The 223,677-nt window shown below is 40.9% G+C and overlaps 4 protein-coding genes across 16 annotated transcripts in view; 2 read left to right on the top strand and 2 right to left on the bottom strand.

Moving 5' to 3' along the window:
• The first annotated feature begins 16,300 nt into the window (after nt 1–16,300).
• On the top strand, nt 16,301–84,023 carry GLS (glutaminase). Of its 9 annotated transcripts, none has more exons than XR_012674156.1 (18): nt 16,301–16,665; nt 24,101–24,197; nt 24,706–24,827; nt 30,678–30,807; nt 31,535–31,614; nt 33,591–33,754; nt 41,158–41,216; nt 48,883–48,915; nt 49,187–49,245; nt 50,397–50,463; nt 51,019–51,069; nt 53,510–53,686; nt 54,838–54,969; nt 56,699–56,791; nt 78,989–79,231; nt 80,027–80,103; nt 80,270–80,333; nt 80,692–84,023. XR_012674156.1 is itself a non-coding variant. In XM_075153641.1 (18 exons), the coding sequence occupies exons 1-18, from the start codon at nt 16,316–16,318 to the stop codon at nt 80,846–80,848; spliced, it is 1,974 nt and encodes a 657-aa protein (XP_075009742.1). In that variant the 5' UTR covers nt 16,301–16,315; the 3' UTR covers nt 80,849–84,023. The 9 variants fall into 9 exon arrangements, 8 of the variants coding, with proteins under 8 accessions (XP_075009742.1, XP_075009745.1, XP_075009743.1 ...); XM_075153641.1 differs by having other exon boundaries at nt 78,989–79,050; XM_075153644.1 differs by lacking the exons at nt 78,989–79,231; nt 80,027–80,103; nt 80,270–80,333; nt 80,692–84,023 and adding an exon at nt 74,180–74,470.
• A 1,556-nt stretch (nt 84,024–85,579) lies between these two features.
• On the bottom strand, nt 85,580–112,339 carry STAT1 (signal transducer and activator of transcription 1). 5 transcript variants are annotated; one of them, XM_075153636.1, is made up of 24 exons: nt 112,230–112,327; nt 108,688–108,816; nt 107,915–108,059; nt 106,581–106,679; nt 104,555–104,650; nt 103,746–103,824; nt 103,120–103,211; nt 102,325–102,476; nt 101,891–102,049; nt 100,462–100,554; nt 99,905–99,964; nt 99,020–99,049; nt 98,838–98,931; nt 97,893–97,934; nt 97,320–97,403; nt 96,676–96,774; nt 96,044–96,179; nt 94,071–94,126; nt 92,852–92,946; nt 90,413–90,552; nt 88,858–89,043; nt 88,143–88,218; nt 87,580–87,682; nt 85,580–87,008 (listed from the first exon to the last, which is right to left on the bottom strand). In XM_075153636.1, the coding sequence occupies exons 2-24, from the start codon at nt 108,813–108,815 to the stop codon at nt 86,985–86,987; spliced, it is 2,268 nt and encodes a 755-aa protein (XP_075009737.1). In that variant the 5' UTR covers nt 108,816; nt 112,230–112,327; the 3' UTR covers nt 85,580–86,984. The 5 variants fall into 5 exon arrangements, with proteins under 5 accessions (XP_075009737.1, XP_075009739.1, XP_075009736.1 ...); XM_075153638.1 differs by lacking the exon at nt 112,230–112,327 and adding an exon at nt 111,671–112,044; XM_075153635.1 differs by lacking the exon at nt 112,230–112,327 and adding an exon at nt 111,339–111,664.
• A 1,504-nt stretch (nt 112,340–113,843) lies between these two features.
• On the bottom strand, nt 113,844–156,708 carry STAT4 (signal transducer and activator of transcription 4). Its single transcript, XM_075153640.1, has 24 exons — nt 156,635–156,708; nt 154,037–154,165; nt 152,352–152,496; nt 138,870–138,968; nt 137,985–138,077; nt 135,970–136,048; nt 134,280–134,365; nt 133,203–133,354; nt 131,945–132,103; nt 131,003–131,095; nt 130,082–130,141; nt 129,269–129,286; nt 129,096–129,189; nt 128,224–128,268; nt 124,836–124,919; nt 124,469–124,567; nt 123,100–123,235; nt 121,931–121,983; nt 121,037–121,131; nt 120,459–120,595; nt 119,859–120,050; nt 118,603–118,669; nt 117,981–118,089; nt 113,844–115,909 (listed from the first exon to the last, which is right to left on the bottom strand). The coding sequence occupies exons 2-24, from the start codon at nt 154,162–154,164 to the stop codon at nt 115,883–115,885; spliced, it is 2,250 nt and encodes a 749-aa protein (XP_075009741.1). The 5' UTR covers nt 154,165; nt 156,635–156,708; the 3' UTR covers nt 113,844–115,882.
• A 36,162-nt stretch (nt 156,709–192,870) lies between these two features.
• MYO1B (myosin IB) overlaps nt 192,871–223,677 on the top strand; it is a 114,340-nt gene continuing 83,533 nt past the window's right edge. Inside the window, exons 1-3 of the mRNA XM_075153898.1 lie at nt 192,871–192,947; nt 209,463–209,603; nt 214,931–215,067. Coding sequence (XP_075009999.1) covers nt 209,469–209,603; nt 214,931–215,067 — 272 coding nt within the window. The 5' untranslated portion in view covers nt 192,871–192,947; nt 209,463–209,468. The remainder of the gene's footprint in view (nt 192,948–209,462; nt 209,604–214,930; nt 215,068–223,677) is intronic.

Genomic DNA, 223,677 nt, shown 5'->3' with positions numbered 1-223,677 from the left:
GGGTGGGGTGGGGTTTTTTGAATGGTGAAGCCGGCTGGCATTTAGCAAAGGAAAAAAGAGGAATTCTGTTTTTCTTCTTTCCAGTTTGATAGTGGCACAATGGATACCAGCACGCAGGTCTATTTTTGCAATGAAGACTAAAGACTAAGGGAATAGCTAAGCCCAGCTGAGCCCGGAGCTTTGCCTTATAAGGGAACTGCCAGAAAGCGCAGTTCTCCGGCGAGCCTCTCCTCGGCAGAGAAATCCATAAAGCGCCGCGGTGATGTGTCAGAAAGGAGGTTGCAGGGATGGCCAGAAAAACAACACTCCTTTAAATAACTTTGCAAAACTTCAGCGTGAAGGAGGCCACCGGCTTCCTTCTGAAGAGCAGTGTGTGCAGTCATGCCAGAGAAACATCTCCAAGTTTGCCTGAACGGGAGCCTCCTTTGTAAGAGCTAGCGCAGAGAGTCTCTGTTGCAGACTGGTACTTCGGCTGACTTCTCCTCAGCTGGAGGTTACAAACACCTTCTGGACTAGCAGGCACTTTCAGCTGGATGGAGAGAGCTCCTTCCCCTGGTTTAGGAAATATTCTTGGCTGTAGCTCCTGGTTGTCACCCCGTCCCCCAGTCCGAGCTGTCCTCTCTGACTCCTGGGTAGATCATTCATGCTGCGCTCCAGAAGAGCCTCATCAGTCGGCATGCGTGCCCGAGCAGCCCGCGGGTTTCGAGAGGGGAAATCGGGCCGATAGGTCCTCTTCTTGTGCCACAGGTCCCCTCCCGAGTTAACGTGGTGCTAGAGAGACAGCAGAGATGCTGTGCAAAGACTGCTGGCTCAGCAACGAAGGTAATATACTTTTTTGTTCGTTTGTTTTAATTAAAAGGGTAAGTGGTTATGAAATGTTCCTGCAACCTTAATGCAAATAGACATCGACAGCACCAGTTTTGTTTGAAGTATAATCAATCTAAATAGATCTGCTAACGTCTGCCACGCAGCCACGTGACTCCGCTGGGTTTCGGCGTCTCAGCTGCGAGGCAGCGGTTGCAGAGGGCTCGCTGGGACGGGGCGGGATGAAATGCAGCCTTGGTGGGAGAGTATAAGGTCGTCTTTGTACGGACGGCAGTCTCCCAAAGCAGAGCATCGTGGCAATACTCCAGCCCCCGGCTCCGCTCGTGCTTCCTCCAGCGCTGCGACTGCAGGCTAGTAAACCCTTCTGTCAGACAGAAACTGCATTTGCAAACGAGCAGATGTGGGGAAGTTCCCTTGCTCGTTTTAGAAAAGAAGGGCCAAAACTGAGAAACCACCGCCAGCTCGCTGTGCGCGGACTGTCACCCAACAGGAGAGCTTCGCCTGATCTTACCTGGTGTTGCGCCCAACTTCGAAGACCAGAGCACAGGGCAGAGACCTCCCAACGCTTTGGGAATTCAGCAGTTACCCTGAACGCTTCAAACCTCCATCAGCCCCTCTGCTTTGGAGTAAAACGGATCCTCCCTGAAGGGGAGAGGCACCTCTGAAGAAGGCGTTTAGTGCAGATCGTCAGAGATGCTCCGAACCTGGTTACGACTTTTTGAGGGAGCAGGCTCAGCTCCAGAATACACCTCGAGGGCAAGTGGTCGTGTAACATGTGAACCCTGCTTGGGAGAGCACTCGCGTACCAACTGCTGCCGCTGCCGTTACGAAGTAGGGGTGATGTCGCTGTGTCACATAGCCATAAAGCTGGGATAATTTTTAGGTGGTAATGATAAAAAGCTGGCATTATTAAATGAAAGCTACAGCTCCCCTCACTAAAGGATTGACAGTATAAAATGGTAAAAAAAAAAAAAAAAAATATATATACACACACACTGCTATGCATGGAAAAACTTTATTTGTGCAGAAACATCTGATATCCAAGAGCTCAATTAGGTCTGAGCTCATTAGGTGAATGAGCTTAAAGTTACACTTCAAGAGCAGTCTTCGGAAGGATGTTTCCCCGCGTTAAATATGTACGTACGTAAGTGGCTCTGTAGGGGCTGAAACATCACCCGCTGAGCACAGGCGCAGGAACGTTACACCTTGCCAGAAACTCTTAACAGGTTTTAGCAAAACCTAAGCCCTAGGAATAATAAATCCTTTTTCACAACATTGTTTCTGTTAACACTGTAAACATTTGAATTTAAATGAAATCAATCCCTATCTTATCCCCATGGGTACTTAGCGCGGTGTCCTTTCTCCAGCAGGACCGTTTCACTGCGTGCCGGTATTTAACCTCCTGGGTGGGAGCAAACCACACCAGAACCTGTCAGATCTAGAAACACAATGAGGTACCTGTCCCTCAAGAAAGTTAAATCTGTACACTTCCATCTCAGGCTGGAGTTAATCATTGATCTTCCTCAGATGTAAACCACATGCTTCTGAGAAAATAAAACCAAACATACATTCCTGCCCCGAACAAACGTCCCTGTGTCTGAACGTGACCTGCTAATGAGTAACTTTAGCACATAATTCGGGAAACAGGGTATAAGCTCTTTCGTATGAGCCCTGGTTAAAACCCTTTATTTCTTGAAAGTATTGCAGTGTCTAGAAAAGTATTCTTGAGCATCTTTTTTCTAACCTGTGATTTTGTGTGTGCTTTTCCTAACCACTCTTCTTCACCTGGCGTCTATCCCTAAATGCATAATGTAGAGTGGACATAGTCACACAGATGTCTGGTTCCAGGCGTACAGTATGACTTGCCTTTGATTCACAGGCTCGTCTGGCCTGATTTTCCACTCAACTCGTGCTCTTTCAAACAGCAGCCTCTGCCAGGGTGATGGCAGTGGCCGCTTGTGCTGTCCTCTCGAGCGTCCCGGCTGTGCGGGCTGGGATCTGCTACCTGCGTTGCTGGTGGAAAGCAACCGCCGATGTGCCTCTGGTGCCCACCAGAGATGCTAAATGCCTCAGGCTGCGAGCTCCTCGGTGTGGTGGTCTCCAAACCCTTGGAAAGCACGTAGCAGGTAGCGCTGCTGCTGCTTGCAGCAGGCCCAGGGCAGCCACTGCACCGGCTCCAGCACTAACCCGATAGCGAGGATGGTCAAAAGCAGCCGCCGAGGTCCTGCTGGAAGCACCGCTCCGGCAACGGGCCTCAAAAACCACTGGAGTTGGTGCGGCACGTACTGAGCACTATGTCCAGTAGCCTCATGGCTTAGCATCTCTCTTGGCGTAGCACAGCCTTCGTAGGCATGCCTGACCTCTGCAATGGTATGAAACAGCCGTGGCATTCTGCAGCACTTTATCCAGCCTTATGGGATGACAGCTTTTAGCTAAAAGTTGAAATGTATGATATATTTTTCAGTAGGTCATCAGGACCTACTGCTGTGGAAAACACCTTACCCTGACAGAGAAAACATTAAGACTATTGCTTGCTCTGTTCTTCATGAAAAAAATTGATTTTGAGCACCCGTCTTAAACATGTCTGTATGGTCAACAGAGTGCTCAACCACAGTGGTAATTCCTTTTTGCATCTGGAAAGATGTACAGTGCATGATCTGTGTCACTGTGTTCTCGTTATAGCTACCTGCCCCATTAGCATACTCCTTTTGTTGTCACTACATTGACAAATTACACGCTGGGTGCTGCTGCACACTCCAGCAAGGCGGTTTTCCTTCCAGACGTGGCATTTGTTCCCCCAGGTTATCTGGCAGTGCCTGTCTGGAAGGGTCGCAGGCACGCCTGGCGAGGCGGGGGGACTCCTGTCTCACCTTGCTTCTGCTTCTTTCATGTCCTTGTTCCTGAAACAGCGTGTCTTCCCTTTGGTGTATGTGGGTTTTTTCATGTTTAAGTTTAGCCAAAATTCAGGGGGCTCAGGCCTGACTTTAGTCTCAGGACTACAATTTTCATATGTACTTGCATGGTTTCTTTTTTGTTGTTTTCTTCTTCCCTTGCTCACGAACCCCTCTGCTCCGTCTCCTGCCAGAAGATCTACTGCACCCAAGCTGCACCCACCTGCCTTTTTCTCTGATTAATGTACTCCATCACTTTTTTGCACATCTTCAGTGCCTGCTTTCCCAGCTGCTGCAGGCTGTGGCTTTAGCTCTGTCCCTGCCAGCCTGAGCAGAAACGGTGGGTTTGCAGGAGAATGGTGGCTTTGAGCACCCATTTGATGGGGTGATACTCGGCAATATCCTAGTGCTGTCAGGGTGCCAGTCGTGTCTCCGGTGCTTTGACTGTCTGGTTAGGGAGTGGATTCAGAGGGCGTAACGGTGCAGACGGTGAATGAAATCTGTATTACCTGATGGGCCTGACTCCACAGTGCTGTGTAGAGCAGGTATCTATCTCAGTGTTTTGTGAGTATGTCTGTGGCTTAAGTCTGGCTAAGATCTCCACACGTTCTGGTATTTAAGCAGGGCGCGTAGGTAAATTAGTTGACCTGGGCTGTGAGTCTTTATTTTTGGTGTAGGTAGGTATATTTTGGCTGTGTCGATACACACTTCTCAATCTAGACAGCTTTGCAAGTAACGTTTGTGGTATGAATCTTGTCTGGTGCTGCCACTCTAGGAGGTGATGACAACTAGCAAGATGGTCGAGCTGCCATACATTTGTCTTCTGGTGGCTTTACCGTCTTGTATGTTCTGAGTCTTGTATTGACTCTGGGCAGCAAGAAAGGAGAAGGAACCTCCCTCGCTGCTGCCAAACCACACGAGTTATGCTGGACCCACGCAGTATCAGGGGATGACTCACAGGACGATACGTCAGCCCTGTGACCTTCTGAGCTGGGGCTCGGAGCCAGTTGGAGAGCACGGACTAGCTCGCTCAAGATAACTCGTGCTTTCTTTGTTGCGCAGTCTTTTCGATGCCGTGGCTGATGCTGCCTGCGTGTCCCGAAGCAGCTGATGAAGCATTTGGGCGCTGATAGTCCTCTTGGGAGGGCTCAAGTACTGAAATAAACACTGAGGGGGGTGTTTCACCTCCAGATGAACAAAAAAGGATCTCTTCCACTTGGCCTGTGTCAGAGCTCTTGGGATGATTTAGCATATCCAAAAATGCAAGTGGTTAGTAACACCATCCATGTTACTGCAAACGCTTTCCAGACACTGGACATTGCATTTGTGGTGCTATGTAGAGTATTATAGTCTCTTTTATCAAGTGCCTTTATTGGGGCAGGGAAAGCTTCCTTTGTATGGTTGCGGCACTATCGGGTTGCCAAAAGCCCCCGCTTCATTTATCTTCAGCTCCTTGGAAGTGCTGACGGCCGTTGGCCAGGGTGCAAAAGATGGCTGCGAGGTGAGAGCGATCGCGGCGCTCTTTTCCGGCAGCATCTAGGAAGGATGTTTTTGTGGTGAGGAGGAGGCAGGCACAGGTATATGGACCCTGGCTGTGCACACCTGAGAACACGGAGGAGAAGCCTCGCATGGGTCTGTTTTAATCCTTAGGGTTTGGAGCCAAATAGCTGCACGGGTTCGCAGTGAGCGCGTCGGTCCCGTATGCAGGAAGGCTGCCCAGAAGCGTGGAAACGTTCCAGTAACTCTTATTTCGAGTGCTTGGATAGGTCATGTCTGTGGTGTAACGGACTGAGCCGCGCTCCCGCTCGCTTGCGTATCCTCCCTGTGTCCGACCAAACGCTGCCGTGGGCATCCGGGAAATCCTTTCCACTGAGTCAGAGAAGGGGCCCCGTTGTGTAATACGGCGTTTGCACTCTGTCGTGGCTTCCACGCGGGATTAGGACAGCATCTGTGCCTTCCCTAAACTAATCTTCAAGTATGCTAGCGGGGCCGCGGCAGCCAGCCTTCGTGGGGGTGTCCCCGACGGTGTGAAATGAATTAAAGGGACGCCGAAGCCCCGCTCCGCAGGGACGAGCGACGGCCGCAGAACTTGCCAGGGAGAGCCAGAGGGCTCCAGCTTACAGCTGCTTCCAATCCCTTCCATTTCCTGGATAATGGTGTTCATTTCCTTCCAGATTTTACTTGCCTGGGAACGCAGTAACATCTGTTGCTCCAGGTTTCACGAAAGATGAACTTCCTCACGGCAGAAAAGGCTTTTAAAGGCTGCTTTTTTTTTTTTGTTCTCAGAACAGTGGCTTTAAGCGCAGTCTAGCTCTAGACAACAATTATAAAAATAAGCTTGCCTCTGAGTTTGGCTATTGGCTAAACAATTTCTGCTCCTACTCGCTCACGACACCAGCCCCAGCTCCAAAAGCCCATCTCTCCCATGTTCAGGGCAGCACGCAGAGCACCGACGGCTGCCTCTGTGCCCGGAGCGCTGCTCCCGTGCGCTGCCTCATGTCGCACAAAAGCTGAACAGATTGGCAGTGCCACTAAAATGTACTGTGTTGTAGCCAATTCTACTGGGGATGCAGAAAATGCTACGGAAAGAAACCTTTCCCATGCAAAGGTATATTCAATCTGCTGCACAAATATGAGTAAAAACTGAAAAGGTTCACAACAGTGAGAGTAAACAGATTATTTGCTTAGTAAAAAATACCTCTTTAAATGGTCGCTCTTCTGTGTAAGCTTGCACTTAGAGTTCTGGATTTTTTTTTTAGTAGAATATAGCATAGTCCATCTCTATAGGATCACTTATGGAATATAGACCTCTTCTTTTTTTTTTGTGCGTAAACCCAAAACTAATTAGCTTTGTTGAAAATACTACGTATCTCATACCAGTAACATCATTCCTCATCACTTTTCTCCTCTCGCCACTTTATTATTATACAGTAAAAAAGTATGTAACTTTTTAGGGAGGAAGAGTGAAGTAGTTAAGAATAATTTTATTCTCATGCAGCCCAATTCTAAAGAATTTCAAGCACCTTGCTCTCTTACTGTCTTCAGTGGAAGCTTCGCATCTCCCACAGCTTCTTGACACCTTTGAGGAAGGCATTTATACAAATGACCTCTCTCTTTGGGCATCGCATGGCCTTTTAACAAACCTGCCCAGACCTTTGCACACGCGCAAGCCGTGACCCAGTGGATTTACTGTTTCTTAGGACATCCCTTTCTGCTCGAGACAGAGCGCCCTGCCATCGCGCTGCCCGCTCCGCTTCGAGCTCATGTGTAACAGGCTGCTAAACCCTTTGGAAATAATCTTCTCCATCCATTGGCAGCTCCGATCTGAAAGCCTCTGAGAGTTGAAGGTTAAGCAGTTCAAGTTCCAGCTGGAATAAGCAGGCTGACTTTATACACGAGCTCTGAAATATGCATTCAAAGGTTACACCTGTAACTTTCGCGGCACAGCTGCCTATTACCCATGCCCTTGAACTCAGAAGGCCAGTAGGTAACAGAGGTACAGAGAAATCAGCTTTGTCCTGCTACGGACAAGTTGAAGCCAGTCTGCTCTGCTGCTGCTCTTTTTGGAGCACGAAACTCCCAACGTTGAGTTTCAACAGTACTCAACAGGCTCACGACGGTCCGTCTGGGTGACAGCCATCCGGTGACTACACTGCTCCTCCCCTTCATCTCATGCGTGCAGTGCTCTTCCGACTTTTAAAGTGTAAGTCCCAACATGCCAATAAATGTTGCCTAAACATCAGAAGCGTACAGGGGACAGAAATCAGCAGGCGAGAAAGCCCAGCTGCAGCACTAGTAAAGGTGCTCGCTCTTTTTCTCCTCCCGGTGATGTTTCAAAGGCGGCGTTGGAGCCAATTGTGTGCAATCTATTCAGGGACGCAAAAAAAACGCTAGCAATCTTTTTTTAGAACTACTATGTGGGAAGAGCACCGTTCCTCGTGGTTTTTCAAAAAAATCGCTTAAGCTGATGGTAATCCTGAGCAGGGCTGAGTGCCATTCGGCTGGGGTGCATTGGGCATTCAGAACTGGGCCAAATCCTTGGGAAACGATCAGCAGCGTTCCACCGCACACATCCCTCGCTTTTCCCCAAGTACAGGGTCATTGGACTGAGCTGGTGGATGTATCAGTTCATTAACTTAATAAGTTAATGGTTCTAGTTATGCAAATAGTAAATTAACCTTTTCCGTGTTAGCTGTTAAAATAAAGGGTATAATCTCTATATTCAGGATGTTTGTAGCATATGGATTTTGATTGATTATTTCCAGTTCTAGTAATCATTAACAACTACTGGTAGTTTAAGAATTACTTTTTATTTCAAAGTTTAAGAATTACTTTTTATTTCAAAGGGTAGAAATTATTTGCCTTTACGCCAAGGTAGATTAAGTCAGTCGCACTGAGCAGTTATTACCTTTCCCTTCAATCATACTGCTGTGTGAAGAGGCAATGCATTCTATGCTCGTGCTTTTTCAACCCTGAATTTCACCTTTAATATTAAATATGTTGACATATCAAACAATGTAACTAATAGGTAAAGCAGAACAAAATGAGTCACTATTTAATCTATTATTTTAGATCTTGCTTTCTTTATTAAAGTATATCAATCAAGAGACAAAGAGGTACAACTTAGAAGATAGATAACCAGAGGAAAAACTTGCAGAAATGTACAAGGTAAGATAAGCTGAAGCTGAATAAAAGAACTGCATCAGAATACACATAATGGAAGTCCAAGAAATAAACCAAATTATCTTCTCGATTAAACATGGCTAATAAGAAGACACGTGCACTATCTTGAGAGTTTGTAATTCTGCCGCAGACATGATGCAATAAGTCAAAGCTGGGGAGGAAAAAGAACGGTGTCTGGGTGATGTTTTTCTAACCGTAGATAGGTGAATAATTACATGTGTCTGTTCTGCGTGCCTTCTGGCCCAAAATACTCGGCATAGTTCATTTTTCATTTGTCCTCTTAAAGTCCTTTTAGCCCAAAATATCCTCCCTAACACAGCTTGGTTCTGGTCTCGTTGCTCAGACTTTGTTTCAGCAGAGCTGCTCCTCAAGTGTGTAATGAGAGTTTAGTCTAACGCAGCATACATAGCAAAGAGCCTGAAGACAAAAAACCCCCAAGGTATCAAATGGGCTGCTGGTAGGCTCTATTAGATTTGTTCTCACATCAGGCCCATGATGTCTTGGGTGATTACTGTAGGGTGTTACAAGGCTATTTTGTGTGCAAGTATGTGACAGAATAAGGGATGTTCTAGTAATTCCAGAACTGCTTGTGTTTCCTCCTAAAGTCAATATAACCATATTATCCAGACAGACAACTGGTTTGGCTTCATGCTTTGTTATAAGGATATCTAATTGCCTGAAGCTCTGCTCGTTGATGGAGCTACCAAACGAAACTTTATCTAAATATTCAAAATATCCAAGCACTTGGTCACCGTTTAAAAATTGCCTGTGACAGGAAGGCTGTGAAGTCTGTTGTTCGACAACATCCCTTTCCTGTGGTACAAGGCCAAGTATAAAGAGAGAAACAAAATTATCAAAATTTCTTGGCTACTGCTCTTCCTTTGAGCCATCCTATGGCATGTCTAATTCAAAGCTCCTCAAGGCATGTTTCACAGATTTGTTGTGTGAAACTCCTCCTTCTCAAAGAGGGGAAGTATCGCTCATCAATTTTTAACCCAGGTTGTTTCGCTCACGCAGTTTACAGCGTGACCCAATTCAATAGTTGTCTCGGAACAACTGCGAGGGGGTGACAAACCACGGCATGTGCGTGGGAATGAGTGACTTTGCCACCAGAGACCACGTAATGTTAGAAACGCTCCGAATTTCAACAGCACAACCCAGTCAGTCGAGGCAAAAGCCCACATAATTGGGTCTAATACTGCTATGGAAACTATACTGAGGGCTAAAAATACTATTTAAAACATAGTTTCTTTTCTTGTGTGTTTTTCCATCAACTCCTGACTTCAGTGAGAGTTGTTTCAAGCCCTGTCTGAAAAGATGGAGCATTATGGAGCAGTTAAAGATGAAGATGTTTCTGTGACAGCAGTTAACTCTAAAGAAGCACAAATGTTTCAAATGCACCAAAAATACTTTACAAGAATTTTGAAGGTATTAGCAAAAACACATCCTTAATCCAGGCTAACTTAGAACCTTGATTGCTGTATTTCTTTAATTTTTGAATCTGGTTTCGCAAAATCTTCAGTCCCCACTGGCCTACTGTTGTGGAACTGTTCAAAAGTCCTTGTCTAAATATTAAATACCCTTGGAGTGTGATGGTACATTGTGTGCTACTGGAAGCGCTGCTGGTAGCATGTCTGCAGTCTCCAGCAACATGTAGGTTCGCCCACTGGTACCAAGAGTATCTGCTTTACTGTGCTCCCTTGCCTCCTTCCTTTCACCTCCTTAAGAAAGTTAGGGGTTTATAAAGCGAGAATTAAATGGGGGGAGAGGGGAAACAATCTTTCAAGGTTACATCCTTCAAGAATTAAAAAATATAGCATGTTTTCCCATTAGTCTTTATGGGACTGTTTGTTTTTAAGTCAACAGGAGACTTAAACAGTCTTGCAACTTGCAAGGAGACTTGCAACTCATGGTGGTTGCACAGGAAGGCAGAGCCTTAAATCACCTGAAGTGTCCATTCCTCTTCCCTCAGTGCAGCAACAGAAATGAGAAGGTGCCAAAAATATCCGGGCAGAAAGAAACGTGTGGTTTTGCTCATTAGTTTGCCATTTCAGAGGTAGTGGGGTTTTGTTGGTGCTAGCGTTATGCCCTGCACTCGAGCAGAGTGGTATCTATGCACTCCAGAGGAGCCTTCTGGAGGACGGAGACCTTTACACTATTTGGAATACCACTTGTGATGAGCCAGTCTCCATTACAGTCTGACTGCTTGTTTTGCTTGCTTGACCTTACCTTGTTTTGTTTTGTTTTCCTCCAGGATGCTCCTAAGCCTGAGTGTCCTTGTAAGCTTAAGCTTCTACATGGCCACAAATAATTTCAACCTCAATTTGTAAAAGGGCAAAATCAGATGTGGGAGAGAAGGTTTTTCCTACGTGGGACCATGAAATGGGATTCACTTGTGTGTCTTTGTCTGAAAGACTGCATCTCTCCAAGTGCCTTTTCGTAAGGTGCTGGAATTCCGAGCTGAAAGCAACCAGCTTGGGACGAGGTGTGGCTGCAGCGCACTGTCATCTCCATCACTTCAGGGCTGGGGTGGCACATGCAGATGTTACCAGACAGCCAGCGATCGCCCAGCACTGCGTAGCTTTGTACAGGACGAGCCAGCTTGTGGTCAGCCTAAGAGCTCTGACCTTTGCTTAAATGCAGGCAGCAATTTTACGTGTCCGTTCTCAAAAGCAGCTAGACGTGAGTTCACGGACTCCCCTGAGCTCCCAGGCTCTCTCATGCTCGCTCGGCGCGGACATCTGGGATACGATGGAGCAGCCAGATGCGGTTGTCTCTTGTTTCTATTTGCTAGCACAAGGTTACCAAGGCTAATATTTGAGGATCGGGAACACGAACAGAAGATCCAAGTTTGCTCCCGCTCCCTGGCCTGCTGTGGTATCAAGACCTGGACTGCAGTTTGGCGGATGTCATCAGAATTAAGCATTAAATACGATTGTGGGTGGAATGCATGGGGTTTGTAATGCTCTGACTTATGTATATTATAGCGCAAATAATATGCAGTGAGCTGGATGCAGCAGAGGATAATTCTCTGGGAGGTAAGCTGTTGGCTTCTGAAGGTGAATGTTCTGATGTGTAAAGAATTTTGCATCTGAAAAGTGCTATAACTGGTAACGTGCATGAGGAACGATGGTGCTGTCTCACTGGCGAAGATGAAACAGGTTAATAGAGCAATGGGAAAAAATTGTGCCAGTCTTTGCAGATCATCCTCAATAAACCTACTTCTATTATTTGTTTGCTCTGCCATATACACTAGAAAACATCATATATTGTCTGTTAATCACGCTAGGAATGTCCCAGGCCCTTGTAGTCTCTCTTCATGTCAGTCTCAGCAAATCCTCCAAACATTTTTGTTGCTTTCCTTTGAATTAATTCCTCATTGCCCATATTTGCCTGGGATGAGAGTGATGAGAAATGAGCTATGGCCTCATTGATGCACCACATGGGGAAAATGACTTTGATTTTTTTTCTATTGCTTGTCACTTGAGGTCGCTCCCTCAACTATTACCTCCCAGGTAAATTATTCCTCTGAATATTTTCCTCCTCGTTGGATTTCTGAGCTATCATGCCTAAACATTTAAACCTTCATTTTCTCAGATTAAATAGTAACTTTATCTACTGCTTATGCTTCTATGCTCAGAGGAAGCTGTTCTGTATCCTCTGTACAATCCAACGGGGAATGTTTCTTGTGACTGAGCACCTTTTATTTGAATCGATATAAAAATGTTACCTAAATGTGCAGCAAGTTAGCCTCACAAAAGAAAAAATTATTTTTAGGAACTGCTGGTAGAATCGGTAGGAATACTCAAATAGAGACAAAATTGCAGTGTCTGGTCCTCAGTTCTCTTTTGGAAAGCATTACCCAGCAACAAATGAAATGGAGCCAACATAACCATTTAAAATAGCAAAGTAAACAGTTCATGTCGTAGTCAAGATAATCCTTAATTTCTGCTGCTTATCTGAGATCTGCCCTGCCGATCTGAGGGGAGGATTTAACCTTCCTGAAAGCTGTTATCAGTGTATGTGCTTGAACTGGGAAGACCTCTTTCCACCTGCTTTTCAGAGCCCTTTCTCCTAGAAGATTAACGCTGCTATGCCCTTTTTAGAAAGAACAACCTCTGAAATATGGATTATGTTTAGAGGGATATACTAGGAATATCTTGCTACAACACAGCTTAAGGGAAATACTAAAAAAACAATGCCTATTTAAAAGATCCACTTTTTTCTTTACAGAAGGACCATGTTGTCTTAAATTGTCATAATTTTTGTCTTACAGAAGTACGTGTATAGTTGCGGAAATTAATGAGAAGCATTGGCTTATGCCGGTTGTGTAACCAACTCAAAATAAAATCTATAGGGAATTTTAATTTCACATTTCTTTGCACTATGTTGGAAACCATTTCTGTAATGTTCTGCTTCTCCTGGGATACTGTGTGAAACACAGAATGGCAGAGCAGATGGCCTGTCTTCTCTTTCCAAAGAGACGAGTAGTATCACTCTGTTCAAGAGGGAAGTCTAAAGGGGGTTTCACTGAGGTATGGGAAAGCCCAGCCTAACATCTGGATCAAAACAAAAATCAGTCTCGGTTCAACAGGTTTAATGTATAATACTTTTCACAAGCAAATGGCTGTATTTCTGATGCTATCTTTACTACACTTCTAATGGCTTATTTTAAAAGCAAAAAAAAAAAAAAATCCATCTTTAAATTAAGACCCTCTAGTATACCTGCGCCTTTGGGAGGAGGGGACAGAGAGTCACTGGGGGAAACTTCTCAGGCTTAGTCATAGCAGGAGCAAGGAGTGATGGCCTGAAATATGCAGCAAAAGTTCTCAGAATAGGGAATGAGTCACTATGGCCCTTGAACTTTGTGAATCTGCAACTATATTTATCATTTTGCATTGTTCCTGAGCTGTGTATTTGTAGTTCCACACATCATAGAGCAACTTGGCTTTTCTGCCCTCAGGAGCTAAAACACACACAAGGGAGAGAAGTTGAATATTAATTTCTTGAAGTGAGTTTTAAGAAAAGCTTTATGGAAGAATACTTGCGTTGGGAGATTACTGATGTGAAGGTGATACTAAAAGGTTAAATAAACGAATAAGGCAATAGCATACAAAGTAAAAAAAAAAAAAAAAGGAAATGAGTAAAATCAAAGAGTTCATGTAGGGTCAAGAATGGTAACACAGGGTACTGTCATGAGAGGCAAATATTTTTGTTAACGTAGCACTTTTTTTCTTTTCCTTCCCACAACCTTATTTGCAATGTTTTGAACAGAAACCAGAGCACTAAAAGGAAAGATCCAGATCATTGCATTTTGCATTCCTCCTCGTCTCGCCCCCTCTACAGTAAAAGAGATGAATTAGACAAGTTTTTGAACCAGGTCAGTTGCTAAACAGCTGGCTTGTGACAGAGCGCAGCTGTCACACCAAAAATACCACCTTGGCACTAAAAATCAGTGGGGAATCTTGTAAGGGTCTGCAGGACTGTGTGTTCAATTAGTGACCAAATGCACATACTGGAAACGCACTTGCCGCCTCTGGTCTTACAGCAGTAGCCCCTGCAGAGAGAATGGAAAAGGTGCTTGAGAGACTTCTATCTTTAGAGTATTTTACATAACGGAATTTAAAAAATGAGAAATATTATTATTGGGTGGCAGCATAAAGGAGGCAGTTATTGGCTTGCCAAAAGGACTTAGCAAATGGAAATCAAGAATCAGTTCCAGGGAATATATAATAGGTAATGTAATAAGTATGTGAGAACTGTAGGTACTTTGCATTTTTGTATGTGAAGTAGCTGTGGCCCAGGATTACACATCCCACACTGATATTTCAAGTTTCCTTGTTCAGTGGGAAGGAAAACCACTGGTGCGCCGAGGTTCGTTTTATAGGCATAGATTACCAGCTATCTTTAGATCTGCCTCCAAAAACTCGCATGGCTGTTGTGACAATTTATTAGCAGAAGGAACTCCTGTGGTGTCCGTAGAAGCAAAGGCTATTCTCAGTGTCGATTTGTAGTGATTCTCTCAAACTCAGAGCGCATGGAAAACAGGTAACAAAAAACCCTCTGTGTGGTTCTTTAAGAGCAATTTACGGTGCCTAGACAGCTGAAACTTCCAATCTGAGGGGTGGTGGAAAATAAAATATCAATGTCTTCAGAGTAAAACATTTCCAATCAAGTGTGCAGCAAGATCATTTTAACTCAGAACTACAACTTCTCCACCCCCACCTCCCCCAAACGTAATAAACATACCAAAAGAAATAAACCTCAATGCACGGGGAAATTGTTCACAAGGAAATTCAGCAGTAATAGGCTCAGAACTCCAGAAGTATTTACATTTTTGCTCAGAAAATTATGATTCCTGAAGTGAGAAAGCTAGTGGCAATTTAAATACTGGTTTCCATGTTGGCATTACTGATGAAGTAAGCTGACAAGAGATCTCCTCTTCTACTGTTACCCATAATGGATGCAATTCACTAATATAGATTTGTACTCATCTAGGACAAATTTAGCAATTGGTTATGTGAGCGAAGACTTTCACCAAGTAACTGCAAAATCCGTGACTTCCAAGACGCTGTATACTGGCAAGCAGCATGTCGGGATGGTGTGACAGAAGCCTAACTATACGTAAGGAGCGACGTTTATACCTTGCGCTGAAGCCCTGCGGTTACTCTCTGCTGCTCTCCCCACTTTGGCCTTTGGCGTTGTGTTACCATGGGTCAGTGGTTCCCAAACCGAGACCTGTAGACAAGCAGTAGCAAAATTTTCACACTCCGATTAAACGCTTGATGATGTGAACATGAAGAACAGCCGCACCCAATTCACCTATGCGTCCAGGTGTTTCACTTCTCGTCTGTTGGTTTTTTTTTTTTTAAATTTGTACGCTTTGGCCTCCACAGCAAGTTTTGGCCATGAGCGACGCAACTACGTTTTTATTGCCAGCGCACGGAAAGCCGTTAGTAGATCTGCGCGTCAGCAGAAGCATTTGGCCCAAAGAGCCTGGGAACTCTCCTCCCGCCGGTGTTTCTGACACGGTTTGGCTAACGCGGGCCTACGGCCGCCGCACCGCCCGGGCGGCCCCCCGGCGGGAGCCTCCTGCCCACGCCGCTCCGGCCCCCGCCGGCGACCGACTGCACCCGCCGCCCGCTCCTCTGTCCCAGCAGGGGCGGCCCACTCGGTAGTTGAAAACATGACATTTAAAAAATCGCCCGTATCCATGGCAACCCAAACCCGACACGGCCGAAACCCAACCCGTGTCTAACCCCTTTACACGTCGCGGGCGGGGGGGGAAGCGCCGCCGGGAGCGTTTCACGCCGCCGCGGGGACCCCCGGGCGCGCCCGCCGGCCTCGCCCCGCGCCCCTTTCCCGCCGCCGCCGGGCCACGGCCCGGGCCCTCCTGCGCTACCGGGGCGGTGGTTACTCAAACTTTCCCTCCTCCGGCGCCGGGGCCGACAGAAAATGGAGGCGGCGGGAAGGGCGGGGTGACCTCGCTGCGGACGGCGGCCCCAGCCCGCTACGCGCCGCCGCCCCGCCGCTCCCCTCAGCGCGCCTCCGCCCGGCCCTGCGGCGGATCCGCCCGCGGAGGGGCGCTGCTCCGCTCCGCTCGCGCCCCGCCGGCCGCGGGCGGTACCGGCCGCCGCGTCCTTGTCCGCCCCCGCCGCCCGCCCGCGGGCCCCCGCGCGCTCCCCCCGCTGCGCCGCCGGCCTCGCGCGCCGAGACCCCAGCGGCCCGCGGGCGGCATGTCCCGCGCCGAGGGGCGCGGTCCGGCCGGACTGGCGTCCCTGCTGGCCAATGAGCGCGCCGAGTGCCTGACAGTTACGCGGCCGCCGCCAATCGGGTGAGCGGGGGCGGGCGCGGCGGAGCGCGAGCGGCGCCGCAGGCCGCCGGCTGGGGCACTCGGCGGAGGGAAGTGGCGCAGCATGATGCGGCTGTGGCGCTCGGCGCTGCTGCGGGAGCTGCTGCTGCTCGGCCCGCCGGGGGCGGCCGGCGGCGGCGGCCCGGGTCCCGGCGCCGGCCCGAGGCGCCTCCCGCCGCCGCTGGCCGCCTTCGGCGTGAGCCCGCCCGCCTCCCGCCGCGGCCCGGGGCTGCGGCGGCCGCCGCCTTCGGCGCGGGGTTTGTGCACTCGCTCGGAGGGAGCCTTGGAGGAGCCGGGGAAGGGGGCGCAGGCGCCGCCGCCGACCCCCGACGAGCCCCCCGCCGACAGCGGCCACAACAATAACCACGGCGGTGGCAAGGAGCTGGCCGGAGGCGGCGGCGGCGGGGGGGAGAAGTGAGTGCAAGGGGGGCGGCAGGGGCGTGCCGGGGTGCGAGCGGCGGCGGGGCCGGGCCGGGCCGGGCTGGGCGCCGGGGGATGCGGAGGCGCCATGTGAGCGCCGCCTTCGCCCTCGCACGCGTGGTGCCTGCGGAAGGGGGCCGGGCCGGGCCGCCCCGGGCGGGGCGCGGGGGCCGCCACGCCGCTTCCTCGGCAGGTGCGAGGGCCGGGCCGCTGCTCGGCGCAGGCATCGCTGCTCCCGGGGGCTCCCGGGGCCCTGCCGCGGCGGGCTAGGGTCTGTCACGGCCGCGCCCCGGCGGGGGCGCGCCGCGCCTGTGCGCTGCGTGCGCGGGGCGGTGCGGGCCCGGCTGCCGCGCACCTCCGGGGGGTGCTCGGGGCGGCCGCCCGGTGCCGAGGTGCGGGGCTGCGCAGCCCGGTGGGGTCCCGCGGGTCACGGAAGGCGGGCTCGAAGGGGGAGGGGAGCGCAGACGCGCGCGTGGGGAGCGTGTGTGCCTCTCGGGGCCGCCCTCGCCGCTGCCTGGGGTCCCGTCCACGCCTTGAGCTCCCACTTGGCTCGGGGTCCCTCCCACATAAGGCTGTGCGTGTGTGCGGGGAGTGCCTGTGTTTTGGCTCAGAGGAGACAGCGTGCGTTAGTGTGTTTTTTCTAGCGCTGCTACCCGCATAAAATATTTTCCAAGAGAAGCGAAAGCTGTGTCATCTTACATTAATTATTAAAGGCAATGTACGTGGCGTGTAGTTCTGCCTTTGAAGTTTTGTAGCACCATTTCCTCCACGTCTACATCTAGGGCAATTAGGGATAGATGTTACCACCAGTTAGTGGTGTCTACAAACGTTCATAGGTGCTGCAGAACGTGTACCTGTGCCAAGATGTCCTGATTTGTCCCTAAGTGACAAAGGTACATGCAGGTAATAAAATGATAAGACTGTATATGTTTATTAAGTTAATATTCTTTTACTTAGAATCTGAAATATTAAAATAATTGGTCAGGGACTGGTGTATCAGCTCCAGTTTCTGTCCCTGGTAATGACCAGTAGTGGATACCAGGGGTCGAGTATAATGACGAGGTAAATGGATTGGTGGTTCTCCTTAGCACTCTGCTCTGTTAGTCCTCAGCATTATGCAGGTCTTGAAAAAGTCACTCATTTCCCACCCCCCCATCTCACAGTTTGCCCATTGCTTGTTTGAACCTGGGTACACTTAGTATCTCTGATAGCTTTCTACAAGAAGTTTGACAGCTTAACTGCAAGCCCATGAAGACCCATCTCCTTTGTGTGTGTTTGGAACATGCCCCTTGGCTTTCCTGTCGGCAGCCCATGTGTTGGCTTTGCGCTGCTTATGGGCAGCATAATTAAAATCTAAACCCAGGCTACTTTCCTAGGCTTTGCTATGCTTATTACCTGGATGAAAAAAGCAAAAGAAGAGGAAATAAGGCCAAGAAAGGAATACCTTGTTTTAACACTGAGCAAGTCTTTGTTAGCCTAATGCTAAGAGGAAGTCTGGAAAAGATTCCACAAGGCCAGTCGGGAAGGCTTCAGCCTGTAGCTTGTTAATGGTTCTGCTTTTGAGTTGTGGTTTTTGGTTTTGGTTTTTTTTTTTTTAGCATGAACTTGTACTCCTTCAACATGGCAGGCGGGGAAAGAAGCTATCTTCTTGTTCTTTTCCCCTTTCTCCCACCAAATGTCTTAGCTGCTCAGCTTGGTTCAAGCCTTTTGTTTCAATGGGATATAGTCTTTAAAGGCATCAGTTAAAATTTCTGCTGACAAACACCTTAGAAAACGCGTGCATGTCAGGTTATATAGCCATATACAATATAATACACAATAATATGTGTCTTATTGTTATACTATTGTTCCACATATATGAAGTCTCCTCTTTGAATTAGCTCTATATGTAATGTTTTGGAACAAAATATTCGGCTGTGGCTCAAGTAGGTGTGGTTTATAAAGGTTGTACTTCCATTTTCAATGAGAAATACAGACAGTACCATTAAAAACTTAGGTAAAACCAGTATGCCAACTGTGAGGGGTTTTTGAGGCTGTTGAAAAGGTGATTTATTGAAGAAGTAACATTTTCTTGAACTGAGCTTTTATAACAGCTTCCTACAGCTATCATCAGTTAGGGAAATCCTATAATTCCTAATACGTCTGGCAAAGCTATGTGGTCACAAACCAGTTATACACTTTTAATCATTTTTGGCTTTTGACAAAAGGATGTGTTTGAAAGTCAGATGCTTGTTCTTTGAGCCTTACTGCAAAATGAACAAGGAATAATTACATAAAACATACAGCATATAGTTATGAACAAGGAAAAAGCTGGAAACAGTTTCTTTTCAGTTCAGGCTGTGCAGGAATTCCTGGTGGCACATTAGCCAGCCTGCTGGGTTCTTATTTTTCATTTTTTTTTTCTTAATGCAGAATTATGAAAATCTTCCTTGAGCATTTGTAAATGGTACATTACATGTGGAAATCGTTGCTATATTAAGATAGAGTGCAGGATTCAGAAGAAAAGTGAAGTTCTTCAGAAGACAGGTTTCTGGACTAAATTGATAACTAGGCTAAGTCAGTGCAGTCTGTGTGTTCTGCTGATTCCAGAGCTTTGCCATCCAGCCGTATATAACATTGAGTTGTGTTTGGCAGATGGTTTGTTGACCCAACTGGGAAGGCAATAGTCCTTTTTACACTTTCTTTTTTTGTTTGTTTTGGGGGATTATTTTTCTCTGTTTGGTTGTAAGGTCATGGTTCTAGGATACTGGAATAACCTACAGTGTCAAAAGACAGCACTAAGATTTTCTTGCTTGTTTGCTTGCCTAACAGTCCTCGTGTACAGGGAGTAGGAGTTGCAAGTGAAAACCTAAAATGTTTTGTGCAAAGAGTGTACAGAAATGTAGAACAGTTTAATTCCTCGTAGAGGGAATAAATTATGAGGTCTGTGGCTGATGAAATAACTAGTATCCCATTGCATAACCAGATCCCCTTGTGCATTTTTTCCTAAACATCTTCCACCACCTCTGCATCCGTGCTATCCAGCCTTCACTCTCTGTATCCACCTGAAACTTAATATGTTTTGGAAAGGAAAAATATTTGCACTTAAACTGAGAACGGTCATAGACTGGTAATTTTGATTGATGAAGGCTGTGGATTAAAATGCAATCATATCAATGTTCATGCCTAAATAATTAAAACACAATACCCTAGCACAGTCTTAAACTATAAACGTGCATAGTATTTAATAGTACTGACTTCTAATTTCAATATAACTGTGCATTGTTCACTTCTACTTTCAGTGTAAGCGTGCATTGTTATTCTTGCATCTTATGCTGGACAGTAGTAGGATCAAACATAGTTTATCTTAGTATAAGCTATTTCTAAATTACAAAGGCCTTGATTAAGGTGAGAGGGAGGAGCAAAACGTGAGCAATTCTGATTTTTAAAGTATAGCTAAATTGCAGTAGTGATGGGTACTAGTATATGGAATATAGCAAAATGGTTAATGGAAGTGTTTTGTTTGTTTTTTCTTAAAGTGACAAGGGAGTAGTAGCGCTCCTTTTTAAGGACAGGGATGAATTCTGGAGATACCTTTTACAATTCATTTTGCTTTTCCACCTAGGCCAGATTCCAGAGGAATAACTGTGTAGTAACCAGGCAGTGGTTCATCTCACTGTTACTGCTGTCAGAGTGTGGGTATAATACTCGCAGATGCAAGAAACTGTTAGAAGTGCGCTTTTATGAGACCTTTCGTAACTTCCTTAGAGGCTAAGATTTTGAAGCAACAGTTCTTGTTTTTACCATAAACACTTTGACATCTACTAAAACATGCCCATCTTTGGACTAAGTTTATAAATATGGAGTTTTGTCTGAATCTTGGTAAGTTCTCAGGTAAATGGTTACCCACCACTGTTAATGGGATCAGTGTCTAACTACGCAAGTGGACAGAAAGTAGTTTTTTAGTGACTTGACAGATGTTTCTATCTTTTAGTTGGAGATCAGCAGTATTGTGACAACTTCTTCAGGATGCCTGTTTTAGATAGTGGCTACTGACTGTGGGTTGCAGCCCTTGGAGTTTTCAGTTGTTGTCACCTCGTATTTTTATGGCTGGCGTCTTACAGTTAATAATGAGCCTGATACTGTTATTAGCAGTATCTATCTTTATATCGTTTGTTGTTCTATAAATCCTGTTCTGCATTTTGCCAATTACATCTTAAAGTACAAAGTAGGAATGTTTCACTGGATTTGAAATTTAATCTCTTTTATATTGTAGAATTATAATTCAGCTTTAGCTAAAATGAAATCCTCCGTGGAATCTGGTGTAAGCATCACACAGATGCGAAAGGAAGTGCTGAAGGAAGGAACGATATGGATCGCAAAGCCCTTGTGCTTGGAATTCCTGCATTCTGGTTTTCTTTATATTTAAAGAGCAGTGTGGAGCATCCGTCAGTATTCTAGTCCACAGGTTAGAGTACCACTGAAGAAGTCTAGTTGTGTAATAGTCTGGTGCTTAATTTTATTTTTTTTTTAAAAAGAAGGGAAACAAGTATCAAAAGTCATTATTCATAAAATGGAATAAACTGGAATTTCCACTTTAATTCAACTGTGGAAATTGCAAGTTCCCTGACTTGAAAAACAGCTCTTCACAACGTGTGCTGAGTAGCACTATCTTGCTAAGTGTGCTCACGGTGCCAAAACGTAGCTTTTATGTTAAGCAAACATTAGTTACTGACATCACTGACCTGATAAACTGCAGAGCAAGCCTTTCCACCTCTATTTAGCTGATAAACTTTATCAAAAGATGGACTATTTGACAAAGAGCAATTTTCTGTAAATACATTGAATGCCATCCTCTTTGCTTTGGCAATCAGTGCAGATCCATTGTTAAATTAGGCTGACTGACCCAATATTGAACAGCAGCAGATGTGAAAGATATGGAAACTATGTCAAGAGAGAATTTATGCTGCGAAAGGTGCACTTCAATAGATGAAAATCTTACAGATAAAAATCTTGGTCAAATGTCTGAAGTTTTTTTCTGCACCCTTCCAGATAGAAATTCCACATTTGGAACAGCTGTAAAATTCTGAGTAATAGCTCAGAAACTTGTAATTAAATAGGTTATCAGTTAAAATTTCTCAGTGTGTTTGCTGGCTTGTTTTGTCAAAGTGGAATATGGGAGTTTCCTCTGTCAGACCTGCAGCAATCCAGTAACGAGTCTTGTAGCAGAAATTCCTTAAAACATGAAATCCCGATGCTTTGGGGAGCTTGGTTAAATGCTCTGTGTAAATGGGGAAAATGTAGGGGTGTAGACTATGTAACTCAGCATAGCTTTAAAAAACAAAGTATGTAGCTACAGAGTTAGGATGCAGGTATAGGGTGAAGCTTTAATTGGTATGTTAGTAGTTTTGGTTCTGTTGGCTTGACTGGACGTACTGTTCTCAAAAGGTTGAAAGCGCAATGTGCTGCGTGGAAGACTTGAATTTTCTTTAGGAAAAAGGGTGTTCAGTAATTTGCTTGAGGTAGTTGCAAGCGTTTGTCTTGGTTGAATTGCCAGCCTGTCTGTGCATTAGTCAGCCAGCATCATTTAAAAAAAAAAAAATCCAGACTGGAAGACAAGGAAAGTTCTGTTGCCTTACAAAGCTGTCTTCTGTTCTTAGTATGTAAGTACAGTGTTTTAAATAAATTGGAAAATGAGAAGTGAGATTTTTACTACTGGTTTTCACTGCTAGTTATGAGGAAAGGAGGGAGGCGAGTGCAATCTAAAGGTTGTCTTAAATTTAAAAGGATATTTGGATAGAATAAGATTTTTATTAAAAATAATCATAAATCTGACCTGTTGTTGAGCTAGAGTAGGCTAGTATTGGGAGAGGAGGGAGCATTAATGTCAGTCTGTAAGATTGCATTGGCCTACCTAGGTTCTGTGCTTAGTTGTAGTATTTTATTTTTGTAGTTATAACTCTTGAGTATTGATATTCAAAGAATAATCTTGTGAAAACTGTCATGACTAGAATTTAGACCTGCTTTTTGTACACACATGCATACATGTATAAAAGCAGATAAATTGCCACTGAGCATTCTAGTTCAGGCAATAACTTTTATGCATTACAGTATAGTAACAAAGTGGTGCCAATATTATTAGATTATAAGATTGAGCTTTAAAATTGATGGCTAAAATAATGTAAGACTGCATACTCTGCATTTTAGTCAACGTCTACATTTAGTAGAGAACTGTTTTGTTTTTATTTATTTTTGCTTGCCAAACATCAGAACATTGGCCTTCTCTAAACTGACTTTGTCTAGAAACAAACCTAAGCACTTCAGGGAACTGAAAGAACTGATCCGAAGCCCTTTGCTATCGCTGCCCCTAGCAGTTTGGAAGTATACATTCCAGCTGTATGCTATGATGCCGTACTTACAGGGGAAGCATAAAGAACTGAGTACAGACTTGGGCTTTTGCAGGGTGCTTTGGAATAGCAAGGAAAGGCGAAACTCTGAGGTTAAACCTTTAGAGAACTTCCGAAGGCTTTGAGGGAAAGCTGTCGGTATTGCAGCTTTCTCTCTTGGAAGGACTCTTGATGCTTAATCTGGTAGGTTTCCTTCACATTTCACTTAAAATGGAGATGTAAGTTACAAAAAAAATGCAGGCATACAGGAAGCATATCTCCGAGTAAAATAGTTAACACATGGAATACTTGGAGAGCCAGTGTATTTACATTGGTAAACATAGTGACCATTAAAGATGTGTCTACGCTGAAGATGTGTGTGCGCTGCACGTTAACTTACTCTCTACGCACGATGAGTTACTGCTGCTGGTGCCTGAGCTGGTTCGGGATGCCGTACGGTGCTGCAGATGGCTTTGCCTGCTTTCGCTGTGACTGGTGGGGCTTACATAAGCTTCTAGAAGGACACGGGCTTTAGGACTCCTTCCAGGAGTTCCTAAAAACAGGGCTATTTTGAAGAAAATAATACACATCCATCATCTCTTTACTTTCTCTTCCCTGTGGAACCATTGGATCAGTCTGCTCTTACAGCTTTATTATGAGGCACATAAGTCTTTGAGTCTTCTAAATACTTTATCCTCTGTGCAAGTAACATGTCTATCCTCTGCAACGTCAAGAAGAGGGAAACGTGATCAATCTGTTCCAAAGAATTTCTAAATATAATCTCAGCAATAAATGTATGTCAGTAAAAACATGACTATGTTGCAGTTAAAAATGTTTGCTTTGTAAAGTATATGTATGCTGCTTTTAATCTTACCATTTTTTCCTGCTTAAAGTTGAATGAATTAAGCTTTGTGTTCACTGATAAAAGTGTTCTTTGGAATTAATGGTAGCAGTTATATTGGTAGTGAAAATGTTTCCTTGTGAACAATGCAAAAATGTATATAAATAAAAATATGCACTAAACTAATCTATGCATGTGTTTTCTTTTTTTTTTCCCCCCCCAGTAAAGTGAAGCAAGGTCTCCTTCCTAGCTTAGAAGATCTGCTTTTCTACACTATTGCAGAAGGACAAGAAAAAATACCAGTTCATAAATTCATAACTGTAAGTTTACTGTTCCAGAATGCTGTATGAAAACTAACTACTACAAGGTTTTTTTTAACATTCTAAATGCCAGTATACAAAGCAAAGAATTTCTGTTACACACAGTGAGCTGAAGCAAGGAATGTAACCATATTTCCCTCTCCACCCCCAACACTGTTTCTGTAATTAAGTAAGAGAATGAGTGTACTAGTATTGTTATTCACTTCTTTGCTGTGCAGGAGAGTATGCTTGAAAGCATCCGAGTCTGCAGCAGGGCTGGGTAGTATTTGCACTTGTGTAAAATGTAGTTGGACCACTGTGGATTTCAAATGACATTAATCCTTTGACATCACACGCAGCCAGAATGACAAAAGGAAATGGCAAAAGGATCAATAAGGTGTCAAAATGTCTCTGTGTTGATAACGCAGTGGCAGATGTTTCTTATCTTGATAAATAAGACTGAGCAGTAGAGAATTTGATTGTAATAGCGTATTTTTTCATTTTAGTAATTATTGTTTTATTGTAATAGGCACTCAAATCTACAGGATTACGTACATCTGATCCCCGATTGAAAGAGTGCATGGATATGTTAAGACTGACCCTTCAAACAACCTCAGATGGTGTTATGCTGGACAAAGACCTTTTTAAAAAGTAAACTTTCTGTCAATAATGTAACTGTATAAACGTGAATGAATGTGTGTGTGTTACTGACTGCTGTCTTAGGAGAGACATAACGTATATAAATCTACGTGTAATTAGAAAGGGAGTCAAACACACAGTCCTACTGATGCTGTTTTCATATGAGTTTGTTCTCTGGTTTCATGCAGCAGACAGATTGTGTGATCGCCACAAGAGTTTAATCTACCAGTGTTGTTTGCATGTGTAGCTGACCCCATACTGCAGCTCTCGGTCAGATGCCAGATAAATTAATTGATGCAGCATGAAGCATTTAGTATGAGTACATAAAACTTCTCTCTCGCTGCATCATCAGTTCTTAATCTGAAGTTCAGGATGCTGCTTCTGTCTAGTGAGATGTTCAGAGTATGTATGTAGTTAATTCTAAAAGTGAGTATATGAAAAATAGATTGAAGTTAAATTGCAAGGCATGTAGAGATGAGAGCAGTTAGGACTGTAGACACTGCTTTGGTCTCTTGGAAGAGATTTATGTGCCATATTTTAGTGATACTTTTTTTTTAAGAAAAGTCTGTGGTCAGTTAGCTGAACAGTATAAGTACTGTCTTCAGTTCATTCCAAGCACACTCCTTTGCTCCCCTACTTACAGTTTTTGTGTGCCAAAAGATTGGAAGTTTAGAGGCTCTTAAATCTTGAAATGAAATTTGTAGACTATTTTTGAGTCTATATTTTTATTCCATTTACAGGATAAATGACATAATATCTGAAAGTTGCTTTTTTCATGCCGAGTATACTTTTGTCAAAATTGGTGCATTTTTGTTGTTCCGTAGCATTTTTTGAATTTGTGAACTAATGCTGTTTAGTGTTTTCCTCTCAGTTACAATTTAAAATATATATGTGTATAAAAAGGTGTGTTTACATACATAATGGCATTATATAAATATATAAGTATATAAAATATATAGTATACAGTATATGCTTATACTATATTATATATTTACATAGTTTATATAAATAAAAACATAAAGTATGTATATTATACATTTTTTAATATATATAAACATTTTTGGAAGTACATTGAGAAAAAATGAATGTCTGTGTGTGTGACAAAGTAACAAACCAGTCAAGTCTGTAATCAAATGGGGGATACTTCTTAAAGGTACAACATGGAGTAACTTTATTCCTGTATTTAAGTTCAAGACCAGGTCTTCACTCGTTATTTGTCAGCACTCTTAATTGTTACAGAGTCAGAAACCTTCCTGGGTGTATGGTTGGATTGGAAAGGAAATGCTTTTGCTATTATGCATTACATTTGTACTAGAAGGCTTGTTTGTAATAGTAAAATATGAATTATGTTTTAGGTAAGGGTTCTCTGTTAAAAAAAGGACAAGTGGTTAAAAAAAGGACAAGTGATTGCTAATTAAAGGGCTGAAGATTAGCCTGTGTTCTACGTCATATCTCTAGGACTTGATCCTCCGTGTTAGGGGAGTGGTTGTTACTGTGGTAATTTGTGGAAAGCTTACATGATTGCTTCTTGTGTAGGAAGAGTTTTGAACGTAAAGACTAGACAAAGGGTGGAGAGGTGACTCTCTTTTCACATAGCAGATTTTCCTTCCTAGTAGCAGGTGTTAACCTTTTTTATAAATTAAAAACCCCCAAACTTCAGTTATCTGTTCCTCCTGGGCACACTGCATTTGCTGTGTAGAGACTTGTACAAGGTTCTTGTATTTTCTGTTCTTCTCCAGGTGTTTAAGGTGTGAAATATAATAATGTATCTACTCAGCTGTACTTACCTCAAGACTTTGAAGCTTCATTGCCCTAAACATGAAAGTCAGTGGTGTAATTCTTCTGTTGAATTTGAATCCAAAGGTGTTAGATCAAATAAAGCATCAAGGATGAGTGACGTGGAGTAGTGATAGTGTAAGCTTGACTAAATCAATCAAGTCTAGTAGAAATTACCTGTAAAATGTTTTAGCTTGTGCATCTTTGCTAACAGAAGTCTTTGAAACAGAAGTTTTAACACCTTTAGGTGTTTTAACACCTAATGGTTCAAAACATTAGACTCCAATTTGACTAAACTTGCTTTATTTTGAAGATTTTCGGCTTTACAGTGCTCTCCACTTAGAGCACTTAGAAAAAATCTCCATGTTACAAGCAGAACAACTTGGGTTTTTAATCTTTCATCTCCAGAGTTTCTTGAATTGAAGGCTTTACTGGGGCCCATTTCGGAGAGTGCTTGACATATTTCTTGAATTGGCTGTTCATGTTGTATCTATATAACACGTGTTATATAGATCTATATACAACACGTGTTCTTTGTAGCATGAATGATACCTCGCTGAGAACAGCCTGCTTACTGAAAGCAGCGCAGCATGCTAGTTAGCTTGCTATGTGAATTTTTTTCTTTTCTTGGTACCCTAGCTATGGTACTACTTAATAAAGAAGTAGTAGTAGTAGTAGTAGTATCATCTAACTATTCTTAGATGAAACTTAGGCAACTTAACAAATATGGAAGATTGTACACACTAATCTTCCTCATTAAGTGTGCACATTTTGACATATCCTATTCTTTAGATCTGTTTCTATGACCTTGTAGCTAATTTGTAGAATATTCTAATAATCTTTGTAAGAAATCCTCCTACCCCTCTTAGCTTTTCCTTTAACTCACGGCTCGTTCCTAACAGAAAAATAGAGGACTTGCAAAAAGCCTACTTCTTAACTAACAATATTTTGGTCAAGGGTGGTGGCGGGGAAGGAAAGGCATGAGGCAATCAGAATTGAGTTATTTTGAAAATAGTGTACACTTGAATGAGATAATGGCTACTGAGTAACAGTTATAACTCTGAGGTTTAAACTCGATTATTTTTCAGAATAACTTACTTGGCCATGTAGACTTAGTCTTTGTCACAAGGTGCTGTCTGTCCCGCTTCACTGAGCTAGAACTGTGGTCTTGCTAGCCAAATCTCCTCTGATCTGCAGGTAGGAAGCAGCAATCTGGTTATATTATGTTCTAAACGTAAAACTGACAGTCCGTTGCTGGATCTCAAACAGGGTTGTCTATTTGCTTCTGAGTGGCTGTGCTGCTCTTTCAATCTAGGTAGCAAGTCCTGAGGAAAACTTTCATTTTAGACATGCTTAACCCAGGTATTAACTGTTTTCATCCTATTTGTTTGAGCAGCTAGAAAGCTTTTGACAGAAGATGTAGAGGACTTCCGCTATGTTATTATATTAATACCTCATTTGTCAAAATAATGTCACTTTTTTTTCTAAAGTGGCTAAATATGTTGAACACTTCTACAGACCTAGTCATGCTAGTTGGAAATGGAGTTTCACATTCCTTTCTGTAATGCTTATACTGTAGCTTTTTAAACAGGAAAAAAATGTGTCCATTCAGCTATATAGATAACCTGAAGGTTCTTCAGAACTGGGGGGAGTTCAGACTGTGTTTTTAGCAGATGTCTACTTTGCCTAGGGAAGCAATAATTAGCAATTTGAGCCAGAACTTGAAAAAGAATGGATAAATGGAACAAGTTGTATGATAAAGGAAACAAAGTAATCCTAACTTCATGCTAGAGACCAAAGATTCAGTTTTCAAAAAACCCCCCAAACTGTTACTTTCAGGTTATACAAGTCACTGAGAGTTATTATGGATCATAAGACTTGCATCCTTAAATTCCTCCCTGTCATCTTTTCCTACTGCTCCACTTCTCCTGAGCCTCAGACTGTTCATCTCCAAAGGGTTACCTGGAACATAAACCAGTTAGAAACTCTGGTGGGGAGGAGATGTCTATTGGAGGCTGTCAAGGCTAGTGTCCTCTGTTGACTGAAAATATTACTGCCCTGTTAATTGGAGCTTACTAAGACCCCTGTCATTCTGTCCATGCAATAGTTGTTCTGCATATCCATCTAGATTAATTCAACCCCCATATTTAATGTCTGTGAATTCATATGGCTTGCATGGGTTAAGGAGTACCAGGATAAATACCCAGACACTGACCTTGAACTTCTTGCAGGAATAGGTAATGTCCTTAACCAGCATAGCTATTTCTGCAGTGAGTTTCAATCTCTAGCTTAAAATGATTGAATTATTGAAGTGACCATCCTAGACTCAGTGTGAGTTGGTAAGTGTATAAATGCCCTTCCTGTTTCAGCAACATAATGTGGTGTCAGAGGACTGTATTTCAGTGAATACTGCTGCCACCTTGTTTTCCATACTTTGTATTCTTGAGTTGTTCTAATAGGTTTAGGGGAACTTCAAATTTTTTTTTTTTCTCCTGAAAAGAGTGCATCTGAAGGTTGTTACTCCTTCTGCACATCTAGCTGCCATAACTTATTAATTACTTTTGAAAAGGGGTTATTGCACCTGCAGTAGGTTACTGTAATTGGAGACTGCTGGGAACAAAAAACGAACAGGATTTTTTGCAAGATACGTAAAAAAGGAGTGGATAAGTGTGACATATTACAACAAAACCCACTCAATTGCTATTTTAACAAAGACTAACAAAGCAGCTTATTACAGGCACAGCAATTCTTAAGATGCCAGTGTGTAGAATGGAAGCTTCTCCACTGTTTTTCTTTCATTCTTAGAGAGTAGTGCCTACCAGCATCGAAATTGTTGTCAGCTGAATTTGCTATAAAGTCTTCTAAGTACAAAGGAGTTAAAACTGAAACGTTAAAAAAAGAGAGGGGGATTCAAAGGGAAGATAATTCTGTCTGTTCACTGGTCTTCATGCAACTTCATTTTGAACTGATAATGACTTTTAATAATTGGATTATTGGAAGTATCTATTCCAAGTGAAAGTATTTCCCTAAAAATTAATTTTTTACTTTTCTGAATAAGTCTTCATTGGAAGGATATATGCTCATTTGTAATATGGGCCTAGACGTTCCTAACTTTCCATTTGTCTGAATTAACAGTTTGTTTCTGCATAGAAGGAACATGTTGACAAAATTGTTTGATGATAAACCTCCCTTTCTCGTCCTTGCACTGGGATAGGGCTGCTAATATCCTTTATCAGGTCATATTTCAAGTGACATTATAATGGCTCCCAATTCCCACTCCTGCTCACCCCCCACCCACAGGCATACCACTTCAAGCAGCATGTCTCAGCTTGTGTTTTGATCCTTCCCTTCTTCTGTTTCTCCTAGATAAGTCCTTTCGTTTTTACCTCATCAGTTTTTTAAATGTACCAGATGGGCTGATGTTCGGAGGGTGTGGGCGATAACGTATTGTGGGTTAAAAGGCAGCAAAGATTCCTTAACTGGTGATAGTTTGAAGCAAGAGACTTGCAGTACTGCTCACTCTTAACTTTTGTTTAGTTGAAAAGATGTTATCAAGTACTTCCACAGGGTTTTATTCTTATTAGAGTAGGAACTCACTCCAGTTTGGTCTGTTGGCAGTGATCTTGTTCAATTCATGGTGAAACCAGTTGGAAGTGAAAGAAACCAACCCTGAACCTCAGAAGCCCGATCCAGCTCCGAAATTAGCACTTCCTTGGACGAGGGCTGGGTTAGATGGCTGTCACGTGTCTTGATCCTAAGAAATGGGTGGCTTAGATCCCTTTTGCAAGCTTAGGTGCTACTTGAAGGCAAATTGATAGTACCTGGCAGTACAACCTTACAGTTGAAACTTCAAATAAGGGCTTCCAATAAAAAGGCATAAAAGCAAATGCAAAGGAACAATTTAAAATATGTTTTAAAAATTATTTATAACTTACAGAGTGGAAAATTGAAAAGTTTTTCTAATAAAGACCTGTTCTTGTAGGCATATAACTTGGTCCTTATTTAAATAGCATGTAATTGCTGCTTAAGTAGGCTTTTTGACAGTACTTTGTCAAAATACTAATAAACTTTTTTAACTTTTTACAGGTGTGTACAAAGTAATATTGTGTTGCTTACTCAAGCTTTCAGGAGGAAGTTTGTCATTCCAGATTTTATGTCATTTACTTCACATATTGATGAGTTGTATGAAAGTGCTAAAAAACAATCTGGAGGAAAGGTAACCTGTCTGTAAATTCAACTTCCAACTTCTATAGATTTCTTGCAATTAACCAAATATATTTGTTAAGTAGCCAGATTTTTCTTAACATTTTTAGCAAAATGTTAAACTGATAACTTGATAAAATTGTTTAGGAAGTTCAATTATGTCTGCAACTTGTAAACTGTGTTAGAAATAAAGCTCCTTACCTCTCATGATCTTTTACAATTTCGAGGTTATAAAGAGAAAATAATGTTGTTCTTTCTTTATTTTACATAAACTGTAAAACTGCTATATAATTTGTCAGACTAAGCTTAGTCTATAAAAGAATTATGCTACTCTACACAACTGGCTGGGTTCTGTGACAGAAATCGTTGTCAACACCATACCTACGTTAGTAATTAAAGTTTGTTCTAATGCTTATTTTCAATAAATTAATTGAAAACCCCCAAACTTTGTTACAAGCTAAGCATTTTCAAAGCATATAAAATTTAAACATGCCGTAATATAGAACAGATTCCTCTTAGAATGTGCTGAAGTTTGTACTTTCATTGAAAAAATATTTTATTTGATAACAAACTAGTGAATGTAATAACTTGTAATGAAGTTTTAGATATACCAGGTGATTATTAGTACAGTAATTCAGTTGTAACTTGTGTATCCTTTCCATTGGCATTTATTTTAATTAACATATAGTTAAATATTCTGGATGTTGTAATGTCTCTGTTTTTATTTCACATTGTGATAGGTTGCTGACTATATTCCACAACTGGCCAAGTTCAGCCCTGATTTGTGGGGTGTGTCACTTTGCACAGTGGATGGACAGAGGTATATTCTAACTTCTGGATTTTACTGTTTCAATTATTTAAACTATCTGGCATATTGCAAGGAGCAGGGAGTTGGACTCGATGATCCTTATGGGTCCCCTCCAACTTGAGATATTTTATGATATACAGCACTTCATGATATCTCATGGTTTAGTAAAGAAAAAGCTTTATTGGAGTTGTTTAAGAAGCGAAATCCACGTGGTCATCTTTCTTAACATTTTTTCAACTTCTCTGTTAAAGCTGAATTATTTTGCTATTATTATAAAATATTGTTTAAATAGTATTTGTAAATACTATATTTAAAGCTAGATTATATTGTGCTTATGATCCAAACACAGTAAAGAAGCTGTGGGTAATGTCAGTGATTACCAAAGGACAAGATAGAGACAATGCTTATATAGTATTAATCTGTGGAAGTTGAAGAGCATTGTCTAATAGTACCCATGCCTCGAGCTATATTGCTTTTTCTGTAAGTCACAGTAGGCTTAAAAGTTAGTTCCTTTTGTACATTTTAATGTTCTTACTGTAGCATTATTATGTGATCACTGTACGTCACTGAAAAAATTCAGATCCGTATTCTTTAAAAAGAAAATGAAGATGTGGAAACTGGACAGAACTTAACATGATTTTGCTTTTCAGATTTATTAAACTTTCTCCTTTAAGGGCTTATGTAGGTCTTAGATACAGCTAGAGTGATTTTATTTTTATTGAATAGTGACTCAGAGTAGCAGAGGCAGTTATGAGCCCAAACACTACCACACTCACACCATCTAGCTGAGAAGTAAGGTGGACTATTCTGTGTCCATCTTTGGGACTAGACAACGTGAGATAACTTGCATGTCTCTGCTGTCCTGCAGTTTGATATAGTCAGACTGCATATTCTGAGTACCATAATTTTTAGGTATTTGGTGTATCCCAAGTGAATGGGGCATTCTTGAGAGAGCATCAGACTTGCTTACAGTGACTGTGGATTGGGGGTCATTTTAATGTGATCTGTTATGATCTGTATGTTTATTTCTTATTAGCCATATATTCTATAGCCTCTAGAGGAAGAACTGTACAAGTGAGTTGCAGTATTTTTCAGCTCCCTGCTTAAGTGTCTGAATTATAATTTATTCATAGTGAAACAGCTTTAAAAGTAAAAATGTTCTCCTCTTTGAATATTTTAAATTAACATTTTGCTTTGTTTTGGGTATTATAACATGTGCTAATGAAAGTTTTTATAATGCTAATTTTTGTAATGTTTAATGTTGTGTAATGTTAGTTTTTATAATGCCAAAATGGTTTTGTGAGTTTCTCCGAAACCTTCTCACATTTTCTGCAAAGAAAAGAAGCAAATACGTTTCTGATTTTGTCATCAGACAAGTGGTTGCTTGGAGCCTTTTGCTCTAGATGGGGCATATGCTGCTTGTATGAGTCATTTGTCGATGCAGTCTGACTTAGATGTTGAAAGTAAACTTTCCAAAAGATAGCATTTAATAACTTTGATAAAATACCTATGCCATTATCAAAGGGAATGCAAATACAGCTATTTGATTTCTGCCCTCAAATTTCAAAGCTGAATTGGATCTCATCTTTGTTTATGTAGACATAAATATGTACAGTAGCTAAATTCAGGTCAGCTGTACCGTGTTGAGTATGTGGTTTGCAACTGAGTAGGGTAAGTGTGAGACTAGAGCTCTGAGGTGATTTTTTGCTCTGGTACAAACCCTTTTCTGAATTTGCTTTTATTTTGTTACATCTGCAGTAATGACCAGCAAGTGACTTTGTTATACTTTCCTTATGGAGGCAATTGTTAAAACCTTTCAACCTTTTTGTTCTGTTCTTTAAAATGTGAGTTAATAATATGCTTTCGGGTTTTTGGGTGTTTTTGTTAAAAGTCCTTGTATGTTGAAGAATAAACGAAGTATTTAACACTCTACTTGCCACAGCTGGCAAACAGGAGATTTCAAACCTCTTCATCTGTGTTTTTCCCAGGCATTCTGTTGGCGATACCAAAGTTCCATTTTGTCTTCAGTCCTGTGTAAAGCCATTGAAATATGCTATTGCTGTTAATGATCTTGGCACAGAGTATGTGCACAGATATGTTGGTAAAGAGCCTAGTGGATTAAGATTCAACAAATTGTTCCTGAATGAAGATGGTAAGAGATACATAATATTTAATAATGCAAATACTCAATTTTAGAAAATGACAAAACAAGCTACCCAAGTTTTTTCAGTCTTCTCATTTTACTGTATCCTCTTGTCTTATTAAAGTGTCCCAAAATATTTTGCTGTCAGCAAGGTAGGCTTATCCTTTGTCACTCACTTTTGCCTAATTTAGAATGCTAGTAAAAGATGCTTTATTACTTCTGTTCTATTTGCTAGTATCCAGCTGTAGAAAAAACAAAGTATTTTGATAATACAGGTATTTGAAATGTATATTTATTTAGTTGAGTTGGTAGCAAGTGTTCTTTAATCTTGCCTTCTGTAAAGTGACGGTGAAAGAATCAAAGATGTTAAATTGATTTTAAGAAACATGTATATCACTTCCCTTCTCAGCCCTCTGAGAAGCAGGTGCTGGTGCCAAATGCCAGTGCTGGCTAGTTTCCAGAAGGCGAAATTGAACACATCTTCCCACAAATTATTCTAAACTGAATTTGGCTACTGATTCAAAACAATGTTTTTATTTTACTTTTTTTTCCTGTGGCGGGAGTGCTGTAGCAAGAATTTCTCGTATAGTACTTATCTAGATTATTTCTTTTTCATATTGTATTAATTCTCAGGCATTACAATGTTATTTTTAAAAACATTATGGCAAAAATCTGAGAAGGATGACTCATGTAGCCTTAGAGGAAATACTGGATGTTGTCTCTGAAACACAAATGTTTCTTCTAGCGGATCTTTCTCAGTAAGAGAACAGACAATGTTTCTGTTGCCATGGTATTGCAATTAATATTTAATTAACAGCATAAGGCTTGGATGATATTTTTGTCAAGGACTGTATTGAATTCTGACTTACATATTTATATTGTTAATACAGAGATGATACATAATTATATTTAGTACATACCTTAAAATTATCTTTCCAAACTTACAAATAAAATAGATCTTGACAATTTATTTCTTCTTTTTTATTATGTTAGTGAGCAGTAATGAAATACCAACATGCGTATATATTGCCAAGAGGGAATTAGCATTTTGTCAAGCTTTGCTGTCTTGTTTTTGCTGTCCTAGTTTTTCCAAATACAATGTTGAACAATGTGGAGAAGACTGCCTTTTATGTCCTAAGAAAGCTTTCATATAAAAAAAAGTTTTGATGGTGCTGAAAATTGCTCGTTTTTTCCTTTGGATGAATATAGGTGTTCTGGGTTTTTTTAATTATTATTTTTAATAACAGAAAGTATAGTAGTTATTTTCTTCTTTGTTTTGCTACTTTTAGAATTGAACTATGAGAGAAGATGAAGTGTTAGGCTGTGGTTTTTTGTTATATTACTGTTAGACTTAAGGAGTGTTTATAAGGCTGTTACGCAATAAAGGAATTGGGATTATTGAAAGTTTGACCAGTGTGCATGAAATTAATAGAGAGGACTAATTCACATGATAGACATTTTATTTTTTAAGTATGTGCTTGTGCGGCTGATACAACTGACATGAGAAAAATGTGTTAGAACTAACCTGAACAGCCTTTTATTGATACAGTCCTTAAACGAAAGACTAAAACAGAGGGTAGACGCCTAATAAATAGGAACATTTCAGGTAAAGGGAGAGAAAGGGAAGTTGAGTTTCTGCGAGTGAAGGATGAGGAGGGAAGAAGGGATTACATTTTACTTGTAGATTTGAATTGATAGATCCAAATTGAAGTTCGGATGTGCAGAGTATTCGGCAGCTTGAACATACATAACTACTTTGAAGATTAGATTTGAAAATAAAAAAAAAAATATAGATATTTAATCTATTTGCTTTCCAATTATTCTGTGTCGTGGTTTAACCCTAGCCAGCAACTGAACACCACACAGCCACTTGCTTACTCCCCCACTGCCTCTGGTGGGATAGGGGAGAGAATCGGGAGAGTAAAAATAAGAAAACTCGTGGGTTGAGATAAAGACAGTTTAATTACTGAAATAAAATAAAATAAAATAGTAGTGATTATAATAATAGAAGAATATACAAAGGAAGTGATGCACGATGCAATTGCTCACCACCCGCTGACCGATGCCCAGCCAGTTCCCGAGCAGTGATCAGTGCCCCCCAGCCAATTCCCTCCGGTTTATATACTGAGCATGACATCATATGGTATGGAATACCCCTTTGGCCAGTTTGGGTCAGCTGTCCTGGCTATGCTCCCTCCCAGCTTCTTGTGCACCTGGCAGAGCATGGGAAGCTGAAAAGTCCTTGACCCGTGTAAGCACTACTTAGCAACAACTAAACCATCAGTGTGTTATCAACATTCTTCTCATACTAAATCCAAAACACAGCACTATGCCAGCTACTAGGAAGAAAATTAACTCTATCCCAGCCGAAACCAGGACATTCTGATATTGTTGAAGTTCATGTTTGTTATCAGGATATTATGAAGTGATATGCAGGTATTTGAAAACTGGTTAGATGTGCATCTGAAGCTATTTTTTTATACTTAGTACATTAAAGATTCCTAAAACAGGGTGTTCTTTCATTTCTTTGTTTACTAGTATTGAGTCTCAATCTGGAAAGAATGGCGAAAATTACTAGGCAATTCTAAATCATAGCCAAAAATGCCAACTTATAACAAAAAAGTGTTAGTAAAAATCATGTACGTTTTGAGTAAGATCTGTGCTGTGCAATGGAAACTCAGAAACTTCTGGAGCCTTGTGAATATTCAACTTTAAATTTTTTTTTATCAAAAGGAACATATGGCCTATCGAACAATTCCAGATTTCTGGAGGACTAAAGCAATTCCGATGTTAATTAAAAACAGATTATTCTAGCTGATTGAAGTAGATCAGGAATTTTGCATAGTAAAATGTGTCTGAAATAGGCATCGTCAGGAATAATTTTTATGGCCATCGAGCAGTTTGCAGGTTTGCAACATGTCTGACAATACCTGTATGTATGTGCAGTTGGTATCTCTTATCCATACATGGGACCTTCTCTTGATGATAATTATTTGTAGAATTAGTCCAGTAATAGAATTGTTTGTAGAACTTAGTCCGGTAATAAATGTTGCATTGTAATTGAATGAGGGATTGCCAGGAAACTGTTTATTCTGCTGAAGGATTTTGTTAACTAAAGATGGAATTCTTTAAGTTTTTGCATTGGACAAACACATTTTGATGTCTTTTCAGAAAGAACTTGCCATGATTAACTGTTCTGTGTATTAAAATGTCTGTATTGTGTATGTGTGGCAACCTCTGCTTTCTGTGCTCAAAGACTGCAAGCCAGTACAAGAAAGGCCTAAGGCCAACGATGGACCAAAAAGGTCGGAAGAACGGGCAGAGGAGAAGCACTGTAATTTGAGCTTATTAGGGGAAAGGTCTAGTTCGTGTATGGCACAATTACATGGCAAGTTGCTGGAGCAATCATGCTAATTGTCAAGCAGTTTTGAGGTATTAAAAAAATACATATTTTTCACCATTCAATAAATTTATATTTTCTTTTATTTTGAATTTAGATACACCTGTTAAATATATTGCAGTTTTCTATGTAAAAGGCTGTTCTAGACAAGTGTCTGCTTCCCACAGGAGAAACAGTGCTGTATCGGAGAAGAATATAGTTCCTATTCAGAGGCTGTTAGGTGGGTTGTTTATGCAAGAGGCAAATCGTTGAATCAGTGCTAGACTTAATCAGGGCACCCCAGTTAAAGTCGAAGGATTATTATGACTTGTGCTTTTCATTAAGGATAAAAAAATGAATTTACTCCAATGTATAATGAGAGGATACAGCAATATAAGAGACTTGCAGAGAAGCTGCGTAAAAGATTTTTTTTCAGTCTGAGCAGATCATTGCCTTTATTATTTGATTATATAGAGAGAATGTATGTGTGTGGTTTTGGTTTTAGTCATGTGTGTCAGTTAGCTTTGCAGAGTTTGATACCTCTTTCTAAAGATTAATAGATGAGTTTGTTCACCTCTTTGGCAAACTGTTGCAATTATAGTATCAGTCTTCATTCCTTGTCATTATATGAAGTGGAATCCCCTTGCTGATGGCACCCACTGTGAAGTAAATCAGTAGTTGCTGCCGCTTTAGAAGGAGACCTATGTATGACTTTCCTTAAAAATTAATGTAGCGTCAGAACCTACACATCCCTAAGAGGTGAAAAAATACCTGGGAATGGAAGTATTATTGATGGGAAAGAAGAGAAAAAAATCTCTTCTTTGAAATTAGCAGGAATCTTTCAGAATGTATGATTTTATTTAGGCAGCCTGGCCCTTAAAAAAGGCCAGTATATCTTAAGTCTGTGGAGAGGTTCTTCATTGTAGAACGGAATAGAATAATTCAGCTGGAGGAGACCTATAACAATCATCTAGTCCAACTGCCTGACCACTTCAGGACTGACTAAAAGTTAAAGCATATTATTAAGGGCATTGTTCAAATGCCTCTTAAACACGACAGGCTTGGGCCATCAATCACCTCTCAAGAAGCCTGTAGCTATTGTGGCGAGATAGAAGGGTTATCTGTCAATTACAGGCACTTATGTGTGGGAAGTGTTTGGATAGCATTATCTGGTGCTATCCAGGTAATAGTGAAAATTGCTTTCTTGGGACCCGGATACCCTGACAGGGTTTATTCTGCTTAGAAGAGGCAGAGGTGGATTAATGGAAGGTGTCCTACTCAGCTCTGTGATGTGCTGGTGTTAGGCAACAGTAAGAAAGACCCTCAAAGAAGAGCTTTTGTTAGTGTGTGGTAGGCTGGGCTGCTTTACCTCCCCTTAGCTGTTAAGGCTCCAACAATGATTGTTCCTTGTTGACTCGTCAAGGGGGGGCAATACACAACTTCATTTCAGAAGCACGTTCAGGAAAGTCCATGTTTCCTTTCATCAGAAGGTTCTGGCCATTCTTCATGTGAGGTCAGCACAGCGTGGTGTGTTGGTTGTAAAGTGGCCAGAACTGGTACATGTAGTTTGAGATGTTAAGCAGTGAGAGACAGGAATCTTCAGAGTAGAGGAAAAGGTAACCCAGAATGCCTTCACTTGACATTGAAGGTAAGTGGTGACAACTTCAAAGAAGTGAGATGCAATAGATTTCTGAGGGCATATTCTGTTGTGTGGACTTACCACATTGATAAGATTTTGAGTTGGTGAATGCTAAATAAACATTACACATCCTTTTTATTCAAATATACATGTGATGTGGGGTTTGGGAATTTTTTTTTTTTTTGCTTTATACTGTGTGGCAGATTGAAACCATAGAGATGTGCAGAAGAATCAAGAGCAAAACATTTATAAAAATACTTTGAGTGGGTTGTATATGATTAAGTCGTTAACATGTTTATGGACTAGAGTGATACCTGATGTTGATGAGAGGAAGCTGGAAAAAAGAGAAGTGTAGCTAGGGCAAGAAATGAAGGTGACAGTGTGTTCTAATCATGAATGAGGCCAATGTTATGTTGGATTATGTGTCCGGCGTTGGGATCCCTAATTCAAGGAGAATATGGAAAAACTGGAAAGGGCTCCAGTGGAAGGCTGCCAAGGTGCTGTGGGGTCCAGGGCACATAACTGCCAAGGAGCAGTTGAAAGGGGAGGTTAGGGGCTCCCCTGGGAGCCACTTAAAACTCTTAAAGAGCAATTGCAAAGATGAAGATTTGTGTAACTCTTCTTGGTAGTGGCAGATGATACAGAAGGGCCAGTGGCCCCACGCTGTGGCTTGGGAGGTGCAGGTTGGATGGTAGGGTAAACTCCTCATCTAGGAGGAACAGGATGCCTGGAGAGATAGAGGATTTGCCATGTTTGGAGGTTTTCAAGACTCAGCTAGATAAAGGCATGACTGACCTGATGTAACCTTTAACCTTGGCAATAGCCTTGCTTTGAGTGGGAGGGTGGAGATGACCTCCAGATGTCCCTTCTGACCAGCAGCCTGTGATGCTGTGAACAGTCGTTTGACTTGTAACACCTTTGACTGGTGGTCAGGTCCCTAAGGAGAGACAGAGTTAGGAAGCTATGGAAATGCTACATTTTTGCTACTTAGAATCTGCTTTTAATCAAAAGTCAAATATATTTGACCCAGGTTACTTGTGTTATTGACATGAGTAGAACAGGGCGTTCGATGTAGGTGGATCTTAAGTACAATCGGATAAAATGAGAACAATTCATGAGTCTGTTGCAGAGAGATAAGGAATAGCACTAACAACTTTAAAAATAGCATATAGACATTAAGTTTGTATTTTAGGGGAGCTTCACTTTTTTGGACAGAAATTTTAGGGGAGCTGCACTTTTTTGGACAGAAGGTATTGGTCTTACCTTTTCACTAATAGAATAACTTGATTTTTTTAAAAGTTCCTTTTAATATTGACTTTCTGAAAAATACTAAAAGGAACTTGAGATAATTAGTTTTTGGAGATTATTTGATAATCATAAATGGCTAAGTGCCATTGACCATGACTAGTGTAATTTTCATGGGCGTGTGTGTGTATGTACTGTGAGTATCGGACTAATCTCCAAAAAGCAATCATCTCAAGTTCCTTTTAGTGTGCATGTATTATATATAAAAATAGTGAACACTTTGTGTGGTTTTTTTTAAATGAATATTTTTTCAAATTTGGAGATAAGCAAAGTAACAGCAAGTAAAAAGAATTCAAACCTCTCACAATATTAAGGTGTTGAGAAGTGATTGAGATTTTCAGAAAGAACAAGAACCCCCCCAAAATCAACATCCTAGTTAAAGGCACAGCAAAAATGTTCGTTTAAAAAAAAAAAAGGCGATTCATTCACATGAGCAGCCAAGAATGACTGGGAATGCAGAAATACTCTTAATATGGAGATTAGAGATAAAAAGGAAAACTTAAGCATAGCAGGTATATGCAAGTCAATTATAAAGTATGTTAAATTCTAGTGAGGATGAGTAAATTGTTATTTGTATTTCAGCAGCTGCCAGTAGAAACCTCTGATTCTTAAAAAGAATCAGGATTTTGTATTTATGTACAGCGATAAGGAAATTAAAGAACTAGAATTCTCTTTTATTTTGAAGGACTTGTTTGAACACTTTTAAAATCACTGAGACTTGGTAACTTGGAGAAAAATTGGAAGGTCCCTTAGGGTTTGTTCCACTTGCAAATGTTGCATTGATCAAATCTTGGAACACTGGAGAGGATTGAAAATTTTCACAAAAAGAAATTATGCCAAACTGATTAATTTACTGAACTGTTAGGTAGCGTTAAACTGAGTTGTTTTAACCTGTAAAATACTTTGCTCAGAATTACAAAAAATTGTGTATAATGTAGGATTACAGTATTTTTAATTTAGGATTATATTCCATGATCGTAGCTTTAAGTCATACGTTAATATTTATCATTTTATACTTAAACACTTGACTGGTTTTGTTTGACAAATGTGTCTTGGGATATATTTGTAATTGAAAACTTTATTTCACAGACAGGCCTCATAACCCTATGGTGAATGCTGGAGCAATTGTGATCACGTCTTTAATCAAGGTAAAAAGTTCATTTTCAGTTTCTCTCGGAGTATTTTAATAGAACGTAGAAAAAGTATCTTGTACAGATTATGGACGGTTTTCATTTTATGTGTGCAATATCTGATGGCAGTTTACTCATTAGCAGGTAGACAAGCTCTGATGTTTTGGAAATAGTAACACTTCCAAACAAATGCGATATTAGACTAGCAATTTTTAAAAAGTAACAGTGCAGCTGAAAGACTGTCTTTTTCCTTAGTGTTTTTACTTTTATTTTGTTTCCTTCTTTAACTGCACAACACTTGATAGTCTCTTGAGAGAATTGCCTCACACTTGTTAAATGCTAAGAGTATGTCCTCAGGAATATCCTTTATAGCACTCAGAAACATGTTTCTGAATGTCTAATGCTCTTATGTAGCATAAAGTTACAACAGTATTTCTTGCTGTGCAGAAGAAATGAAGATACTATAATTTGTACAGGAACAATGCAGCTATATTCGCATGTCAGTCTTAATACTGAATTTGTCCACTATTAACATACTGTACAACTAGATTACTTTAACTTCTATGTTACGTAGTTTCTGTTGGAGTGTTAAATGCACTTTCTTAAATAAGTGTATTTGGAAACAGTCACCCATATTTTGCTGAGTAAATGACTTTAGCTGAATAATGACTTAACATCTTTAGCCCATGATCTTGTGACTTTTGGAAAGCTGTATTTTGTTTTTCCCTAGAGTAGCTGTATATATCTCTTGAAGTGGTAAATGGCATAAATTCCATGTAATGCTAATGTTTGCCAGATACTTCACTTGTATTTTCTGCCTTTTTTCGGTAGCCACTGGTACAAAAAACTATTTTTTTTCTTTTTCTTTTTTTTTTTTTTTAAGCTGTACCTGCTTAGAATTGTGGGGAACATGTCAGTCCCCTGAAGTTTTGAAGTAGAAAACTTAATACTGTTACTTCAGAGGTCTAAAAAATCTTGTTTACAGCCTTTGTCTTGGTTATGTTTCAAAGTCCATTAGCTACAGTGTGTTTCCTACCTCCTATTTCCAAATCGTTGATTTTAAAATTACTTAGATCATGATTTTCTGTTATTTTTATATTTAAAGAAGGTGTAAGAACTCCTGCTTAAAGACATTTATCTTTAATAGCTGTAGGTGAAAGAAAATGGCCTTAAGTATGACAGGTAAATTTATTCACATTTAATATTTTTTAAAGGTTGACTAAGCATTGAAATTCACTTGGATAATAGTGAATTTTAAAATCTGACTTAACACATTTGTCTGAACTGTCAAAATGTTAGTCCTACTACAACATGCCCTACTGGTCATAAGGCAAAACACAAGCATGTGCCTCTGGCAGAAGGCACGTAGTTCTTGATAAATTGTGTACTTCTAAATAGATAACATGGATTTGTTTACTGCATGCAACTGTGATATTTGTTAGAAGGTTGGGGGATTGTTTTTGCTGGTGTTTTTTTAATTTTTATTTATTTTTTTGCTGTAATGTTCTTATGAAGAGTATTGCATTGCACTGACGTTTTTGCATGCGGTAACTGCACGTCTAATGGACGCATATCATACTTATCACACTCCATTATTTGTTTTCAGTGTGATTAAAATGTAGATTATTTTATGTACTGCTTCCACTAAGATACCATTTATCATTTGACTAACCAACCAAACTAAACATATTCTGAAGAAAATTACATAGAGGGTCACAGGTACGAAGTTATTTAATAGTTGTATTTTTTGTGAAATAACTTCTTTGCAATCCGCAACTTAACAATATTCCTACTAACTATTCACTGATTTAAGTAATTCACATTTATATTTGATCTAATCTAAGACTTACTTTTTTTCTGGAAAAGGTGGCTTCATTAACCCATGCTTTGCCCTCAGTTCCTCTGCAGTCATTCTGTTTATTTAAGGTGTTTCTTGCATATCTTGAAGACTCTGTATGGCTCCTAGAGTCCAAGAAAATTACGGGGTTATTAAACATGGTCGAAGTCACTATGTATGACAGATTTATCTAATGATAGCATGTTGATAGCTATGGAGAGATTGTTGCTGTATTTCAGCGTTAAGAATGCCTTTACCTCCTTTGATATTCATTATTTTATCTCTTTCTGAGAAATTGATATAAGTCGTCTTTCAAAGTTTACATACATTGTACTGAATTCAGCAGCTGTTAGTATGCATGAACTTGCACACAAGTGCCCTTAAAATCTGACATAAATTATGATTACTTGTGGATAAGAGATGATGCTTGGAGTAGTCTTTTTGTCAGAATATGTGATATGTTAACATTTTAGGGGGAAGAAAGGGCTCTTAGCATCACATACCCAGTTCTGACTGCCTTCAGAATTTGGTATACGCACCTTGGAACAGAGCATAGACCTAAACTGTAATGTTTAGTCTTTGCTATTCATAATAGTAAATAATAAAGCGTATGTGCCTGTTAAATTGTACATTTATTTGGCTTACTTAGGCATGACTATATCATCCTTTTACCAGCTTAAACGATTCTCCTACTGTCATGTGCTTGGAACTACGATGTATTTATGTTTTGGTGCCTCAACTCACGGCTCTGTTCTAAGTGTACTTGCATTACACTCCACAGACTGTTCCAGCAATTTAAAGCATGTATCTACAACAAAAATGCTTGAGCAAAAGGACATCCTGTGGGCTGTCCTTTAATGAAATAAAATTTTCGAAAAACCCTGAAGACCTTTTCCCTTGGGTGTAATTGTACAGCCATTTGCCTTTATTACTAATTATAGAAATTGCATAGTTACAATTTTCAAATAATTGTTATCAAAATAAAATTGTAGTGGCAATTACAGGAGTTTGTGGAAAAGTGATATTAGATAAAATGGTAAATTCTTCCACGTCTCCAAGGAAATATAGGTATTTGAAAGAAGAAGATTCAGCTCCTGTACAGATTCAGTACAGACTCAGTGCTCAGTAACCATGCAGCTTTCTGCACATCACATTGACTGGAAAAAGCCTGTATTGCCTGTAGTACAGATAGATTTTAATGCTTTGATCTGTTTTTTCTTAAACCTTAAACTCAATTCTCAAAGCATGTCAACTCCAGGAATATCAGTGGTTGTGTCAGCAACTGCCCCCTTCCACGTACCTTTACTGGCTGGGGAGGGTAGTGTGTTAGAGGTGCAAATGAGAGGAGGAGGAAGGGTTCAGAGTGAAAGATGTAGAAGAAGGCAGATGGCTGTGGAAGGAATTCGAGATTCCATCTGTAGATAAAAGCTTTCCTACTGTAACAGCAAAGGTTTGGGTAAATACGGTGCATGTAAGTCCTGTAAGTGCTGACGACCACATGCACAATCTTACACAGACAGTGACGATAGACTTGAACGCTTGGTGAAGGGAGGTATTCTATGCTAATGAATTAATGTGGGAAGCATTTAGACATGTTGGGGGGGGGCATAGCAATATTCATAGTCCTTGCAAAAAATTTGGTGTACGAGAAAATGAAAATGCTGATCTTACTGACCCTGAAAAAACTTAATTCGACAAAAGCTTTTCTTTTTTGTACAAAAGATAAAGAGGTGTTTCTGATATGCTTCCGGGCTTTCTAAATATGCTGATAAGTAAAAAAATAAATGAGGCAAAGAGTGGTGGAAAAACCTGTCCAGCTGTGCCAAGGGTCTGTTAGCTGTCAGGATACAATTAATTAGGAAATCTGTACAGTTATGGCCTAATATGTGAGGGATGGGAAAATGCAGGGTTTATTGGGTTTATTTGACAGGATAGTTACAATAAATAGTACAGATTTAGCTTAATTGCTCTATGCTACCCACTCCAGTTATCCTTCCTGATAGACTGTTGTGTAAATGTACATACATACCACTTTAAAACGTGTTGGCATTGTGATCTTCTCTGCTAGATACTTGTCTTTATTTTGGTGAAGTTTCCTCTCTTCCTGGGTTATTCATTTTCTTGTAGTAACTAATTTTGGATGGAACGTATGTTCAAGTTATTCTGCACTTGCTTTTTATTACATCTCAAACGTATTGGATGTTATTTGACATAGAATATGTAGTAGTGATACTTGAAATGGCATGTATTTAGTGTTCACATATGCAAGTATTTAATACCTGAAGGACACAAAAATAATTCTTATGTGTTTTTCAAATAGTAATAGTATTGGTCTTAGTGGGTCAAATACTGTCTGTGACAGTGTGCTCTCAAGTATTTCAGAGCTGAAAATGGCACGCTAAGCAGTCAAGACACCAGTTCTCACAGAACAGACCCAGATTAACAAATAAAATTAAAACCATGTGTAAGTACAGAAAACTAAAATAAAGATATTAATATTTAAGTTAATGTTAAATGTACAAATGTAAAAGATGTTTTCTTGCATTCTGACGTAGTGTTACAAATTTTTTCTTTCTGGATGTTTTCATCACAGTATAGCGTTAGGTTATAAATTTGGCTTAAAAAAATTCCAGAAGTTAATTTTTAAACAATCTTTTCTTATTAGAAGATTATAAACTTCTCATGATTCAGATGTTTTTATTAGCGTAGCTTAGATTCAAAATTGAAAAATTTTTTTAACAAGAGACACATGGTAAGAGCTTATGTGGTCTAATCGTATAAACACTGAATGTTGATCAATGAAAAGTGGCTAGTATTAACTACTTTTCTAATAAATATTGCCTAATTTTGTTGTTGCAAGCTCTGGTAAGTATCCATGGGTCTCTCCTTTCCTATGTATGTGTAGGCATGCAACCTATGCAACTGCTTATATTTTTTTCTAGTATAAATACAAGTAATAAAAGTACCTTGTTTTAAAAAAACCAAACAAACACAAAAGGGAAGATCACTAAAACCTGACACAGTCAAAAAATTCAAATTTATGATCGACAGCCATAGTGTCCATTGTGGTTTTAAGTGTTTACAAAATTGATACTGAGCTGTCTTCTGCAAGTTTGAATTTTCTGCCTATCAAACCGCTTCAATCTTAGCATTTTCAATTTCATTTTGTATTCATTTAGAAGTGTTTTTTCATATGTATATACACACAAGCATGTATACAGTAAGTGTGTATATGAACATATGTTCCAGTAAATGTACTAAGTGTTTGTGGAGTTAGTGCATGGAATGTTTCCTTTGGTGTCCTAGGCAGATGAATTGCATCTGAACTTAAATAAAAAAGTGCTTTTTAAGAAATATTGTTGCAGTGCCCCCAAGCTCGTAAGCTTATACAATCAAGCTAAAAATAAGAAGCACTTGTGAAAGAACAGAAGTTTTCTTGTCTTCTATGTGTTTAAATTATTATAGAAAAGTTGCTTAGTATTCTTAATGTTAGGATTTTATATTTGCAACTGGATTTTAATCATAGGATGTGTGTTGCCTCTGTGTCTCTTCAGCTTTGTAGGAGGAGCAGCCTACCTTGGTCAGCTGCTGAAAGAGGGGAACTAATATATTGGGTTTTTTAGTCATCATCTTGTGTATGGAAGCAAAGTTTTCTGTTTTAGTTACATGTTATGTTAAATCCATACTGAGATCTTGGTCATATGATTACTTAGGCAAATATTTTAGGTACATGAGCACTCTAATTTCAGTAACAATGCTTTTGTTTGATATAAAGTACCTATACAAGTGTTTGGAACATCAAGGACTAAAAATGCATCATCTGAGGTAGTATACAGAAGATTTTCTTCCCAAAATACGAGATTAGATGTAAATTTTAAAAAGAAACCTTTTTTATAACAAGTTGATGTGGAAAAAGTTCGCATTGAGTCTTTGGCCCTCCAATTTTATATGCTGCTAATAAAGCCAGGTTTTTGTTGAAGGGCTAGGAATTTTTTTCAACTGGGCAAAAAAAAAAAGTGAAGTATTATGTATTTATATTTTTGCAGAAAGCATGATCCCTTTCTCCCTCTTTCTTTTTTTAACAAAAGAACTTGTTTAAATTTATTATACATGTCTAACCATACAATTATCAATGCAGCATCCCATAACTAATGCTGACCCACTTTCCCAGAAAAAGATGTTCATTGTGCATTTGAAAGGTTGAAAAGGTTTTTGTGGTTTAAATGTTGTTACATATTTTACAGCATTAGGATCTATGGAATATTTTGACAACTGCAACAGTTCAATGAAGTTGGTAATTTCTTCTTTTAATTATTTTTCATTGAACAGATTTGGAGTTAAATTTTTAAGACTTGTGTTCTGGTATATTATACAGGAACATTTTGATGAAATGTATCATGATTTTTTTTTTTATCTTATTGCAAATTAGCTAGAGATTATTGCCTTTAAGAATTAAGGTTATTAGCCTTAAGCATAAGGTAACCACTGGCGCATAATTTTGACAAAACAGTGTGGTGTTCCTTTCAGCTAGTGATCGTACGAGTATGACTGCACATCGTCTTGTAGATGAGCATGGGCTTCAAAGATTATCTGCAACACCCTAATCCACCTACAGAGAGGGAAATGAGACTGGCTTTACGCATTTCATTAAGTAAAATACTGGTTGATATAAAGCTTCAGTTTTTTCCACTTCCTTCCCCATTCCCATACTAAACATAGTGCAAATAGTGTCTTGAATTGTTTGAGATACGTTAAGCAGAGTTTTGCTATCTAAATAGAGTATCTTTAATACTAAAATTATTTACTAAAATATCTTCTCCAGATACATTGTTTCCACTTGTGTATGCGATGCCATTGTTTTTTAAACTTCCTCAAAAGTACTTGGCTACTTCAAAAAATGAAAAACTCCCCCCAGTAGACCACGCGCTATTTTTTACCTCCCACCCCTCGTTCAACATCTTGCTGTAGGAATTTGTGAAAGTCACCTGTCAGAGACCTGTAAAAAATTAATACATCTTTAACTGGCAGCTACTAAATTTGAGAATGTTCTTAAATGGGGTGGGGGGAAAGAAGCACCAAAATAACACCCCTCCTCTTCCCCCCCTCCAAAAAAAAAACCCCAACCAACCCTAAGAATTAAGTTTCACTAGCATCCTTATTAAGTTGGATTTAGATTTTTCCTTACATTGTTAGCACAATGATGTAATCTAATCTATGACGTGGAATTCTCTTTTTCTAACTTTAATTTTTAATAGGTAGGACATTAATCAGTTATTAATCAAATCAGGTATTTTTTATTAAATGCAATTATTTTCATAGTAAGGGGTAACACTTTATTTTAAGTCTTCAATCTAAATTCTTAGTATGGGCGCTAGCCATGGAAATATTTTAACTTCAGTAGCCTGAACTTTCCTATGCTCAGCTCTGTTGGTAATATAAGAATACCTTTGGGTTACTAATCTATTAAAAGCTAGTGTTTGCATTATAATTATCCTGATTGTAGTTACTTTTGTATTTTTCGCTTTAACTACTGCATTTACTTATGCTAAACACGTAAAGTTGAATAGAGAGCACTTAAAATAAAGCATACCTTTTTCAGTTTAAATTCATTTCCAACATACAGGTGTTTGATAAGTGTCTTATAGGATTATTTAATTTAAATGATAATTAAAGATTTACTTATCTAACACTTTAATTTTTTCATTAATATATGAAATTATTGTAGTACCTTATTCTTAATTAGCCTCGTACCTTAGTTATATGCATTAAAAATCCTAATACTGTTAAGTGAACTAACTTCTTTCTTATGTTAACAATTTTTGTAAATTATTTTTTCTTTTCTTGCAGCAAGGAGCAAATAATGCAGAAAAATTTGACTACGTAAGTTAATGTTATAACATTCCTTTTTTAACTAAATTCAGTGGTAAAAGTCTCAAGATGGCAAGGGAATTGCAAGTGAAATTTTAGTAGTTTCAAATGTTTTGTCTTTTTATCTGTACTTGGTTGTTTAAACACTTAGTGATTTGGATTGCATTTGTAAAATTGTGTTACAAGGTTTAGGGTAAGGCTGAATTGAGAGTTCATCAGTTACAACTTCTTAATGTTTGAAAATGTTAGCATGCTTTTCCCCCCTCCTCTCTGTCTCTAACAGGTGATGCAATTCATGAATAAAATGGCTGGTAATGAGTATGTTGGATTCAGTAATGCTACGTAAGTATTTTTTATTTACTTATTGAAGTTAGGTGGAAAATGCCTCAACTGATAGTTAGCATATTGAGCTTATGGCAAAGTTTAGTTATTTACATTGAAACCATCATTTCATCCCTAATGTTAGAGGATGTCTTTGGCTTAAAATTTACAAGAACTAAAGTTGTGTATGTCTCTGACATCAGTGTGGCTAAATATCACATAAAAGTGTTGGTTACCTCTTTGAAATTTCATTATTCTGTCTTAAGTGCTCTATTGGCGCTATGGCAGCGAGAGCTGTAAGTGCAACTCTTATCTTCCTGGCATTCGTATTAAAAATTAAACTCTGCATGTATCAGCTGTGCATCAAATGTTTAGAAAGCATACTTCATACAATTGGGACTCTTTATGATTTTTTATTTTGCATATTTAAATTCTTTTCTAAAACAATTCCCCCCGTTAACTCAACGTATAGCATTCCAAAAATCTTGAGAGCTTTTTGAGGCAGCACTGGGAAAATCATAAGGATTCCATATAGCAGAGTTGCTTCCAGGTTGCTAGTTGGCATGCACGTGCAGAGAAGCGGAATGAGGGAACTAGTGGTTTTCCTGAGCTTTGTTAATGTACAAGTGTTTACCATGGAAGGAACCAGACAGGAGAGAATTACCTACCCTTGTATCCATACAGCTTCTTCCTTTAGGTTTCTTCCTGGAACTTCATCATCACAATAAAGAGTGCAGCCATCACAGCCCGGTTGCTCTTTGGTCTGCAACTTGATCCTCAGGTTCCTCTCTAGTTTGGTCAGTGTCCTCAGAGAATGATCCTTTCACCTCAGCTCGTTGTGGGATGTGTTCATTCCACTATGGCCTTTTTAGGAGCACTTCTAAGAGCAGGATCTTACACTTCTTTGCCTTATCTCCAAGTCAGCTTATGTATGTAGGTAACCAGTACTGTGTGTATTCGGATATCAAAGCTAATTCACTCCCACTGGGTGTACTGGGGTGAGCTTCTATGGCAATTGCTGTCCTAGTAGTAGAATGTTTGTGTTCAGAAGTAATGTATCCTTTACGTGCAGTTTTATTGAATTACATTAAGCGTCTCTGAAGCACCGCGTTTCTTGAAAGTTTGACGTGTTGTCCTGTCTTTTTTTTTTTTTTTTTTTTATTTATTTTAAGGTTCCAGTCCGAAAGAGAGAGTGGAGATAGAAACTTTGCAATCGGCTATTACTTGAAAGAAAAGAAGGTTGATCTCTTTTTATTGTATTTTGAAGGCTGTGTGGAGGGGGGTTTTTCATAGCCTGTGAAGGTTTTTAATTTATTTAATGTACAGTATGGCATAAATTACTCTAATTCTGTGTATGTTTTCATACTGTTACTCAAAGTGCTGTCATTTAAAGTGTGATACTTACGTCATTCTAATAGAATACCTTTAATCTTTTTTCTGTATCATAGCCATGATAATTTGTTTTATTCGTCGTAAAATGCATAATCTGTGCTGTACAGATGCCTTTATAAAACTCCTAGATGCATTTTGCCGTTTGCTGATTTGAAGATGTTGAAAGCTGTACTGAAAAATATTTTAATGCCTAACTTGTTGACCTCACTGCACTGTGTTATTTTTAAATCTGACGGGATTTAATATTTCTACTTATTACATTTAAATAGATACTTAATTTTAAAACTGCCTAATGCTTAATATGCTGACAAGAATGTAGCTTAATTTATGTCTCTCTAACAGCGATATTTTTTTAAAAAATCATGATTTTACTTATAGACTCTCTTTATTTTTCTTCCTCAGTGCTTTCCTGAAGGCACGGATATGGTTGCTATACTAGACTTCTATTTTCAGGTAACTGACTTTAAAATTGAGACTCATTATAGACTTAGGATTACTATTATAAGCAGTAGAAGCTGATTTGTTCATAGGTGTGAAGGCTTTAATGGCTTATAGTTAAACTTGTCAGCTTCTGTTACACTGTGTTTGGAAATGAATGATGTACATTTGATGTATCCAGATTTGCTTTTGTTTAGGTGATGTACTTAGGTGTCTTTATTGCTAATACAAACTAGCACTGGTCTTTAAAACACTAGTCGTGAGAAGCTTAAAATGTCTTGTATTACTTCAGTGAGTTTGACAAAATATTTCTGCTTCTTTGGGTTGCTGCTCTTTATTGTACTGTGAAGTACTTTAAACTCTGTATGTAACTAAAATAGTATATGCATGCTCTGTTGTAAGCTCAAGGGTAGTGTTATAAATGAAATAACATGAATATCTCCTCCTTTTTGTTTTAATTCAATGCTTATGACTAAAACAAAGAATCTAGTCATATATTCTCCCCTCCCCCATTTTTTTTTCTTCTTCACTTTTCGCAAGTTATTTGCAACTGTCACAAAATGAGAACTTGGCAAGTGTGAGGCATTTCCTCAGTAAGGGTTTCCTAATGTTAAAACATTCACAACTCAGTCAGCTCTGCTGCATGTACTTCTCAAGAGGCAGTTCAAGTTGTGTTACTGATTCAGTCTATCTGGGATAGTTTAAAAAAAAATCCGGAGTTTAGTTCTCCAAATGAATCTGTTTTTGATTCATGAGACTTGCTTTTACTTTTGCAAATTATAAAAAATGTTTTTTTAAATGCAAATTTATATCTGAGTTTTTTGTATTGGAATGCACCTGCTCAAATCTTCAAATCGAATGACTGTTTATGAAGGTATATGTGATTAGCCTTAGTTGACTTCTTGTTGAGTTGGAAACTAGGTACAAGCTAATAAATAGTCTACTCTGAACTTCTGTTACTACAGAACAAAACTGATAATTTATTTGAATTTCTGTTTAAACATGCTTTTTAAATGCTTCCTATCCCACTGCCTCAAGACCTGGTACGCTTCTGAATGCACAGCTATTCGTAAGCTAAGAAATGCCAAAACTAACTTTTCTGATGTATTTTAATTTGGCCTCATTTTCGTGCATTATGATCTCTAATTTCATGACTACGTGTCATTCTTTTTTTCCCTTGCAAAATCCCCTTTTCACTCCATACTCAGAAAAAGGGCAGCTCATACACGAGCGGCAATTCTGTTTTCTTTTCTTCTCCCTGTACGAAACTTACTTTCCAACGCTCTACTCGGATTCTACTTAAAAGGCTAGTTATTTCTTTTCTTTGGGTTTTCTGTAATGCTCCTTCCTCCCTTGTGTAATTGGGAACTTTCTGAGCAGGAATAAACTTATTTTCCTATTGTCTCTGTAAAGTGAGGATGGATTATTCTCATTTTAGAGAACCGAGGTACAAAATGCAGGTGGTTAAACTGAGAACCTAGAAACACTTTTTTTCAAAGTAGGTGATATTATGTAATACTTCATATGTTTAAAACACAGTTGCCATTTTAGATGCGTCTCTGACAATCTCTTGATTTGCAACTCCAGTTGATTGGACTAGGATGTATTGAGTTTGGCACCCGGAAAATAAGAATTCCAGGTAGTAACTACTCATGCAAACTTGGCTTAGGTAACGTCATGAAGTATCATGTAATGACTGTTTGGCAAAAGCAAGAATACAAGCACTAGTCTGTTTACTTTTCAGAGTAGCATTTCAGCTTCAGGTTGAAACCAGCTTATCTTTTGGTTTCTGCAGAAATGAGGCAGCATCAGGTGATGGCATCATATCACATTTCCTGATGTGTCACCAAAGTATGTATAGTCTGTACTGAAGCAGGGATCCTGGGAGAAACTATCGTGTGGTCGTATCATTAATATATCAAAAAGCATATATGAGAGAAAGGTGAAATAAGGCTGCATCAAAAGGAAGTGCTGGCATTAAGACTTGCATGTGCTAGAGTTTGCAGCTTTAAAATGTACTTTTAATAGATGTGTGTGGTCTTCTAAGGCTTAAAAAAAAAGCCACACAAAACAAACTCAAATTGAAAAAAAAACCAGTCATTCTGTGGCTTTGCCATTTAAGCAGATGCAAAATACTGAGATTTGTTTTCCAGACCTCTTCCTCTCAAAGGAACATAAGGGGGGCGGGGGGAGGAATCAAGTGGAGACACTAACCCGTGTAAAATACTATCCCAAACTATTAAGAGGGCTTTCAAACGCTGTTGCCTGGGGTCTTTATAGTAGGAAGATTCAGACCGTATTAATTGATGCTACTAGCGTCACCTGTAACAGATGTTACGCTACAGGTTATTTTATGAAATGTTATTTCTGTAGAGACATATTGTTGATCCTGCTATAGTTGGCCTTATTGTGCTAGAAGTATCAGTTCTTATAATCTCAATTTCTTTTTCATAAGCTTTGCTCAATAGAAGTAACGTGTGAATCGGCAAGTGTGATGGCAGCAACTCTGGCTAATGGTGGCTTTTGCCCAATCACTGGTGAGAGAGTACTGAGTCCCGAAGCAGTCCGGAATACCTTGAGTTTAATGCATTCCTGTGGCATGTATGACTTTTCAGGGCAGTTTGCCTTCCATGTAAGTAGTTTTCAGTTATTAATTCAAGCTGACCAGTGAGATTAACCCGTGCTATTGTTTTCCATGTTCCAGGGCTTGCTTGCTTGCTTCTGGGGGAGGGAAGGGGGTGTTACATGAATTGTTCAGAAATTGAACACACCATATGGGAAAATCTCATCTAGAATTCATGGCGCTACTAGTACACCATACCTTATAGCACTTACTATTCTCTGCCACTTCACATTTGGGAATCCTTTTCATCTTGAAACATAAATACTGTCCCTTAAGAAAGGCTGTTCACGAGAGAAACAGGTGATTGATGCAGACGTAACTGGAAACAGCATAGCTGAAGAAATCCTGCTATATGGTAGTAAAGGATAGCAGAAAGCCTTTGCAGACAAATGCTTTTTCTTCACTGACTCAGGCTGTTACATGAATTGCCCTCATGTGTTGTAAAAGTGGCTGTCAAACGCAGCATACATACCATGCTTCTCTTTTCCAGCAGTATATTTCTTCTATGTAAATATTTCAAGATGTACTGCACCTTATTTGTGTTTTCAGCATCTTGTTTTGAGCATTTTTAGTTTTTCCTCATTGCATACATGTAAAATTGGTTATGATGCTTTGTGTGACCTAAAAGTTACTGCTTACAGAGCTGTGGGAATATGTGACATGTTAGTTCCTGTTGGAAGAAAGCAATAGCTTTATCCAGATTGTAAAAAAGTAGGTTATTGTATGACCTTATGGGCAGACTCTTCTGTTTTCTTGGGTTTTTGTTTTTTACCTTTTCCAGTCAAGGTTTTTTTTAGGTATATAGCTTTGTACTACTGCCTTGTTGCAAACTGTTCATGACAGATACACTCATGTACTACTGCTTAGTCATAATTGCTTTTTTATGAGAGATTTGAATTACCTTTTTCACTGTATTACTGACTCTGTTTTACTGAGAGCAAATAACTTTATGATCACGTACCTTGGATTGCCACGAATTGTGCTTCCAGGTTATTGACTATCTAGAAGGAGATAAGTAATAATGCTTTCCCAGCTTAAAATGCTTTCCAGATCTACATTTTATAAATGTTGCATAATAATCTTCAGTAAAATGCTAACGCATTGTGTTACAACAGTGAAGAATGTTTGCAGAGGACGGTAATTCTCTGATTGTTCTATAGGTTGGTCTTCCTGCAAAATCTGGTGTTGCTGGTGGGATTCTTCTGGTTGTTCCTAATGTCATGGGCTTGATGTGCTGGTCACCTCCTTTGGACAAGATGGGCAACAGTGTTAAAGGAATTCACTTTTGTCATGTAAGCAGCATTGTCTTTAGTGGGGTTTTTTGTGTTTGTTTTTTTTTTTTCTTTTGCAGCTGATGTTTGCTGAGCTTCAGTTAGTGTAACTGAGATCTAAGTGAATTAAATAGTGGTTCGTTACTCTTCCATACATAGCAAAGTTCATCTGATCCAAGGGTGGAAGTCTGAGAAGAGACGTTTGCATTTTGGTAGTAGATAACACTTTAATTCAGTGAGCGTTAAGAAAATATGCCAGAAACACTGGAGAAATTTATTGTGGAAAAGCTTTGAAAATGAACACTTCATGAAGTAATGAAAGAGCTGGCCTCTCGTATTCTGCGTTAGAAGCTGTAGAGCTCTATTTATAGACTTCTTTTCCTCTCCAGTCATAAAGTAAATAATTTTCAAAACATTGGAAATACAACTCTCATTTCATTACAATAAAAGAAGAAGATTCTAATTAAATATTGCTGTTCTGATCTATTTTTTAAACCAATTTTTGTAAACAATCTGACATAGAACATGTCTTCATAGATCAGATCCAGGTGTTGGGCAAGCTCTTCCTAGCTTCATCTCTTGCTTTTGAAAGGGCTGTGGACAGTCTGTTGATAGCAACAGAAGAAGGACAGATTTTGTAGAGTACTTTGGAATGATTAATAAAGATGTTTTGTGGGAGAGAAGAATGTAAAAAATGTTGTCTTCCTTTTTTTGCTTCCTAAAACCACCTTGTAATACTGATTAAGTAATTGTAAATGGGGGGGGGGGGGGAAGTCTCAAAAAAGAGAATAGTAGGCTATCTAGAGCCCCATAGAAAATGTAAGATTATTGGTAATGCTTTGGAAGTTGAAGGCATAACTAGGCTCTCTCCCCTCCTTCCCCCCTTTGTTTTTTAAAAGTAGTGATGACAGTTAAGCTGCAGTGATACTAGTTTGGATGGACTTCAGTTCCTAGGGTGAACACTCGTATGACTAGTCTTCACTTAGCTTATCAACAACAGCATGGGATTTACAGTATGCAAGGGTTTAGTTCATGTGGATGAGCAGCAGTTAAAACTTCTCATACTTCTATTTATCTAACATCTGTATAGCTGCAAATTAAGAGTACTAAGAAGTTACTAATTCTAGTTTAAATACTTTAAACTTCCATAGGAAATAGTGTTGTATTTGATAATTTAAATATAAAATCATAGAACAATAGGTAGGTGAAGGATTTACTGCATTTATTCTGTGTTATAGAGACCTAAAAACTGATAGATGATCATGGCATACAAGTAGCATGAATGTAACATTCACTTTTAAAAATAACATCAACATAGCAAAGTTCTGTAATTATAAACTTTCATGCTGTAATTCAAACTGAATTAAATCCATAATGTCACACTTTTTCTTGTTTCACCCTTTTGATTGGAGTTTTATGTACTAGACTAGCCCAGACTATTCTTCCTGTTCCTGAAGTGTTTCATACAGCTGGGGTAGAAATACATTAGAATAGGTATTTTGCAAATTGCTACTTGTTTTGTACTTCTTTAAAAAGGAGTTTAAAGGTGTTACTAGAACTTCATCATATCATTGTATTATGTTCAAAGGGCCTTAAAGACATTGGTATTGATTTATTAAATAAGCTTCTCTTACTACTGATTTAAGTTACTAGGATATGATGTAAAACATAAGTGGCAGTATTATTGTAATCTCATATGCATTTGACTATCATATGCAAATAATAATATATGTTCACTAAATATTTGCAGGATCTGGTTTCTTTGTGCAATTTCCATAACTACGATAATTTGAGACACTTTGCAAAAAAGCTTGATCCTCGCAGAGAAGGTGGCGATCAGCGGGTAAGTTAATATGTGTGTTTAGTTAGTATTGCTTGTAGACATCAGAAGAAATATGGAAAGTTCTTCTCTAAATGCAAAACTGCTCAATGACATGTATTGCATCAAAGCTTTCAGAAAACTAGTTAGTTTACATTATTAGTGGACACTTACTTGGGTGGACCACACTATCACAGGGTTTTGTATAGCAGAATTTCATATTAGATTTGTAACTCCATTTGACGCAGTTCATCTCCCTCGCTAGAGTAAGCGTATGGTATCTGATAAAAGTTGCAAAGAGTTTTACTGTACTGGTTGCCTTTAATAAAGATTTGACCAGCTGGTGGGCTTAGCCTTGCTGTTCTGTGCTGGAATGCATGAGACGTATGTTTAGCATTTTTTCACAGTGATGTGTCCGAGGCCACCTGACTTGCTGAGGGTTGCACAGGCAGTGAATTCAGGTGTTACAGTGCTGTAGACAAGTGCCCGTTACTAAGGAAGCGGTATGAGCGATCTCTGGGAATGAACTGAATCCACTACGTGTACAAAAGATAGAAGTGTGAGGGTGCTTGAGATAAGGAAAACCTCTTTGCTTTTATTACCATTGATGTTTTAACTAAGGCATGAAGATTTCAATAGGAGAAGATACAGTAGAATGATTTTTAAAGTGCTTCTATTTTGCATGTATACGTCTAAAAAATACCCAATTTGGAATTTGAATTTTTTATATCTGGAAAATAGAAAATAACGGTTTATGTGAAGAGGTGAAAAACATGAGTCTGTTAGCATTGACTGCAAGTATGGATTTTTTTTTTCCTTCAAATACACTAATAAATAATGTATGTTGCTTGAACAACTAGCATTCCTTTGGACCAATGGACTATGAGAATCTCCAGCAAGAACTTGCTTTAAAAGAAACAGTATGGAAAAAAGTGTCACCTGAATCAAACGAGGACATCTCCAGAACCGTAGTGTATAGAATGGAAGGTCGGGGAGAGCAAAACTAAACAAATGGGTTCTAGCTTCATTAAATTCTTCATTTTAAAAACCCTCAAGCATCTCTAGATTTAACTTTGATTTGAATATTGTTTGCCTGGTGTTTCATTTATATATACATTTTGTGTAAATTCTGTATGCTATACCAAAAAGACTGTCAAAGTTCAAGGGGGGGAAAAAGCACATGCAAACAACAAAAACCAAAACTGTTAACTGACTTTTGTAGTTACTTAAAGCGCATTTACTTAAAAAAAAAAAAAAAAAAAAAAAGAAAAAGGTAAATCTGAATGTTTTCAAAGATATACCACTTTTGTGTATATCTGTTTATTTTTGTTTATATCTGAGAATTTAAAGTAAATTAACTATAGAGCTAATCAAGAACTTAAGATGTGTCCTCTGATCAGGGTCAGCATGTAAAGATAGAAGAATTTTAATTAAGATATAAAGTAAAATAGTGTCAGCAAAATACAGCAAATTCATGAATCTCTAAATAGTTGTATATTAAGTGGACATAGGTTCTGAGTCATGTTATTACTGTATTCTTTTTTTTTTTTTAATATGAGCTTTCAAATTGCTTTGAACAGAAATGGATCCTTTGGATATACCATGCTAGTGAAGATTTTTTTTTTTTTTTTTTTTGATCAGACCTTTAATAATTATTAATGCTAACATTTATATAAAAAGAGCAAAAATGGCTGGGGAGGACTGGGGGGGGGGGGAAACTTGCCTGTTTGCAAGTTAACTAATGCAGCAGGAAGACTTCTTACCAAACTATTTTGAGTGTCTTGCTAGCTGCTTGTACTGCCAGCTGGGAGTCATGACTCAGAAGTCTGCCTTACTAATAATGCTGGGCTCCACCCTGGAGAGGAATGTAAGCAATCCTGGTTTTAGAGGGGTAACCGACTGAGTAGGGAGCAGGAAATTCATTCAGAGCAAAGCAGATAGGTAGATACTATAAAACTGTTTCCAATTAACTTATTTTTCAACTGCTAATGTGTGTGCATGTTCATATATAAGATCAGAGGTTTCATTTATTTACACGAGCAAATTTTTAAAAAGTTATCATTAATTGCTACTTTTTAAAATGATAGTGAGTTTGCACCTCTGTCAGCTTGCTGAGAAACAGGACTTGCATTCTTCTGCAGGCAACCGCATCTGTTCATCTGCAGAATTTGATAACTTTGAGTATCTTGAGTAGAGTGTATCTTGAAATGGTGTATGTAAGCTTCGAATAGGCTCAGTAGGCAATGCTGGACAGAGAGCACAGACTTGCTAAATTCTCGACACTTGTAGCTATTAGATTCTTAATGATGCTAAAAATCTTAGAAAATTATTCTCTATTTTTATAAAGTTTTCCCCTTTAAAAGCTTGTAGATAATTTTATATATCCCACCCCCTGTACACATCATGCAGAATCCTGTTTGTAAAATTGTCGAAAACTTGTCCAAGAAATGATAAATGGTATTAGCTTGTTGAGTATTTTAAGAAACAATGCCAGATAATTCCTCGGTAACATCTCCACCCCTTCTCCCTGCCCCCTCCCCCAGTCCCTCTCCCGTTTTAGTTTATCTAAAACTCCAAAGTGCACTCATATGTGAGTTTTGCATAAGGGGAGAGTTCGGTGTTTCCTGCCCCTTTTTTGACCCATCTGGATGTTTGTGAATTCAGGAAGATGCATAAAACAAAGCTGATGTTCTCTGAGAAAGCAAGCTGTTCTTAATTACTCTGTTCAGGTATTGTTAGTTTTGCATAAACATTTGAAATAAGCTCTGACTAAACCCTGAATAATCTTCATCTAGCAATGTGTTGTAAAAGGATGGGCTTCCTGTCTTTGAAGCCTAGGATTAAAATGTTTAAGCAAAACAATACAGAACATCAATTTTCAGTGGATTTGAAGCCCTACTGGGATGAAGAGGTAAATCTGTGGTGCACATGTCAGTAATAAATGTCAGTCATAAATTGCTGAATGCTAGCTGTTTTATAATCTGCTCACTGACAACGGGGTTAGGTTTGTCAGTGCTTATCTTGAAAATAAAGTAAAATAAGTAAAGGCAAAGTCTTGAATTATAAAAATCTCACCTGTTTGAGGATTGTACAGTAAACTAGTAGTTACAGAGACATAACAAGTATTCAGATCCTGCGAAACTACATGTCTTTAACTGAAATACCCTCAATTACAAGAGGGAACATAATGTGTCTGTGCTGCTAATGAAAAGTATTTACAGTGATGACATGTTGCTGGTTAAATTACTGATTTCATTAAAAAAGGAAAATGTATGATCCAGTATTTGCTTGATCTAATTCTACACACATTTTTTACTGATTTTTAGCACTATTTGAAGCTAATTCTAAAAACGTGGTGGAAGATGGAAAATTGTTCCATCTGGGTTTCAACTTGAAAATAAAAATCTTTACCGTATTTCTGTTTCAGTTACATGCAAAACTTGTGGGAGAGGCAAGTCCTGCATGGGAAATATAAAATTAAGGAAACTACTAGATCTTTAATATGCATAAGAAGAATATTTAGGGTACAGCTTACACAATCTTTACTTTAGAGATATATATTACAGTTCTGTAATATATGCTTTTGAAGCCTGTCTCAGAATTTAAGGCAGCCTCTAGGTAGGAGGGGTCAGGAGGAGACTCCTTTAGACCAATTATTTTGTCACTTGCCGACACTCGCAGTTTCTTGTTCTGGCCTGCCATGTCTGCAGATGGCTCTTGTTCACGGCAGGGTACACAGATAGCCGGGACCATAGTTAGGTCTGCCATGACGACTTACCCGTGCCTGCATTATGTTTGGTGAGCGGGTCTGAAAGAATGCGGTGATAGAGGCTAGCCATTGAATGTTTGACGTCTGCAACGGTTTTAGTGTTCACCTGTGCTACAGCAATAGCAATTCTTGATATTCAAGCATTTTAGCTGTTTGTTTGTTTTTCTTTGTCAGCATCATTAACATTTCATTAGAAATGTAAATGCTTTTTAAAATTTTATTTTAGCATTTGTGTTGTACTTTTTGGCTCAGTTGTTAAGCTACCTGTCTCGTTTTCCATTTTTCATTTGCATTGTATGTTATTTATGTATCTCGATTTCCAGCATGCTTATTTTTGTATTGTTTAATAAATTTATTTTAAGCTGATTTTTATTGTATTTTTTTCTCTCAATGGAGAACAGATTTGTTCAAACACATTTTTGAGACTGAAATGAGATAGTGAGCGCTCCGTTCTAAAAAAGATAAAGTTCTGGAAAAGTAAGTGGAATAAGCAGATTTAGTTAAACCAGTCATTGAAAACCTTCCTAAGATTTCTTAAACATTTTGTACAATAATCTGATCTTTTTTTTTCTTTGAACTGTTATCTTAGAGAGTTGAAAGCAAAAATCAAAGTAGCAAAACTTTCTCACCATGACTTTTCTAATAAAAATGTCATGGTGCAGTAGGATATTAACGTCACTGTGTATTTGTGTGGTTTTGAAGATACTAATTTAGTCACTTGGAAAATGTGTGGTTAATGGTACCAGTGCCAGGGTAGTAACTGTTGATCCTGTGTGTTATGAAGTGAAAAATACAGCTTGTCATAAATCACACATAGCAAGGAAGGTGGTCCAAAAACCACATCCTTGTAGTAGCAGCAGTGGGGTCTGAACAACGGCTAGTTGAATCTGGGTTCCTGGCAAAGCACTTGCCCTTTGTCACAGGCTTACTTTTTGTTCCGTGAAAGTTTATTCGAGATACTAAATAGTAGATGCATTTATAATGTGATCATTCCGAGGCAAGATTTTGTCACTAGAGACATACCCATACAGATTATGATAGCCATAATCATTAATTTAGCTTTTCTGTAGATTGATTTATAAACTGCGGTTACTTCTACTATGTTTTTAAAATTAGCTGTATGTTCATTGTACATAAAATACCACATATTGAAAGAGTTTATTTTATAAAAGTCACAGAGATGAGGAAAGGTAGAAGAGTAGTAGATATAAAGAGAGAACCACGGGTGATATACTGTGGAATTATTTTGGCTCTTACATTTTGGTTTTCATTGTTCATTTGTGTCAAAAGGTCAGTGAATAAAATGAATAAAAAGGCAATGGAGTCAGAAGAGGGTGGGCGGGAGGGGGGATAGAGTATGTTGTTTTTTCATTGTTCTTACTTCTCTTGGTCTTGATACATACATGTCATTGATGCACAGTAGTTAGCTGTGAGCAAAGTAGTTAATTATGAGCTTCATAATTTATGTATAATGTTTTAGTATCCTAAACATTGTTTGTAGGCTTTTAGTATTTTATTTTTTTAATTTTGTTTAAATATTTCTGTGGTTTTCTGGTGGGAGTTCAGAAGCAGTTATTCCAGTGGAAGAAGAATAGACTTTTTTCAGCAGAGTTCTTATTGGGATGACTAAATACACCTAATAATTTGTCTTTAGTGCAGAGTCTCTTCGGGGAATTTGAGTATCACAAATGTCTATAGTAGTTGCAGGGATGGCAAGAGGCTTTAAATCAGGTAGCAATCTAACTAAAACTTAATTATTTTTTTCATTGTGCTAGTATCTTGTCAGTTCCACACTTGTCCCGTCTAGAAAACGCATGACTAAGTAGCGTGTGTGATGACATGCTTTTAAAGGATGGGTCAGGCGCAGCCCCATTTTCTTTCGGGAAGTTACGTCCTGGTGTGTTGAATAGTTTGTTGCAGTCTAAACTATTAAACTACCTACTTTGAATCAAGTGTGGTTTCCAATTTACCGTTTGCTCCTTCTAGAGAATACTGTGTGCAAAATAGAAATGTCCTGTTTCCTTTTGCTTTTCATGCAAGTAGAAGTTAATTTTATTATTGGCTTCTAACACTGCTTTATACAGACTTTTGAATATCACTTGAACACTTCGCATTTAAAAGTTTTTGTAAGACTTAAGTGGCACAGCTCTGCACATAGTTACCCCTAAAAATGCACACGCATTTCTTCTGTGCATAGCAGCCCTTAGGTAATGGTTACAACTGAAGCTGCAGTTTAACTAAATAAAGCCCAAGAATAGAGTTTAGGCTGGCAGGAGTGTGGTGGTGGCAAGGGGTTTTTTTGCATCAGTTTAAGTAGTTTAAACAGAATTTAATTTAGGTAATGAAGCTGTCATGGATGCATGATCTGTAGTAAGGGTGTTAGAGTTAACTGGAGCACGCACATTTTTAAAAAGGGAAAGACAAGCGTTTTACACGTTGGGAGAATAATAGACACTGGCACCTCGGCACTAAGGCTGATGAAGAAACAGGGTTGAAGGAAGGACAATGGGAAAAGGGAACAATTTTAGAATGCTTTTCTACCCTCAAAAATGTTCCAGCCAGCGGTACTTTCATGTATTTCATTTATGCAGCGGGCGTGCGGGGGAGCATATCTGTTCTAAGGTAACGCTTCCTGTTTTAGGTGTGGCTCTGTTCCGATTTTGACCTAGCTGGCACAGAGCTGGTGCCTTCTCTAGCGTCATCCGCATACTTTCCTGATGCCAGTTATGCTTGCAGAAGGCAAAAGCTGTCTTCTGCATATCTTCTTTCCGGATTTCCTCTGACGCCTTTATCTGATCAGTTACAGTAGATCTTCCCCGGTTAAGTAGCACTATTTTGTGAATTATGGGCAGTTGGTAGTGCTTCTCCTGTTAGAGATCGGTGTACATTAATTTCATTATTATTTGGTCAGGCTTGGAATAAAATCTGACTCTTCCCCTCCCCCTCCTATATTTGCACTTCTGTTGATCTGTTTGGCATCATGATTTTTCAGTGAAATTGCTTGATTTTGATTCTTATTTTTACATTGTTGAATTCTCTGGAAATTTGAAGTAATTGTTTTGATAATACAGTCAACAAATACCTGTTATTTTCTTTGGAAGGTTCTTTCATAGCTAAGTGCCGTTGTTAAGCAGGCTTTTCACTTGAGTTGCCAAACAGCTGGTGTACAGAATTTGAAGTATTCGTGTGCATGCTGTACTTTGGGAATTTATCTTCATACTGTATCTCTTCTTAAAGTAGGTTAATTTTACTTAGCTGGGTGTGATCATCATAACCCATTTGTATGAAGCGCAGAAGGAGATTCTATTGACTGTAAGCAGCCTAAGAATGAATCCATAAGGTCCTGGAGCTTGGAAGCGATCTCTGGAGATCATCTAGTCCAGCCTCTGCTCAAAGCAGGATCTAACATCAATTAGATCATGTTGCTCAGGGACTTTGCCCGTCAAGTGTTGAAAACCTCCACGGATGGGGTTTCTGTAACCTCACTGAGTAACCCATCCTGGTGCTTTACCACTTCCATCGGGAATAATTTTTTCCTAACCTCCGGCTGAAATTTTGGTCAGCAATAACTAACACTTTCACCTCCTGCTGTATTTTCCTACTGCATCCTAAATATTTATTTTCAGTGATATAATGAAAAGTGATTTAAGGATTTGAAACTGCTATATTCCCTGTATTTTTCTATTAAAGCGTAACAGGCTAAATACAAACATGGAAGTATGTTATTTGCTGAGGGACAGCATGTTACTATCAGGACCCCTTGTGATCAGAGCGCTTATTATCAAAACAATGAACTGAGAACACAAGTGGAGTGATAGGAAGAGATAATGTTGGTTGCTTCCTGTTGATGTCATTCACTAGTCCAGCTTTTTCCTTGAGGCAGGCAACTTTATTGTTTGTTCAGGAATTACTCATTCAAAATCAAATTTTTTGGACTGGTAGACCTGCTTTTGGTTATATGTGTAGCTTTGGCTTTCTGTATGATAAGTGCATTTCACACTTCTTTGAAAGGACTTGTCTTTTAAACTTCTCCAACGTGTAATTGTTTCAAGACAACTAATTAAAATGTAAGCTCGGTCTGAGAATAAACTGTTCTGATCAAACGTGTTTAAAAAAAAACCCAAACAAACCACCCATGCTGTTGCAGAAAAGGATTAAGAATTATGATTGAGGACATGGAGAAGCAGGCTGAAACAGCTGAGTACATTTTGCCCCATATACCAAAGGCTGATGGGGAATAATTTGACTGTTCCAGGGTTTGGAGATAAAACCACGGAGGCAGAAGATCTGTTTTAGCTAATAAATATTTCTGATGGAAGAAAAGCAGGTACTGAATAAATAGTCTAAAAAATTAGAAGACGGTTTCTAGAAACTTGTTCTGAATAGTTTAGAAACAATCCTCCCAGCCAGAGCAGAGTGCAAATTTTTGGTAAGGTTTCCTCTATTCTGCTTTCAGCCTGTAGGATGTAGTCAGTCTCTTGCTTGTAAAGTTTCAGTAAATATCTTTTGAGAACATCCCCCTTTATTTTGGGAATAATTCCAGCTCCGAGTCCCGTAATTAAGAGTAAACTGTCATCTATAAATCGCAAAGTACCTACAGCCCAGAAAGCGGGAGCATTACTCTGCTCCGGGAGCGTTACTCTACTCGGAAAGCGGGAGCATTACTCGATTGTGTGGATATCAGTCGTGGTCAATAGGTCCTTGAAAAGGCAGACGTTCTTTTGTCCTGTCTGCTTAATACGGCTAGCGTCACTAAAGCACCCATCAGCATTCTGCTTTATTCGTGTGGCTACGGTTGATCCCAGTCCTTTGGTCCCAAATCTTGCAGTGTTAGTGATGTCTGTATCCACTACTTCAAAGGCTCTTGTTTTTTTCCCTGCATCCGGAGTCAACTGGTCAGCGTTCATTCCCCTTGTTAAGATTTCTGTATATATTCTGTATGCGTTTTGTTGCCGAAGTGTTTGCAGGGGTTAGCCTGTGAAAGGACTGAACAGGAACTACCAATGTCGTATCATGTGATGATGATGACCCTTAGATACTTAATAGTTCTCTGCAAGAATTATTATTTTACCATTTTGGAACTTCCAGTTATAATTTACTGACAAAACATTATTTCATTGCTGATAAGAAATGCTGAAAAACTTTGACAGCAGAGTAAGTTAAAGCCTTTGAGAGGGTCGTTCATTTTTTTCCACATGACTTTTATGCTTTGGACATGGCAGCAAGATTCAAGTATTTCCATCCAAAATACTGATGGCAAATGCTTACCACCTAAAACTGAAAATTTGCCTAGTCTTCATCTTCTGACTTGAAGGGTGAAAGTCTTTATGCCTCTTTATGCCTTAAATGTTTCACTTCATGTAGTAAACATTTTGTTGAAATAATTTGTCTACCTACTATTCCTTTGTCATGGCAAACAACACAGCAGTAACATCTTTTGTCATCAGGACAGGAGCCAGGTCAGATTTTTCTATTACTCCCTCTTGTTAAGTCACGGTTCTCTGGAACTGCCTGATTCACTATAGTTATTCTAACTTGGTTTTCCTTATTAGGTCTTCAGAAGTTTTGCTCGCTGGCATGATTTATGAGTTTATGAATATCCATGAAAGGTTTTTTTTTAAAAAAAAAATGTTTGTGGAATCAGCCAATAGGTCTTAAGTCTAGTGAAAGATGATTAAATTTTTACTTCATATTTTTTGTCAGTTTTGTCAGTGACATGCTTAATTCTGTTGTCTCCAAAAGTAAAAAGTGTGTAACTCTGATACCAGAAGTCGTCGGAAACAGCAAGTGGAACCAAGCTTGACCATACTCATTGTAGTCCAGTCAAGGCAGTTTTGGTACTCAAGATTCTCTCTTCTTCCCAGTATTCTTACCTTTTCAAATCCACATAGTCATCCCCAAAACAAAGGTCATGGGTATGAAGCAAAGGATAAGACATCTGTAAGTAATTGTAAGTAAGTAGCACTTGAGATTAGCTGCTCTTCCAGCAGACTCGTCTATTTGTCCAAGCACGCCTGTGCACAGGGAGGGAAGCTCTCCAGTCGCTACATCATCATTTAAGCCCTGGTGAAGCTTCAGCATTCGTTACTAAAGGCCTTCTGTGTTGAAAAAATCAGGATCATCTGTGAGTTGTTCAGGGATATCTAGGACGGAGCAATATTAGCTGTGTCCATCCTAGCCCTGCTCTTAATGTTGCGTACCATATGGTTGTATATAAGGGAATCTTGAGGCCTTTTTGCAGGAATTGTCTTCCAACTAGAGAAGTTTCTGTTCCTGGGATCTTGTAATCTAATACTGATGGAGTCGATGGCTCTGAATCTTGAGCTCTGACTTGTGTGTTCTTTTTTCTGTGTAACCCTTGGACCAGTTCATCTTTAACGATGGTTTTCTCTGCTAGAAGGGGAAGGACGCAACCAATCATGCACTGTTCCTCCTGCAACTTTTCCCGCTGTCATGCTGAGTACCTCCTGCCCCTAATGATGGTACAGGAAAGGAGAAACTGCCCATCCATGCACCCTGTACATTATTATGATACTACGTACTCTTTTCTAGATAAAAATAGTTGGGATTCCCTGGTTTGGGGGGAGAGGCTTGTACGCAGGGATTCAACTAAACTTCGGTTTGTGTGACCCACTCTACCTCTGGAGCTCCAGTTCTGGAGTCAGTATTGGTGAAGGATTGGTTCCTCTGCCTCCACTGGGGGAGGCGGTGGTGGGAGGGTGGGAGTCGAGACACATGGCTGGCCAAAACAGCCTCGGCTCACCCCGGGGGGTTTACACAGCTCAGGAGTGGAATAGATGGGCATGGTCTTTCTGAAAGAATCTCAGTTACTGAAGGTAAGTAGATGTTTCACTTAATCTAGTAAACATTTTGTTTAATTATTTAATTCTTAATTCATTTTCATTAAATAGTCTTATCTGTAACTTAAACAGAATCAGTTTACTAATACTTTAGAATTATTCAATAACCAGAAGAACTGTTACAAAGAAGTCATTGCAAATTCACAGTGTTTGTTGTCATGAAATAAGCTCTCTGCTTCCGTAGCTTGCCGTATTCAAGGACGGTTCAGTCAGTGCCGTTGTTACTGTCTTTCAGGCCCTTGAGCAAAACCAAACAAGGTATGAAGTAAGCTATTGCGTATGGATTCATAACCTATATTGGAAATATATAGTATTTTAAATTTCATTTACAAGCTATTAAATCTCATTTATTGTTTAAAAATTAATAGAATTAAATGTAATCATCTCTGAGCATGTAGTGGCTGAATTAGTTGTAGAACTGAGCTCAGTCCTATCTATGACCCTTGCTTCTTCTCCGTGTGAGTTAAAGGATGTTTTTTGACTTCTTGAAGAGCTTGCATCTCCTGCCTGTTAGTATTTAAGATGAATTAGTCCTTTCACAAGTAGAGAGGTGGTGTTTTGAGGAATACTGGTGAGACAGACTCTTTCCAGAACTGTGTGTCCACTTGCTGATCACCTTGTGAGCAAGAGGTTGGTATTGGAACAGGTGAATTCTGGTTTAGTCTGTCTTTAATAGCTCCAGATGTGATCAGAAGAAGATTCTGCTCCCAGTTACTGCCTCCTGTGTCCTTGTTAGGCTTTTAAAATTTTATGCAAAATAATATGGTAACAGAGCAGAAAAATGGACAAACAGTTATGGCATTGTGCTAGCTTGTAGCAAGTATCATTTTTAGATGCTTTTAAATAACTAAATTATTTTAAAGTATTCTGATGAAAAAAGGACTTTGGACAGAGATGGGCAAAGGAAATCAGTTTACTGTAAAATGCAATATTGATATTCTAATTATTTGCAATTTCAGGTAGGCATACTCTAGTACTTTGGACTTTTTGACCTATCTCTAAAAGGTTTGAATCCGAAGGAAATGTGAATGGTAGAAATCCATTCGAAACCAGTAGATGAGGTGGGGAGGGAGAGAGAGAGAAACCCATCTCTGCTCAGCTTTCACCTCCAGGAAGGCTGCCCTTTTCCTTTTGCAACTTTAGCCTATACATTATCCAGTAAAGACAGTTGTTCTCAGGGTGAAGGAAGGGGTGTATGATACTTTTGTTTTTCCTGGTGTCGAGAGAAATCTTGTATTCAGTGTTTCTTATATTGAGCAACATGCACAGCTTCTGTGACAGGTACTAAGATTGAGCTACCAGTACAAGCTTGTTTGTATCTTAGCGCTCCTATGTCTGAATTGAACCTAGTCAAAACTCTTCGCTCTGTTTTCAGACTTCTAAAGAGACACTTTCAGGACCATGGAATTGTTTTGTCAGTATCTACCTGCCAATTTAAAAATGTACGAAATCAGAAGAAAAAATGACCAGCTGTATTCTAAAAGATGGGATTTGGATTTGAAACAATTTTAGAAGTTGAATTGCAATCAGAAGACGTTTTAAATCATACTGGGATTTTGACCAGCTTGATATACAATTAAAAAAAAAAAAAATCTCAGGATTGCATAACTTTTTCTGCTGAATTGATCTGTTTGTTAGCAAACAGTAACACCTGTCTCATAACTCTTCCCACCTTCCTCCACGCTCTGTCCGAAGTGCAGTCTGATGCCGAGGTGAGAGGCAGCAGCCGCAGTGCTAGCCCTTCGAGGGCTGCCCTTGAAATTCTCTCTCATACGCTTACTTGCTGACTGCTAACTGGGCAGCCACTCATTTCCCATAGCCTACCTAGCTCTTCTTAGCAGCTGCTGACCGCTGCCATCCTGACTGGTAGTTAGATAATTAATTTAAAGGACAAAAAAATCTTTTAACTTACAAAATTATCCAGCACATCTGTATTATTTTTAATACAGTATAATTTCACAAAAAATCAGTAATACTAACTAAAATAACGCATTCCTTGTGTTCCTGTGTAATCAGCTCAACCATCCAGATGCAGTGAGGGTCTGTATGCAGGTTACGGAGCACTGGAACAGGTTTTTGTTGCGGTCATAAATGCAATTAACTCATCCTAAGGGATGCCAGACTGAAAGCTGTTAGGACTGCATTGCCATCTGGTACAGCCAAGGGGAGACTGAGAAGCTCCTCTGTGAACCTGGCTTGCTGGCTTGCCTGAGGTTTTTGCAGCTATAGCGGTACTGTTGGTTTAAAGCTGCTTTGGATATGTATATGTGCAAATGCAGCCTCTTGTGTGGCTGCGGTCTAGACATAACTCATGGGAGAAGCAGCTTTCAGTATATACACTAATTGTGTTTGAACATGACTGCTAAAAACTGTAAGGCAGTTACTGAGGGATAAATAAGTGTTTTATGAGGTTGTTAGTTTTCAGCCAACAGCACAAGCTATGTGAAATGCCGCTTGCACAGCAATTATTCAAGTTAATTCCACCAGAGAGACTCCAAAAATAAACTCCATAGTAGCAGCTTTGAAAGTTGCTGTTGCAGCTTTGACTCCAAAAATAAATGCTGCACCCACAGCTCGTAGAACTAATGGAGCTGGGTATCACCCTCCATCCCCAGCGGCGAAGAGGAGCTTGCACCATCTAGAGGAAAAGAAATGTTAGTTGGTGCGTTAGAAAACGGACTGGAGAAAAAGTTGACGAAGTCTTGTTTCCTGAGTTAGCTTCAAAACACAGAAAAGTAAATATTTGCAGATTCTAGAGTTATTTTTGCAATTACTTCAAATTACATGAGGAAACAAGGATCAGTAGTGAAGAAAATAGGCTAAAGAGGTGGGGGGGAAAGTCCTGGAGAAGAAATGAAAGTTTTATGGAACAGCCAGCCTTGTTTGCACTTTCACATATTTCTGTATGTCGTTATTGTGTATGCATTAAGCGTATGCATTAACTTAGTCACATATCCTCTAATTATTTATAGTATAATGGGAACACAGACTTTCCCAAGGAATTGTAACTTTATAAACTTTTTGTGAGCCTTGTGCTCATTTACTGTGGGGCAAGAGGCTCTGCTGGAGGCAGTTGCCGTGAGGTTGCTGTAGGGGTAGGTATGGTCTGGTGATCACTCTTACTCAAGCCGAAAGACTTATTTTTGCACACTTCGGAAAGTTATTTAGAGAAATTCTCTTTTCTTAGTTTCCTGTAGAATAAAGTAATGTTGTGGCTTAATCCAAAGGCTGCTTAGAGTGCCCTTATGGACTGTCCATCCCTAGAAATGCTGAGGGGCAGAACCTCACCCGGCGAGCTCTGAGACCGTTTCAGAGCCAGCCCTCACCTGGGTGGCACCTAAACCAGCCTGGGCCTCGGTGAACAAAACACAGCGCTGAGGTCCGGGTGTTGTGTCCCGGCAGGCTGCCTGCGCTGGAGCGGGGCCCGCGGGTAAGTACGGACGTTCACATCTCGGCTGTGAGGCGGAGGTAACGCTTGGTGAGTTTGGAGAGCTCTGTGCGAGAGGTGAGACACGTGCGCTTCTGCAGCCCTGGCACCGTGGGCACCTAAATACCAGTTTCAGTCCTTCAGATACGCCGGGTGTCAGGGGTCTGTGTGCCGCGCTGAAAACGAGCAGTTTTAAAAGCTGTAAGAAACTTCAGTGGGAGGACAGGGTAATAGTTAAGTGCTTTTGACAAACCCGTGTTGTTTGGGTTGGATATTTGTTTACGGTTCAGTCTTAGTTTTTACTTCTAAAAGGAAATGTTTGAGTTACCCTTAGGTGATAACTTTCCCTTTATTTCAGGGGAAACAAAGCAGCAGCTCAGTTGCAAAGATACTGACTTTCAATTGAGATTTCTTTCCTTACAAAATATTGCTTGGTTTCATATTGGAGAATGGTATTTTTTAAGGAAAGCTGTGGCCTCTCTCTTAGACTTGAACAGTGATTATTCCACAGGAGCCTTGTCAGCGGGCCCTGGAGTGCAGATTCCAGTTTACTGCAAATTAATCGTGAATATATAAATGGCCAATTTTTAAAACAAGCTGTCCTGTCTAGTGTCTGAAGGTACAGGCACGTGCGTTCCTCTCTGAGATTACTCCAGTTTATTTTTGTCCTTTTAGGGTCTACTTGCATTCTAGGTTTAATTTTGGAGTTGAAGCTTCAAAATTCATTTCGAGCAGGTTTTTTCTGAATTTTATTTTGGAACCTTACATGCAGGGAGAAAGTCATCTATAGGCTATGCTTCAGCATAGTTGAGTTACCAGTTCGGTTTGTGTAAAAACAGGTGACTGAATTGTTTTTTAGTAGAAACACCACTGCTGTTTCAGAATTTATATTGGCATCTCTTAGAGTTCAGGAATTTTTTTTCCACTGATAAAACGAGCGTCTAAAAATCTGTAATTTTTCCGGAGAGCGGGAAGAATGATTTGCTTTTGCCACATACTGAGATGACCCTTGTCACGGGGTCGGCTTTAGGAGAAGTAGCAGAACAGCGGTACTGTGAAGTCAAACTTACGTTGATTTTGGAGCTTTTATTACCTTGTGCGGTCCCTCTTGGCTCGTGTAAACTCTTGGCTCCTGTGCTACTTGTCAGTACGCGGTCGTTTGTAAAGGTCAGGAGATAAGGAGGACTTTATAGTAGTCGGTCTGTTCCCGGTATGAAACGTTAATCCTCGTTCACTAGACAAACACTCACCTTAGACAGCTTAAAAATCTATTTTTTGAATTTCAGAGTTAATCCAGTGCTGAGCCGGATTAGTGGAGCCGTGTGCTGTTAACAATGGGTGCGAGGGCCCGGCGGGGGCCGCGGCAGGCCCGGCGGCGCGGGCAGCGTCTCTCGGCACGCGGGGCCCGGCCTCCGGCCCCCGGGATGGCGGCGCGACCCGGCTGCCCGACAGGGGTGGCTGAGGGGGGCTGCCTAGGAGAAATGACTGAGCGCTTCGCGCTCTCGTCCTTCTCCTGCTCCTACCAACGTGTTGCCAGGATCCGCGGTTTTGAAATAACACCCGGCCGACTTTTCGTATAAATCGGGAAATGGAGCTGCATCAGCCTCGGCTGTTGGCGCAGGTGCCAAAGGGAGGCAGCCGAGGGGTCGCAAACGCAGATTCACTCTGCTGCAGCGTTAGGAGGTTTCAGCGGCGTGGAGAGCCTCGGAGCCGCTTCCAGGGACGTCGGCCTAATTTCTCTGGGGCGTTGGGCGCTGGAGGAGAGCTGCTGCAGAGCTTCAGTCCCGCTTCAGAGCGGCTCCCCCGCAGCTGGCAGCGTTCGTCAGGAGAGCGGTGGTGTCGGGCACCCCGAGTCTTGCTTTTAGCTGGCACCCGCGCCGAGATCCCGCTGCATCGGGGACCGGGGCTCAGTTTGACAGCTGCGTGTCACCAGGGAAGTCCTGAGCTGCAGGAGCTGAAGTTTATATCCCGATTCATCTCTGCACCTCTGTCCTGTGCCGGGGAACCTTTAAAACTTCGTTCTTCAAGCCAGTTGGCCAGGAGGGCAGGGTTCCCAAAAGGAAACATTGCATCCCATTTTAAGCACAAAAAATGAGACGGGAGAGAAGAGTGGTGGCCCTTTTCTCTCAGCTGGCTCTGCTATCTGGTTTTCTTTTCCCCCTCGTTGTATTTGAAAGTCTCCTGTCGCCACACTGGGTCTGGCGCATAGTAAAGTTCAGATATGGCAAAGTTCTAGAGAAACGACGTGCAGTCAAACAACTTTTTTTTACCAGTATTTTGAACATCTCTTTTGAAGGCTAACCTGGGGCATTGCCCCTAAATATCATGTAAAGAGCATTGGAAAGATTAGGGGGGGGTTGTTTGTTTATCCTTGTTTATATTGCCTTTAGCAGCACCATTTTAAACTCTTGGGCTTGACTATGTTCCGCAGCCACCTGGAGAAACAGTAAAGTTGGAAGTAATATTTTTTTTCAGACTGTACATTCTGTGATGTTTTCAAAGAAATTGGGGGAGGGGTCGCTCTCAGGAAGCAGGACAGTCGGAAATTAAAATCCAGATTCAGTGACCTTTTTTAGCTAAGAGCTTCTCATGGAATTAATCCAGCTCTGAGTTAAATTAATTTGTTTCTAAAGGATTTGTTTTCTTTGCATGCACAGCTGTTTGGCTTTTCTCTCCCGAGGCAAGCGGCGTACGGCGCGGAGGCTCTCCCGGCTGCGCCGGAGTCACTGCAGCAATAGCGGAGCAGGACAAACAGCCCCGTCGCGACAGGGACACGCGGGCAGGCGCGGAGGACGGGGCTGGCGTGGCCAGCTGCGTGGCTGTGGTTCCTACGTGAGGTTTGGTTGTTTTATAGTAATGCTGAAGCCTGTGAGCCAGCGGGCAGAAGGTGCCGGGTCGCTCTGCGCTCGCCACGAGACGGAACAGTTCATTTCCATCTCTGGGCCTCAGTTTCCCATCTTAGTGCCGATAACGATAGCAGCTTGCTGTCTGCGAAGCGTTTGGAGAGATCTTCTGTTGCTAAGCGTTAGAGCTAGGCAGCGATACACACGCTGTTCTTCTGTGTTTTTAAAAAAAAAAAAAAATCCTCTAAACCGGTCTGTGTTAAGAGGGAAGTGAATCTGGTCTCAGTCTTGTGTGGGGATTTGCTATTAGCCACCATGAGACTAAGAGTATTTAAGTGAGTCCTCTCGTGTGGGCTGGATTTGGGCGTGCAGCTCAGCTAGGAAAGACTGTTTTGTTACAAATACTGCACCAAGGCTCCCACATACCAGTCAAGCATCAGGTGTGTGGAAATTTCACTCGCGATAAGTAACTTCAGCATATTAATACTGAAGTTAAACTTATTTTTTCATTAGGTTTTTCAAGTTGGTACACTGAGAAATTGAAAAACGAAACAAAACCTCTCCCGTCTCACCAAAGAGCTCCGACGACGTGTGTCACAGAGCAGCGGGGGACAGCGGCGTCCTGGCTGGGCACGCGCTCCCTGAGAGGCTGGGGCAGCCCTTGTGTTTTGCGCTGCCTCCTCCATCCGCGTGCCGTTGGCTTCACATCTGAACCCCGCTGCCTGAAGGAGACTTCTTCGAAGCTTTTAGCGCGATCAGGCTTAGGAGATATTTAAAATAACTGCAATATGAAAGCTTTGGACTAGGAGTCACTTTAACTCCGTTTTCCTTTGTAACTTCCAATGCCGAATCTCTTTCGGTTTGTGCTTTTGGGGTTTTGGGTTGGTGTTTTTCCTCTTTTTTTTCCTCCCCCCCCGCCCCCATTAGGCCCCCTGTGTTGATCTGAAATGGCTGCCGCAGCGGTGTGGCTTCCTGCCGCTCTGAACTCCGCGTCTTTCCTTCCTTTGACTTGACCTCGCTGTAGTTCTTCAGCAACAACAGTCTTGATTTTTCTTTCTTGTGCTGCTCGCGTTCTTACCCACAGACTGACGGAAGGGTTAGTTGGAAAGGGCCTCTGGAGGTCGTGGTCATTTGGCCACCTCCGACGTGAGGGCCGTTGCCAGCACCGGGCTGAGTCGGTCGCAGCTTCACCCAGCTGAGTCCGAGACCTCTAACACCTGCTAACCTGAAGGTGAAAATAGAAGGTGTGTGGTCTGGGACTTCTGATTTTTAACGTTGGGTGACACAGATATTCCCGAGGAACCGTTCCTTGCTGGTTTCACCACCTGGATAACCTGGATTATATCCAGCACTCGGGAAGAAGTGTTTGTGTACAAAGACGGGTTCCTCGTAGCTAAGTGAGTGGTGCTCTGTATTTCTGGCACAGTAACAAGAGAGCTGTTAAGTTAATCCACTGCAGTGCAACGCAGGTTTTATCTCCCATTTGACATAAGGTGGAACGGTTTTTGCTCTGGGTTTGGTACTGCTGTATGGCTGCGTGGTAATGTTTGATCCAACTCGTATATAGCGAAGGGACTCCATCCCTTCTCCTTTTATTACATTTTCATAGTTAAGGAATTCTGCGCAGTAGGAAAAGGTAATTCTTGGCTGTCAGGTTGAAGGTAAACCTTCTGGTTCCTGTTTCTGAAGATGAGGGAAAAATTGTGTTCATCAATGCCGTTAACAGAAACACCAGTACTGAGTACGGCATTCAGAAGATAATGAACCACCTTGGTGAGAAACTCGGTGACAGAGTCTCTGAACACTTAAACGAGTTGCCTTGTCCCTTGTGCCCTACTTAGTTTGAATGGATACAGCTCATCTGTCGTCGTCACTATTTTTTTTCCTCCCTTACAGTTAAAAACCCCACAATCATATGTTTGCTGCTCCCACTTCAGAGTTTCTTTGGCTCTTGATTTTTGCAACAGACCTGTTATTTCAGGCTAGTAAGCGCTGAGTTTGGGGGTAGAGAATTTTTACTTGCACTTTTGAAGTCTTGATTTTATGGCAGCCTAAGTGAGATTTTGTGCAGATACAAAGCTTCTGGCAGCAAGTTATTTTTGCATAATAACTTTTTCTCAATGTAAATTATAACCTCTTACATTGATGGTTTAATGTATATGCCACTTAGATTAATACTGTCTTGAAATCTAAGGGATGTTCCAGAAGATGCTCATGGAAACTGTGTATTCTTACTTTGAATTCAAAACGTATTTTGTATTTGCAGATTCTTAAATTTTATTCTTGAATTCACTTTTTATGTCCATCTTTGTTGTTTATGGCTGCCTTTTGAGCAATTTCATTTCATACCGTATAAAATTTGTTAATTTTTTGGCCTGGACTATGCTGCTGATAGAGTAGGGTGCAGTTACAGAGTCAAGGTGTGTTTTGTTGCTGGCAAATCCAACCTAATTCTTCCATAAAATCATTAAAGTCTCTCACTGGAAATGAGCCCAATGAGGGTGTTGTTTCGGCTACGATGGCTACACTCTGCTTTTTTCCAGATTGAGTTCGTTCCTGACCGGTTTTGGATAATTATTCTGCTAATAATTGTCCTGCTGACTTATTTGTCTCCTGCTTTTTCTATCCCATTACCTTTACCGGTGTACAGAGAGCAGTCAAATTTCCTCTCAAATTTCCTTCTTCTGAACTAACAAGCAGAGATTTTTTTTTTTTTCCTTTTTGTCTGGACTTGTATTTCTTTTTGTTTTGGTCTGTCAAGAAGTTCAGTTTTAATAACACAACCTTGGATTTTCCATTATTTATCTTAAGAAAGGACCGGCTTTAACCTCTCCCAGATTGCTGAGAGACATGGCCTGAGATTTTTGTGTTAGAAAGCCTCAGGAATCTCCAAATTACATTTTGTCACATCATTATGAAAATGAAAATGGCTTCTTAGCAAAATGTTCAGCTGACTCCAGAGGTATTCTTGGCCCCAGCTGCACTTGGGAAGTTATTTTTTCGTAAGGAAGGAATGCCTGTTATTTTTATCTTATTATTTTAATACACATTTGCATTTCCCAGAAACATAAAGAAGCCCAGCCAAAATGATTAGTTACCTCTGAAGTGGTTTTTATTAAGGACAGAATGTCCTTTGCTCATCCTAAATCCTGCCGAAGGGAGAGTATTCGGCACCTGCAGGACCTGAAAGGCCGGCGTGCAGCCGGCCCCGTCTGCCGCAGGGCAGCAGCGGCAGGGCCCTGCTCAGCTGCGCGCTCGGCAAGGAAAGCTCCTGAAGCATCCTGGTGAAATTTAGAGATTATCGAACTAAATTCCCCTTTCACGCCTGCGTTTAAATACAGCCTGCAGCCCCGTATCTGTAGAAGTTGTACATTCTTTTAGGAGGTTTTAATATTTTGGTGTGACTGATGAGAGCGCTCTCGGGTGTTTGCCGCCCTTAACCGGTCTCGGTGGTGGCGGTGATGCTGTCTCCGTGTCTGTCACGTCTCCGTGGGAGCTGCAGGGAACCATGAGACGCCGCCTCCCTGCGGGGTGCGTGGAGCGGCCTATTCCCCTCCTGTGGCTGCTTGGAGAGAAGGCGAGCCCAGCAGCGGGGCGCGGGGGCGGCCCGGGGAGGGGGGGGGAGAGGGGTGGGTGGGCTCAGCAAAGCCCCTGCTCAGGTGCGGTAGGGTTCTTAGTCGCTGTTTTGTTTTGTTTTGTTTTGTTTTTTCCCCAGAAGCTTTAAACACAAAAAGCTTCATGGGAGGAAGAGAATTACTTCAGGCCTGTCCTCTGTAACGCTTGTGGGGAGGGTCTGGGAAACGAGCTCAGGTTTGCCACCCAGGTGGCCCGGGTGCTTGGGGTCAGTGCTGGGAGAGCCCAGGGGCCCAGCCGGTGGAGCCAGCAAGGTTCAGAAGCAGCCTGGGGGCTACTGAGCCTCCCGCGAAGGGATGGAGACCCGCGGATCCCGCCGAGCAGGTCTCCCACTTGCGGCGGGCGCAGGGCTCCCCAGCCTGCTCAGCCTCGGGGTGCAAACTGAAAAGGAGCAGGAGGAGTTTGTGGGTGCTGGAGTAAGGAGCGTGGCTCTGTTTCCATCCTGGCTCTGTCTCCTTTTGCTTTAGTCGCTCTTTGCGTCAGTGCATATTTGAGGTGTAAAAAATAACAAGCAGTTCCACTACTTTGGTTTATAAGAGGCGCAGATGTTGGCTCATCCGTGGCCCTGTGAAAATATGCCAGAGTTTTTGCAGAAATCTGTGGGAGACTTGCTTGTGGGTGGTGATTTTTTTTTTTTTTTTTGCTTGTTTCTCCTTGTTGTGGAAGGTCAATGCAGCATCAGTTTTCTCCTTTATCTCTGTTACTTGCCTGGTAGCAGCGACAGGACTTCATAGACTCAACTTAAAAAGCAACACAGCATTTAGAAAATTTACTGGAAAATGCTGTGAAGTGGTGCCTAGAGGTGGTCATATCAATGTATGAAAGACGCTGAGGTGGGATGCTTAAAACAATCTATCTTGTCGGTTTGGGCTCTTGTTAAAACTTTGAGAGCTGTTATAGCCGGGATGTGTTAAAAATGTGCATGGGACGAAGTTGGTAGCCTAACAGCGTGGTTTCTTATTCATTAATACAGCTGAGAAAAGCACTGCTTGCCTGAGGCTTTACCTATGTTGATCTAAAAAGATCCTACTTTTGTCTGCCTTGAAACCTTGCGTTTCGTGTGGTGGTTCATTATATGATAGAATGGCTTAAAATTGTTAATTTGAAGAAAGCCTCTATATTAGATGTATGCAAGGAAAATCTGTGATACAAAGCAAAACCGGTACCATTTCTTCTCTTCTGCGAACAGATTTCTCTTAGTATTAGGAGTCTCCTCTGTAAAAAAAAGGGGGGGGTGGAATTTAAAAAAAATCTTACTTTTCCAGAATGAGTTTGTTTTACGAGGTGTTTATGGTTTGTGCATTGTGCAAAGTGATGCTGTCTTTGTAATTCAATGCTCGGTATCATTGGGCAATCAAAGAGAGAAATGCGGTTTGTCCATCCAGCAAGGCTTGCTTTTTTTTTTTTTTTTTTACCACAATAAGCTAGAAATGCCTGTTTTAGGATTCTTTTACTGTCATGACTTCAACCTTGGAAAGACAGGCATACAAGTACCGGTAGCAAAGCAAGCTGGAACGAATTCTTCCAGTGTTTTACACTATGCTGCAAAATGTGGCCAGGGAAGGGGGATAAAATTATCAGGCTCATAAGCACTGGACTGACTGGCCACGCTGGGCTTTTCTGGGTTTTCCATTTGTTTTCTTTGTAAGGAAAGAAGCAAAATAAACTGGCCTTCATCTCTCTCTGTAGGTGAAGTCTGTGATAAATCTGCTGTTCGCTGCCTACACAGGGGATGTGTCTGCACTCCGGAGGTAAAAATTGGTGCGGGGTTGGGAATAGGAAAGCTACGTGTTTGGGACCTGAGGCTGTTGTTTACTTATGAATATGCACTGTGTCCGTGTTGGGGACATCCCAGCTCTTACGCGAGATTGGATATGTTCACCCAAAACCCAACCAACCAACCAAAAAACCCCAAACCTAACCATCAAAAAGGTACCCTCACACTATCCTGAAATCCCATTGTATTCTCTTTCTTTGGATCGCACTGAAATAAATTTCCTTAACCAGTCGTTTTACAGTGATGGCAGAAAATCCTAGCTGTACTCTAGCCTGCTTTATAGTCCAATTCTGAAACTGCCAGAAAAAATCAGGCTGGAAAATGCACGCTGTTGTCGGAGAGGTTAGGAAATACAGCTTGGCTTTCTAAATCTGGAGTAGTATCTGGCAACGTTTAAAGTAATAAGAGACTAAGTAAATGTATTAATGTGGCTAGAATATACCTGAATATAGTTAGTGGCTGCAAAAACGTGTATAGTTTAGCTCTGCTGTCCCGGAGCATTGTAGTGTGATGAAAGATCTCTCCCAATACCGTAATGCTGTTTGGGATTTTCAGACTGGGAGTCCTTCCTGGGTTTCCTCAGCCGGCATAAGTTTACTTTGTCTTATGTGACTTAGCTCGTCCCTGCTAGATTTTAAATCAGGTATGTTGACTTTTAAGGAACCCTGCAAAGACATTTTTATTTTCTTTGTCTTTGTAACAAGTAGAGATCAGAAGGAAAATTAAGCCCCTACCTTATTTTTAGAGCCAAAGCAGTAAGGGCCTCTTTCGTTATAACTGAAGGTACGATGTGCTCTTGATACCATTTATATCCTCATGCAGCAGATATTTCATCATTTTAGCGTAGGGGTATTGTTCCATGCTAGTTTTGTAACTTGTTTTAATTGTGTAAGACTTCTCTGTAATCGTGGGGGTTTGGGTGGTGTTTTTTTTTTTTTTTTTTTTTTTAGGTTTGCTCTGTCAGGAATGGATATGGAACAAAGAGACTATGACTCACGAACAGCCCTGCATGTAGCAGCTGCAGAAGGTAATGTCTCCTCGCATGTGGTTTGCTATCTGTTAATGAGGTCGGTTTTCTTTACAGTATCTTCACGCTCTATATATGCATACCTGCTTTTTAAAATTTTGTATGTATATCTGTATATACATAGATACGTATAAATAGTACGCTCACAATCCTGCTTTTCTTATAGGACATGTGGACGTTGTCAAGTTTCTCCTGGAAGCATGCAAAGTGAATCCTTTCCCCAAAGACAGGTGAGTGGGTTTATTGCCGGTTTGGAGGAGAGATGCGCTAGCAGAGCTCTGTAGCCCCCATGAGGAGAGGGCTCGGGCGAGGGTGGGATGCGTTGAGCCAGTACACTGAAGCAGAAGGAACGGGATCCTACTGGTTCTCGGCAGGTTCCGCAGAGCGAGCAGGAATGAAATAAATGGTGATCCATTAAAACCATTATTTAAAAGGTTATGCTCAGCTTACGAAGTATTTTCACGGTTACTGAACTTAGTGTGGTCTGTGTGCTTAATTAATATCACAGAATGTAAAGAACTAGATTTTTGGTGCTTCTGGCTCTGTGCTTACGTGCTGATCTTAGAAATACTGTGCTCCTTCCTGTAGGTGGAATAACACTCCTATGGATGAAGCTTTACATTTTGGACACCATGATGTTTTTAAAATTCTTCAAGAATATCAGGTCCAATACACGCCATCGGAGGATTCCAACAACGGAAAGGAGAACCGAACGGTTCATAAAAATCTAGATGGCTTACTATAATCATCTTCAGCTAGATCCTAAGAATCAAATCACTTACCTATTTAATTGTGGTATACATAAGTAATGAAGAGCGTGTGTGTTTCTATCTGATAGTGGTATATATTTTACGGAAGTCTCTGTTACTTCAGTGTTATGTTACAGGAGTTTCTATACGCACAGGACAAATCCAATCTCTCTCAAAAGAAACAAAACCAACTAAGAATCTCCCTCCATAATGTGAGCAATATTACCTCATGCTGCATATAATTGATGTATAAAAATATTTAGCTGTTGTTGGCTTTACTGTGCACTACTTAATTTATTTTTGTGTTCTATGTGAACTCCAGTCTGTGGTCAGGAATTTTTCTGCTGATTTTTTTTGTTTCTATAGCCCTCTTTCCAGTATGGCCAAGATGAGCCAGAGTACTGTCAGGTATGAGCGTCAGTGAGGTTTTTCAAAAGCTGAGGATGCTGATGTAGATTTAGGCTGGGTGTGTTAAGGATCTGCACTTATCTTTGGGAAAAAAAATAAAATAAAAAAAATTTCCACACAACCTTGTTTACATAATATAAATATCAACAGAGTATATAGGTGAGAGTTGTCAATGGTCTAGGCTTGTTCTTAGAGATAGTCTTGTCAGGGAATCTGTTTTAAGGTTTGTTTGACCAAATGGCATAGAGGAATGTGACTTGCAACATCAAACAGCGTTGAGTGGGTTTTTTGTTTTCCTTTTGGAAGCGTTTCTTTCAGTTCCCTTTGTCTCGCCTCCCTCCTCTCTCTCCACCTTCAGCTGCTGAAGTACTTCCCCGTCGCTGGGGCAAGCGGGTGCTTCCACGCTGTGCAGTCGTGTCCTTGCAGGTATATTTGCACTACAGCAAGCCTTGACAAGCTGCAGAAAGCCCCTTTTGGGCTCACGCGCGGTGTTCTTGGCAGTCGCACCAGGAACCAGCGAGGGGAATGGAAGCGTGCGAACGGCAAAGTACTGAACCAAATATTACGTGTAAATCTGACTTCGTTTAGGCTTGTACTAAAGAACACGGTGGAGTGAAACAGCTTTAAGGAGCATAGAGCCAATCAAAGCATGAGCAGAGCAGGAGATAAGCCAAATCTTTGGGTATGTTCCCTTCTTGCACTACCATCAGCCAGGGAGCAGGATATTGCATCAGTGGGATTCCGCTGGCGTAGAACAGACGTTCAGCATCAGGAGCACAAGTGGGTGATGCCTTTTGTGGCGAATGGTGGCATTTATTATCTTGCCGCTGAAGCCAGCTTGGCACGTGCCCCGTCGTGGGAAATGTAGGTGCAGGTATTTGTTGTTTACAGAAGTACAATGTTACGACAGTTCCCTATCCCATGTGCAACTGCTTCTGGCAATGCTGTGGCATAAAACCTCAGAAGTGAGCAGTCACTTGAAGTCAAGAGTTCGATATTCACAAAACACCACAGTTGCTGGACATAGGCAAGAATTTTTGCACAAGAATTTTAGGCAAGAATCGTTTAGCACATGGAAAAGGAGATTGTGCTTGAGAATTGCGTATGTGGGTATTTTTATCCTAGCACATAGCGTACAAGTCATTAGTAGATCTCAAAGTTCAAATTTTCTGTGTTTAGGCACCAAAATCCTCCTGAAATAATGCCCAAATTCTTTCTAGAATGGCCCAAGCACTTTATAAAGATGATCTGAACCACGTTATTCTCCTTTTGCAAACGGGTGCACTAAGGCTCTCCGGAGTGAGCCGGCAGGTCAGTATAGTTGAGAATAAATCCTCTCGAGTTCCTGTACAGTCTCTCGTCGATAGGCCGTACTGCCTCCCTGCAGGGAGGACAAATCACATGGAAAAGTGCTTGATGCTCATCACAAGCAGCGCCTGTCTTCATGATGATGAAATCTTGGAAGAGCCTGAAAGTCTAAAGCCCTGAAATAGCATTTCAAAGCTGGCTGGCATGGTTATCAAACACTTTTTCTCAAGAATCTTACTGTTCTTAAGCTGCTCTTTTTTTTTTTTTCTTTTTTTCTTTTTTTTTCCCCTGAAGATCAGCTATTTTTCTGAAGGCTTTTCACCCGTTCTTTTCACGTCCTGTGTCACAGCCACCTTAGTTCTAACCAAGAACTAAACAAACCGGCCTCTGGCTCTTTACTGAGCCACATCGGTCACCGAGTAGCACAAGGCCTCTTCTCTGCTGCACCCTGAACTAAATTCCAACGTGTTTTCTCTGGCAACAGATCTGTCAACTTTAGCATAGAGGAATGTTTTCAGATGGATTCCAGTTTAGCAGTCTGTATCTCAGTGCTAATCTGACTTCTTCCGTATTTTTTTTTCTATTAAAACATATCCTTTGGCTTCTCACAAAAGTACCTGATTTAGCTTTATTTAATTGAAATTTGCATTGCTCATACTGGCATTTTTAAAAGATATGTATATTATATAATACACATATATTCAAAAAACCAAAAGGCGGCATTTTAACTGAGTTAACATGGAAGATCATGGCTGTCCCTAAACTTAACGCTTTCCTGAATCATACTGAGTGCTTTTAGCCAGTCTTAGCTTCAGTGCATTTTTGCTGGTTAGTTTTAGTACTTTCTCATTGTGAGAAGAAGCATTATTTTGTAATGTCCAATTCAGCGATGCAGCTATTTAGACATGGCGTTATTTATAACTATAAATATATGCAGTACATTGGTTTGGCTGTTCATCATTCATGACACTGACATGTAGATTTTACCGTAAATAGCTTTTGGTTATCATATCAAATGCTGACTTCCTTATGCTCCAAAGAGGATTCCCCCACTCCTTTGTTTTTATGTCATATATGTTTCTTCTGTATCACAACCTAAAATCGTTAAGCTAACTTAATGCTTTGTACTCAGAAATATTGTGATAGTCTTGGCATTAATTAGCCTATCTTTGTGAACAAAATGTATGGTACCAGATTTTTTTTGCTTCAGAGCTGGACTATCAGTGACTATACTTACTGGCCGTGTACTTCTGGTCATTGTAACTGGCTGGGCTGATCTCGACTTTTAGATTCTGTGTTGTGGGGAACAGACAGCGATGAATGTATTTCTAGCAGTTTCCCATGAATGAATCTGAACTTGAGCTGTACTGGTTCTGAAAATGAAAGTTATTTATTTTAAGAAATAAAATCCAGATAGTGTTGCTTTTTACAGCATAATAAATGGAAATACCAAGATGATGATGAGAGTGGTGGTTTTTATTGGTTATCTATGCGACTGCCGTTGAAATAAGCCCTCAGTCATGGGGAAGGCTGCCCAGGAAAACCTGCTCCGGTCATTTCCATTGTGCAAAGCTGACGGGAAATGAGAATGAGTTTACCTGATCTAGTGCTTTTTTGCTTGTTTGGTTTTTTAAGACCTACGCTGCTAGAGCTGCGTCCTTTCACCGGTTGCTTTTTGTTAATGCTGGGATTCTTAAGCGGATTGGCCATGTGCCCTCAACAGCCCTAGCCTACTCTTCACTCCTGCTGTCCTTCATCTCACCAGCAGTTTCTTTCTTTTATTATTCTTCTGGCTGTGTAGTTAACATAAAAGCCTGACAAGCGTGAGGCAAGGCATCGTGTCACTTAATAGCTGCAGAGAAAAATAATGCCAGTGCGCCAGCTTCATAGCTCACCAAGTTTAGCTATAGATCAGTTATCCTACTGATCAGCTCAAATTAGAAATTCAAATTGACTTTATTGAAGTTTGGTTGGGGAAGAAAAAAAATCAGTGATGTGATACAAGTGATGTAGTGGATACAGTTTTTTACAGTACCGATTATTTTACACTGTTCGTTTAAGATTTGTTGCTTAAAAGTTAGGTAACGAGCAGGTGTTTGTAGGTACAGAGATGAGTTGTGTATCTTGGAAGCATTGTTAGACTCCAGTGAGCAGTAACCACGGAAACGGACCAACCTTGTAAGGGAAGAAAGAAACAGTGAAGGGATATACGATAGGGAGTAACACCAAATACGAAGAAACGGTGAAGAGGCACATAGTTCTTCGGCTGGAATGATGCCGGTGGCTAGGAGCACTTTGTGAATGGACAGACCTGACATACAGTAGATAAAAAAGGCCTTGAAACTTAGTATTCTGCGTAAATTAGACAGGGAGGCTAACCTTGTGTCTTGAGTAGAATAGATGAGGGGGTAGCGCTAGTTTGTGTTAATGAGAGATGCGCTAATTAAGCCAGGAGCTAAAACTGAGCATGCGTGAAGACCGAGTTCAACTAAAGGACACTGTGAGGAAGACTATCGATGACCACCAGAGGACCCCCAAAGACGCTAAAGCGCATGTGTCTAGGATGATGTAATATTATAATTAGTTCTCGGAAATTTAATGAATATGTATAAGAGAAAATTAGAACATGTATAAGAATTATGAATATAAGCAGAAAAGTGATTAGACCCAGTGTGCTTGATTTGTGGCAAGTCCACGGAGCACCCAGGCCTGAATAAAACAGTATCCCTCCTCGGCGTGTGGAATTGGTTCCTTGCACACCGGGCACAAATCCGCTTGTCGGACAACACAAGGAATAATAAAAAAAAAATATTGTAACACCTTCTAAGAACTCTAATGCAGGCTAACCTGCAACAATGCAGGGAATTAAAAGCATCTCTATTGCTTTAGGCTTCAGAGCTGTAACTGTTCAGTTGCACAAACAAGTTTAAAGTGAGATATACAGTAAACTATTGGCAGACACATCATCTTTATAATGAAGTAGCCAGAAAACAAGAGAAAGGACAAAAGTGTCAACTTGACAGTTCCATTTATTTAAAATGGCAAAAGAATACTCCACCGGGAAAACAAACACTGCTTTTAGAACTATTGGCCGTGTAAAGACAAAGCCATGAATAAGGCCATTGCTTTAAATCTCACAAGAAAATTTCACCCTGGTCGATAAAATTGAAGTATAAAAGTAATGAAAACAAACGGCTGCATATAGACCATGAGTACAAGGTGTAGCTCAAGAAACAAATACTTGATTTTTGCATTACAATAAAGATACACATTCAGCTAGTTATAGTAAGATAGAAGAATTAAGTCACCAGTTGTGATACTCTGTAAAATGTTAACCCCAGTAACCCTGGCAATGCTTTCCATTTAAATACGTACGTTACGTGTTCTAGGTCCTTTAAATTTTCTTTCTCGTGAGCTTTTGCAGGGGGCACATCAGTCTTCCTGGGCACAACACACTAAATTGAACCAGCTATTTTCTAAGCAGCAGGTGATCCATCTAGCATTTCTGAACGGTAGAGAAGTAGCTCTGCAATCCCTGTGAGTCACACTGGCCACTGCTGCCCTCCCGGGCACTGGGAATAGATACCAGTGGGTTGAGAAGCTGCAGTAGCCACTGTGTCGCAGAGTCACAGACGGGTTGAGGTCGGAGGGACCAACCCCCCTGCTCAAGCAGGGCCACCTAAAGCTGGTTGTCCAGGTCCTGCGTGGGATCCAGCAACGCAGCTTTAAGGTGGTGTCCTAAGAAGTGCTCTTTATGAGAAAGATTGTGCTAAACACCCTACACAAGACCTTGCCTTAAGAAACAAGCAAAAATGAAATGCAGATAATGCTTTTGGCTTATGTTCTCTCAGCATGCCATGCCCTTAGAAAAGATAAAACCAGGACAAACTTCAGCAACACATGGATTCAGTGTGACATATACCTGCAGAGTGTTTCTCTTCTTCCTGTGATGCAGATGAGAATTCAAAGCTGTGAAAGCTCTTCAGAAGCAGTTACGCAGAAGGTGCAAGCTTTCTAAACAGAACCTTTGCAAAAGAACTAGCTTTCTTTTGAACCCACCTATGTACTTGCAGCTGTTTTAAATGTTCAATTTAACTAATTCCCTTAAACAAAAAAATGCATGTTTCCCCCATCACTCTTGCTGAGGACCCCTCATTCCTATCCTCCTCTCTTCTTCCACTCTGGCATGGTATCTCACTAACCAGAAATTCTTTAACAAAGAACTTCTAAACAAAAAAGTGCACGTACGGAGGCTAATCAGACTGCTGTTTATATTCCCTTTGGTTAAAAATTGCAACTGGACCTTCACGTTGAGAAACCAAAGAATTGAAGTGAAGCAGGTCACCAAGTCATTGACTGCAGAGCAGATGCATAAGCTAATCAGCTGTGTTAATGATGCAGTAAAAAGCTCAACCTTTAAGTTGAATATGCTGAACACATCTGCAACAAGAAAAGTAAACATCCATTAAACAATAGTCTTTGCTAACCAGAGAGCACAACCAGGTCCTCCCCAAATAGCACCAGATTCACGTCTTAGGATCAAGCTACCACGGGGAAAAAAAAAAGCGCCATGCTTTAATGAGGAATTCTTTTCTGAAGTACACCCCGAAAGGACGACACTGCTCTGTTAGCAGGCAGTACCTTGCCAGCGTTGGCAGGGCAACACTTCCAAGCTGCATACCTGCCCTAGCTTCCCTCCCCACCCCAGATCCCGCAGGAAGGACGACAGCGTTACTCCTTCCTCCCTGCCTGTCTTCTCTCCCTCTGCAGGATACACGCTGGAAGCTTTGCTCGCCTGTTCTTCACCCCTCGCCCCACAAACGAGTGGAAAGAAGAACCGATAGCAGTCCCAGTCTAACTCTGGATTCCCAGCTTTTCCTACGCATTTGAAGAGACGCGTTCTGAAGTGTTAGCTTGTGCTAAGTGTCCGATGTACGTTTGAAGGGAAAAAAAAGGAAAAAAGCAAGTTCTGACTCAACCCTCCCGCAAAAGGCTGGTTTGTGATACATACCACAGTATCGATCTCTGCTGGGCCCACAATCCGAGACACCTCATCAAACTCTTCAGGAGACATGGGGAGCAGATTTTCTGGAGACTGGAGCCTGGAAGGGTGGCTAATAGAAGGAGAAGAGCAGGGACAAACCTTCACCAAAGAAGTAAGGCACAGCTGGGCTACCATGTCTGGCTCTGGGTCCAGAAGGGCCACTAAGGAGGTCTCTTGTTAAGACCTAGCCTGTGAGAAATACACCATGCTTTGCAAAGCCAGTGTGGCTTTAATGAAAACTGGGACTACTCAGTGATCTACATTCTAATCAAAAAGTCCAACAAGCCTTTAAGAACTTGCTTTTCAAGAAATTATTTGCCAGTACAACTACCTGCAAGTTTCTAGGGTTTTTACCTAAAAATGGTGTTTCAAACACAGCACTGCACAAATGTGGTGTGATCAGATCCTCAAAGAGAAAGCGAGGAAAGATTTGACAAGGGCACTTACACCTTAAATATTGTGAAGAGACATGAACTACAGCTAAAAGTTTGACTAGTTCCTAGAAATCCAGCATTTCTGTGGAAACTTACACTTCAGATACAGAGATTAACTCAGTCTTGATGTAGCCGTTTCCCTTGGGACCATCCAAATCCATAGGCTCTGGTGCTTCCAGGAGGAAAAAAAAAAAAAAAAAAAAAGAAAAGCTTGGGGTTTTTTTTTGCAAGTTTACTTCACATTGCCATCTTTATTGTACCAAGAATAAAGCCTGTGACCCAGATAATGTGCCAGTCTCTCTCTCATGCATTTTACAGCACTATGGTTTATTTACTCCATTTTTTGGTCAGATTTTTGCTTTTCCCCTATAGAAAATGGGGAATAAAACCTCCCCTAAAGTTTGATGTAGCTGTATCAACACATCCTGCCAGGCCCACACAGCCAGGATCAGTCCTGTGTAATAGTCAAATATGAGTCATGGTTCCAGCTGTTAGTGCAAACCTACATCTCGGAAGTATCCGACAGGCTCACATGAAAGCTGAATTAGAGGGCCAGCGACAACGATGTTTTCAGTTTTTGATCTGACTAGATCTCATGTTGTGCCTCTTTAAAAACAGACCTTTTCTTAACCTACTAAAGCTTAGGTGCCTGTTCTCACCTTTCAGCTGAGCAGCACTCAAGCGTGGGTTAGGCTGCCAAGACACTCAGTCCACCTGCCACCCTTTTCTATGCCACAGAAATTATACAGTGCCCAAGTACCTCAAGAACAAACATCACGCTTGCGCTATATGAGCCATTTATAGCACTCACCCTCCTTAGGCCTGGAGTAGTATTTGCCAAAGGCATTGTCTTTGGGTATATCTGGGTACAGAAATCTCAGTGGATTTTCAGGAATGTTTTCAGCTGCCATCACTTTGTAGTTGCGAATGATATCAGGGAAAGTAACAGCAGAGAGCTCCTTCTTGGTGTACGGCTCTACCGAATGGAACTGGGGCTCTGCAGATGAGAGAAGCAGCGACTCTTAAAGGTGGTTTCAAAGCTTTTTCTAAAACTGCCTAGAAAAGCTGCAGCCACTACCACAAATTCAGAGGTCATATGAGCAAAAGCCTTACCTGGATGACACCTACTGAGCTGCAGGTACATATTTAAAGACTGTCAAAGGAAGCGCAATCGTTTTGTGGGGTAGGAAGGCATACGGGGGGAAAGCGTATAGTGATGGCTCTTGGTGCATTTTGTATTCAGAACGACTGGGGTGACCCGTCTGTGGAAATTAACTGCAATATTTCATTAACTAATCAAAGTTGTGCTACCTTTTCAACCTTCTTCCAAATTATGTCATTCAAACTCTATTGCCTATTAGGAAGTTTGAGCCTAATACACCACTTGGGGCTCTTACGAATCATAAAGAGAGACAGATAAGCCTCCCTGAATGCTCCAAATATTACCACCCTTCTTTGCTCAATTTTTGGATGCCTCAGGTATGAAGGCAGCAAAGGGAAAGAAGTCATTCAAGTACATTCAGCAGTTTCTCTTCCAGCTGTTGTAGGTCTTGGGCTCATCCAAGTGAAGTATCAACAACTGCAGCATCGTGGCAGGTGGGGCTGATTTAAGCAGTATGAGAAGGGAAGATCTTCTTTTATCCAATCAGGGTAAAAGGGAGATGATTGGATAAAAGGGAGATGACCTCTTTTTGCAACTTTTAAGTCTCTAGGCTTTCTTGAAAGAAGGTGAGAGACTAGCCCAGCTAACTGAAAAAACAAGCTCTTCATCTGTCCTTCTGGAAACAGGAGAACTGCTAGGAAAATGAAGTAAGTGAATACGTGGTTTACCTGGGGAGAATGTGGGAAGGAAGGAACAAATGTGTTGGACCATGAGTTAAAGCAAGCTGTTTGAGAAAGGTGCGTTGCACACAAGGAGAAGTAGCGGGAGAGAACAACAGTACAGCAGGCCGAATGTGGCTGTAGTGAGCTCTTCCTTGGAGAGAAATCTCTGATGGGGAAGGCGATGTAGGTTTGGACGGAGACACAGATATGTATGTACTAAAGGTGTCTTGCTTAGAGAGGCCCTAAAGAGGCAGGGGAGACAGCCTAGGCAGTTTGTCCTCAACAAACTTCCAGGCCAGAAGCAGTACTGGGGGAGTGTTATTAATCCCAGCTGAAACCTTGACCAATCCACTGTGTGGCTTATGAACTCCACCAGGTAAGGCGTGTCTGCTATGGTTTGTGGTCTGTTGCTTGTAAGGGTGGAGACTGCTGGGGTGGTGTACGGTATCGGCTCCCAGTGTGAAAGGGAAGAGCGTAAAGACTTCTTGTTCTGCTGTAAGCTTACATTTTGAAGACAAAGATGTTGTCTGTTACTGACTTACCAATTTGAGATCCTTCTACCCAAGTAAATGTGATTGCTCCCTCTCTGCTGCTTTCACTGAATCTTAGTAAAAATGTTCCTGGATTCTGGTCCTTCAGTAAAGCACGTTCTTTTTCTTTATTGATGAAACCCATGATGCAGCTGTAACGTTGAAAAGAAAAAGCTGAGTTTACTCCTTAACATAAAATCTAAGCTATGCTGGGCTAGCTAGGAAAAGAAAAAGCTAAAGTACTTGTAAAAGCCTCATAGAAGGCTTTGTCCTATGAACAGCTAGGAAGTTAGCAGTAGGACTGACAGGCTGGAGCTGCCCTGTGGAAGCCATGAATCACCACAGCTTCCCTCAGCACTCTTCCTTTTGCCTGGTGGCTTATACAATCATTCTTCTGAGATCAGAATAAAAGAAATTGTCTTTTGCTGTCAAAACTGGGCTGTGGAAGCAGAAGTAAAGTTACATGTGTGCAAAACGGTCAGATCCCAGCTAGCAGTTTAACTTCAAAAGCCTATTAAGGAACAGTTGTTTCTCCTCTTCGGCTGATGAAACAAAGTTTGCCAGCTACTAGATTGCATCATACAGATGTGGGGTTTGTTTTATTCCTTGTGCACATTATCTAGAAGAGCTGCTAACTTTGTGTGACTTCAACCCCCCAAATACACTATGCTCGGCAAACGTCGTTGTGCAGGCAAGGAGGCCAGTGTGGTAATTTTAAGAAATGGATTTGTCTGAATAGGTACTGCGGAGGGAGTTGTGCAAGCCAGCACTAGGGCATACCCTGGTCAAACCCCAACTGCTTTTTTTTAAAAGGTCAGAATTTCTTTGCACTGCTGCTTATTCCTCAAAATACTCCATCAATAATGAAGTTTTGAGTACTACTCGAAAAGTACTACTACTACTGTCCTTCTGTGCGTTAAGTCAGGGAAAGTGCTTTTTGCACAAAAACTACTGAATAATCATGATGAAATTTCAGGTGCTGTAAGCTGTCCTGTTTTATGGGTTTTGTGGGGGTTTTGAGTGTGTTGGTTTTTTTTTTTTAAATGGCATGCTTTAGGTAACAAATCTGATAGCAAATGTACTGCGTATAATGATAGTGTTTAACCTTCCCATCCCTCAAGGATTAAGAAAGGCAAGTGTTCTATTCTTTTGTGTACAAGGGGAATCTCTATCCTAATGAATATTATAGATTTGTCTCTTTCCCTCTTAAGTATCTTTGCAGTTTGCAAGAGTTTTCCCTTGTTTCCCTTTTTGCCTTTCTAGAAAACAAAGATCTGTAACTATCCAACAAAGCTACCAAAGAGAGGAAAAACTAATAGTACTAAATCTCTAGTTTTGATTACATTCAGGATTTAACTTGCACCTCTTCTTTCTGTTAAAACCCTGAACAGGGGATTGCTCTCAGGTATGAGAGCAATGAGTAATGTTATTCAAGACTACATACTATCAAAGCCACATGCAAAACCAACCCTGTAGGCACACAGCCATACTGAGGTGGAACACCAAATGGGAGAGAACTGCAGCTCCGCTTCAGTGATGGTGGCAAAAGATCCTGCTGCACTGGAGTCCACTTAGGTAAGAAATATGTAGGTTTTAGGCAGTGAAACAAGGCTTGTACTATAAAGGGCTTCGACAGAACTCATCTGGAGCTGGGGGGGGGTAATAATTTGAAGCCTGCTGCTGAATATAGCAAGACAGAGCGATCCTGTGAACTTGTGGGATACTAGGGTGCTTCACTGTGAGTGCGCTATTGACGGGGTGTCTTAATGTGGCTAAACCTAAAATGTAGGACTGTGACCGTGGCTGAACCTATTTCTGGCAGCAATTACTTCTGAAATCAGCAATACCAGAATCAAAAGTTTACTAACCAGTATTAAACGGCAAATGGAATTGGTTTGCCATCTGGCAGAGCCTTACTAATTAATTATACTCTGTTAAAACCAGTGAAGACTACTGTCTGGACTCATACTGCAGATACAGAAGTTCAGAGTCCGGCTGCTGCCACCTAGAGGAGGCTCACAATAAAGTTTGCTTGTGGGAAGGTTTGGGGTTTTTTTTGTTTTTTTCAAGATGGATGATCACTTTATGACTTACATTTTGTTGTAGTTTAGTATTCCCCGTCAAACACAGAAGAGGCTCTGTTCTATGGTGTGGAAAGAACCTACTTGTAGTGAGAGCAGAAGCAAAAAAAAATTTCATGTTCAAAGCCCTGCTCTGTGACTTAAATGGGACAGCGTGGTTATCTGACACTTTTGCTTTAAGCAATTGCCTCATTAGAGACTTCCTCACTATTAGAATTCATTTGCCTCAGATTTTTCCGGTTGCAAGTTCCACTTTATTGGATCCAAGGTATCTGCACAAACAACTTCACAACCTGAGGATGTAACCGCTAGCCTAAATGAAAGGTCTGAGGCAATGACCACATCTTTGTTAACGTCACTCAGGTCTTACCCATCATTCCAGAGGCACAGGAGGTGTTTCTTAATAAGCTCCAGGATTCCCTCAATCCACAGCCAAAAGGGGAAATTTTTATCATTTATATTTTCCTAAAATTCAGAATATGGAAAGGCAGGGGTGAGAAAGGGGAGAACAGGGATAATGAAACATGAGTTTTGTTAAATGGAGAGGAAGCAAGTTCTCAATCCTGCCAGCACCTACCTGTTCTTGCACTTTTCTCCCCTTTTTCTTCTTTCCCACCATCCCCATATTCTCTTATGATTTTTCTTCCCTTTCTGTTTCTCTACTCCAGAAGGACAGAAAGTATTGGGAATGAAGCATGTACCGAATCTTAAGGCAAGAGGCAGCGCAAGAGAAATGCCTGCCTGAGCCTACAGTACCCACAAACATACGATCCATTACTTCTCATGCACAACACTGGTCTAAGAGCAGAGAAAAGGCTCTGGTTCTTGCTTGGGCACTGTCTTTATGGGAGCTCTTGGACATCCAAACCATCCCATGGGGCTTTCAACCAGGCTGGCTAGCAGAACAACTTAGAGACACTTTCTGATCAGACTCATATTTCAATTCCTCATGAGACACTCATATTAATGAACTTGGTGCTTGTAGGTCACCAGAGCTTTGCTCTTCCCTTGGAGTCTGTTCCTCTCTGCTCTCATCTCCTGCTTATCTATACCGGTTTAGGCTCTAAAGCCAAAGCGAGTGTGAAGAGTCCTCCTGTCTTGCTCCAGCCAGGGTTATGAAGTCTCATGATGTGGCTTTCTGCTGTCATGCTGACCCTCTTGGCTGCCCTGTGCTAATCCAGTTGCCCCTGGTCTGGAAAATGTCCTTCACTATGACAAAGAAGAATTGCTCATCTTGCTGGCTTTTTTTTTTAACGCTTTCTGTAATAGTTAAAGTGGAGAACTATTCTATTCATAGCAATTGCATTAATAATAACAAAGATGCTGTGTTTGAAAAATGCATTTTTCTGTATAGTTTACATGGCTCAAAAGCAATCTCAAAATTATCTACTCCTTGCTATTTCCTCCTTCTGCTGCTACTTTAACCTCACCACCAAAACCTCCCACAACTATGTAAGCTCTAGAATAATTAGGGTACATTATTGAAAAAGAAAGCACCCTTAAAAAAAAAAAGGCACCACAAAAACCCCCAAAACCCTAAACAAGACAAAGCTCCCTCTTCCATCTTGATTTTTAAACTGAGTTCATACCTTGCAGAATCTTGTCCAAGGAATAAGGCCATTGTGAGATCCTCCACTTGTTGGCCCTGAACAGAATAAATTGACTTCAGTCATGTTCCATAAGTTACTTAGTAAGACTGAAAGGAAAGTACTTACAGCACCAGGTTCAGAGTGTTTATTTACAACTCTGAGCTGCTGGACTAAGAGAAGAAAGGCCAGGCTACAGTATTTTCATGGCTAGAGCAGGGAGAGCTTGCAGAGTTCCCCTACGGAGAAGTTCACTGCATGAGAATGACCAAATGTATTTAAACAGACCTGGTGTAATGGAAAAGAATTCATTCTGACACTTTCTACTCTCTGCTATACCTAACGCTTGCCGGTTTCAAAACGCTTCCAGGAAGGGGACTGAAGTCTTGCATATCTCTTCTCCAGCAAAACAAGAAAACTGCAACCCATAAGCTTTTCTGTAGGAGCTCAGCAGCCCCTACATCACCTTTCTGAGATTAAGCACTTCCCTGTCTCAATTCTGGTGACTTGTAGGCTTTTGCCCCAGAAACTCTTGACTCCTAGGTCTGTCCCAACCACAGACTCGGCTCATTCCCGTTGCAATCATTTCCCCCTGCCTTGTTTTTATGTCAACAGTGTTTCATAACCACATCGAAACCACAAAGAAAATCCTATGCTGTGACTACAGCAGCTAGAGCTTTGCAGACCCTGACTGTATTCTGGGCCAAATTCTTTCCATACAGATCATGCTATGGATTTCAGTAAAGTCAGAAACATGCTTCTTTTCCCTCATCTCTCGAAAAATAAATTGGATTAGGGAGCTTGTTTCTGATGCTGCTACTGTTAAAGACCAAGATTGTGTCAACTTTCACATCACAAAAACAGCAGCTGAGTTGTATCCTGGCACCCTGTTAGATTCTGTGTCCCCTTGCACTAAGAGATCCTGAATATAGTGTTTCAGCTACCTGGATTTTTTCAGTAGTGAAATACTTCTAGCTGTAGAGATAAGATTTAAATAGCATCCCTACTGTTACCAGAGCTTGATAAAGAATCTCTTAAGTTCTGAAATGCAAGCTGAGCATAGAAATGTCAGTGGTCACTTTTGTCTTCATGATGACAAATTAGACAAACGAAAATTATTCTCCTTGCAGAATTCCGAAAAGTAATCTATTAAATCAGTAAGCTTTTTGTCAGATCTTATGTCTCGGGGAAATTAGAGGAAGAGAATTAGAGACTGCAATGCTGTACTTACCACCTAGACCCACCAATGTCAAAACCCTTTAAATATAAATGCTTCCTGAAACTTAAGGATTAGTGGAATACTGAATCAACAGTATTTTTATCTAGAGTCTACTATGCAAACTCAGTAGCTGTGTCAAGTGCCCTGCCTATCAGGCAAACTGACAAGGAGTTTGGAAAACAAAACTCATGGCTGATTAGGCTTTTGCTAAGGACTCTCATCTGGGAGATGTTCAATTCGATATCCTTTAATAGTTTCCTCATGTTTGCACTTTGATATTGCAACTGGGTTTATGCAGATAGAGTAAACCCCCACTTGGTGCCATGCGTGAAGTTAAAATTAATGGAGATGGATTTTAAAAAACCAAAACCAAACAAACCGGAAAAAAAACCCCCACCTAACAAAACCAAAAAATGCCAAGAAACAGCCACCTCAAAGACTGACTAAACATGTGCATTACTTCAGTACCTCTTCAAAAGGCAGAAGTAGCCCCAATCTGCACTGCCCTAATGCACAGAACTCCTAAGTTAGAACTGCAGGGTTTTTTCATGACCTGACCTTCATTTGCAAACTCTACCATACTGAAAACTGGAAAACACTTCATTGCTATAAAGTGATACGGTATGAGGAGGAAAAAGCATGAGAGGAAATGAAAACTTAAAATTGCAGAAAAGATGTAGAATTAGCTGCAATTCAAACAGGCCATCTGCTTGTTCAGTAGAACCAAAAGGTTTAAAGTAATGGAAGCAGACCATACCAAGTAGCTTTTCTCCCAGCATGCTCAGTTGATCTGCATTAAGTCCTCTCTTTGTTACAGAAGAAAACTGCCAACTCAGAACTTCAGAAAGTTTAGCCCACTTTGCACAAGGTGGATTCAGAAAGAAGGACAAGTTCTAAAATGGAAGGGAAAAATACAATCTACAGTTAATAAACATTAATTTTGGAATGCCACTTGAATTTACAAATGTGTATTGCCAGAACAGAATGCAGATTTAAGAATCAATGCCAGCTTCAGACAACCCTGGAATAGCAGGCTGCTATTCTGACAGGCACTCGTTACCAGGAAAAGCAATCTCTGGTATTTTGCATGGCACATGTCTTCTCCCAGTGGGTAGAATTCCTAGACTACTCACGTGCACTGTATTTGAACTCTTGGATGGTTATTTGGCTTCTCACTGTGTACTGTATATACTGAATACAATGTATATGGCTTTCAAACATTGCTCTGTTTAGGATAGGGAAGTAAGTCACTGTGCCTCCTTCTACGCCTGAAAGCCATTAAGAGTCATCTGCATGGAAAAAATGCAGCAGCCACTTGTATACAGAAAATGCTTGAAAAGTCCACATAGTATTTTTGACACTTTTTGACACTTTTTTTTTTGCAAATACCTTGGGATCAGTAGACAGCATGTTGAACCATAAGATAGAAGCCCATCCACTTGGAAGCTGGCTCACGTTTGAGATCACAACAATGGGAAGGGATGTGGTCTGAAAGGGACACAGAAGGAAACATGTCAGACTATCCTGTACCCCTGCTGCAGTCTTCCTCTAGATTACCCACAAACATGTTTCCACTCCAATTCCTTGCTTGCATGGTCTTAACTCTTTCACTTCAAGTTTGTATGTAGGGGAGAAAGTGTCAGTATGATGAAGTACTAGAAAGACTCAGGTGATTTTTGTCTGATTAAAAACTTCTATTTAGTGTCAGTTATGATAGCACTGATAGTAACAGAGTTCATAGCATGTTGCTTCTGAAATAAATGGAACCCGATACCTAGAGAGCTTAAAACATAGGGCTGGTTATCAGATACTTTGCAAAGCACATCTACTTTTATTTACCCAGAGATTTGACAGCATTCTTGCTGTATGTGCATATACAGAGAAGTTGTAAAGTGTCATATATTCATATATTTTGAAATAACTGAAACTGTTTGATATCCAAGTACTTAAAAAAAAAAAAAGAGAAAGTTTAGATTGTCAGCATGAGTGACGTAAAGGAATTTAAGTCTGTCTCTGTTTCATCTAAGACATACCTCTAGGTCTATTACCAAGCCAGGCTGGCACAGCTGCGTCTCAAAACTCAGAGAGTGAAGTTCTTCTGTTACAATGAGAGGACCCTGTAAAGGAAAAAAAACAAAAAGTAATAAAAAAAAGAAAACCTTTCAGGGACTGAAAATTGCTTGGGAGGAAGGTAAGGGGATTTATCATGGAAAGAAACCTTTTCTGCCCAAGGTTACTTGCTCTGGACCTCAGAAGCAGTTTACAGGTCAGTGTCAAGTGACAATGCTAACTTCCTAAAACTTCCTGTTAGAATGGGTACTGTTTTGGCTCCTACCCCAAAGCTACAGAAAAATCTGTCCTTGCCAGAAAGTCCTGTTAAAGCTAGGTACCAATGAGGGGGAGTCCAGAGGGATGCCATTCTGGCACTAGTTCTCATTTGTAGACACGTCCTACATGGATCGTTTCCTAGAAACACTGAACTCCTCTCCTATTGATCTGTCATCCTGTGTGTTTCTTCATGGCACTGAGCAGAGCATTGTCTTAAATGCTTGAATGCCTTTTTAGAATTATGCAAAGGCTTTACAAACAAGGTTAGCGCCACTTACCTCATTTGTTCTGCTTCCTGCGTTTTTCTGTTCTTTCAGTTGCTGCAAACAAACAAAAAACCCTGTCACTCATTTACCTCGGCCACAAACAGAAGTGGGAGGGGATGCAAACCTTTGCATGCTCTAGTTGTTCAACTGTACGCAAACTTGCTGCATTACTGTCTGATCCTACTTGGTTCTGAGCTGTGGAAGCCAGAAGATTAAACTATAGGTAGATACTACTCTTTTATAAACCATTCACATGTGAAAATAGATATTGCACCCTTATGATGTAATGCCTTTATGTAAGAGGCCTTAAAAGAACAGAAGCAGTGTGAAATCAGGAACGATCAGATGAAATACTGGTTTATCAAAGTACCTCTCTGAATTGGACAATAAACTCCAGACAGTGTCTGTTCTGGACAATGAAGGGAGAATTCCATGTTCACTGGTTCAGGACTTGCATCTTTCCTTTCCTGTTGTAATGACGAAACCAATCTGATTTATCTCTCAATCTGCAGATCAAAAGTGTTGTATAGTCTGCTGAAGGCACTGAATTTCTTGTAGCTGGCCCCTCCTAGGCAATTTTCCTCTTCCAGTTTCAAAGCTCTTTAGACTACTCCAAGCTTTCCTACCCATGAGCCTTCCTCTGAAAGGCCCAAACCAGCATTTCTAGGCTTCTTTTTCTTTCTCCTCTAAAGAACTCATTGCAACATAAGCTGTATAGCAGCAAATACTCGTTTGCCTTTCTGGCCCTATTTCAGTGACAAAAGCAATAGCATTTCAATTGAGACAGGCCAAAGATTTCAAAAAGGGAAGAACAAAGAAAAAGGAGAGATATCCACAGTTCCTTTTATACAAAAGTAAATGATGACTTTAATAACAAAAGCAATTTGTCTCCTTCCTACCACACCCTCTACCCACACAATTAAATGGATGTGTCAATAAAAGAAAAAAATCCCCTACCAAGTGCCTGAATTCTGCTGCTAGACTTCCATTAGTAGATTCTTCCATGTTCATTACTTTCGTGTTTGCTCCCAAAATATTAAATTTCCTGAACCTTCACAAGGAGAGAGAGAAAAGAATTAGGAGTCTCAAATTCGTTGAAAGAACCCAATATTAATATACCAAACTGTAATGCCACATACCCTTTGACCGAGTTCTTCTCACTTACATCTCTGTCAAAAAAAAAAAAAACAAAAAACAAAAAAAAATAAAAATCTTTTAAAGATTCTGCCACAGACACAGAAAATGTAGGTGTTTGTTTTCGTAGCTGACTGAGAACTGGTAAAATGCTTCTGTGAAATCTTTTGTGCAAAAGAGGAGGCAATTGGTTCAAGCAGTCAAAATAAATACTGAGCTACACAGGCTATCTTTCACTGAGGTGTAAATTTTGCTATGGGGGCTTTACAATCAAAGCAAGTCCTTTCTTTTACTATGTAGGCTTTAACTCTTGCTCTGAGAAAAAAATTATATAGTACTGTCATTCTAAATCTGCTTCTAAACCATACAACTTCTTGAATAAATTGCTGCATCACTTGAATCCAGTTTTCCCACCACTCCAGATTTGACTGAGTTGCACTTCTCAAAGCCTCAGCTCCCACATCCACCTAAGAATCTCTTTTTCTTTCCCCCATTCCATGCAAGTTTCTGGACCCCAGAGCTGTTTCAAGTGAACAGAATGCCCCCTAAAGACTCGAATGGGAAGACAAAAACTTGCCTGCTTTCTTAAAAGCACAGCCCCCTTTCATGACCTTACAGCCACTGCTGTTGTTTTGGAGAGCCTGTTACATTTCTTTCCCCGCCCTTAAAGCAAATGCTGAGGCCTTCTGTACTTTGTGGCGTGTCTCTAATGGCAGAGGGAGATTTAGAGCAATGGCATGGGTAAGAAAAAGGGAGGCTGTACCTGCTGCCATGGAGAACCAGCCTGCTCCTGGCCAACTCAACGCTTAAAATATGACTGCCTTTTGGATTTCTGAACGTGGGGACTGCTTATCATTAACAGACACAGGGATGAGAAAAATGCAACATACTTATCAAATAAAACTTTCACTTTCAAGTTGTAGTTCAATTCCTGCAATTTCACCAGCAACCTGGAAAGAGAAGGGTTTTTTTTAAATTACTCCAATTGCAAAAGACAGGTTCTCTTCTATTGCACTGCTTATTACAGGTATATTTAAGCTGCACAACTCAAGGCCACATAGAGGCTCCGAGCTTGCTCCATACAGGACAGCATAGATGCAGTGACAGGATAAGTTAGCAAGGTCCGTAGACGCTGATCCCATGTCCTGATTCAGAGAGGAAACTAGATGGGCAAATGAGTTATTCTTTTGCATGACAAAGTGGTCTGCATGTGTCTGTTCTGCTGTTTGGCTGTGTTTCTTGTACACTCAATACCCCCCACTTCTGGTAAAGGGTAAAAGCTAAATGCAAGTTAAACTTTGCTAGAAGACATCCCCCGGCCACATGGCACTCTCCTCCTCCTCCTGACCTCAGCACTGAGGCTATACTGTAAAATGTGCAATCCTCTCAGCTGTAGGAAGCCAATGACATGACAAGCTTGCCACAAAACAAGAAGGGGAAAACATACCTCAGCTTTACAGTAAACTGTACTCCTGTCTTCAGGACTAATGGCCTCTGAGGATGTGTTGGCATGCAAGGCTGCCTCTCTACAACAAAGGAGCTATGGAAAGAACAGATTAAAGGCACTTTGATTTATCAATGTTGTCTTGAAGGAATAAGAAATTACATAAAAAGTGAACTTTAAAAGAAGGGTGATTGACCAGTAGTACTGTACACTTTATTCATTCAGTTTCAATCTATACAGAGGTCTGTGTGCTTTTCTTTCACTTGTATCAATGGGGCTAGAAATATTGCAAGTATGAAGTGATTTCATAAAGTTTGGCTTTTCCTAAACACATTGATGGCTTGGGGAGGAAGAGCGCTACCTCAAACTTCCCTGAAATCAAACAGCATGCAAACACTGTGACGTAACTAGCATAATCCAAGTGAGGAGTGTTGCTTTGTCTGCCATTCCCAGCGCTTGCTAAATTCTTATGGTGACAGTGCTATGTAACAACGCAGGCCCAAGAGCTAGGTAAGCTAGCTGGGGATTTGATGAGGGCTAGCTAACCCCAGGAAGCAAACTCCGGAGGCTAACCTGTTCTGATGCACCCCAAACTGTTGCCGTCTTGGGCACCTTTTGTGTAGCACTGTGTAGACATAAATCCTGAAGTATTTCTATTGTTACCAAGTCCTAGGCAGCATGGAGACTTTTCCTTCCACTATACTCACAGGCAAGATAACTAAACAGCAGCTGGACTTCTACAGCTCTTCCTCGTTGCCTTCACTTCATTGAAAAGCAGTACCTGTGTTTTCCAGTTGAAGATGCGTGGTCAAAGCATCTGAATAGGACTCTGGAAACCTTGGGTTCTACCCTACCCTATCAAAGCCCCTGCTCTTATCTGCCAGTTTCAAGCTGCCTGCAGCATGAATTTTTGTCTACTGTATGTTTACAGAATGGGTCTCTGATCTTATGTGGGGCAACTGCCAGCTACAGTAATTTGCCTCATAGAGATGGTACAGAGATAGGGCTGACCTCCCTATGCTGGAGACAGAGAGGCTGCGTCCAGAGACAAAGGGCTGGAGAATCTAGTGTGCGTTTATCTTGAGCATAGCTTGGTGCAGATGGTTTCGTGCCTCCACTTACTTGAACTTTGCAGGGCTGAAGCTTAAAGCAAGAAATGGACTAACAGACTAGCAGTTTGATTCTGTAGCAAATGCATATTGTAGCATCCTATGATGACTGAACACAAACCCTTTCCATGGGCCTAAACCTGTGGAAACCCTAGATAGGGTAAATCTCAAAAACGGTCATTTAGTTTAATGTTTGTAACAAACTTAGGAAAACATCAAAAAATGCAAAGTTAGCGTGCAGGAAATATCGAGGGAACAGAAGGAAAAGGTGCTCTCCATCCAGTTATTCACGCAAACACAAAAAGACCCTTCTTGTCTGTTACCTCTGGATGAGTTGTTTGAAAAGACTGTATGTTCGGTCCTGCAGAACTTGTTTATTTTTTGTGATGGGATCAGGGTCGTAGGCAGATTTCCGTTCCAGTTCCTCAAGCTTTCTGAGCTGCTGACGAACTTGCTGTAGACTTTCAGCAACAATGGTGAACCTACAATGACACAATCTTATTACTTTTTGCATGGTTTTGTATTGTAATAATGTTGAGGCACCAGCCAGGTGACTGTCCCTAAGGACTAGGCAGTGCACAGAGAACACTTCTTGCTCATTGGAAATGCGGTGAGGTAATAAAATGAATGAAATGTAGTTAAGCTGTGACAGAAAGAAAATGTGTAATATAAACAATCGGTATATTTCACAGATCTGGTGTTCCTTCATAACATGCTTAAAGTTCCTGTCCAATGCTTTCATTGACTAGAGACTTACCAGTTCTGTAGCTGGTCAAGACAGGCATTGGGTGGGCCACCAATGCATGCAATCTGTTGCCTGTGTTTCCACTCCACCAGCTCTTCATTAATAAGAGCACTCTGTGTGTGCTCTGTGGTGTTCAGCAGCTGTATTATCTTGTTCACAACTTCCTATAGAGAATAATAAATTACCCTGTTTATTAAAAATACTTCATAAAGAAAAACTAAGTACTGTTTTAGCTAATGCTATCTGTCTTGCAAAACTGCAAGGACCTCAAAGTAATAGTCTCTGTCAACAGAGGATGTTTTCTAAAAACACCTGCTGCTTTTTAGCTGGAGTATTTGCTAGACTAAGTGGAGAAACAATGGAGAAACAAAGCATATTCAGTATCGCTGAATTCTAAAGAGCCAGTGTCTCGCATCCATGTATGTCCCAAGTGTGTATCTGGGATCACCCAGTGCTTGCTGTAGATCTGAGCACTGCAATGAGAGTGAGCACACTGAACTCTTATATAGCTGCAAATTTTTTAATTGTTTTTTCTTCCTCGAGAACATGACTATTGATAATGACACCTTTTCTCTCTCATTGTTATTTTAGGTTTACCTGACAGTTTGATAAAGGTTGCTAGAAGAGAAATAAAATAGCTGACAGAGATTCTAGATTTTCAGTCAGGATGGAAAGAAGTAAATCTTAGTTCAACTGATAGCAGTAATAAAGCTTTCTTTTATATAGTTTGTTATGTCAACCCAATGAAAACGAACATGTGTTTAAAATGAAGTGCTGTTGCCTTCTGAAAGAAAACTTGTGCACTACCTTTCTCTTGAGGTCAAGTGATAAAAACATCTTATTGAGATTCATCTGTTCTTTCTTATACTCCTCCTGCGACACACCGTTGGACTCATGCTCTGTAAAATAAGTCCAAATTGTGAAGGTGAGGCTGAAGGAGTGCTGAAGTATGGGTGGGGGAAACACCGGGGGGAGGAGGAGATCTGCCTGGCTAATGTCAAGTGAAGTCTATCTTTAAAGCTTAAGGGAAGAAGTATTTTCTGCCTCCTAGATTTTTTTTTTGATTCCTCCTCTCCCCCTTCTGAAAGGACAGAGTCTACACTTAAAGCACTAATGCAAGGGAAAGCCACTATCCCAGTGAAGTAATTGAGATGTGAGTTTGCTTGCCTTTTACAGTAAGAATCTGATTTAAAATAATGATTATATTGTGTAAAAATACACACTGAGCATTTTTTCTTGTGCTGACTTGAATCATTCATATTGCTTCACCTGGCAACAGAAGTTAACTGTTATTTCAAGGGAGGATGTTTACAGGAGGGACATTACCAGTAAGTTTGGCTGCATATGGTTAGGTTTAGTTTCCTGACACAAGACAGCAGAGTTTACTTGTACAAGCTACAGGCAACAGGGTATGTCCTTGATAAACTACTCACCTCTATTCTGCAAGGTTTCACATTTAAAGTCATATTCATCTTGCATATCCTCTAATGTTTTGATGTCTTGCTCCACGTCCTATAAAGCACAAATGAAGGTGGCCACAATTATTCAATACTTTCATGTAATGCAAGACTACTTCTGATTAGGAACTGCTGGGTATCAGCCCTTTACAGAGATGAGTCCAGTTTTGTAGCCTTTTCCTGGAACTCCCTAACAGGAAATATCCCTAAACTTAATCACCTTCTATTCACTCTCCCTCCCTCTTCTCAGCTAACTAAAATCTGTTAATTATAAACCACGGAAAAGCCCTCATTGTCTAGCATAAGTTCACAGAGTTTAGGAGAACCTAGGCTACAGTGGAAAAATTTGGAACAGCACACAGCATTTTAAACAAACTTTCAAATTATTAGGTATTACTTGGAGAAAAGCTTTCTGTCATGACAGTATTTGTTAAGACAATAAACATCTATATGCTAAATGAAAATCTATCTCCTAGTTAACAACAAATTGGTCAGTGTATGATTTCTTAAGAGTTCTTCCTCAGTTGCTAGTATTTTGGATGGGTAAAATGTTTTTGTTGCTAAAATTTAGGCACAAGAAATTTGATCTTGCTAAACCAGTCAAATCCCAATCTGTATTATAGTGCTACTGACAAGTAATTACTTTCTATTTTCAGACAATCACTGGTTATAGACTTGAAAATCAAACCATTACCTTTTTTTTTGTCATTTTAGAATGTCTTATGTACTGCAAGCTTTTCAACATCTGTGAATCGACAAGCACTAAATAGTTATACTATACTTACTATAACACTGTTTTTTACAGCCTTAACTTTCGCGTCAAGCTCCTTCTGTTTGTCCAGCATCCCAATCACAGTGTTCTGTATGCTCCCCACTTCCATCTGAGGGAAGCAAGCAGAACAACAACAGAAGTCAAACCGAAGTGACCCATGACAGCAAGTACTTTTTTCATTAATGCAAGTTAGTGGCTTTTGTTGACAAACAACCTGATGACGCATGGCTTGTTCTGATAAATTAGATTAAGGTTTTATAATATAAAATCGAGTTCAGGTGAATTTGCAAGAAACAAGGGAGGATTAAAAGTGACTGTTGTGTGGTGATGCTGCGATTTTTTCATCATAGCAATATAACGCGATAAACATACTCTGTTTTCTCTCTGCACAAATCCATTCTTTTGTTTGCTTATCTTCATGTACCTTTTAAATGTATTTCAAGAAAACAACAACCCTGAAGGCTAGATGACATCTACATCAAGTATTAGATTCATCCAAACAGGGTATGGGGAGAAATGGGCTAAGAGCAAGAACAAGATGGGTCTGTGTACAGGCAAATGGGGTAACTTGGTATACAATTTCTTTCCTACAGGGCATTCAAGCACATTTTAGATCTCTGTATAGTTTCCTTGAAAGCTGACCTCAATATCATTCAGGGAGTCTATTGCATGACATCACTCGGGGAGAGTTGCAGTAATTTGAAAGACAGGATTTTTTGATCCATTCATTAACAGTACTATTGGTGTTAGACGCTTGCTGTTCCTCCAATGTGGGACAGTCAGGTATGCGTATGCGTTGTTGCTCTAACGCTTCAACTTAAGCTAAGGTCACCTAAAGTATTTATTTTGGTGAACTGCCAAAGGTCCCTCATCACAGACTTCCATCAGACTATTAAGGCAATCTGAGCATACTCAACATTCAGGATTCTCCTTTGGTTTTTATGATGCTTATAATTGTGCTTGCTCTGCATTTTATCTTCTCGGCTTTTGGAAATGAGAATATTTACTAGAAAGCAGAGGTAGGGCATGGTGTTGTCCTTAGTGCCAACAGTAAGTATAGGAGGACGTATTTCCCTGTTTGATGACCCAAATATATCGCATGCTGGATGAGCAGTTATGAGAGCTTTACGTGGTGAGCCAGAACAGAAACCGAACAGCTGCGCTGCAGCTACAAGGGCTCTGTCAGAGTCGCGTTTTTAGAAGAGCTGTTTTGAATACAGTTGCGTTAGGCCCCTTGTTCAAAGCCTATGCCTGAGTGCTCTTGCCACTCTACCAACACACATTCAAAAACTTACCCTAAAGGGAAGTATTTCAGTATCAGAACTTAACATGCTTGGTCAGTCATCACTTTATTATTACGTAAGTGGGTTACATCTAGCTATATAGTTTGCATGCCTTTCCCAACTGCAGAATTTTTTTATTGCAAAACAGTTCTCCTTGCAAAGGAAAAAACAAAAAGATGAAAAGTCAGAGAACAGATGAGGAAGGAGAAGAATACGGCTTTGCCTATGGTTCAGAGGAAAGAAATGGTCTTCATTTAAAAAAAAAACAAAAATAGAAAGAAATACTTGGAGATAACTGGGAAGGAGAATGATGCATCATTTTCCCAGAGAGACAGTCCAAAGAAGCACCAAGGCTCAGCTGCTTAATACAGAGTAAATTAAGGAGTAAAATGCAGTGGTGGGGGGGGAGGGGGAAGGGGAAGCTAAAATCTTGCTGGAGAAATAAGGCAAGCACTCATTATTAAATTGTAATAAAATCTGATGAGCACATCAGGCTAAAAAAACAGCATAGCTTTCACATCACTCAAGGAATAAAAACTACTTCCTGGCCACTTCCCCTCCAAATCCTTCATACAGCACAAACAAGCCACACTGTCCAGCTGGTACATATCAATGTTGCCTCTTTTGTCTTTAATAAACATATTGTTGGGCAGAGAGAGGACAGCCTGTTTCCTCTTTCAGTCATCTTCCACTCCCTCTGTCCCAAACGACAGGAAAGGGTAGATATAACTGCAGTCGATATGGCAAGACTGTTACCTGATTTGACAACTGGGCACTGTTCAGTATTTTCCTCTCTTCTTTCAGACAGTTGTAGATGATCATTGCCATGTGTATTGGGTCTTCTTGGAAGTTATCCTGGCATTAGAGACAGTCTATTGTTAAAGTTCATACCCATAATTTCTTGTCCTTCAGTAAACTGATTGGCAAAAAGATTAGGGGGTGACTGTGCGTGAGCCTCGGCGCACACATTGGTCATAGCACGCTCCAAGACTACAGGGAGTGTGACAGCTGCAACCATCTCCAAGAATGAGTTTCTATTTTAGTTCATTAGTGTACGAAGAGATGGTACTCGGCAAAACACCAGGAAAGGGTCAGAGACATTACTGGGAGAAGTGAGATACTACCCTACAGTCCTAGAGAGCGCATCCTCTTTCGAGAGCCACCCTCCCAAACCTTTGAAGTATAGCTGCTGGTTTTGAAGGGCGGTTGTTCTAGTTTGACAGGTAGAGCTCTTGCTCAGTGACGTAAAGGAAGTATGTTAGCTGCCATTTATGAACACACAGTCTTTTTACATGCATACAAAGCTGAAACATGCTCTGGATCGAGTACTGCCCTGCTCAGCCCAGGATGGTGCTGAGGTGTACAGGCTTCTTGATTGATCTTTCATTGCTGATCTGTAGTTACTGTCAGATACAGCCTGGTCATGTTTTCTCGTCAGAAAACAGTCCCCCAGTCACCAACCTGTGGTGAGGAGAAGCTACGTGTGTGGGGAAATTGGCTGAGGAGAAGGTCCACAGAAGATCTATGGAAGATCCTCTGGCATAGAGCGCTACAGGGAGGAGGGGAGGACTGACTAACGAAAGTAATTAAGTAATTAAGGATATGTTCTGCACTGCCATTCACTACCAATTGCTTTGGCCCTTTTCTTTGTCCGTACAGTATGACGCACAGAAGTGCTGTCTAACGACAAGTCCTTTGCTATTACCTGTAGTTCTGCAGCTACATGGGAAGGATTTCTTCCCCTGTGTTTCTTTTGCGTCAGAAGGTTATTAGTACACTGAGGAAACCAGCTGGGGAAGGAGTGGGGTAAGTGAAACTACATTCGAGTAAGTGCTCCAAACTCATATAGTAAACACCTTCTTCTTCTTAGAGTTCTTGGAAACTGTAACTGTACTGGTAATGAAACTGTAACTTTCTAACCGTAGCCAATTAAAACAAAAATGGAGCAACATTTGAATTCTGGCTTTTAAATTAGGATTCTCTCACATTCTCCGCGAAAATCCCTCATGGCAGGGTAGTTTGCTTAGAGGTATCCAATTGTACTACTGAAGCAATTCAAGCAAATGTATAGGCATATACCCGAGGCGTACCTGAAGATTACGTTTGCTTTTCCTTATGTTGTGTTGCAGCAAAAAGTTGTTTTCTATCAAGAATCTACTAAATTGATCATCAAGCTGTGACAGCAGGTCATGGAATAACACCGTAGCAAAAGATACGTTGGTGGCTGCATGTTCCCTAGAATAATTTAAGGCATGCTTGTGTTAAACACACTTTCAATACAGCATTCAAGAAACACATACAGGAGTACTTTATTTTTAATCCCCAACTCCAGTTGTAGTATATGCAAGCAGTAAGAATAACCTTCAAACATAAGCCAGTTTCATTCCCTCAGCTTTGACTTTACTTTTCTTGATACAGAAATGTTGTTTTTCTCTGTATTATTCTTGCCACATTCTGTGCAACTTCATTTACTCATTCCATGCACATCAAAAAGCTACTTACGCATGTGCATGTCGTACCACTCTTCTAAAAGAAGATGCTCCACAGAAATCTTGGCAAAAGTTCAAAGTCTGCAAACAGCAAGGGACTGAGCTGCCAAGGTAGTAACTGATCGGTCTTAAAACAGCAGCTTTTGTTACAGAGGGAAATGAGAGATAGTACTCTGTTACTCTAGGTGTCAGGCCCCTCTAAAGCCCTGAAGAGGGGCAGGAACACGGGCTATAGCATCCACACAGCTACTGAAGCATCCTATCAGCAAAGGTTCATCTAGCAGCTTGCCTCCCCAGTGTTCTGCTGCTGCCTGTAACTGCATGTATGAGAACATTGCTTATCACACAACCTGAAGGCCAATTTCTATGCTTACCAATCCTGGTTTTCCAGCCACTGTGCCAGGTACTGCCTGATCTCCATAGGAAAGCTGTCATCGTATAGCTGGTGAACTTGCTCCAAAAACTTGGAATCAAGTTGCTGTAGCTGATACCACTGAGTCATCCTGAGGAGGGGGGTCAAAAAATCAATGTAAATGTTTAATAGTATTTGGACTGAACTGGTCAAAAGTAACTCATTTAAAGTTTTCATGAACATTGGCAAAATTGGAGGATTAGGAAGGAAAAGTGTTTCCAGCAAACAAAAACATTTTATTTTCAGCTGTAAGAGTTTTAGAAAGCTAATCATTAAAACCGAATACGATTTCTTCTGTGCTTGTTTTAATTTAAAGAAAAAAAAAAATTTAAAAACTGCAAATTAAGACAGTGCACTACTCGTGAAAAGTAACTCAAAGCTAAACCACCCTTCCCTATGAAAACGTGCATTTTTTTCCTTTGAACCCCTTTTCATAGCATTTAGGGTAGTGGTAGTGTTACCATGCTCTTGCTTAGTAGGGATATGGGAATGAGGACCTGTGTGTTTGATACCTGTACCCTGCAGGATTGAGGTCCTGTATGTGGAGTTTCACCTTTTGTTGGTGCAGATGTACCCCCCCTCACCAAGAGCGTGAGTGGCAAATCACAGAAACCTCTCCGGGCCTGTTTTCAGGTGCTATTTGTGTCCCCACTTGCCTGCTCTGAAAATGGACTAGATTTCAAGTCACTTGAAATGGAGAACTGTTGGCAAGATGTGTTTTCTACTATATGCTTTAGTTCCCATGATCAAATTTTCAGGCTAAATTCAAGTAATCTGTGCAGCAGACACAGGTTGCTTAAAATGAACTAATATGACTGAGAGAAGTTAAGCTGTACAATAACACTTCTATGACAGAGTGGCTGATATATGGCCTCTGCAGACCTGTTACCATCTCCTCTCTGGGCTGTAGGTTAGCGTCTTGCGGAAATGGCATGTAAAGATATGCCCATGGAACAGTCCAGGCTGAGAACATGGGTGGTGAGATGCAAGTCCACTCGCATCTGCAACTTATCAAAATACTGTGGCCAGCAGGAGCAGGGAGGTGATCGTGCCCCTGTACTCGGCACTGGTGAGGCCGCACCTCGAATCCTGTGTTCAGTTTTGGGCCCCTCACTACAAGAAGGACATGGAGGTGCTGGAGCATGTCCAGAGGAGGGCAACGAAGCTGGTGAAGGGCCTGGAGCACAAGTCTGATGAGGAGCGGCTGAGGGAACTGGGGTTGTTTAGTCTGGAGAAGAGGAGGCTGAGGGGAGACCTCATCGCGCTCTACAACTACCTGACAGGAGGTTGTAGTGAGGTGGGTGTTGGTCTCTTCTCCCAAGTAACCAGCGATAGGACAAGAGGAAATGGCCTCAAGTTGCTCCAGGGGAGGTTTAGATTGGACATGAGGAGAAATTTCTTCACTGTAAGAGTGGTCAGGCCTTGGAACAGGCTGCCCAGGGAAGTGGTTGAGTCCCCATCCCTGGAGGTATTTAAAAGACGTGTAGATGAGGCCCTTAGGGACATGGTGTAGTGGGCATGGTGTGTTGGGTTGACGGTTGGACTTGATGATCTTAGAGGTCTTTTCCAACCTTAATGATTCTGTGATTTTAAAAAAGGGTGATAGGACCTGTCCAAGGAACAGGGCAGCACTGGGGTGAAGGACTATCTCGTACCTGGCTTCCTGCCAAATCCCATTAGTGTTTGTATGCCAGTTCCCTCAGCTGCCGAGTGGCATACGCTATGTGTGAGAAGCAAATGAGAATTAAAAATGCTATTATGTTTAACGTGAGGGCTTTGAGGATTTTGATGTGCATGGGATTCAGATTACAGGTAACAGAGCATTTAAGTATGCTGTAGTGGCACCAACGCAAACAGTTAAACATGACATTGGTGAGGAAAGCTGGAAGAATTTGTCTAAATGCATGAAGTTAGTCCATTTTTTTTCCCTAGTGTTTAAATGAAAATGTACTGCAATCTTCCTGTGTCTTAAAGCAACCAGACTGGGAAAGGACTTAGGAGTGGTGGCAGAGAACCATCCAAAGAGGCCGTTGCAGAGCAAATGCAATCCTTGGGGATGCAAGCAGGGAAACACCGAAAACGTGGGAAGCCAGCACCTTTGTGGAAAAGGCATTAGCGAGACCGATACTGGGACACAGGGCTCAGCCTGCCATTGACAAACTGACAAATGAGGTGGTGTAGGACGGAAAACCCATTTTGCTGTTCTTGCCTTCCCTTGGGTACGGGCAATAGGATCGCAGTCCATATGCATGTCTGGACAAAAGGGACCTATTTGCAGCTGTGCGGGTCTGTGTGCCTCGGTTACACCCGTGCTCGGGGATCTCTTCCACGGCTAAGCTCGGACTCGTCCCTGGCTGCGCTCTAACTACATTTAATCCCGCCGCCTCCTAACAATTCCGTTCTTCGTGTCATTCCCGGGCGATCGCCGCCAAACCACACGATGGCAAGTTCGGGAACAAAGGGCAGGGGACAGCCGTCCCTGCCGCCTGGGACCTCGCACGCGCTCCCCTGTGTCGTGTCGTGTCCCGTCCCCCGCCCGAGCCCTGCCAGCCCCGGTCCGCTCTCGCCGCGGCCGTTGGCGACCACTAGCCCGCGCGCGCCGCCCGCACTTACCCGTGAGACGAGGCTGCGCTCCGGCTCCGCGCCGCCAGCCTCGCTTGCGCCGAGAAATACCCGCAAAGCCGCGGAGCGGGGGGCTGGCTGCAGGGCCAATCAGAGCCCAGCCCCCGCGGCTTCGGCCAATGGGAGTGCGGCGGCGCTGCGCTGACCCGCCCACAGCCCTTTCCCTTCCGCGTGGGGGAGGCTGGGTGTTCCCGGAGCGGCGCTCCCACCCCCCCTCCGCCGCCGGGACCGCTCCTCCGGGTCCCAGCCCGGCCGGGTAGCCGATAGCCGCGCAGGGTTTGCAGGCAGAAGCACCACAAGTATAACGTAGAGAGAGGTCGCACCTGTTAAGAAAAGGCAGCCCAGTAGCGCGGCGATGCTGGCAATAGCAGGCGAAGCAGAAATAGGGCGAGCACCGTCCCCGGGGGCTGGCCTGCGTTCCTGTCGGCTTCTGGCGGTCCCGAGCAGCGCCGGGAGCAGGGCAGTGTTAGGAGTCTGGAAACGTGTGAGGGAACGTGCAGCTGTCGAGAAGGAGCTAAAAGACGTTTAAGCAGTAGGATTCGCGAGCAGATGTGACAGGTGAAGGAAAAGCAGGGGCTGCTGCCCGGGAGGTGGTGTCCCCGCAGGAAGGGGGGGGCCCTGTCAGGAATGAAGACCGTTAGGAGGGGACTGCCGTTGCCCCAGGAGGAAAGACGCTGAAGCGTAAAGCTCAGCGGGCGATCTCCAGACAGAGCCAAGGACGGCGGGGCTGGTTTGGGGAAGCGATAGGTTTAGTTACACTGGGCATCCGCCCCGCTGCCTTATGCCCCGAGGTGCAGGCACCGCACCGCCGTGCAGGTCCTAATGCTGTCAGCGCCGTCCCCCTCCCTCCCCTTCGAAGCCGGCTGCCGCACCTCCCCTCACCTCTCGGGGAAGGCTCTGGGAGCCTTTTCCAGCGACCAGCCCGGCAGTGCCTGCGTGTGCCGGCTGCCCCCCGCCTCAGGAAGCCCGCCACCCCGGCCGGGCGTAGTGCGCAGGCGCGGCGGTGGCAGAGCAAGGGGGGCAGCGCCGAGCCGGGAACAGCCGTACCGCGTGACTTCGGGGAAAGGCGGCGGGGAACCAGAAAGGGCCGCCTGAGGGGAAGGCGAAAGCGAAAGCCGCGACGGCCCGGCTCCCCCCCCGCGCCCGCTGCCGCCTCGCCTCGCCTCGCCTTCCTCTGGGCTGGCCGCACGCCTGGCCACGGCCGCCGCAGCGGCCCCTCTGCGTGGGCGGAGCAGTCGGCCTCAGCGGCGAGAGGGACCGCGCTCAGGCGGTGGCTGGCACCAACCGCCCGGCCTGGCCCGGCTCTCCCTACCTAGGCAGCAGGGGCTCGTTTTCCTCATCGTCACGATTTATGGGGGTTTCAAGCATTGGGGGTTAAAAGTAGTTCTGAACTGTAAACAATAGAAAGCGACCTGCTTTTCGCCCTTGCAGTAAGAAAATCTGCCGGTTTTCAACCCCTGTTGGTGAAATACTGAGCCGGCGCAGTGACAGGCTGGCTCTGGAAAGAGCAGGGGCACAGAAGTTCATGAAGGCGGCCATTGGCTCAACCTCAGCATTGCATGGGTGGAAGAAAGGGGTGCAAGTGCATTAAAGGATTGTACAAACACAGTTGCAATTGCTAATTTATAAACTGTAACCCAGATTTCTATCAAAGTTACAGAAACTTTAAGAATGCTTATAAACTGCAGGCGGTCGAGTGTTTTAATCGTTCCTGGTGTTCCGTCAGTTGAGATTTTCTTCGCACTGAATATCTTTTGATAAAGAGGTTTCCTTTTCCTTCATGTCAGCTTTCTTTCAACACTCTTATTTGCTAGGGCACTGTTACTGGTACTTGGACACCTGCGGTCTTGTCTTGTGTACGAAGTGTCGACAAGGACCGGAAGAATTAAAGTCCGGGCTTTCGTGCGTCCCCAGGATACTTGGATCCTTTTCGGTATCCTTTGTATCCCCCTCTCTCCTCAGACAGAGGAGACAATTCTTAGTCCATGGAAGAAACAAATACATAGAAGGTCTGTTTGGTAAACTTTGTGGCATGAAATGCTATCGAGTAGTGGATATAAATGTGGCCGTAAATAAAAGCTATAGTAGAAGGTAACTGACAGTTTTTACATTTGTTAACTAAAATCATTACGGTGATATGGCAAGATACAAAGCACAGAACAATTATGTGATTTTTTTTTTCCCCTGTTATTTTTGACTTTGTGGCTGCAAAACAGTGAAAGCACAAGCACAGTTAGTAAAAGTACTTGAAAGAGATGTTTCGTTTCTTCTGACAGTATCTGAGGCATCCCTTTCAGCATGTTTTTCTATCCCACCCCGCCATCATTTTACTAGAGAACCATATTCTTGCTCATAGTGGCATAAGGACAAAATTCTCACTTTTTTATGGAAGGAGGCTTGGGCCGTGTACATTTATCTTCTAGAAAATGACTCCAATGTTCCTTTAAAGCAGCAAACTGATTTGTAGTCATATGCCTTTCAATTAAATATTAACCCTACCCCTTGCAAAATCTGTTTTAAAACAATAGTAGAAACTGTAATGCCAAAACTTGATCCACCATGCTATTCAGTAACACAAAATAAATTGTGTTCAAGTCAAGACTTGAGAGTCTTCAAGAGCTGCATTGCACTGGGAGCGGGGAGGAAGGAGAGAGAAGATTGATTCACATGCCATGTCTGGACCTTTTTTACAGTACTTCTCATAAAGGTTAGATGGTCAAAAGTATAGGGTACCCCCCATTTTTTTTGTATTAAGATTGTGAGAACAGGTTAGAAGGAAAAGGCTTGCAATAGCTGATGCGAGGTGGTTAGGTTTGCTGCTTTAGAAGGCTGTGTTACTGCTTGTAGTTCAGGCTTGAGATCAACAAAAACATGGCAAGAGTCTATTTTTGTTGTATCTTGAAAAAAATCCACAACGGTCCAGGTATCCAGCTTTAAGCCAAAATCTGTTTTTATTCATACTGATCATATAAATTACAGATGTTACCGAACTATATACACAATTACTTTTGTTCTGGAAAATTATTTATACATGATGCTTTTTGAGAGAAAATTACTTACTATCTGCAGCTTGCTTTGAATCACTCAGATTAATGAACAGAGACATGTTCATTTGTTTAAAATCTACTCCCATGTATCACAGAAGTGTCTTATTACTCTCTTTCCATTCATTTGCTTTCAACTAATTAGTTGAGTGAGAGCAGTGAGTAAAAAAAGGAGAAATGAAAGTAAAATCCAGGTCTTACTGACTCAAGCAGGTTATGTTTTCATCCCAGATGTCTAATTTGTACCTACTCAGGAAGACTGTAAGGTGCAAATGCTCGAGTGTTCATACGTATTTTAAGAACTTTGCATACTTTAATCATATATTCTGTAGACAAGAATTAAATTTTGCATGAGCCTGCATACATGAAATGCAGTGGCCTTGGAACTGCCTGTTTATTATTCTATTAACAAAGTTTTTAGGGATGATATTGGGGGGAAAAAAACCCAACAAAACCAAACAACCCAAACCCAGCACTAAACAGTGCCTGAAAATAAAAAAAAGACTATTTTAGAAAGGCAATTTACCACATATATAAAAACTAGTTATTCTGCTTGTTAAATGAGTCTGACAGGCATGTCATATTCTGTCCTATAGCACAAATTGCCCAGTGGTCAGCAAATGCTGCAGCTCTTCAGTAACTATTTTTAAAAACTCTGCTTCCCTGTCCGCGTTTACCAGATAGCATCCAAACTCTGTCACATGAGGATTTTTTCTTTGTAGACTTTCTGACAGTACTTGCTGTAATATCTGAGTGCTTCATGCACAAATAGATTTACTTCTATTTTGTGAGAGCGGTAAGTTTTACTTAACCCTGTCTTCCAGTGGCAAAATGGAGACAGCCTTTTTGACACCACAAGTTTTGTGTCTGTTTCCTTTCTGGAACTCCCTTCTCCTCCCAGCCTTGCCTGCCTGCCTGCCTTCCACAACTTCTGCTGTGGTGGCAGATAAAAATCTATGCTGAAGGAAAACTCTGGACACTTAAGGCGCATTCAAACTCAGAGGCATGAGAATCTTCACTTTAAAATAGAAGCTAAACCAATGGTATACAAAGTGACGATTAAACAAGGTTTTTAACATAATAAATCCTAATTTCCCCAAATGCATTAATGTCTTTAGTTATCCTTATATGCTGTTTTCAGAAGCAAAACATTCTGTTATACTCTCGTATTTACAGCAATTCTATGGACGTTCATTCTGAAAGTAAAATTTATCCCTGCTGGACCCCACTGAAGTCAAACAAGCTCTAAGCTAGAAAGGATTTGGCCTTTTGTCAGTGAGGACAGCAATTTTGTTTGGCATGAGGATATTTGTAATCCCTAGGGAGAAGATTCCTGGTTTACATGCTATTGATAACAGAAAGAGGCCCAAGAATAACATGAAAATGGTTTCCAGGAAATGCTGATCTACAAAGATAACAAAAAAAAAAAATCACTGCATCTTTAACCCATCCAGTGTTCACACGATTACTAATTTTTCCAGCATGTGAACTTCAGTCAGTTGAGTAAGGAGAACTCAGCTAGAAGAAAAGAAGGAAAAGATTAGTCTCACGGCAGTACTGCTGTTCACTCAGAAATAACTGCAGATGAAACCTTCTCTGGCTCAAGGCAACTGCAGTGTCATTTTGACAATGTAATACAAACTGGTAAGGATCTGAGGATCCTGTTTCTAGTTCTTTATAAAATATAGGAATGCTCATTAGAAAACACTGTGTGGGAAACAGTTGCAATAAAAATGGTATATATTTTTATATGAACTTTTGTGGTTCTTGCAGCCTGTGGATATGTATAGTGGGATTCTTACTGGAGTCTTTGTTTTCCCGATGGGTAGGGGAATCTGGAGAGGGGGGAAACAGAAGGGAATTCAGAAAGACTGCAGAAAGTATATCTTGCTAAGACTGAGTTACTGAGTTGTAGGATATTTTATCCTGCTGCAGCTTTCACTCTTGTTCTCTGGATCTCACATGGTGCTTTCTATTGACATCTCATGGAGGAAAAGTGTTGCTTTAATAATGCAGATTGTCTGCTTACAGTCAGCCAGCTCTTCCCTAGGGTAGATGATATTGTGTGAATTTGCGATGATAAAGAAAAAAACTCCGTATTTTCCTTATTCCCATTTAGCAAGATAAATAGAACGGAAAAAGTAAGGAGTTCTTTAAAAATATTCCAAAACTATTTTCTCCCCTAATTTCTAGCAGAACTTGAAAACATTTCTAGCAAGAGCCTCCAGAAATCCACCTACCATCTAGCAGCACTGAACCGCTTCTCTACTACCCTTAAAAACTGCAGCATGATTGTATTTGACTCTCCCAGTTCATCACCGAACACATTCTTTTTGTGTGGTTGCGACCCCAAAAGATGGTGATGGTCAGGGCTGGTTTGAGAATTACTGTACATGCTAAAAGCAACCAAAAACATTTGAAGCCTGATGATAAACAAAAGTGAAGCCAACTATTCTTTTCACTGCCAAAACTTTGGGAAATGCAAATGCATACGTAGTTCACAAATGCAGTTTAGAAGGTCAGAACTGTTTTCATATGTATAAACCAAACAACAAATGAGTGGGGACATGTCTCAGATTGGGTGTGGTAGATTTTAATGCAGAATTTTCATTCAGGCTAGTATTTCAATTTTAGCTGAAGAACGGGTTTGTCATGAGCGCTATCAGAGATAAAGGTGAAGAAGCAAAAAAAGATACTTTGCTCTTGAACAGATCTTCAGTTTGGTGTATATTCAAGAACTCCTCTATCTGTATATAAAGTTTAACTCTGCTTCCAGTCATTGACAATCAGGATTCTTATTTAGTTTTGTTCTGTTTGTGGGTGAGGAAGAGTGTTTACAGAGAGGCATTTGAATGGGAGTTGACAGGCTTTTAAATACATAACCGTAAGATCATAAATCACTGAACATACAGAAACCTAAGAGCTAGTATTAAAAAGGAGGTTTTCTTTTAAAGCTGTTAAAGCCAGACCACTGCTGTGTTTCCTGATAGAAGTCTGCTGGTATACATCAGTGCTCCAAGTACTCTAAGCCACGATGATTCAGAACACAATTTCTAGTCAGTAAGTAAAAGAGGAAAATAGGACATTGGTACAGTATTTTCCCAATCTTTCTATATACTTAGTGAATATTAGTTTTATTTGCTAAAAATGTTTTAGTTGACTTTTAATTTCTCACTTTGATACCCCATGTAGAAACCTGCAGTACTGAAAAGTTGTGCAAGTTTGCTGAATCGGAAATTTTTATGTTCCTTGTGCAGCTTCCCCGAGCAAGTCAAGTCCTTTGTGCTACCTACAGAATTAGTGTAATCGTTATGTATTTGTCAGTGTAAAGGCTTCATCTGTGCAAGAACTCTGAGATCTTTCAATTATGACATTCATGATTCACTGGCCAGTGTGTCAGGCTATTTCGCATAACACAGTGCTCCCAAGTATGCTTGCAGCATCCTGTCCTATTTAGGATAGGAAATGTCTGTACCATCATTTCAGAAGGTAATACAGCAAGTGATAAAAGAGCTCGCATTTTTTCTCAGTTGTACAAGCAGCCCATTTGGTTAATATTAACTTATGAATGGAAAAGTTCACAACATACGGCAGTTTCAATCACTGTGGGACTCAGGTGTTCTCTCAGCACAGCATAAACGCTTGGAGACATTGGAAGAAGATCTGATGGAGAATGTGGATCTGTAGAATCATTTAAGCTTAAAAAAAAACAAAAACCACAAAAATAATCTTAAAAGCAACCTAAATCCCTCTAATTTGATGCATAGCAGTGGAATATGGTGAATGCTTATTAAGTTAGTTAAGCCTGTATTCGGGCTTGCTGGTGGCCCTGTAAGCACATGCCAACAACCTGGTATACGTTTAAAAATGTAGGAGACAGGACCAAGGGAAGAGAGGATAAACCTGACTCTGTAATATCAGCTGCTGGAGAGAAAAAGGAGACAGTGAAAGATAAGTAGATCAGAGCACTGTAAAGTCTGCATTCAATTTTTACAAATGTTTTGCCACGTGGATGGGAAAAGCACTGTAGAAGTAAAGTTCTTTACTTCTCTTTCTTGTCTTTAGCAGTCCTTGGCCAAATAAAAACCATGTGATGTGTTGCTATCCCAAACTGTTTGAATGGGGGAAGGGAGGCAGGGAAAACTTTGAAAAAGTATGTAAATTTAATAAAAATAACATTTGAAGTGTAATACATCCGTAAGGATACTTACATTTTGGAGACTGGGATAAATACAGAAGGAACATAACCTTTGCCTCCTCCATCTGAGGGCTTTGAGACTAAAAATAAACATTAGAGAAATTAAATGTTGCCTAGTCATTTTATTATTTATTTGAAATTGATTATCTGCTCTAAGTGCTGCAGACCATAATATATTAAAAAAGAAATGTCCCTGTTTATGCTTAAATAAGCAGCCATAAAATGAGGGGAATTCCTGAGATTAGTCTTTGAGTTCAGCTGTTAGTCACATCATTGACTCTGCTCCCTTGATATGAATCGCCATCTCAGAATATAATACATTAACTGATGAAAGAGATCTCGTTAGGGCTTCAAAAGCAAATATACTGTAACTGTACAAGCTTGGTACTTCTGAGCCTCTAGATGTCAGTTCTGCAAATGCTTGCGTGGAGCGCTCTCTCTACAGATACAGCTTCAGCAATGTCTTTTGCATGAAATTAAGCATATACATATGTTTTTAGAGGATTGGAGCATTAGGCAAAGTCCCCTGAATTAAAGTGAAGAGGAAAAACAGTTGTAGCCTCCAAATATTTTTGAGTAGTGTAGGAGTTTGAATTCAAATGGAATTGTAACGTCTTATACTGAAAGTCCAGAAGAATGTGTATTATCTCTTAAAAAAAATCAAGGCTTTGAGGGCTTTTTTGAGAGAGAGCGAGTTTGATTGAAAAATGGCCTGATTTGTAACTTGGACAAAAAAGAGCATGGGCCTGAATGTATTTGGAGCCATTCTTGTGTAGCCTTTTTGTATTTTCCAGTGCAGTTGCCAGGAGTTATACTGCTGGAATAAAGCAGTACTTCCAAGCTGTTTGGAAAATACAGAATTTCCTTGAAATTAAAGAGACAGCATGCTGCAGTGTAACACAATTAGGAAACCGATAAGCAGGATGACTTTTCAGTTTCATCTCCTTTGAACACCCGAGCACTGAATTTTGTAATGCATCGGTCAGGAAAAAAAATCCTATTTTTTTGACTCTTTCTACCCTAAGATCTATTTCTTAGCTTCTTTTAAACATTGTTGTCATTGCCTCTAATGTAACCTCTAAGACCAGGGATATATTTACAAAATGAAGCTGTCTAAATGATAGACATGCATGAAAATAGTTCTCTTGAAGATGCCGATTAAAAGAGGCATCTTAATCCGTTCCCTTCCTCCTCTCCCCCATTCCTCAAATTGCCTCTTGACTTTGCAGCTGCTTTGCAGAAAGGGTAAATACAGAAATGGAGCCCAACCTTCATTTGGCTGACAGCTGTAGTGTTTGCCAAAGGCCTTATCTTTGGGAATGTCTGGATACAGATACTTCAGAGGGTTTTCAGGAACGTTGTCTGCCATAATAACTTTGTAATCGCGCAGTATGTCGGCAAAAGGCAGTGCAGATAAGCGACCTTTGTTATATGGTTCCACCGAATGAAATGTTACGTCTCCTGTGAAAATACACCGAAAAGGCACTGTAACCGCTGATCAGCATCTGCAGTTGGAACATATTTTTGCCTTTCTTTTGCAGTTTACACTGGTGTGGGTTTTACCTGTTCGTACCAATGTTAGTATCTTTCAAGTTATACTTTCTGCACACGTGGAAACAAATTTAAAGCCTGCAGTAAGCAGGTACACCTCCTAATGAAATTAGATAGTTCATATAAAGAACTGAGAGGTAGACTTTCAGAGTTTTGGTTTGTGTTTCAGTAAATATGATACTTGTATCTTGCCCAAAACCACGCTAAGACATGATACACATGAATTTTACTTTTAAATCAAAGAAACAGTGGCTCCTATATTACAGGTGTATTGCAGAATTTGAGGTTTATATTATTTTTTTTTTAAATTATACTTACCATTTTCTAACTGGTCCACCCAAGTAAAGGTAATTCCACCCAGATTGCTTTCACTAAACCTTAATAAAAATGTTCCTGGTGTCTTGTCTTTGAGCAAAATTCGTTCCTTCTCTTTGCTTACAAATCCCATTATGTACCTGAAGTGTAACAGGAAATCATGGGTTTGCTTTTGGAAAAAAATACAGACTTCAATCTGTGCAATGCATCTGGCCAAACTTTACATAGGTGTTCAAAGCCTGGTTACAAAAGCTTTATAAGGTCTTGAAACTATGACAAAAGCTTCACGTGAATTACATGTGGAGTCTGGCATTGAGCTCAAAGTACTATGAAGCATGATGAAATCTATCACAGTACTTTACTGGACACTGACAGAACTGATAAACAGATCTAAACCTGCATTTCTAAGAGATTCAGTGGTGTTCCCTTTTGGCAAAAATTTCAAGAAGTTATAAATAGGAAGAGGGAGACAGAAGTATTAAACTCTGCAAATTCTCTTCTGCATAGCTAAAACTGAGATTAGTAAAGAAAAAAGACAAAGCAGAGAGAGATCAATATACAGCATTTTCCTTGTTGCTCACCCATCAATCCAAAGAGGAAGAATGTGTTTTTTAATTAAGTCCAGGATGGCTTCAAGCCAAACCCAAAAGGTAAAAGACTTTCCAGGCAAATGTTCCTAATGGTTAAAAAAAAAAACAAAACAACTCAAAACACAAACAAAAACAACACATGCAAGAAGAGAATTGTGAGAGTGTTGTTACCCAACAACCACATGACATGGCTATCTCAGTTTCTTAAAAATAATCTCGTTTGTTCAAGCAAGAGTGACAAATTTGAACTGCTGTTTTGAGTAATGTCTCTCAGCCTGACATAAAAACAATTGATTTTTAAGGTATGCATTGGAAGCGCCTCACTTTTCAAGAAAAAAAAAATCATGTTTGTTATGAAATTACATTTTGAGAGAAATTATGATGAGAAAGTTGAACTTCCTTCCAGGGTTCTATGTGTGTTTAAATAATGTAGTTAATAGGTATAAAATGGGTTTACCCTTCTTTCTCAATAACTTTTCTGTTCCTCATCACAGTTACTGAATATATCGACCAATTTGAAATAATTTAGGTCACAACAGAGCATATGAAAAAATTTACAGTATGCTTTATGAAAAATGTATTGTATGCTTTGATAGCACAATCTATTGATCCTTTACAGAACTATATAGGGCACACTAATGACAGTTTCTGATCTCTGTAGCAATGTAACTAAGTAAATCTCTTAGCCCAAGCTTTAAACTTCTGGAAATACTATTTGCGTATTTAAATTTTTACAATGAATGTGATTGTGCTGGGCCACCCATCCAGCATATTGTCCCACATACAGCAAGTGGGAATCTTGTCAGTAGCATCAGAGAAACAGAGTTAGGCACGCATGTGGGTGTTAAGAGAAAGAAGAGTCTAGTTTTACTTTCCGAACTGTACCTTGCAGAACTTTGCCCAGGACAGTTGATAATCGTTGTAACTGACTTGTTGTCCTGAGAGCAAAAAAAACCAAACGGTGAGTCTATTTTTCTGAAGTTTTGAAACAGATACAGCTTGATATCTGTAGAGTTTGGGGGGAGGGGGGAGTACAGCACATCCAGACTTGGAGAGGGATTGAGAGGGGCCTGCTAAGAGACTGTGATCAGTTTTTCTGTATCATTTTGAAGCAGCTGATAGTGGTAGTTTTGGGAATATTTGCCTGAAGTAGTCTGGGACTTTGTTTCTGCCACACTGTGTGCTCTGCTTCAGTTTTTAGCCCAAGTGTTACTTCTCCTGGCCTTCACTCTATCTTGAGCTTCCATATTTTAAGACAATTTATTTTTTCTTTCTTATGATTCTTGCTGATTTATAATGGCACCTCTCAACTCCACTAAGCAAGAAATCTCCAAGAAACCATCAGAAAAAGTGACTGTTGCCCAGGGAAACCAGTCTTTGCTTCCCAGCTTTGAAAGCAATAAAAGTAAAGATTCCCCCCAGTCTTTGACAAATGCTTCTGTTCTTGCCCGACAGTAGAGGTACTGTTACACCCTCAGCTTGGAGTTTCTTACAGCTCACAATGTGTTTTATAATTGCTTCTTCTCCAGAAACAGATAAAGCTTTCTTTTCTTCTGCCAGCTTTCCCTAAGGCCTCTCCTTTCTGAGGGACAGTCAGATCCAAGCCTTCAATAGTTCACCTCGCTGAAGTTAGAGGGCCTCTTTGCTACGCTGTTACCAGTGAAGGATGGGTCCCAGAACTAAACAGACCCACAAGGACGGGTACTTAAAATGAAACAAAACCCAAACCAAACCAAACCCCATAAGCAAGCAAAAAGACTTCCTTTTGATTTCAGATGCATGAGATAATTACTTGCTAAGGAAACAAAATAACATCACAGTTCAGTGTGACTCTGATGCCCTCTTTCTTCAGTTAAGCAGCCTGGAAGTTCAGAAGTTCAATCACTTTGTGGTAAGAATAAGCTGACGCGTGCTTTTCTTTAAAGAAAAAAATGTCATTGTGGCATTTTTGAAGTCAGCTCTGGAAGTGGAGGTCATGCTTAAAGTCATTACCTGTAACTGTCAAATATAAGAGCCCAAAAGCAAATAAAATCTGTATATTTCTACATACTTACCCATAAGTTTCTCTGCCAGCATGTTGAGCTGTTCAGAATTGAGTCCACGACCGACATATGATGAAAATTGCCAGCTCAGTACTTCTAAGAGCTGACTTAATGTGGCAGCAGGGGGATTGTTGAAGAAAGACAAATTCTGCAACAGAATTAGTGCTTTGTTTAGGCAATTAGCAACCATGAAATACACTGTAGGCTGTAAAAGAAGGCTGCAAGTACTTGAGCAGAATCTGGAAGTGTTAAAAATGAGGTGTGCGGGGGGGGATACACTGGGGCAAATATGTGCTGGCCCTCCCATCTGCAGCCACCCAGCAAGGTCCACTTGGGTGCCTGAGCAGAGTTGTAGGGGGAGACTCCCCGAGAGAGCGGGAGTCCGTGCGTGCATCTTGGATGATAAAATACCTTGCTATGCTTCTGATGGTATCATATGTTAAGACAGTGAAAATATGCTTAAATCCTGTCTAATAAATGCAGATATTCTCACTATACTTTAATATGTTTGGTGCATGGAAATCTTAAACCGTTACATACTCCTATAGCGATAGGTTGTTGAATTATTTGGCTCATCCTAGTTTTTCATTTGGTTTCTGGACTGTACATGTAATGAACGTACTGAAGACTGTGCAAAAACTCTTTGGAGTATCACAGAGTGATAATGAAGTCCAGGCTGCTGGTCAGCTGGCTTGCCATCGTTCTTAGGCGCACTCCACGGTAAACCGTCTTATCCTTTCTCTCCTCCGAACATCTATGTGACTGCCCTAATCCCCGACTGAAAGCCCGAGAGCTATTGACAGCCTGTTCTACAATCTGCAAATACAGTGACTGAATCTAAAATATCTGCTGAGGCAGCTGGAGCCTGAGAAAGAACGATTCTGCTTTTGCTCACGGTTAGAGCCACTAGAAGGTGCTACTTGACACTTATAATCTTCTCCAGAGAAAGCACTAGCTCCTATAAAGTGCATGAGAGAAAGCAGCACTTAAGTATCTTACAGACACACCTATACACCTACTTTGACAGTTTTGAATTGTACTAGTTGAATTATTTTGTACTATATACAGTTTTGGTCAACCGCATCCAAAAAAAGACAAATTCAAACTAGAAAAGTTGTGGAGAAGGGCTATCACCTTTCCTTAATTTAAGAACTACGACTTAAGCCTACAAAAAGGAAGGCTAAGAGGGCATATGGTTTTATATCTGGGCAGGGAACAAAAGATAAAGCAAACAACATTAAAGTATGATGTTGGTAACAGTGTATAATAATAAGGCCAGTTTAAGAGGGAAACACAGCCTTTTTGTAATGAATATATTTGGTAGCCAAGTAATAGAAATGTGAAAATGCAGAAAGTCCGTACTTGCATACTGAAGACCTACCTGAGGATCGTTGGTTGACAGATTGTACCAAATAATAGAAGCCCACGCGTTGGGTAGTTGGCTGACATTGGAAATCATCACCACAGGCAAAGAGCTGGTCTGGTGGAAAGAATGAATGCGGTACGTAAATGCTGCCAAGGAAAGTGTTAGTGCTGTGTTATGCTTTGGTTTTTTAGCCCCCTCTTCCTTCCCAAAGTATACGCTTCTGTCCAGAAGTTCTGGAAATCTTGCGTCTGCTTATAGTTACTGCTGAAGATAGCATCTAGGATAGATGGATCTGTGGTCTGGCCCAACACGGTTGTTCTTCTATAAGCTACTGGAAACTGCCTTTTATTCTTGCCCCAGAAAATCTGGCTAGAATACTCACTTCCAAGTTTATAGTCAATCCATACAGGCAGACCTGTGTTTCAAAGCTGATGGAGTGCAGTTCCTCGGTCACCATGTGAGGGCCCTAGGGGAGTAAGTAGGTTATAAAACTGTGAACGCACAGTTGGCATTAATACTGTTTTAGTGACCCGACTGCTGAGATTACACAACTTTGGAAGAAAACACATATCAAATATATAAGTAGAACAGGAAAAGAAGGAAGCGAAGGAAATAATTTGTTTGTTAAACTCCGACATTAAAGTAGTCCAGAAGTCTGGTGTTTTTTTCTGATGAATCTGAAAAAACGCCTTGACATCGTTAAAGCAATACTTTTAAACTTTTAACTTCCGCTTTTAACTTTTTCTAAAATGGTGCTTTTAAATAAAGAATTGCACACAAAAAGTTAACATTATTTTTTGTGTCTGATAAAGATTGTCTCCAACTTTTCTTTTTCTAAAGTTTCTTTACTGATTGACGATTCCAATTTAAACAGAGATGTTAAACTTCAAGGAGAAACAAACTAGAAACAAAACAAAAAGCCACATCTTTAATGACAAGTAGGCCCTTATCTGGGAACACAGGTTTGTTGTAAGCATAGTTAGAGGATACTAGTTGAAGGAGTAGACGCCTAAATCATTAATCCAAAGGAAATCTGGTATTAAAAAACCAAGCGTTTCTTGGATGGAAAACAAAAAAAAGAAAATCTGTTTGTCATAGTTGATTAAAGTTTGTAGTACAAGCGTTTTGTTTTGATTTCAAACCAGCATAGCTCTGTAAAGATCCAAATCTCTGCCCCTTGGGAAACAGATCTTTCAAAATACATTTCCATCCCCAGAAGTCAAAGTATAAAAATCTATTTGTCCTTTTCCTGTTTTTTGTTGTTGTTTTTCCCCTCCCCATCACATATTTGTTTTGTCAGATGTTTTAAAAAAGAAACAAAATCAAAAATCCCAAATCAAAATGCTACCATTTACTGAAATAGTCAATGTAAAATAAAACTGTTCCTTGGGAAAGTGCCTTCTGGCCTTATCTCTCCCATGGAGCACCTCCTCCAGGGCATGTACAGGCCACTGCAACAAAAGATACTGTATAAATGAGGGGTTGAGACCACAGGAGATGCTCAGGCATCTGAATAATAAATCTGCCTTGCAAAGGGAAAATTCAGCTCAGAGCTGAAGGCTTTTACATGAAATAGTCATCCATCAAATGAGCTCAAATGTTTTAATACAGATAGAATTAATCCAGCTCAACCTGTACTGCTGACACAAAGTTGAAAAGGGTTGGTGAAACTCCCCTTCTCCCTCCCCCCCGTTATGATTTAGCAAAAACTTAGATTTTTCTCATGCAAAAATCATCTAGACAAAAAGGCATATCTACATGAAAGGACAAATCTCAAATACAGAGAGCTTCCACTTTTTTTTATGAGGCAAGTCATACTTAACAACTACGCTCTCAGCTTACTAAACATCCTATAACAAAAAAGTTTTAAAATTATTATAGTTGCTGTTAATAAAAAAAAAAAAACTTTTTCATGCTAATAATGACTTCACAGACACTGATTTGACCAAGGAGAAGCTCTGTTTGAGGAAATCAGTTAGCAGTGAACCATGTCACAGCTCAGCTGTCCTAATTCTCCACAGCCCTGTTTTATATAGTTATAAAGGCACAACGTGAAAGTGGGAGTAAAACGCTACCAAAAGTAAAGCACCAACATTTTTACGCCTACATTTTTGCATTTGCTTGTCTTGATGCAAATGACTTTGTAAGTAGCAAAGTAATTGGGAGGCGAGCCTTGAGTTTCAGTCTTGCTAATCAGGTGCAAGTTACTCCGTTCAGAAACACCGTGTGAAGCGCGCACAAGGATCTTCTGCTTTAGGTTTTTGGTTAAAATTCTGCGTGCTGATCACACCTTTGCTTTGTACTTAAAGACTACTTGTAATAACTTTTGTGCTTGTATAACTAAATCTATTTGGGCTGCGATATGAGTGATTTTTATAAATTTTTTTTTAAACTTGCCAATACAACTTTATCCTCAGCGCTTCTACTGTGCAAAAAAGTTACACTGGTGTGGAGATACCTTAAACCAGTATAGGCTATTTCACTTCCTAAGTAAGTAGGTGGCATTCATAGAAGCATCTTATGGCTTCAGTTACCTTGGGAGACACTAATTGTTCTGGCAGCGTTGGCAGAGGCTGTATTATTGGCTGCAAGCTTCTGACTCTTGCTCCAGTCAGAAATGCATCTGCAGATTTTTGCTGTTAAATAGCAATGCTAAATTTACAGTGATGCTCCATTGCGACTCTAGAGTTTGTGTGTACTCGTGCCTTTCCCCTCCCTGCCTACTGCCTCCAGTTGCTGGATGAGGACATCCTGCCTGCTCCCCTGCCGTTCTCCTTTCCGCTCCTGCCAGTGATGCAGAAGGTGAGTGAATGAAGGCAGTAACGCTCTTGCCTGTGATTCTGATTTTGCCTGTGACGCCCGGGGCGCTCAGGGGAATCACGGTTTGTAGGAAGCCAGAGCTGAGAAGAAGGACGTAGGGTAGAGCTGTGCAGGTGGTGAAGAGCTGGGCAGGGGAAGAAGCACTGGTGGTCTGGATGTGAGGGGTGCCGGAGGGGAACGCAGGAACGGAAGGAACGCTCTACGATACAGGGGCACGGTGTTCTGGGTGTGGATTAGCGCCGATGTTAATGCTTCTGATTTCTGTTCTCCGCAAAGCAAGAATGTGTGGATTTTAAGCTCCTTTGCTAGGAAGCAAGCACTTGCAATACCTTTTCACCTTGCATGCCAGGTGGTATGTGCATGTCTCTGCAATCTGGGTACTGCAAAGGACTCGCTGGTTTGTTAGGGCTAGCGTGTCATAGCACAGTGTCACCACGAGAGGGGAACCTACAACCGGATTCAGATGAGTATTGCTAAACCAAGAACACTTCTGGTCCTGCTTGAAGGACTTGCAAGCAAATTTCTTTGATGCAAATATAATTATACCCTTACTTCGCTGTAAACTTGGTCAACAGAATATATCTTTAAAGAACTGTTCCTATAGGAAAAATTGTTTCAGCAAAAAACTCAAAAAGCTTATTTTTTTCAAAATATAAATGACCAAAAAAGGAGGCCTTAAAGAGGAACGCGTACATTCAGATTACTACTTTCTACTTTCTGTTGTAACTTTTTTATACACAAATTTGAGGTATGTAATTAAAATTTCGGAGTACTTACTTCTGAAAAGTTCTCATTATACTTATACTATCATGTGATAATTGGTCCTATACTTAATATAAGATTATACTTCAAAATCTAACAGCATACAGTTGCTCTTTGATTTAAATAGAATCTAGTCTGAAATACTTGTGAGAGTAATCAAAAATAACATGTCAAATAAATGCACAAACCTCATTTCCTTTGCTTCCAGCACTTGATTTCATTTCTTTGGGTTGCTGTATAAAGCAAAACAGTATTTATGTGGCAAAGAAACTACAGATAGAAGTACATATAAAAACCATCACTTGTAACCATGATGTTCTCAGTATAATAAGGTTTTGTTTACAATATACAAATACACTGTAATGAAGGCTCTGATACTATGCCTTGAAAAGTCTATTCAGTGAATAGTCTTTTGATATTTTTAAAGAAACTAAGTTAACGTAACAAAGCGTTAATTACGGTGCTTGCGAAGTGTATAATAAAAAAAAGCACTGAAGACCATCAATCTCCATCTCCTTTTGCAAAACTACACTGATGCACTGCCTCTGTGGTTAAGCAAAAAAAAAAAACCAACATAGTGAGGGAGTCTAGTCAGAAAGCATGATTCACTGGGATGTTAGAGAAGTTACAGAAGCAGTACTATAGTCTCTCCAAAGACAGTTATTGCAGGCATTAATTTCCACCAGATCTAAAGCATTCAATTATATATTTCCCCTAGACAACGGTGGTGTGGTTTGGTTTTGGTTTTTTGTTTGTTCTGTTTTTTTTTTTTAACGAAACTCAGTTTCTGAGAAGCTGTGTAATTCCGCATGATTAGTCTTCTCCTTTTCTGGCATTATTAGGATTTACTTTGTCATTTCTGTGAAAATACATAGTCTTATTTTATGGACTGGATAAAGTATGGAATGGGATAAAGAGGTTCTAGGAGTAAACTTTCTGTACAAGGAAAAAGAAAATGAGTGTAGACTTGACAGTAATACAGTTCTCCCTGCATAGTTTTTAAAGAATCTTTTATTTCTTTACTAGAGGTGCACGACAGGAAAAAAACAGTCAAACTTACCAAATGTCGAAATTCTACCGACAGGCTTCCATTTGCGGATTCATCCATGTTCATTGCTTTCACGTGTGTTCCACACAGAACGAATCTACGATTACTATAGAGGACATTACACTTAGGTACTGAAATAATATTGTATTGGATAAATTAAGAAATCTGATATTTTATTTTCTTACCTTACAGTTGAAACATTCCTAAAATAGAAGAGGGGCAGGGGGAGGAAACAGATTGTGAATCAGTAAATGTGTAAGCCGTACTTCCACTGAGAAACTTATCTTGAGATGGTAGATGTTGCCTTCTTAAAGTTAATTCCTATTACCAATACAACTGTGATTTTTAAAACAAAGAACTGGAATTTGTACTGTCCAGTTAGACTTTTGCATCTGGCCAGATGCAAGTAGTGTATTTTATCTAGCTGCTTTTTCTGCCATTGGAATGATATGTGGCTGACAAAGTTCCAAACCCCTTAGAAAGGAGGAGTTTATGTAGCAGTCTCAGTTTCAGGCAGGGGTGAAACTTTCTAAGCTCCATAGTTACTAAGTACAGCATGCAAGGTTCTCAAGCATGCAAGCCTCTTGGAGCAGCTGCATTGAAGGTACCGGGCCTATTAATGTAAGCAGAGATAAGTGCTGTTTCAAAGCTAACTATCCCATAAATGCAATACACTTTGATTTAAAGTTTTTGTGTGATGCTACTATTTCAGACTGATGAATTTTATCTAAGTCTTGAAATAAATCTTAAGTGAACTTCTTGCCTCCAATCTGAAAATATCAATTAGAAATAGCAGCTTTTTTTTAAAAAAGACGAAGTCTTCCACATTAAAAAAAGAAACGCAGTACTCTGATGTTTTAACTGGTTCTTTTTTTTTGGTGGTGGTTGTTTTTTTTTTCCTTTTTAGAGCAACTTCTAAATCAGATAGGGTAGCAATTGAAAAACCTGTGTTGTCTCTGTAGGGAGAAAGAGAATATCTTCACTTTAAAGTTTCTTACTTGTCAATAGTTGCCTTCACTCTGATCTGGTAGTTTAGCTCTGGCAATTTAATTAACAACCTTCAAAACAGAAAATGTAAAAGTGAATATTAACAGAATAAATTTCTCACCAGAAGATATTAGAGACCAGTAGCTCCACACTAAAGTATCTGAAAGGATTATAGTCTGAAAACAGATTAGGCATCTAGGATTATATCACGATTTACAGGGTTGTATACTCAGAAAGAGGGGCTGAGCTGTTCCAGTGGCAGGTGTTCTACCCTCCCTGCAAGTATGTGGAAAAGTGAGATGTGTTTGAGGGAACGGCTAGAGAGACGACAAAGAGGTAATAATTAAGAGATGGGTATGTATAATCTGTGACTGCGCTGTAGGTGTACGTGGACTTTCCTTCATGTACCCTTTCCATGCCCCAACCCTCCATGCATTCTTTTTGCTGCAAAGTGGAAATGAGATGCGAGTTCCTCTCCCATCTTCGCTCTTTTCACAAAGTCAGGCAAGGAGCTAGTGGGAGACAGACAGCTTGTCATTGATTCACCAGAGCCCCCCAAAATGCAGAAGTTTCTCTTTCCTACATGCAAAAGTGGCTCTGAGTATTCTGATGACGGCTTGTATGATACGGATCATTATTTACTCAGTTTGCAAAGTCATTAAAACAAGTATTCAGTGCATACAGAATCCTGAAGGTGCTGAACTTTGGCCACAACCTGTCTTTCTTCCTCACACTGATTTACTCTTTATGGCCACTTATTACGAGTGACAGATTCTGTGGCCTTTATATCCCCATTCCAGAAAACTCTCCCTGGAGTCAAAAGGATCTCTAACACAAGTTGGTCTGCTTTGCTTTCTAGACTCTGAAACAGTCTCCTAGGATAAAATGCAGTACTCAAATGAAGGAATTTATATCAGATTTTCTTTCCTTACCTTAATTTAACAGTGAACTGTATTAATGTTTTAAGAACCATTGGCCTCTGGGGATGTGTGGGCATGCAGGGCTGCCTTTCAACCACGAATGAACTATGTGAAAAGAAGTGAAACAAATAGATTGTTAGGAATATGCATAAAGAAACGGCTGTATTAGGGAAAAAAAGTGCTGTTATCTCTTAGAGATTTATTTCTCTACAGATGCTGAAGTGGGAGGTATGTATTCCAACACTCAGTTCTCAAAATGATCGTGGTCTAACTTACAGTTGAATTGTTCCCATAAGAAACAGGTATTTGGAATACATTAAAAATCAAAACAAAACAAATTCCATAGTCCTAAAATACCAGAACCATAAAACAGAGTATGAAAACACACTGAGCCTGGCTCCAATGAAATTAAACAATCATTTAATCTTTTTTCATTTTTTATAAAAAAACAATTGACCATGTTTTGTTTTCAGATAGTCACTTGTGATATATCTCTCATATAGCCAGTAGAAAAGGCAAGAGGAATGATGATAATATTTTATATATTAGTAGAATGTCTTGGTGGGGAAGAGGAAAGACAAGGAACAAATTAGCACCTGCCACTTTACTTAAAAAAAAAAAAATCACAAACAAACAAACAAACAAAACCCCAAACCTCAACCTTTTCTCAGCAATATGTACATGACTGCTACTGAAATAAGTGGATTTTGCGTGTGTTCACCTAAAGTCAGAACTTGCCTGACCCTTAACTACTACACACGAGAAGCTGTCTGGCACCTTAGGAATGCTGGTGACAGCTGTACGTACTTTTTATATTGGAAACTCGGTCTTTAAGATCCTCAGAAACTCAAACTTTTTAAATTTTTTTTTCTTCTTAACAATATGGTCTCATTGTTGCCAATAAATTTGTGTCAGTTCAGGTAAAGTTATGTACATTGACAATGGCTTACGCACTTCCGGAAAAGGTTGTAGAGCAGAAAGTTGACTTTTTCCAGCAGCTGAGGTCTTTGCACTGGGATAGGGTCCCCATCGTAAGTCAGTCTGGTCAACAGTTCGTCCAGTTTTTCTAGTTGCCTTCTAACTTGAAAAAGACTCTCTGCCAACAGCGTAAAACTACGGCAAGACAAAAGATTAGTTTGCAATCTTTCATGTAAACGGCTGCTTAGAACATAATGGCTACTGAAGTTCTTGCTTAGGGAAATCCGAATCAGTACTGATTGGTGCCTTCTAGCTTTATCCAAACTCATGTCCATTTATCTTTTGTTTACAGGAGTATATAAATACATCAGGCAAAATTTCCGACTTTATTTTTAAATATTTTCGCAACAGACCTCATCAACAGTGGTTTTGTAAAATGTACTCTTTAAGAGGATAATATTTATATAAAATGAAAAAATTACGAAGACTGAGGAAGTGCACTTCTCAGAAATGTAAAAACAATAAGGAAAATAAAATCCAAACACACTTGCTAGCAGTTTAATAGGGTACGCGTGTATAAAATCACATCTTTTAGCTATTTTTAACATCTTCGTTGGAAAAAAAAAACTTCAGTGGAAAAAACCACACAAAAAAGGCAAAAAATACTTTTTCTTCAAACCGAAAATGGTTCTTGGTTGTTTTTCTTCCTTTTTTTCTTCTTACTCTTTACTTCACCTTCTCCAGAAGAGAAGTTTGATGGGAGAGAAATGACCAGGACGTTGACATTCTCTGGGTGCACTATCTTTTTAAAGATAACGCTTTTTTTTTGTTTGTTTTTGTTTAATGTGCAATCACCTTTGGAGTTACCACCACAGACACTACTGCCATTCAATTCCTGTGGAGTTTGAAGTCTGGAGGAGTGATGTACCTAGTGAGTCAAAGCATAAAGTGTCTACCCAGCTCCTGCCTAGACAAAACTCCCACTGGTGACTCAGTCAGCACGGTTCTTACTCAAGCAAAACTCCCGAGAGGGTATGTATCATGTATCTGGAACAACTGTCAAACCAAAAAATGACCGACTGCCATGGCTCAGGCTCAGCAGTTCACTGTAATGTTATTAATGCTGAATAGCAAATGTTATCCACCAAAACAAATTGTATTTTTGTTGTTTACTTGCCAAGCTGCTAATGAATTTGCTGCTGTGGCAAGGTAACTGATCTAAAGGAAAGATCATTTCATGTGCAGCAGACTTCCTGTGGTTTCCAGTGGAAACGCAAGCTCAAGGCAAGTTTACCAGTTCTGGAGCTGATCAAGGCCACCATGGAGAGGACCCCCGATGCAAGCAATCTGCTGCCGTCTCTTCCAGTCTAGGAGCTCTTCAGTCAGCATGTTGCTCATAAGCATATCGATTTCATGAATCACACGCCCTATTTTACTGAGTACTTCCTGTAAAATAGGAAAGGTGTCACAAACTGCCCACAGGGAACAGCCACAAAATTCAGCAGTTATCATAAAAGTGCTGATTACATTTCTTTCAATTTCTTTGTAAGTAACCATATTTAGTCCCTACAGCTTTAGTCTCTTTAATTCAGAGGTGACTGGATTCATCACCCATTGTACTCGAAATTAATCCTGAATCTCTATGAACTCTTCCTCAGTAAAACTTCTTTTTTTTGGGGGTGGGAAGGAGGATTGTTGCATTCTTTGTGGGCATAACACCTCCAAGAAGTTGACGTTTACAAGTACTGTCAAGGTCAAAAAGTCCTCTTTTTGTTTTGTGTCATATCCAGTGCTTGCGTGCTTGGTTTTTTTGCTTGCTTGCTTTTATCCTTAAAAAGCACATGGACTCAAACAAATTGCCTAAATGTACTGTTTTCTGTGCCAGCAAAGATGTGGTCAGGGGAATATTTGTCATATTTGCAAGTCTCGGTCACTGAATAGAGCAAGGCACCATTGGTGGGTTGTTGGGGGTTTTTTTGGTTTGCTTTGGGGTTTTTTTTCGATTATTAGATTACATCTACTTTGAATACTTTTTGCTTACTTTAAAAGGTATATATTGACAACTAAGTTATCCGTTTAGCACAGTACATAGCACAGTACATCAGAGGTCCTGTGACGTGATGTCCTCACCTCCCTTCTAAGGTGTGCAGAACCATGTCCTTGATTGAGCTGTTACTTCATTGCCAATTTCTTAACTGCTAGCCAAAATCACCTGCACCCACCCAAAACCTTTTGTGGATTTGTAACTCCTGTTATTTGTCTGTTCTTCTGCGAGGAGAATTTAAAAAAGCACGCATACGCATTTGAGTATTCGAAGTGGGAATAAGGGGAGAAAGCAAACGAACCACAAATGACAAAACATGTCACTAACCTTTCTCTTGTAGTCTAAAGTATTGAGCATCGCCTGCAACGCCAACATTTCCTGTTTAATGAGGGCGCTGTTTTTGTCGCTCTGCTCTGCAGGGGGATGAAAAAAATCAGTATAAATGTGTGCGTGGGTGCGTGTGCGTGTTTATACGGGGAGGAGGGGAAAAAACCATGACCAGCATGAACTAGTGAAAAAATAAACTGCAGATATCAGTAGATTATGTAATAGTGTATTTAATTTGAGTGGACTAACTTTAGTGCAAGTTTAAGATAAGGTTTGATGACTTTGCTCTTTAGATGTGTATGTGGAACAGGAAAAGATAGAAAACATACGGATGATACCTAGAAATCTATAAATTTCTTATTCATGTGTATTATGTACATCTGGCTTGGATCAATGATTGATCTGTGCACTACTGAAATATGCTTGTGGTGTCAGCAGTTAGACTAAAGCTCTTTGGACTTGATACGAATTACACGTCTGGCTGAGAGAATGGAGGTTAGGCATTTGAAACAGAGATAAAGTGTTCATCGCCGTGGGGATTTCAGCAGCCAGGAGTACTGATCACTGGGTATTTCCCCCTCTCCGTAACTTTTTTCCCTCTCTGGATCATGCATTAGTTTCAAGCTTCCCCAAGCTTGTCCCATGCTCTTTCATATGCAGCTCTTCCCCCGCCATCACCCTCCCCCAACTTTTGCTCTTCTTGCATCTTTCATGCTACCTTCAAAAAAGAAATTGGTGCCAACTGTGTCTCTGCTAAGCTCTGGACTGGCATCTTCCCGTTACGTTAGGGTAGATGTTTCAATAGAGGCAGACAAGTAACCGCTTGTCAGCTCGGCCACAGCAATGGCTCACACACGTTGTAAGGTACTGCAGGCTGGCTGTGCTGGTGTAGAGCATTTGTGGACACAGTGAATTTTTAAGTCCTGAAAGTCATTTATGTAAGCATATTTTATTTTGCAAGTGAGGCAGGCTTCAATCATCTGCGTGGTCAATAATTATGATTGGCCTGATGGCTAACAACTCGTTAAACCCTGGCAACTTGATCTCTTCCGATTGCCTGGCCATACCCAGCCTTAAACATACAGGATTGACATGTTTAAGAACTCGGACATTTCAAGGCCAGTATCTTTGCATGTTCAAAGGGAAATAATATGAAGATATCTGAGCAGACACAAGTGGACCTCAGTTTCTTTTCTGAAAGAGATCATGCAAGGACTGTTGCCATGTGCAGATCTCAACCATCACAGGCTGGTCAAACATGCATTCAGAGTGCTTACCAGCTGGTTATCACCACTGTGGTCAAAAAAGAATAGAAAGCCAAGTTAGAGGCTAAAAAACCAGTTTTGCATAGCTCTACTCTGGGAAATAAGAGGCTCTTCCACATCCTGCCAAGGAAGGGCCATGTCAAAGGTGAGGAAATTGAAAAATAGGTTCTTTAAATTAAGAAAATTACTGCTTTTCATGCCATTATGCAGCTTATCTATAGAAAATAACTATACTTGCTCGACAAGATCCTTTTAACCCCAAAAGAGTCATTATGTTCCAAGACTATAACCTTATATAAACTAAAAATCCGGTTTTAAGTTTACATATATTATCTGGGTAACACACCAAAAAACCTGATACTGGGATCTAGCTACGGAATCAACCATTTCCTAGAGAATCTAAAAATTATTAGAAAAACTCTTACCTAAGCTTTGTATTGTTTTATACCTGAAGTCAAATTCCTCTTGCAAGTCTTCCAAGTATTTGACATCTTGGTCAGTCATCTTTCCCGGGGAAAAGAAATTAAAATTGTTTGGGTGTTCTCAGTGACATAAAAAGGAATTTGTTTTGTAATGGACAAATGCATAAGGTAGTATTTTCCTTTCCTACCATTTGAAAATTCCTAAGCAGTTCTGGGAACTCTGGTTTACTATCTTGTAAACTTTAAAAAAGACGATTGAATTATAAATGCACATTTATAACTACAGATTTATTTTACTTGTTCAGAAAGCCAACTATTATCTTCTCTCCCACAGCCAAACAGTAGTTGATACAGCTTAACCACTTCTTGTTTACTAGTTAAATGACATAGTGGAAAGTAGGAATGGTTACATTTAGCCTGAGCTAAATTGAAATTATTATGCCAATAATGTAACTCTCTTCTTGGAAATTTAAAGCAGGGCAAATGGATAATTTTGCATTGACTTCCATGGAAATTGGAATGGGGTGTGCAAAGCCAAGAAAGGTGGAGCCAGAGACAGGAGCAGAGCTCAGAGACTTTATTTAGAGGATTACTTAAGAATTTGGGTAAAGAAATGAAACATTTTTGCTGTTTTGGCTTTTTGCAAGGGTTTGTTTTCATATGTACTGCAAAAAGTTTAGTGTTTTCTAGTAACCAAACAATGATAATTCAAAAAAAGACACATCAAAAGAAGGAAAATAAAACTGTAGGAAATAATCTGTTTTACTTCGAAGGTCTGTTTCTGTGTGGTTTATAGGAAGCCTTGATTCTGCCAACAACTCATAAACAATCCTTTTTAGTTCCCTGAGATGTGCACGTTAAGTGTCTGTGAAAATACAAAACCTCATTTGCTAAATTAGGACACACAGAATTTGTTGGTTTCCTCTTTATTTTGGAGAATAAAATTTTAAATTATATGTGTAAGGTATGAAATTACATATACAAAGATCTGGCTGATTTCTGTGTTCAACTTAACTACCTACTAAAAAAACCTTGTATCTAGAAATCATTCTCATTTTCACTGGTCTTTCAGGGATGGCTGCACTTCCCCACACAGGCAGAAGGAGCAGCACCGCAGGCTGCTGGGTTGCAGCTTTGTCTGCTTTTGCTCTGTAACTCTTATCTTATAACTTTACACCTAGATAGAGATCTAGTATCACATTCTTCTAAAGCTAGCTTTATCCTTTTAAGGGTTTCATCTCTCTAACCCTTCTTCCCCTTCTTCCACACTGGTGAGAGAATGCTACCAGGACCTCTTTCTGGTATACCAGAAGTGGTGCTCTTGAACGGCATATGGACAGGTATTTCAAATATAACCCCTACACTGAGACTGCTGCAAAGCTGAAAGTGGGGCTGGGATAGCAAAAAGGCCGTAGGTAATCTGAATCCTTATCCTGCCTTGAACTGAACGGGCAGTATTCTCTGACTGAGCTTTCAAGGTCTCTATGGGACATAGCTACAGGTTTGGCTCAGCCCAGCTCTGCCCTGCAATGGTATGGGAAACTCCTGGAGAATTGTTACCATCAGCTCCCAGGGTTCTTCTCCCCTCGCGTCTCCAAAACATGTAATTGTGTCACGTAGCCTTCAGCTTTACAAAGATCTTGGTACGTGACTCAGAGGTTACAAAGGCTAGCTACTGCTGACCCAGCTAAAAGAGGTGAAGTTGCAGAAATACATTTACTGAACCTCACATCTTTTTAAAGACAGTAGGTATGTTCTTACGGCACTGCAGCTCGCATAGGGATGAGCGTGATAGCTTTAAAATAGGTAGCGCTCACACTGAACCCAGAGCAGCTGTAAAAACCTGAGGATCCAGGTATGTCCTGAGTAGTTAGTCTGGGCTGAGGTCCTCAGAGTAATGGAAAATGGTTGGCGCAGCTTGTTAGCAAAAGTATTTGTGCTACCCAGCTTAAAGATCGTTTAGGTATGTCTGTATGAAAATCCTGGCTGCGTAAACAGCAAACAGGACAAAAAAATACCTGAGCGCTGTTCTTGATGGCTGACACTTTGTGTTCTACATTTCTTTGTCGCTCTGAAACCACGGAGTTCTGCAGAGACTTTTCCAGCGGCCCCTGGAACACAGTGAACAGATAATGGGTGGATGAGTAGTAATAACGAGTGATAGTAACTGTGCTGCAAGTTCTAGCATAGAGAGGGAATTCAGAAGCTGATCTTCAATCAGCTGGAGACTGGTGTAAATAGACAAATCTGTTTAGTTCCACAGATTTGAAAAACATGCTGCTTTAACTTTGAAATCCAAAAGGTGAAAGGGTGTGGGTGTATTGCAAACATTACACATCTAGTAAATTAAAGAAACTGAAACATAGATTATTAGATTTCTGAAGAAGACCCATGTCACAATACTCATATAATGATATGTATTACATCTGCAGGTGATTGAAAAGAACACATTTGACTTAAAAATTCTATCTGAGTTTTAACCATGTAAAAATTTCCCCAAAATAGGTTTTATATGTAATTTTAAAATTTCTTTCTTCAAACAACATAAAAACTATCAATGCCTTTGCAACACATCAGATGGAATGTCTTTTGCATTGCATAATTAATATGAATTAATGCATTGCATAATTTTAAATACACACATCTGTTTTGCAAAGAATAACCTCTTTAAAGCTTTTTCCACAGATTAAATTCTTTGAAGATTAGCTGTGACATAGAAGTCACTTATAGCAATGTTTGCAGCAGTAGAGCCACTAATGAAGTACAAACATGAGTTTAAAGGGCAACATTTGGCAAACCCTAGTGCACACAAATCACTCTAGTGGAATGAGAGAACAGGATTTGGTCCTAAAAGCATGTGAGCAGATTAACATGGAGCAGATTAATGAAATGTAATTCATTACCTGTACAGGCATGCTAGCTGCAGCCAATATTCTTCTTTCTTCTCTTAAACAGTTTGAGATGATCACTGCTATATGCATGGGATTACCATGATATTTGCCCTGCAAGCACAAGTAAAAACAACTTTTAAAAATTCAGAATTCAGGGTGTCCCTCTGGAAATCACAAACAATGTGCTTCAGGGTCTATAAGCTACAGCTTGGTGCGGGTGGAAAAGGTTCCCCTACTGTTCTCGACCTTCGTTAGTGCTGGTTCAGCCTTGCAGTGCAGCATCAGTTAGTGCCATTGTCATAAAATATTCTTAACAATGTTCTACAGAGATTATAAAGATACAGCTCTGAGGTGTACATCACTTGAAAATCAAATTGCTCCACCGCTAACACAGCTCTTTTGAAAGGGCTTTCCTGTCAGTCTATTCTGTGCACGATTTTATCATGTCTTCCATTTTCAATAGGATGTTGCTGTTAACGTGTAGCACTTCTGCCAACAAAACATTGTAAGCATATCGATACGGTAATGAGGCAAGCAGAAAAGCTTCCTTGGCATAAAGCAGAAGACTTAAATTTTAATGTGTGTGAACAATTTTTCAACAAATAATGTGCCTAAGATGAAGGAAGAAGCAACTCTTGTCGCAAGCCAAAAAAGGTCTATATTTTTACACCACCATAAATAAGGTGCAGAATCGCTGGTGCGTGATTGAGGACTGGGCACAATTTGAACTAATATTGGTTTGTGCTGTATTTATCAAATTGGAATGATTGAGGACACTCAAGCAGCTTCTTTCATGGTGATGTATTCGTTCAGTATTTCTCAATATCCTTCATGCCTTTTATTCAGTATTCACATCTCATTCATTCAGATGCCCTTTATTCAGTGCTCATACAGTTTTCAGTCATTCATTAGAATTAATCCAGTTCTTTTTTTTTCCTGTACGGTTTTCAGTTCTGGACCTCCTTCTGATTCGTTTTTATTCTCATCATGTTTTGCTGCCACTCAGAACTTAATTTATTCTTGCTTTCTCTGAATGTGGCACAATAAGTTTATACATACTTATATTGATGCTGTATTTTCCTTTGATATCTCATACCAATTATTGTATTAGAAACAAGGATGTGAACACATCTGATAGAAATGTGAACACGCTGCTTCTATATGCCAACTACTACTATGACGGTGAACATGTATTTCCAACACTTTTTCTAGACAGACAAAAGCAATCATTTCCTGGGTGCTTTTGCATGAAATCTAAGTAATCTGAAAGACTTCATAATATGTTTTGACTTCCATTACAAGGTAAAGAAATAATATATTAAAAATGGTAATTTTAATCATGGAGACTTGGTTTGAGCTGCTTGGTATTAAATACCATGCTGTTGGTTATACTGTGGTTCCAGGTAGAGACGAAGGTAAAAGACATAGGACTCTTAAAACTAAATAACTGATGTACAAAATGTTCCCTTCTAGAGAAGCTTTGACTCCCACGGCATTGTTAGCAATGAAACTAAGCTTTCTAATGTTCCTAGGGTTTCTGAAGTCTTCTCAGGACAAATAAAGTACATGCCCCACAGTGCAAAGAAGAGCACACCCGAGGCAGACCCAGCGCTGTGCCTCCTTTGATCTCTTTAAAAGCAGGTCAGGGTGGTGCTTTGCTCCAGCAATCATCTGTATCAATCACCCTGAGGAATGGGAGTTATGGACTAGACTGTGATTTTAGGGGTTTCTCTGGAGAAAGAAGTGGTGAGTAATACTACCCCAGGACACACTATGTCTCAGATGAAACAGTGAGCACTCCCTCCCTGCCTGCTTCTTGCTGGGCAGTGAGGGGGGATTTAACATTAAGGATACACTGCTGATTTCCACGTCAAACGACAATGCCTATTACTCGTTTCTCCCTGCCAGCTTCTTGGCTGTAAGGGTAGTAACCATGTGCTTGCTGCACACTTCCTTCAGCACAACTGAACTTCAGGTCCAGGAATATATCCGTAGTCCCCTTTACTGAGCATATTCCCAAGCTGCCTCTGCGTAATGTCAGGATGTAACTTTGGGAAGGGAATACAGGGAAGGGAAATGGCTATGATCTTCCTGCAAAAGGTGAAGAGTGGAGTGGAGCTTCATGCGGAAGTGAGGTAAGGGTAGAGTCCAACAGCAACAGCCGGAGCAAATTAATTGCTGCAAAGAATGGTTGTGCTCCTGGCTGTGCGGTGCCAGCCCTTCCCTCGTGCCAGTCCGATGCCTGTCTGACTCCTTAGTGAGCCAATCCAGGTTTCTAACTGGGATGGAAACCACTCACGCTTTTTTGCTGAACGGGTTTTCTGCTCCTCAGTGGACTGAAACTGCTCAGCAAAGGACGAGTTTATCGTTAAGGACTAGCGCACGTGAAGTCAGGAGGGGTTGGCTGGGAGCGGGGAGAACAGGCCTGCCTTGTTTCAGCTGCCGTCAGTTGTACTGCTAAGCTTGTCTCATCTATCTGCACCTTGGTTAGAGGAAAAAAAAGTCCTGTTTTTAATAAGGCTTGGGATGAAAGCTGTGGTGAGAAATCTGTGACTGGTGTAAATCCACTGATGTGCATATTAATTCCTCAGTTAACATCTGTTGGTTTCTGCTTGTTGCTGTTATTTTTCTGCTAGTAAAACAGGGTCCCACCTCCCGCATAGATGGCTAGCATATGAGGACCATACCACACGTTGGTATCTGCAGGCTATCTGAAGCTACGAAGCTTGAGGAGTGTTTAGTCCCGGTTTACCACTGCCCGACAGAATTCGAGCACTCTAAGGGCCGATGGTTGCCTTTTGGTTTTGCTCTGTGACAAAAAGGAGTCAAACGAAAGCTATTTAACAAAGTCGAGAAAAAATAAAAATCCTTTCTTGGAGCTGGAAAATGCATTTATGTAGAAGAGGCACTTCAAAAAAAATCTTCTGACAGTGGGATGTTTTAAAATCCCCCACAAAAAATGCCAGGCATTAGGGACTTTCCTAGCATATCTAGATACCATTCATATGCAAAACTTTTAAAAACCCTTTCTCTCTCTCTTTTTCTTTGTTTCATTAAGAGAGAACCATCTGAATCAAGAGATGAAGTGGAAATTCACTTTTTTTTTTTTTCCTTTATTCTCTAACTCATAATAAGCTGTGCCTGTAGTGATTCCCACACTTGTGCCTGTCTGGTGCTTGTTCGACTCCACTTCATTCAGTTTGGGCAGACACCAAGCAGGTCGACAGAGAACTGCCACCTGCCCTCCCGGAGCAGCAGCCCCTCAGACAGAAGCTGGAATAATGGTGGATCTGCAGTACGAACGCTTGCGGTCAAAGGCTAGGAACGGGTCTTGCCTTTGTGATAGAGAGATGCTCTGAACGCTGGACAGCTGGCACGGAGCTGAGCTGCGTGCCACAGCCCGAGCGGGCATCCCCTTCTGTCCGTCTTGAGCTCTCTCTCCTAGAACGGCTATCTTTGTACAGTATATGCTACATCGATAGCCTCTTTTGCAGTAATCTAGCAGATGGATTGCAACTCAACAATAATAAATTGATAAATAATAAATAAGTTGTAATATTAAATATCTCAATAATTGTAACTTATTAACAATAATTACTAAAAGTCACAATAACCAATGTGTTTGACTCCGTCAAAATAATAACACTGAATTTTTTCTCCCTATGTTTTATACTTCTCAGAGGTAATTACACTTCAGAACGCGCCACTCGGTATTCCCTTATTATCCGTCTACTGCCAACTCTTGCTGTTCTGCACTTCCATTTTGTCTTTGGTTGAGAGAAGAATTTGCTCAAGGTGACCTTAGCTTCTGAATGACTAATTGAAAATTATTTCCTATGATTGAAAGAGGGATATAAGTTGGAAAATAAAGGAAATTTAACCAAAAAAAGGCTTGAGATGGGGGAATCCTCACTTAGTATGACATGAACATTGGCAGGCAGGAAAGGAGGAAGGGTGTGGATTCTGTAGTTATGCAAAATTGTATTATTAAGTTTAGATATTTATAGAGAAAACTTGTAATTGTCTTTTGATAAATACCAACAAAGAGAAATTGAGGATTCACTTTTCACCTGAAGTTTCAAACGGAAACATTAGTCTGATCTGCTACTATTACTGTAATTCTGTTGTTCTTAGAAATTTTCTTTCTCCTCTCTTCCGTTTTGATGAGGTCTTCCATATCATGATTTACAACAAACAACAAATGATCTTATTTGGACTGGCTTCTCAGTAACTACCAGCATGATGCTAAATTTAAGCAAATGGGGGAAATTAAGCTTTCATTCTGAACAGGTGAAAATTTTCTCTGAATGGTGATGACATTTCCTCAGGAGAAAACCTTTCCACCACTGCCCAGCATGCACTGTCTCTACTCCAGAGACATTTGTTGTGATAGTATCTTACTAGATCATGAAGAGAAACAAAAAGGCATTTCTGCACAGTTTATACATTATAATGTGCAGAATTTTAAAACAGCTTGAACTATTTGGGATATGTTAAGATGCATGAAACAGTGGCTGGGGAAATGCAAGATTTGATTCTGTAAGTTGTAAGATCACGGAGAAACTTTAAGATACATATTATGACACTTCAAAATACATGTGCTTTTAAAAAGAACACCAAACAAGTGTCAATTTTAGTATCTGAAATTTACTGCTTTTCCTGAGATGAATGAAGAAATCTAGACCAGAGATTCATTCTCTCACTCTTCTTTTCTTCCAATTTTTTAAAATTTCTGAAATTTAGCTTATTGTCCTGTGGGCAGCTCCATCACAAAGTGGATCACTCCCAACCGCAGTAATATTGGCCAGCTTTCTTTTCATGTGTCAAAGGTCTCTATATACTGCGCACATCTATAAATGAATACTATATATGCACTATTTGAGTATCCTGAGTCTGTTTTCAGTCATTAAAGTAGAGGATTAGGTATTATTGACTGTTGGTCTCTACTTGTAATGTAGAAGGATGTGCTGTGTGAACTTCAGAAAGTCAGTCAGGGGTTCACCTGGTCATCTCCTGGTTTTCAACGTGACCTAAAGAGGACTTGAGTAGGTTTTAGTGCTTTCTAATTCTGAAAAAGCGCTTTAGAATTTAGTTGTTGTTTTCCCTGCTTTTCTCTTTTTTTTTTAAACTATCAAAAACATCAGCTGTATTTTTTCTTGGTTGTGCTAGAAAAACCCTGCTTGAGCCTTTTAATTGTATACAGTAAGAGCTTTACTGAAGGCATGGAACCATTAACTAGTATGACTGTTGATGTATTTGTTGAAGTTGAATGAATATTTAAAGAAGCTGATGGAAGGGAGGTGGGACACGGAGAGATAGGAAACAGGATTACAAAGTCAAGCAAAAATACATTTCCTTCCCTGTTGCTCACTTGTGATATGCTTATTTTACTAAGTCAGACACTCAGCATCTTTCCAGATAAGCAGATATCTCATCTTTCATGTAATTAAAAAATAGGGAGAAAAAACCTTTTGTCTATCATTTTATTTTTGAAAGAAAAAAAACTTTGGTATAGTTGTGTATCTCAAAGAAATGTGTGGGTGGGAAGGCATAACCATACACCCTTATTTCCCGTTTTCACATTCAAATATGACAAACAACATTTTGCCTTGATTTGTTTTCTACCTTTGTTTATGCATCCAGACAGAAAGTCTAATGAAGACAGTACTAGAATACAAAGAAAGAGTCGGTCCTTGTGGTACCCTGATATAGGTAAAGTGCTTGGGAGTTTTCTGAAAGCCTGTATTTAAACAGGCGGTATTCTTACTAAAAAATCTTAGCCAGATGGCTCTGTTTTATCTAGGTCTTTAAGAGGAAGTACCTGTGACACTATCTATTTAGACTGCTCTTGTTAGACTTTTATTTTTAGATTTCCCCTTCCCCCTCTCAAAATACATGAGAGAACTTAAAGGCAACCTCATTGTTTTAGACAACTCCTATGATGTGTGGGAAGTCCTAATGCATAAGTCTGCAATCTTGTAGTTCTGCTTTTCTCGTATTGTATAATGCATAACTTCCAAAAGATCACACATTTTTTTAGGGTATGTGCAACCGAATTGCAATAGGCAAAGCTATAAAAGCACAGTAAATAAGCTGTAAAGACAGAGATCTTCTTTTCCATCTCCCAGTTTGCCCCTAAATTCCACTGCTGAGTCCCTTCCAATAGACACTAAAAGTAGTCAAGGAACGGTCTATAGAAACAGCAGATTTCTAAGCAGGTAGGGTGAGACACCTACAGAAAATATATGGCTGTAGATCTCATCATCAGGCAGTAGAGCTGTGCCTCTACAGGAGATGAATAATGTAGCGATGCTTCTTATTTAAATGAGATTTATTTCAGAATAAATAAAAGTACAGTGTTCCCTATGAAAAAGGATAAAACAGCCAAGAAGAGAGAGGACTGATTTTTTTTTTTTTTTCTTTTTTCCTCCATCTTCTGGACCCAAAGACCTGAGTATTATTGACTAATCTCTCAGGCAGATGTTTGACTGCAATTGGGCTCTTAATAATCCAGAATGAGCAAAGACCACAAGAAGTTGTTTCGTTTGTTTGCTTGTTTTTATACTTCTTTTTGTAAGCTAACTCTTTTATTCCTTCTAGAAAACAAAACTGAAATGTTTATAAATTGTTAGTTACATTCTTCAAATAATAACTAGGATCTCAAAAATATTTTACTTCTAATAAGTAACCTTTTTTCAGTCGTGTCAAGCATTTTTAAAAATCTTTATTAGCTGATGTGCAGCCACCAGCCAGTGATCACTACCAGCAGACAGCTAGCTGCTTTAGCATACAGACTTCTATGCGGGGTTCCCCATTTGTAAGCCAAATTTTTTTGTAAACAGCTTTAATGGTTGAACTGGAAAACTCCCTGGGGGCAAGATGCTAGTATGAAAGACCAATCTGAATTGTATTACACCGCAGGACACGTTAGTTTGAAACACATTTCCTACTATACTTTGTTGCTTTGTTGATCTGGCAGGTTACATGAGGGCAAAATACATGTAAATAAAATTTTAAAATGGATCTTCTGTGGTGTATTAGAAACTTTCTCTATTTTGTTCCATTCTCACCCTGTTGTAAGTTTTAACAGGAAACTGCAACTTAAACATCAATGGCTATGTTTCCATTCTTCGCAACTGTTTCTCAGCACAGTGCTTATTACAAATATTTGTTAAGTACCAACTGGAATGTCTTATTTCAGATCTAATGCTATGTTCTCCATTTTCTTTGATGCACTGGAATAAATAATCTTAGGATCCCTCATGCATGTACCTTTCTGGTGCAGTGACTTGCGTAAACAGTCACGTGAACTAAAATAAAAACTTTTATGAGTTCACTTTAGTTCTATCTGGAGAAGCACAAAGATGTTCAGGTCTCATTACAGATGGAAACAGGCTGTGCAGTATAACCAAAAACCTGAAGCAGAATCAGGAATGCACTACCCTCTTACTGTTGTACATAGCATCATGTAAAGTAAGATGCTATTTATTTGCACTACTTAGAAACAGGATGAATTTTACAGGGAACGAAGTGCTATAATGTTAATATATGTCAAATAGGCTGACAGAAGATATTTTAAGATGCTATTCCAGATGTTTCCATAAAAAAGCAGGGCTGTGTAGGAGGAAGAAATACAACTAAAGTATTATCTCTCAACTTCATAGTATAACCATAGTGCTTCCAAAAGCTCTTTTTTATATAATTGGTTGGTGTGAATTAGCAAATCTGGTGATTCTGCCCGACCTCTCCCTTTGTAAGCACGCCCCGAGATGTTCATGGTGTGCACAAAGACCTGCTTGTTCAGGCAGAATCCCCACTCCCTGCCCTCCCCTCATCTTAGGCTCTCGCGGGGCTGGTGAGTGGGTAAAGTTCACCGATATCTGAGAATCTGCTGTGAGTATTAAATGAATATCATGAATATACATCATTTACAGCAAATGTTCCCCAGAGCACACAGTATACTCATTAACTCAGGCTTCAATGGTAAATGAGCAGAGTAGCCTTTCTTCCTATTCCTGAAATCTGTTATTTCACTTTTATGAAGGAAGATTTATGTAATCAGATTTTCCCCTGAATACCGTAAACAGGGATGTGACACAGATGCATGTTGCCATTAATGAGAAGGGATTGCTTTCAAAAGTTATCTTGAGACTAGAGCACAAATGAGAGCTTCAATTATGAGTAGGATGCTTCTGGGAATTTCTGCTTTTTCCTGATGTAGTTGTCATGCACCCATCGCAGTGCGCAGCACAGCCAGCAGCTCTTCGGTGCCTGGGAGCTCACCTGAGCCCATGCACGGGCCAGGCTGCACCCCACGGAGCTACACCTCGTCTAGCAGGTACCTGCCGAGCGCTCCAAATTTCCAGCTTGGAGTTGGAGGGGAAGAACATCACTGCATTACTCAGAGACCCACAGGCAATCGCCCACCAGTACCATTCTTAAATGGAGCGGTGGGACACTGGGGTATGGTGGCCATCTCCGATTCCCAGGCTACTCTGAGCCTCCCCTGCCTTGGCTCCCCTGGTGCACTGCAGCCTGGCTGCTCTCCCCTGACCAAAGATTTTGGCATGTGAGTCAGGAACACGGAGAGCGCCTGTCCTACATGAGTGTCTCTATATTGCACCAGTCATCTTTGTGTACTAAATCTACTCAGGTATTACACAGGAGGTTACATCAGGCACAGGTATGCTCTCATTTAGAAACATTCCTTCTGAAAACTAAGATGTAATTGTTCATGGGCTAAGGTCATGCGGACTGTTGCATCTGCAGTTTGGTTCCTAGAAGTGCTAGGCAGCTCTTCTGAGCTTAACATCTGCCCTTTATGTTTTGCTGTCATGGCAACAGCACAAACCATCTCCTTGTGACTAATCTGCTTTGCTTTCCTCCATCTAGGTTTTAAGCAGGAGAAAGAACCATAGACATAGTTTCCCTCCTCTTTCCTTCACTGTCTCCAAACATTTTCTCTCCTCATCCCTTTCCAGAACCGCTGCTGGCAGGAACAGGAGCTCTGTAGGAAGATGGTCGGAGAATTTAACCTTAGCAAGTGACTGTGCTGTACTGTCTCCACCAAAGAGCACAGCAACAAAAGGCTGCTCTGCTATAAAAATGAATCCAATTTCCTGACTAGAGAAGTAATAATAATGTAAGAAGTAAATATGAAGGATTTTAACCTAAAACGCTGACCCTGATTTTAATATAATATGTGCATTTGCACCAGATTAATGTCAAGAAGCAATGTTTCAATGAAAGCAAGAAATTGATAGAGAAACAAATTACTGAGAGCTAGCAGTAACCTCAGCTGCTTAACTAAGTTTCTCAGCACTTTTTCAAGTGCTTATAACTTTGTCAAATTGTGTATTTCCTGGTCAATATTTCTTTTTGCCTCAAGATAATTTTGGAAATGTCAGCAGTCTGAGCAGAAATGCCACATTCCATGGTTATTTTCTCTAATGGTGAGAGAATAGGGATGGCCCCTGTGGCCTAAAAGCAAGGGTGCCAGGCAGAGTCATCTTCCTGCTAAGACTTCTGCTCTTTGCCCTTCACAATGCCTAAGATTGCCCAAAGCTTTGTATTGCAAGTACGAGGCAGGCAAGTTCTCACTTACTCCACTACTTCCATCGTTATTTTCATGGAGCAACTAAGATGTTTATGTAAAGGTGTTTCAGGTGAAGCTCAGAATAGAACATTTTCTCCATTTTATAACAAAAATGAATCCCAGGGAGATCTTTCAGATGGGATGTGCTTGGCCGTGGTGCTGGTAACTCGTAGGCATAATTCTCTCTGGATTCAGTAATAGCATCAGGAATCTTGATCCTAATGAGTCCTTTGCTGTCTGGCAAACAGCTGCACAAGCCATTTGTAAAGCGTGCATTGCTTCCTCTTCTAGGGCTGCTCTTCATTAACTATCTAGTTGTATTTCTAATTAAACATTAGTCCCTCATTTTGCTTTTTGTCAAGAACTACAGATTGCTTTTGAATGGCTTTTGTGTGTTCTCTAATTTTAATTATTTTATTATTGCTATTGTCATAGTATTTAGGAACCTATACCATAGCTCGACATACTACTCTGCATACTTAGTGATAAACGCTCGTTTCCAGCATTATCTAGTTTGACAAGTATTACTTAATATTGTAACACAATTTGACTCAAAATACTGAACAAACATTGCACTCAGATCATGTATTGAGGTTGAACAGCTTTGTGTGTGTGTGTATGCTGTACGTGTGTCTGTACGTCTGTGTGTGTGGTATGAGGGGAAGGAAGAGGAGCAAACTGTGAAATTTCAAAGAAGTGCTTGCGCTAGAGAGCAAAGCAGAGATAAAGGTGGGCTCATGGTAACAGAACTTCAGAGGAAATCAAACCAACACTGTTCACAGAGTCACCAGAAATGAAAAGATGTTTACAGATGCAGCTTCCTCTCCTATTTAGGAACCCAGTCGTTTCTCCATCAAAGTTGGTGAAAAATCTCACTAGTTTTACAGCGTACCCTTCCAGTCTCCCTTTCTCTAGGCGGTATGTCGGGACAAAAGGAACCACGGCACTGTACTGTGTACATCAGTCACCTTTTTCTGGTGTTGTCTCATGACACCGTCACAAACTCGCTCAAATGGCAAGTGCATCCAGCTGTGGGTGGGGAGCCAAATGCCCAGTTCCAAACTTCTCATATATTCAGCAATAAAATACAATCAGTGATGCATTAGAAAAATTAGACCCATAATTACATAATTTGCATACTCAAATTTAAGGACATTACAGCAGATCCTGTCCATACTATGTGTCATGTACAGTTCATAGTCCATTAATAATACTTGACAGTTAATAACAAGGATAGGATGTCAGCTGATTACAACTATTATAGCATTTTTTTTCCTGATGTATTTACCTAACCAATTAAGAAATAATTTTAACAGCTGAAACTCAGGAGACTGCCTGTGCAGCTCTATAGAACATGCAGCCCATACTTTGGCTGAAAATGCATTTATCACCTATGTTCTAAAAATTAGAAGTTATAACATAATATTTTATGCAAAAATCCAAAATACCTGTGTCACAGATTTCTTAAGACATAGTTTAAGTTATTTGCCTTACCCGAAATAGTAATAATAATAATAACAACAACAACCCATTGCAAGAGTCTGGTCCTACTCCAGCCTATAGAAATTATTTTGGAAACCAGAATAGACTGCGGGTGATAGTGCTAAAGATCATAAGAAATCAAGAAAAGGTCTAATAGCGAAAGTGCCGTTCAGTATCTGGTGGTTCACATGTGTATTTTGAAACTGAACAAGTAGCTTTTTATCTAAATACAGGTTATCTGCTCTCTTGATATAATGGAGAAAGGCCAACATTATTAGTGATGGAGACAGCTGTTGTATTTTTTTGCTCAACTGGAAACATTTTACTGCAAAGCTTAAGACTGAGATCCTTTTTAATAAGCTGTATAATTCCAGCATCGCACATGTCCTCTCAAGAAGTTCATAACGCTTTAGACTGCAAACCTACAGATCTTTGCAACCCAAGGGAGCAGAGGGACCTTGCTGCTTGAGAAAGCTTGCTAAGTCGGGGCCTTACAGTGCTACAGCGTGGTAGGGAAAACAAGTTGGTGCGCGTCGCAACCTGTGCGGCATTTCTTTTCAGAGCCAGCAATCAAGTGAAATGATGGGTTAGGCTACTCCACCTGGACCTTTAGCGTTGCTTTGCCTGGAGAAGGAAAAGACCAGCTCTGGTGCTGGCTCTGCTGCTGCTGTAAGTAGTATATGGTGACTGTAACCTAGCTGTACAGTTGTAATGGGGACGCCTGAGCGTTTTGGCTTGTTCTGGAACCGTGACTCAGATCCTTGCCACCTGAGAAACCACTTAATCAGAAATCACTTAAAACTCCCTTTCTCTTGCTTTTCTGGAATAAGCCTCCTTTGCTTTGTGCTCTTCAGGAAGCACATCATAGTATCATTTCCAAACACGCCAGGACTTAAAGGAAATGGTTTTCATTCTGGCTATTTTCACACCGGCTATTTTGTAAACTCGTGTGTGCGTGCCCAAGACCTGATTACTTGTCTCCTTATGCCAAATTTCACAGAGCGTGCAGAGCTGCCACTTCAAGTTTTGGTAAAAATTTTAGAATAAAATAAATGGTGTGAAGAGAAGGAGGAACAGTGAGAGACTTCAATTTTGTAGAGCCTATATGTAAACATATACCAGTCCTTCTGCATATGCACACTGTAATGGTATAATCATAAATGCACAATCTTTTAAGCCAGGAATACACCAATGCAACTGCTTGTTTCAGTGCCCTGAAATGCTCTTCCCACGTATATGCTACTGTGGGAGAACACCTTTACTAAGGTGACACAGCTCTGTCTCAGCTCTACTGTGGTAAAGTGTGCCAAGACCATGACAGAAATAATAGGATTAACCTTTCCGCAGTTAACACCAAAAGCAGTTAAGTAAATTTGGTGTTTGAGCAGTACTGAAATTATGGATAGTGCCTCTACACAGGCCAGAAAAGAAGCAAAAAGCAACTTCAGTTTTGAGTTACATGAGACTGCTTGCACAACACCGGAAGAAAAAGTGGTAGCGATGGAAATATTGTCACATTTTTAAGAGGCCACCATTAGGGATAAAGAATAGAACGACACACAGCCATAAAGAGAACAAAATAATTGGCAAGGTCATGCTAAGATTTTCCAGACCAGTATGTATATATATATATATATATATATATATATATATATATATATATATAAAAAATAAAGAAAATGTTTTGCAAGCAATATAATTGTCATTTAAGTACTTATGGAAAACACCATCAAAGAAGAGAAAAAACCCCAAACTTTCATAAACTCAGATGCATATCTGCTTTATGCAGAAGACAGATAGATGTCAGGAAGTAGGTGACTAATGAAGTGGAACTCTGAGAATCCTTGCCTTAGATAAACAATTATTAGAGAAACATTCAGCCAATCAAATTAAATATCATTTTGCAGAAGCCTAACGGAAAATCCTTTAAGCCATTCATAACAAATAATCCTAGCTGAGCTTAAAAAAGCAAACATGCTAATGATTTACAGGGGTTCCTTTTTCGGGGTGCTGCTTTAAGCCCCAAATATGCATTTTTATTCCATAGTTAAGCATCTGTATGAGTCTGAAAGGTGGTAATTACACTTGTAATAAACATGAACATCCATAAGGACTATACAGTTTTATTTTTAAGAGCTCAGTGGAACACAGATATACACAGAGATGAGAAGTCACAGCACTTGTATCTGAGCAGCGTGCATTAAAATGTGAATTATTGTTCCACAAAGTAACAGATAGTGGAATTACTATTTTGAATTATCTTGCTGAAAGCTTGGTCTTCCCACAGCTGCTTGGAGTCTATAGCAATCAGGACAGCTCTGAGCTGCGCCCAGGAACAAACTGCGTTCAACAGAGGTTGGGCACTACCTTTAGAAACCGTAAGAGTATGCAATTTGTCATCTAAAGTAACAACCCACCTGCAGCAGCTTCCTGATTCTTTTCAGGTTGTGTATCAAGAGAAGATTCTTCTCCTGTGAAACCCGGTCCAGCTGTTCATCCACTTGTATGAGCAAATTCTGTAAAAGGATCGTTGCCATTGCTTCGTTGTTGGATGCAGCCTCCCTAAAGAATCAATGAATGAGAACCACGCATGTTTAAAATGTCTTAAGAAGTGACAATCTATCTGTACAGAAAATTATAATCCATTCAGAAATCTAGGCAGCAAAAAAGGCTTTAAATATATCATGACTTACATATAGTTAGAGGTTTGTGAATAATTGATTTTATAATCCTTTTATTTATATTCACGTAGATACGCAGCTATAAAGACAAGGTGAGGATGTTTTTAGCACAGGCTATGGAGTCAGCCAGAGGGGAGACAACCAGGGTTTTCTAGCCTCTGGTCTAGTGAACATTTAAATATTTTTAGCCCACTTCTCAGAAGAAATGGGGCTTATGCATACTGTCCCTCTCACTCTGTCAGTCACACAGATACAATTTCTGAATTTGCTGCCCAGTTTCAGATAAAGTTGACACTGGGCTTGAAGTCCAAAAGATAGTATGTTCTTACAAATTTCACAAAAACTGGCAGGTTGGTAGAGGGGAGGAATCCAAATTAGTGCCTCCACTGAGGAAAACGGCAGTACTAACTTGCTCCAGGAGGCAACAGCCAGATGGCCAGTCAGCAGATACACATCTTCACACCAGGCACCAGATGAGCCTTCACCCAGCCAAACTATTTGGGGATACAGGAAGACTCTGAAGCTACTGGTGAAGGGTATGTAGGGGACGGAAGACACAAACACATGCAAAAACAGGCTTTACTGGTTCTGCTCTTTATGGAACAGCTTGGTACATGAAGGGCAATAACATTAGCGAGCAAAATAGAGGAAGATAGACTTTGGACGGCATGGCATCCTTGTCCTTGGGATATTCTCTCTCTTTGCCCTCTAAATGGCAGATGCCTGTTTGAGATATACCTGCTAAATCCGGTGAAAAGGAGATTTTAATGTTTCCCATGTTCCTACAGCCCCATAAACACTGAGCTATAAACTTTAAGGAAAGATTCCATTCCTTAGCAGATTTTTCTTTTTGCAATAGTCCTCCAATAGTCTTGTGGATTTAGCTTCAAAAATTGAGATGTCTTTTCCTGGTATGACTAATACAAACTTTTTTTTGGCATTTAGTTCTGAATTTTCTTAAGAAAGCTATCCAGTGAATTTGATCCAAAATTGTGCATAAATTCACCTTGTAGAGAACAGTTCCTGCAATAGCTGGCTTGTTCCCTAAAGTTATATATCCAGCTTTAAGTGCAGGTTTGGACAAGTGAATAATTTTATGCTGCAAGAGGTAAATATATAACATTTCCATTGAAAACTAGCTTGCATTACTTTTTTCTATGAAAAACCTGTAATACCATTAGTTTGCTAGACCATTTTTATTGGATTTTGTTCAGGAATAAGCTCAAATGAAGCCTCACCTCCAGGCATTCCTTAAATTTAAACTTTGATAGTTCAATGGGCTAAATCCATAACTAGTGGAATACTATTCTTGGAGTGCAGGTGCCTGCAGAGTTCACAAATGAGCACCTTAAAATCTGCCAGATAACAAAAGAATTGTTCATGACTGAAAATCATGTAAGAGGGAATAAATTTAATCCTACCAATCTTGGCTTTCTATCCATTGTGCTAGTAGATGGCGGATTTCCATGGGGAAGTTATCATCATAGAACTGGTCTACCTGCTCCAAAAACTTTATTTCCAGTTGTTGAACTTGACTCCATTGGGACATACTGCAAAAGAAAAGATTAAACATGTTTGCTATTGAAAGGTGGATATGAATTAATAATCCAGAGCGCATAAACCACTTAATTTCATTGTAGTTCTTTCTTATTATATACTTCAATATTCCTGTTTATTCTCTGTCTTTCAAAACAGATGGTACTTGGCTATTAAAGGGAAGAGGGAGAAAAGTGAGCAAGACCATTAAGAGAAGTCCTAGCTCTTACACTTGAATGGGCACTTCTGCCACTTTCCTTCCGTAATGCAAATGTTTTGGGGTACTATATAATGCTTATAAAGCAGGGAGATTTACACAGCCTCTCTTTCAAGAGAAATACCTTAGGATTGTACTCTTCAAATCCAGGTAAAACTATTCTTATGAAAAAGTAGTAGAAAGCAATGCATTTACTGCTCTTGGTGAATTCATACCACTCCATTTTCACGTAAAGCCACCGATGGTTGTATGTTATTGTGCTATTCCTAAAGCCTCACATCTTCTGTTTGAAGAGTACTGCTTGTTTTACAACCTATATTATTTATCTAGTACATCCTTTCCATTTTTAATTGCCATAGAATTCTGAGATTTGACATTATAAAAAGATAAAACTTGGGAAGCATAAAGTCACGTGAAAGCTAAGAGACAAGCAAGAGTAGGAACACCCAACGACAAGCTCTGAAATTCTTACTGAAATTACTTTCCCAATTAAGTTTTGGCTGTTTACTGAGATACTGGGGTTGGAAGCTTGGTTGTTCCAGGTTTTAGGTGGACTGAATTATCTCTGAATACCTGCTCCTCTCTATGGACTACAGAGATTGTTTTGAGTGAGCAGGCTCTCCACGTAGACACCTCAGCCTCAGTGACTCTCTCTCCACTTCGGAGAACATTTTCTTTCTGATACCTGCACCACATCATCATTAATCCCGCTGGTGAAAAACACCATTTTCATTGTGATTTTTTCAGTGCAGGAAAGACTAAAGATACAACATTGCCTCAGGGCAGGCTACGCCAGGCTGTAATTCTAGAAGCGGCATGTGGATAAAAAGTCAGCGGTAGGGTTGAGAACAGGCCAGTGGATGAGCAGAGAAGAGGGATGCCCTAGGGCCTGTGCCCTGGGTCCTCGAGTGGGCTCTGCCCACACCCTGATCCTATACTAGCGGTCGTCTTCCCCTTCTTTAGGATGTTTGTTTGTGTTAACGAACTACACAAAATCCAGTCATGGACTAAAGATTGCCGTAGGTCAACATATTACACCTGACAGAAATTTTTCTTGAAAAAAAGATGAGATTTCATCAAAATGGACATTTTTATAGAAAGTTGACCTTTTTATAAACAGCTTTTCTATTTCCAACTCTGAATCATAGTTTCAGAATCTCAACAGTTTGAAGTAGAGAATACATCATATTTTTAATGCTGTGGTCTTTCATTTTGCGTTTTCTTAAGTCAGAGGGGAAAAAAAAAAAAAAAAAAAGAGATGATGAAGTATCTCAAGGTGTAATGCAGTCCTGAGTACTTACTCATGCAAAAGTAAAAGTGACAGGTTTTAGTTTCTCCTTAACAAAGGCTGGATGGGATGATTCTGTGTGTGGTATGAAGGACACTGTATAACGTCAGTAGAAACGTGCCCGGTGACATTTCCCTCCTCTTTATTACTTCCATTCAGAGAGAAAAAAATATTGCCTGAACATTTACTTTGTTTCTTTAAATTGCTGAGAAGGAGTAATGTATAGCACGTTTCACTGTCTTTGTGCCTATACTGGTAGTTACAAAGAATCACAGTCCTTATTTCTTGAGATACATACACAGAACCAAATAATGATATGTTAATAACTCATGTTCAGAAAAAAGTGTGTTTGCTTTCAGTGGGACTTTTTATTGCAATTTCTGGTGAATTCTGATGATTATGATATCCTAAAAAGATTAGTAAGAAAACTTAATATTATTGTCTAAAGGAAAAAGAAAAAAAAAAAGGGCAAAATTTTGTCCAGGTTGCAACCCCTTAGGCCTTCTAGGTAACACGCAGGGATGCTCACATGCATAAACGCTTGCAAGGCACATGGGTACGGTTTGTAAATGGGATTTTTGTAATGCGCTCGGTACAATCCGTCCTGGCATCCGTTTGCCCTTTGCGCAAAAGGACTCGCACAACCAGTTGAAAAGCTCAGGTGCAGTTTGTTCTGGCTGGCCCCTGAAGGCAGCTGGCAGAGAGGGGTGACATGGACCAGCCCGTATTAAGATGCGGTCCATCGCAATATCGATAGCGCAGCTGCTCCACGTCCCGCTTTTTACGCGGCCAAGCGCTCGCTTAAGCGCTGTGGGTTTCGCCTGCGAGCCCCTGCCTAACGGTACCGCCTGCACCAGACGCTACGGGCACTTTCTCCCAGCAGAGAACGGCTTCGCCTTTCCCAGCGCCTGGCCTCCGCGACAGCCGCGGGACGGCCCGGCGCCCCGGCCCCCCCTTCCCCCGGGGCGCCCCACTTGCCTGCGCCCGCGGGTCCCGGCCGAGCCCTGCTGCCGGCGGCGTCCCAGGCGGCGGCGGCTCCCTCCCTCTCCCGCCCGCCGCCGCGCGCTTTATGCGGCGCCCGCCCCCGGCCCTGCCGGCAGCGCCTTCCTGTGCGTCAGGCGGGCCGGCGGGCTCTGCCCCGCGCTCCTGCCGGCGCTCGGAAACCCACAGGCGAATAGCGGGCCCGGCGGTGCCCCGCAGGGTTGTGTTTCGGGTGGTGGGGAACGTGCGGGGCAGGCGTCAGAGGAACAGAAGCCACGGCAGTTATCCGTGAGGAAAAGCTCAGCGGAGGAAGGAGGTCATTTGTCTTCAGGAGACTTAAAAAACATTGCAACCTTTCCGGTTCGCGCTGTGGGGCCCGAGCCCGGGCAGAGGGCTGGGGCCCGCCATGCTGGGGGCCGTTGCGCCCCTGGGGAGCCCGGCTTCTGCTGCTCCACTGAGAGGCGCGGAGCCACCGGCTTCCCCATGCACGTACTCACCATCCCACGTCTGCTATAACGAACACCAGTTAGAAGGCAAAGGGCAGTCCTTCGAGGAGTTTGGCGGTAGAACGTGGAAACGACATGTGCTGTGGCTTCCTACAGCATTCCTCATTTCAGGTGGTACCTGGGATGCGGGAGCTTCTCTCCGAGATAAAAGATTTGGTCCCGGTCCTAAGGAGTTAACGCTCCAATGTCGTATCTGTAAATAATATTCTTACAGCAAGGGTTATGGCAACAGAGACATTCTCCAAGTGTTTTTCCCTAAAGAAGTATATTATTGGAAAGAGGATTTCTATAATAGCAGGTGCAACGCTGCTAAAACCAAAGTGGGTGGAAAATGCTAAACTATGGCCGTTTCAAATCCGTCTTACCTCGGCACAGAGCTTGAGTGGTAGGATCGTGGCTCTGGTGTGACACAGAGCAGCTGCAGTCTGCCCTAAAGAGGATCCTTTCAAGCGACTATGGTTTTATTTGTCATATTTTCTCTTAGCAGAAATGCCAGTCATGAGCAAGGCTTTTCTGCACCAGGCTGTGCAAACCTGGAGTAAGAGGCGTGCTCACAGAACCTGCCCAGGAGCTAACCGAGTGGTATTACACTCTGTGCGCTGGGAGGAACATGAAACCTCGTTCAAGTGAAAAAGCCAGGTGCTGGAGGTGCAGTTAAGAGGAAGGTGCGTGTCCCTATTGATGTGTAATTATATTTTCCAGATAGAGCAGGGGGAGAATTGAAAGCGAGGTGAGAAGCTTTGATACACAGGCAGCTTCTAGAAGATCGTATACAGGTGTCAGCAGCTGACCCATGTCTGAATATCAGCTGGGTAGACATTGTATTCACTGTATATGTGCTTGAAATGAGATTTGGCGTTATCTTTAACAGCATTTAGCAATTTTTAAGCTGCATTTGTATACAGAGAGCCAGGATCATAAGAGAAGTCTGCAAAATCCTGATTTATAGAATTGTGTAGTCCAGTGCATATTTCAGTAGACTCTCTATTTATTTCTGTTATGCTTTTATGTTGTACCATTGCATATTTATTCATTACCTTTTTCAAGTGAGATGAGGATATAATATACTAGAGGATTTTCTTCAGCCTCTTATTTTTTTGCTAAATGACCGGAGTGCAAAATCATGTTAGCTTTACAACCCAGAAATGAAAGCTAGGCATATAAGGCCAGAGGAATGCTTCTGTTGCTGTTCATGACCAGATGCACATCTAGTCCCAAATTGCATTTTGACTTCTGTTCTTGGTTCTGATTTAACTCAGCTGCCACTGGCTCAAAAGAGCTGACACTAGAGCAGAATGGCAATATTTTCCCTGCCTTTTGTTGGGAACTGGGGACCAGATTTAATGTCAGACTTGCTCTTTGTCCAAAGAGGTCAGTCCCCAAATACAGCCAGAGTTTGGCAAGTCTCTGCTCAGACCTGCCATCTGTCCTTTAGATTTCAGCAAGCATAGGAAGCTATACAGCTGTACTTTACTTAGGTTTCTTTTTCTGCTGATGGGTATCCTGGCATTTCATTCAGAATACATACGCTCACACACATTTTATAATCTTTCCATAGGACTGCATACTATCACTTTGTATACGTGATAAATAATCTTAGGGATCAACCGGAGTTTTGTCAAATTTTGTTCTCTACCATTTGGTGAATCTTCATTGTTTTCTAAGGTAGCTGGTTTTCACATGGTTTACTGTGTATGGTAAGATTGTGCAGGTGCCACATTGGGACACTGAATTAGTAATTTGAGGACCACCCAGGAAATAACATTGATTAGTAATTTGATTTCATGCTGTCAGTAGGGGGAACTATTGCACTGTAGTTTTTTTCTTTAGCCTTTAAATAAATATTGGTAACTATTTATTTTTCTTTTTAGATTAAGTACGGATTCTCTGAGCATCCTTACCTAACTGCTGTCCATAATGATAAGAAGACAGGTAGTTCATACCATCCCAATAAAATAAGACAGTAACAGGTTTCCAATCCCCTTTTTGCTTGCTGTTTCTCCACTTAACCAAGAAAAGAAGCTATATGGTGGAGTGGTGGCTATTAAGACGATACTATGCTTCCTATTATCTGATGCTAATATCTATTCAAGCTTGCTTCAAGTGGCCATGAGAAAAAAGTACAGTTAGGGGTCATTCCCAAAACCTAGGGTAATCAGAGGTCATTCTTCATCTGAGGTTCAGAGATCAGTTTCTGGCAGGTACGGCAGTGAAGGCAGGTCAATTGCTGGGATGGAGAGCAGCTGTGGAACCAGCTGTCGGGGGGTGCAGGATGCTGGGTATGAGCCATGGCTGTGGAGGCAGGAGAACAGGGGTGTGATCCTCACAGCAAGGGGTGCAGGAAAATGAGTGGAGTCGCTTGTGACATTTACAGTGAGTCAGGGGGAACCCTGGGGCTTTACAGAAGCTCGCTGGAGACTGTGGGAGGGAAGTGCACTTTATTTGGAGGCGGGGAATAAAGAGGCTTGTGGTCCTACGGCATTAGAGTTGGATGGTCAAAGGGATTGAGGTTGAGCGTGAAAAGGCCTGAGGTGTGCATGGGAAGGTAAGGCAGCCTGAGTGGGGGGGGCTGTTTGAGCAGCACAGGTGGGAGAGAGGAGGCTGCGGAGCAGCAGAACATGCTGTCAGGGTGGTGAGGGCTAAGAGGTTCCCTTCTGAAGCCGAGGGATGGCTCAGCTCTGTGCTCTTGGAAGAAGGGTCAGTGGGGTGTGTTAGCACATTATGAAGGATGTGATGATGCTTGGAGATGTGAGGGAAACTGCTGTGGAGCAGGACTGAGATGAGAAGAAAGAGGTGGTCTAGGTCAATTCAAGGAAGCTCTGGAGGAGAGCTACGTGGATAGGACCCTGAAGGAGGTGGCTCGAGGCATGCAGTGATTACTGTTGAGCTAACACATGAGGAGGGTGTGAAGGAGGCAGCTGCGTGGGCTGAAAGGAGAAGCTAAGGGGCAAGGAGTTGTGGCTCACACTCAGTGGAGGAGTTCAGCGAGGCACACCGGCAAGGCAGGACAGGCTGAAATGATGCTTGCAAAGTGTGGGGCAAGGAAGTAAAGACTCTAGGGCACCCCATGGAGGGGAAGGAGTTTCTTCAGCTGCACTGAGTCACAGGAGTACGGTGAGGGTGCAGGCTGCAGCCCTGGAGAGTACGGATAGGCACAGGCCAGGAAAGGTTCAAGCCACTGTTGAGTGGCTGGTCAAGGTTAATCTTCACTGTGTAACATTTCATTCCTCTTCACCAGTGTTTCAGCACTGGTCAAAGCAGGAGAATAAGAAGCAAGTGTCTAAATTGTGTGAGCTATTTAAAGGGAAGAAATAGTCTCAAGTAATGGAGAAGGAATTCAGGACATGGTAATCTTCTCATCAAAAGTTCACAAAGTTGTTTCTAGGAACACTGAGCCAATTTATTACTTTGATCTGTCTGACCAACCTGTAATCAAGATTATCATCTCTTATCTTTAGCCTCTAGTCATTATACTCCTTGACTAACCTTTAATTAGAGTATGTGTCATCTATCTTTTACATAAAGGAGACATTTAGCTTGCACATGCTATACATGCATTATGTCTTGTACCTGAACTGTTCATAGCTTTTCTTCTTACATTCAGAACGTGGACTTCTGGTCTCAGTGAGACTAGTAAACACTGTAATCATGAGAAACTGTCTTGCTGACGGTGTAGTTCCTCCTAGTCAGCACAGCACAAATCAGCAGTTGTGCGTGCAGGTTGCATCCCTTACTGTCCTTTATTTGGAGAAAAAGACAGGAACAGCAATGTTGTCCTGAAGGTACATGTTGTAACAAGCTGTTTATGAATACTGGAAAGAACTCTTAGCTCAGTGTTTGTGTGTAGCTAAAAGAATGATTGTTATGCTTAGAAAAGATGGGGGGGTTGGCTGTTTGGTTGTTCTCAATTGCTGAAAAACTTACTGTTTTCCCCCTTCCAGTAATGAATGAACCATATGTGCAGATGTATAAATCCATATGAAGTAAAGATACATATCTCACCCAAATTCAAGATTATATTGGCTAGAAAAAAGTAGTTAACTTACCATGTAGAGAATAATGAGAAATCAGGAATTACAGAAAATGAAGTTTTCTCCCACTGAGTTGGACTCAAGTCTCTGCTTTCATGGCAGTATGGCCTTTCGATACTGCAGTTTGCTTTTTTGGCAGGTGCAGGTAGAGCAACCACTCAGCAATGCAGGATCAGGTCAGAATGAGTGCCTTGTAGGTAGAGGACTTCCCTCTTGAGGCTTTTTTCTGCAGCTCGTGCCTGTGCCCATACCTCTTTGGCCCTAATGGAGGGTCCATGCCCATCCCTACTGCTGGGGAGAGGATCTTCTTCATAGCAAGATCAAACTGAGAAGTTCTTCTGTCAAGCTGGGACATCAGGAGTTCTCTTATTATTATCTTTGAACAACAGGTATGTTGCATTGATGCATGCCTTATTTATGGTTTTACCTCTTGATGTCGTATTTGCAATTTTGCACTGAGTGGTTTAATGTGTATCCTGGGAAGACTCGGAAGTATTGGCTCTCAAGAGGAAAGATTTGGATATTCTGGTGAGTTTTTTCTGCAAAGGAGGTACTCGTCTAAGGAGAAGCCTGTGCATCTCTCTTGTAGAAGTTAAGGCCAATGCCACTTGGGGTCCTATAGTCACCATGAAAACTTATATGCTGGCAAAATTAAGGTAGGAAGAAATTATCTGAAAAGCCTCAATTCCACCTGAATGTCAATCTGTCATTGTTTATGGAAAGGGCACGTGTGGAGAAATGGAGGAAGCATGGAAAGAAGTGAGGGAAAAGAAAGTAGTTTAGAAGAGCGAGGAGAAGGAGAGGAGCTCTGGGGGGCTTGTATTAATTACCTTGTAGTGCAAATGATACTTCCTTTTGATAATGAAAAATTGCATATGTGGGATATCGTCGTAAATCTGCTTTGCCTTGTATCCCTCCTCTGATAACTATTTTTTCAGCAATTTTCATCACTTGATATATATGATTGCTTTAACCCTTCCACTTCCTAAATGATACTGTGCAAAGTTTTACTTTTCCTGCATTACTTTAGGTCAGGTTTCCTTTTTTGTTTGTAGTTATGTAGATTGTTAAGAATGCTGGTAGTGCTATTTTAATAGGCTTTTCCACTCAGTGTAGTCTGTGGGTGCTCGGGAAGGTTTTTTCTTATTTTATACAACAGCATCCCTCTCAATTGGTAGTGATCGCTTTTTGTTTGCACAGAAGCTGAAGACTTTGTGATAGTGGTTTCCAAAGTAAAGTGTGAGAAAGCAATATAAAGTCAGTGTGATTTGGGGAATGCTGTGGTTTTGTATATATGTTCCTGCGAGGTACAGCTTGGAGGGCAAAATGGAGACCCTTGGTGATGCAACTTCATTAGTATGTAGGTCAATGTCGTCTGGACAAGAGAAAAGAGAATTTTTTCATAGTAAGCTCACTTGGGATTTGTGCTGTCAATAGTTACTTAAGTTCTTACTGCCTTCCTTGCCTGGATCAAGATGACTGTGCATAATGGTAATTTCTGAGCATACTTAGGAATATTTTTATTTTGCAGTCTCTTAGGTCCTTAGAGGAGTCCTTGAGTTCTATTAAGCTTGCTAGTATATGCTAATTGCAAAAACCAGTTTGATGCCGAACAATGACTTCCAAATGAAAAGATCAATAATTTTAGAATTAGTAATGGATCGTGCTCTGAGAGATAACTTGGTTAATTAATTTAATAAAGTCTTTTCACAAAGGGAGCAATTAAACTGAAGTCTGATTATCTTTGCTTGATAATACTTGAAATATTCTATATTAAAGTTACAGGTTTTAACTCTGATGGTACCAAAAGAACCTCTTGATTTATGTTACTCTCTGAAACTCCTTATCTTTTTATATTATTTGTATAACAAAGCGCACATCTTCAGAAAGAATATCAGCTTTTTCCTTGGCTAGGCAATAAGATATCAACAGATGTGAAGCAGTTGTACAGTTGACCGTAATTGTATTGTTGGATATCACAAGGAGGATGGCAATCCCATGCCCGTTGCGGACTCATTGTCTTCCTTCTAGGATGTATGAAAGTAGTATTTGCTTGGATCCTTCTATTCCTCTCCAGCCTCCTATAACAAATCTCAGTCAGATGGGGTTTTATTTTTCCTCTGTAAACCTGCTTTTTCCTGGATCTCAGCCCCTCAGCATGCTGTAGGTAAGGGGCCTTGTGATGGGAAGGTTAGCTGCAAACTGGCATGTCCCTCACTCAGTGCAATTCCCATGGCAGCAGGGAAGGAGGGGCAGTATGGATGAGTATAATGATCCTGTATTTATTTTTAAAATTGTTACTGTTTCTGAATTTTCCAAGTGGCTTTTTATAGTATGTTTCAAAGTTTTCTGTGTGAATCAATTTTTAGTATGATCAGTTCATACCAGAAAGGAAAACGAGCTTGTTTTCACTGGGAGACAATTGGAGTGCCTGCGGGTGTAGGATGACATGAAGAACTAAAACTGTATGTGAAAATTTAGCATTGGAAGTTGTTCTAATGGTGTGAACAAAACTCGTGGTGTTCTCTTGTCTTCACAAGGAGAAAAAGGTAATTTCTAGAGCTGGCTAACATAAGGTGAAAGGCCAGTAGGGAAGAAAGCAGCTTGTGGCCACAAAAGGACATAGGTAAAACCAAAGCTCAATTCTTTTGTCAGCTTCACAAGCTCGAGCTCACACCTTGCACTGTCCCCAAAGCTGCTCCAGTCATGAGGCTCCTGTAGGGTGGGAATGGGTGTTCTCCTATTTCTTCTGGAGAAACAGATTTGAGATTCCGGGAGAGAGCTTGCTGATTCACTGTAGCCTGGTCATTCAGGCAGTCCAGCATCAGAGTCCAGGGACTTTGCCCTTCATATGAAGAAGTTATATGTCTGGCATACATGCAGCGGGAATCAAAGCCCAGCCTTCTTCCCAGTAAGAGCTGAGGGCCTTTGTGGTTGGGCATAATGATGCCTTCATTCCTGGTCTGGATGAAGTAGCACAGCTTTGGCTTTGGGAGAAAGTACTCCTCATCCTCCCTCTGTAATATTCTGAAGCAGCCTGCAGTTTCAGGATTGCAGGAATCTGCTGGGAGAGGAAAAGAGAGAGTACGTCTGGGTAAGGAAATTGCCGGTCTTTGAGTCCTGGTGAATGCTTGAAATACTGACTTACTGATTTGTTTGCAAAACAGTGCATGGATTTGAAGGGGAGGGTGATGTTTGCAGCAGGAATTCCTCCCTGAGACTGGCGCGTGTCGTGTGTTGTTTGAGCTTGTGCTCTGGGTTAGGGCATGCTGAGGCTCTTGCCAAATTGGAGATTCCTGAACCAGAACTGAGTTAGGGCTGAAGTGGGCAGCAAACTGTTGAACAAACCTGGGTATGGGCAGTACAACTGCAATGGCATCACTCAGACACCCACAAATTCTAGGTGTGTGAAAGACTGGGCAGCAATTCTGAGGATTGTGTTCCTCAGCTCGGCTCCTAACTGCCACCCAGATTTCATTTTAAGTGTATTTAGGATCTTGTCTTCAATTAAAAATGAGGCTAAGGTTTTCTTTGATATGCTGCCTTGTGTTAGACAACAAACTGCTGCGTTGTTGCTGTTCTGTGCATGTGGCCAAGTTGGGTGGACGAGTTGCGGTAAAGAACTACTTGGGTATTTCTGCATCTGTCCTTGTCAGGCCTTTGTGCGCTGGGGGAGCATCCCAGCAAGCAGTCTTGTGTTAGACTCACACTGGTTAACAGGAATTAAACAAGGCCTTTTTCTCTTCTGTCCTAGCTGTCTAGTAATGTAAATGTTGCCAAAATATGAAAATCGTAGGTACTATGAAGGTACTCTTTTAAAATACAAGCCATAAATCACTTTTTTTTCTGATGTTCTTTGACACATTTATCATTTCTAATATTTAATGATACGTATTTCTCAGTACTTTGAAAACAGAATAAAGAGTTCCTCTTTGTATGGTTTGTATCATTGATCCTAAAACATGAGTGGAAATCTGTGATCTCAATTTTCCTCTTCTTTCCTCTAGTTCAGGATCCCCAGCCTGATGAGAATCTGTGACTCTTAGATTTTCAGACAGGGAACCCCGATGGTGAGGCCATCTAGAGCAGTATTTTTCAAGTTTTTTTTATTCATATGGCCTCCTAAATGTATTGGAAAAAATATGAGAGTTGCCTAACTTCCTTGGGGGAAAAAATGAATCACAAATGCATTGAGGAATGCTGCCACAGCAGTTATCATTTGCAATCAAAAAAATGAGGCAAAGCTTTTGAATTATTATAATTTTTCCAGTGCTGATTTTGTTTAGTTCTTTCCATACCTAGGAACGTACGCATATCTTTCAAAAAAATCTTATTTTGTGTATAGTTGCTTTGCAAACTGCTGCAAGGTTTATGACCTACTTGTGACCCAGAGGCCGAGAAGTGCTGCTCCAATAGCTGCAGCGGTGCAGATAACCTACACCACTAACATTATCTTTTGTCAAAAAAGAAACCGCTGAGTTCTCTGAACTCCTGAGAACTGAACAAGAGGTTCTCGGTTAAACTGATGCTAATATCTCTTGTGGTATTTTTTTTTAACTTTGTTTCACAAGCCATAAGTGCTTTTACTGGGGAGGAAATAACATAACGCTGTATTTGAACAGACAGAGCGGCCACAGCACTGGGAGGTGCAGGGCACTGAGTGATGCCAAAAGGTGTGATATTATTGAAGGTTGTAGTATTTTGTAGTATATGGCCCGGTTTGTAACTTCTTTCCTTGAAGCCCTAGAAAGAAAACGGACAGCTGAGGGGTTTTGCCCAACCTGCTTGTCATGCTTCTCTGTGCTGGGAGAGGCGGCTGTGCGATGGCTTGATGACTGGCACAGCCGTGGGGGGCCGAGCCCCGGGGACACCTCAGAAGGGATCTGTACAGACACTTGAGGGAGGGAGGTACAGCCGGAGTCTGTATGCTGTACAGTTTGAAGACTACATCCTGTAAAGTGCCATTCCCTTGCATACAACTTCTTTTTTTTCTGGAGATTGTTGGAGCCAGGAGTGTAAGTGAACATCTGGAAGGAGAGGACTGCCCTGTCTGAGGAAGCAAGTCATCTCTGCCCCGTGGCGGCTCCTATGTCATCAGCTACGACTACAAGTCGTACATATGAAAATATAAAAATACATTTCTTAGTATTAAAAGAATATTTAGCAATAGGAATTAGCTATATATGCAAACTTAAATGGCCATACTCAGCTGATAAGAAGAACGATCTCGATGCGTTGTGTTAAATTTTGCATACTTCTACAGCTAGATTTGAATCTTCTGTCTTAAGCTTACTAGCAGTGTTGTGTAAATCATACCATATGTTAGGCATCTTCAAAAGAAAACTGAGCAAACCACACAGTAATTAAAGTGGGTTTTTTGAAAAAAATCAGTCTTTTTTTGCTTATTTGAAGTTTTATTGTTTCGCAGTTCTGCTGAGAACAAGTATCTTTACATTGCTTTGTGAACTGCATTTTTTTTTCTCAAACAGAGGATCCTAATTCTGAATAAATGCAGGAATCTATGGTCTTTGTGCCATGTCCATTAGTACTAAGAGGAAAAACAACTATAAAGGGAATTCCCAAATTCAGCAGATTATAGCTAGGGGACAGCAAAGCCTACCGGTGTCTCGAAACTTTTCCTGTTTCATCACTGAAGAGATATAAGTGTTGATAGGTTTAATGAGGTTCTCGAATGACAGGAGGTTGTGTGCTGATGTGGGAGTTGTGTGGTGACTCAGAGGCGGCCACATTTGAGTTGCATGAATGCATTTGTTTTCAAGCAATGCGGTTATATTGTCTGAGTTCACCAAGATAAAGACTTTCTTTACCAAAAGCTAATGTTGTGCTAGGTAGCAAGTAATTAGAAAGAAGAAGGGTATAAAGAGATATCCTGATGAAATTACCAAAATTAAGAGTAAAAGGACTGTGTTGCTATTCAGAAAGATCCTGTTGAGAAAGACAGTACATAAAATTAGGCTCTACCTCATGTTACAGAAAGATAACACTGGTAGGATATAGAATCATAGAATGGTTTGGGTTGGAAGGGATCTTAAAGATCATAATCTAGTTCCAACCTCTCTGCCATGGGCAGGGATACCTTCCACTAGATCAGGTTGCTCAAAGCCTCATCCAGCCTGGCCTTGAACACTTCCAGGGCGGGGACATCCACAACTTCTCTGGGCAACATGTTGCAGTGTCTCACCACCCTCACAGTAAAGAATTTCTTCCTAATATCTAATCTAAATCTACCTTCTTTCAGTTTAAAACCGTTACCCCTCATCCTATCACTACACTCCCTGATAAAGAGTCCCTCCCCATCTTTACTGTAGGCCCCTTTAAGTACTGGCAGGCTGCTATAAGGTCTTCCCGGAGCCTTCTCTTCTCTGGGCTGAACAACCCCAACTCTCTCAGCTTGTCCTCATAGGGGAGATGCTCCAGCCCCCTGATCATCTTTGTGGCCTTCCTCTGGACCCGCTTAATATAGCTTGTTTCCAAACCAGATCTTGCTCCCATAGCTACCTTTACTGGCCTAAACATTGCCTTGGCTTCATAGTCTGCCAGCTGGGTGGGACGTGGAGAACCTCTTGAAACTAAGCCAAAGTAACGGGTGTTATGAGGTGTGTTTAATTCCAGTATATTGGAAAGCAAGTCATGTCTCACACTAAGATTCAGACTATCCGAGGAGCTGTTACCCATTAAAACGTGAGATCAGTATTTTCTTCCATGAGTTGTAAATATTCTTTCTGAATACGGAAAATAGGCTAAAGAGAGTGCTGGTTGGAAAAGGCACTTCAAGCAGTCCAGGAGCAAAGTTCAGATTCAAATTGTAGAAGCCCATTTGGTCTTCCATCAACGTTCAGATTTGTGTATGTCACGGTATCTGCCAGATCACAGCAGTAAGCATTTCTTCACTGTAATAAAATGTTTCATTTGTTCTAGTATCTGCTTTACTCTTTTGGTATTGTCTTCAAAGAGATTTTTCTAATTATGGTTCCTTTTTTGTTCCTTCTTTTTTAGTGTTTATATCTTAATCTCTAATAGTATGCTTGTTTGACCTGGAGGAAAAAAAGCATGATGATGACCACACAGATGCTTCAGAGTGGTGAGGTTGTGCATCATTTATGCAAAATAGAAGTATCAGATTAATCTGTAATGAGCTTTTTTACAATGAAAATTCCCTCTTGCAATCATTCCTTCCCATCCAGTCTATAGCCAGGCTTAGGACTGTTACCATTCTGATTGTGTGGTTAGTGATGTTGCTTAGAGGCCCTGACTCAATTTTGCTAAACGTTGTATGCATCTCTCGCCCAAAGTGCTTATTATTTAAAGGTAAATGGATGTGCAGTTGAATGAGCACTAGAAATGTAGAAGGCGGAATAAAAGGTGACAGCAGAGTAATGATCAGCATTCGAAGCAGTAGTCACGTTGCTCAGCTGCCTCTCTGGCTCAAATTTCGAGGCAAAGCGCCTTAGGGTAACATGTTTGGCTTTCAGTGCCTCTGTTTCCCCATCTGTAAAATGCAAAAAGCTATATCCATCTGGCAAGTGTGTTGTCCTGCTTGTAAAGTTCTTGTTGTTTTTCACGAGAATGCTATTGCGATGGCACAGGCATTATTTTTGTTAACAGGGGCTTGTGGTATAATTAGAACTGCCTTATCTTTTTTCAAGTAGATGGTGTTATTAAAATCATAGAATCATAGAATCATTAAGGTTGGAAAAGACCTCTAAGATCATCGAGTCCAACCATCAACCCAACACCACCACGCCCACTACACCATGTCCCTAAGCGCCTCATCTACACGTCTTTTAAATACCTTCAGGGATGGTGACTCCACCACTTCCCTGGGCAGCCTGTTCCAAGGCCTGACCACTCTTTCAGTAAAGAAATTTCTCCTAATGTCCAATCTAAACCTCCCCTGGCGCAACTTGAGGCCATTTCCTCTCGTCCTATCGCTTGTTACTTGGGAGAAGAGACCAACCCCCACCTCGCTACAACCTCCTTTCAGGTAGTTGTAGAGCACGATGAGGTCTCCCCTCAGCCTCCTCTTCTCCAGGCTAAACAGTCCCAGTTCCCTCAGCCGCTCCCCATCAGACTTGTGCTCCAGGCCCTTCACCAGCTTCGTTGCCCTTCTCTGGACACGCTCCAGCACCTCCATGTCCTTCTTGGAGTGAGGGGCCCAAAACTGAACACAGGATTCGAGGTGCGGCCTCACCAGTGCCGAGTACAGGGGCACGATCACCTCCCTGCTCCTGCTGGCCACACTATTCCTAATACAGGCCAGGATGCCGTTGGCCTTCTTGGCCACCTGAGCACACTGCTGGCTCATGTTCAGCCGGCTGTCAACCAGCACCCCCAGGTCCTTTTCCTCTGGGCAGCTTTCCAGCCACTCTTCCCCAAGCCTGTAGCGTTGCCTGGGGTTGTTGTGGCCGAAGTGCAGGACCCGGCACTTGGCCTTGTTGAACCTCATACAGTTGGCCTCGGCCCATCGATCCAGCCTGTCCAGGTCCCTCTGCAGAGCCTTCATCATGATATAGATAAATAAGGATATTAAAGTACAGTATAGGTCACTTTAAAGATCACCTCAGTCATTATCTGCCAACTTTGTTCTTTCCTTCTTCATTTTATTGTTTGTTTCCCTGTTACTCTTTTTTTTTTCTGGGGTGTGCAACTAGGTATGAGGGTCCCCTGACACATGGATCCCAAACAGCCGGTGTTTCTGTTGAAATTCACATGTAGGGATGTGATATGTAACAAACCAAGGAAATACTGGTGAGATCACACCAATAAGTGACTATTAGGTGTAATTTGGCAGGTTTAGTACTAGAAATGTTTACAGGCATCTTGTTAACTTAACTAGGGGGAAACTTTCCAGATTATTAATTATTGTTCTAGCGTTCACACCGTGGTGTCTACTCTGTGATTCTGTCACTCATGGATTCCAAGATTTCAAGCCTTAAAAAACGAAAACATACAAAAAATATGGATTTGAATCCTGCTAAGATTAGCATTGAAACAAACTCTTTTCTTGTACGTAACTTTCTTAATCCTTCTGTGAAATTTTAACAATTCAATTTTTCCTGCTTCCTCCCCATTGACCTTGACTATATGGAAAGTATCTTTGGAACATATATTTGAAACAGGAATTCGGAGTCATGAGCAGACACCCACATACGCTCATCGCCTGGAATTAATTACTTTCATGACAAAACAGGGTGTAGCATAAATCTATTTGGATATATCATTTTAATTGAGCAAGAGTTGCTTGTAGAAACACTGGTCAAGTTGTGTTGTTTTTTTTTAATAAAGGAAAAGATGATGCAAGTGCAAATTCTTGTAATGCTGAAATACTGTAGGTGTAGTTTCAGTGGAAGAATAATACAGTCAGGACTAATGTCTCTGATATCTCATCCTGCTGGTTATTTGAACGTGGTAAAATACCATTTCAGTGCACATGCTAAAACTTGCCACTATATTGTTATTACTATCATATGAATATTTAATTTAAAGGAAATATTAAAAAAACCCAAAGGCTTATTTTTCAGAGCTTCATCAAACTATGCTCACCTACAAATGGTGCCTGAGTTCCCTTTAAATTCTGTTGAAGTGGAGTAAGAGAAAGCTTGTCAGGATTTTGAAGCTTGCTATGTATTTGGACAGTTCAGCTCCTAACTCTTAAGCTTTGAGACATCCTGAAGTCCATTACCTATCTTTGTGTTGTTCCTCAGCAAGAATTGATCTAGCCTGATACACTGGCAAAGCAAAACTTTAGTTGTCTTTCAGTACTGCACTTGAATGTACACGCCTTTTTATGGGAAGGTAGTCTTATTTGCAGTAAAATCACTTCTTCTTACAAAGCTGTGCAGTGAAATAATGATAATTTCACAAATCCGCAGGAATGTCTAAATGAGAGTAGTAGCTAGCCCTCTACTATAGGCATGTTTCCTGTATAATATTGAACTTATCAGCAGGGACTTCCAAATTGGGAAAACCAACATGTACAGTACTGTATTTATAAATCTAGGTGATGTCAAATTTTCTGTCGTGGAAGGGGAAGTGCCAGATTTACTAAACCACGTTATTTCTCTGAAGCCTGCTAATCTCTCTTTCTTGTTTCTTTTCTTTCATCACAACACTAAATGCCCTGAGCTATCTGTATAATGATTTCAGGCAGCAATCCACATTGTTAGTTTATTTCCCCTGGGTATATTTGGTGTATTTTTGAAAGTCAATTTAAAAAATGCATGGATCGATTTGAAAGGAATACAGCAGTTTCTGTTCCATTTTGCCTTACGATTGCCTCTAGCAGACTGAATTACCAGAGGCACACAACTTCTTGGAAACCTAGCGTGGAATGGTAGAGCACAGCTCAACAGGAAAGGTGGTGTTAACACATCATGGCTCTGGTATTTGATGCTCTGGGTGAAGACTTGCAAGACCGGGAAAAGAAAATCATGTATAAGTACTTAGTCACCAAGTCCATATAGGCAGATACCGCTGCTTACACTTAATGCATTTGCAGGTAATTGAGCAAGGCAAGGAACGCAGCTAGCTTTAGTCACAGATTTTCAGTTGCACCTTGAACTTTGAAGAGCTGAACTTGCTGAAACCTTAGTTAAGACTGAACCTCTGATTTTTCTTGCCATTAAATAAAACCACCTGGAGATTAACAAGCTGGGTAAAAGCAAATTTACTAATTTTGTATTTTCCAAGCCAGAGCTGATTAAAATGTTCAGCTCAAATCTGCAAGGATCAAGGCTGCTTAAGACGCTGAGCTCTGCAAATGGCAACTAAATGGCAGTGGCAACTGGCGAGCACCCTCCTGGACCTAGCTGTCCCTCTGCAGCATGACCGCTCGTTCTGCGGAGCAGTCAGCATGACTGCTAGCCACAAAGAAGATCTTGTACGTTGTGTCTGAAGTGGTACGCTGTGCCCAGTGGCTGGTGTCACGGCAGCGCAGCTCTTTGGTCACAACTCACCCAAAGGCTGGGAGAGCGATTTGCTAAACCCTGTGAGCACTTGTGTTCAGCCTTGCTGACTCTTACAGCTACTGACCTCAATGGTGGCTGAGCTGCTTCCCTCCCACCCACCCTTCTTCCTTCCCCAGCTAAGCAGCTGCGAGCTTTGAATCCAAAAACGTGGCAGCATTAGAGACAGTCCTGCCAGAGTTACTGTCCCTTGAAGCTGTGCCATCTGTAAGGACAAGTCCTGTGCCGCTCAGGATTCAGAGGGAGAAGTCCTCTGAAAAGCTGGCCTCAGCTAACCCACCCCCAAACATTTCTCCTACCGTTAACTGCTTACCTGAAAGGCCCCCCACAGATACTGTTGTATGCATTTCCATTTCAAATTGCTGTTCCCCGGTGCTTGGTGCTCATATCTCAGGTCACACCTTGCTACGGAACGCGTGCTGGTTTCTTTCTTGCCTCTCAGTTCCACAGGTGCTGCTGCCTAAAGGCCACCACAGTGGTACCGTTCAGGTGCTCTCTTCTGCCTTGAACGTCACTACAGCTTGTGGATGATCTGCATTTCCATATCTGGATTTCTAAAAGATTTTGCATATCTGTTTTGCCGTGGCCTTAGTATTTAGTTTGGGTCTTACTCCATACTAAAACCAGAAGGACTTTTTGTCATCACCTACCATGGAGAAGTGATTGAATATCACGCTTTCCATTTGTTAATAACTCTTCTTGTGATAGCTGTGGAAATGCTGTTATGACTGAGCAGAAAAAGTAGATAAATAGGTTTGCAGTCCTGAGATGTGTGCTCTGCTGTTCTGATGTTATTTTTAGAAGACTTGTTCTTATTTTAATTAAGGTCCTTGTTCAATTCTGGAAGAAAATGTTTTACTGTGTTCTGCAATATAATTGTTAAAATAAGAAACTGCCTCACTCAATAAGCAAGAGGAAGAATTCGGGTGCTCAGCCCACCAGGTGTGTTGCAATATGCTAAATGCAAGAAATTGTCCTCTCTGCTGGGTTTACGTTTCCTGCAGAGACTTGAAATATAAACCAGCTCACCAGTTTATGAAATCAAGGGTAAAGCTGAAGTATCACTTGCCCTGCCTAAGGAAAGAGATGATAATTATGAGACTGTACTTTAAAAACAGGTGGTGATCAGTTCATCTTATAAAAGAATGTAAACAAGCCTCCTGCTGGCCAAGTGTGAAGAACCCTGTAGAAATGTTGGATTTTTTCATGTGTGTTTGTGTAGAAGGTGTTTCTGCTAAAATTGACCTCCAGCTTTCTGCTAAGTTCCTGCACAGCTCTGGAAAAAGCTGCACATACAGGGTCAGAGCTAATGGATTTTACAATTAAACACTTTTGCTGACTTACAGGACTCTAACTCTTGATCAAGATGCATGACATCTCAGTTAATGCCATACGGCTTGCTGATTGACAGTTGGATAAACGCAGACTTCATAAGGATTATTGCTTGGTTTTCATAGTGTCTTGTGTGTTTGATAGGCATGCAATCTATGGACTTTAGGATGCTTTTGAAATTTGCCTTTTTAAGTGGCCTGCGTTGATTTTGAGCTTCACAGAAACAAGGTTTCCTTTGTGTTCGGGTGGTGTAAAAATTCCACTGTTTGGTCCACTCGCAGCCTCATATGTTTAGTGAAAAATGTAAGTTCTTCAATTTTACGAGGATATCTATTTTTAAGCCATTTCACAGAATCAAGAAAAATTTTGTGGGAAATTTAGTTTAATTGCACTGGCCATGCTGAGGATGGACTGACTCATGAGTGGTAAAATTTTGGATGTGTTTGATGAAGCGTAATTCAGAGTTGTAATCCTGTTGGGACAGAGGTGATGTGATTTCTCGTAGTAAATGAGACATCTAAATGGAGTCGCTTTTTAAGGAATACGTAGCACCAGAGGATACTGCAGGTGTGAAGTGCACACTCTTGCAGCTCATGCCAAGTAATGCTTCTTAAATGATACACTGGGGCACTATTTTATGTAACTTGCCATCAGATGACATAAATTCTCTGACAACTCTTAACTACACTGAAGCAAGCATTCTTGGAATAGGTTGTAGTACTGGAGCCAAGCAGTTAATCAGGTGTAACATGAGGCTTTGACATGATTTACTGCCTGCTGGTAGCTTGTACTGGGACTGTATTGTCCTTCTGTATGTACTGTGTAATAGTTTTAAGCTGTCCTTGGACAGGGCCCTATTGTAAACAAGCTGTCTGGCTTAACTGGGATATCCTGTAAAAATATGTTAATAAAAACTGAAGTCATTGTAAAGGATCCTACTCCTACTATTTCTGCTTCCCAAACTATTCCCACCAGTGAAGTACAGGACATGCTCTTAACTCTTGCTGTGCTGATGCTTTGCTGATGCCTGCTGGTGTTGTAATACTTGTTTCAAAACTGATCGATCATCACATGCCATCTCAACTGGCTGCTGGTGTGCATGAATTCTCTGCTGCCTCGGCTTACACAATGCAGAAATTACCACCAGAATAAAGCTTATTCTCAAGGGGTCACATAATTTTATTAGCACTTATTTTATTTCATGTCCCTTTGTGTCTCAGCTTAGTCAGATCTATGGAGTGAGTTCTGAGGTAGTACTTTATTTAAGTTAAAGGAGTTTTTAAAATGAGGTAACTTGTGTTTGGTATTAGAATATTATGTCAGGTCCTTGTAGCCTGGAGCTAGTAGGTCAAGGTACAACAGTAAAGCCTTACTTGGGGTGTAATTTTCAGAAGGAGATTCTGAAAGACTTCATCAGACATCATTCACTGAGGGCAACCTCTACTAGACTTTCTGGCTAGGGAGAGATGCTGAAAATGTGGGTTCTTGCGAAATGAGGTGTCGTTCCTTTAAACGGAGAGGTGTGCTCCAGTGGGTTTAGACATGCAGAATTTCTTGAGGAAACAGGTGCTGAAAAGTGCATGCTGAGTCTTCTCACAGAAATCACTGAATTTTATAGGCAGGGTGAGACGTTTAGGAGACCCTCAGAGGAGACGGTGACCTGCATGAAGGGCCCTTGTTTTACTAACCTGCCCATGGTTCCTGGAGGAACGATGCCTCTGTTAGCGGGACTGGCCTCAGCCTGCAAAGAGTAGCACTAAGCGGTAAGCAGAGAGTGGTGCTTTGGAGAGGGTTCTGGTTCCTCCCTCTATTCTGCCGAGTACTCTGCAGAGTACAAATCCCCTGGAATATGGGCACCAGGATTTTAGCAGGACCTCAAAGGGACCCACTGGTGGCTCTAGAGAAATGCATCAATCCCAGCTTGAAATAGCCCCCTGCCACCCCACTCATTTTTTTTTGTTAAAGGCAAACTTGTGCTATGCTTCCTTTTGTAAATTAATATGTATTTTTGAACGTAAAGCATGCATCAAATCTTTTTAGTAAGGATTTGGATCATCCCCATAGATGGAAACAACAGTTGTGGGTTGTGTGGTGGTTTGAGGAGGGAAGGGTTGTGTGTGTGCAGCTGTTCAAGGTAATTAAAAAGTGTCCTGAGCCCCCCTGAGAGAGCAAGCCTGGGATTAACTGTAAATTGATATCGCAGATCTCCACCGTTTTCATCTCAAACACTAATTTCAGATTTCTGCATGGCAGAGTTTTGCTAAATGTTCTTATTCCAGGTATTCTGGTTACACTAATCTTTCACATACCTTTAAAAATAGACTGCACAGCAAGTCATTGGCTGTGGATGCAATTTAATAATTGAAGATTTAATCTTTCAAATCTGAACGAGAAGAATGAATCCCCTTCGATGTATTTCCAGCATACCAGTCAATTTAAAACTTATCCTAAAAAACAAGAAAGAAAAAAAGAAAAATGTGACTGTTTTGAATTTATATTACAAAAGGAGACCTGAAAAATTATTTTTCTTGCTTGGTTTTTAAATTTATAGATGTATGTTGTCTTTGTTCTGGAAAATGTTTGTCACTGAATGCTACAGGACTTTCTGTTGTGATTGTGCTGCTTTAAAGGTTCAGTAGAGCTTGGAAAAACTTTTGGTGGTGTTGGAGAGAACTAGCCGGCGGGTGCTAATTTAGGTTTGAAAGAAGCTTGCACGGAAACCTCCTGTGGTGCAAACTTAGTGCGCTTCCTTAGTGCGACGTCTTTTTTTTTTTCTTCTTTTTTTATCCTTGATCTGATTAATTTAAAGTTACTGTGGTGAATTTTAAAAGATGGACTTGCTGGTTGTTTTCTAGGCGTCAGTAACAAAAGTGAAATTACTCGATCGAGACAGTGGGGTTGGGCACCTGAGGCAACGTGTTTGCCAGAGGAGCAAGGAGGGCTTTCTGCTGGAGCAGTTACCTGCGGGGAGATACTTCCCTGTAAAACCCCGCAGCTAGCCGAATCCAGTTACCGTACTTCAGGATCACAGTGGAGGCGAAGCAGAGGTGTTTACCTCAGCTTCGGCTTGAGACAGAAATGGCGCTCCCGTGGGGCTGAGGGGCCAGCGGCAGAGACCTGGCGCGGATGCCGGCCTGGAGTGTTTCTGCCGAGGCGAAAGCCTCGCGTGACCCCTCCCTGCGAGGGTTTGACGAAATAGCAGCTGCGTGAGTTGTCTCGCTGTGGAATGGTTTGGTGATGGCGGTGAAGGCAGAGTTGCAGAAGGGACGGGGTGTCTGGCCAGGCTGGTTGACCCCTTTGTGGGTGGCAGCGTGGCCCAGCCCCAGTGAGCCCAGCGCAGCCGCTCCGGCTACGTCGGCTCAGCACATTTCCTACGCGCGCGTGGGAGGGACCGCTGTTCCCTCAGTGGCTCCTGGGTATTTTGGAGACCTTTGGGTAAGCCCACGAAGCACTTCATCAGGTAAGAGTGAATAATTTTGAGGTGGCAGAGAGCTAGAAGCAACTGAACATTTCAAACAGCCTGAAAATGGTGGCAGTTGGCTACCAGTCGGGGCCGGCTCTAGCTTACCTGTATTTGCAGTCGCCTGATTGCTGCCACGTGAGAGGAGGCAGCCAAAAGGATGTAGGAGGTGGAAAACCGTATCCTTAAGTTCACAGAAGTGTTTCATTTTTTAAAGGCTGCATTTTATTAGTTCTCTTGGTTCCTGTGAGTAGAACCAGTTCCAACAGCTCTGGAAGCAGCTATGCAGGACAGCGACCGCCGCTTTTCAGTGGGAATATAGAGCTGGTGAGTTAGTGTGTACCTTTGTTGTCTGCTTGTGTGATTTTTTTTTTTTTTTTCTGTTTTTGTTAACTGCTAGCTTAATGAAAACACAAGGAATGGAACCTAATTTTTAGATATGACTGCCTTCAGAGCAACAACAACAAAAGCAATCGTGTAACATTGCATGTAAATGAGCATCGATGACTGTTGGGGGGGAAATACAGACAAATTGCTCGTTTTTAATAGAAGAAACTGTTGCCCTACCATAACATAATTCTTTTTAATTTTGTTCCTCAGCTTCTGTCTGCCCCAGTTTGTACGGGGGTTGCACAAGCTATTTTCAGCAAGGTAAAGCTGAATGCTTTCCCATTCATGCAAAAAGGTGATGAACCGTGGCCTTCAGAATATCATTTATTCACTCAGATGTGATAGTCGTTCTTGCAAAACATTTTGCCCTAACTTGTCTGTAAATTTTTCATTGACGTAGTTCAAATTCATCATTTGTTTCCCTCCTTAAGCCAATGAGACTCAGGAGGGAGTCACGGCAGAAGGTTAAAGCCTATGTATAATTCGGTATTTAAGCTGCATACAGTAAAAGCATCAGGGATGAATGAAATCATTTTAATGGATTTCTATATTCATGAATCATAGCAGAAGCATGAGATCACTAGAGATAGCCTGACTACCAGATTTTCAGACTGGGTAGTGGTACTTTATATCAAGTATAGTTTTTCTATTCATTTTTCTATGTGAAAAATTACCTGGTGAGTGAATGGTGTTTTTATTTTCCCCATTATATTTTTATACTGTATAAGATGCATGATAAGGTTAATCAAAATAATTCTAACAAATGGAGAATTGACATTAAATTTGATCACAAGTCCAATCCTTTGCCTTCCAGACTAATGTGTCTTCTATCCTTTTTCTGAAAAACTGAAGCCACTCTAGAATGTCATTTTACAACACATACAAGATACTTGCTGGATTCACGTTCATTCCCAATTAGTGATAAAATAACTGATATTTTCCTATAAATATATTCAACAAAAAGCATCGCAGTAAAATAATCATCTATTTATTCAAAGTTAAGGTAAAAAGACAAGTTAGATCTGCCTGTGACATGTAGGATATCTCTTAGCACGTGGAGCAAATTTCTCTGTGTAATGCCTAGAAACCAGACTGCTCAGTACACTGAAATGGTGATGTAAAAAATGGCTGGAAGTGTACAGCAGAGAATGGTCTTGCCCGTGAGCAGTTTTTGATGCCTCTGGGTTCTGCGACTAGCAGAAGTCACTGGAAGTGTTTCAGTAAAGCAATTTAGAATATCCTGGATCTGAAATAAGTTAATACTTCTATTCATTCTTTTAACAACCTTAACGTATTGACCTGATTTATGATCCCCCTCAGATTTCTCTAAGGAAAGGCTGTAGGAAGCTGCTTCTACCATTGATCTTGGGGAGTGCAGGAACCATGTTGCAAGCTGGATAAAGGGCGTTTTTTTAATCCTGTATCTTGTATGCCATACCTGTATCTTATCCGCATGGACTTACATAGCATGACTGTAAAAATGCTGTGGTCTGAATTACCCTCATTCTGCCACCAAATTACCAATGCCTAAGCCTTGGAAGCCAGGGATAGTCAGGGGTTCTTGTAACTTCCCGACCACAAGTCCACTATAGCATTTTGAGGACAACAGTATGCACCAATTCGGAGCACATGACTAGAAAGCTATTACTTAACATTGCTAACAAATGCAGACTTCATAGATGAAATGTCACCATATGGATCATTGCCATCCATGAAGAAAATAGAATCAGTGCGTATGGCTTGTGGCTCACTTTTTTTTTTTCTTTAAATTCTAGGGAGCCTAAGTTCTCCCATTCTAACAAGATCCCTTTACTTCATTCTGGCATTGTCAATGGGCCTCAGTCAGGCTGAGTTTCGTACTATTCCTTGAAGGTCCTCTATACTGCTGGAGGGAGTCATAGGAGTATTTAATACAGATGGAAATCAGACATAGTGCTCTATCCAGGAGACAATAGCCCTGTTCATAGCTCTGTTTATAAAGTCGTTAAAAAATGAGGAGAGTGACTTCAAAATAGCAGAATGAATAGACACGTCCAAACTCCATTAGAAACCAAACAAACTGGACAGAAACTCACGTTTTCTTATAAAGTGATAATTGTTTCCTATAGAGACCATATGGAGCTTGACAGGAATAGCCGAGATGACCCTAGTGGTTTTAGACATGAACTTTCCTTAACCAGTCATTAAATTGGTTAATGGCTTTTTTCCCCGCCACAATCAAGATAAAACAGCAACAGTGGACATATAGTGGATAACACTATGATTACTTTTCAGGTAAATATAAGTTTGCCCATCTGAGCAATGACATCAAAATGTCTAACAGTGTTCTAGAGAAAATGGCAATACATGCATTTAGGCAGACCTTGGTCAATGGCTTACAATTCTTCGTAAAATCTTTGCATGTTTGCAAAAGATGCATGGCTTGCAAAAATTAAAACCTATAGAATACAAGATTTAATACATAGCACTAGTCCAAATGGACTGTTTTAGGGCATGGGGAGAATTCTCATCTAATTACTACTATGCATATTTTTTTTCAATTTTCCTGATTTAGTTTCGAAGCATAGAAATACCATTTTCCTCCTCTCCTGATTGCTCAAGACATTTTGATTATTAAAATACATTTTGTATAATCTCTTCACTTAGCCTTGCAGTGCCCCCTTTGAGCATCTGTTTTAATTATACTGAAGCAAGCTATGATTTCACTGGCTTAAAATTTCCAAGACTGGATGCCAGTAGCAATGTGTTTGGCTACTGCCTTACTCTAGTCCTGCCAAAGCAGAAACTCCCCAGGCTATTAACTTCTGATTTTTTTTTTTTTTCTTTTTCTTGGGGGGGGTTGTCAAACCTTACAACAAGAGATGCATGATCCAGTGTTAGTTTTGATTGGCTTTCAGACTCATTTATCAACACATGTCCCTTCCTCTCTGCAAAAATAGTACATAGGATTTCCGTAATAATGGGAAAAAATTCTACTTGCTTTATCAATGAGAAGAGAAGGGATCGGAATAGGCCCAGCATGAAAATGTTATGGTGGTGAATATTAAGCCCTGCAGCTAGTGTTTACAGCTGTAGAGGATGTTTTCTTGTAATCTTATTCTTGTCTTTACAGTTATTATACTGAGTAACTTATTCTGTTTGCTCAGGAGATGTCTATGTTTGGCATCCTGTGGAGCTGGAATATGTAATACTTTCCTCTTTTTTAGAAAGAGTACACTGAAGAAAGAGAATAAGACAATATTTAACACATCCCTTGTGCAAATAAAATGAGTTATCATAGATTACTGTTATGTTTGAAATCAGCTATATCTAACTGGTTCACAAGGAAAGGGGGTGGGGAAAAAAGAATATGCTGCTCAAGGTTTCTTAACACAGATAATGGAAGGACACAAGCAGATGGGCAGGATTTCTCTTTTTTTAAAAAAACCCAACTTGTTTTTTGTTTACTTTTTAAGTGCCAACTGAAAAAATGTGATGTCTAAGATCAGTGATTAGCCTTACTTTTTTTAATTTTTTTTAAGACAAGACTATAGGTGTGCATGGTCTGCCTAGTTAAAATTACAAACTGCTTAATATTAAATTAAATGAGTGATTATGCCTCAAAACACCAACTTTAGGGGAGTGCCTTCATGCTTAGTGAAGACTAAAGCGTGACTTCAGCTCATGCAAGCAGTCCTTGTTATGCTCCGTTCTGCTATGGCTACACCCTTGGCCATATCAAAGGTGGTTCAAAGGCAGTCTGGGGGCTCCCATCCATGGGTTCCAGCTGCTGTAGCTGGTAGGTATTCTCCTAAGTTTAAAAGGTCAGCTGGCATCTGGGGGCAGACTGTTTCTCTTTTCCTTTCTCTTATTCAGCTTACATTTCTGTGGATCCTTTAGGAAAATGTAAGTTGAGGGGAGCAGTTTCCTCAGCTGTGTCATAGTCTTCTGCTAATGAGGACAGGCAAGCTGTGTGTCCTAAAGGAAAAATTTGCTATTTAAGTGATAATTAGGGTGTTCTCGTGTTAGATATCAGTGCGGTGGTGAACTTAACCCTGCGGGAAGCAGTGGCATGATTCTACTCTGTGCTTGGGCCTCAGGAAGTTTGTCTTGCTATATGCTTTTTCTTAAGTACAGATATAAAACTATTCTAAACAAAATTCCCTGAAACGGGTGTCTGTTTTGAAATATCCATGTAATGTGGACAAGGGACAATTTATGTTGACAATGACATTTCCATCACATCCTTATGTAAATAGCTTTGAATCTGAGCTTCATGATGTGTTGTATTTGGAGTGGTGGCAGATAAGAGCTTTGGAACAAAACCAGACTTTCCTGAGCAAGAGTTAATGCAGCTGCAGGATCGAGCTAAAAGGTGAAGTCCTTCACCACCTGATACCTGCAAAGCTCCAGTCTTAGAGCATGATTTTCAGAAAACTGTTTATTTGCTGAATATGAATTTCACTAAATTTTCTAAAAGTTTGGTTGCAGTGAGGGCTGGAAAAGCAAGAAGGATAAAAGGCTGCAGAAGTAGCTGCAACCCTTCTTCCACTCCAGTTGGAAAGGATGTAGAGGACTGAATGAGTATCACTGGCAAGTAAGAGTGCACTTGCCCCTTAATTAGTTGAGGATAGGGCTTTGTTTCTGCAGGTGGCTGAACATATTAATTGGTATTTCATACCCCTTTCTATGCACATCTTTCTGTTGCAACTTTTTTCTTCAAAAACTTCAGAGATAAAACTGCAATATTACTGAAAAAGTCAATAATACAGACGCTGAGTGAACCAGAGCAATAAGAAAGGAGTCTACCCTGAGGGAAGGAGTGGGAAGCCCCAGTGTAACATACTGAATGTTTCAACAGTGATATGTCCGTGATTAATAAATTCATGAGAAGCTGTTGTGCAACAATACACAGAACAGATCAGTGAGTAAGCATTTGAAAAGCCTTGTTTTAGTAGATTAATAATTATGCAGGGCTATTCTAATTTCACGGGACATATTTTAGTGTATGGTCTGAACCACTATATGTGAAAAGTATAAGTTCAAAAGGCTTCATAAAACTCTAATATTAGTAGAAACAGTTTCATGATTAAAAAAATTGCACAAAAGCCTCTTTATTTTAAATTAAGCACCTGTATGGCTTTTGCAACAATATTGCAGACTACTGGCATAATCAAAAAACAATAAAAAACTAATCAAAGGATAAAATGAACCTGTATAAATTCACCCCATAAATGAGGTGAAGAGTCTAGTTTTCTAAAGGGTTTGTTTTTAAAAGTGACGTGATACTTAGTTTCTGGCTTTTGGTATGGCTTTTAATTTGGAATCCTCTGCTCCTAACATGCGCAAGGAATAGCAAAACCATAGCTAACATTAGTACATCCAGTTGTGTTTGTATTGTTACCTTTGGCACAAAGATTCAGCATCTTTTTAGCTTTTAGATACAGAAGCACAAAGTAAAAGCCTTTTAGAGTGAGAATGTGTTTCCTTTAGTCTCTGGGTTTATAAGGACAGCCCAAAACTCAGCGTAGGTGGTTGAGGAAAAATTGCATCAAATCCTGAACCTTTTGCTATCTAAGGTCCAGACTTCAAGCCCAGCCACCGCCACTCAGGATAAGCTCATTCCTTTTGACCTGACCAATGCTTAGCAAATAAAATCTGGCTGTTCAAAACATTGAGGACATGATAAACTCAGATACTTGCCCATATCACAGTCTGGATGTTTAAACAAGACTGAGTTGTTCATTAACATTGATAGCCTTTAAAAGAAATCCTTCCTTACATCTAAGCTTGATTAAGGCCTCGTGCCTCTCAAACTGCACTGTCAGGAGGTGAGCAACTGCAGATTAATCAGGGTTGATATCCTAGTTTCTGCTCTGATAAAAAAAAACCCAACAATGCATTTTCCTCACGAGCTTTGAAATCTCAAAGTGGCAACAGTTGGTGAGTGTTTGTATGAAATGTGCAATGGTCTCTGCAGTGCTCGTTCATTCCTCTGAGCCTGTGTCTGCTGGAATGTCTCATATGGAGAAAGTTATCTATTCTTTAAACAAGAGAATGTAAATTAATGTCTTTTGTAGGAAACGTGCTGAATAAGGATCTCCTACAGACCTAGTTCTGTATGTAGGCAGAGACAGTTTCTGGACTCAAGCCATTGATTTTTCTCCCTACAGTCAAAACCATTCATAATAGCCTACGTAGTTTTACTTGAAGTCTACCAGCTTTGTTTGCAATAAAGAATCCAGCCTTTTGGAGACTTTTCTATCTTTTCTGGTATGCTATCTTGATAAAGTTACCAGCCCTAATTCTTGCACCATGGCAAATGCGTTTTATCCGTCCTTTCATCAGATCACAGAAACTCCCTTGCCATGAGTGTTCCTTTCAAGGGCTTGAATAGCATACATATTCTCAGTATCTGCTTCTCCATTGCCTTTTTACATTGCTTGTTGTCCTGTGTTTCAACAACCTGCTCAGTTCCGTGGCCTTGCCGACCCATTGTCGTCTTTGACAGCACGCTTAGTGTGATGCTAAACCATTACATGGCATGGTTGCCTGTAAAGTACGGTGTGGTAACCCTCATTACGCATGCTATAGTGAAAGTTTTTCTGGCATTGTCCCTGCTAAGGTAACTGCCCTGTAAGAGGCAGTGCAGCAAGTAACTGTGACCCATCTGGACTCTTCTCATTCTTTTGATGTAGGTGTAAGAAGCAAATGAGATGGAGAAGAGGGGCAGGCACCCTTTTCCCTCATCTGTTTCCCAGTATTTATAAGATGTATGGTAGGAACAATCCTTGTGCTCTACTAAGTACAGCGCATCTAACTCTCACTGGCTCCTGGGATGCATGATGTGCTGGAGGAAAGGTTCCTTTTTTATGTCTTTCTCTCAGGACCCCCTCTCTCATTAATTTTGTAAGGCAAAAAGAGTAATTCATCCCTTAAGCAGGTGCTTCAGAGCTCACAGACAAGTTATACAGATGAAATGGCAACTTTCTAGCTATTTTGTCTCTCTCAGTTGTGCTTTCCTGAAGAGAATAATCATAGAAACCCTAGGGTCATGTGTGAGCCCTTTCTAGTTGTGTGTTATATTAAAACAGTAAATCACTTACTTTCATGAATGTGCTTTTTCTGTGTGGAAGCTGTTGGGTAATTTAGTCCAAAGTCAACTAACATCATTAGTTACTTCAGAGATAACGTGTCCTACAGATGATTTCAATTAATATTTGTTCAGGGCTCTCTAAAGCAAGTAACCACTCTGCTTGTTTAGTAAGTGTCAGTTAGAAATATCTCTATGCACATGAAATGTGGCCTTCAGACTTCTGGTCTGCTGGGTAATACCCCCAAAATGGCTTGGCACAGGGTTTTAATTTATGTCCTTCTCTCTGCCTTTTTTTACCCGATGTTGGAAGTGGGCACAATACGCAGGGCTTATGGGACGGTGAGCCCCAAGCCTCCGCATCTCTTTGAGAAACAAAAATAGTGGTCTTTGTTAAGCAGTTATTATGGATTTTACAGAGTGTATTTTCAACGTTCAAAGCCTGGTTCAGCCCAGCTCTTCCGCTTCAAATACGCACACATTTAGGAATAGTACTTAAACATGAACATGGTTTCACTTCACTGGCTGCAGTCCTTCAAAAAGTAGCAGGGCCTTCTTAGTTAAACCAGTATTGGAGATAAGGATGGTTTATTACTCGCACAATAAGAGTGTTTCTTAATGAGTGAATATGAAATAACAAAGTGCTGTTTTGAAGAAAAGACAGACTGTGACCGTCTATGAAAGCAAATGGTTTGTAATACATATTATAGGACAACACATACATAGGACCAAATACCATAAATATATAGAATTTGGTTATAATGTGTACATTTTGTCTGTGTAAAAACGAGAATCTATATATTACACAGAATAATAATCACAGAGAATAGCTAAATCATACACAATCTGTGAATGCTGGAAGTGTTCGTCTAAGTTGCATTTTGACAGACTAGTGATTAATCTGGTGACATTTAATAAAGTATATTCTTGTGTTCAGGCAGGTAGTGGAATAGCTTGAGTAACTGCATTGATGAGGAGCTAATAGGGCAACGTAGAGGGAAGTTGCATTGATGTGTTTGCTCTGTTTCTATTTGGACAGAGTTAAAAGTTTGGCTGAGGCATCGCTGTTGCCTTGCTTCTTCCAGTAGAATTGCAGTTGGTTCACGCTGGTGTAGCTGGGGCTGGATTCAAGATCCTTGCTTCAAGAAGGTTGCAAATAGCATCTCTTATAAGCACTGCATTCACCTATGATGGAAGCAGAAACACACCATACACATATGTTATTAATTTGCTTCTTCTTGGCAAAAATTTGCACTCCTAAAGAGTTCACTACATGGAAATAAAGCCTGGAGAACAAAGAAATTGCTATTTCCCTCAAAGAAATTGCTATTTCCCTGCATATAAGACATGAATAATCTCTCGTGAGTAGTTAACATTTGGGGAACATAGGAAGAACTCTGGTGCTAGCAATGTGTGTCTGGCATGTGCAGTCACATCCATCCCAGGTGGGTTACCTTCCACTGGCTTTTCTTGCAATTAAGTTGGAAGAAAAAATTGTCCTTATGTGCCCTAGATAAGTTGATCTCTTTTCTTTAGCTAGCAGGGGAAGTGGAAGGTTCTTAGGCTTACAAGATTATTAAGATGGAACTTCCAGAAATATCTTATTTCTGAGTTCTTTAGCCATTGATTTTTCCACGCTGCACTTCTCTTTATTATTTATGCTGCTTTCATTGTTGCTACCATTCATAGACTGGTGGATAGCCAGCAAAGAGCTTGGCTGAATTGTCCATCTGTCTGCACTTTTGCTTGGAGTCAAAAAGGTTTTGAGTCCACAGCCTAAAACTTGCACAGTCAGTTCCCCTTTATACTCTTCTTTAAGGAAATCACAAAAGTGAGAGAATCATACATAATTAAAGGAAATATACGCAAAACAACTTCTCCATATGCAACTATGTGTACACTGTTCAATATTAGTATTTGTGATAAGATCTTTTATAAGGTCTTTGTTAAGACTTCACAGTCTCCTGTTAAAGATCTAGGTCGTTCTCTTTTAAACTTCTGTTGGCTTAAATGGTGCAACTCCTTTTCTAACACCATCTTCTGTCAGTTACTTTTAGAAGAAGTGGGATGAATTTTTCAAATTCTACTGTAAACTGCACACCAGTTTTAAATAGTGGGAAAAATAATAATAAAGCATAACTCCCTCATTAGACGTCTTGATAAATATATTGTAGAAATTCCACATATTTTCATACTACCACACAGGAATGGTCATTCTCAGTCTGCAGCAATTTGTTAAGCCTCAATATGTGACATGCGGGATTTATTATTATAATATACTTGGTTTTATTCTGAAAATAAGTTTGCATATACCTACATTCAATTCCAATGCTTTTGTGTTGGGTAATTTTGTTTGCGAGAATAGTCGTGGTCCAATATCCTTAATCCAGGTACAAGTTTTCCTTCTAAACAGAGTCCTCGATAACAGAGGACCATAAAAAGCACAAGAACGTGTCATCGCTATGTTCATATGCCTGTGGGAAGGAGGATCCCCACAAACAGATGTTACGTGTGGTTAGAAATCTCTGTATAAGTCCAACTCTATCTTTAACACATCACATACTGTGCTTGGGAATCCACAAAAACACATACATTACAAAATCAGAGTTCTGTGAGAAGTATATAAAATGGGAAAAGAATATCCATAATTACTCTGCTGCAAAGATTTTCAGGCTGTATATCCCTGTACGCACAGAGATTGTAGCATGAATACTTTCTGGTGATACTTGTCTTTCGGTGCGCAAGGAGACTCTTCTCCTTAGTGCTCCCAAGATTTCAAACTGAAAATTTTTCCCTTGCCACTTATCATGAAGACTGATCTGACATGAACTTTTGAATGTCACAGGACACTGGGCCTTTCCCCCCCTTAACTATGCTCTTTATGATTTGCTTGAGGGGGTGTTTGTGAAGGGATGGATGCAGCCGTGTCTCCAAAAAGTTCCTTTTTCAGAGGGAGGAAAGATTAATTTGTTATACTAGGAAAAATGGGACCTTGTCCTGTTCCGTAACATCAACAGTACAATCCTTTGGGTGTGTGTGGGAATATTATTTAGGAAGTCTGAAATTGCAAGCGTTACCTCTGAGCAAACTCTTCCTTAAGCTCTTGAAATATGTTCCACGTTTGCAGAATTACGGGGTGACAGTTCAGAAGGTTCTCATAGCTTTCTTATGTTTTTTATTTTCTTTTTTTTCTGCATTTTTTCTTAACTTTCATGGATGTACTTACTCTTGAATGGAAAAGCAGAGATGTTTGGGTAGTTTGACTGAGGAATCCATACTGGGGAGAGTTACTAAGGCCAGGTTAGCAGGGAAAGTTGTATATGGTTTGTTTAAAAATCAGGAAGAGAAGAAAACCTGTTTGGGGACAGCTGGTTTCATGACTCAGTGTGCTGATCCAGCAGCTGGTGAGTCCATTGGACAGTGTAGTTGGAAACATTCAAGGTCAGGTTGGACGGGGCGCTGAGCAACCTGATCTAGTTGAAGATGGCCCTGCCCACAGCAGGGGAATTGGACTAGATGACCTTTAAAGGTCCCTTCCAACCCAAACTACTCTATGATTCTATGATTTCTGGGGAAATTTTGTTGAATTTGAAATGTGTTTTCAAAGGAAAGAACTGTGGAAATGAAACTTCTAACATGTCCCCATTGTAACTCGGTCGTGCTAATGTAAAGATCTTGCCTGTGTTATTATTGATGGGGGGACTTTTCCAGAGAGGCCTGAATATGTTGATGTCTCCAGAGAGCACTCAGCTGCTGGATAGAGCCTGGTGTGTGACAGCAGAAAGTGGATCCTAAGCCACCTCCATACCGGGGGTTTCTTGGCTATCACAAGATCGTTAGCATGAAATGTACAAGTTAAGTTGGGGGACTTTGGTAGCTTGCATCATGTACCAAACTCATTTCAAGCCTGAATTAGCCAGAAAAAAGTGAATGCTGCCTCTCAGATCCTGTTCTGTGCGTAATGCCAACACACAGGGTGAAATCTGCCCTGGGGTGACCTCTTCTCTTGAATTCTAAGTCTAGACCCTCAGGCTGTCTTACACAGGTCTTTGCTGCAAAGGACAAAAGTACCATGCTAATTGAAGGCATATTGCTGCCTCTCAACAAAAAGGGAAAGTCCCTGTTTGGCAAAATCAGAAGACATTATGGCAAAATGGAAAGTTGACAGTGTTTTGACAGGTGGGAATACAAATTCTGTATAAGATCCACAGTTGGAGAAGGCAGATGATCTATCCCAGTACTGAATTAACTGATGCTTTCCAAAGCACCTAAGGAGCATTCCAGCATGTGGCTGTACAAGGCCACTGCTTGTTTGTTCTAACTTGTATGCAATTTAATTTGCCACAGGTGGGTGAAGGATGAGCTGTGTTCATGTACAGCCTTTGCTTTCTGGTTTTCCAGTCACAAAACTGGAATTCTCTGGACCGCTGGCAGCTTGTTTGTTGAATCATTCACTTGTGTGCAGACAGAGCTCAAACCTGTGGCCATTTTCCATTACAAAGAAGCCAGAGACTATTATTGTTAAATCCCTGTGCTCAGTCTTAGAATAAGATTTCCTGTCGTTGTCTTATGAATACTGTTTTTTTTTGCTTGAAGTGGAAAAGTATTAGAATTACTGTAGGGAATATTTCCACAGCTTCTGGTATGCACTCAGTCCCACTCATTTAGAACAGAGGTAGAGATGCAACATTTTATGAGTGTGCAGAATTTTCTCTCTGAGTATAGGAAAAATGGCTAAGCTTGGTCTTATGGCTAAGCATGAGATTAGAAACATGAACATCTAAATTGTGTTTTCAGCTCTGTCAAGGAATTGCTATATTTTTTTGGTTGAGTTTTATTTCTTGGCAAGGTTGGCTAGGAAGTACTTCTAGCGATTAACTAGTGCTCTTCTAATTGCCAGGGATTGTCATAGGCAGATCTAAAGACTCTTGTGTGTTTGATTCGTGGTTTGTCAGTCAAAATCGGTCCCTGAATCTCCACAGCTTTGCCCTTGCAATCTTAGCAACAGCTAGTTTTACAGTTGGTTTACTTACTTGGCTTGTGAAGCTGTAGACCTTAAGGCTGTAATCAAGAGACTATAATCCACCCTGTGGAAACGTCCGAAAAAAGAAAAGGAAAAAAAAAAGGGTCATCTGTAAATAAGCAGCTCCTAAACTGCTCTGATGTACATGGATGTCTGCCACAGCTTCTGGTGAGTCTGTGATTCTGGACCTGCAAAACAGGGATGCAGCCACATTCCCGTTTTCTCTCTGAAATTGCTGTAGGCTGTTGCCAAACAAAGCCTCTGCCTATGCCCTTTCAGAATGACGTGTGGGTGCTGAAGAAAGCATATTTAATGATTCAGTAGTTGGAAATTCCCCTTAAATATCCTCTAGGTTATATCTAATGTTCAAAAGAGACCTGAATGTGTGTTGAATACTGATTATCCCTGATCTCTTATATGGTCCAGGATGTACCATTTGGCTCTAAGAAATGAGCCATTTCTTAAAGAAAAGAATTCTGGGTATCTGCCTGATCATCTGTGACCAGGCATGTCTTTTAGTTTAGATTTTTTTTTTTCATTTATTGCAAATTGTGTCAGTGGTAATTATGGTAGTCCAGTGGATGTAGTAAAAAGAAAAAAAAATATTCTAGATTGAGTTGTGATACCCTTTGTATTGTACTGACTTGCTTTAGGGAAAGAACACAGGTTTCAGGACCAATGTTTCTTATTAAGCCAGGACAAAGCAAAGAGCGTAAGATATAGTGAGAGGCGGCTAATTCACGTTTTATAAAGAGTGAGAATAGAAAATTGCCCCAGAATAAGGCTGGGTAATGAGATACCTTCTTTTGCACAGATCTGAAACAAGGAGGGAATGTGGAAGTGGGGGGAGTGCTGGAAGGCTAGGGGAAAACTCTGGATATTTTTGGTTCATTTCCTGGAGGACAAGGCAGCCTCACGAGGATGCTTAATATTATCTGTGTTATAAATGCTGCTAAATATCACCAGCTGTTACAGATGGACATTCTTATTTGCAGGAATCTAAGCATCAAATGGGCATGAAGAGTGCACCTGAGAGTAGCCACTGTTAACCCTTCTGAACCTCCACAGCAGTAGGACCATGGAAGGAAAGCTACACTTTTTTTTCCTGTGTTGAAGCTTCGCTTTGGATGAAATGGGGAATTTTAACCTCTGAGGTAGAAAATTTTATATTTTCATGCCAATGCAATGACTGATGATAATTTTAATGTGTAAAGTTGAAATAGATACTTTCTCTGTGAAGTGTTTGCAGTCACTGTCTTGTGATGCTACTTACTGTTCTGGGTGCATTGTTGATAAATAGTGTTGGCTGGACAGTAACTGCTTTCCTTACAAAAACTTGAATTTAGTTTTCATTTAGATTTGGAGTAAAAGGAAATTACTTTTTTTTCTTCATTAATTGGGAAAGAATGCAATAACTATGTCCCAGAACAGCAAGCTGAGTCATGGCCAAAGCACTCATCTGAATGGAGAACGAGGCGAAAGGATGGGGTCACGGTGCTGCTCAGGAGTGGTTCTTGCCTGTGTCTCTTTCAGACCACCCCAAACCTAAATTATCTTCCTGAGAATACTTGCATCAGAACTGTCACTGTTTCCACAAAACTGAGTTTTGACTAAGTCTTCAATTTTTCAGTGGGAAAAATATTTTGTTGAAACAGTTTTGACCACTTCTGATGAAAGCAGTCGTTATTTTTACAGATATAAAAACTTAAGGGCAAAACAAATCTTAAGAGCTAAGCATCTCCTTGGAAAAACTACAGATAATAAAATAGTGATAAGTCTATGAATTAGTAGGGTTGTAGGGCTCTAGTTCCTAGAATTCATCTGAAAGCTGTCTCTAACATTTATATAATTACAGATTGGAAAACTTGTGTGAGAATACACTATCTTTCTATACGCAGAAGGACTACCAAGGCATAGCATATGTAGCTGAAAATATAGTATTGACTTTGAAATAACTGAAGTATTTTAATGAGAAAGGCTTTTAAAATGCGTTTTGCATCTTTACTGTGTGGTTCTGATCATATTGAATTTGGTGATGTAAGCTGAACTTCTACCACATACGAAGAGTTTTGGTTGTGTGTCTGCAGTTCAGGTCCTCTTCACTGTTACCTATCAGATGTAGGGTTAGCTTGTAGCTGAAGTGAAGCTTATTGCTATTTAAAAACAACCCGGCTTGGAAACAGTGCAACTGTTTTCTCAACTCTCAACTTTCTCAACTCTCTCAGATGGAAGTGGAGCACATAGGTATAAAAAGCAGAGAAAAAGCCAAATTTACCTTTCACTCCTCCTTTTACATCAGTGTATTACTGCAACCTTACTAACTGCTGGGCTACACAGAGAATTCAATTCAGTATTTTCTGTGTTGTTTTTTTTTTTTTTTAATATAACAGTTCTTTTTATATGTAATGTGGTTAGCTTAAAGAGCCTACTTGCAATCATGAAAAAATAATAAAAAGATAATGTGGTAATTGGTTTCTTAGGAAAAAGTACGTGTAGTGAAACTTTTCACGCGGGGTATTTTGCCAGGAAGTGTGTGAGTGTAATACATAGACCTAAATACTCCTCTGTCTCATCTGTGCATTGGGGAGTTTTTATGGGGGTGGGGAGAAATATCTGCTTATTTTCCTTCAGACCCTGTTTCAGGCCAGCGAATACTGAGACACAGTACGAATAAGCCCTTAGGGTTTTTTCTTTTTTTTTTTTTTCCTTCTCTTTTCACACAATGGGGTAGTTGCCCTACATTGTTGATGGCTTATGTGCTTATCAGGGGCAGGATTGGGCAGATAAGATAAGTTATGTCAAAGCTTGCTGTAAATACTTTCGGGTGCTTCCATTTACAATGCTGGTATGTTTTGAGGAGGTGCTGAAAACATTATTGCAGAAATCTAGTCGGGGATGTCGGGTTTCAGGCTAAAATAGGTCAGTTTCTCTTTTTGTTTAGTTTTTGAAGGCTAAAGGTGAACTATACAGGAAAAAAAAATTAATGCCAGGGTAGAACTGGAGAACTGCAGATGCTTACAGGTTTGAGTCGTTCAACAAACAGGACGGGTGAACCCCCCCCTTTGCAGCACACGGGGAAGACCAGGTGAGGAGGACTCCGCCTCGGAGGACTCCGGTTCGGAGCACCCCGGTTCGGAGCACCCGCCGATGCTCAGCCCCCGCGGGGTCACCCGGGGGACCTGCCACTGCACAAGGCGAGGCTGGGGAGCCGGATGCAGCTGGGGGCAGGCTGCGGCGGAGCTCGGAGGCGGCCCGGGAGCCCCCCAGCGCGGGGAGCGGCGCCCGCCGGGCGGCGCTGCGAGGCCGGGGCGGGCGGGCGGGCGCTGCCGGGGGCCGGCGGGCGGTGGCGCCTCCGCCCCTCGCAGGAGCGGGCGGGGAGGGGCCGGGGCTGCGCCCCGCTCCGCCACCGCTTCGGCAGGGCGGCTTACGGCAGGGCAGCGTCCGCCGCCGGCTCGGGGCGGGAGGCGTCAGGCTGCCGCGGGACGGCGGGCAGCGCCCTTCGGCGGCAGAGGTACGGCCCCCCCCGGCATCCCCCCTGCCCGCACCGCCGGCCCCGGTCCCCTTTGTTGTGCAGGACCGGGGGCGGCGGGGCGGGGAGACCTGCACCCGGGCGGGACGGGACAGGACGGGACCCGCCGCGCCCTCCGCGGGGACGGGGATGGGGATGGGGTCGGGGCCGGGACCGGTGCTGCAGAGGCTTGGGGTAGCGGGGGGTTCGGCGCTGGGTCCTTTAGGAGAAGGGAGCGGCGGTACCGGGGTCCGGGTGCCGAGCACGGGAACCCCGGCGCCTCCTGGGCGTCCCTTCCCGGGGCAAAACTGCAGCTTTGGGACGATTTGCGGGCGTTGTGGCTTTCCTTAGCATCTGGTGGATGGTTGTGGGCTTTAGGCAGCTTAATTTAGGCATGAATGCTGGTTGCACACACGCAGAGATGGTCCGGATCTTACCCTTTAAAATAAGAATGTGTGTGTGCTTTTTCTGGAAAGAGACCGTGGCATCTGTTTCTTCTTGTCTAAAATAATTACCGTGTGTGCGCGGCTTCGCTTAATTCAAAAGAGCGGGTTCGGGTATGGGGAGAGGGGAGGACCGTGGGAAGAGTGTCGGTAACTTGGAGCGGGATGATAAATTCAGCCGTCGGGTAACTTTTGGAGAAGAGACTTAGGGAAGGGCTTTCCAGGGCAGGGTCGTTGTCCCGAAGAGCTTGCCTGAGGGGACGGCTTGGTGTAGCCTCCCGGTTAAGACCGTCTGTCTGCGCCTATGGAGGCCGAGGCTGTGGGGATTCCGTGCAGGACATCTGGTGCCGCTGTGTTTCGGGAAGGGCATCCCTTTGTTCCTCGGAGTGGCCAGACTCCCCCGTGCAAAACAATGGCCATCCTAGCAGGGCCTGCAGGGAGCGGGGCTGGCGGTACAGTCACGAAGGGCATAGGTGCAGCGCTCGCTTGGCTTGCCCGCAGTACCTACGTGCACGTCCGTCTGTGTGCATGCATGCTATTTGCTTTTTTGAGTAATTTAAACCTTTGTAATCTCAGGCGATGTGATTAAGTCAATTGCTATGTATTTAATCGGGACCGCTATCCTAAAGGACAAACGTGACAGTAATGAAATAAAAGCTAACTACTCTTAAAATGTATGTTGGAGAAACCATTTAAAATACATCCAGATTAGAAATTACCACTGGAAAATGTAAGGGTCAGGTAAAATGGCTGACTCTGCAATTTTTGTGTTGAATCATGAGTTTCCCATATCCGGCTGTCCTATTGTTAATTGTGAATTAAGGCTGGCAACAAGCTGCCCATCCTTCCCTGGATGAATCATCACTTTGTCAAGCCCTGTGTCAAAAACAAGGCTTTCCCCAAAAGCGCACAGTGTTAGGGAACAGAAATAGTCTGACCCATCTGTTAAAGTCGAGTTCAGTGCTTGGCTGCTTTTAAACGTATTAAAGGTAACGATGTTCTTCTCTTCATGTGTTTTTATTTCCAGTTGTCCCAGGCCTGAGTTTAAAAATGTCTTTAATTTAGTGCTTAATGCAGTGTGCTGCCTCTGGCTTGATTCTGTGTGAAGGTGTAATAGTTGTAGCATTCCCGTTATTCCCAGAGTAACACGCAGTGGTCACCGCTCATGTCGGTGTTTACCATCGTGTAGCAATTACTGACGTGTTAGGTTACCACAAGTTCCCCCCTGTCCTTAGGAAAGAAGATGTTTCTGAAAACACCTATGTGGTGTTAGGTGGCATATTTGATGGACATCTTGAAAGCTTCTGGCTCCATATGGGCACCACAAACAGATTGAGTGCTCCACAAGGGAAAGGTGAAAGAACTCATGAAAGCATCTTAGATCACAGAAATTTGCCTCTTTTTCTTTCATTTCTTTTTGTAAGAGACCTTGTTAAATCACATCTGTGGGGAGGAACTCCGTGAGGAAACAATGGGACTGAAGTTTAACTTAGCTATGTGTGTTAGCCCTTTCAAACGTTGTGCAAGACTTGATGTAATTCCCTTTAGAAGGGCAAATGTACATTGCAAACCTACTAGTGCTTCTGGGGGAAGGGAAAATAAAAGTCTGGCAAATGAGAGGAGGAAGTGGGAGAGAGAAATTGGAAACATAAGCAAAGACATTAATTTTTCCCACTGTGCACTCTTAAGAAACTGCTGGCAATATACTGGAGATACTCTGCCTCATGGAAGTGTCATGGACTTGCTTCACATGATCCTCTGAGATCATCCGGTTTCTCTGAACTCTGTGGGAACAGAAATTCCTCGTGTTGGAGTCTGATCTCATCTTCCTTCAGCAGCAGTAATAGCAGTGGCTTGGGAATTGGAGAGGAAGGTGAAGAAAGCGCAAGCGGGACGGTTTGGAGAACAGCTTGGCTCGTGCAGGCCAATCTAGACACTCTGCGTTTCCTCCGTTTGCTTGCCCTATGTGGTCAGAGCTGGGACAAACGCTAACATACCGGCCAAAGTTAACCGCTCTGTCGGTGTTCTGAGCTTACTTAGCGCAGCTCACATGTCAGACCATCCTATAAATCTTACCTTGTATTTCATTCATCCTTTTTATTGTGCTAATGAAGAACAAACTGAAATGGAAATGGTGACTTGAGTGATAGTATGCGTCAAGCTTAGGGAATTTCCTGAGTTTGATGAAAGGCAAAAATAAAGGCTTTTTTTTCCCCCTAATAGCTATGTATTTAGTCTTTTAAATTCTCAGAGTCGTCTTAGTTTGAAATAAAAGGTATCTAAGTAGCTTCTCCTGTTTGTTGGGGGACTACTGGCAAAAAATTTAGGAAGGCTGCAGTGGTGATGACCAGCCCTTGAGTCTGTAACCTGATCCACGGCTTTTTCTCTTCAACTGGGAAAGGAAGTAACAGCTCCTATTACAGCCTTATGTAACCTCTCCATTCATATCCTCCAAGAAGAAGGAAGCCAGAGCTTGATTTCTGATGTATAAACTAACATCAAGGCATGCTTTGTCATAAAGAAGCAGTAAAGAATAACATTAATTTTCTTCTGTTTTGTAGCTCCTAGAATGAAAAAAAAAAAAAAAGAAAATTAAAGATTTTTCTGTTGCGCTCATGTGATAATGGAAAGGGTTGCAACTCTTTGTCACGTGCTGTGAAGTAGCTGTGAAAGAGAATACTGGAACTGTGACAAGGGTCTTTTTGTGAATCTTTCCTGGTGGGTTTGAGCATTAGTCTCAAAACATTCAACCTTTACAGTTGTGCCCCACTCTGCTTGTAGATTGTGAAAGCTTTGCTCTTTTCGTTTTTGTGACTCCAGATTTTGGTGTCTGAACTGAGTGTGGAGAGGATCTTGTCTTTTTTGCTGTTGGACTTTAGCCCCATCTTGGGGGAGAATGATTGGGGGAAGAGAAAGGTGAGGTTCTTAAAACCTTTCCATGTGCTTTCACATACATAAAAACATATGGAAGAAGTATAGTAGGTGTTTCTCCCTTTGAATAGGAGAAGTACCTCTGCTCACTGAGCAAATAAAGGAAGTCTTTCTGTAACTCTCTCTGGGGGTCCCAGCTTCCATACCTCAGTAGGGACATTAACTCTTTTCCACACTTCCTCATCATTTTTGCCAAACTGTTTTTTCTCTAACCAGGTGGCCTCTACTTCTCTACTTGTCTCTGGTGCCTGTCCTCCATCTTCCTGAAGCCAGTGGCATATCATGCTTGTTGCAGTCGTATCCTGTATCTGAGGCGGGTAGCTGTGAAATGTGTGACTTGATCCTCAGGGACCAGCCTGGCCTGTGACAGGCTCTTCTTTCAGTAGGGCTGGAGTGTGCTTTTGTGGTATGCATGGCCATTTTCAGTGACTCCTGCCATTTTTGATCCTTTGCTCTGTGTTTGAAGAAACTTGTAAAACCAAGCAGTTTATCTCACCTTTTGCTTACCTTTAAGTAACTGTAGAGTCTTTGGAGTTGCCTGCAGACTCAAGGTTTTAGACTAATGTATCATCCAGCTGCAGGGCTAGAACCATCCAAATTGCCTTTTTGCATGTGAAGAGCTAGTGGCATAGCTTTTGGAGAAAACCATGCAGACACTTAAGCTTTTTGTCTCTCCCAACTCCTTGTTACTGGCAAATTTCCCATATGGTATCAGCAAGTAAACTTGTGTCCATTTCTTGATATATTTTAATTCCGCTAGCAAAGTCACTGTGGTGATGAAAGTGTTTCAGTGAGAGAGACTGAAGTTTTAAAATAGGATTTCAGAGGTGAAGTAGACTTATGAAGTCCCCTTCTCAGATGCAAACCGAGAATTTTGGGGAATCATTCTGTGCAGACAATGTAGCAGGAGTAATGGACCCCAGAGGCAAGAGCAGCATCCTTTCTCTCCAGTGGAAAACATACGCGCACGCACGTAAATGCACACTAATGCTCAAGCGTTTGGGATGAAAGCAATCAAGAGGTGGCCTCTAGCCTAAGCAGGCAGACTTAACATTTCGGCAAACAAACTGAAGGCCCAAGATAAGGAATCCAAATATCCAGAGTCCCAAGGAGTGAGGGTGAGAAACATTTACTGTCACAAAGATTTTCTCCTTTGCAGGGGTGGGGAGTGGGTATATCTTGGGCTTTAGGTAATTGCTTTGTCCCTGACTTTGTGCAGTGCTGCCTCTGAATTGCTTTGGTGTGGGTGTACTAATTATGTTCATAAACTTTGCCTTGTTCTCCCTCTTTTGTAGAGGCAGCAGTCCTTACAAGACTCTTATATTAGCAGAAATCCTTACGCTGTTGGGCTAGAGGACCATGGAAAGCAAAGGTAGCAGGAAGAAAGAAAAAGTGTATAGGAAGGAGAAAAAGAGGAGATAATGATGAGGAATAGGTGCTGAGTAACAGAAGGGTTGGTGGGTACTGTACTATCAGAATCGCTTGCTGTAGATTTCTTTATTTTCTAAATACAGGCAATAAGGGGAGACTCATTTTTCCCTATTGTCAGCAGAAAGCAGTTTTTAAAAGTTTGCAACCACAGCCTGGTCAGCATTGGTACAAGTTTCCTGGGTTCACGAGTATGCTCTGTATGCGAGCTCTCTTGCTTTTCTCTCTCTGTTCCTTTTTCTGTAATTTTCCATGATTTTCATAGTTTGTATACTCTAAGGTGCTGCTGGGGGTACTTTGAATTAGAAATAAGAATAATTTAAACTGCAAGACTTACTACAATGGAAATGAAAACAGGTACAGAGCAGTCACGTTCAGAAATGTTTCTACTCTTTTATACGCATGTTTTTTTATGGAGTCTGTTCTTCCTCATGTCTGCAAGAGCACACTCGTGTTTGAATATCTTTGTAAAGGCTTGACCTTAAGGTGACCAGTTTTTGTGCACAGTAGAGTATATGTCCTGATACTGTGCTTTAACTTTCCACTGACCTTTGAAAAACCTGCACCTCAGAAATGAAACAAGGAAACTACTGGATGTTGAATTCTGTATCTTGGGAAAGCACGAGCAAAGGAAGTTGCACCTACTCTCTGTCTCTTAATGCCTTTGTGTTAAAAGAATTTGTAGGACAGTTAATGATGTCTTTTTAGATCAAAGAGGTATCCTTAAAGTCCTTATTGCATAAGGACTCTTTGGATGGCACTGTAATGAGAAGTTAGTTCTGCTTTTAGGAGAGCTGTTGAAGGGAGTGAAGTTGGTATTAATCCTCGCCATTGTTCCTCTGCAGAAGCAAATGAGCAGCTTAACCGAGAGGCGCTGGTGATGCTGGCTGAGAGATGGAGAGGTGCCATTTTTTCTGTGACTCCAGGGACCAGTTAACCGTCCACCAAGTAGCTTTACTACAGCTTCTTGTTCGAGGGCGGAGAAAAAAGCTTTTTCTAGTGGGGCTCATGCTCAGATGTTAAAGAAGGAATACCTGGGATGTCCAGCTTGTGGCAGGAGTACGAGCTACTCTCCTTTCTCATCAAGAGAGGAGGAGGATGATAGCAGTTGAGAGGCAGATCATTTTGGGGAGTAGTTAAACCTACAAGCTAAACAAGTTAAACCTTACAGCTAAACCAGTAACCAATTGGTTACTGAGTGTCTGGTGACCCTTCCTAGTTTTTACCTGTGAGAGTAGGTGTATGACTGACAGAGCAGTCGAGCTTAGTCGCACAGGGTGAGCTAGGGAAGTGCTGATTCCAGGTGAAACTTTGGAGAAGTAAGAAGAGAAGTGAAAAGGGTAAAAATGAATCCCCCTCTCTTGGAAGGAATATTCCTGGTCGTGTTGAGGAAATACGGCTACCACAATGTACCAGAACTCCTCTGTACAGCCTTGGTTAACCTTGCTCAGCAAAGATGGGCTCAAATAGGAGTGGGAGTGGAAAAGGGCTACTGGGATGGTTAGGGGGATGGAGAAGCTTTGGAGAGGAAAATTAGCAATCCTGGCTATGCTTTATTCAGAATGAGGACTGTGAGAAGATCCTTTCTAAATATTTTCCTGGGAGGAAGAAAACACATTTAAATTTAAAACCAAACCAAAACAAAAAAACTCTATAGCATTAGCCCAAGCAAGAAGTGGATATTAGCTGACCATGAATAAATTTAGGCTAGAAATTAGGCCTGCTGTAGGAACTATCTCTCATGAAACATTAAAAGGCTGAAAAATCGCACTCTGGAGTAGCGCAGTATAGTCGTCATGATCGTATGATACAGTGGTTTTGGCACCGGCCTCAAACATGCAGAACAGATAGAGCTACTATTGCCATTGTTCAATTCACAGACTGTCAGGCTGCGGGAGTTAAAAGGGCTCTGGAGATCACCTTCAGTGATCAAAGAGTGCAAGGCTGTGTTAAAACAAAGTTCACGCCGGGAGAAACCCTGGAAAATCTTTTGGCAAGCAAGGGTAGAGCCGGAGCTCCTCGTACCTTGTAACAGATTTCTGCTGCAGGGGAAGCTTGCCTGTATCCCATGGGAATAGATCTTTTTGCTTCCTAAAACTGCCAGATGTTGGTTCTCGCTGAAACAAAGCAAGGGAAAACTCAGTACCTGTGGGTATATGTGGAATTTCTCTGCCGTGAGACCGGCTGTTTTCCTTCTGTGGGAGGGAGGTGCTTTCTATTGATGTTTTAGGAAGGTGTCCCGCTCTAAATCTGCGAAGTGTTACGTTTTCATTTGGAAATGCCTTTGTTTATCATGCTAGATGTTAATAAAAACACTGTGTGCTGGCTTTTAACTTCATGGATGTCTGGGCAAGAGTGATTACTGTGTGTTGAAATGCAGCTTCTTGAACTGCCCCCATTGTCTGAGATATCTCTTGATAAGAGATACACAGGAATAGCTGGAGATACCTTGATTTAAAAATCAATTACTTTTATCCTGTGATTTCAGATGTCTTATTGAAAATGACTGTTGAGAATGAAAATGACAAAACTGTGGGTATTGTTTAACACTTGAGACAAGCAAACATGTCTAACAGTACATGTAACGTGTCTAAGCTTCCTCTACCCTTAAATAGATGCTTTTTTTAGCTTGGTTTAGGCACATATTACTTCCTCTTCCTGCACCACTTCCATCCAATTTTTTTTAATTTTCTTCCCCCTTGCTTTTCATTAAAAATAGCAGTCTTCTGCTGAAGAGAAATTGATGTGCAGAATAGACAGTGACGGCAAGTAGTAGGGTGAAACCCTGCGCTGTTCCGTTACCTTGGCAGCTAGTCCTGGGAGAAATGGGACTAATTGAGTCTGACTTCCTGCAGGTTTTTCTCTTGTGACGGATTGACTTGCAAAGAAGCAATAATTTCCATTTGAAGCTTTTCTGCAGCTAGGGAATCTTGTGAAACGTTTCTGTAAGGGCTCAGTGGTATTTAACAAGGTGTTTGTTGTCCTTGCAGCCCGCGTCTCTGATGGGACGCTTGTGCTCAAACCTTCTCTCCTGCCTGCTTTTACAACATGTAGAAAATTAGCTATTCTGTTGTCCTGTACTCCTCTCTCCTTTGAAAAAAATTCAACATTAAGCATGTATGACAGAGTAGACGCATAGATCAAGATGTGTACAGCTAGCATGATTTGTCTTATTCTTATAAAATACTAGGTTAAAAACATTCCAAATATTGTTTACAGATATTACAAGAAGCCTGTCAGATGAGGTTTCCAGGAGGGGAAAATTGCAGTGGGCAAAAATAAGATCTCTGGGGTGGTGTTCGGGTGACTTGTTTTCCTTCTGGTTTAAATTGAATAGGAAAGGGAATGGTGTGGAAATACACAGTGCTTTCAGCCATGTAAATTTTAGCTTTATTCAGACTTTTAGTGCTTGGAAGAGAATATGGGTGCATGGAAACTTGGACCTTGCTCTGTGGGTAACTGTGAGTGTGATGGTGTCTGCCAGCTGCTCAAGGAATTATGGGTACGCTTAGTTATCGTGGGTGGTTTGGTGGTGGGTAGATAGGGGCACCAGCGCCTCTTCTGGGATCTGGATTTCCTAAAGCTCCTGATTAGCTTTGTGTTTGTCCATGCCCAGTTTTAAGGCTGGTTCAGTGGCTGCCGTGATGACTTTCTGTGGCTGCTTTTCCTTCTGCTCTTGGCAGCTGAGTGAAGCTGCGGTGTTACCTGTTCTGTTATTTCATATTCTGCATATCTTCGAGGCTTATCACAGACTGCCCCAGAATGCACGCAAGCATTTGAGAAGATTAGCATGTACTCTGGTATTTTAACCCTGTAGTATTAAGACATCTCTTAATATCCACCTTACTGACATGATATAATTTGTGTTCACTCCGGTTGCCTCACCACGAGTAGATTTCTTTTGCCTGTATCAGGGATGTGTGGTTCATGTGCCGACTGGAGGAAAGCAAGGCTTGCTTGTCTGCCTGCACACTTGTGGGGAAGGGAAAATAAAAACCCTATTATAATAAAAGCATAAATGAAAGATATAGATTACAGTTGATTGCTGGATGGCTCCCAAAGAAGTGAAACCTCAGTTGAAAGAAATGTTTTGACTTTGTGAGGGCCAGTTGTTTTTAAGTAGTATTTTGTGAGGATCTGCTACTGGAGGATCTTTTGAATGCAAGCTCTGGTGTGGTAGCAAGCTACTGATGTGTCACATACAACAAACAAAGAAGATCCCCCAAAATAAATAAGTGCTACCTTGGTTTTCATGCCCCTGTTCTGCAATAGCTATGCAAACATAACCTTTGGATTGGACAGGATCCCAAAAAACTGGCAGAAAACTTTAAGCGGCAGCTTGAAAGATGGAGATAATCAGTTTAAAAGGGTACCCCCTACTTAGTGGAGTTCAGATATCAAGTAAAAGCTAATTTTTGTGGGTTTTTTTTGAAAGAATGAGGGTGCTTTATTTGTGTTCATGTTCTGTACTGACAACTTTTAAAAAATGATGTTGCCCAAAGAACACTGTTAATCTGAAATCTAGTCTTTGGTTTAGGGGCGTTTGGCAACTTTTGGTTTTGCAGTCACGTTTTACTCCTTATTTTGAAAAAGATTCAAGAGAATCTTAGCAAGGGATGTGCCAAAAAGAGACCCCCTCTATTCCTGAATATTTTATCCATTTCTGTAGATGCTTATAAAATGATTATAAAAGTCTGTGGTTAGACAATGACTAAGAAAAGCCTAAATGTAAGAAACCACCATGGATCCTGTTTCTGCTGAAGTCAGTGGGAATTTAACCAGAATTTTGGACTGCAAACAGCCTTGTTAGTGAAGACCTATTTCCATATGCATTATGCATTGAAAATGCCCAAGGTGTTCTCCCTGTCAAACAGATGGAATTTAAAAAAAAAAAAAAAAAAAAAATATCTCAGAGTCCGGAATAACCGTTGATAGAAAAGGCTACTCCACACCTATAATCTTTGAAACCTGTCAATATAATCCAAAATGTAAAGGAACTTTTGCAGGGTAAAAATGGAGCACCAAACATCTTTTGATTATTTTAAGACTGTATTTTAACATGTGCTAAAGAAGGGTGCCTTAGCAATTTTGAAGGACCAAATGTTCTTCCCAAAACCCGGCGTGACTGTATGACCGACCCAGGTGAGTTAAAGCGAGGCTGCAAGTTGACTTAGGAAATAGATCAACCCCTGAGTGCAATTACTGGTGGCAGTTATTGTGTTGTGGTTGCAAAATAATTATTAGAAGTAATTTGAAAACCTGTACTGCTGGGAGTATAAAGTAGAAATAGTAGAATAGATACACCCCACGGTCTCTTACAGCAGGTAATATCCATGCTAGTGTTACTCAAACTAGTGTGCAGAAGTAACAGAAAGCAGCCTTAGAGAAATGCAAACACAGCCCCTTACTCCTTCCTCCAGGCTCATGAATTAGTCTTTTATTAGGGAAGAGAGGGAGGGCAAAGGTGTATCTTCTGCATACATGGGTCAGGTTATTTTGTTTTTGTGGTGAGGTACTGTGCACCTTTTACGTGATATGAGTGTGGTGCGTAGTCTTGTGACGAAGGATACGAACAGAGACACGAAAGAGGCATCTCTCACTTTTGGGGGATTGATAAAAACTGATTACTGCTTAATGTAGATTGTAACTAAGCTGAAAAAACCACCCAACCCCCCCAACAAAACAAAAAACCCCAACAATATCCCCCCAACAAACGCCAAAGAATTCCAGCAACAACAACCCCTCTGCATTTATAAAGGACCCGAGTCCTGTTAGTGAAGAAAGTTTCAGCCACTGTTTATGTTGGTAGGAGATAATGTCCCAGCGAACATTTTGTACGCTTCCTAATGAACTCTAATTGTTACACGGTCAGTTTTTCTAAACTGCAGTTAAGCCTCTGTTGTTAAACTATTAAAAGATGTTATTGCTTCACGTGGTTGCAGCTGATTGTTCAGCAGTACTTTAAGTGGCCTCTTTCTTTCTTGAAAATTGCCCAATCTTTAGCTAAATGCGTGGCATTTGGTAGCAGGAGCCAGCGGAGCATTCGTTCCTCCTATGGAATTCTGCTGGGCAAATCTTCTGTCATCTAAATTGCAGTCACTGGTGTGCAACTCTGTCCTAATCTGATGTTGCTAAAGAGCCGTTCCCATTTAGCTGATGCTGAATGCAAACATTCCTGCAGTCCTAATACAAATATACCCCGTAATGCCACATTTTACTTTTGTGATTTACTGGAGCTGTTTGTTGTTAACTACTCAAGGAATCTGGTACACATGCTTAATGTTCAATGCCTACAGAAAATAAAGAGAAGTTGCACAAGGCTTTCAAATAATAGCTCTTGCTTAGTAGGTGAGATGTGAGAAACATTAGCTAATTCAAAAGCCCCGAATTATAAACTTTTTCAGTTTGGAAAACAGTGATTTGTTCAGTAGGACTGTGGGAGGAAAAGGAATTCAGAAGATATTTAGACATTGGCCAAACCAAAAGGAAAGATGGAGAATCAGAGGAAGCATTTTAGTTCTTTAAGAGTGCTTTTACTGCTGTTGCGGTATCTATTAACATTCCTGCCTGCAATCTGTCTGTCAGGTTTCTCAAGTCCATTTTCTTGCAGGAAGAAATCGTGGGCTGCAACATCGCGCTGTTTTCTGCACGCTCTTTTCTTAAGCACATTGATGGTGACAGAGCAACATCTGTGAGCAGTCACAGCTGGGCAGGAGGGTGCAGGTTTTCCTAGCAGACAGCGGCTAGGCAGCAGATGCTGCGTGCGCTGATCCCCTGCAGCATCCAGAATCTAAAAAGTTAGGGGATCTGGAGGCAAAGCAAATATTTTCTTTGGATGGTATCAACGTTTTCCTACATGCTGATGTCAGGAAATCTAGCTTTGAGTGAAAAGGGCGCTATAATAGTTCATCTGCAGAGCCTGCCTCAGTTTACCTGGTGAACCAGCACAAGGTGTTTCCAACGAACTTGCACCTTCTGGACATCAGTCGGAGGTCAGAGATACGTGGGGTTTGTTGGGCAGCAGAACACCATGAACAAATCCTGCCTCTTGCTAAATTGGTACTTACGCTTGTCATGGGTAGTACAAGATGGCTGTAGTCCCTTTTGGTTTTGTTTTGTTCAGGTAATGACACTGTCTCTAGCCGTTTTTTGCAGCAGTGGCCTGTCGGTGTCCCTGCTCTGTGTGGGCCGATTGCTCCCTGACAGAGAAAAAAGGGAATGAGTGGGCAAGCGTAATTACAGCCTGACGGAGCTCAGGATCAGACCTGGAACATGAAATCAGTTTGAACTCCCCTATTGAATTACTGATGTTGCAGGTTGTTCCTGTTAACTCTTATAAAAGAAAAAGGTGGTTATTTTCTATAGTGAGTTGGTGGTAGTGAAACCAAAGGCTTTTTTTTTTTTTTTAATAGTCAGAGCTTGAACCATATGTGAGTGCATCTATTGTGACAATTTTGATGGTAGGGAAATTGTCCTTTTTCTACAATGCCACAAAAGAAGAAAAACAAGCCACCTCTGCAGCCAGTGATAATTCCAGTGCAGCAAGTGCAAACGTGTGCTAAGGACTGCACATCTGTAGGAAGCTGCTTACAATTGTTGCTGGTTTACTCTGTGAGGGTGATGTGGAAAACCTTGGACAATTCCGTAACATGCCATATGCTAATAATGGGATACTGCTTCATTTCCCCCTTGGAGGATGTGTGAACTTAATTGTACAAGGCTTTTGGGGTTTTGCCTATTCTCTGTATCATCTTCTATTTATAGTTTTCATTAGCTCCCCTTTCAGATTGGCTGCTGATAGGACTGCTGTGGCTGTGGAATAGCATAATTTTTCATTTGCCATCCTTGCGGCCAAGGGGGACAAGAATGTTTTAGATTCAGCTGGCCAGCTGGATGGCAATCCCAGGCATTGCAAGTGGCAGATACAACAGTCTGTGTTTGTAAAGGCTATATGTAACGTGGGAGCGTGTGGATAAAAGCATTTTACAGACATAGCATGCCCAGCACTTCTCCTCCAAACATGTTGTCCAAAATAAAACAGCTCAAGCTGTGAAGGATTACTAAATAATCTTTTTTATTTTTCTGAGAATGGAAATGTGTTGAAAGTGTTCTCACTCTGTTGAATTAAGGCCTAGATATAAGACCGAAGTGAGGAAGAATAGATTTGACAAATGAGTAGAGAAAAGGGAGATGTTCTGAAATGCTGCTTTAGGGATAAGAAAGATAAATTTGGGAGAAGACTCAAGTGGTAAGTGGGTGTGGGAGGGATCAGGGAATGTTTGAGGAAGAATCTGATTTGTAGACTGCAAGTGTTAGAAGAATTTTGGGTTTTTTGCCGAGCTAATTTGGTGCTATATTAATAATATGCAGCTGTAATCTTTATACAACACTGTTGTTTTTCTTGATGTCAACAGAATGAGATGTTGCAGTCACAAAAGCAATGTATTAGGTAAATCGAGGGAGTGTCACTTATATTTTTAGGTTATTTTATTATGAATGAAATTACAGCACAGTTCAAATAGAGCCTCACAGCAGTACCTCCATCCACCTTCCCCCATTCAGCAACCTTCATTTGAAAGTAAGTAAAGGTGTCCTTGTTTTAAGGGACACAACCCATTCCTGTTCTTTCCTCTAACCTAATTTCCTGTTTGCTGGCGCTCTCTCACCAGCACAGCTGTGGTTTCAGTCATTACTGATCTCTCAGACACTGGGAGCATCCTGTCCCTCTCATAGGTCTGCTTCTTGAACGTTTCTCAAGAACCATTTTAAAGTTGCATGAATATATGTATAGGTAGAAGCCGCTTACTTTTATGTACTGTTCTCCAAACCCTTGTGAGCATGCTGTCGCCAGCACTGATGGGAAAAGACTTCCAGCTGCAAGGCGTCTTTGAAAATATGGCAAATACAAATACTTGGACATGGATTTGGATTGAGTTTCTAAGCCTAGTGACGTATTGCTAAGAATCTTGACTGAAGTTTAGTCTTGCAATGTAGCAAGGGTTTGATTTTTTTTTTTTCCCCCTGTGTAATGTGCTGATTTTTGAGGGTTTTTTAAAAGCTATTTTTAAAATTAGTATTTGGTATTTTGAAAGTGCTATGTACATTGATCTTCTGTGAAATTCTTCTGGTGGATTAAATTCAATCTAATTGTTCAATTCAATGTATGTTTAAACATTGTTGGCTTTTCTTAACAGTGCTTTTTTTTCCCACTTGTTACCTCAGATAGGCAACCAAATTATGCCACAAGCTTGCCAGATTTTCCTTTGTTGCTAGCTAAACCAGAGCAGGGATTATGATTGGATTGCACCAAACTGGGAGCTAACAGCATTGGTATGGCAGATACTCTTGAATGAGTGTATGAGGTAGTCTTTAACGAATATTTTGCAAAGGCTAAGCTATTGCAAATGATGTTGAGAATTCAGTGTTAAACAAGTTGTCTAGGCGTATTGTCCAATTTTTTCATCACCTGTGTTTCTAATATTTTCTAGCTCTCGAGTTAATGGAAATATTTTAACCATATTATGATGTTTCCCCATTATTGTGGGGAAAAAAAAAAGCTGAAAATTAAACCTTTGACCATAAAATTGAACTTTTCAAATATATTGCTAAATCAGTATTTGTATACAACTTTCTAATCCAGCTTTTAGTAGTAGATACGGTGTCTTTGTGCACCTCTTCTGCAAAACATGCCTCTGAGCTTGGGAATACATGAATGTTCTTGATGGGTTTGGCTGCTCTTGGCCTTGAAATTCCCGAGCAGTGATGCATGAAGTGTGGTAGGTGGTATGTAATTTCACAATGGTAAATGAGGTATACTACTTAGAACTTAAATTTTAGGTTGAAATTGCCCATATTAGGATTTTTATGCTGGCTTTTTTTTTTTTTTGGCTACAAACCCAATATTTAATAAGTTCCATACTTGAGAAGGACTTTTTTTTTTTTCTTCAGCCTCCAAAAATTATTTGAGCATTAGCTGATGTATGGGAAGTAATTAGGTCATTGAAACAAGACTGGTAGTTTAAAGAATTTGTCTTAACGGGATGCAGAAGTTGAAGTGAATTTGAAAAGATTTTGTGAATATTTAAAGTTTTTTCGGTGATTCAGAGAGGTGAACTTTTAAGAATAAAAGTATCTTTCTCTACAAAAATATTTGTCCAGTGTTTTTGTTTGAAATAAATGCTCTTTTGTTTGTTTAGCAGAGTTGACTCAGCTTTGGTTGGTTACCATAGTTCAGCACTGTTTTTGCATTTCCATGTGAATTTCTAGTAATTCCCAGGCTTGGTTCAGGTTTTGGGGATCTTCTTGTATCGCTTCCGTTAGCTGCCTGTGGAGCTGTGCTTCTCTTCGTTGAATTTGGAAAAACATCAAACACGACCTAAGTCTTGATCTAATACCCCTCAAATGTCACTCACTGCTCAAAAATCAAATAGCATGTAGTAATGCAGTGGCTGTGGACAGAAACAAGAGATAAAAGGCTTCGCTTGTTTTAAATTAGTTATCTGATGGATAGCTATTATGGCAAGTTCATGGTGATTGTATTAGCTAATAGCTGTTCAAAGACGTTTTGAAAAATGAGAAAAAATATTTACAATTAAAATATGCTGTAATGATAGGGGGAGCAAGGACAGCCTGGTAGCATTTCATAGCTGAGAGGTTACAGCTGACTGGTGAAGTTCAACTGCTGTTTGTGTAGCTGTAGCTGTGCAGTAGTTGGTTCTTGGTTTGTGTGGTCAGCAAAGTTGTTCTCTCACCTCTGGTCCCCATTTGCAGGCCACCACTGCTAACACGTTCGTTGTTCAGGCCTGTCTTGAAAGCTGAAAGCAGTAACTGTGTGCCTGGAGTTCTTGAGGAGCTCGGTTAATCTTCTCTAGCATTTGGATTGGAAGGATAAAAGGCTGGGACGATCAAATAGGTGTTGAGTTTTGGCCTGACCTTGACTTCTTTGTCTGAATTACTTTGTTTATTAGACTTGGTTACTTTCTTTGCTCTGATCCCTTGTTTAAGCCCGGCTTCTGCCTTTTGCCACTCCAGTTACATAGATGCAGAGTCTCCACTTGTCAGCTGGATTGATGCTACCCAGCGAAAATGGTCTCTTAAGCAATAAAATTACAAATAAATCCAAATAAGTCTGGTTAGGAAATAAAGTAATTTGGTAGCCTCATGTAACCAAGAGCAGTACTGTACTGGAATATAGGCACTCGAGTACAGGGTTCATGAATTAAGATAAAATTGTGTGGGTTTTGTCTCTGCATGAGTTCACTTAGCTGGTTTCCATTTAAAAGTTAGTGGGATTGGAGAAATGCAAGTAAAGATGAGAAGGGAATTCAGGTTAGGGTATTGACAAATTTAAACCCTAATTAGGTACACTGGAGATGATGATGATGCTTTTGATAAAACTTGGGTTCGCGTACACTTGAACACTGTTGAAGTCCCACTGGAATCTTAATTCCTGTTTCTTGCAGTTTCATATTTAATGTATAGTGAACCAGAAGGCATTGTTGACTGTTAGAAGTTAAATTTTTGGAATTGTGTGGGCTACCTGGGTAGATAGAATGACTTTGAGAATGTTCCTTGGAAAAATATTTTAAAGCAGTGTCATCTGATGGGTTTTTGACTTGTATTCTTTAAACAGTGTTACTGGATAATGCCTGTGAATAATTAGAATAATTTTGAGCTAACTTTGCTCTTTGTTTTTTTCTCGTTTCTTTCTTTGCAGGAGAAAATGGCCAAAATGGAGGTCAAGACGTCACTTTTAGACAACATGATAGGGGTGGGAGATATGGTTCTTTTAGAGCCACTTGATGAAGATTCGTTCATCAATAATTTGAAAAAGCGCTTTGATCACAATGAAGTATATGTGAGTATATATTAACAAATAACAGATATATAACAAATAACGTAACATGAGGAGCTATGTTGTCATTCTTAAAATATTTGTTTATTTATAAGGATACACATAGACTGAATGCCTGAACATAATCTATTGTATTAGGGATATTTTAAACCTTACTTGTGCTGTAATCTTTCTGGTACTGCATTGTTTGCATTTGATCTTTTCCATCTGGGTATGGAGGGTACCTGGGGGTATTTTTCCTTTTTCTTTCTCCCTGTTGCACAATGTGGTGGACCTCTGATTTTCATAAAAACCAGTTCCAGAACTGATGATGACAATTACTTTGATACTCCTGTTGTCAGAGAATGTTGCAGTTATAAATAATTCACTTCCAGGGAAGGCACTTCCAGGGTGTTAGACCAGGTTGATATAGAAGCAGTATACGCTTGGAATATGCTAGGACTAGCTTAAATGTTGCCTGCTATCTTTGATTTGCAAAAAATTTACATTTATTAGAATGGTTGGATTTTAAAGTAGAAACAATGAGCTTGGAGATATGTGGAAGGAATCAAAATCTTCAGGCATATTAATCTCTGAGTGATGATTAATAGGAGAGACGTTGTGAACTGGCAGTTGAAACAGAGGCTGGGAATGAAGAGGCAAATTGTGATTCCAGTTAAGCCTTTCATTTCCTGCTTCATCTCTCTTTAGTCCATTTTTGTTAAAATGTGCACAGTATTATATCTGTTGTACTGCTGAGGCTGTGTGAACTTCATGATTTGTAGAGACTTTCCGAGACCGCTGCTGTAAGATAAGTCTTTTAAGAGTAAAGCTGAAATATTTAAGCCAAAGTATAGCTATGATCTGCAAGCAATTGTGTCTGCAGCTTATTACAATCAAATAGATGTGTTCTGTACTTAATTATAACTTAGCCCTCCCCCCCCTTTTAATTTTTAGTGTGACTATATTTTTCCTTCTTACTAAGCATTTGAACCTTTGTGGTTTCATTGTGCTTTTTCCTTTCCATTCTCCAGTAAGGGAGGATCTGTGTTATTTTTGTTTGCTTCTTCTAATCCCTTAGTTACAGTCTGTGCTTTTGTACCTCTGCTATTCATTGTCTGCCGCATCTTTCTTCTGGAGACTTTTTCCTACTCAACTATGCCTGTTCCCTTTTCTGTAGGCATTTACTTGGCAATATACAGTTGCACCTATCTGCTATTGTATCACCTCCACCTACTGGCTCCTTAAGTTTGGACTGACAATTTAAATTAACCAGAAAAATAAAGTAAGACAAGGACTCTCAGTATCCATTAAAACCTTGTTGGAGAAGAAGCCAAAACGATCTGTATTTGCAGAAGGATTTCTTCCACAATGGTTAAAAAAATCTTCCTGATACCTTTGAGAGTTACATTTCCAAAAATTTGTCTCTTAAATTTTCCTTGTTCCTTGAAGAGGTAGTCTGTTCCCTCTTGATAATCCTTATATGTTGATACAGGCAGGTAGATATCGGACTCCTCTTTGCTGCTTTTTCATCCTGCTTCTGGCAAGTCCTCCATATTCAACAGCTGCAGTGGCTGCCTCTTCTGGGATTCAGAGGTTTTTTCAGTCAGTGGCTTCTATAATTAACCTGTTTCACATTAGTTTTAGGGTTAACTCTCTATTCCTAATACCTACAGTAAAAGTGGGTGATACTGAATCATCTCATTCCACTTTAGCTCAAGAAAAGATATGAAGGAGAAGGAAAGGGAGCTACTTGCCTAGAGATTGAAGAAGACGGTACTACCTTGCACAATCTCTGAATCGTATTTGAAAGTTTTATTTAAAGCATTAAGGATAGAAACCTATTCTGTGAGGGTACCCTAGACTACGCAGCCTCTTAAGAAGGATTGCTATAAGTCATATGGGAGTGAATTTCTCAAGGTTTGTTGGGTTTTTTTGGTTTTTTGTTTGGTTGGTTGGTTTTTTACTGTAAACTACTATGGATTGCAAAGTATTTAATTACATGTTTCTACTTAATTTAGACTGAATAGCTTTTTCTTGAAAGAAATCAGTTTGAATGACAAATGGGTAATCTGTTTTATTTTTATCTGCTATTACATGCTAGCTGACAACCATGTTCAAACAGAGTTCTTTGAGGCAGTGACAGGGAAGCATGTATTTCCCCCAGTTTCTGATTCAGCTGGGCCTGGCACTGACGTGCGATGTAATTAGCTGTATTATGTGCTTTGGCAGGTGATACAAGGTGTCACTTTTCTCTAGCAATGTAGGATCCTTTGCCTTGCAGGTGAGAAAACCTCATACTTAAACATGCTCTGTTGAGAAGTGTGAACTGCTGCCAAAACCAAAGGATTTTTTTGTTGGAGGTTTTTTTGTTGGGTTGTTTTTTTTTTTTCCTGAATCATTCCCTTGTAGTTTGTTGCACTATCATTTACCCTTTTTATCTCCAGGTTTGTTTGATCATGTGATTGATTTTTTTTTTTTTTTAAGGTCTTACAAGTACTGTTTGTGAATCCACACTATGAAGGCAAAATGTTGCAGATGTTTGCAAGTATTAAAACATTCACTACATCAGTGGTGGAAAGAATAGATGTTTCTGTCTGTGCCACATGCTGCTACCAAGTATAAAAGTTACTTAGTTTGTGTTGCTGCATGGTTTTATTTACCAAATCACTCAAGGAATAATATCGCCTTTCGTATCAGTTGAGTTCTGCTGCCCTGCAAATTTCATGCCACTGTTGCGTATTTTAGAAAACTTTTAAAACAGTAACAGTTGGAATGGTGCTTACGGTAACAACCACACATTAATTTTCAAGTGCAAACTCTTCTCTCCCTTCTCCTTATTGCCACCCACTCTCTTCTCCCCAAATCTCACTCATGAAAACTACACTTCGCATTTCTGTTTTTAGACTCAGATGAGCACAATGAAGCTTTTGTTTACATCTGGAAGTAATGTTTGTTTTACTGTGTAAAATCTGTAGTTTGCATGCTATCCTGGGGAAACCAAATCGGACTATTAAAGAGCTACTGTTGGTGCTTAACAAAGACTGCAGATTTCTTCAGCTCTAACAAGCTATGCAAGTTGACCTCTCGGGATCCTTTCAGAGGGCAGTAGGAATGGATTTGTCCTTTCATGGCTCGGTTGTGAGGTTAAGTTTACCCCTCAAGTCAGTGCTTCATTGTAGGCATTACCAAAAGTTGTGTCCAAGTTTAAAAAACTAAGCCAAACTGAAGCCATATGAACGGATTGAAATGTTTCTACAGCAGTAAACCAGGGCTTACTCAACATCAGTCTCTAAGCAGTTTTCTGTGCACTGATGGCTGTGTCTGTGCTACATATGTTAGTTTTAAAACGGGGTTGCAGTTATAACCTTCAAAAGGGTTTGTTGTGAGGAATGAGACCTTTAACACGGATAGCTTTGAAAATGCTGTAAAGTTGGCCAGACGTTGCATAATCGTGTTAGCCAGTCTTCATAGGTAAATGTGAGTGTCAGATCGAGCCGTCAGTGAACAGTGCCAAATCTCTCCCCATAGCCAAAGATGACAAGATAAATGGGCTCATTCCACTGGAAGAGAATACAATTTTTGTCTTTTCTAGTCTCTTTCGCATTAGTTATGTTTGACACTGAATGTTTGATGTTGGAGATCATAGTGCCAGCTCCATTTACCCCTTTGAAATTCCAGATCTTGTCCATAAGAGCTCCCCTTGCAAGAGCATTCAGATCTGGATCCCCTGATGGTCCTCTTGTACCATCCTGGGCATGGTCACTGTAAGCCCTTCAAGAAAATTAGCTAAGTTTCATGCCATGGTGCAAACGGGGCAATAAGAATACTCCTAACAGTTAGAGAACAGACTACAGCTTGATTACCTGTTGTTCAATTTTATGTGTATTTCATGGAAAGTTTAATGAACTTGGGTGTTAGGTTGCATACCAGAGCGCAAAGCTGGAGGCTGTGCCTATAAAAATAAGCGTGAAGGCTGGTGGAGCTGGAGTTTGGCCAAATATTCTACTAAAGACCATCAGATTCTGCAGTAATCGCATGCTGAGTGGCTTTGGGGGGAAGGGCTCATTGGGTAACACGCATGTGTTAATTGGAAATGGGAATCTTGGAGTTTAGTCATGTCTGGAAATGTCTGGGGTATGTCTGACCAACAAAAATCTCATTAAAAAGCTGTAATTGTTTATTGTATTCTTTTAGTAACTCTTAAACTTTTCATTGATAAAATTTGCATTGCTTTTTTGCAAAAGTTCTTTTCTGTAAATATCAGTAACAAAAGCCTGTGAGAATTTTTCTTCAACTTTACAGAGTAAAATGCGGCTCATGGGCAATGCAGTTAGCAAGTAGAAAAAACCCACAATGTTGATTATTTGAAGGTTCCAGGGAGCAGTTTGTGCGGTTAAAATGTGTGACCTAGAGACCGCATGGAAAACTTCAAATACATTCATAAAATTCAGTTTGTATATCACTGATGAATTTTGACTCATTCTGTTGAACTCCCTCCCTGAAGCTTTTATTTTGATTTTTTTTTTCCTTGAGTTGGCTGAAATATGCTCAGCCAATCCAGCTCAGCAATTATTTTTCCTTTGTATTTTGGGATGCTGACAAATGGGAGGAGGGCATCTGTCTTTATGTGTATTTACAGTGACTCACGAATGGTAGAGATTTGGGATATATAGTAGTATATGTATTGGTCTGAAACTTATTTCTGTACGGGGCTTGTTGCTTTGTGAGGCGTGTGGAGGTGGCGAGGGACGTGTGAGGAGTCTGGAGGGCAGCAGTGCTGCGTAGGCCTTTAGAGGCCAGATACCGCTTTATTCTGCTTCCCTGCACATTTTTCCCCGCAGTTATGTTGTTTCTTGAAGTCTTCCCAAATTTGCAGAGGTCAACATTTTGTTCCTTACAACAAAATGTTTGTTTGCTTTTTGTTCTTATAACAAAACAGAATCTTTCTCTGATGTCAGCATTTAGTTTGTATTTTCTGTGCGTGGAGTTTGTGGGCTGCTTTGGGCAGGAACAGTTTTATGGTACTGAACACATGTTGTTTTATCACTGCGATATTAAATATTTGGCATTCCAGTATAATAACTCAGTGTTAGCTGTTTAAGGTAGCATCCTTGTGGTGTGGCTATTGTGGTGTGCCTGTTTCACAGACTGAGCTGCTTCCTGTTGATCTCTATTGTTTTGATATTTTAGGGGTAGCCTTTTCGTTTCTGACTTGACTTTACTCCGCTATGTCTGTCTGTATTATTGATTCACTCCTTTTTCAGCTACCTTACAGTATTTAGGAGTTTACTGAATTGCTGTCTAGCATAATGGCTTTGTTCCTGCTGCACTCATATCTGGTATTCCAGATGCTACATTTGGAAGAAGAAAGTGGAGGACAGAATTATGTAAATGAGACCAATTGTCTTGGTCTGCATCGGCCTTGTGTGACCATCCCTCCATATAACTCTGTTGTGAAGAACAGAGTTTTGTGGTATTGGGATACGTAAATGCAGCTTGCTGGGAAAATCTTCATTGTAATATGGTCGAGTGATTGTTGAAGTTCAATTTTATTCTCAATTTCATTACCTTCTGATGTCAGCATGATCATGTTGGTCTTTAGTACGTTGTTTTTGAGGCCAGGTGGAGTCCTTTGTTGGGTTTTGAAGAGGGTGGTTGTCCCCTGTGGTTTCGGGTACGTCCTAGCTGCGTGCATGCCTGTCGGTAGTAGGTCTGTGCCTTTGCTGCTCCTGCAGTGACGTGCAGAAGAGTCTATCCCCCTGCCAGACCCGGCCCTGCTCTCCTGTATTTACTGGTGTTTGTCCAGCGAGTCCAGCCTGGACTGCCGGTCTTCCTTTGGGAGTTTGAGGAGTGGCAGGTGTGGTGACTGAGTCGCTTCTTAAAGGCAGGATGATTTGAGAGCCGGAGAAGAGCAGCCATCCATCCGCCTGTGATGGGAGCCCAGGGGACCCGAGTTTCCTCAGATCTCCTTCTCTTCCTCCCTCGGGGGATGCTTGCATCGGTTTGAGTGATTTTCCCAGCAGTGCCTCAACAGTTTCCCTCTTTGAGGGAAGCTACTGAGTTGTAGTAATAATATTGTTGCAGCTGTGACAGGCTAGGACCTTGAAGCCTGCTGCTTCTCCTTCAGATGTGAAGAAGGGTTTGTGTGCCCAAGCACATCTTTTCCCGTGATAGCTTGTCTAAGCAGAAGTATTCTGCCTTCCTGTAAATCTTGCTTTGCTTGTTATCTAGCTAGAAATCCTGTTGGTCCTCTGGCCCTTTGCATCAGCTCGCTCTGGTAAAACAAACTTTATAACTTGCCTGGCGTCAGAAGTAAAGATTTTCGCAGCTATCAGGTTGGTTGCTTTTTACCTTGAAGTGCTTCGTGGGAGGAGAGTTACTTACCTCAAGGCAGTGCTTTGTTTCCTTTCCCTTTTGTACAGCTCCCACGATGCTGAGCACAGCGTTTGAGGCGCTTGTTTGTAGGGCCGTATGCAGTATCTGCATAAAGGAGTAAGAAAACATTAATAAGGATCAGACTGCATAAAGGAGTATGAAAACATTAATAAGGATCGCAGAAAATTATATGCATATTGTGGGCTGCGTGTAGGGGTCTTCTTCCCTACACGCTCTTTCTTTTTTGCCTCTGATGTGACACTTTGAAAAAAGAGAGGAGGTGGTGTAGGAAATGCTTCCCGTAGGGCCCCAGGGACTGTTACAGTGTTGGCTCTGCCCCAAAATGCTGTGTAGTTCTTCACTAAGGTGTTGATGACATTTTGGGCATTTACTAGTGGTTTCAGTGCATGTTATATGAAATAAGAACACAAGAGGAAGATTAATGAAAGATTGGCAAATAACAGAAATAGAAGCAAAAGCGTCCAAGTACTGTAAAAACATGGTTTTCACCCTGAAGAACATAGGTTAGCCTTGGCTGCAGCATGGCAGGAGACTCCCCCCGCACACCCCACACCCCCTTTTTATTCATACAGAAATAACAAAACATTTTGGAATAAGTGCTCTCGCTAATGTTTTCACCAATGGTTTCTTGGCACAGACACTATCCAATCTCCAGCTACTGTTTGCTTACGAAAACAAGTCTTTATCTTTTCAAAAGTGAGCAAGCACTGACGTTCTGGGGTATTTAAATGCTTTCCTTGAAATTTCTCATGTCTGCTTTGGGTTGACTTCCTCATTGCTTACTTTACAGGTTTCATCTGTAATTGCATCCTGTGTAGGAATTCTGTTTGTTTGTATAAAAACATCCCAATGTAGTCAGAGAGGCGGATGGCTGAGATGATTAATCTGCTTCGTTAATAATAACATTAGAGTCTGTCATAATGATTGTGAGGTTAGCAGCAATATTCACTGAGCAGCGGAGAGATTTCTGTGCCCTCAAGAAATTCAGAAGAGAAACCTGATAATCTGTGCACATGCATTCCCTTTAAGTACTCGCTTCAACTTGCCGTGTGGGTGTCTTTCGCTGGCAAACGCTCTGCTCTTACTTCGGGGCTCGGATCTAAAACAGGTTGCAGTACGATTAAGGGCTTGATCCTGATCGGTGTGGGTTACCCGTAGCTTGTTCAGGCTGCTGCTGTTTGCCCAGTGACTTGCAGGATCAAGCCCATATTGAAGAATATTTTAGCGGTGGTGTTATCCTTTTTGACATAGGTGGTCTGTGTTGTGATTGTTTGCTTTGGGAAGATATAAATGTGCTCTTCTGCCTTTGTATTACCTGTTTGAGCTTTGTTTCTTGAGTCATATCAGCCATCGATATATTTGGTACATGACTGTGATACATACTAATGCTGAATTTTGTCTCCTCTAGCAGTAAGATGGTTTTGCTTGAACTGTGGATACTGTTGCCTCAGGTTCTTCTTTTGCTTGATTTTTTTTTTTCTTTCCAATTTCAGGAAGTCATCCTGTGCTCTTCTACGTAGTTTTCTTCTGTTAAGTCTTTACTGTCCTGTCCAGGTTTTACAAGGCTGCCTATCATGTTTAATAACTCCATTAAGCATGTGTAATAGCTTATCAGGATTGTGTTTTTTTTTTTTCTATTACAACATACAGACTTTGCCCACTATATTTCTGGGGCAAAAATGCAATGTCCAGAAGGAGGGTGGTCTTGAGCACAAGAGTTTAAATCATTATGGTGAATAGGCTGTGTTTGTTCAGAAATCCAGTATTATATTTCTTCACTTGTACAAACACAATTAGAAGGGACTCCATCCAAACTACAGTGAAAAATATTCAGTAGTATCAAGAAGAAGGGGCAGTTTCTTCTGAGAGAGAGAGAGAGAGCGCGCAAAACTGAGAGTCTGGATTGTATTTTCAGTTTACCGCAGACTAGCCTTTGGAAAAGTAAACTTTTTAGCATTGGCTTCCCTTCCAGTGCGGGAGGTGGGAACAGGCTTTCTGATCTGTAGGATCTCACAGATTATTGTGGCCCCTTTACAGCTGATGAGGAGCTTTGGAGAGATGCTATATTTGCTGGGAAATGCTAATGAGAGGTCTCAAAGCATAGAAGTTTCTTCTGCTGACTAAGCATTAGTGCTGTGTGGTGCTGCACGAGTCCAACCCTTACTGGATATGGGAAAATCCACACAGAAGCTCCTGTTTGAGGAAATCAAACTTTGTTAGTTCCTGTTCTTTCCACTTGATCATTGCTTTTTGGGATCCTGGGGTTGTGCCTGCATAGTTGCTTGCAGATGGTACCTGGAAGCTCTGCTCATGCTCCAAGCTCACTGAAGCACAAGGCATTGGCTCAACACAAAGTGCAGCTGCACGGCTTGGATCACAGGTAGAGTTTATTTTGTATGTGCTGTCATGAAACAGTGCAGGCAAACCCTGGAGTATTACAGGATGAAATCCTGGTTTGTTTGTTTATGTGTTTTTCAAGTACCCAGCCCATCCCTCTCCACCAAACCATACAAACACCTACATTGCGATACACAGTTATACAGTGAATCAAAGCCCCAGAAATAGTAATAATGGTCTAAGGTGGTTTTGTTTTTAGACTTGATGTTACTCTTTTCTTTATTCTTTTCAAACATAGTGTCTTGCAACTTTGCAAGTGTTTCCAACCTGAAAAAACACAATGGACCAGAAGCAGGGTGCATTTAGCTATTTTATTGTGGCCAACCACAATGAAAAACAAATTTGAGCACACAGCATGATTCTTCAAATAAGAGATGATATTTTAATAAGGTACTGATCTAGTTGCTAATGTTTATTAAAATGAGAAACTTCATTATGGAGTAACATTGCAGTGTTAAATTTACCAAGTTCTGTTTGAGTTTAAGACAGTTCAGAAAACTGAGAACATGTAAGTACAGGCTTCCTCTGCGTCTGCCATCTCCTTGGCCTCGGCTATTCTGAGCGTGCAGCGGCACATGTGCTTATGAGCTGGCAAGATGCAGAACCGCAGTAGTTCAGGCAAATACAAATGAAAATGAATGTTATATTAGAAATATAATTTTGCATATGTCACATTAAAAAAACCCACAAAACTAAAATACAGCCCTCCCCCCTGCCAAGAAAGCAGTGCTGCCCAAGCCTTGGTTCTGGATTTGTTCCAATAAAATCTAGTCACGCTTCTCTTTGATCTTACTTCAATGTCTCTCATTTCAATGAATTGTTTTAGTGGTGTGATTTGAAACTGTTCAAAGTGATATGAACCCAGTACACTCGAGCATAATCAATACTAAAGAAATGTGCGTTATGCAAATCTGGAGTATTAAAATTGGTCTGCATAAATGGAAGAATCAGTATCCATACAAGCAATCTTTTTTTACTAGAATTTATTTATTTTCTATTTTTGTGCTCCAGCGTTTTAAAAAAAAAGTAAATAGGGCAACCTCACTGGGCCCTGGGAATTTAGCACACTTGCAGGGTAATTAGCAATTGGACATTTTACAGCAGGAGTGACTGGTGTGCAGCAGCAATTTTTCTGGACTGTTACAGGCTACCATGGGTAAGAAGCAGAGCTGCCAAAAGTGATGTAGAGTACACTTGCAGAAGGTCTGCAGCGAATCTGTGTAGCTGCTTAATGATTTTAAGTTCTGCAGAAGGTTGCTTTGCAGAGGATGCCACTAATCCAGAAAAGCTTTTAAAAATACAGAGCAGGCTGTTACCATAGCCCCAGCTCTGCAGCTCCAGCGTTGCAGCCTCAACTGCTGTCGATAACACTCCCTGGCTTCTGCAGCTGCAGTCTTCTCTCTTCTAGGGTATTGCAAGACTAACTTTGGCAGGAGGAAAAATAGCTTTGTTAATATACTGTATCCCAGGGTGTGCAGTATTCTCCCATAAGCTCTACTAACCGTCTTCTAAAAGCTCCCCTTCTTGAGTTGGCCTGTACTTGCCTCTTCCCCGAGTATCAGATTTCACCGCGGTGCTTGTGCGTCCTGGCTGCAGAGGTGTTTGGGGACCTTTCGCTGGGCTCTCTATGAGGTTTTTGCAACCTCTCAGCTGAAAAGATCCACAGGCGTTTCGGGCAGTTTGCCAGTTTCTATCAGTAGCTTTCCCCAGCCCTTGGCTGGGAAGAGGCTGCTGCCTGCAGGTTTCTCCGGAGCAATGGGAGCCTCGCATTGTCTTGCTATTTCAGGCCTCTTCTTAAGCCGGTCTTAAAGCTGCTTGGGTCAGAAAGTCACAGAAGGCCTTGCGAGGCAGATACAAGCTTGAAGTAGTAGTAACATCTTGCTCCAAGTGGTTATGTTTGCTTTCATCCTAGGGGGAGAAAATGAGCCATCAAAGTGTCTTGGATGTTGCGTCTCCAACGGTACTTAGAAGTGATGTAACAAATATTATTGGTTTTCCAGTCGAGTTGTGATTTAAAATTTTCTTCCTACTCAGGGGCTTAAACCCTTTACTGAACAGGAATGAGTTGTCTGTGTTGTTTTGGTGGAGAACGCGGAATGGGTTGTCATTTGACCCGATGGAAATTTGAATGCTCTTTTCCGCAGATGAAATGTTAGCGCGTTACAGTGTTGCTGTGCTACATGACAGATGCACCGATAAACGACGAGTGAGAGTCCTTTTGGTTTGGGTTCTGGACAAACACACGAAGGAGGTAGAATTTACCTTTGTGAGTTATTGCAATAAAGTAGAAATTTGGAGGAAGGGGTATTATCAAGAGTCTCTAGTTAGCAGAACTTGAGGAGACAGCAGATCTTGTCCAAACCTGCATAACAAGACTATGTCAAAGCTAAGAAAGAAATCAAAACTCCTGACTGCATTCTGGGCGTTCATCATCATGAGGCCATTCCTCTAGGGTTTCATTTTTTTCCTTAAACAGGGAAAATGAAGGATCTCTTTAGTCCCTGGGGTGCCACTGTATGGTCTCCCACTACTCTTGAGCATTCTGCTTTCAGCACTGGAATGTTTCTGTGCTTGTGGCTTGCTCAAGGATTTAAGCCATTTATTTTGTTTGTTTATAATAGAGTTCTGGTGGGAAGGCAGATGTTATGTGGGAAAGCTATTTTCCAGATCTTTTTATCCCCGTTATGTAGAATCTCACAGACCACCAGTAGCAAGTATCTATTAGGCATCAGCTTTGAGATACTGGCATTTTTATTTTGGAAGAGGAAATGTATTAGTTCTTATAAGCAGCTTTGCAGCAAAAACAATGGTTTCTTGGTATGCTTTGGCTTGGTGTTTAAAATGGACATGAGTATGTCTTTGTTTCTATATAGTCATTTGACCTTTTGAAATATCGGTATTTTAGGAAATGGTCTGTATTTGTTCATGTCTGACAATAAACAGCTGACTTGAATTCCCAAAATACATCGTCTAAGCAATACTTAGCTATGAAGAGATGGTTCTAAATAAATCTCATTTGAATGCCTGTATTCAAAATATAAATCGAGGTTTTCACTTTCACTCATCTTTCTTTACCTTGGCATCTTGGGGTACTTCAAGGAACTTAGCGATTAAATTGTATGCTATTATGGTAGCAGAATAGCTGAAAAGGGCAAGTCTTCGAGTTCCAAAGAATTCCTGTTTCAAAATATAATCTTCAAGATCTGGCCTTCATCTCTCTTCTGCTGGTACTTTGCAGCACTGATTTCACAACAGGCTGAATTCACAAATTCTTACAATTTAGGAGGAAACAAGTTAATGTATTAATGTTTTATCAGGAAAGAGTCCTAATGTGGGGTATCCATGCACTTGTGAAGACTAGAAAGCTTCTTACTCTTGGGTATCTGTTATTCTCACCAAGAATCTGTAGGCTTGCAAATTGCCAAAGCCGCATGTGTTGAGAGAACAAAGTAAACACAGTAGAAAGGCAGTTTTTGCATTTTCTTCTTGTTCAGCCAAAGAGATCAGACATAGATGGAAGACACTTTCCTCCTTAGGGGGAGGATGACCACAAAACTAGAACAATTTTTTTTTTAATTTGAAGAAAATATATATAAGCACACAGTGTGGCGTGTGTTTGAAGGAAGCAAAAATCTTAATTATTTTGGGGTTTTCTCAACAGTCTGTATCTGAATGCCTTTGGGGGCGCTTCCCTCCCAGGTTGCGGTGCAAGGCAGATTGGAGTTGTCCCTCTTTTGAGTTGCAGCCTGGCTGCCAAGATGTGAGGCACCTTCAGGCTTGCTCCCCCTTGCAGCACTCTGCATGGGCTCTTGGTGTGAAACCAGCCTGTTTCTAGGATATTTGGTCTGTTCTGGGCTCAGATACATGGAGGGAAATGTTTTGCAGAAGGTTTCTGGCCGGTTCCAAAGGAGAGGAGAAAGTATGCGTTGTTTAGAAATGGTGAGTCTTGAGACCAATTAGTGAAGTATTGTGTTTCATCGTAGCAGCAGTTGTACGATGAATTGTCAGCAGTGGCTGCTTCTGTTTCATCCTGTGGGTAGTAAACACTACAAGGATGAACTACAAGAGTCTCTGGAAGCCTCACGCTACTTGTTTTATCACTGCAGTCTGGTTTGTTCAACTCTGTTTTAAATGGGACAGAAAATGCCATGAGTGCCGTGAGTTCACAGCTTGCCTGTGCATATGCGTGCTGTGGAAAACGGGAAATCCTGCTCTCCTAGCTTTCTGCTTAGGACCAAATTTGATAAGCATTTAGCAGAGAATTGCTTTAGACATGGAAGTTAGATAGGGAAGGGTTGCAGCAATTCATGTTTTTAATTTGTGACTGTGGCTCTGGAGGTAATTCAGTGCTCTGCTGAACCTGTGAGTGAGTAACTCAGGCTCCTTGTGCCTCTGTTCCCATTTAAAAATGCATATTACAGCACTTCCCTGTAAGAAAAATTGTGGGGAGAAAGCCAAATTGTGATTGCGAGGTGCTAAGGTATCGCTGCAAAGAAGCCATTTAAAATCAATGGTAAAAACCATTGTTTTTCTTCTGCAGTTACTAGCGAATGTAATCCAAATAACGGGAACCTGTGGTTTTTGGGTACAGCCTTTACACCTCCCAGGGAGTCCCTGGTTATTGGAAAGTTGTGTTTCACCAGGTGTTATTTATTTATTCCATGGTTGTGGAAAGAGATACCAAACACTTGGGGTTTAATTAATCTTTGATCAGTATCTGCAGGCAGGGTAGAATGGGGTTTTGGCATTTTTTGCTACTCGGGTGTATTTGAATGCAACCCTTCCAGCTGGAGGGAGGTGTAGAGAGCTGCGGGGCACCCAACACTAGGCTTGGAGAAGGCAGGTTAATTGTGTCGTGTGCCGACGTGGTAATCATGGTGTACAGTACCGGTCTTCATTCAGCTCGGTAGTGAATGGGACCTAACAGAGTAAAACAACGCATTGTCCGTCTGCTTTCCAAGGGTAATGGCAAGTATGTTTAGAATCTGGAAAGAAAAATTATGCTTCATGTCTGCTGAGGAACCACAGCAGGACTTCGACTGACTTGAATCCTGACGGTAAGTCTCTCCTTTGACAGAAATCTGTCAGAGGCTATTAGCCTTCAGGTTTCTTGTCTGTGAAGCTCTTCTGTGCCCGAGGCTTTGAAGAGGTGGCGCGAGGCTCCTCCTTGGGTGAGGGAGCGCAGTCCAACCCCGGCCTTGCCTTTACGTGGTTTTGTATGAGTGCCCAAGGGCTGCAGCAAAACTCGTGTGACATTTGCCATGCAGATGGAGTCAGTTCTTCGTGAACAACTGTGTCCTTT

Source organism: Calonectris borealis, chromosome 6, assembly GCF_964195595.1.
Source record: "Calonectris borealis chromosome 6, bCalBor7.hap1.2, whole genome shotgun sequence".
Lineage (NCBI taxonomy): Eukaryota > Metazoa > Chordata > Aves > Procellariiformes > Procellariidae > Calonectris > Calonectris borealis.
Note: the sequence above shows the minus strand (reverse complement) of the source record. Positions and strands in the feature narration are given on the sequence as shown.

Excerpts from the sequence above, each read along its gene's own strand:
- GLS (XM_075153641.1), top strand. The coding sequence starts at position 16,316 with ATGATGCGGCTGTGGCGCTCGGCGCTGCTGCGGGAGCTGCTGCTGCTC. Across the intron at positions 16,666-24,100 it reads GGCGGCGGCGGGGGGGAGAA|TAAAGTGAAGCAAGGTCTCC; the intron begins GTGAGTGCAAGG and ends TTCCCCCCCCAG. Across the intron at positions 80,334-80,691 it reads AATCCTTTCCCCAAAGACAG|GTGGAATAACACTCCTATGG; the intron begins GTGAGTGGGTTT and ends TCCTTCCTGTAG.
- STAT1 (XM_075153639.1), bottom strand. The coding sequence starts at position 108,815 with ATGACTCAGTGGTATCAGCTACAGCAACTTGATTCCAAGTTTTTGGAG. Across the intron at positions 103,825-104,554 it reads CTGTAAAAAACAGTGTTATA|GACGTGGAGCAAGACATCAA; the intron begins GTAAGTATAGTA and ends TGTGCTTTATAG. Across the intron at positions 99,050-99,904 it reads GTGAAAGTTTTATTTGATAA|AGATGTAAGTGAGAAGAACT; the intron begins GTATGTTGCATT and ends TTTTTTTGACAG.
- STAT4 (XM_075153640.1), bottom strand. The coding sequence starts at position 154,164 with ATGTCCCAATGGAGTCAAGTTCAACAACTGGAAATAAAGTTTTTGGAG. Across the intron at positions 121,132-121,930 it reads CCTGGGCAAAGTTCTGCAAG|GAACATTTGCCTGGAAAGTC; the intron begins GTACAGTTCGGA and ends TTTAACCATTAG. Across the intron at positions 120,051-120,458 it reads GGTGGACCAGTTAGAAAATG|GAGACGTAACATTTCATTCG; the intron begins GTAAGTATAATT and ends GTATTTTCACAG.